At 36.5% G+C, this 271,649-nt stretch overlaps 2 protein-coding genes across 7 annotated transcripts in view; one reads left to right on the top strand and one right to left on the bottom strand.

Moving 5' to 3' along the window:
* RAI2 (retinoic acid induced 2) overlaps positions 1 to 4,407 on the top strand; it is a 138,155-nt gene extending 133,748 nt beyond the window's left edge. For both annotated transcript variants that reach the window (XM_007500831.3, XM_007500832.3), the window contains exon 2: positions 2,210 to 4,407. In XM_007500831.3, the coding sequence (XP_007500893.2) occupies positions 2,315 to 4,033 (1,719 nt within the window). In that variant the 5' untranslated portion in view covers positions 2,210 to 2,314 and the 3' untranslated portion in view covers positions 4,034 to 4,407. The remainder of the gene's footprint in view (positions 1 to 2,209) is intronic.
* A 74,933-nt stretch (positions 4,408 to 79,340) lies between these two features.
* Positions 79,341 to 237,152, bottom strand: SCML2 (Scm polycomb group protein like 2). Of its 5 annotated transcripts, none has more exons than XM_016424760.2 (16): positions 236,990 to 237,152; positions 235,608 to 235,639; positions 217,011 to 217,107; positions 208,832 to 208,897; positions 184,225 to 184,295; positions 183,375 to 183,609; positions 179,262 to 179,350; positions 161,663 to 161,906; positions 121,791 to 122,041; positions 107,945 to 108,080; positions 105,383 to 105,586; positions 100,504 to 100,686; positions 98,367 to 98,480; positions 97,098 to 97,376; positions 84,420 to 84,583; positions 79,341 to 82,626 (listed from the first exon to the last, which is right to left on the bottom strand). In XM_016424760.2, exons 3-16 carry the CDS (start codon positions 217,030 to 217,032, stop codon positions 82,501 to 82,503), a joined length of 2,184 nt encoding a protein of 727 aa, XP_016280246.1. In that variant the 5' UTR covers positions 217,033 to 217,107; positions 235,608 to 235,639; positions 236,990 to 237,152; the 3' UTR covers positions 79,341 to 82,500. The 5 variants fall into 5 exon arrangements, with proteins under 5 accessions (XP_016280246.1, XP_016280245.1, XP_007500888.1 ...); XM_016424759.2 differs by lacking the exon at positions 236,990 to 237,152 and adding an exon at positions 236,467 to 236,595; XM_007500826.3 differs by lacking the exon at positions 235,608 to 235,639.
* Between the last annotated feature and the right edge of the window lie 34,497 nt (positions 237,153 to 271,649).

A 271,649-nucleotide genomic window follows, 5' to 3' on the forward strand; every position in this document is an offset into this window, starting at 1 on the left:
GCCTTTTTCATTTCCTCCTCATCACTGGACTTGGCTTGTTTATTTTGAAGTCCAATGTGCATTTGGCTATCCCTCTCGTTTTGTTGGAAACTGATACTGCCAATTCAGGGATGGGGTGGGGTAGGAATGGTGGCAAGAGAATCTCCTCACACATGAGAGTCAATACAGATAAGGAGAGAATTTGAAGTAGAGAAGCCCTGCCCAACCTAAATGAAGATGTAGACCCAGCGTTATCATGTTTAAATTTTTATTGAGCACCAACAAGGGCTCTAGGCACTGTACAGATCCCAGAGTTAGACATGGTCCCTGCCTTCTCCATGGTAACAATGCTAAATATGGATAAGTTTCCATGGCGATTAGTATCCCAGGCAGCAGTCCTTACTTTTTGGAATTACACATGCTTGCTTCCTTGTGTATGGAGTAGAATCCAAAGATGCATTAGCACAGGGTCATCCTGACCCTGAGAACTCTTAATTACTTGGGTCAAATGCTTTCCAAAAGTACCACGGTTCTGCTGCCCCCAAAACCACTTCCTCTGGCACAGCTCCTCCTTCTCAGGTCAGGTTAAAATTTGAGGAAGTCAGGTGAGATTAGCTGGCTAGAGAAAATGTAAACCAGCTTGGATTTGTAGTCTCTGCCTCTTAGCAAGAGATCTGCTTCTCATCATTGACCTGATCAGGCTCTGGGGGAAAAGAGTTCCTATTACTGGGGAGAAAGAATGATGGAGCACGTCTGTGTGCACACACACAGACAATGACAGAAATCACTTGCGCGAGGCATTGCCACCCCGTCTGTTCCCATGTTGCACATGATCACTCTTGTGTATTGTCTGTTCTATTTTTAGGAGAATTGTGGCTATAAAGAGATTTTTTAAAAAATACTTTGCAGGGCCCAAACCCCCTTTCCTCTCCTGAGAGAGATGTCCAATCTCTATGGAGTTTTTTAAAACTGATTTTCCAGGAAAGCTAGCCATTGTTATCTTTCTGAGCGGAAACAAGATTGATTTTAACCTCTCTTAACTGGAACACATAACTACATAGCATAAAGCTTTGGGGTTTTATGTTTTAGGATTTGTTGGTTTTTTAAGTCTCAGTTAAAACCCCACCTTCTGCCTTCCTCAATCCCCTTTAATGCTAGGGCCTCCCTCTGAAATTCTCTTCAATTTATCTTGTGACTGACTGGTTTATCTGAGGGCAGCTAGATGGGATAGTAAATAGAGCCTCTTAGGTCCGGAGACAGAAGGTCTAAGTTCAGATGTGACCCCCTAGACACTTAACTAGCTGTGTGACCCTGAGAAAGTCACTTAACCCTGTTTGCCTCAGTTTCCTCATCTGCAAAATGGGCTGGGGAAGGAAATGTCAAAGTATTCCATGTCATGAAAACCCCAAATGGAATCATGAAGAGTCAGACCCAATGAAAACAGGCGCACATCTTATTTGCACATAGTTGTTTGTACATGGTCCCCATCATAAAACTCTGAGTTCCTTGAGGACATGGACTTTCCCCCCTTCTTTGTATTCCCAATGTTTAACACAATGCCAGCATAGTAGACACTATATAAATGTTCATTTAAAAAAATGTATCTTTATTTTATTCCAATAGCAAGTTTACACATAAAGTTATCCAAAGTTACAGATCCATGTCATCTCCCTCCCCTCTCCCAGAGGTGCCTAGCAATTCCACTGGGTTATGCATGTATTATCACTCAAAAAAGAGAAATGTTCCTTATTGTTGTTGTTGTTTTCCCCTTCTTTGTATCCATAGCCCTTCACCCAGTGCCTGGGACAGAGTAGTGCTCCTTGCCTTTACTCGCCTTTAAAAGGTTAAACAAGGAAGCGGAGTCCCAGCGTGGGGCAGCTAAAGCCTCCATGCTCCAGTTTTTTCATTTGCCTTCCCTTGAGTCGTTTAGTCATTAAATCATCTGTGTTTATAGCTCAATAATCTGTTAAATTCACTAGTGTCCTCCCACCGCAGATGCCTGTGTGTGTTTGTATACATTAAAGGAGATATCAGTAGTGTTTACATCCAGAGATCTTCTCCCCGCTGCAGTTAGCCAGGACATGGAAGCATTTAAAAAGATGGCTGGGTGCTTGGCTTTGGGGGAGGGGCGGGGGGTTGTTGGGGTTGGTGATGGTCGTTTTTAGAGCAGGCATCAGGGTTCTCTTACTGGAGATTTCCACCGTGCTTAAAATAGATTTCTGTGTTCCAGGCCAAGTTATGGTGGTGCAAAGGCTTCTGGTCAACGAGGACCTCCAGGGATTGTGCTAACAGCGATGTAAACTCTCATTCTGTGAAACTTCTCGAATCCCACGCGATGGAGGACTTATACAAGGACGCCCAAAACCTGCCCATGGATGTCACCAGCTCTCCTCCCTCCTTGGCCAATAACAAACTGGAAAATGGGGTGGCCCAGCTGATCACCGCCGAGGCGTGGAATATCAACTCGACGGACTTGATGAAAAAAGCACTTTCCCCCCTGGTGACTGTTCCAGCCCCCTCCATCCTGACCCCTCCGGCGGAGTCGCAGAGCGGGGTAGCCCTGAAAGTGGCCGCAACCGTACTGCAGCCAATTTGCTTGGGGGACAGCCCAGTGGTGCTGCCGATCCATCTGCAGGTAGCAGGCAGCACCACCCCGCAGATCAGCCCCAACACTAACACCCCCTACGTCATGACGACCCAAGGGCCAGTGCCTCTGCCCGTCCTCCTAGAGCAGCATGTGTTCCAGCATTTGAATTCTCCGCTGGTCCTGCCTCAAAGCGCTCCCTGCCCCCCCAACCCCATCCACAACAACCTTTTCCAGGGGGCTTCCGCACCTGTGGGACAACCCCAGCTGCTAGATCAGAAGCCCCCCAGCCAGCCTCAAGAAGCCGTATTGCCCCCAGTGTTTCAGACGCCAGGCTTTGCCGCAGTTCTTCAGGACCTGTTTCCGACCCCGGGGACTCTAGGCTCGGCTTCTTGTCAGCCGCCCCCAGACTACGCGTCCGTCCCGCCTCAACCCTTTAGCTCTCCGCTGTCTCCTCTGGTCCCCCCGGCCACTCTGCTGGTGCCGTATCCCGTGATCGTCCCTCTGCCGGTGCCGGTGCCCATCCCCATCCCCATCCCCATCGCCGTGCCCCACAGTTCCGAGTCCAAACTCAGCCCGGACTTCCCCAAGCCCCCGTCCTTCGGGATGTACTCCTGTAAGGGAACTCAGACGCCGCTCGAGAAGGACGAGATCAAGCCCTTCAGCTTCCTGCAGCCGCGGGAGTTCTCGCAACTCAGCCGCCACACGGTGATCAAAATGGGCAACGAGAACGAGGCCCTGGACCTTTCCATGAAGTCCGCGCCCTTGCTCAAAGCGAGCGCCCTCAGCCCTCCGCCATACCCTGAAGATAGTGCACTAGACCTATCCCTCTCCTCCTCGCGAAAGGCTGGAAGTTCTGGGCCTCTCCCGGAGGCAATTGGCTGTACCGGCTCGGCCCTGGACAGCCCGGCCCTTCCGCTGATGGAGAAACTGGCCGGTGCTGCCATCCCTTTCAGCCAGCCTAAGCCACATGAGACCTCCATCAAAGACGGCCGCATCGGCGGCGGCGGCGGCGGCGGCGGCGGCGGCGGGGGCGGCGGCGGCGGCGGCGGGGGCAATTCGGGCAACTCCTCGGAGCTGCTGAGGCAACAGCAAAAGTGGCTGGTGGACCCGAGCGGCCGACCGGGCTGTGAGCCCAAAACTGGAAATAACATTGAGATCGTGAGCACGTCGCAGACGGCCAAAGTGATCGTGTCGGTCAAGGATGCCGTGCCCACGATTTTTTGTGGCAAGATCAAAGGCCTCTCGGGGGTGTCCACCAAAAACTTTTCCTTCAAGAGAGACCTTCCCCAGGATTCTGTGCTGCAGTGCTATGACGTCAAAGGCCAGGCAGAGTCCAGGGAAAATGCAGAGTCCCTTAGGAAACCCATCAAAAACCGGAGTGTAAAGTTAAAGAAAATGAACTCCCAGGAAATACACATTCTTCCAATCAAAAAGCAACGGCTGGCTGCCTTTTTTCCAAGAAAGTAAATTATGGCTTTTTAAAAAAATTAAGATTATAATATTATGGGGAAAGATGCACTTGGTTTAAAAAATGCATTTACAACTTAAACTATCTTTGTAAGTTATTTTTGGGGGGTAGTGGGGAGGTGGGGGGAGAGGATCAGCTCTAGATTCCCTGTAAGCTGATTTGGCTTTTTTTTTTTTAATTTTCAACTTTTCCTGAAAGAGTAAATAAAAGCAACCTATTTTTCCAGTGGATTGCACATTTTTGCAGCTTTAATGGAATAACGGATGAGTCAGAGGGGGTAAAAGCTATTTTCACTGCCATAAAGTGCTTTGATGATGTAATTCCTAATAATGGGTAGGATGAATATTTCAAAATAAATGTTTGTATGTGCTAATTGGTTGCAGCATTCTGTCATTTGTAAGTTTGCTTTGATTAACTGGGTAGGTTTGGCCCCAAGTCTGTAAACTGTGAAGCATTTATCTGGGTTATAACTCTAAACTGTTAGGTTCCAACAGACTAAGAGAAATTCTATTACCCAATAGCACCATCAGGGAACAGCCTGATTATTTGACACAAGATCAGAAGCAAATCACTTCACCCTTTTTGGGCCTCTCTCTCCTTATCTGTAAACTGAGAAACAGTTTGACTCCATAGATGATTTCTAAACCTTAAAATTCTACGGATTCAATTTGAATTTTTCTTAGAAACAAACAGGAAAGAATGCCTCAAAGGCCAGAAGTAATGTTAGGAAGGTCAGTTCTGGCTCTATAGTAGAACCTGGGTTCACATTCTGCCCTTGGTACTATGTGTTACCTTGGCCAACATTTATTCTCCCTGGGATTCAGGTTCCTCTTCTTTAAAATGAGGGGGTTGGATAAGATGGTCTTGGATGTCCAAAGCTATGATGCTAGGATCTCTATTGCAGAATCTACTTTGAAAGCACCCATGCTTCAATAGATTGGTCTGATAGAAAACTCTTCATGTGAAAAGGAGGGGGATGGGTATCTAGGTGGCACAGTGGATATGGAGTCAAGAAAGAAAGAAGGGGAGAGAAAGAAAGAAAGAGAGAAAGAAAGAGAGAGAGAGAGAGAGAGAGAGAGAGAGAGAGAGAGAGAGAGAAGAAAGAAAGAAAGAAAGAAAGAAAGAAAGAAAGAAAGAAAGAAAGAAAGAAAGAAAGAAAGAAAGAAAGAAAGAAAGAAAGAAAGAAAGAAAGAAAGAAAGAAAGAAAGAAAGAGAGAGAGAAAGAGAGAGAAAGAAAGAAAGAAAGAAAGAAAGAAAGAAAGAAAGAGAGAGAGAGAGAGAGAAAGAGAAAGAAAGAAAGAAAGAAAGAGAGAAAGAAAGAAAGAAAGAAAGAAAGAAAGAGAGAGAGAGAAAGAGAAAGAAAGAAAGAAAGAAAGAAAGAAAGAAAGAAAGAAAGAAAGAAAGAAAGAAAGAAAGAAAGAAAGAAAGAAAGAAAGAAAGAAAGAAAGAAAGAAAGAAAGAAAGAAAGAAAGAAAGAAAGAAAGAAAGAAAGAAAGAAAGAAAGAAAGAAAGAAAGAAAGAAAGAAAGAAAGAAAGAAAGAAAGAAAGAAAGAAAGAAAGAAAGAAAGAAAGAAAGAGAGAGAGAGAGAAAGAGAAAGAAAGAAAGAAAGAAAGAAAGAAAGAAAGAAAGAAAGAAAGAAAGAAAGAAAGAAAGAAAGAAAGAAAGAAGAGAGAGAAAGAGAAAGAAAGAAAGAAAGAAAGAAAGAAAGAAAGAAAGAAAGAAAGAAAGAAAGAAAGAAAGAAAGAAAGAAAGAAAGAAAGAAAGAAAGAAAGAAAGAAAGAAAGAAGAGAGAGAGACAAAGAGACAAAGAAAGTTAAAAGAGAGGGGAGGGAAGGGAGGAAGGAATGAAAGAAGGAAGGAAGGAAGGAAGGAAGGAAGGAAGGAAGGAAGGAAGGAAGGAAGGAAGGAAGGAAGGAAGGAAGGAAGGAAGGAAGGAAGGAAGGAAGGAAGGAAGGAAGGAAGGAAGGAAGGAAGGAAGGAAGGAAGGAAAGAAGGAAGGAAGGAAGGAAGGAAGGAAGGAAAATCCCTAGGAAGGTCATGCAAGATAGAAAGTTAGAATTCTCCTCATTCTTCCCAACCTTAATCAAGATATATGGGACAAAGTTAAGTATATGTGGCTTAGCAGTTTCCCACTCTGAATCAAGATATATAGACAGAAAGCTTTGTTCTTCGTTACTTTAACTATTTCTTGATGGATGCCCACAGGAGGAAAAGAAATACTGTAAAATTGTCACCTGCCAATGTAAAAGCCACCCACGCTAAGCTAACAAATGGGAAGGTGAACTTAAAATAAACCTGATGGGTGGCACCTGACACGTTGTGTCTGAAACTGTGCCAAAGGTAGGTTACTTGTTGCATGTCTGCTTTTAAAGTTAAAACTTGTTCACGTGTGCAATTCATGGGTTTCCTTGCTGTCAGAATGAAAATGAAGAAATGAAGACAAAACAAATGTAGGTGGGCACATGGGCTCTGGATTTGATTTCCAGGCCTTCCATGAGGAGGGTTACATTTTTAATTGTTCCTAGACCACGTGCATCATTATAGTCTTATGAATGTCTTGCCTTTTTTTTTTAACATCCCAATTTTGAAAAGTTTGACATGATGGCAAACAATCAAATAGCTGCTTTCTGTCAGGTTAACTGTTGCCTTTTGCTGCCCTGAAGCCAAAATACATCATTTTTGTTTTTGTTTTTTTTCCTTTTTAATGGTGCAAACTTTTCCCATTTCTGGCTTCAGTTTAGGTTTCTTGAAGTTATTTTGCTTTTGTTTTTCTTTATCCTGAGCACCCAGTCTTCGTTCTGAATCCAAATAAGAGGGAAATGTGAGCTGGGGGACAGGCTTGAGTCCCCTAAAAAACACGTTCCTGGGGAGAAGGGTAGGCTTGTTGCTTCTGCTCTGCAATATGAGAGAAGACTCAGAATCCCTGACTTCTGGATCAGGGAAAATCCCATCCTCCAGGCATCTTCTGAAGATACATCTTCTGGGTGAAGGTAAGTACAAAACTGTTAGCAGAGTAATTAGCCACAAGATTTCCTTTGGTCAAAGCTGGGAATGCTCAGGCACTTTTCTCTTCAGACTGGAGCCAGTGTTATGTTACCCTAAAAAAATGGACAGAGCTAGCCTCACCCCAACAACCATAACTAGCCCATCAACTTTTTTTTAACACTTACTTTCCTCTCAGAATCTACCATGCATTAGTTCCAAGGCAGAAGAGTAAGTAAAGGCTAGGCAATATGGGGGTTAAGTGACTTGTCCAGGGTCATATAGCTAGACAGTGTCTGAGGTCACATTTGAACCCAGGGCCTCCCATCTCCAGGCCTGGTTCTTCACCCACTGAGCCACCTTGATCCCCCTTGCCAGAAATATTTGGGGCAGAGAGGCCTCTCAGGCTGCTACAACCTACTATAGTCACCATCTTCCCTCTCCTTACGCCCCTGAGTTTTCTCTATTTATTTACAGGGTTTCTCAAAGACAGGCATTTGAGCCAGCTCTTTGAGGGCAGGCGCCATATTCTTGTCTTCCTTTATCATCCCAGCATTTAGCTTGTAGTTGATGATGACAATGATGATGACAGTCAGTGGAAGGTGGCCTCTTTGTAGGAAGGATTGGCTCTCACCAAAGCGACAATGGGGTCTTATAACTTCCATTCCTCTTTACCCACACTCCTCTAGTCATTTCACAATTGACCAGTTTTATTTCAGCTGGTAGACATGACATACCAGCATAGAATATACCCAGGACCTTCATCAAAAATCATCAATCTGTGGCTCGTGTGTATGTTTCAATATTCCAGCTAAAAAAGAAGTTAAGGGGGGAGGAAGAAATGTCTTAGCAAATTTTAAGCAACATTTTCCCCCCTTGATCTTATTCTAAAATGTCTCTCTAGTGCTGACTCCCACGGCCAAGTTCTTTCAGTAAGGAAAAGGCACAAATGAGCGGTCAGTTTGAATTTCCTGATGTGCTTATGTGTGTTCACTTTGGCATTCTGTCCAGTATTGCCCGGTTGATGAGCCCCTTCATCTTGCTTGGGTCCAAAGATAACTCAAAAGAAATTATTTCAACCACTTTAGAGCTCCTTAATTTTGTTCTTTTTTTGTGAAAGTTTGGACAATGTTTGGAAGAGGGTTAAAATACTATCAAAGAATAAATAAAATTTAAATAAATAAATAAAGTATTACCATCTGGACTGAGGTTCATTAATCAGAAACTCCTGAGCTGTGAATCTCCAATTCTTTGTAGGTGACTTACCTTCAAAGTCTTTGGGTCTCGTCTTAATAATTCCATCTGACTTTCTCAGCAGCCCATCCACCTGCAGAATCTGGCCCCGTAGAGTTGGGGTTTTTGTTTGTGTAGCTTTTGTGATCAGAGCCTTGCACTCCCTTTCCCATCTATTCTCCCTCCTCCCCCAAAAGGTTAAAAAACAGCACAATCTTTCCAAGATTTTGGAAATTTAAACTTTAGAAGAGAATTCAGAGTTCAGTTGGGCCAAACTCTACATGGAGTAGAAATTATTTCCCTCTATGAATGTGAAGTGACAGTTCAGCTTGATAACTTTCAGTGATAAGGAACCTTTTGAAGTAACGCTTATTCCACTTTTGGACAGTTCTAATTAATTTTCTTCTCCTGAGACAAAACCTGTTTATTGATAATTGGCACTCATTGCTACTATTTCTATCTGCTGGGGCCATGTCTAATACCTCCCTCCATGTGATTTGTTGAGTCATTTCAGTCATGTCCATCTCTTGGTGACACTATTTTGGGTTTTCCTGGCAAAGATAATGGAGTGGTTTGGCATTTCTTTCTCCAGCTCATTGTCCAGATGAGGAAACTGAGGCAAACAGGATTAAGTGACTTGTTCAGGTTCCCACAACTAGCAAGTATTTGAAGCTAGATTTGAACTCACAAAGAAGAGTCTTCCTGACTCCAGCTCACCACTTGATCCACTGTGCCATCTATCTGTCCACATGACAAGCCTTCTAATAACTGAGGATCACAGCTCAAGTCCCAAGTCTTCTCTTCTTTAGATTATTCATCTCCAGTTATCTTCTACCTAATCTCCTATGACATGACTTTCAATCACCTCATCAGCCTTTTGAGAGATGGAATTAGTCTCTGGAAAAGTCAAACATTCCCCCCAAAACAGTGCACACAGTGGATGATACTTTTATTCTGAAACTATGAAGAAGGGAAGTGATTGATTACCCATTTACTCAAATGGGTCTTTGATAGGTTAGATTTGAGTCATGTCTTATTATAATAAGAACTAATTGGATTATAGAAAAAAAAGGAAAGGAAATATTTGGAGAGACCCTAATCACATTCTGACTGTATAATGATAATAAGCAGTCATTAAATGATCCTAAAGACATCTAATGTCAAGAAAAATCTGAATTCAAATCTTGCCTCACATATTTACTAACCATGTGACTGAACAAGTCACTTAATCTCTGCCTTGATTTCCTCATATATAAAAATGGGATAATAAAAGCCCCTACTTCAACTAAGTTGCTATGAGCATAAAAGAATGGAGAAGATGCTTTGCAAAATTTAAATCACTATATAAATGCTAGCATGTATTATTAAATCAGAAAGAGATAACTCTTCCCTCCCTTTTTGCCCTTCGCTTCAAGGCAAAACTACCACCACTTACAGAATTAAAAAGTTATATCTTTAGCAGATGAAAAGTAGAAAAAACTCCCTTGTCATTTGCAATCTATAGCAGAAAAATGATAGTCCAAATAGTTGAGGATAAGAGAGTCTATTGGCGTCCTGGGGTGGCAATTTCCTCCCTAATTAGCTCAGGATATCATAGATTTCTAAAGCCATAAGGGACCTTACTTATCATCTAGTCCAATACCCATCGTTTTACAAAGAAGGAAACTGAGGCCCAAAGCTTTCTAGGGAATCATGACAATAGTGGGATACGCTTTGTCCAACTGTTAAAAACCAAGTTTGCAAACTAAAGGGCTTTGTTTGTTATTACAGTTATACTTTATTTGTTGGGTAGGGAAAAGTCAGCTTTGGGGAATAATGGGAAATAATTTAATTTTTATCACTTAGCAGTATATCCCAGCTAGATGTTACCCTTAAAAGTGACTGATTCAATGGTAAATGAGTATAGCTGGAAGGTCTGAATCCTAGCTCTGCTATCTATATGACCTTGGGACAAGTATTTTTGCCTTTCTGGGCCTCAAATTCTGCATATATAAAATGCAAGGATTGGACTAAGATCCCTTATCAATCCAGAAGTCAAAGAAAAAAGCCTCAGAGAACATTTTGCAGGGTTTTAACATTTAACTGCCCTCAATAAATTGGGAAAATTCAGTTAACCAGAATCATCACTAAGAAGATTTCAGCTTGAAAAAGGTCTTAGAAATCACTTTAGTCAGAGGCTCTTCATCTTCTTTTTTTCTTATCATGGACCCTTTGGGCAGGTTAGTGAAACCTATGGCCTCTTTCCCTGAATAATGTTTTTAAATGCATCAACTAAAATACATAGGATTATAAAGGAAACCTATTATATTTTCCCTTGTTATTAAATTTTATTGTATTTTTTCATACTGTTCATTTTTGTGAGTAATCTTATAAACCCCCCCCAATAAACCCAAATAAACAGATGAAAAATTGTCTGCCTTCATCTGCATTCTGACCCCAACAGTTCTTTCTCCAGAGGTGGCCAGCATTCTTTGTCATAAGTCCCTCAGCATTCTCCTGGAACATTGTATTGCTGTTAGTTGCTAAGTCTATCCCAGTTGATCATTCCACAGTATTGCTGTTACTGTATACAGTGTTTTCCTGGTTCTGCTCACTTCACTCTGCATCAGTTCACGTAGGTCTCTCCAGCTCTTTCTGAAGTCATCCTGTTCATCACTCCTTACAGCACAGTAGTATTCCATCACCATCAAACATCACAATTTGGGAAACCTATTATATTGAAACAAAGTTTTAACTTTTTTCCTATCCAAATTCATGGACTCTCTGATATCTACCCATAGACTACTTCTATAGAAGATGGGTTACAGACAACTAAACTAACCCCTTTATCACAGAGGAGAAAATGGAGTCATAGAGAAGTGAATTGTTGCCTAACATCACACAGGTAATATGGCTGAACTATTGTTTAAACTTGTCTTTAAAAAAAAAAAAAACTTTTACCTCTATCTTAGAATCAATATTCATTATTAGTCCCAAGGCAGAAGAGCAGTTAGGGCAGGCAACTGGGGTTAAGTTTATTTGCCCAGAGTCACACAGCTGAGGGCAGATTTGAACCTAGAAGCTCCCAACCCACCTAGTAAACTCAAGTATTTCAGTCCAAATCTAGCCTTCTTTAGTAGTACACCGCCTCCACGATCACACTGGAAAACTGAAGTATCATTCAAACAAGCCGTCCATCATCATCATAATATTATTATAATATAAATATTATTATAAAATTATTATAATATAATAAAAATCTATTATAAAATATGAAAATTGTTTTCTAAAAATATGTTATAAAATATGAAAACTATTTTGTAAAAATAATATAAAATAAAAATATATTATATTATAAAATATGAAAGTTATTTTCTAAAAATAATATTATAAAATATGAAAATTATTTTATAAAAAATAATATTATAATAAAGGGCCAGCATGACAGGGTATGAAGCAATAGGGTTTTCCGGGTTTGAGTCTCCCTTCTAGCACAACCCAGCTGGCCTTGGCTAAGTTCCTTCACATCTCTGGGTCTCAGTTTCATGACTGAGTGAGCTCTAAGATTCATTCTGGCTCTCCCCAACGTTCCGGTGGTCTCTGATCTTGCCGCTCCCGTGGCACAGACGGTGACCTCCCCACGCCTGCCCATTAGGTCCCACTTTGGTTTATGCCGTCCCCCGAGTTCGCTATAGGAACCCTCCTCACTTTCTCTTGAAATATAGTCCTTGTCAGCCCCGCGACCAGCCCAGCTTTGCCCCCTTCGATGCTGCTTCTCTGTCTTACTTCTTGGCATACAACGTGCCTCCCTTTCTCCATTGCCCTCTGGGTGAAACTCGTTTTTAATTCTTTGAGCTTCAAAGATCTACAAATAAATAAAAAAAAAGTATTGCAGCCGGCAAGCCGATTGTTTATATGTAAGTGATTTATTAAGGCCCCTCAAGTTTGTTCTGAAGCATTTGAAGCATTCTCTTTTCAGGCCGTTTACACTGTGAAGAAAGAGTTTGCTCAGCAAAGGAGTCTGGAGCCAAGTCCCTGTTCAGATCGTCCCCGATTACAAATTAATGAAGTCAAATTATTGAGGTTTCACTACGTCAGCCAAAACCTGAGGCTATTGCAACACAGCTATGTACAATGCGCCCAGATACGATCTCAGGCTCGCTCTTGTGTCAAAGGCAGATGAGGATCTGCTTTAGAAGTAACTCTTTCCTCCCTTCCAAAAAAGAAAAGTTCTCAAAAACCAAGAAAAGCAATAGCAACGATCTGTTTGTGTCGTCTCAGGCTTCTTAAAAAGGGGGGTGGTCTGTCTGGATCACTCCGAAAGCATTTGTTTTCTTACCAGAAAGAAAATCTACAATGGTCCTAAAGGGACGAGGGGTCGCAGATGCTGGGCACCAAGGAACAGGGACTATTAGAGAAGTCTCTGGTCTTTGAAGATATTTGGGATGCATTCTGCAAAATTAGCAGGCCTGGCTCCAAACACCGCTCCAGGCCTCAGGGAGGCCAGTTATGGTGGGGAAATGGGGCTGTGCTGGACTCCAAACAAAACAGCCGTCCTCGTTATCATTTCTCAAGAGGGCCGCCGCCTAGTGGATGGTGCCAGTTTTCAGGCTCTGCGAGGGCCATTTCATTGTCTCTGAAGAGAGCAACTCCCTTTCCTTCCCTGCAGAAAACAAATTCCACTCTTCTCAATTTCCCTCCAGGTTTAGGCTGAAATGGAGGCCTGGTGTCTGTGGAAGAAGGGCCGCCTGTAGAGAACAGAGCACGGCCACATTTTGTTTCAGAAACTCAAAGAGGAGCGAGAGTGAAGAGTGGCTGGCCTCGCTCCCACAGTCACCAATTTGTTTTTTCTTGCAATAAAAGAAATCATTTTTAATAGCTCTAAGTCAGAAAACACATGAAGCCTTTCAGTTCAAGTAACAACTTTTGGCAGATAAGAGAAGAGCTCGATCTATCTGTGAATGAGCTACTTTTATAGGCATCAAATGAGCAAGGTGAAATTGTCTTGGGATTCCCATACTTAGATAGTAGAATTCATTTTATAATAAAGAAAAGATCAACGGTTCCTTGAAGCTGGGCAGGATGGGAAGAATGCCATGGGCTGGGGAGGGAGACTTTTTTGCCTCATGGAAAGATGGAGGTCCTACTGCCATGTTTCGTCATCAGGGAAAGATGAGTGAATTCTTGACATGATTCCAGTAGGAGGTGGGAGGTATTCCACAGGGCCTCTAGCAGCCTGACTAAATCGGGTGAGGTTTATGAAGAGGAGCATGGCTACTAGGAGATTTTTCTTCTGTTGTAGCAATGGAAATAAATAGTTTAATAGACATTGACATAAATGAATTGATGAATAGATGAGCCAATGAATGAACCAATAAATTAATAGACAGAGAGATGATAGATAGATATGATATAGATAAATATAGACAGACAGAGAGATAGATATAGAAGCATAGACAGAGAGAGATGACAGATAGAGAGATACATAGTCAGAGAGATACCTATAGATAGAGAAATAAAGAAAGATAGACAGACAGATAAATGATAGCTATATTAGATATGGACATAGATATAGAGAGACAGACAATGTAAAGTTTAAATTATGGTTGAGACTGAATGTAATAATATTTTATTTATAAAATCCTAAATGAAACACCCAAGTCAGCTGGAAATTTTATGGTGATTTAATTGATAGTGGAGGAGACTAAGGAGAAGGAAGAAGGAAAGGAGTAGGTTTTTTTCCCCCTTCCTCCCCCCCACCCCCCCCCACCAGCTAGCACTGGGAGGGAAGATTAGGAAATAAGGTTTTGAAGTGTGAAGGAGGGAAAAGTCAGCCTGAACACCAAAAAGAAAGGGCTAAGCCAAGATGCCGGAACCTGAATCAGCTCCAGGCAAACTCACCTCCAAAACCAGACAAAATAAAGGCCACCAATCCAAGATGTCGGAACACCTAGCACACTGCCAGCCAGAGTCGCCTCTCCAAGAAAAGAGAAAGAGAGAAGAAGTGACATGCCTTATATAGATGGTTTTACGTCACTTTCTTGCATCTCATTTGTACCAATAATAGCTTAGCTTGACTTAGGGCAGCCCAGGGGTCTGTCTGCTTTTTCTGCACATGTCTATTGAAGGTCATTTCCTCAGATAAATAAATCTTGAGTTTGGTGCAGACCTTCCTAATCTTGTTAAACTAAGGAGGGTGGAGAAATTCAGGGTTCCCAAAACCTGATTCTGTTAGTTCAAGTATCTCTATTGTTATTGATCAGGAAATACCTAAATCAGATCTTCTAAAGTACGGTTTGTTTAGGGTGGAATGCTTTTAAAATTCACAACAGATAGATAAATATTCACAGATAGACAGACAGATAAATGATAGCTATATTAGACATGGACATAGATATAGATAGACAGACAGGTAGATAGGTGTAGTGGTAGTCTCTCGGTGACCAAGAATGACTATTGTCTTTGTGCAGTTTCATCTATGGTGTACCCTCATGTGGCTTTGAAGTCCAAAGGCTGAGGCGCAGAGTTTGTGGCACATGGGGCATGGGACACCAGTTGTTATGAGAGGTGCAGTTATGGCCTGGTGTCGGCGTTCACGCGCAGCGGCAAGACATCGATGTCACTCATCTTCAAAGGTGGTAGTGTCATGGTGAATGGGGGTTCGCCAGCTGCTTCTGTCAGAGGCAGCGAGTTATAGTTGCTTTGACGTAATGCCAGCCCACTTCAAGTTGGACTTTAGCTGATCCTTGAATCTTCTCTTTGGCCGGCCTTGTTTCCTGAGTCCCACTGACAGTTCCCCATAGAATACCTGTCTTGGTATTCGCGGTGGGTCCATGTGGATGACGTGTCCAGACCATCGTAGCTGGGTTTTGAAGACCAGGACTTCGATGCTGGTGGAGTTGGCTCTGTCAAGGACTTCCTGGTGGGTGATTCGGTCCTGCCATCAGATCCTCATGATTGACCGGAGGGAGTGTTGGTGGAATTACTCCAACTGCTTCATGTGCTTCCAGTACAGTGTCCATGTCTCACAATCATACAGGAGTGAGCTGAGGACCATTGCGTTATACACTTTGAGCTTCGTCGCAGTGCTTACACCTCTGTGTTGGAGGACTTTGGAGCGCAGCCTCCCGAGTGCCTGGCTGGCCTTTTGAATTCTGGCATTGATCTCGTGGTCTAGGGACCCGTCATTGGCGATGGTGCTGCCCAGGCACTTGAAAGTGTTGACGTTAGAAAGCTGCGTGCCATCGATTGTAATGCACGGCTGGCTTGTTGGCCTCCCTGGTGCAGGTTGGAACAGCACCTCTGTTTTGCTGAGGCTGATAGTCAGGCCAAACAGTTTTGTTGTGGTGGAGAACCTGTCCACAATGGTTTGGGGATGATTTTCTTGGTGGGCCATGAGAGCACAGTCATCTGTGAAGAGAGCTTCCAGGATGAGTCTCTCTGTTGTCTTTGTTTTTGCAGTCAGGCGGCAAAGGTCGAATAGTGAGGCATCCAGTCAGTATTTGATGTAGACGCCCAGGTCTAGATCCACCACAGCATGTCATAATACTTGGGTGAAAAATAGGTTGAATAGTACCAGAGCGAGGATACAGCCTTGTTTCACACCATTGAAGATGTTGAAGCGATCGGAAGTCTCTCCACCAGATAGGACTTCCCCTGTCATGTCGACATGAAAGAGCTGGATCAGTTTGACAAATTTTGCTGGGCAACCGAGCTTGCTGAGGATCACCCACAATGCATCCCTGTTCACTGTGTCGAATGCCTTTGTCAGATCTATGAAGACAATGTAGAGACTTAGGTTCTGCTCAAGGCATTTTTCCTGCATTTGCCTCACCATGAAGACCATGTCGATGGTGCTGCGATCTGGTCGGAAGCCACATTGTGATTCAGGCAGGTTCTGCTCTGAAACAGATGACAGGAATCTGTTGAGTATAACACGGGCGAGGATCTTTCCAGCAGTGGAGAGTAGTGAAATGTCTCTGTAGTTGTCACAGGCTGCTTGTGCGCCTTTGTTCTTGTATAGGGCTACGATGGAGGCATCTCTGAGTTCTGGGGTCATGTCTTCCTCTTCCCATATGCTGGTCAGCACTATGTGGAATGCCTGGAGCACCTTTCCATTTAAGGCCTTGTACACCTCGGTTGGGATCCTGTCTTTACCGGGTGCCTTGCCTGCACTCATTTGTTTGATGGCTTTTTAGACTTCCTCTATTGAAGGAGGGACATCAAGTTGTTCAATGGAGTGGTTTTGGGGGATCTGGTCAAGGGCACTTTGGTCGACTGAAGAGGGTCGGTTGAGAAGCTGACTGAAGTATTCTTTCCACCTGTTGCTGATGCCTTTTTTATCTTTTATGAGAGTGTCACCATCAGAGGATAGCAAGGGAGTGGTGGTGGGTTTTAATGGCCCATAGACAGTCTTGAGGGCACTGAAAAATTGTTTGTAGTTTTTCGTATCAGCAAAGCGCTGGATTTCTTCTGCCTTTCTTTCCCACCATTGGTCTTGCATCTTCCTGATCTCACGCTGCGCCGTGGCTTGGAGAGACTTGAATCTGTCCTTTTTAGGAGCAGAGTTTGGGTTATTTTGCCACTTCATAAAGGCTTTGTTCTTCTTGCTCAATAGGTCTTTAATAGCAGTGTTGTTCTTGTCAATCAAACCAGTCCTGGTGGTTGCATTGTTTGGGGCCTAGGACTGCCTTTGATGTTTCCTTCACTGCGTCTCTAAACTGGTTCCATTTCTCGGTTGAGCTTCCAGTGAGTGGTCCCTTGGCAGACAGCTTGTCGTCCAGGCAGGACTGGAATGTTTGCAAATAAGATGGATCTCTAAGACGACTCACTTGCAAGATGTGCAAACTGTCTGGGCGTGTTTTGGATGGTGAGGCGCAATGCACATTTGAAGAGTCGCTCTAACAAATCAGTGATCTGTCCAGCATTCAGCTCCTCTCGTGGCTCTGATGATCTTTATATCCTGGATGTCTTGCCGGTGTACAATGATGTAGTCAATGAGATGCCACTGTTTTGATCGTGGGTGCATCCACATTGTTTTATATTTGTTCGCCATTCTGAACACAGTGTTTGTGATGGTGAGGTCAAACTCTGAGCATTTGCTGAGTAGCAGTAGGCCATTGTTGTTCATTTTGCCCACGCCGTGTTTGCTGAGCACTCCTTTCCATCTTTCATGGTCCTGGCCAACACGGGCGTTGAAGTCTCCCAGTAGTATCAGCTTGTCATTTGTGGGCACTGAGTGCAGGACAGCACTCAGGTCAGAGTAGAACTGCTTGAAGGTCTCCTCTGTGCTGGTCAGTGTTGGTGCATATGCACTGATGATTGTGGCATACTGGTCTTTGCTGAGAGGCAAACGGATCTTCATGAGCCTCTCGCTGATGCCCACAGGCAAGTCTGGCAGCTGTTTGAGCAAACTGGTCTTGATGGCCAGGCCAACACTGTGGATTCTGTCTTCATTTGAGGCTCTACCTTTCCAGAAGAAGGTGTATCCAGTGGTGGGTTCGCTGAGTGATCCCTCTTCTGGTAAGCGTGTTTCACTTAAGGCTTCGATGTCGATGTTATATCGCCCCAGTTCTTTACCGATTAGAGCTGTTCTTCTCTCAGATCTTGGGGTATTCTCTCTGTCAAGTAATGTCCTGATGTTCCATGTTCCTAGTAGGAGTTTCTTTGTGTTTTGTTTTCTTTGGTTTCGACCACTTAAGGGCATGACCCACCAGCCGTGGTGTGCTGACCGGGTGTTTGTAGGGCAGGCAATGTTTGGGACACCTTTTCTAGTCCCCTCCCTTGATTAGGGTGAGCAGTGCTGTCCTAGAGAGGGCTGCTCAGTCACCCAGGATGCTGTCGAACGTCCCTGCTGCCCACAGGGCCGAGTGACCACTGGTCAGTGGGCTGTCTATGTGCAGGATTGTGACTACAACTGCCAGTGGTCACCTCCACCTGTTGCGTCATCACTCCCCCATTGCTGCAGGTCTTGAAGAGGGTGGACGGGATTAGGATAGATGAGTGTGCACAAAGATACTTGTGCATGAAGGAGATTTAAGTGGAAAAGCCGATGCACAGAGACAGTCCCACTCTCTTGGCGTTGGAAGCCTGGGTCCAGTGGCATGAAAAATTGTTATGTCTGGAGACTTCCTCAGCTGCATTGGATGGCCGTGTTGTCTTTTGTGCTCCAACACGCCCTGAGCACTCCACAGTGCTTTGCTGCGTCGCCCTCTGAGCCGTTGAACTTTCTTGTTGGTTTCTTCCGCTTGTTCCGCCGAAGCAGTCTTCACATGCTGGGTGAGCAAAGCCCTGGTTCACCAGGGGTCCACGACGACCCAATGGCTACCCTCACAAGGTTTAGCCGGCCTGTCGAAGCCGGGGTGTGGCTGCTGCCGCATGCTAGCAGCTACTGGGAGCCACAAGTGAGAGCTGGGTGTCAGGTGGGGGTCAGAGGCTGGAGAGCTGCCCTAGGAGGGCACGACACGCCCTCCATACCAGAGATACTACTCCTCCCTGAGCACCCCATACACCCTGGTAGATAGGTACAGATAGGTAAATATACACAGATAGACAGACAGGCTCTAGATAACATGCACTACAAGGTGCAGCGCTCCATCACCAAATCCCAGCCTTTTCATTGGCTGTCCTGTTTGCCTGGGAAACTCTCCCTTCTCAGCCCTGCCTCCAAGCTTTCCTGGCTTCCTTCAGGACTTGGCTCAGAGCTTACTTTCTGCAGGAGGCCTTTGTCAGGCCTTTCCTCGCAGATGACCTCCCCCTCCACCTGTGTTTCTCTTGAATGTACCATGATGTCTGCATGTCACCTCCCCTATCAGAATGGGAGCTCCTTGAGGGAAGGGACTACATTATTGCCTTTCTTTGTATCTCCAGTGCTCAGCACAGTGTCTAGCGATTGTAAGCATTAATAAATGCTTGTTGACTGGCACTGACAAAATCTTGGATTATTATTATTTTTGCCCTACTGAAAAAGTCAACCAATCCTGGGAAATATTTCCAACTAGGAAGCAGGGCCCAGTACTTCAAAACTCTACCCTTGCTCCCAAGTCTCCCATTTTCTTATCACCAGTCCTGATCAGACAAAGAAGCTAATCTACTATTTTTTTTAAACCCTTACCTTCCTTTTTGGAGTCAATACTGTGTATTGGCTCCAAGGCAGAAGAGTGGTAAGGGCTAGGCAATAGGGGTCAAGTGACTTGCCCAGGGTCACACAGCTAGGAAGTGGCTGAGGCCAGATTTGAACCTAGGACCTCCCGTCTCTAGGCCTGGTTCTCAATCCACTGAGCTACCCAGCTGCCCCCTAATCTACTATTTTTAAAAAGCCTTACCTATTGTCTTCAAATCAATACTAAATATCAATTCCAAGGCAGAAGACCAGTAAGGATTAGGTCATTGAGGTTAAGTGATTTACCCAGGGTCACACAGCTAAGAAGCATAGGAAGACTAGGAAGCCTCCAAACTGCTCTGAATTACCTTCCAAACCCATCTTTAAACAGCACCTCCAAAGGGCATTAGTCAAAACAAGATGAGTGAGGCGACTCTCCCACTGAATACAACGGGAAAGATATGCAGAGAGAGTGCATTTCCACTATCAAAGGGGGATCTGAAAGCAAAACTGTACAAGGGAAAATGCAGGCTTCTCAGCCCCCCACCCATCACGCCAGACTCAGAACTGGGGTACAGGCAAGGCCAGGATCCCAGGCCTGGGACTACAGCAACAAAAGAACAGCTCAGACTCACCCTTAAAGCACAAGCCCCTGGAGTGAGGTCCAGAGGTCCTTGGCAGGCTGTGTGCTCTCCAGCTTCTGTGGCAGCAGTGAAGGCAGCCCCAGGGCACAACCCCAAGAACCAGGGTTAGGACTACACCAACCAAAGAACCCTCAGAGGAAACTTTGGAAGATTTACCCCAGGGCAGAATAACCCAGCCTGCTAGTCCAGGACTCCAGCACAGAAGAGAGACCCGGAGCTTTCCGTCCACATGAACTCGAGTCCATGGCCCTTCTCGACTTGACTGTGAGCTCACTGGACACACGCCGTCCATCACAGAAATATAGTTGTGATTCTAAATCTCTGATGTGCGGGAAAGGGTGAAGTACTTCCACTGGACTTCTCTTCTCCCCAAGGAGCCGATTAAATTTTGGGGAATAAATGGGACTGCATGGATTATTGGGAGACAGGATCAGAAGACAGGATTCTAAAGAGGATTTTCCCCTTCTGTACTCCTCCTCCTCCAGAACTAGTGGGGTAATCATAGTCAGAGTGAAGGAAATTTGTGGCATTATCTCTCTATGGTCAACCACAGTCTCTGAGATAGGAACTGTCACCTCTACTTAGATGCCTCCAATAGGCAATGAGGGGCCAATAGGCCATTATGGAGAGTTTGGGTGAAGAAACCTTTTCCCTCTCGACACACAATAAACTTAGCAAAATAGAGCCCACGGTCAGTAATTCAGACTAATGGGAAGTCTGAAGGGCTGCCTAAAGGATAAGAAGTCTAGACTACTGTGCATTTTTCAAGGAATACCATTTTCATTAGCATTTGGGCGCCCACAATACTTGGAACCAGGCCAACAATCTGTTACCTAGTAGTGGTCTTTAAGGGAATTACTTTGGAAGAGAGCTGGATTATTTATAAATAGCATATCAAGCCTTTCTGAGTAAAGAGAGGATTCTAAGGGAATCCAGCATGTTTCAACACTAGATGTTCTCTTCTCTGTTTGGAGAATGTGGCATGCTGCTATTCAGCCTTTTATTCAGTAATTTGTAGGAAGGCTTATTATTTGAGGAAAATGAGGTTAATGGATAATTCCTAGACCTGTGATTTCATTGGTACAGGGAACTCCCTGATGAGGGAATTCCTTTGGGTGTCCAAAAAGTACCGAATTTTGCTCCCTCAGAAAGACGCCAGGTTAGTATCTTCTCTGTAACTTACATTCTAAGAGAGTTATCTAGAGTACTAAGAAGATGTGACTTGTCCAGAACATGTAACTAATACATTAAATGAGGGGCAGCTAGATAGCACAGTGAATAGAATACCAGACCAGGAATCAGGAGGACATAGGTTCAAATCTGACCTCAGACACTTTCTAGTTACATGATCCTGGGCAAGTTACTTATCTCCGACCACCTAGCCCTTACCACTCTTCTGTATCAAGTCTAGGGCAAAAGTTAACAATTTATATATATCCTTTACATGTTTTCAAACAAATTGCAAACATTGTAGAACTTGTGATTTTTGCACATAACTTTTTCTATGCATTTGCTGAGTTAAATGTGTAATAATTAAAATGGGTTTGACAAATATAAGAATTTTTAAAGTCGTGGTCGCCATTTATAAAAATTAACTCTTAAGTCATGAGACTGTTATTAGCTTTATTATAGCAAAATATTGATAGTAAGAGAGGGAAATGTAGGAAGGAGGTAGAAAATATTGCCTAGCTAAACATACCCTAAGCCCGGGTCTGAGAGCCTCCAAACTGTGAATGAGAATCTGATTGCGAATTTCACCAGCCCATGAGAGTGTGTCTAGCTAGGCATTTCCACAAGTAAAGACCAATGCAGAAGGGGCTGAGCTGCAAAGGGAAGTCTCTCATGCCAAGGAGGCAAAATCTCACCAGAGTAAAAGTCCCTCTTTAGCCCGAGTCTCCACACAGAAAGCCAAAACTTCACCAGAATCCAGTCTGAATCAGGAAGCAGAAATAGGAAGCTGCAAAAGGACCTCACCAGAGCTCACACCCATGAGGCAAAAGACCTCCCAAGCACCCCAGGATTCCAGAGGCTTCCTTTTATGCACAATTTTCTCCAACCATCAGCTCTCCTTGTCATATCGCAGTAATCAGTCATAGTCTCTCAATTTTCCTAGCACTTCCTGGGGTAGGTGGGGGGCAGTGCTTGTGGTCCTTTAGGGTATGAACTTGGGGGACTCCAAGAGTTTGATTAAGTTAAAATAAACAAAAGGAGTTTAAATTCTCTTTCACAAATGTTTTTTGGTGGTGGTAGTGGTTACTATGTTTATATAGTTTAAAGAAAATTTTTAAAAATGCACTAGATTGAATCTTGATCAGGAAATACAAGAAAAAAAATCATAGTAAATCATCTGTCCAGCCCAAGTTAACATAGGAAGGCAGATAAAGAGGTCTGTGGATCCTTGGAATGGGGGTCTGATCAAAAGTCCACGGGGAGTATTCAATCACCCAGGGACCTTATCTAACATCAAGATAAAGTCCTAGCCTTGGGTGCAACCTCATGCAGGCTACAGCAACTAGTGTTACGTGGCAGCTTTTTCACTCACTACTCTGGTTTTCAGTCACAGATCTGGGATAGACTGAGGAAAGGACCTCTGCCCAGTAAAGAGTTTAAGTTTAAGGCTGTAAAATTTATTGGGAAAGATGGGGAGGATATGAAGAACAGGGGATAATGGAAGGTTTGTAGCAGGGTATGGAGGAGTTGAGGGGAGAGAGGGAATATTGCTGCTGGTGAGGCAAAGGAGAGAGATGCCTCCTACCGAGAGGAAGAAGCAGGGGTCCGATGAGGACTGTTTGTCATTGAATGAGTGAATTGATGTTCAGCTCCCTCTATGCCCCAGAAAAAATAATCCACTTATCTGACTGCGAATTCAAATAAGATAAAGTTTAATAACCAGTTTGGATTGGAGCAGTATCAGGAAAGAGGGGCGAGGGATGTCCCTAAATAAGGTTGGAGTGGGGGCAGCTAGGTAGTTCAGTGGATTGAGAGCCAGGCCTAGAGACGGGAGGTCCTAGGTTCAAATTTGGCCTCAGACACTTCCCAGCTGTGTGACCCTGGGCAAGTCACTTGACCCCCATTGCCTAGCCCTTACCACTCTTCTGCCTTGGAGCCAATACACAGTATTGACTCCAAGATGGAAGGTAAAGTTTAAAAAATAATAAATAAATAAATGAATGAATAAATAAATAAATAAACAAGCAAATAAATGAATGAATAAATGAATAAGGTTGGAGTTTTTGTTCAGCTTCAAAGCTGAGGCCAGGCCTCACAGGCTGGTGGAGGATTTCTCCCACTCCAGTCCTCTGTGCTAGTTTTGTAAATTTCAGAATCTTAGCAGTAGATAGAAAGCAACAAGAACAGTTCTAATCTTCAGAGCTGACTGGGTCTATGTCTTCAGACTGAACCTAGTAGAGACACAACATTCCAGACGGGGCTGAACAAGCTCCTCCCACCTCCAACACCAGGAAGGAAGTCAAGCTGGCAGGAAGAAAATGCTAGTCACATGACCCAACTGCCTCTCCCAGTTTCCCCTTCCCCCATCAACTGTCTGTCTTGTTTCCTTTCCACAATTGTCCCCTTTTTTTGTTGTGACCTTCCCAAGGTCACTTATTTATATTATAGTTACCAATTTACTAAATCTACTCTAAGGACTTCTTAGCAGGAAAGTTTGGGTAAGGGTAGTTTTAGGGTTTTACAATAAATTCAGTACAATAAATGTTTGAATAAAACTATTACAAGAAATTTGAATCCTAGTGCTAATACTACTTTTGCTAAATTAACTAAAAGAAATAGTTTTCCTATTTTATAAATATATTATTATTTGCAGACTATCTTATTTATATATATTTCCATTAAACACAATTTCAGCATCAGCTTTACAATAAACAATTAAAAGTCTACTAACTATCTGCAAATGCATCTTAAGTCTATTTCTATATATAACTAATTTTCTATGCTATGCTTAACTTAACTTACTCCTAATCTATTCCCTACTTATAATAACTATTATCTAAGTCTCTAGTCTAATTTATAACCTAATCTTATGTACAACATATATACATGCTATGCTAAAAATATATTTACAGACTCTATCACTATGTTACTAACCTAATTATAGTATATACATTATTTATAGAGATTATTTACATATAATACAATAATATACATTGTTCCACATCCTGACATCAGTCAAATAGAAATATCTATTGATCTTTCTATTTGCCTAAGACCTTATGGAACTAACTATATACATATTTACATTTTTCAATAAATACAATTGCAGTCACTTGTTTATTTAAAAAAGGTCTCTCAATATGTCAGTTTGTGATTTTGTGTTTTGTGTCTAATAGTGTTGTGTTGAATTAATACTTATCAAGTTTCTTCAGATTTCCACTTCTCATGTTGACTGATGGATCTCTTCTTTCTCCCATGCTGTGTAGTGATGCATGCTATTTTCCTAATATGTGAAATTACTTTTTTCTTCTTATTTCAACATAGTCAGTCTTACATATAAGTCTCATTTTCCATCTGTCCTCTTCTTATATAAACAAATTTACAAAGTTTCAAGTCTTAGCTGTCCATTTCAGCTTTTCCTCTTTGTCTCCTCTCTAGCAGCTTTTCTTGATGCTTTTCCTCTGGGATGCTTTTCCTCTGGGTTGATTTTCCTCTGGGATGCTTTTCCTCTGGACTGGAAAGTTTTCTTGAACATTATGTGTCACTATTATTTTTTGTGGTGTACTTTTTTGATGTTAATCAGTTTTTCTTTTCATTTCTCAGCACTATATTTTTTGTCTAATTATCTTCTATGTCTGTTACAGTGATGTTGAATTGTTTCTGGTTTTACATGGGAACAGTGGAACCATGAGTCTTTCACTGCAATTTTTTATAGCTATTGGGGTAGTAAGCAATACTTTATGTGATCCAGTCCATTTTTTGTCTGTAGCCAATTTTCTATTGAAAATTTTAAAGTATTCTATGTCTCCTGTTTTGATGTTGTGAAAATTGTAATCCAGGTGAACTGTTTGTTGTATCAAGCCCATTTCATGCAACTCTGCTATTCTTGTCTGTAAAGCTTTTATATATTTTGTTCTTTGACAGTCTAGTGTGTGAGAAGTTCTACATCAGAGAAAGGAAGATGTGATAGGATCATTACGTTGTTTGCTTCTTCTTCTGTTTGTTTTCTACCAGGTATATGATTTTGTTGTACTGCTAATTTAGTGTCTTTTTCCTCTTCCTCATACTTTTCATAAAGTTCTTGGTAATTCTTGACTCCCAGTGCTGCCAGCATTTCTTCAAATGAGATTGTGTATTTTATGTCCTGAACTAACTCTTCTGACAGGATCATTTATTCTTGATTTGAGTTGTTAATGTAATCATCTGTCTCTCCCTCTTGTAAAGCTTTGTGATCTTGATTGTAAAGTTTGATATATTCATAAGGTTCTCAGTCTTCTTCATTTTCTGAATCAAACATCACTGAATATAGTGATTCTGTGTGATTTGTGTCTTGCACTGACTGTTGCTTGGTGATTTCTATATTCCCCAACTCTTTTGCAAGCTCTTGCCTATTAGTCTGCTGTAACTCTGTGTTATGTGTTGATAAATTTGGTTCCTGTGTGTTTGTTCCTTCCTGTGGATCTGCTATCATATCCCAGTTTTGTTCTTCAGCTACAGATTTCTCTTGTTGCTTCGAACATTCATTTTGCAATCCATCATCAGCTTGCAAGGGAATTGCATTATTATGGAGACTTAAGGATGGCATAATAATGTTTGCATTTGCTTTTTCTTGTGCAATTACTATTGGTTGGAATTCTTCTGCATAAGGATTTAAGGTTGACTTTTCTATCATGTCATTGGTATTTTCTTTTATAATATCATCCTTGCTTTCAGTGTCATTGTCTCCAGGAGGTCTGATAATTTGAATGTTTTCTGTTATTGTATTTTCCTCCCCATTGAAACTTTCTATTGTTTGCTCATGTGCTTCAATTAATTCATTTGCAGTTTGTATATTACAGACTGTTGCCAGTTCTGTTTCTTCCTCTTTCTTTGTAGCTTGTCCCACTGTTCCAAAAATTTTCTCTTTAATCTCTGTTACATCATTATCTAACTGAATTTCTTCTTCTATCTGTTCTTTAGTTTTATTTTGTGCTGTTGGAACCCCACATTCTATCTGCATGCAGTCTCCTTCCTTTTCATTTTCCCCATTTCCTTTCCCATTTTTCCTTTTTGATGTTACCCATGTACCTGGCTTCATAACTGACTTTGTTTGGCAGCACCTGAGACTACTTGCGAATAACGTGGTTTCGCTCCTTGTTGGATGTATCTCTCCATGGTTCCTAATTTGGTGCTTGCAATGAATTCTTGCAATTAAAATCACAACATTTTGTATTTGTTTGTGTATTATTATTGCTATACTTTATGTTGCTTTTCCAGGACCTCTGTTACTAGATTGGACTAATTGTGCTTTTAAATGACAGTCTCAAACCATGTTACCCATTTTTCCACAAAGGAAAATTTGGGTACATTTCTCTTTTGATTGCTTTGTGTGTAATTTCATGTGGGTTTGTATGATTGCAGAGTGGCTAGATATTTTATTTCTTCAATTTCTTCATGTTTACTTGAGCTATTTGTCCCTTTGAACTTGGCTTTAAGCTCTTTGATTATTTCATCCTTTTCCTCTAGGATTTTGTTATGACCTGAAAATATGTAAGTTGCAGTTTTTCTTAAAGCTTCCAGACTTAGTATTTCCCAGTCTGGGCATTGAAGTTTAAAATATGATCTTATAGGAATGTTACTGCCTTTCACAAATTGTCTCCTTATGTGTTAGAGATTTTGTTCAGTTAAATTTTCAAATCCAAGCACATCCTCTGCTACTTCAATCACTCTATCGAGGAACTTTGATGGATGTTCCTGACTTTCTATTTCAATTTGTCAAATTGTCCCCAAGTATCTGGTCTTTTTGAAAAACTTTTCATTGCTTCTAATAGATCTTCTCTGGCCTTTCTTAGATAACATAGATTTTCATTATTAGATAACTCTAAGTCGGTTCCTTCCTCCGGCCATGATGTTAAATTTGGATTGTTTCAAGTTTCATCAATGAATTGTTGTTTTTCCCTTTTTGAAAATAATTCTGAGAGAAAAATTTCAGTGTCCTGGAAATCTGGATCATAAAGTCTAATTGCTCTTTTAAATTCTTTTAAACATCTCATCGGTTCTGAAAACCAGGAAGGCATCTGTTTTTTCAGACTTTCAAGGTTGGCTGTTATAAATGGTTTATGTGTTTTAATATGAATTATGCTGCTATCTGGTTGTAGGCTTGTTTGATCTCTTAGTGGCAATATTGGTATTCTACTTTCAGCCCCATCTGTATTTTCTTGCCTAAATACATTGTTATTTTTAGGGAAGTCATGTTGTGTGTTAATACATTTGCCATATTGTTTCTCCTCAGTCAGTTGCTTAATAATTTGCTAAATTTAGTTGCATCATCTCCTCCTTCATGGCTAAAATCATCACAGCCAAAAGTCTTTTGCTTTTTTCCCATAAATTAGATGCACACCTTTTTGGGGGGCATTGTATAATTGGATTAAGAAGAATAATGCTCCAGCATATGTGGGAATGAATGAAATCAAGCGACATATACTTATATTCAGCCATTGCAAACTTTCATAGATCTTAAGCAGAAAATAAATATAATCTGGAATCTTGACAAAAAATAAGTTGTAAAACACATAAAAGAAATGTCCAATCCAGATAATCTAAATAATCCATGGCAAGTAATAGTTTCTTTGCCGTCTTGTATCTTGAAAAGCCTTTTGCAACAGAAAAAAATGTTTTTAAGTTTGGCCCTTTAAGAGTTGCCTCCTCCCTTCAGAAGGTGTGGTTTCTGTTGGCTGTGGTATTGCTAGGCAGATTAGTTGAACTCAACATTGCTCTCAAAATGGCTGCTTTCCACAATCACACAGGCTTTTGAAATGTATGTAGGACCAATTTATCTGAAACTTCTCTGACACCTCCAACTGACTTCTTTTTCCCAAATTCTTGATAAAATAGGTTGGAAAACCTCACTGGCTCTGCCAGAAACTATAATATTTATTTGGAAAGATGGGGAGGATATGAAGAACAGGGGATAATGGAAGGTGAGTAGCAGAGTATGAAGGAATTGTGGGGAGAGAGGGAATATTGCTGCTGGTGAGGCAAAGGAGAGAGATACACCCTGCCGAGAGGAAGCAGCAGGGGTCCGATAAGGACTATTTGTCATTGAATGGCTGAAGTGATGTTCAGCTCTGTCTATGCCCCAGAAAAAATAGATTGGAGTGGTATCAGGAAAGAGGGGCAAGGGATGTCCCTAAATAAGTTTGGAGTTTTTGTTCAGTTTCAGAGCTGAGGCCAGGCCTCACAGGCTAGTGGAGGGTTTCTCCCACTCCCATCCTCTGTGCTAGTTTTGTCAATTTCAGAATCTTAGCAGTAGACAGAAAGCAACAAGAACAGTTCTAACCTTAAGAGCTGATTGGGCCTGTGTCTTCAGACTGAACCAAGTAGAAGCACACCACTCCAGACTGAGCTGAACAAGCTCCTCCAACCTCCAACACCAGGAAGGAAGTCAAGCTGGCAGGAAGGAATTGCTAGTCACATGACCCAACTGCCACTCCCAGTTGCCCCTTCCCCCACCATAAATCTTGTTTCCTTTCCACAAAGCTCTAATTAGGAGTCATCTCAGAATCATTGAGGTTCAGACTTTATGTGCAGAGCAGGGTCTCAGTACTCACTTCTAATTCACTATGAAACATGGAGAGAAATAAAGAGCACAGGAATCTCATATACACAGGAGAAGCTGTAGTTCTGTCCCTCTGCACCAGCAGACCTTCTCAGCTGGCTGATGATGAATCAATATGCAGTCTACTGTTGTACAGACCCTAAACCACACCTGGAACTTGCAGGACTCAGATGAGGGGGAACACAATCAAACGTTGCTCTGGAATAGACTACTTTGGGTACACTGATAGGTTGTAGCTACTTAGCCTTAGCTGTCCCTGAGATCCTGAAATAACATAAGACTCAATAGTCATCTAAAACATCATTAAGACCAGCCCAGACCTTCTTTCCAGAAGTGCAAAGAGCCTAACTAACATAAATCCAAAATCAAAAAATGGGATGGAAAAATGAGTGAAGAGAAAAAAAGATCCCATCACAAAAAACTATGATGATGATAGGGATGCTCAATCACAATACAATGGCTCTAAAACAACATATATAAGTAAACCCTCAAAGAATTACACAATGTGGGCACCAATTTCTGGGAGAGATAAAACAAGAAGTTTTTTTTAAAGATTTATAAAAGTTTTTCTAAATTAAGAGTTCTAGAGGAAAAAATCACAAAAGAAAAGAGAGCCATAGAATTAAAAAATTAGAGAATTAATAGATACAGCAGGTTAATTAATAGACACAAGGTACAAAACTATTCAAACAAAAGGTTGTATGAAAATTTTTTGTTGTTGCTGTTTAGTCATTTTTCAATCATGTCCAACTCTTCATGACCCCATTTGGGATTTTCTGGCAGAGATACTGGAGTAGTTTGCCACTTCCTTTTCCAGCTCATTTTACAAATGAGGAAATTGAGGCAAATAGAGTTAAGTGACTTTCCAGAATCACACAACTAATAAGTGTCTGAGTTCAGGTCTGAATTTATGAAGGTGAAATCCTCCTGCCTCAAGGCACTATCCACTGTGCCACTTCTGAAAATTAGAATAGACTGAATAGAAGCCAATGACTCCAAAGAGAGAACAAGAAATGTTAAAACAAAGTCAAAAGATTTTTTAAATGGAAGAAAAGATAGTTCTTAGTAAAAAGCAGTGACCTTGAAAATAAATTGAAGAGAAGATAGTGGAAAGAGAGTCAGCATTTTTTTCAGCTTACCCAACACATCTCCTCCACAATAACCTACAAAAATGAACCAGACCAAATTCCAATCAATAATGTCAAAAAAGAAACACGGTTAGTCATTTTTCCAGCCCAGATCAGCTTAGGAAGATAAATAGAAAGATCTACTGGCACCAGAATGGGAACTAGTCATGAGCATAGTACAGTGCAAGCATAGTGGTGGTGAGCATTCTAGTGTCCAGGGATGATAAGGAAGCTGAGACCAAGCACTAGGGAATGAAGCAGTGGAACAGCAAGAGACATCAGAGGATTCTCAAATCAGTGGAGGGATTTGCAATGGGTGCCAGATGGCATCTCTGTCATCCATTACTATGTCTTTGTGACAATTCTAGGGTAGAAAAGAGTGATATGATCAAGAGAGGCCATGGCTGTGTTCAGAGCAAAGAACACATTCCAAAATTTAGTTGTGTGTCTCTGATCCCAAGTAGAAGGACTAAATTTTAACCTTTAGCTCTTCACATGAGATTGCAGTGGATTAATCAGGACAAGACACCAAGACCAAAAGGGGGTCAAGCAGTTCAGGTGCTCTGAACCTGCAGAATTTCCCAAAAGACTAATAGTAACTGAGTCCAGCATCAATCTAATGAAACTCTACCATACAAAAGCCAATCCAAACCTGTATCTGGAGCTTGCAGAACTCAGACCAGGAGAGCAGTGAACAAACAACACCTTGGAAGCATCGAAACTTGCAGCCTCCAGACTGAGATGTGGAAACAGCAGAAGGACGTTATGAAAAAAAATTTTAACAAAATTAACAAATTTAACAAAATTAACAACAAAAAAGAGGTACAAAACAGTACCAAAGAAAACTTCTTTAAAAATAGAATTGGCCAAATGGTAAAAGAGGTATAAAACATTAATGACGAAATAACTTCTTAAAATTAGAATTGGACAAATAGAAGGAATAATAAAACAAAGTCTAAAGACTAAAACAAAAATGTAAGAAAATGTAAAATATCTCATAGGGAAAACAACTGACCTGGAAAGTACATGAAGGAGAAATAGTAGAAGAATTACTGGACTACCTGAAAGCCATGAACAAAGAGTTTAAACATAACATTTCAAGAAATTATAGAGGAAAACTTAGAATCAGAAGACAAAATAGAAATAAAAAAGATTCACTGGTCACCTAAAAAAAAGAAAACATACAGAAATATTTTAGCCAAAATTCAAAATTCTTAGTTTCAGAATACACAGCAAGTAGCCAGAAAGAAAGAATCCAAGTACTGTGGCACTATATTCAGGATCACATAATTTAGCAGTCACCATGATAAAGGAATGAACATCTTAGAATATATTGTTCTGGAATCCAAAAGATCTAGAATTATACCCAAGAATAATTTATACAGCAAAACTAAGTTGGGGGATAGTGAAGGGGAAGAGAAATGGGCATTTAATAAAATTTAAAAAAAACTTTCAAACATTGCTGATGGGAAGACCATGATTAAACAGAAAATTTAACATTCAAACATAGGACTCAAAGAAAGTATAAAAAGATAAACATGAGGGAGAAATCATAAGAAATTAAACAAGGTTAAAATATTTACATAATTATGTAGGGAAAGGATATATGCAATGTATGTTGCCTATATGTGCCTATGTGCCAGGCACTCTGCTAAGCACTTTACAATTATCTCATTTAACATTCACAACAACCTTGCAAAGCTAGAGCTATTATTACTTCCATTTTACAGATGAGAAAACTGAGGCAAGCAGAACATAAGTGACTTGCACAATGTTGCATAGGTAGTAACTACATAAGGTCATATTTGAACTCAGATCTTTTTTTGTAAAACATTCAGTTCTTCCTGACTATAGTTCTATCAACTTTACCACCTAGAATATGGGAAAAGCTAAAGGAAGAATGGGAAAAAGTGTCTTGCACAAATGGGACATGCAAAAAATTTATAAAATGAAATGGTCAGCAGGAGAGATTGAACACCTCACTCCCATCTAATCTAATTCAAAAAGGAAGAATGAATATTCATAGCAATGGTCAGAAGTTAATCTCAGTCAACCTGGAAGTAGTAGGGAAAAGGAAAATGAATGAGAGAGGGTAGAATAAGGAAGGCAATGATTAGAAGCAAAATAGATTCTTGAGGAGAAGGCATGGTAAAAAAGTAAAATATAAGTATAAAAGAATAGGATGGAGGGCAGTTAGCAATCATAACATAAATGTGAAAGGAATAAACTTACCCATAAAACAGAAGATAGCAGTAATGGTTTAGAAACCAGAAACAAATAATATGTTGTTTACAAGATACATAACTTGATACAGAAAGTTAAACTGAGCTTATCTTTTTAAAGTTTATAAGAAGAGTTTTAAACAGAAAATTAAAATAAAGGGCTGAAGCAGAATCTATTAATATTTAGTGGAAATAAAAACAATAGGAGTGGCAAATATGATCTTAAACAAAGCAAAAGCAAAAATAGACCTAATTTAAAGAGCTAAGGAAACTAACATTTTGATAAAAAGTATACCATAAACACTGAAGTAATATCAATACTAAACACATATGCGCTAAATAAGAAAACAAATTAATTTCAAAAGGAAATTGATGCTAAAACTATATTAGTGGGGTGCCTCACAACAAAATTGTCCCTTTTTAGACATAGGCAAATCTAATCATAAAAATAAATAAGAAAGTTAAGGAGATGAACAGAATTTTAGAAAATTAGATATGACAGGATGATGAACAGGAATAAAAGGAGTATATCTATTTCTAAGCTATGTATGGTATGTTCACAAAAAAATAAAAAATGTGAATTCACAATCAATTAAAAGGAAACAAGAGCAATTTTAGAAGCTATTTTGCCTGACTTTATGCCAATAAAATAATAGATGAATATTTATAAAAATAGAGTATGACTGAAATTAACAGAAGAAATAAACTGCTTAAATAAGACTGTCTTGGGAAAAGAAATTGAACAAGTCCCAAATGAGTTCCCTAAAATAAAAAAAATAAAAAACAGGATTAGATGCATTTACAAATTTTACCAAAATTAAAAAAACAAAAACAAAAACAACTTCTAATACTATATAAATTGTTTGAAAAAATAAGTAAAGGAGTCCTACCCCAAATTCCACCTATGGCACAAATATGTCTTGATACCTATGGTAAATCAGGAAGAGTCAAAAAGAGAAAACAAAAGACTAATTTCCCTAATGAATAGTGAAGCAAAAATTTTAAATTTAGGAAGGGAGTTAAAGCAACATATCACAAATGTCACACACTATTATCAGACTGGATTTATACCAGGAATGCGGTGTTGGTTCAAATTAGGAAAATTATAATCATAATTGACCATATCAATAATGAAACAACAAAAAATAATTATTTTAATAAACGCAAACACTTTTGACCAAATATAAGACCTAAGATTTTTTTTTTAAAAAGGCAATAGAAAGTACAGGAAAAAACAGAGTTTTCCTTAAAATAATAAGTAATATCTGTCTAAAACTAAGAGTAAGCACTATCTGAAATGGGGATAAGTCAGGAATCTTTCCAATAAGATCAGGGATAAAGCAAGGATGTCATTATCACCATTACCATTCAATATTGTACTAGAAATGCTAGCAATAGTTATAAGACAAGAAAAAGATATTGAAGGATAGGCATTGAGGATAAAAACTATCACTTTTGGCAAATGCAATTAAGGTTTACCTAGACAATTCAAGAAAGTTAACTAAAAAACTAAAAATCAAGAACAATAATAAGATCTAATGAATATAAGGTATAAAGTAATAGGGCATATATTATGTGCCAAGAACTCTGCTAAGTGATTTATGCTTATTATCTCATTTGTTTCTCACAACAATCCTCAGAGGTAGGTATCATTATATACATATTTCAGATGAAGAAACTGAGGCAAAAGAGTTAAATGACTTGTCCAGGATCACTGTTAGTGTCTGAGACCAGATTTGAACTCAGGTCTTTCTGACTCCAGGCCTGCCACTCTATTCAATGAGCCACTTATTAACAACTTCAACTGAATTGCAGGATATAAAATAAACCCACAAATCATCATCATTTCTATATATTACCAACAAAATTCAGCAGGAAGAGAGAAAGAAACATTTTGTTTAAAGTAACTATAGACTATCAAATACTTGGCAATCTACTTGCTAAGTCACACATGAAAACCCTATTACCATAATTACAAAACATTCATCACACAAATAAAGACATCTAAAAAATTGGAAAAATACTAATTGCTCATGGGTAGCAATATATTTAATTTTAAATGATCAATTAAATTAATATATAATAATTAATGATAAATATTATTGCTCATCAAACCAATATAATTACAATATTTAAATGCATTTATTCAATGTCATACCAATCAAAATATCAAATAATTATTTTATAAAGGTAGAAAGTGTGATAATATCCAACTTGAAAAACACAAAGTCAAGAATATCAAGGGGATCAAAAAAAGGGGGGGAAGGAGGTCTAGTAGTATCAGATATCAAACTATACTATAAGGCTATAATAATGGAAACAATATGATACTGAATAACAAATGGAGATTGATTAATGGAACAGATTGGATACCCAAAGATCCCAGCCTTTGAAGCCAGAACTCACCATCTGACAAAAGTCGTTGGGAAAACTGCAAAGTACTGTAGCAGAAAATAGGCATAGACTAACATCCTAAACCATAAAATCTCATGATAAACTCAAAATGGGTTCATGATTTTGACATGATTAAGCAAATTAGTGGAATAGGGAAGAAATCACTTTCAGATAGGAAGAAAAGAGTAAATAATCAAACAAGGAATAGAAAGGTTCAGAGGAACTAAAATGGATAATTTTGATTATATAAAATTAAAGTTTTTGCACAAACAAAACCAAAGCAGCCAAAATTACTAGAAAACTAAGAAACATCTTTGCAACAAGTTCTTCTGGTAAAGTTCTTGTTTCTAAAATACACAGGAACTAGATCAAATTTACAAAAAACAAGAGTCATTCTCCAACTGATAAATGATCAAAGGATATATCAGGTGCCATATTAAAAATGCTCTAAATCACTAGTAAGTAGAGAAATGCACATTAAAATACTTTTAAATGCATATTTAAACAACAACTTCAGGGGCAGCTGGGTAGCTCAGTGGATTGAGAGCCAGGCCTAGAGTTGGGAGGTCCTAGGTTCAAATCTGACCTCAGACACTTCCCAGTTGTGTGACCCTGGGCAAGTCACTTGACCCCCATTGCCTAGCCCTTACCACTCTTCTGTCTTGGAGCAAATACTCAGTATTGACTCCAAGACGAAAGGTAAGAGTTTAAAGCAAAACAAAAAAAAAACTTCCCCCCCTGAGATTGACTAAAATTATCAAAAAAGCAAAATGACAAATCCTGGAGGGAATATGAGAAAACAGGTACACTAATGAACTATTCATGAAGTTATAAACTAGTCCAACCATGGTGGAGAGCAATTTTCGAATTATGCCCCCAAAGCTGTGCACATACCTTTTGACCAAGTAATACTACTACCAGATCCATACTCCAAAGAGATGAAAGGGTACATATGTGTACCCCCAAAGTGCATAGATATACATGTACAGCCCAGATTGAATTGTTTGTCAACTCCAGGAGTGGAGAGGGAAGAAGGGAAGGAGACTACATGAATCATACAATTTTGTAAACCTTATGTGTAAATTTGTTATTAAGATAAAATAAATATTAAACTAAAAAGTACATTCCAAAAAATTTTCAGCAGATCATTTTGTGATGGCAAAAACTTGAGGAGATGACCATCAGTTGGGTAGAAGATGAATATATTACACAATGGCGATGGAATACTGTTGTATTATGAGAAGTGATGAAGGGGATGGTTTCAGAAAAGCCTGGGAAGACCTGTATCAGCTGATAGAAAGTGAAGTGAGCAGAACCAGGAAAACAACCTACACAATGACAATAATATCAAAAAGATAATCAGCTGTGAAAGATTTGTTAACTGACCAACTCAATTAGCATCACAATTACAAAGAAGTCATAATGAAAGGTATCCAATAGAGAATTGATAGTCTAAATGCAGACTGAAATATATTTTCTTTCTTTCATTTCGAACATTACTAAGGGGCAAATTTGTTTTGCATAAATATACATTTTTATGAATTTTGCTTTTCTTGATTTCTCAATGAGTGAGGGAGGTGTAGAAAAAGGAGATAATTGGGGGGGAAAGAAAAAGGAGATAATTGGGAGGAAAGAGATAAAAATGTGTTTTTAAAAGAAGAGAAAATAGATCAAGAAAAAATATTTGAGAATCATTGAAGTGAAATCATCAAAACCTGAAATCCTTTTTTCCTTAAGTAAGGGCCAGAATGTAAGGGGTTAATATAAAAGGTTGGACTGGATTATTTAAGAGTGGGGTCCCCAGGAATTTTAATCAATTCCAAAATTATTTTTTAAGCAATTTATTTATGAAATATAGAAAGAGCAAAAGTAAGAAAATCAGAGAGAGGATGGGGTAAGATATCTAACCTACACACTAAATATTTTGCTCCAATCCCTGGCTCAACCCAGACAAGGCTAATTAGTCCTTAGCCAGAGGGGCCTCAGCCCTGAGCCTCTCTCTATAGGGTAGGCCTCTCCTCAGGCTAGTACCTTCAGAAAATCCAGGAAAGGAGTCAGTCTTTTTCACTCACCCCATATGGTAGTTTTAAGGGAAAAGTCCAAGAGCAGGTCTCAAGCTGGAGCTCCTTCAAGATCAAGTTGAAGGCGAAAGACTACCTCACAGGAAGTTCTTGGTGTTTTTAAAGACCTTCCTTTTTGTCACTTCCTGTGACTTCGTCCATTTTGCGAGTACCAATTATAGTTAAAGCTTTGCTTAGGCAATTCTGATTTGTCAGCCACTCTCACCCACGTGGGTCACAGACCTCCCCCACTCAAGTGTAAGTGGGATGTATAGGCTTCTGGTGGTTAAATCTAAAAATGGGCAGGGGAGAGTTAATCCCATCTTCATACTTCCTTTCTTCCTACTGTGAGACTTGGTTGATTTGTTGATTAGTTTTGCTCAACAGTCTTTTAAAAAAATTCTTTGTTATAAAAGATGGGCAGGAAGTGACATAAAAACACAAGATATCCATACAATATTAATACATCTTTAGGGCAAGGACTGTTTTTGCACTTAGTACCTGGCACATGATAGGTATTTAATAAATGATGGTTGATTTGACATCCCTCTTCCTCAACAGGCATTATCTCTTTGTTCATTTTTCATTTTGTAAAACATCCTTGCCTTCTCTCTTAGAATCAATATTGTACTTTGGTTCCAATGCAGAAGAGCAGTAAAGGTGAGGCAATTGGGGCTAAGTGACCTGCCTAGAATCCCACAGCTAGGAATTGTCTGAGACCTTGCTGCCCTCTCTTTATTCATTGTTCATTGTCCAGGATGAGGAATGAATTCATAAGAGTGGCCTCATTGGTACATGTAGACAAGTCGGTCAAATGATGAGAAGATAATTTATACAAGTTATTATAAAAATCTAGAACTAACAGGCAGAACAGTCAAAAGGATATTCTTTTGCAAAAAATTCAATGACATTCCTTTAAATAGAAAGCACAGATTCTATTTTAAAAGACTTGATTTTTCAAAAAACTAACCTACAAATTTTCCAGAATTGCATACAACAGGTGAACTTCACAAATAAAAAATAAATAAAACTGCATAAATACAGATTTACCACATGAAGCAAGATCATCTACATGTGACCACAATTCCCAAATTCTGTCCATCACAGGAGTGTGCTTTTAAATCCATGTGGGAAAGTAGGTATTCCCACTGCTTTGGCATCAATTGGAAAACATCCAAACTCAGCTGGGTTTTTGTTCTTCCTTCAAAACTGACAGGTAAAGTCTTCCACACCTGGAGTAGTCTGCCTTCCCCAACTATCTCCACCTACACATATCCTCCTCCTCCTTTTCCAAAGTGCAGCTCAGGATCCATTTCCTACATAAAACATTTCCTGGTTTCCTTAGCTGGGAACAGTTATTTCCTCCTTGGATTTCTTATGTCTCTCTGTTTGACTTTCCTGTAAACTTAATCCTATTCTAATTTGTATTGTACTTACTTGTAGCTCTGTAGCACCAGGCCTCAAACACACTAGATGTTTAATAAAACTGTAGAGCTGAAATAAGGCAATTTTTGGTTTTTGACAATTGGTTCCCTTAATCAGTTTGTGCTAATGCCATCACTTACTCGGGTATCTATTTCAGGCTCCTCCAGTTAGAGTACATCTAATTATTCTTCCTTCCTTCCTTCCCTCCCTCCCTTTCTTTCTTTTCCTTTCTTCTCCTTCTCTTTCTTCTTTAAATAAAACTCTTACCGTCCATCTTAGAATCAATATTGTGCTATTTGTTCCAAGGCAGAAGAGTGGAAAAGGCTATGTTATGCAATGGGGGTTAAGTGACTTGCCCAGGAAGTGTCTGAGGCCAGATATGAACCCAGGGTCTCCCCTCTCTAGGTCTAGCACTCTATCCACTGAATAGCCTGCCCCCTAGTGCAGTTAACTTTTGATTGTGTTTAGTTATGATGGACAAGGCCAGCAAAGATAATAAAAATCCACTTGAAACAACCCAGTTAATTCCCATGGGTTGCTAACCAGTAAAAACAATGTATTTCGTGTTTCAGAAAAACAAAGTGTTTTCCTATATATTATCTCTTCAAGCCTTGTAAACTGTTTGAGGTAGGGAGCTGTAAAGGTGAAAATTAATGGTTGGACAATAATTTTATGAAATTATATGTTTGTCAATATTTATTATATCTTGTCAGAAATTTATTTACAAAATGGAGAGGAAACAGTAAAGTAGAGAAAGTTGAAGGGGATAGAGAAGTTATCTATCCTATCTTATCCCAGGCAGAGATTAACTAGCTCTCAACCAGGAAGGCGGTAGTGAGTAACCACGAGGGCGTCAGCCTTTCATGCACCCCACAAAATAGTCCAGGAGTCAGAGTCCAAGTTGAAGCCGAGCACCAAGCCCACAATCCAAGCCACAGTTTCCAGCAAAGCTCCCTGGAAGACTCTCCCCAGCCAGAAGACTATCTCCAGAAGACAGTCTCCTTAGATTATCTTCTCAATCTGCTCTGAGGGAGTTCAGGTTTGCTTCTGTCCCTTCCCCTCTTCACAGGGGCCAATCACGGTTTCCAAAATGTCTAGCACTGCCCATAGGGCAGTGTCTGTGGGATGGACTTCTCACCTTCTGAAGGTTAAGTTCTCACCTTCTGGAGAGGTGAATACTTATCCTGGCTGATTGAGTTTCTGAGGGTGTGAATTCACTAAGTGGCTTCTGAGCTCCTCCACCTAGTTCAAGCTTGTGATGATTCAATTAAAAGGTAGCAAAGGAGAGTTAATCCTGTCTTCACAATCTAGTGAGGTACTTAAGTTAGCGTTAACTCAACATAGTCAATAAAGAATTATCTTTCACACAGCACAAATATAATTCAAATTTTTAAAGAGGAAGTTGTTGCTATTCCTCCAATAAAGCATTGCATATCCCTACTCCTGAGCATTATAACTGGCTATCCTGCACACTAGGAATGCTTTCCCTCCTTATCCACACCTCTTAGTTTCCTGTAAGTTCCAACTAAAATCCAATCTGTGGGCAACTACTTGTGCATATTAGGAAGAGAGTTCAAATCTAGCCTCAGACACTTAGTAGCTGCATTCTCATTGGCAATTTGCTTGACACCATTTTCCTCAGTTTCCTAATCTATAAAATGAGTTGGAGAAAGATGGCACTTCCCATGCTAGTATTTATCTTTGCCAAGAAAACTCCAAATGAAGTCACAAAAAGATGGACAGAACTGAAAAGACTGAACAACAACATTAAAATACATCATTTTATGGTATGTTTTTATTGTAGATTTTAAGTTCCTTGAAGGCAGGGAGTATCTTTTGTCTTTCTTGGCACAAATTAGGTACTTTAACAAATGCTTCTTGACTTACTACAGACTTTGAGGTCAAACAGCACCTCAGAGGTTACCTAACTCTGATCAAGAATTTCTTTTATAACATAACCCACGAATGTTTAACCAGCTTTTACAAGAAGAAAGATAAAGCACTATGTCCTGAGGCAATCTGTTCCATTTTTAGATGGCTCTAAATTGCTAGGAAAGGTTTCCTTACATTTCCATGAAGCCTATCTCACTGTAACTTCCATCCATTATTTCTAGTTTTGCCTTCTGGGTCCAAGAAGACCAAATTAATCTTTCTTCCACAAAATGGCCCTTAAATACTTGAAAATAGCTATCTAGTACTCCTTTCTTCTTTAGGCTAAAGAGCCCTAGTCCTTCCAATGATCTTTGCATGCACTAGTGATCTCCAGCCCCCTAAAATGATCATAAACATGAATTTTTATTATTACTGTTATTTCCAGCCACAAAGCTCTCTTTTTTCTCACAAGAAGTACTTGCCCAGACATGCCTCCCCATCATATAATTGAGGTTTTTTTCTTAACTCAAATGTAAGACTTAACATTTATCTCTATTAAATTTCATTTTATAGACATCCAATCATTCTAAGCTTATTGAGATTTTTTTGATTCAAGCTCTGCCGTTCAATGTTGGCTATTTATTATTTGCAAACTTGATAAGCATGGCATTTATGCTGAACAAGACAAGAGCTGATCCTAGAGACATTCAATTAGAGATCTACTTCCAAGTTATGGGTGTACAGGGTATTGAGGGAATACTAGTACCTCTGGTATGAGGGTTTGCCAAGTCTTTTATGGAGCTGCTTCCTTCCTTTCATGTCCTACCTGCCACCAAAACTCTCACCTGTGGCTCTAAAAAGCCATAGCATGTTCAAGGGCCATACCTAATAAAACCTGGTTTCTATAGATGAGTTAAACCAGATTGAGAGGAAACCTGTTGGTTGAGTTGGGATCCGGTTTGGGAGAGACAGTGCCTATCCCAGAATGCAGACTTCCCCTAACAGAATAGGTAGATGAAGAATAACAAGCCACAAAGGCTGTTGAAGCAAGTTCTATTGAGCCCTTAGAGCTTGGTCTTAAATTAAAGAAGCCAACATCACCCACTGCATCCCGAGTCATTACTAACCATCTTGTCTTGTGCCTTGCCACTGGACTTTGATGACTGGAAGAAGAGTAAAACTGATGACTTTGTGCAACTCTAGCTCTTCCTGTGGTAGAAAAAAAATGGAAACTGATGGGATATCCATCAACTAGAGAATGGCGGAACAAGCTGTCATATATGGTTGTATCGGAATACTATTGTGCAATTAAAAAAATGACAAACTAGATTATTCCAGAAAAACTTAGAAAGACCTGCATGAACTGATGCAAAGTAAAGTGAGCAGAACCAGAAGAATATTGTATACGGTAACAGAAGTACTGCAAGATGATCAATTGTGAAGAACTAAACTATTAGCAAAGCAAAATCCAAGACAACCCCAGGTGATTCATGGTGGAAAATTCTATCCATAGCCATAGAAAGAACTGTCAGAGTATGAATGCAGATCAAACCATACCATTTCTCACATTATTTCCTTCATGAGTTTTTTCTTGCATGTACGATACATGTTTTCTTTCATAAAATAAGGAAATTTGTATCACATAACACTGGAATTACCTATATCAGATTGTTTAATCTTGGGAAGGGATGAAGGGAAGAAAGAGAATTCGGATTATAAAAGGTCAGAAAACAATTGTTTAAAAAATTGCTTTTAGCTGTAATTGAAAAAGGAAGGCATGGGAAAAAAGAAAGAAAAAAATGTTTTAGAAATTTCTTGCAAAGACCTGAAGTCAAGGTCACTAGTCTATAGTTTACAACCTCAGCCTAGAGCTTTTCTAGGGTTATGTAAGGTAAAAGCCTGAAGTCAAGAAGATGAGTTTAAATGGAAGATCCTTACTAGCTGTGTGACCCTGGGCAAATCACTTCACTTCTCCTTTTCTTGATTTATTAAACTGTAAAATAGGAGTGATAACACCTACCTCTGAAGGTTGTTGGGAGAATCAGATGAGATAATATTTTTAAGTGCTTTGCACAGCGTCTGGCACCTAGCAAGCATTTAATAAATGTTTGTTTCTTTCTTCTTTATCTTCTTTGAAAATCAGACAATGCTTATCTTCTGTCTCTCCTCTTCTTCCCAGACAGTTTAAGATTTACTTAAACAGAACAAGGTCCTTCAAGATTAGTGCTCTTGTAACCTGACTTGAATAATATTCTATTTTTCTTCCCCACAATGAGAATGGTTAAAAAAGAATCAGACTGCATCCGAAGATGGGCAGCAAAAGGGGAAGCAAAGAATTAAAGGAATAATGATTTGTATGATAAAAAGACTTTTTGAAGGCAGCTGGGTGGCTACGAAATGGGAGGTGCTGGGTTCAAATTTGATCTCAGGCACTTCTTGGATTTGTGACCCTGGGCAAGTCACTTAATGTCCATTGCCTAGCCCCCTATGGAACCTATACACAGTATTGATTCTAAGTTGGCAGGTAAGAGTTTAAAAAAATAAAGTAAAAAAAAATTCCTTACAAAGGAAGTCATCATAGGGTTTCCTTTTAGATAGGGATTTCCTTTGGCACATTTGAAATATGATTCAGGTTTATATTTTTATCTATAGTCGAATAATTATAACCACAACCGGCACTTTACAGAGTTCATCAATATTGTTCTAATGGCATCTCCTAGAAGCTTAAGTGATGCGTCCTCCACCGCCCTTTAAAGGTTGGCACAGTGGCTAACACATAGTAGGAACTTAAATGTTTCTTGAATCCAGAGCTGCTGACCCCAGGTCGGGGACTCTGTCCACATGGCTGCCTCTCAAAAACTAAGAAGGTCCTTTGTAAGGACGGCCGAGAATATGATTCGGAATTTTCTTCTCACTCAGGCTGGGAAGCCGAGGTCAGGGCAGCTTCCTCTCTAGCTAGTAAAAGTATTCCCACCACCTTGTGGAGTTTCTTTAGTACCAAGAGTAAGACAGAAAGCCATGAACGAAGTCCCAAGGGTCGAAGCCCCGGGCAGCTCACCTGCGCCCAGGGATCACGGAGCCAGAGAGCAGCTACCTGTGCGGCGTAGGAAGAGCACCCTCTGCTGACTCACCCTCCTAACTAGAGCTGGAGAAGGGGGAGATTTGTCTTGTGATGGCTTGAACTTGGGATCCCCAAAGGAGAGCTCGAAGGCTACCGAATGTCCCAGGTAACACGGGGGACCTTGGACGCGCTGTCTAACAACAGATTCAATCCGAATCTTCTTACTCGTTTTTTTAATAATGGGTGAGAGGCAGTGGCGGAAAAGATGATTCTGCCGACTATTGATGCTAAAATTTTTAAGTCAAAGACTTTTCATTTTTTATTAACTGAAATATGAACTGAGGGAAATAGAAAAAGTGAGGCAGACAGAGAGGAGAGAAGAGGGGGGAGAAGGGAAGGGAGAGAAGGAAGGAGGGAGAGGAGGAAAGGGAGGCAGAAAGGAGAGACAGACAGAAACAAGGAGGGGGAAGAAGGAATACAGAGGGAGTAACTGGGGATAAGGGGAGGGGCTGAGGGAAGAGAGAGAAAATGAGAGAGCCAGAGCCAGAGAGAAGGAAGAAGAAACAGAGAGAGGGGGGAAAAGAGAGGGAGGGAGGGAGGGAGGGAGGGAGGGAGGGAGAGAGAGAGAGAGAGAGAGAGAGAGAGAGAGAGAGAGAGAGAGAGAGAGAGAGAGAGAGAGAGAGAGAGAGAGAGAGAGAGAGAGAGAAGGAAGGAGGGAGGAAGGGAGGGAGGGAAAGAAGAGAAAGGAAGGGGTTAGGGGTAGAGAGGGGGACATAAAGGAGAGAGAGGTGGGGATGGGACATAGAGGAGAGAGAGGTGGGGATAAAGAGAGGGAAGGAGGGGGAGAGAAAGAAGGAGGGAGGGAGACAGAGAAAGAGAGAGAGGGGGAGGGTTACCAGAAATTTGGGGGGCATTTTTATTTTTATTAAAATTCACCTTCCCCTAAAAAAAGAAAGTGGGGGGGACTGAGTTAGAGATTTGGAGTAGCAAGGCTTAACCTTCAAACCAGCTGCAATTTTGAAAGCTGAATTATCATCATCTTGGATGAATTAAGAAGAGATATATATCCAGGCATGGGGAATCTGGTCGGTTACTAATTAGAGCAAAGAAATTTCTTGGCAGTAAGGGACTCACACGTTTCAGGGATTGTGCTACAGGGATGTCAGAAAGAAAACAGGTGGAGTAGGAAGGTGGGGGGAAGAAATGGTATTTTTTAAAAATAAAAAAAATGTATTTCCCAAAGAATGGAATAGTCCAAGAGAGCTCTGGAATTAAAGGCATCATCATTATATTCCTCATGTCCGAAAGCTGGACTCCATCAAAACAGTGGTATGTGAAAGAACAATGAAGGAGGGAAGACAGGAAAAATAGTAGGACCGATCATATCTAATAATAATAATAGCAAACATTTATATATAGCCCTTCTATGTGCCAGACACTACACCAATAAGTATTTTATATATGCTGTTTTCATTTGAGCCTCACAACCCTGGGAGAGAGGTGCAATTATAATATCCATTTTACAAAGGAGGAAACTGAGGCAGGGGTTAAATGACTTGCCCTGGATCACAAAGCTAATAAGTGTCTGAGACTAGGTTTGAACTCAGGGCTTCCTGACTCCAGGTCTGACATTCTATCCATTGCACTAGTTAGCTTTCTACAAAAATGTTGACTTTGGAGAATTACAGTTTTATTCCTCTATCTCTGGCTTAACTCTATGGCATTTGGATGCCCTGATGGAAGGGGTAATGAAAAGAAAGGGAGGCAGTGGAAAGCAGGCCACTCTCCACGGAAACATTTGGTAGTATTAGCTCTAGGAGAAGAATGAGACAATTTCATTTCTCATTGTATTTGATCAGTCTTTCAACTCTCTAAGAAGCCAGCACAACACCCACTTTCCATTGACATATAGACAGACCATCCTTTATCTGGGGAGATCTGCAATTCATGACTGACCTGAAAGCTTCTATGTCCTAAGGCCAGCTCACTGGGGAGTTCAGAGTTGTTTTTGCTGCGGGACCTGGGCTGAACTCTCAGCTTTTCTGGTTGGTTCTAAAAGCACTGCCCTATTTTTTTTTTTTAACGTGACATTTTAATTCTGAGAAAGCAATGGGAAGTCAGTCATTAAAAGCATGGGGCTTAAAAGTTCAATTAGATATACTGCACAAGCTAAGTGTCCTGCACCCTTAGGCAAGCTATAAAGTGATTTTTTTATTTCCTTTTAAATAGAAAGTGAGTGGTGTTTGACTGATTACTTACTGTAATTAACCCAGTAATTCAGGTTACTATTACAGTGCCATCTACCAAGCTATACTGGAGAAGGTGGGATAGGCTCTTTGGAATAGACTCTAAGGAAATGACTGACAAATACATTCACAGTTTCCCAATCAATTAGCAGAAAGTTTATCAATGAAAACTGCTTCCCTGTTATATGCACTTCATATATTTCCATTAGGTAATGTAATGACATCAAACATGGTAACAAATTGCGGAAGAAAAAACAAAACAGGTTAAAAAACTAAATAAAAACAAAGGCTATCAGCCAATATCTAAAAAAGATAAAGAAAAAAATGTTAAGAGACTACTTGCCCATTCTACATTTCTCAGGAAAGATGGGATTATAGAAGAGGGGCAGAAGTCCTAGCAACCATGATAAAATTCTCGCAACTGAAAGAGACAGAAAACCCAGGAGATGAGTTTCCTCACATTTGCTTTCACTCTGGCTTTCAGATCATTGGATTGAAATCTTTTGGTCATTGAAATGTCTTGTTTTAGTTATTGATTCAGGTTCTTTTCCACTGAAATAAAACTTTGACTTCCATCCTGGTAAGGCAGCTTGGAAGAACCAAAGTTGGTGCTGCCAAAGTTAAAAGGCTGGTGCTACCAAGCCAGGAAAGAGTCCAATCATGCCACTTATTGAAGACCAACACAAGTTCAGAGAGATTCATCACCAACTTGAACCCCAGATGATTTTTTTTTTCTGGGCCTAGCAATGATCTAAAATGTCTACCAAATTATCAACATTGGTGGGCTATTGTGAGTCCTTTACACATTTTCTTTATTGTTATGGAACTCTCCAAAATCTTTTCATCTAATGTTTTTACTCTAGAATGAAATAGTCTGTTCTGTGTCAAATGCATGCATTTGTTATCTTAAATGCTTGTGTAGAATTTGAAAGGATTCTTTTCTCCACATCTTGTGAAGTCAAGAACTATAGTAAGAGATTTCCTAGAGTAAACTCAGGCAAGAGTCAATTATGAGCCAAAGAATGAGTGATCTTGGCCACTGTGAAGTTTGGACCCAATCTATGTAAGTGAAAAGCTTAGGCTATAGGATACGTTTCTATCTCTTGGGATCGTCAAGGATAGAAGCTTGTAAAAGTTCTTTTGAAGTTTAGGACACCACCACTAATTCTAAGCATCCCAAACTTCCAACATTCTGTAAAACAGAATCATGATTCTGCCTCTCTTATGTATGGGGGAAAGGACAAATTGAGCATTGGAGGGGGACTCAGGGCTAATTACATACCCTTCCCACCAAGATCACTGCTTCTTAACTGAGAAGCTTTTGATGTTAGATAGCAATTGATTGTATCATTGTAGTCCTTTCTGGTCTCAAGATGTCATTTCTACAGTGTTTGAGGCTTTTACTGGAAGGACTACAACTGATTATTTTTGTGAAGACCTCATTCTACCTTTTAAAATTATATTTATACTGAAATCAATAAAGCACTATGAAATTTTCAAAAAGATAAATATTCACTCATTCAGCAGATATTACTTAAGGCTTGACACTCAGGTGAGCATTGTTTCTTATTTCCTTAGTTACAATTATGGATCGAGGCAGAATAGATCTATGACTCCATTCCATCCCATCTCCTCCAATAGATTACTCCTTCTGTCATCTCTAGACTTTCGTATATTTTCAATCTCTCCCCATATACTAGGCAATTTACAGTGCTTACAAGTCTCCCCTATGTTGTGAAAAAAAAAAACACCATCATAAGATCTTTCCATCCCTGCTATCATCCTGTCTCTTCTACCTATTGTAGCTAAACCCCTTGAAAAGATCATCTACAGTAGGTGCCTCCACTTTTTCTTCTCTCATTATTAACCTCTAACAATCTGGTGTCCTACCTTATTATTATAGGACTGTTCTCCAAATCTACTAATAATCTCTTAGTTGCCAAGTCTAATATATCCTTTTTATCAATCCTCATTCTCCTTGTTCTCTTTGCAGCCTTTGACACTGTTAATCATTCTCTTCTCCTTGATACTTTCTAGGTTTTCCAGACACTATTTTCTCCTAATTTTCCAACAACCCACCTAACCATTTCTGTGTCTCCTTTGCTGGATCCTTCTCCAGATCATACCTTCTAACTGTAGATGTCCCTTCAGGGTTGTCCAGGGCCTTCTGCTCATCTCCCTCTAAACTACCTCATTTGGTGATCTCATCAGCTCCCAGATTTAATAACCACCTCTCTGCTAATAATTCTCAAATCTATCTTTTTTCCCCAGTTTCTCTGTAGACCTCCAATCTTATATCTGCAACTGCTTTTCAGATTTTTTAAATTGGATGTTGAGTAGACTTAAAATGTCTGCTGAGTTTAAGATATTTAATATGTACCCTCTTCCTATCTTCTGTTTTTGTGGAAGGCAATACAATCTTCTCAATCTCTCATACTCTCAACCTAGGAATCATCCTGGATCTCTCATTATCTCTTACTCCCCATATTCAATCTGTTGCCAAGGTCTGTTGATTTCATCTTTCCAATATCTCTTGAATATGCCCCCTTCTTTCCTCTAACAAAGACAGCCCTTCTAGTGCAGGTCCCCATTACCTCATACTTAGACCACTGCAATAGTCTCATGGTGGATTTGCCTGCCTCAACAATTTCCCACCCCTTTTCCATTCTCCATTCAGTCATTAAAGTAACTTTCCTAAAATACAGGTCTAATCATATCCTCCTCTTCCCCCATCCTCCACTCTCACTCAATAAACTCCTTTTGCTCCCTGTTGCCTTCAAGAGGAAAGACAAAATACTCTGTTTGATATTCAATATCCTTCATAACCTACTTTCCTTTTTTTTTCAGAATTCTTATACCTTATTCCACACCAACTAGTTTTTTTTCTTTTAATTTTTTTATTTGGTCAATTTCAAACATTATTCCTTGGTTACAAAAATCATATTCTATTCCTTCCTCCCCTCCCCCTGTCCTTCCTGTTGCTGACACGCAATTCCACTGGGTATTACATGTGTCCTTGATCAGAACCTATTTCCATGCTGTTGATGTTTGCACTAGGATATTCATTTAGGGTCTCTATCCCCAATCATATCCTCCTCGACCCATGTGAACAAGAAGTTGTTTTTCTATTGTGTTTCAACTACCAGTTTTTCCTCTGAATGTGGATAGTGATTTTTCTCATAGATCTCTCCAAGTTGTACAGGTCCACTGCATTGCCACTAATGGAGAAGTCCATTACATTTGAATGTACCACAGTGTATCACTCTCTGTGTACAATGTTCTCCTGGTTCTGCTCCTCTCACTCTGCATCAATTCCTGGAGGTTATTCCAGTTCACATGGAATCCCTCCACTTTATTATTCCTTTGAGTACAATAGTATTCCACCACCAACAGATACCACAATTTGTTCAGCCATTGATGGGCATCCCCTCATTTTCAAGTTTTTTACCACCTCAAAGAGCACAACTAGGAATTTTCTTGTACAAGTCTTTTTCCTTATTATCTCTTTGGGGTACAAAACAAGCAGTGCTATGGCTGGGTCAAAGGGCAGACAGTATTTTAGCACCCTTTGGGCAGAATTCCAAATTGCCCTCCAGAATGGTTGTATCAATTCACAACTACACCAGCAATGCACTAATGTCCCCACTTTGCCACATCCCCTCTAGCATCCATTACTTTCCATTGCTGTCATGTTAGCCAATCTGCTAGGTGCGAGGTAATACCTCAGAGTTGTTTTGATTTGTATCTCTCTGATTATAAGACATTTAGAACACTTTTTCATGTGCTTATTAATGGTTTTGATTTAACTGAAAATTGCCTATTCATGTCCCTTGCCCATTTATCAATTGGAAAATGGCTTAATTTTTTGAACAATTCATTTAGCTTTTTGTAAATTTCAGTAATTAGACCTTTGTCAGAGATTTTTGTTATGAAGATTTTTTCCCAATTTGTTACTTCCTTTCTAATTTTGGTTACATTGGTTTTGTTTGTACAAAAACTTTTTAATTTGATATAATCAAAATTATTTTACATTTTGTGACTTTCCTAAGTCTTGCTTGGTTTTAAAATCTTTCCTTTCCCAAAAGTCTGACATGTATACTATTCTGTGTTCACATAATTTACTTATATTTTCCTTCTTTATGTTGAAGTAATTCACCCATTCAGAGTTTATCTTGGTGTAGGGTATGAGGTGTTGATCTATATCTAATCTCTCCCACACTGTGTTCCAATTTTCCCAACAGTTTTTATCAAATAGTGTGTTTTTGTCCCAAAAGCTGGTATTTTTGGATTTGTCATGGACTGTCTTGCTGAGGTCACTTACCCCAAGTCTATTCTACTGATCCTCCTTTCTGTCTCTTTGCCAGTACCATATTGTTTTCATGATCAGTACTTTATAGTATAGTTTGAGATCTGGTACTGCAAGGCCAACTTCCTTTGCATTTTTTTTCATTATTTCCCTGGATCCTTGATCTTTTGTTCTTCCAAATGAACTTTGTTATAGGTTTTTCTAATTCAGTAAAAAAGTTTTTTGGAAGTTCATTGGGTATGTCACTAAATAAGTAAATAAGTTTGAGTAGGATGGTCATTTTTAATATGTTAGCTCATCCTACCCATGAGCAGTTAATGTTTTTCCAATTGTTTAGATCTAGTTTTAATTGTGTAGAAAGTGTTTTGTAGTAGTGTTCATATAGTTCCTGTGTTTGTCTCAGCAGGAAGATTCCTAAGAATCTTATATTGTCTAGGATGATTTTAAATCTTAGAATGTATAGAATTTATCTTTCTAATTCTTACTGCTGAGATGCGTTGGAGATATATAGAAATGCTGATGACTTGTGCGGGTTTATTTTGTATCCTGCAACTTTGCTAAAGTTTTTGATTATTTCAACTAGCTTTTCAGTTGATTTTCTGGGGTTCTATTAGTAGACCATCATATCATCCAAAAAGAGTGATAGCTTGATCTCCTCGTTGCCTATTTTAATACCTTCAATTTCTTTTTCTTCTCTAATTGGCACTGCTAGTATTTCTAGTACAGTTAAATAATAGTGGTGATAATGTGCATCCTTGTTTCAATCCTGATCTTATTGGGAAGGCTTCTAGTTTATCTCCATTGCAGATGATGTTTGCTGATTGTTTCAGATATATACTGTTTATTATTTTTAGGAAAGGACCTTGTATTCCTATACTTACTTTCTAGTGTTTTTAATTGGAATGGGTGTTGTATTTTATCAAGAGGCTTTTTCTGCATCTATTGAGATAATCATGTGATTTTTGTTAGTTTGCTTAATATGGTCAATTATGTGGATAGTTTTCCTAATATTGAACCATTCTTGCATTCCTGGTATGAATCCTACCTGGTCATAGTGAATAACCCTTGTGATGACTTGGAGTCTTTTGCTAGTATCCTATTTAAGATTTTTGCATCTATATTCATTAGGGAGATTGGTCTATATTTTTCTTTCTCTGTTTTTGACCTGCCTGGCTTTGGGATCAGTACCATGTTTGTGTCATAAAATGAATTTGGTAGAACTCATTCTTGGCTTACTCTGTCAAATAGTTTGTATAATATTGGGATTAGTTGTTCTTTGAATGTTTGATAGAATTCATTTGTGAATCCATCTGTACCTGGGGATTTTTTCTTAGGGAGTTCTTTGGTGGCTTGTTCAATTTCTTTTTTCTGATATGGGGTTGTTTAGGTAATTTACTTATTTACCCTCTTGTTCTAGGATTTTGGGGCAGTTTTCCTAAATAATTTCCTGTAGTATTATGTCCAGGCTTTTTCTTTTGTCATGGTCTTCTGGTAGACCAATGATTCTTAAATTGTCTCTTCTCGAACGACTTTCTAAATCGTCTGTTTTGTGAATGAGATGCTTCATATTTTCCTCAATTTTTTCATTCTTTTTGTTTTGTTTTACAGTGTCCTGCTGCCTTGTGAGGTCACTTAATTCCAGATGTTGTATTCTGATTCTTAAAGACTGGATTTCATCCCTGGCTTTTTGGTCATCCTTTACATTCTGGTCTGATTTTCTTTGAAGGTCATCTTTCATCCTCATTACCTCATCTTTCATCTCCTTTGTCTCATCTTTCATCTTCTTTGCCTCATCTTTCATCTCCTTTGCCTCATTTTCCAGCTGGTTGATTTTGGCTTTCAAGACACTATTTTCTTGCTTTAGTTCAAGTGCCTCTGTTTCCAGATGACTTAATTTTTAAGTTCTTTTCCCAATTGTCTTCAGCCTCTCTCAATTGTGTTTTGAGTTCTTCCACAGCCTGTATCCAATTGGTTGGAATTTCTGATTAATCGTTTGCTGATCTCTCCTCCTCTGTTGCATTTGCTGAATAGAAGCTGTCTATTGTAATTTCTTTCTTCTTTTTCTGTTGTTTGCTCATATCCACCCCTTCTTTACTACCCGTATTTGTCTGTGCTCTTGCTCCTCTCATCTTTTTGGTTTTGGGGGCTTCTGTCATTCTCCTCTCTTGGAGCTTTAACAGAAGATCTCTCAGTGTAGTCCCTGGGGGAGGGTTGTTGGGGGTTTGAGCTTCCCTGTCCTCTGGAGGCTTTTGATTGGAATAAGTCCAGCAGTCAATGAGGATGGGTGTGGAGCCTGGGCTTCCCTGAGTTCTGGAGACTTTTGATGGGATTAAATTCAGCTTAGTTGGGCTGGGTGTGCTCTGAGTCCAAAACCTCCTGGAAGGCTGGAACAAATATAAAGGATCTCCACAGCTCTTGCCAGGCTGCTAGGTCAATGCTCCTTCTCTAGCTCCTTCGCCACCATTTGTGTTGGATGCTCTGAACTTGGCACAGCCCTGCCCACAAGGTACACCCTCCAGATCAGCACCTTTGTCAACCCAGAAGTTCCCACTGCTGCTGGAGTCTCAGCACTCTAGTTGGGACGGGGGATGAGTCCTGGGACCTTCCTTCTGTCTTCCCCTTAAACCCGAGTGTTCTTGGATTCTGGCTTTTGGAGGAGGCATACCTTTTGAATTAAGTCCAGCAGGAGGGTTCCTTGACTGTGTCTTGTTAGGTTTGATTTTCAGTCCCCTAGGAGCTTTCAGTTTGTGATCGGTAAGGAAGGGTATTCAGAGGTCTGAACTTCTGCTCCTTCTAAGCTGCCATCTTGACTTCACCTTCTTGAAACGAGTTCTTGTCCTTTAAACTGTTATTTTCTCTTTGAACTATTTCCCATTTTTCTTGCCAGAAGGCTTCCATCTTTTTGATAAGCTCCAATTTAAATTCTTCAAGAGCTTGTAGACAATTTCCATTATTTTGGAAGGTTTTGGTGCATTTATTTGAATTTCCTCCTCTATTTCCTCTGTAACCTGAGTTTTTCCTCCATAAAAAATTTCCAGGGTCAACCCCTTCTTGTTTTTCTTGGAGGGAGGCTGTTGATCCTGGGCACAATTTGCCATCACTGTGGAGGTTTTTCCTTCCCTTTTCAGTCAGAAATCTGAGATCAGCAGGTTCTCTGTGTATGGAGCTCAGGAGCAAGGATTTTGCCTAAGATAAGCTCTTGAATCCCTGCAGCTTCTGCCGTTTGCTGCCCTTCTCTGTGCTATCTTCCAGTGAGTGCCTGAAGTCTGTATGCTTCAGCCTGCTGGGCTTTCAGGTGTAGCTCTTTGGTGGTCTTAGCTCCCAAGGATCTAGAGGTGCCCCTTACTCACTCACTTGCTGATTCTGGCACATGCTGGCTCTGACTCTGGCTCTGTAAGTTGAGTGGGGGAGTCTAGATCAGCTTGCATTTTGGTGGGAGCTTTTTCATCCCCTTATAGTGTAGAAATTCCCAAATCACATGTACCTTTAATGCTGCACCCTACTGTAGAGTCCTTTCATTCTCATGAATTTGGTTGTTTTGGTCTTTTGAGGTAGTCTATATCGGTGGGTGCTGAGGAAAGGTCGAGTTTTGCATCTAGACTGCCATCTCATTTACCCGAAAGTCCCATACCACCCAGTTTTTAATCCTGGCTGTTCCACCAACAAAATACTCCATCTCTTGACTCCAGACATTTTTTTGTTTGTTTTCTATACCTGGTATGTTCTCACTCCTCCATTCCCTCTGACTGCTCTGGCTTTCTTTGATTCTCAACTATGATTCCTCTTACTAAAAGTCTTCTCTAATACCTTTTAATACTAATACCTTCCCCCTGCTAATTATTTTCTATTTAGCTTGTATATATGTATACACACATACATACAAACATATGTATGTTTGCAAGTTATCTCTATTAGATTGTAGTATCTTTGAAGGCAAGAACTGTCTTTTGACTTTTTTTTGTAATCTCAGTCTTTAGTACAATGCTTGACATTTTTTGTTCAGTCATTTTCTGTTAACACAGTACCTGGTATATAGTAGGCTCTTAATAAATAAATGCTTGTGGATTAAGACTAATGAGAATAAGACCTATTATGCTTTTCTAAAAGCAGGCTTCCCAAGCAACCACATGGATTGCCACTAAGTAGAGCAGACTGAGGGCCCCTATTATATATATATATATATATATATATATATATATATATATATATATATATATATATATATACATATATATATGGACAAATAATAAAAAAAAAATAGAACCTGCACTGGATCAGTTAATTTTATTTGACTGTTTTCTTTGTTACAAGTAAGTTGGGAAGTAGGGTGAGGCACACAGAGATGACTAAGGTGGCAAATACAAAAAGTAGTACAAAACTATTTTTTTTAAAAACCCTTAAATGTAGAACCATTCACCCCCAAATGAAATGCACTGATTCTCTTTATTCCTCTTTAGAAGTGACCTCATTCAGTCACACATGAACACTGAAAGGCAAGTACAAACAGGTCTGAAAGCAGTCAATCACTAGACAGATTTAAAAATAACTTCCAGAGTAGGTCATACAATCTAGTTTTTTCATACACTAAAAGAAACTTCATACATTTTCATTTTCAAGGGAATAGCATCAAAGGCTTCAATAGGGCTTTGGGGAATAATATCATGAACCTTCATCAATTTAAATTTAGGGAACAGGCAACTATTAAAATCAGCCAGCTAATCAATAAGCATTTACTGAGCATCCACAGCCAGCTTGGGATATGACAGGACAGGCTTGTAAAAGGTTATGTGCAGGGATTACCCATCACTAAGAGTCACTGGGTCTTTGACCTATGATGGAATTTCCCCCCAGGGGGAAGGTGGTGGCTATAGCTTAAAAGAAATATTATTTACTCTGACCAGATGAAATGATTTACACTACCTACTCTCCATATTCTCAGGATTTTGTGAGGAAGGTATTTTGTAAACCTTAAAGGAAGAAAGGAGAGTTATTATGTCACACAGCTTCTTTAGCAAAAGGACTAAAAACTACTCCCTACTCCTCACCTTAATGCACCATCCAGTGAACCATAACTGCTTCTCACAAAAACAAGGCAAAGACCATGGAGGATCCCTGACATTAAAGGGGAAAAAAAATTCACCCAATCAAAGTCAACAGAAGGAGGTACAGATATAGTAACTCAAATGACTATTCAATGGGAAATACAGAATAGTAATTCAAACATTATTTATATACAAATGCTACCACTAATTCACTTTATTTTTTGTTTGTTGGTAACATTACAATTCCCAAGTACGTACACACACACATACACACACACACGCACGCACGCGTGCACCTTTTTGGAACCATAAGTATCACCTAAGGAAAAAAATTATAACATGTCTTTCATGTTTCTATTTAACAATTCTTTCTCTGAAGGTGGATATTCACAAGGTATTACTCAAATATTAATTCTGTAGATATATATTCTCTTGGTTCTATCTATTTCACTCTTTAAAATATCATGTAGGTCTTTCTAAATAAAAAAGAAAACCCTATTCATCATTTCTTATGATATAGTTGTATTCCATCCAAGGAATGAATGAAAAAAATATATTTAAAGGAAGGGTAACTAGCAGTAGTAGATTTTAAATTATATTATAAAGCAATAATTATTAAAACTATCTGGTACTAGCTAAGAAACAGAAAGGTGGGGCAGTGGAGCAGAACAGACACTAACAAAAAGCAGTAAAAGATTATAAACCTTTTTATATGACAAAGTTGGGGGGGGTAAGGATTCACAATTTGGTAAGAATTGCTGGGACACTTGGAAAGCAGTTTTGCAGAAACTAATAGAATAATATCTTAAACCTTTAACTAAGGTCAAAATGGATATAGATCTATATATATAGACATACAGATACTGATATACCTATTTATAGATACCATAAGCAAGCTAGAAGAATAAGGAACTGTAGGGATAAGTGCTAAGGGGTAGAGAAAAATTCATACATTGTCTTTAAGAGGAAAGGAGGAGAATTTAGATACAAGCCCTGGGGAGGAAGATTCTGGAAGGAGAGGAGGATCTTGGGAGTTAACTATTTTTTAACTTTTGTTTTAACTCTTTCTACTGAGTTGGTAAGGAGAATCTTTACTCTGGCATCCCCTGGGAAAACCTAATCTTGCAGAAAGATTTAGGGATTCCTGGGTTGGAGAATTGCCACTGGAGGACACTGTTTTGTCACCTGGTACTCTGGGTTACCTATGAAGTCAACCCCAGCCTTGAGAGGAGATTCAGGCTACTAGAGAATCCTGTCTCCTTAGCCTTCTTAAAAACAATCTGGGTAGTTAGATTAGCAGAGAGTCAGATAGCACTTGGGTTTTTTGGTAAGAGCAAGGAGTGGATAGGCAAGGCCTACAGAAGCAACGAAGGAGTACCTCTAGCAAGGTGCGTAGAAGTTGGGTTGAGTCTAGATCTGTAGTTTTAGGACCCTACCTACTCCCTTTTCTTTACTCCAACTGTCCAAATAAACTTGGTTTCCAAAGCCTAAGGGTTTGTACTTTACTGGTCCTGGGGAGGTCCCTAGGTGGGTGTTTCTCATCTCCAATCCATCTAGGCCTTTCCCAAACAATCTACCTCCATTTGGAGGTAGGCATATCCTTCAGAACATATTACCTATTAGATTTATGAATAGAAGAGAAATTTATGAATAAACAAAAGATAAGAGCACTGTGAGATATAAAATTAATAATTCTGAACAAATTGAGAAGGTTTTATACAAATAAAACAAAGTAGCCAATATAGAAGGAAAGGGGAAAATTAGGGGAAATTTTTATAGATAGTTTCTTGGATAGAGGGCTCATATCTTTAAAAAAAAGAGAACGAAGTCAATTTTATAAGAATATGAGCTATTCTTCAGTTGATAAATGGTCAAAAGAAATATACAGTTTTTGGATGAAAAAATCAAAAATACGTGCTCTAAATCATTACGAATTAGAAAAAATGTAAATAAAAAAATCTGAGACACCATCTCACACCTTTCAGATTGGCTAAAATGAAAGAAAGGGCAAAATGACAAATGTTGGAGAGTATGTGGGAAAACGGGGACACTAATGTACTGTTTGTGGAACTGTGAATTGATCCAACCATTTTGGAAAGTAATTTGGAATTATACCCAGAGTTGCAAAACTTTGTGTATCCTTAGACCCAGAAATACCACTGTTGGGTCTGTTTCCTAAAAGGATCAGGGAAAAAGGGGAATCTTAAAAACATTTGTAGCAACTCTTTGTGGAGGCAAAGAACTGGAAATTGAGGGGATGTCCATTAATCGGGGAATGGTTGAATAAGTTGTGGCATATGCTAGTTTACTGTAAAAGTTTATTCTCTTCTACAAATTAAAGTTTTCTATACAGTCCTTCTTACATTCTTATCAATACATTACAAAAATAATTACAAAATTATCAATAAGCTCCAGTTACAGTATGAATTGAGTTTTCCTGTAATCAGAAGGCATCTAAAAGATATATGTGTGTGTGTGTGTGTGTGTGTGTGTGTGTATCCTGTATAACAATTGTTGTATCCTCTGTCAATAAATCTGTTGCCCTGGCAGTAGTTTCTGTTCCCCTCTGGATATGCCCAAAATTTTCACAGTAATACCATTGTGGACCCCTGTTATTGAAATTGTGTTGCTGGGTGAAGACCTGTCTGGACTGCCTAACCTCTTTCATTGGCACCATTCTTGTCTGATTTGTTCCTTTCCACCTTTAAATCCCTTACTTATTTCTTTAGATCTTCTATTGTATCAAGGGTCTCATTCTCATTCTTATCTCAGTCTGTCTGAAAAATGTAATTTGGAACTCTCCTAATGTCTTCAAGTGACATTTCCAGCCACTCAGAACACTGTTGCTGAAAATACTGCCAGACTTTTACATGAGTTCTTTACAAATTGCCTACACCAATTGCTTTGTGTCCTTGTCTACTCCGATGTCAAGTCAAATGTTTTTCACCCAAATCAATGAGCCTATCCATAAATTTATCTGGTTTCCCCCACTTCCTGTCCTATGCACTCAAATTTAGTCCATGTCCTGGTCTGTTGGAATATTATTTCAGTTTCAATTAATGCCTCCCTAGCTCTAACCACTTCTTCATAATCCTCAGCATTGTTCTCATCCCAGCCTGGGCTTAATTCTGGCCATTGTGGTGTTTCAGAGACAATTTTGGATTTCTCTCATTTTGTCAGCACCTCATCCATCAAAATGTCCATATCAATATATGTGGGATTATATTGCTTTATAATTTTTTCAATTTCCTGATTATGGCAACAGGTTCTTCGTCAAAGGACGGAGTGTTCTTTTTTATACTGTTCAGGTCTGCCTGTGCAAAACTTTTCCATTGCTTTACTGTGACTAACTTTTTGTTGTTAGTCATCACAGGCATTTCACGTAGTGGGAAAAGTCTCGCCACAGCTCCTTTCAGGTCAGCCATTTCCTACTCTAATTTTGTTAATGTTACCTTGATGTCTTTATCATTGCCCTTACTTATTTGTATCTTTAACAGTGCTAATTTGTGTCCTATTCCATGCACTATTGCCACAAGATATTTCAGTTGGGCTTCCCTATCAATTTCTCTAATTTGTTTCTTTTTCCACACCAGCAGTATATGTTCTAGATGCAACAAAACTCCATCCTAATTGGGAGCATTACCGGAACAAAGATCAATATTAGTGGAGTCTAGTAAACAATATCTAAAAACAGTACTATAAATAACTGATACAAAAATAGCAGCTGATATACAAAATTAGGCATAGTTATTTCTGTAGAATAGTGAGGTAAAATCGATTAATACTGTGAGATTCCCCATATTCAGAAATAAGAAATTCCACATATCCAAAAATATTCAGTCACTGCAGACTCTACTGTGTGCTTTGTGCCTGACAGAGAAAGACAAGAGATGATACAGTTGACAGCCCTGTGGAACTCTCCTTGGTGCTGAAGTAGTTTAGTTCCTGAGAATTCCATTAACTAGAACTGCTTGTCTGCCCTGGGATTTGAAATACAACTAGTATTTTTTTTTCTTTTTCTTAGTTGTGTAGGTTCTTTTCCAAAACTGGGTCACCAAGTGTTGTAAGGAGTTACTACCTCATAGTAGATAATTTGCATAGTGTGGTATCACTATAGTTTGTCCTGATAGGCTGTGCGTTGTGACTGTTGAAACAAGATGGCTTCTTGTAGCAGTCTTAAGAATTCTGGCTTAGGCAAGAATATATAAAAGTATATTTATTATGATAAAAAAACCTAAGGAAAGGGGATAGGAAAATGAAATAAGTGGAAAAGAATATTTTAATCCCTAAGCTAATAATCTTATCTAATAGCCCCAAACTTTCTGATCCGCAAGGATCTCTTCAGTCTCCAACAAAATTAGAGCTACTCTATCTACCTCTATTTAAATTCCCCTCAAAACTATTCTTATCCTAAACCAAATTTTAACTTATTTAAAAAAGTTAGTCTTTCTTCTTAGTTGCCTAGTTTGAAACAACAGCTCAAATTCTCCACAGCCTTCTCCTACCAGCAGTCTCCTCCGATGTTATGGTTCAATAGATTAATTTTGTCATAGAAAAGAAACTGAGAATTTCCCAGGTTTTGTCAAGCTGCCTTTGAGACCTCCTTATCACCACAAGATCAGTCCCAAAATACAAAGATAGGTGGGTAACTGTCTCCCAAGGCACTCTGGGAAAAGTCTCACCCACAATTCCTCTCCAAAATTCCATTTAAAGAGACCTAACATGTTATTTATCTCTATGTCCTAATGAACTCTTAATTAAGTCCTAATTACAAAATATCCTACTATACAAGTCAGAAGAAAGATGGTAGCTCTAAGAGAGGGAACAGGGTGTGTGCATGCATATATAGCAAGAAGTGAAGAATCCAGGGTGTGAGCTTGAGGAAGTGGGAAGTTGGGTGTTGCTCTCTACAGTAATAGAGGCTGAAGGAAGAGATTTAAGGGAAAAGATGATGAGTTCTGTTTTGGACAACATGTTGAGTTTTAGATGTCTACTCAACAGCCAATTCAGAATGTCTGAAAAGCAGCTGGAGATGAGAGATTAGAGGTCAGTTGAGTTTGGGGCAGAATAGGGATAGGGTTTGAGAATCATCAATGTACAGATGGTAATTAAATTCATGGCAGCTGGTGAGATCACCAAGTGACATTGTAGAAAGGGCTCAGAGCAGAACCCTAGGGACATCTACAACTAGAGTACATGATCTGCAGAATGACGCAGCAAAGGAGATGGAGGAGTAGTCAGAGAAGTAGGAGAAACCGAAGATGATGGTGTCCTAAAAAGAGAGAAGAGAGAATAAGAAAGAGTGATCAGGCTATTGAGACATCAAGGAATATGAGGACTGAGAAAAAGTCATTGCACTTGGGAGACTTAGCAATTTTGGATAGAGCTGGTTCACAGAATAAGGTCAGAAGCCAGATTGTAAGGAGTTCGGAAGAGAATGAGAGCTAAGTGGAGGCACCTATTATAGTTGACCTTTTAGAGGAGTTTAGCTACAAAGGGCACAACAGATACAAGGAGATAGTTAGCAAGGATGGGAAGGATCCCATGAGGGTTTTTTCCAAGATGGGGAGACCTGGGTATGTTTGTAGGCAGTGGAAATTAGCTGGTGGAGAGAGAGATTGAAAATAAGTGGTAAATGGGGATAACAAGGAAGCAATTTGTTGGAGGACAGAATGAGATCACTTGAACAAGAAAAGGGGTTTCTTGGTAAACAGTGAAGTTACTTCATCATGTGAAAAAGGGGTACAAAAGAAAAAAGTATATGAAGACATCAAAGTGACAGGAAGTGAAGAGGGGAGAAGATGGAGCTCACATCAAATGGCCTCAACTTTTTCTGTACAGTATCAAACAAGGCTCAAAGAGTAGGGGTCAGAGAGCCACGGGAAATTTATGGGGGGATGAAACAGCTTGGAAGAGTCATAGTGAAGGGTAGGAGAGTTAAGTAGATATAATTTTCCAGCAGCAGAGAGGACCCAGTCAGAAGAGTTGCACCATTTTCTCCAACTTCATTGAGCAGAATGGGGATAGGCAGCAAATAGTTGGAACAATCAAAGACTGAGGCTTCTCTGGGCATAACTGGTGATGTGATAAAGGAACTAGAGATTTAAGAGAAGAGGAAAATGTAGAGTGGAATTAGTTCACCATGGAGTCAAAATAAGGAGAAAAGGAAAGAATAGCTAGTGTCAGACAGATGGCCTGTGATAGAACTGAAGTATTAATGGCGATGTTAATGACAAAATAGGGTTTGTGAGGAAAAGCAGAGAGAAGTGAAAGACAATAGATTGAAGTCAGAATAGGTGATTTCAGAATTCTTGAACTTAAAGGTTGATGCAAGGGAGAGGAATAGCTCATGGGAAGAGAATAGTTTGAAGAACCCACTTACTTCCTATTTTACCAGGTTGGAGTATTTGAGAATCAGTATGTATGGTGGAAGTCCCCTGATATGACAGTAAGAGTGGGGGAGGAAAGAAAAATTGTGACAGACTCCAAACTCTTTGAGGAAGGAAGAGTGTGACCTAGGGCACATAGAGAACAGTCGGCAGGATTTTGGATGAGTGGTTTCTATAAATAGCATGAACTTCAGAGGAAGAGTTAGAGTGATAGATGAAGAGGATGCATGGGAAACAAGTATTCTAAGCCCACTGCCTTTATTAGTGAGAGAGAAAACCATCAATGAATGAGGGTGCAACCAGACTAGAAAGTATGGCCAGAGAGGCTTCCATCAGGCGGTAGTTTCAGGAGGAGCTAGGAGATGGAAGGCACAGGAAAGGATCTGAGATGAATGGAACAGACACAGCAGAGGGTCCCATGGAAGGGTGTAGTTAGGTTGAAAGTCTGGGATGGGAGGGTAGAGGAGGAAGGGAATGAGGAACAGGATAGTGATGGTAGGGACTGGTGTAAGGATAATAATTTGCACTTCAGAGGCACGAGGATCAGCACAGCACAAGGTCTAAAGTCAAAGGGAAATTAGTTCCTCTTTGCTCTGCAGGGTCTCCACTTCCAGGAGGGACACGGGGCTGGCAGCAGAAGAGGTAAGTTGCATTGTGTTGGCATAGAAGAAGCCTAAGCCTAATCCTGATGACCTCTCCTCAACCCAGAAGCTGGAAAGCACAAGGTGCCTTCGAGGACTTCGAGGACTAACAAGCTATGGCCCTAATAATCAGCTGAAAAAGCAGGCAGTGAGTAATAAGCAGATAGATGGAAGATCCCACATATGGGCAGATGGAAGAGGCCTAGGATGGCCCTTCCCTCAGGCACACACTGACCAGCAGGAAACAAACTACTTTAGGGTACCGCCAATTCTCATCTTCATACTTCCTCTCCATAGAGAGCTATCCTAGAACTTTTGGTCCTGCAGTGTGACTGTCCCCATTACCAGGCTACACCCTTATAGATTATTTGGTATTAGAGTTATATTAGAATATTTGTCTCTATCCCACTTCTCAGTGCCCCCCTACCCTGTTAGAGCTTCCCTGCCCAGCCCCAGGTGGCCCTATCTTCCAGGATTTGGAGGCTATGGCACTCCTCTTGGGAATCTCCTCAGGCTCTTTCCGGGGGGGGGGGGAAGAGAGAGGTGTCAAGGATCATTAGCTTTACTAAACATTTTGACTTGGTGAGCACTTTTTTTTTTTAATAAAGCTGCTTTTTTTAGAGATTATACTTGGCAATTTCCCACCAGCTGGAGACATCCTCACAAATTGATAATCATTAATTTTTTAAAGTAGGCTCTGAATAAATCCCTGGACCTTCTCATCTCATTTATTTCAGATAAAGAAATCTGTCCTTTCTTGGGTTCAAGTTTTTTTTTTAAATAGAAAATGATAATGGAGATAGTAGCAGGTGCTGGTTATTAAGTAAAGTCACCTCCTCTACAGTACCTTAGCAGCTTTATTAACCTTGTCTTCATTTTCTCTCTTGTATGCAAAAACCAAAGCGAGCTTGCCATCTTGTAGCACAGCTGGGTAAACAGCCAGTCCAGCAGGGAGGCTAAAGGGTGGCTCTTGAAGGGTGTAGCTCTTTAAAGCACTATTTTCTGATCCCATCCCTTGAGCAGTGAAGTTGAGGTGAGGTTCTTTTCAGAAACACAGACCTGCGGGGCCTGCAGCACCAAGAGGCGGAGGATCCTGGTTCGGGTTGGCCCCTGCTTCACCACCACCACCACCTATGACTGGCAGTGCACTTTTCAAACAAGAATGCATGCAGGCTGAATTCTGACACTTTGGCCTGTAAATGAATATCCTTAGGTACATCTCTTCTATTTCACTTCTAATATCCATAAAGGCAACCTTGTATACATATCCTTTAGTTGCTAGCACAATGTTTTGTGGAGAACAGATGCTTAATAAATGCTTGCTCAACCAAGTAACTTGCTTAACTAGTGACAGAATTGAGAATAAAGCACAGGATTCCTCACAGAACAGGGAAAGATTTATAAAAATTGGACATCTCATAAATTTTTATATGACCCAATGGACATAGTGACAGTCATGATTGAAAAATAATTTTTGCACCTCGGTGCATAATATTTTGAAGTATTGACATCAGACAAAATAAGATATCTATCTACTATCTGAAAAGAAGAACTGTTAAGGAGAAAGGCAGAACAGAATGAAGGTCATCTATGTTATGGAAAAGGAAGGTGGTGGTCCTGGTAACTGACATGGAGAGCAGCTAAGTAACATGGATATATGTGTGTAAACAAAGCTGGTGCTTCCCATGCTAATATTTTGCAATGAGAAAGGCTTGACAGCAAAACATCTCACGTGGTACATCCCCCCTACAATGGGGAGAGGAGGATGGTCAAGAGAAAGGTAGAAACAGACAAAACAGTTCGGAATATACCTACTTATACGAATATAACAGTGACAACCAATGCTGCCAAAAGGGTCATGAAACTCCTTCACTTGACCACCACCTGAGAGCCAAGCCCAGATACTAATAGGCAGAGCCAAGACATTGTAGATTTAATTTACCTTCACTTGCCGTCATTAAGACCACCAACTCTGAGGAAAGCTCTGTGCCTGACCTCATCTAAGACCAACAAGCTCACATCATTGGCTTCCCTTTCAATCCTTGATCCTGAATAGCGAGCTTCGGAAGAGTAAGTCATGCCCTTTCCCAACCCTCATTTCCTGATGCCTCACTTCCATTCAGCTCATCCCATGGAATGTTAACCAGTTCTGCCTGCCCCCTTTCATTGTGTCCTTCAGAATTTGGGTTCCATAAACTCTTTTATTTTAGATCTCATCCTTTCACCTTCATTCTATCTTCCGGAACTTGCAGAGCCTTGGCTTCCTTCAGATGGCACTGTATTCCATCACTCGGTAATCTCTCCACCTTAGAAGTTCACTCTACCCAATGTAATGCTTAAAAAGTTATTAATGGCAATTATCTATATTATCCTAGTTTGGTATGGGGAAAATTAGATTTAGGTCAACATCTCACATCCTCTATCAAGATAAATTCAAAATGGGCATATGACAAATATAACAAGGGAAATTATAAGTAAATTAGAGGAACATAGAATACCACACCCGTCATATCTATGATAAAGGGAAGAATTTAGGATCAAGCAAGAGACAGAGAACATTACAAGGCATAAAATGAATAATTTTGATTACATTAAATTTAAAAGGTTTTGTACAAACAAAACCAATACAACCAAAATTAGAAGAAAAGCAACTGGGAAAAAATTTCTAACACAATTCTCTTACAAAGGTCTAATTTCTCAAATAAATAAGGAAATAAGTCAAATGTATAAGAAATCATGCCATTCCACAACTGATAAGTGGTCAAGGGATGAATAGGCAGTTTTCAGATGAAGAAATCAAAATTGTAAATAATCACATGAAAAAGTGTTCTAAATCTCTCTTGATTAGTGAAATGCAAATCAAAGCAACTCTGAGGTACTAGCAGAGTAGCCAATATGACAGTAAAGGAAAATGATAAAGGCTGGAGGGAATGTGGCAAAATTCGGACAATAAAGCATTGCTGGTGGAGTTGTGAATTGATCCAACTATTTTGGAAGGCAATTTGGAATTAGGCCCAAAGGGCTTTAAAAAATGTATATGCTGTGATCCAGCAATATACCATTCCTAGATTTGTACCCCAGAGATAAAAAGTCTGTACAAAAATATTCACATCCACACTCTTTGTGGTGGCTAAAAATTGGAAAATATGGGGATGTTTCTTGATTGGGTAATGGTTGAACAAATTGTGGTATATGAAGGTGATGGAATACTATTGTTCTATATAAGGAATGATGAACTGCTTGTTATCAATAAAAACTTAGAAGACCTCCATGAAATGAGCACAAAAAAGAGAACATTATACACAGTAACTGAAACATTGTGGGACTATCAAATTTAATAGATTTTTCCATTAATAGCAATACAATGATATAGGACAATCCTGAGGGATTTATGAGAAGGAATGGTATCCATCTCCAGAGAAAGAACTATGGTAGTAGAAATGAATAAAAACATATGATTTATCACTTGTTTATATGGCTATATGATTTGGGGTTTTGGTTTTAAAAGATTACTATTACGAAAATGAATAATATGGAAACAAGAACTGAGTGATAATAGATGTATAACCCAGTGGAACTGCTTATCAGTTCTTGGGGCGGGGAAAGAAGGGAAGGAGAGAACATGAATTATGTAACCAAGGAAAAATATTTTTAAATAAATAATTTTTAAAAGAAAAAAAAACACAGTATCCTAGTTTATTCTGTATAACTGAAAATGTTACTCTAAAAAAAAAGACCATTTCCTGGGAGGCCACTGACTTCCTGTCATTACATACTTCCTGTAGACAGGGGCTAAATATTGAGTGGGCAGTCCTGATCAGCCTCTTCGGCTTGCAGCTAGCATGGTGGCAGTGGTAAGAGTGGGAATTTTGAAATGGCTAAATAGCCATGGACAAATGGTCTCTTTATTTTGTATCCTCTTTATTCCTTTATTTCTAATGATCATTAATAAATCTCCTGAAATATAATATTTTTATTGCTGAGATTTAATTTTAATTTTTACATTGATGGCAACCACAAAGGAATTTCAGAGGGGAATGTATAATTGAAAATCTATTACCCTAAAAAAGAACATTTCCCAGGAACCCACTCACTTCCTGTCCTTACGTACTTCCTGTAGATCATGTACCCATGGCTGATTAGCCCATTTAAAATCCCCATGCTTAGCTTACTACCACCACCAAGCTCATTGAAAGCAAAAGAGCATGGGAGCCTCCATGTCCCTGCCTAATATCCCCGTCTACAGGAAGTATGTAAGGACAGGAAGTCAGTGAGCTACCGGGAAATGTTAGTTCTTTTTTAGAATAACAGATTTTCAATTATACAATTCTTTTTTCAAGGTACTCCATACATAGTTCACAGTTTTCCTCTCTATTCCAACTTGTGCCTTTTAATGAAAGTTGATCCAAATTCCTTAACTCGTCAATCCCTCAATTTCCTCAGCTCTGACCTCCACTCCAAGCACAGAAAGATCACAGCTCAACAAGTAACCTACGTCTACAATCAAAACCTCTAAAATTTCTGTATTAAGTCATAACTTTTTCCCATTCCATTGCTTCTAAAAGCCTTGCCCCTCCCTTAAACTTTACTGAAAAAATAAGAACCATTCTCCATGGGTATAACAAAGGGGACAAGTGCCTGGAAAAGACAGGATGCTTGTCTTAGCAAGAAGAAAGGGATCCTCTTCACGTGAGATATGGGTAAAGGATGAGATAGTGAGGGAAGACTTCTGAGTGATGGGAGATGAGGGAGCTTTTGGTGAATGACTTCAATTTTTTTCAGTGAAATATGAGAAGAGATTCTCAGCTGAGAGGATGGGATGAGTGAAAATGAAAGGTCTGAAGAAGGATAAAAAAGGTTTGGAGAACCATTTACCATCTTAAGCACCCTCCTAATACCTTTGCTAATCATAACTCATAATCAGCATGTAATAAATTTCCACATAAGTTTTCCAAAGTTATACGATATAAATTGTCCCCATTCTTCATTTCCTCCCCATTCCTGGAGTTGGCAAGCAATTCAGTCTGGGTTATACACGTATCATCATTGTATTCATTTTTCTAAGTAAATAATTTTATAAAAGCCAAAACCCCAAAACATACAACCAAATTAACAAATGAAAAATCGTATGCTTTCATCTGCATTGACTCCAACAGTTCTTTCTCTGAAGGTAGACAGCATTCTTCGTTCCAAGTCCCTCAGAATTTTCCTGGATCATTGTATTGCTGAGAGTAGCTAAGTCTTTCACAGTTAACCATTTCACAACATTTCAATTACTGTATACAATGTTCTCTTGGTTCTGCTTAATTCACTCTGAATCAGCTCTTTTTGTATCCCCTTCTCTTGTTCAACAAGCCTCTATCTTAGTTTAGGATCTCCATCAACTGTTGACTGGACTATTACATTCTAATTATCCCTTAACTCAAGACTCCTCTCTACTCCAGTCTATCTTCTAAACAGCTACCAAACTAATTTTCCCAATAGTACAGGTCTGATCATACCATTTCCCCTACTCAATAAACTATGGAATGTCTATTATTTTTAGGATAAATGTAAATCCCTCTGGCTTTTAAATCTCTTCCCAATCCTATCTTTCTAGTCTTATACATTACTTTTCTTCCAGATTCTGCAGTTCTAGCTATAGCTAGATTTGTCTTTCCCATTGTACCTCACATACAACATTCCACCTTTCATCGCTGCCTTTGCACTAGAAATCCCTAGTACCAAGAATTCATTCCTTTTTATCCCTCCCTACATAAAGGGTACCTTCATTGTAAAACTTTTGTTCCTCCTCACTTCTAGTAGCACCTTTTCCAAAATTACCTCATATTTTTAATAGTAGGGTTTGATTGAACAGTCACACATACCCCCACACAAAGTAACTAATGAGACGCTCTAGTTTCAACACTCTTATTAGGTGGACATTTCTATTGAATTGGTCAATCAAAGACATTACATTATGTGTAGAACATAATCAATACACAGGAAGTGTACCTGGGCTGGCTGAATCAGTCATGTCTTGTGGGTCCAGTTTGGAAGCTGAACATTCAAAGGGAATCACCTGTGGGGAAAGGAAGAACCTCTGTCTCCTCCCCATGCCTTGATCAGCAGATGACCTTGTGAACTTCAAAAAATTCTAGACTCTCTCCCTCAGCAGTGCCTTTTGGACAGCAGTGGCTAATAACAGTATCCACATTTGGGAGAAGACAATCAAGACACATTAAAAAAAGGCAAACAAGGGATCCTAAAAGGAAAAGCCATATTATGATTAATGGGAATTTTCTGGGTTTCTGACAATAGGGACTTGTGTGTGGTGAAGTACATATGTGGCAAAGGCAACTCAAGCTTCCCAGTGTTACAGTGATCCTGATATCCTATACTCTCTGTAAAACTGCTTCCTGTTATCTATCTCTGCTGAGCTGCTCTTATAGAAAAACTTCCTAACAATTAGATCTGACTGAAAATGGAAAGGTTTATAATAGGAAGTAATGAGTTTCCCATTAGTGAAGGACCATAAAAAAAATTCCAAAGGAACAACTTATTTGGAATATTGTGTAAGTCATTCCTAACACTGTACAGGAGTTGGACTAGACCTCTAAGGTTTCTTCTAATCCTTTATCTTGGATCCAAAGTCACATGACCAATAAGGAGGAGAACAAAACATTTTCTTCTGATCTTTAGGACCTTTCAAATGTCTCCAAAATAGGAATTATGCACAAGTGATGACGCAATTTCATCTGTTTAACACCAAGACCCCTAAACAAGGCAATAGCCCAATGACCCAAGAGTAGGAAAAGTTTAATTGCTAACACAATAATTACCAACCCCTTTCTGCATGAGCAATCACACTATTGAGAGAAGAGAGGAGAGGAGAGATAGAACAACTCCCTGAAATCACAAGAGCGAGAGACCAAGACTAGTGATATGTGAATTGTCCTGCATGGGTAGAAGCTGAGACAGCTTTAAGGGTCAGGTCTTTTAGAAACTACTAGTAAAGAGAACTTTCCTAGTAAGCTAACTAGTAAAGTCAGAAGATGAGTCATAAGGGAATATAAGGGAAAAAGACAAATAAAAAAAATAAGGAGACTTCCGGTCAAGATGGCGGCTTGGAGAAAGCTAAAGTTCAGATCTCCGGAAACCCTTCCTTACCAATCTCAAACTATATGCTCCTAGGGCACCAAAATTCAAAACGAACAACAGCATAGACCCCGGGAACCCTCCTCCTGGACCTGGATCAAAAGGTACGGCCCCCCAAAAGCCAGAACCTGAGATCACTCGGATCTAAGGGGTAGGCAGAAGGAAGGTCCCAGGACCCATCCCCCCCAACCCAGAGCTGAGTCCGAGGCAGCAGCAGGAACCTAAGAACCAGCAAAAGGACTCCAGGGCCGGCTATTCTGAAGGCCACATCCAGAAAACAACCTGACAGTCTCTGGGGCACCCCACACAGACAAGAGAGAAACAGAGAGAGACTGGGGGGGGGGGAGAACCTGTAGCTCCATGGGTGGATCCTTTCATCTGAGTCTCACAGAAGGTCCCTGTGTCAGGGCATACTCAGTCCAACCCAGCTGAAGTTAATCCTATCAGGAGCCCTTGGAGCTCCGGGAAGCCACGGCCCCTCCCCCCTCAGAGTGCAGGGTCTTCTGGCCAGTGCCAAACCAGGCTCAGAGCATGGAAGTAAGGCAATGGAGAAGCATCGGGAGGGAACTGAGGAGGGCAGCAACACCAAAATACCAGCAATTCCTGGCTTCCCCGGGAAGACAGTACAACAACTGCCTAGAATGGACAATTTGCCTGGGGCTAATGCCTCTGAACACCAGACAGAGATGAGAAAAGCTAGTCCATCGACTCAGATAGAGATGGCAAACAGCACAGAAAAGCCTCAAAACGCCAATAAAAACAAGAAGAAAGGGGTGACTTTGGACACATTTTATGGAGCAAAAATACAAAATACAGAGGAGATAGAAGAGGAAACACAAGCAAATGCTCCGAAACCTTCCAAAGGAAATGGAAACTCTCCACAAACCCATGAAGAATTTGAATCGGAAATGATCAAAAAGATGGAAACCTTCTGGGAGGAAAAGTGGGAAATAATGCAAAAGAAATTCACACATCTACAAAACCGGTTTGACCAAATCGAAAAGGAAAACCAGGCTTTAAAGGTCAGAATTAGGCAACTCGAAGACAACGAGCATGTAAAAGAGCAAGAATTAATAAAGCAAAGCCAAAAGACCAAGAAATTAGAAAAGAACATAAAATATCTCACTAACAAGGTTACAGACTTGGAAAATAGAGGAAGAAGAGATAATTTAAGAATAATTAAGACTACCACAAAAGCCAGAAATAAACAGCAAACTCGACATCGTAATACAAGATATAATCAAAGAAAATTGCCCAGAGATCCTAGAACAAGGGGGCAATATAAGCACTGAAAGAGTTCACAGAACACGTCTACACTAAACACCCAAAAGACAAAAAGGGGGACATCACCTCCAATGAGGAGGAAATTAAGGCAATCATTAAAAATTACTTTGCCCAATTATATGGCAATAAATAAACCAATCTAGGTGACATGGATGAATATATACAAAAATACAAACTGCCTAGACTAACAGAAGAAATAGAATTCTTACATAATCCCATATCAGAAAATGAAATCCAACAGGCCATTAAAGAACTCCCTAAGAAAAAAATCCCCAGGGCCCGATGGATTCACAAGTGAATTCTATCAAACATTCAGAGAACAGTTAATCCCAATACTATACAAACCATTTGACATAATAAGCAAAGACAGAGTCCTACCAAACTCCTTTTATGACACAAACATGGTACTGATTCCAAAACCAGGCAGGTCAAAAACAGAGAAAGAAAATTATAGACCAATCTCCCTAATGAACATAGATGCAAAAATCTTAAATGGGATACTAGCAAAAAGACTTCAGCAAGTGATCAGAAGGGTCATCCACCATGATCAAGTAGGATTTATACCAGGGATGCAGGACTGGTTCAATATTAGGAAAACCATCCATATAATCGACCATATCAACAAGCAAACCAACAAAAATCACATGATTATTTCAATAGACACAGAAAAAGCCTTTGATAAAATACAACATCCATTCCTATTAAAAACACTAGAAAGCATAGGAATAGGAGGGTTGTTCCTAAAAATAATAAACAGTATATATCTAAAACCATCAGCCAATATCATCTGCAATGGGGATAAACTAGAGGCATTCCCAATAAGATCAGGAGTGAAACAAGGATGACCATTATCACCACTATTATTTAACACTGTACTAGAAACACTAGCAGTAGCAATTAGAGAAGAAAAAGAAATTGAAGGTATTAAAATTGGCAATGAGGAGACCAAGTTATCGCTCTTTGCAGATGACATGATGGTCTACTTAAAGAATCCTAGAGATTCAACCAAAGAGCTAATTGAAATAATCAACAACTTTAGCAAAGTTGCAGGATACAAAATAAACCCGCATAAGTCATCAGCATTTCTATATATTTCCAACACAGCTCAGCAGCAAAAACTAGAAAGAGAAATCCCATTCAAAATCACATTAGACAAAATAAAATACCTAGTAATCTATCTCCCGAGACAAACACAGGAACTATATGAACACAACTATAAAACACTCTCTACACAACTAAAACTAGACTTGAACAATCAGAAAAACATTAACTGCTCATGGGTAGGATGAGCCAATATAGTAAAAATGACCATCCTACCCAAACTTATCTATCTATTTAGTGCCCTACCCATGGAACTTCCAAAAAATTTCTTTACTGATTTAGAAAAAACCATAACAAAGTTCATTTGGAATAACAAAGGTTCAAGGATATCCAGGGAAATAATGAAAAAAAAATACAAAGGAAGGGGCCCTTGCAGTCCCAGATCTCAAACTATATTACAAAGCAGCAGTCACCAAAACAATGTGGTACTGGCTAAAAGACAGAAAGGAGGATCAGTGGAATAGACTTGGGGCAAGTGACCTCAATAAGACAATATATGATAAACCCAAAGATCCCAACTTTTGGGTCAAAAATCCACTATTCAATAAAAACTGCTGGGAAAATTGGAAGACAGTGTGGGTGAGATTAGGTTTGGATCAACACCTCACACCCTACACCAAGATAAATTCAAAATGGGTGAATGACTTGAACATAAAGAAGGAAGCTATAAGTACATTAGGTAAACACAGAATAGTATACATGTCAGACCTTTGGGAGGGGAAAGACTTTAAAACCAAGCAAGACATAGAAAGAGTCACAAAATGTAAAATAAATAATTTTGACTATATCAAATTAAAAAGCTTTTGTACAAACAAAACCAATATAACTAAAATCAGAAGGAAAGCAACAAATTGGGAAGCAATCTTCATAAAAACCTCTGACAAAGGTTTAATTACTCAAATTTACAAAGAGCTAAATCAATTGTACAAAAAATCAAGCCATTCTCCAATTGATAAATGGGCAAGGGACACGGATAGGCAGTTTTCAGATAAAGAAATCAAAACTATTAATAAGCACATGAAAAAGTGTTCTACATCTCTTATAATCAGAGAGATGCAAATCAAAACAACTCTGAGGTATCCCCTCACACCTAGCAGAATGGCTAACATGACAGCTATGGAAAGTAATGAATGCTGGAGGGGATATGGCAAAGTGGGGACACTAATTCATTGCTGGTGGAGTTGTGAATTGATCCAACCATTCTGGAGGGCAATTTGGAACTATGCCCAAAGGGCAACAAAATAATGTCTACCCTTTGATCCAGCCAAAGCACTGCTGGGTCTGTTCCCCAAAGAGATAATGGACACAAAGACTTGTACGAGAATATTCATAGCTGCGCTCTTTGTGGTGGCCAAAAATTGGAAAATGAGGGGATTCCCTTCAATTGGGGAATGGCTGATCAAATTGTGGTATATGTTGGTGATGGAATACTATTGTGCTCAAAGGAATAATAAAGTGGAGGAGTTCCATGGAGACTGGAACAACCTCCAGGAAGTGATGCAGAGCGAAAGGAGCAGAACCAGGAAAACATTGTACACAGAGACTAATACACTGTGGTACAATCGAAGGTAATGGACTTCTTCATTAGGGTCAATGCAATGTCCCAGAACAACTTGCAGGGATCTAAAAAACACTATCCACAAGCAGAGGATAAACTGTGGGAGTAAAAACACCGACGAAAAGCAACTGCTTGACTACAGGGGCTGAGGGGAAATGACTGAGGAGAGACTCTAAATGAACACTCTAGTGCAAATACCAACAACATGGAAATGGGTTTGAATCCAGAACATATGTGAAACCCAGTGGAATGACGTGTCAGCTATGGGGGTGGGGGTGGGGGAAAGAAAATGATCTTTGTCTCTAATGAATAATGCTTGGAAATGATCAAATAAAAAATTATTTTAAAAAATCAGGAAAAAAACTACGTGAAAACATGCAATCATGAAAGGATATATCCAAGTGGTTTAAGAAGAAACAGTTATTATGAAAGCATAATTTGTGGCTGGAATAGAAGAAATGATCAGCAAAGGAGAAAAACTTGAATCTATATTGGTAAACTTCACCAAAGAAAGAAAAACAATTGATTGGAAATATGAATATATAGTACTAAAGGACAAGGTGGAAATACAACAAAAAAAGGGTTAAATGACTTTCCCAAGGTCACACCACTAGTAAGTGTCTGAGGCCAGATTTGAACCTAAGTTAGGTCCTCCCAACTCCAGGCCTAGCTCTCTCTCCATTCTGCTATCTAGCTACCCCAGCACAATGATCTTTTGAAGATAATGCATAGAAACAACTTAAATATTACATAATCAGGTTTTCTAGAAGAATATGACAAGTCAAAATCCCCAAACAACAAATACAATAATTAACACAACAAAAATACCCAGAACTTTTGGGCACAAACAACAAATGAATGGAAAAAACTCAAGGATAGCCAATGAAAAGATTCATAGATTACCTTCAGGAAAAACAAACAAACAAACATACAAACACAACGCAAAACCTAAGACACAAACTTCAAGATACATAGTGGTTAAATTTAACAATTCTATTGATGCACAACAAAGTTTGTAAGCATCTAGGAGACAGTCAAATATAAAGGTAAGGAAATTTGAACCCAAAACTATTCTGCCCCTACCAGAAACCGTAGCAGCTAATGGAATATGTTCTGAGCAAAAGAGCATAAAATGCAACCGAACATGATATATTTAATCCTAATCCTAATAATTAAAGAAAAAAGTTCATTCAATAAGAGGCATTTGAAACATTTTTACGAAGAAAACCAGATCTGAGCCAAATCATTTCCTTTCTGTCTCTGATTTAAGATCGAATGTCCATCCCCCAAATATGAAAGGATTAACATTGAATTTAAATTATAATCACCAGATAAAGGAAGTGGCCACAATGACAATATGAGAAATTAGGAAATAAAGTTATTTGTGGGGAGTGAGACAAAGTTAATGAAAATATTTTTAGTTTTTCTAGACCATTATTAATTCTTGTTTGAATCATAGTTTTGAAAAACCACATACTGACCCACTTCTTTAAGCAGCTATTTTGTACATTTGCCAATTTTTGTATATACATACTGTATGTATTAGGGTTTTTTTTTTTCAATGAAAGGCTTAAAATATCTTTCCATAACAGGACCAAAATTTCCTGGACTGGCTACAACCTTTTCCAGAATGAGGGCCATCTGGCTTACCAGTCTTCGTATATTATTCAAATATTTCTGAGTTTCTTAAAAGAAAAACCCACAAAAGATGAAAATGAGATACACACATGACTTTCAATGATATCATTTTAAACTGAAAGGGGGAAAATTGTCACATTTGAAAATGATTTTCAAGTATGTACACGAGAAGCATATTCAAGGAAATAAAGTTGATGAACTAGCCCATAAGCTCTCTTCTTCTAGAATAGTTAAGTATGGATATTGAGAGATCATTAAAATATTTTATATGATTTAAGGATACTATTGCAATACTAAAGTAAGAAACTGAAAAGTATATAAGGGAAAAAGAATAAGGGCACTGAATCACTGTTGGCTTCAAATCTTTGGCTTTAGTAGAAATGAGAAACATATTCAACTTATTTTAAGGAACAGAATACACAAAGAAATTTCCCCTACCTATTTCTCTGGTGGTTGGTAGTTAAGGAGTAAAAACATACACTCTGACAAGATTCTGGATTTTATGTTAATTCATTTTATTTTTAAGAGAATGTGACACGGGCACAGTCTGTCTGCATACTTGGTAGGTGTTCCAGGTAACACTTGAGGTGCTTTAGTTGCAATTGAAATCCATACCAGACTAATACTCTATTTTCAGTATGCCTACAGAAAATGAAGCGGTCTCCTTATTCATATGCTAAAGAGGGTAATATAAAATTTGGCCACCAACTGGTGCTATATTTGGATCACTAGACAAATGATTTTGTCATAAGTTCTCTGGTGTTGCTGTGGTAGCTTTCTCAAAGGCTTTATTTAGCACTCCTTTGACTCACCAAAGTACTTGCCTACTTTCTTTTCTACCTTCCTGAACTTATATGGCTCATGGAGCAGTGTGGATTGTTTAAAACTGACCAGGGGGCATGTGGGAAAAAAGGAAAAGGAAATATTACTGTGTGAGGATCTATGCCTATTCTTGCTTATTTGGAAAATTACTCCTATTGACCAAACTCATTCACAGGAGTCAGTGACATGCCTTTTCAGTGGCCATATGATTTACAGCTCAGGCAATTGCAGTGGCAATAGCAAAAATTTCTAAAGCTATAAAGGAACTGGAAAGTCCGATCAATTACTCCAGGCTTCCTCCCAGCCAGTAGATTGCAGGAAATAAGGGTAGGGATTGTAGTATTGTGAACCAAGATCAATTATATGAATAAATGAATAAAAAATTAAGTGTTTGATGGGGGAACTGACATTAATCAGCTTAGCCTGATGGCACTAGTTGTTTAGGTTTCATGGAATATAGCAACCTACCTTTATCTCCACTTTCAGTCTCTCTTTGCTACCCTAACACCCTGACCTTATGTCCAATATAGGGTTTCAGATGATCTCACCCCCTATGGGTTACCAGGATTTGCTTTCAATGGCAGTGCTAACAACCCCAAGCAGCAGGTAGTTGCCAGAAATTACCTGCTCCATAGAGCACTGTTATAGAATGAATGGTGAACCAGTAGTAGCAAAACCTCTGAAAACAAAAAGTAAAGATGTTAACACATAAAATTTTGCCATCTCCCAATCCCACAGAATTTCATCTTTTTCCTCACCTCTCACTTGGGCAGATTCTTTAATTAAAAAGTTAAGTTATTTATGTGGAGACTCCAATGGGTGGAAACTTTTAAAATCTCAAATATTTCTTACAAAGCCATATTCCTCTTCCAAGATTCACCATTTTTTCCCTTTAATTCAAATACTTGATAACATTTGTGTGAAGCACAAAGAGTCTGCTGATTAGAATGACAATGTCATTAATCGCTAATACTTTATAATATATAGCTAGTAGTGAAGAGTGAAAAAATCTGGATTGTGAGTTAAGGAAATTTTTTTAGTTAATCATGATCCTTAAGAGGATATTTAGAAATATGAACTCTAAATATGAATAGCAATTCTCTTTAAGCACGAGAATTGACAAGCTCAAACCAACCATCTCTGGGCTTTATAGATCAATCTAGACAGTTATTCACTCACCTGGATGCTCTCCTGTTCAATCAATGTTCGGCATACAGAGCAACAAAGTTCAGATTGACACTCTAAGCCAGCTTCCCAAATCCCATACACAGCAGCTGCAAGACACCCTATTACTTTTCTTTCTCAAGTTAGAGGTGGCAGCACAGAGCAATAAATCCTATTTATTATATAAATAAAAAATACAGGGAAGGCTACATCTCTCTCCAACTCTAGATGGTGCTGAAAAACAATACCTGGCAGTAAAACTGTTGGATCACAAAGTCAATCCTGTTTGACTATTCAAGTATCATTCAGCAGAAGCTTATCAATATCCTGTTTCTAAATGTTACAGCTCTGAAAAAAATCTTTAGTTCTCTCATATGTCTTCAATTCTCTCAGGTTCTTCTACTAGTTCTTATTGCTTAGATGAGATCTGCTAATTCCCAGTAACTTGCCTTTTACTTTATTTATTTCCCCTTAAATTCTTACCACCATCTGTCATAACATCAATTCTAAGATATGAATGGCAAAGGCTAGGAAAACAGGGTTTAATGACTTGCCATGGATCACACAGCTAGGACATGTCCAAGGCCAGATTTAAACCCAGTTCCTCTCAACTCTAGGCCTGGCCCTGTACTCATAGTTCTACCCAGTTGCCCCATGCCTTTTGTTTTAGAAGTTACAACTCTCCAAGTTTCTCCTATCAAATTTGTACTTAAACAAAATCATATCATCTCAAACACTTATATTTCTCGTTTTAAAGTTTTTACTCTTCTTAGTTTTAAAACATGTACAAATTAGCTGAAAATCATGAAGCTTAGCAGCTCTGGAGTAGTAGTCTATTTCTCTGATACCTTGAAAACTAATTTACTCACATTTCCCTAATTCTCAACAAATAAAATATCACTGCTTCTTTATAAAATGAAACTTTCAACTACAAGCAAGGCATCACTCCATCTTCTTTAGAGTATAACAAAAATATTTTTTATGAAAACTCTTTCTTATCCCTTGTTCCATGTACTTTAAATCCTCAGTAACTTTCTAGACATAAGAAAACAAGATTCTGGTCCCTTAGAAAATATTCTAGTTCAGTTCTGGATTTTAAGAGGACCTAGAATAAAACTGATCAGATGCTCTGGATATCAAGTACTCAAATACTTGCTTAGGACCTGTTAGGCAAAAGTTTATAGAAAATTTACATATAATCAAGACTTTAAAATCCAATCCTTCAGTTATCTGGTGGACACTTACTTAACAGCCTTAATTATCTAGAAGTGAAAATGAGTCTGAAAAGTCCATTTACTAAAACTTATTCAGGGTAATTCATAGCAATTTAGAAGAAAGAAGAGTAGAAAAGAAGAATTGACGGTGGAATAAAAGGTAAGCATATGAAGTAGCAACAATGGAAAGCAAGGGAGAAGGCAACAACAAAAACCATAAAAGATAGATATAAAAACTCAAAACGACCCCCGACTTCATTTCTGATCTCTCTATACCCTTTTGTACTGGCCACCCTCCATTCTTGGAATGTTTCCTCTCCACAACTCCTGCTCTTAGAATCCCTGGTTTCCTTCAAAACTCAGCTTAAATGTCAACTTCTACATGAAACCGTTACTGGTTTTCCCAGCTGCTAGTAGCTTTCCTCCCAGAATTGCTTTGTGTTCATTTTGTTATAAACATACACCTCCTTCCCAGTAACAGGCAGGGTCTTTTTCACTTTGGTCATTGTACCCCTAATGCTTGTCATAAAAGATGGCTAATACATAGTTAGTAATTGGATCCAATCTACTCATTTTAGATAGTGGAATTAAGACCCAAAGAGAGTGAATATCACTGGTCCCACAGGTAATAAACATTAGAGGCCAGAATTTTTATTCAGGTCCTCTGCCTCCAAAACATTGGGTAAGATAATTTTTTTAATCCAAAATGCTTACATTGTTTTTTAAAGGAATGTTTAAGTTATCTAGAAATTTCAGTACAAACAACAGTACATTCCTTAATGACACTGTACTGTTTACATTTGCTAATGTCATAAGGTGTCTTATAAATGTGAAGTTGTTTCACGTATAGGTGTTAAGCCCAATTAAGTATCTTGAGGATAGTCTGTATCAGTGTTTTTTCTTCTTTTTCAGGAATTGTTACACAGTGCTTTGAAAACCCTTTGCATACTGAAAGCATAAACTAAGTGCTTTTTTACTAGTATCCCTCATAATATTTAAATAGCAATGCCAATAGCAGAAATGAGGCATGCTCCAAAATTCAAGAGTAGAAGGGGGCAGAATTTTGAGAGCGAGGATAAAAAACTGGAAGTAATACCTCTTCTATCCAAGAATTGTCACAAGTTTTTCATGGCTTTTTTATTATCTTAAGTGTGTAGTCTAAAGACTTAGAGTCAGTTTGTACAATGTCCTAAAAGGGATATTGTAAAATGTCACTTGCACTTACTTTCTTCAAGTTATTATTTTCTTTATCAGTTTGGGGCCCATTCAGTGGTGAATACTGCCCTCTGGTGAAATAAGAAACTTGGCTAAATGAGTACAAATGTTGGAATCTTTTCAGTTTTTATGTTCTTAATCCTTATTTCTGAATTTGGCTTAGTTTAAAGAAAGGAAATACAAAAAGTTATGCAACCAAATACGTGCTTTCAGAAAAAAGAATTGCAGGGGCATGACACATTATTTTAAAATGTATGAGTTAGCCTGCAATATTTAATTCATTATTTTTGGAAATGTGGCAAGTAAAAATAAATTCTTACAGGAGAAATCTTTAATTTACTCATCAAAATAAAATGTTTGGGAGCTCAAAAAATTTCTATAAATCAACTTTGCTTCACCTACACTAAATAATTTATAATAAAATTATTGCTTCATTTAGACTAGATTCAGTTTTTTCCCTTCAAATGTACAAGACATGTATCTAAGGTTTCCTGAAATAAAAACTGTTAGCAATTTCTGTCTAAAAACTGAATAGCTTAATGAATAAGTATCAAAATCATTATGATAGGAAACATTTTATTCTTTCTATAGAACATCCCTGTTGAAAATACATTTAAAATATATTCTTTTTTATTTAGGTGCCAAGCTATGATACAGAGTGAAATAATGGTATGAGCAGAATAAGCAAGCAAAAATGGTTTATTTTCATACCTACATTCATAAACAAAAGATTTTGCACATAGTCTGAAGAAACAAGGAAATAACTGCAAAATTTCTAGTAAGGTATTATTTGTACAATGATATAGTGACCTTGGTCCTCTCTTGGAAGAAGTAAACTGCTTACTATGTAGATATGTCTTCTAATCACTATGGAATGATATTCAGCATATTTCTGACTCATTCCACAACACTTATCACCTGGTACAGGATACAGTTTTAGTCAAAACACTTTAAAGCAACAATAATCGATGAACAGAACAAGAAATGTGGAAGTTGATATTAAATTATAAATTTCCCTAGAAAATCTTCTCATTTGTAATGTTTTCAATTATACAATAGCATGTAATAATAATTTTGCAAATTTCTTTTTAAAATTTAAAAATAAATAATATTTTGTTTTTCTTAGTATTATAAGTAACCAAATGAGATAATGGATAATATAGAATCAGAGCTTTATGATCAACCTACCAATGACTAAAAAGCAATTTTAAAAATGCTAAAGAAATTCATTGATAAGATCAAATGGCTATCTGGTTCTGATTTCTAAAGAACATAATGAAAAATGGGCTTAAATAAATTTAATCAAGAAATCTGGAAAATTTAGCCATTGGTCTGAAAAGTTTTAAATGAATATTTGATTGCTAATGTGAAATGAACTTTGAAATAGAATGATTTGAGCAGATATGAGTGACAATCATGAGTAAGGCCGTCAAAAAAGAAAAAAAAACCTTGAGGAAAATATGAAGTAAAACCTCAAGCAACTTAGAAAAAAAGCAAAGAATGCTAGGGAAAAGGTTTAATTAAACTAAATGTAGCAAACTAATAACAAAGAAACTAACTTTGAGCAGACCCATATGAGCGAAAATGTAGTCGTGTATAGTAACTCTGAAAATTGAGTTTGCTCAGACATAAACCAGAATCCTCTGTGTTAGGTTATCTTATATACAGGTGAATGAATGTAACCAAGTGATGAAACTTTAGCTCCCTAATGGAGAAGTTATAGCTGCAAAGCAATATAAGGTCACTATACGCACTCAGTGAAATATTACTGTTGATATCTTGGACTTTTCAATTCCACTTGCAGAGATGGACAGCAACATTGCTATTTTTGAGGCTGAAGACAAACCATGTAATTTCCTAAGTGGTACCCTTGTGCCTGGATTTATATACCTCCAAAAAGGAAAAAAAAAATTTTTTTACCAAGGAATTACCTCTTTACCTTATGTATATTCCTAATTTTTTTTTAAATCAATTATGTGGAAAATGCAAAGAAAACTCTTTGAAGTGGAGGTACTTATTATTAACATCTAAATAAATTCATACATTAAAGCAATGTGATATACACAAATCAACAATGTCGAGCTTTGATAACAAAATTGACAAATTTTCTAATCAGAAAAATAAACTATACTTTAAAAAATATTTTATGACTCTGATCAAATATATACTGTACAATTTACAGGTTGGTTGATGCAATTGAAATGAAGCAACTATAGTAAAAATAATTCTTCAAAAGTTACTGACTAAATTAAAAACACATGGCAGCATTTAAAATGTGAATATTTGAACATATAACACTGTTAATTGTAAGATATTGCAAAAATCTTTAAATAACCTGAAGTTCTTTTAACTAAAGCAAGGTATTCACAAAAGAGCAATTTGCAAAAATACCAATTTTGACAAGAAATCTTTTATAAAAATGTAATAAACATTATAAAATTATTCTCTAAGATTACATTTTTCCCGGCAGATCCACTACTACATAGTACATTTGGTTTTCTCTACAAAGAAAATGTACCTTCTTGTCCCTGATGTAATTGGCAGTGACAAAAAAACAGCTTATTCTATTCAGGAAACAAATCATAGCTTATATAAAATGCACCAAACTTTATATAAAGCAATAAAGATAAGTATATGTATATATGTATATTATATCTAGCACCAATTCTTAATGAAAAACAATCTTTAAATTAAAACCAAAAAGGGGAGCATAGTATAATAAATGTGTCAGAACTGGATGATACACAAATCGATTATTGCATAGGATAGGGAATTTCCTTTTATCAAAATGAATCTGCCTATTCCTTATAACCTTGGAATTGAAGTAGAGAGTGGCTAATGACGGGAAATGATACAAAAATCTCCCCCTACCCCCCAAATAAGAAAATAAAAGTATATTGTTTATTATTACCACTGTGGGGGAACAGTGCTATTTTTAAAGCATAAGAAACAAATTATTTACTTGTATGTACCTACAGATATATGGATAGAATAAAAATATGGTACAATACATGAAAAATATTTATATTTTTAAAATCAGAAAAGACAAACATACATCTGTGTACATGGGTGTATAAAAGATGAATATATATTTCCATTCTCAAGCTTACTAAAAAGATGGAATGTTTTAAAACAGGAATTATATCATTTAAAAAGAATCTTGGACTTTTTATCTCTGAATAGTTGACTATTAAGGTGGTCAAAGAAAACCTTTACAAGTAATATAAATGTTGCCTGAATAAAATAACAATTGCATTTCTCTCAAAAATAACAATACTTCAAAAAAGTTTATGCCTGTTAAAAAAAAAGACTACAATTCACATGTTTATTCTTCTTATACAAATCTGTAAAAGCATAACCGAATCAAACATTTGGAGCTTTAGAAAATGATAATCAAGTAAGAGATGAGATTCACACCTGCATCTTTAAATTTTATGGCGAAACTTTTGTAGCCACAATTAAAAACATTAATAAAACCCCTGAAATATTTTGTTTTGTTAAATCCTTTGGGATTCAGCTATTTTGGTTCTCAATGTGGAAGTTAATGAAAGCTTGTACATTTCCTTTATCAATTATATTTATCAAAATATATGAAAAAATAAACCCCAATTTACCATACTAGCAATAGTCAGTTAAATTCTCACCCCTTGAATGAATCTTGAAATGCTACAACAGAATAATTTCCTGTAAATAGTAGAAATATCACATTTTAAAAGAGAAATTTTCTGGAAACTGAGAACTAGATACAATAGTAAAATATTTTTAAATAAAAATGGTGAATATGTAAACCTGAGAAGTTATTCCAACCAGAAAATACAATAATCTCTGTCTCTTTCATTTTCTAATACTTTCCTTGTTTGAGCCTTTCAATGTGGTAGCAGAGTTTTAATGCTGGTCCCAACTTTAGTCCCATATATCTCATTATCATATCACTCCTCAATAAAAGCAGTGCTTTCCCATCAATTTCCTATAGAGGAAAGAAAAAATAGAATAATAATATCATTTTATCATTTGTGCCAATACTAATAAATTATTTTCATTTATTTTAAAAATATTAAATGACAAACGAGAGTATATTTATATTTCTAAAAATATTCTAAAAATCTATTTAGTAAATTATAAATAAAACACAGGGAAGTTATGCTAATAAAATTATCTACATACCCAAAAGACACTGTTATTTCATTAGACACTATGTATGACTTACCAATAAACCTGAGGCACATAAATGTCAAATGACACATCTGAATCAATATTCCTACCTCTAAATGTTGCCACTATAATCTGAAAATACACTGAAAATTTTTCAAAGGAAATTTGATAGAATATATTTTACAAGGAAGAATAAACAGAGATAAAGTATAATTTTCCAATTTTGTTATTTCAAACCTGGATACCTATTGGGCACTGGATTACTACTGAGAACAACTAGGTTCAAACCCTATTCTACCAATGTCTACCATTTAATAACTGCATGACCCAGAGCAAGTTGCAACTATTCTAAGTAACTTACTGCAAAGATTAACTAAAGTTACTGTATGTTAGATCTTGTAAACATTAGAATTATGAAACATAGTAACTATGTAGGTAAATAGCAGAATATATAAATTCAATCTCAATTGTTTATTCACTTGCTCCAAAAATGAAGGAGCATGATTATGCAGTGCCCAATATTAATGCCATTGATGTAAAAGTTCCATTAAATTAATTTCTTTAAGGTGGATATTAATCACAGAATCCTTAAAGAGGAATAAAATACTAAAAGTTAACCTTGAATTTTCTAAGGTGGAAAGCAAACAACAGAGTAAACATTAGGCCACTCTTTTTAATGGTTTAGAAGAAAAAACTACTGGTTAAATCTGTTGGTTTCTTTGTACCTCAAAAATCTCACCAGTCCTACTTCAAGTTCCAGAGAAGTTGCTGATAGGAATTAGTGAAGAGATTTTACATAGGGCATTACTTGCCTGTCCAGATGTAATTATTGTCCAGACCAATCTCTGGCTTCATTCTCTTCCCAAAAGAAAACATGTGGGGGAAACTAGGTGCCACAGCTGCTAGAATGCCAGGACTGGAGTGGGAAAGACCTAGATTCCAATGTGGCCTCAGAAACTTCCTAGCTATGTGTTCATGAGCAAGTCACTTAACTGTGTTGGGTTTTTTTGCCCTTCTGTCTGAGGGAAGGAGGGAGAACAAGGCACTGACCATGCTAGATGCTGGGGGGAAGGGGGAAGGTGGTACAACAATAACCAAAAAACCTTGGTCTTGAGAAACGTGCATTTTACTAAAAGAAAACATAAGTGAATATAAGATAATTTGAGGAAGAGGGAGCTAACAAATTACGCAGTTCTAGGAAAACTTCATGAAAGAATGTTATTTTGTAAGTTACCGTACTCCGATGTGGTACTTTCTAGGGAATATCAGAATAGCATTTGCACCCCCAAATTTAAGTAATTAGGTGCTTCAACAGATTAGTCAACAGGCACCTAACCATCGCTAAGTGAGTAAAGCAACATGAAAAGAAAGAAATTATTAACTTGTCTATACTACCATTTTTCCTATTGTTAAGAGTAGAAAATATTCTCGAATAATTTTCAAGCTTTTATTTTTTACATACATAGTTACAGGAATCTAGTCATTTGAAAGAATCCTATGCTATCAATATGAATCAACCCTTAATTGCAGCAACCTGTGGACTGATAATTTCAGGTAGTTTCACAAAGTTATTACATGGAGAAAATCAAACAAAAATGGTACCCCTACATGTCTCCTGAAGAGCTCTGCATGTGGTGCTAATGCCTGAGGATCAGCTTCTTTCACAAATCGCATTACTTCATCTATAGACCAACTTGAGGGATCTTTATTGAGTCCTCTTGAAGGTTCCCGTTTTAGAGCACTGAGATCTGGTCCAGTTGTCGAACTTGCAGCTTCAGTGAAAAAAAAATGAGGAAAAACACAGAACATCCACTTATTGGAAACATACTCACTTTAATTTGGATGAAAGAAAAATTAAAATTAATTAAATGTCTTGGTTTTAGCACTCATCTTAAAATAGTTAACTTGAAAGAAGAGTGATATTCTGGCTCTTGGGAACCCTTGAGTAATCAGAACCATGGTTCTGGTGGCCCAAAAAGTTTTATGGAAAAAAAAGAGAAAAGGCTGAACAAAGAATGTGTGAATGTGTTTACTAAAAAGGCTTCCATTCAGAAGAAAAAAATCTTTATTGCACTTTGAAAGAAGTCATGCCATCAAAGGTAAGCAGAAATAGGAAATTATGGGAAAATGAGGGGATGCCCTACAATTGGGGAATAGCTGAACAAATTGTGGTATTGGCTGGTGATGGAATACTATTGTGCTCAAAGGAATAATGAACTGGAACGACCTCCAGGAAGTGATGCAGAGTGAAAGGAGCAGAACCAGGAAAACATTGTACACAGTACACTGTGCACTGTGGTATAACTGAATGTAATGGACTTCTCCATTAGTGGCAATGCAGTGATCCGAACAACTTGGAGGGATCTATGAGAAAGAATATTATCCACATTCAGAGGAAACACTGTGGGAGTAGAAACACAGAAGAAAGACAACTGCTTGAATACATGGGTCAAACGGATATGGTTGGGGATGTAGACTCTAAATGATCATCCTAGTGTAAACAACAACATGGAAATAGGTTCTGATCAAAGACACATGTAATACCCAATGAAATTGTGTATCGGCTGTAAGAAGGGTGGGTGTAAGGGAGGGAGGGAACTAATGTGATTATTGTAACCAAGGAATAAAGTTCTAAATTGAATAAATAAATTAATTAAAAAAAGAAATAGGAAATTATGGCTAGGCCCAATCACATTAGTTTAATACAATATTTATATTGGGGTGGAGGTCAGGTTAGGTAGAATTTATACTTGGTTATGGTTATGGTATAAATGGTTACTTAAACCATTTACCTTTCATTTCTTTAAAAAATTATTTTTATTCATAGAATTTATTTGTAAGTATCTTAGCTCCTCCCCACATCATAGAAGGCATCACTCAGGAGACAGCTATGTATATGTAAATTATGTCTTCCAAGGTTTCCATTTTTCAGCTTATTCCCTTGAGGTGACATTCACAGGTTATTCTTCAAATATTAAATCTATAGCTATATATATACATATATATATAATGTTCTTTTAGTTCTATTCATTTCATTCTTCATTATCCAACATAGTTCCTTCAAATTAAAAAAAATAACTTGTTCTTTGTTTTTTACGGCACAGTAGTAGTCCATCACAATCATATACCACAATTTGTTCAGCCGTTCCCCATTTGAAGTGCATCCAGTTCTTTGCTATCACAAAGACAGCCACTATAAATATTTTGCAGCATATGGGTTCTTTTCCTGATCTCCTTGAGAAACACAACCGGCAATGATATTTCTAGGTCTAAGCTATACACAGTTTTATACCTTTCTGAGTGTAATAGCAAATTGCTCACCAAAATAGTCGGGTTAGTTCACTGTCAACAACAATGTATTAGGCTCTCCATTCTGCCATAATCCCTGTAACATTTATTATTTTTATTTTTTCATGCAAAAATTGTTTATATCTTTTGCTCATTTATCAGTTGAGGGATGGCTCTTATTCTTAGAAATTTAACAAACGAAATATATTTTAGAAATGAGACTTCTACCCAAGAAGCTGTCTATAAATACCCCCGTTCCATCTTTTGCTTTCCTTCTAATCTTAACATTTATTTGTTCAAAACCTTTTCAACTTAATGTTCTCAAAATTAACCATTTTACAACTCACAATGCTGTCCATATCTTGACTTTTAAGTTCCTCTCCTATCCATAACACTAAAAGGTAATATAGTTCCTGATAGCTCATCTTATGTCTAGATCACACATACATTTTTATATTATTGTAGTGAATGGTGTAAGATATTGGTCTATACTTGGTTTCTGCTAAATTATTTTCTATCGCAACACTTTTTACCAAATAGTGATTTCTTGTCCTCCCAAACCTAGATCTATCTTTTGTCAAATGCCTGTCTAGTTCCACTGATCTACCTTTCTATTTCTCAGCCAGTATTAGATAGTTTTGACAATTATTGCAATATAATATGATTTAAAATTTGGTACTGTTAGACCTCTATTTTTAAGTTTTTTTTTCATTTATTCTTTTGATATTCCTGATCTTTCAATGTTCTTTCAAATGAATTTCATTATTTTTTTCTAGCTCAAAAAATAGTTTTTTGGCAAATTAATTGGGGTGGTATTGAATAAGTAGATTAGTTTAGGTAGGATTGTCAATTTGATTATATTGCCTTTGCCCATTCATAAACAATTAATATTTCTCTAATTATTTAGATCTGACTTTATTTGTGTAAAAAGTTTTATAATTTATAATGTTCCATGTAGTTTGTTTGTTCTGGTAGGTGCCTTCCCAGGTATTTTATTCTACCTGTGGTTAATTTAAATGAAATATTTCTCTCTCTTCTTGTAGGACTCTGTTATAGTAATATACAAAAATTCTGATGATTTATGGAATTTAATTTGCATCTTGCTACACATCATTTCTTAAGAATTGAAAATCTGTATTTCTCTGGGTAGCCTACCAGAATTGCCGCTGAAGTATAGGGGAAAAAACCTATTATCTAGCACTACACATTATATCTACTTAACATTTCTAATAAAATTTCATGTTGAAGTACTAGCAAGTGATTCATTGTGGATTTCTAAAGCTCTTTCTAAAAGTGTAAATTTTCCAAAAGAAAAAAAAAAGATACTTTTGGTACCTCTAGTTGTCAAAGATAACTAATTTTTTGTCTTTTAAAATTTCTCTTCCAAAGTATGTTGAAAACGAATTGATGATCTGTTTTTACTATTTCTTTGACTTAAATATTTAAAAAAGGTCAAAGTCGCTATCTTCAGTCTCTTGACTTCTCACTCTTCCTTTCCTCTATAATCAATCAGTTGCCAAATCTTTTTAATTCACAACAGCTTTCACTTCTACCTCCAGCCCCTGCTCACAAGCTCATCATCCTAGCTCACCTACTTAACATCCCTCACCTGAACTATTTCAATAGATTTCTAATTAGTATCCCTGACCCAAATCTCTCCCTTACCCAATCCAAAGCCTACCCACCTGCCACACCATGTTCTTCTTTTGCTTCATAGGCAAGTCAAAATGAATATGCCTTGATTTGCTTGAGCCCTCCCCTCCACCCTAATAAGGAAGGGGAGCTGTGTGAGACTGACAGGACCAATCAGGATGCAGAATTGCTCAATGAATCAACAATCTCCAGTGCAGAGCCATCAGCTAGCCTTGGACTTTTTGGAAACTCCTACTTCACCATTATCAGTTGGCCTCAGACTCTTCACATTATCCTGCTTATCTTGTTGTCTTTACTCAAGCACTGGACTCTCTGACCTCATCCCCCCTTATCTTGGTAACTGTCCTTGAAGTACCAAAAAAGCTCTTCACCCCCTATTCCTGGAACTCTCTGCCCATAACACTTCCCATTCCTTCCCTGGATCAGACCATTGACCCCCACCCTTTGTTAGAAAAATATGTAAATTGCTGCCTGCTGTCTCTAAGCTGAGCTATCCAGGCACCAAGCTGACTGTTCCACTTTTACCTGCTTAATTAAGTATCACTTTTGACTTTCATAGGCCTAGTATTCCTCAAGTATGCATCCCCTTGGAGAAAGAAGAACTTTGGTCCCATAGGGCCCCTGTTTTGCAGTGTCACGGGGTAAATTCTTCCTCTTGGGATCAGAGAGACTGGATACCATACAGTTCCTGCCTCAGTTATCTCTAACATTCAAATACAAACTCCTCTACTGACCTTCAAAGTCTTTCACAATATGGCTCCAATTTAGCTTTTCAGTATCATGAACTATCCCTCCCATTTATTTACTTTTTAGTCCAGCCCAAGAGGCCTTCGGAGAGTTAGTTCTCACAAACCACATTCCATCCTCCTGTTTCCTTTCATGCCTTTACACACAATGATCCCCTTTCTTGGAATGCCCTCTTCCTCTTTATCTTTCCTGAGATTCTTGAATTACCTTTCAAAGCTCAGCTCAAATACCCTGAACTGCTAGCATCTCTTTCACAAATTACTTTATGTTTACATATACATTTTTATTTGTACACACACTCCCAGGATCAGAGATAAAGAATTAGAAGGGACTTCAAGGGCTATAATTCAAGTTCCTCATTTTACAGATAAGGCAAATGAGACTGAGGTAGGTTATGGGACTTGACCAAACTTGAATTCAGATCCTCAGGTCTCTAAAACCAGAGTTCTTTCTAGTGTACAATGCTGATTTCCTAATGTTGTCACCCCTGACTGAATGTAGGCAATGTTTCCACAGAAACAAAGACAGATGTGAATAAGTGGAGAAATACTCATTGTTCTTTCCTGGGCTATGCTAATAAAATGATGACAATATAATCTAAATCAATTCATAGATTCAGCACTGGTAATACCAATCAAATTACCCAAAAAATTACTTAATAAGACCTAGGTAGGGGAAAATTCATCTGGAGGAACAAAAAGATCCAATATACAGTATTGATTCTAAGACAGAAGGTAAGGGTTTTTTTTTTAAATAAGAAATTTTTTTTAGAAGTGGAAAGTAAGGAGGTTGAGAAGTCTCAGATCTCAAAGTATACCAGAAAGAATAATCAAAAACATTTTGGTGTATATTAAAAAATGGAAAAGTTGATCAGTGTAATAAATTAGATATATCATATAGAGAAGCATAGTTTTTGAGAAATCCAAAGATCCCCAAATACTTAGCTAAGACTTAACAATTCAATAAAAATTGCTGGAAAAAGACTGATTAGATTTAGATCAATATTTCCTACATATTATAAGGTAAGTTCCAAATGAATACAAGATGTATGTATAAGAGATCAAATGACAGAAAAATAAGAGGAGCAAGAAAGTAAGAAGTACTTTCTACAACTTTGGATAGAGAAAAAATTCAGGACCAAATAAGTAAAAAAGAAGTGTCAAAGTCTAATGCATTGCTGATGAAGTTGTGAATTGATCTAACCATTCTGAAAGGAAATTTGGAATTATGCCCAAAGAGCTTTAAAAGATTGCATGCCTTTTGATCCAGCTATATTACTACTAGTTTTGTAGCTCAAAGAGATAATGAAGTAGGTTTGTACAAAAATATTTATAGCCACGCTTTCTGTGGAGGAAAAATTTGGAAAATGAATGGGTGTACCTTGATTGGGGAATGGTGGAACAAGTTGTGATATCTGATGGTGATGGAATACTATTGTCCTATAATAGTGAACCACTTGATTTCTGTAAAAACTGGGAATCCATGAACTGATATGGAGTGAAATGAGCAGAACCAGGGGAACATTGTACACAGTAACTGAAACTTTGTGGTACAATCAAATGTAATAGACTTTGCTACTAGTAGCAATGCAATAATCCAGGACAATCCCGAAAGATTTATGAGAAAGAATACTATCCACATCCAGAGAAAGAACTGTGCGAGCAGAAACGCAGAAGAAAAACATGATTTATCATGTGTTTCTATAGGGATATGATTGGGGGTTTTAGTTTTAAAACATCACTCTATTAAAAATGTGAATAATATGGAAATAGGTACAATAATACATGTATACCTCAGTAGAATAACTTGTCAGGTCCGAGAGGGGAAAACCAAGAAGGGAGGGAGAGAAAACAAATCATGTAACCGTGGAAAAAAATTTCTAAAATCAGTGCATTCATATTCAAAGAGAAATAAAAGGGGGGCAGTAAGTAAGGTAGGCCAGAGGATTGAGAGCCAGGACTAGAGAAGGGAGGTCCTAAATTCAAATCTGGCCTCGGTCACTTCTAGATGTGTGACCCTGGGCAAATCACTTGACCCCCATTGCCTAGTCCTTATTGCTCTTCTGCCTTGGAACCAATACACAATATTGATTCTAAGACAGAAAGTAAGGGTTAAAAAAAATTTTTTTTTTTAAGAAATAGCTAACTTGGAAAAAAGTCTATGATAAAAAATGCTGGGAAAACTGGAAAGTAGTAAGGCAGAAAACAAGCATAGACCAACATCTCAAATTATATATGAAAAGAAGCTTAATATGGATACATGATTTAGACATTAAATATCCTAAGCAATTTAAGGTGAGCATAAAAATTTTACCTGTTAGATCTATGAATAGAAAAAGAGTTTATGACCAAAGAAATGAAGATGATCATAGGTGGTAAAATTGGTCATTTATTTACACAAAATTAAAAAAAGTTTTACACAAACAAAACCAATGCTATTAAATTAGAAGAAAAGCAGGAAACAGGAATGTGGTAGGATTCTTAGAGGAAATTTCTCTGACAAAGGCTTCATTCTCAAATACATAGAGAACTGAGTCCAATTTGCAAAAATAAGTGTTCTTCCAATTGATAAATGGTCAAAGAATGTAAACTGGGAGTTTTCAGAGGAAAAAAATCAAGTCTATCAAATGCAATAAGAAAAAATGCTCTAAATTCCTAATAATTAGGGAAATGTTAATTAAAACAATTCTTAGGTACTACCTCCTACCTATCAGATTGGCTAAGAAATAGAAAAAGAAAAATGACATGTTGGATGGGATGTGAGAAAATACGTACACTAATGAACTGTTGTCAATGAAGCTGAAAATTAGTCCATCCATTTGGACTATCCAAATCGATATAAAATTGCATGCCCTTTTGGCCCAACAAACCACTGCTATTTCTATATCCCAAGGAGATTAAAGGGAGAAAAAAGAGGGGCACAATTTAAAGCAATGATTTTTGTGGTGGCAAAGAATTGGAAACTATGGGGATGCTTATCAATTAGGGAATGGCTAGGTTATGGCATATAAATGGGATGGAATATTATTATATTTTTAAGGAATGATGGTTTCAGAAAAGCCTGGAAGACTTATATGAACTCATGCCAAGTTGAAGTGAGTAGAACCAGGAGAACAATTTACACAGAAACAGTATTGTAAATATAATCATAATCGACATATAAAATGCTATCCACCTCCAGACAGAGAGCCAGCCAATGGACTCTGAGTGCAGACTGAAGTGTTTTTCTTGCCTTTTTATGGAATGTAGCTAATTCAGAATTATATTTTGTATGACTTCATACGTGTAAAGGATATTTTTTTTTGCATTTTCAATGGCTGGAGGTGGGGGTAAAGGGAGGGAAAGAATTTTGAATTGAAAATTAAATTAAATTTTTTAAAGAGTAGACAAATATGTTTTATTATTAACTGTTTTAAGTATATTCCACATCTGACTCCACAATTTTAAGCCATGGTTAAATTATTTTGTCAGAGGCTATCTTCTTAATTGTGAAATTTAGATTACTCCACCCTACTTAGATCTTACTTTATGGAGAAGATGAAATTGTAATCTCCTAATTGAACAATGTTCTTACTTAGTTCTTACTTTATAGTGAAGCTAGAACTTTAAGCTAAGTCTATTTTAAGATCTCAATAGAAAAAGGTGTTGAGTAAGGTTAAATTAATCACAAAAAGCTTAAGTAACTGACAAAAGGTGAACTTAACAAAGAAGTGTTAAGTAACTCAAAAGATATAATCTAATCCAAGAAGATGAGAACTAAAGAATGGGCAGTCCTAGAGGAAAGTCTATATGATATGATTGGTAGATGTGAAAATTTAGAGGAGGAGACACAAGAGTAAAAGGTCTGTATATTTGGCTCACTTCCTCTCTCCAGTACCTTTGGAGGCAGAGAGTCAGCTGGTAGCAGCATGCTGGGCCTTTCTGCATCTTGGCGTGGCTACAAGCTATTGTCCAGTTCGGTGGTGAGTTTCTGGCTGAGTTTTCCCTCCTTTTTACTTTCCAAACTTTATCCTCTTAGAAGCCTCTACTCTCCTTCAGAGACCCAGCAGCCAAGATCTTGAACTCCCCCTGGCACAGGCCAGGCGGGAGAAATCCTATATCCTCTTCCGTCTCTCTCCTTAAATCCTTCCCTCTATATTAATTAAAATTACCGTAGATTTCCAGACTGACTTGGGTATTTTATTTGGGATTTTTCCCTAGCAACCAATTAATTTAGATTTTAAATCACAACCCTAAAATTATTTTTACAGTCTGGCTAATCCACAAAGGTTGTGACCACGATCCTCAAATTTCTGTGAAATCTCTTCCTTTTCTTTCTTTATTTACTCAAGTCAGCTTTTTAAACAGTTTGAAACACAGCTTCAAGATACACTGCCTAGATTACTCTTAATTAGGAGTGAGGGAAACCTGAAGAGAGTTTTGGCCTTGTCCTGATCCCCACATGTTTTGTGAAGCCTACTAGGAAAATAATTAAAAAAATATATACATATATATATAAATGAATACTACATTCTTCGACATTTATATGGTGGTTGAAGAATTACATGTACCAGTAGCATCGGGAACACCACTATGTCTTAGAGGAGTAGCTGCTATAGCCTTACTAGTGACAAAAACTGTTGATCTAGTATTGGGATGCCCATTAACAATTATGTGCCCACATGAGGTAGAAGCATTGCTGCTAAGGCATGGAACACAGGCATTCTCAGATCAATGAATTACAAGGTATGAAATAATCTTATTAAATAGCGAAAACATTACCTTGAAACGCTGTACAACCCTTAACCCTGCCACCTTTCTTCCAGATTTACCTACTTCAGGAGAACCATTACACAGTTGTGAAACACTAGTGACCATGGCAGAAATACCTCAAGATAATCTCTTGGACACTCCCTTAGACAATCCAGATCTGGTCTTATTCACTGATGGTTCTTTTTATATGAGGGATGGCATACGCTACACTGGAGCTGCTGTAGTCACAGAATTTGCCACTGAGTGGTCAGCTTCACTGCCCTCTAACATTAGTGCTCAAGGGGCAGAACTCATAGCTCTGAAACACACCTGTATAATTGCCAAGGATAAAAAAGGCAACAATTTATACAGATTCTTAAGATATGCTTTTGGCATTTGTCAGTCAGGATGCTATGGTTCCAGAAAGGATTTTTAACCTCAACTGGAAAATCCATAGCTAATGCAGAAATTATTAATGAAGTTCTTTCTGCTCTCCAGCTGCCTGAAGCGCCAGCTGCAGTTCATTGCTCTGCTCATACAGGTGGCACTGACCTTGTCTCTAGGGGAAATGATTGAGCAGATGCCACTGCAAAGCTAGCAGCCATAGAAGGGCTTGAATTAATTTTAACATTAACAACCACTGATGATTTAAATTTATCACTTTCCTATAATGAAAAGGAAGTGGAAAAATGGAAACAAAAATTCAAAGCAAAAGAGATTAATGGAATATGGGTGTCATCTGAAGTAAAATCTCTGATCCCTTGAAGTTTCTATCACCAAATTTGCCAATCTATTCAAAAAAAATGGTCACTTTGGCACCCAGGGCATTGGGGACTCTGTTAAGAGAGTATGGATAGCCCCTGGTATAAGCACTATAGCCTCTAAAGTGTGTACAGCCTGCTCTACCAGCCAGGCATATAACCAACATGCCTTTTGTGGCAAAGCCTTTGGTGGGTGTCCTCTGGCTTACACACCTTTTGAGCACCTGCAGATAGATTTTGTAACAATGCCAAAGGCTGAACAATATAAATTTTGTCTAGTCATAGTAGACCAACTGACCATATGGTCAGAAGCATTTCCTATAGCCCGAGCCACAGCGGCTTTTCTTGCTAAGGTGCTTTTAAAAGAAGTTATTCCTCACTTTGGCCTGCCAGCACATATTGATTCTGATAGGGGAAGTCATTTTACTGATTCTGTTCTAAATCAGATATATTCTTGCTTGGGGATAACTTCCAAATTCCATGTTCCATATCATCCCCAGAGCTCAGGCCAAGTCGAAAGGATAAATAAAGAACTTAAAACTATGATTGGCAAATTCTGCACTGAGACCCATTTAAAATGGCCTGAAATTCTCCCTCTGGCCCTATTTTATCTTAGAAGCAGGTCTAGAGGAGACCTACACATCTCACCATTTGAGATGCTTTTTGGACATCCATCTATACAGGCTAAACGTTTCTCCCCTGCATATATATCACTATTAGGGGGAGATACTACTATTGCTTCCTATATACAGGAATTACAGCAAAAACTGTGTGAACTTCATGAATCCAGAGCTGCAGTACAAGCCGGACCACTAGACTTTTCACTTCATGACCTGAACCCAGGAGACAAGGTGTATATTAAGAATTTCCAGCGTACTGGAGCAACTCAGCTTTCCTGGGAAGGGCCATTTCAAATATTGTTGACTACTCCAACATCTATAAAGATTGGAGAGAAGGATTCTTGGATTCATTGCTCACATTTAAAGAGAGCATCTTCTGTTGAGAGTGATCGACTGTACCCTAGTCACATGCATTGGAGATAATAATCCATTGTCAAGTGGATGCTGTTTTTTGAGAACACATTGAATTCATTATTTTTTTCTTTCCCTAATATTTTTCCCCTTTTTTCTCATTTCTTGTACTAAAGGTACATACTTAATTATTTTTTGCAGTAATATAAGATATATATATATATATATATATATATATATATATATATACACACACACACATATATATATATACATACTTGCTATAATTATAATATCAATGCATACCCAAAAAGCTTTAAGCTGTGGGACCTGTCATTTATTGATAAAATGTTATGGCACTATGATTAATATGTTTGTGTCTGATTCTAGGAAATGGGATAAAAACAAGTAGAACAGGTTGATACATTTCTAAGTCAATACAAAAAAGACTTAAACTAGTGTGAAACTCGAGGTTGTGATGCTTGGCATGTTAGTTAAGTCATAGGACTTCCTTGTATCTACACTCTTTGTGAAGTACTCAGACAAGTACCAAAGTCTGACTATCATCCTGGCTCCCCATATCCCCGAGAATGACAAAAAAATCAGACCAGGGAATGACACTTCCCTATCGAAATAAAATTCTCATTCTTTTTCTTCTTAGAGTATGGCAACTTCCTGTAGTCTTGGCTGCAAATGGGTAAGTGAAATATTACTGCATTCTGTCTTACAGACTTGTGGGATTGAAATTACTTTAAATTGGAGCTGTACAAGGGCCTATTATGAATTTATTCTTGTTTACTCAACATTTTATATACATAGATTTTGGTATTTTTATTCTGATTTTGAATTTTTTCTTTCTCCCAAAAGTTTAACTTTCGTCCATTTTTTTCCTTATGTTTTTGGTTTTGTTTTTCTCTTCTTTTGATAATTGACTCATAAACACCCATAACTCAACATTGCATTCTGAGCTGAATTGGATGTTTTTTAACTATTCACTTTTGAAATCTATCTTTCCTTTTTGAATCATCTATCTACCATTAGAAACAGTAATGGGAAAAAAACAAAACAGAACCTTAGGGGTGTGGATTTTTTCTGTTTACATCAAAATCCTTAGCAATTTTTTTCTCAGTTCCTTCTGGTGGCATCATTTATTCAATGATGCCACCAGAAGGGGGTGGTGGTTATCTAGTTTAACTAGTCTAAACTTGTACTTCGTTGAACAAGATCTCTCAGGTTGTGCCACATTAGCAATAATAACCTTTGCAGGAATCCTTTAACCACCATTAATCCTCTTTTCCTCCTTGTTTCTCTATTGCTTGATAACTAGACAAGATCATCAGATGGTGCTTGTGGATCTACCTCACCATTCTTTGGATCAAAATATTCTTCCTGCAATCTCTTTTCACAGAAGAAGTCTCCTATCTCTTTTTTGCTCCAAAAATTCAGTGATTCTTATTCCCTACCTCAAAGACATATCTTCCTTCAAAAACATATCTCAAGCACGATCTTTCCCCTACCCTCCAAAACCCTTACCTTTTCTCTTAGAGTCAATATTAAATATTGGTTCCAAGTCAGAAGAACTTAGGCAACTAGGGTCAAGTGATTTACCTAGGAAGTGTCCAAGATCAGTTTGAACCCAGGACCTCCCATCTCTAGGCCTGGCTCTTGCTTGATACACTGAGCCAACTAAAACTGACCCCAAGTATCATCTTTTATATGAAAGTTTTCCTGATTCCCCAACTACTGGGCCCTCCATCCTTATTTACCTTACATTTAATTATATTGTATTTAGTGGTATTTTTCTTTATATATTTATTTTGTATATACCTATTTATATAAGCAGTGGTTGCCCTAATAGAACACAAGCTCTTTGGGAGTGGGATCTATTGTATTCTTTGGTGGGAAAAATCATGAAAGTCATTAAGTAGCAAGATAAAATTTGTAGAACAAATCATCTAAACTATACCTTCAGCAATTTTTTTTTTTACATAACTAAAACAGGAATTTGTTTTGCATCACTATACATATTTGTTATGAGTTTTGTCTTTCTAGGATACTTAATATGTGGAGATGGAGAATGAAACTGAAATGGAAATAAAACTGAATTTCAAGAGAATTAAATAAAGAGAACAATACCTTCAATTCTCCTTTGCATTCGGCTCCTGTTACCTTCATAATAATTGTTTCCAGCAGAATTCAATGACAGTTTGTGTAAGACTGGCCCTGAGTTTGAGGTAGTAGTTACTGATTGAAGAGAATTTCTATAATATGTAGTATTTGTTGAGGTACGACAGTTTGTGGGATTTCTACGGGCAGGGCTTGCAGGATTTCCTAAATTCAATGATGAATCCATAGATTCTTCAGAAAATCTGTGGTCTTTGGGCATGCCATTTTCTTCAACTGACAATATTTCTGCTATAGTTGAAAATAACCACAAAGGTTGCTTGTTAAATATTTACTCAATGGACTTATATATGTTTATATATAAACTTTATTTTAAAAAAAGCTATTGCAATATAATTTCTTTACAACAAAAGATTTCCCAATCCCAAGCAATAAGCTTATTTATTTTAGCAATAAGCAGCAATGTAGTATGGTGGATGAAGAGTCAGCCTCAAAATCAGGAAGAACTGGGTCAAAGTCTCACTTCTGGGATTTACTGGTGCTATGACCTATGCAAGTCACTCACCCTCTCAGTCCTCTAAGCAACACTAACACTATTAAGTACAGAGCAAATGTCAATCTGCGCTGGTAGATAGGGTTTTCTCACTAAGAGTTCTCTATACCAATGAAATCTAGATTCAGTCCCACACCAAATTTAAGCATTGTTTAGCGCATCAAATCTCTATTATAACAAATATGAACTGTCTTTTGGAATTTTGTATGAGATGTAACCTAGAATAAAATTTTATCAAAACAAATCTCTAACATCCCATGTTGTACAGAAACAGAGCAATTTGTATCTCACTGCAGAAAGTAACAGTAAGAATGTTGATGTTTAATTTAAAAAAAAAACTATAGTAATAGAATATCCTACAAATATTTATTACTACAAAAATATAATAAATTTTTGCCAAAATGAGTTTACTTGGCATAAAAAAAAATCAATAACCCAGGAGTTAAAACTTTCAGTACACTAGAAAAGGAAGACCTTTCTTCTTTTCTCTTCTGTCTTTCAGCATGACAAAAGCCAACAGGCAGGCATCCTTGCCAGAAAGTATATTTCTGTGCATATATCACATTAGGAAAGCACAGCTGTGCAAAGGAGACAATGAAGCACAAACCTGACCTTTAAGACGATTCTAATTGTCAATTTGGCTTTGGTACTAATTTAGAGTCATAACTATTGAGACCTTGGTATTCAGAATACTTTCCCGTTCTTCAGAATGAATAAATGATAGTTACCTTCAGATGCATGCACTTCAGTTCTAGGAAGTTTAGGGGAGAGAGGGGCAGTATAGGGTGGAGAATCCTGAGAATATCTTTTAGTACTTCTATTTTCTGATATTTCTTCTTTTGCTGTTAAAAAAAAGTTTTGTTATACATATTACACATCTGAGTTGTTTTTCACATCATCAAAAACTCATTTATGTGTTCATATTATTTAAGTACTAAAGATTTACTCATAACATAAATATCTGGTTTGCTCACTCAGACTATTTCTATAGCACCTTCTATGTTAACATTTCTATAACATTCTACAACTTTCTAGAAGTTAATTATCCAGAGGTACCATGCCAAGTTAGAATAATCACTCTACAGTGAGTACACAGCTGTGAGTCTTAGAAGCTACTTTAATAGATTATGCTCCAGTCAAATGCTACAAGACTTGTCTTTTGTCATGATGTGCTTTACCTCCCACATCCTTTAAAGAACTTGCTTTACAAACTCAAACCTACCCTTACAAATTAGCAAGTAGCACCTTAGCCAAAGCATTATTACCCTGCTTTCCTCACTATATGGCTTTAAAATATAAAAACCCCTAAAAAACCTTTTATGTTAGGGTTTAAATTAGAAACTAATATCTTAATTCAGAATTAACAATTCATTTAAGTTTACTGGCCAAGAATTCTGGCTTGTTAGAATCATGGTCCTGTCTCTTTTTTAATCTCAATTTTTGGAGATTAATTCTCTTCAGGTCTAAGGGACCTCAAAAATGAAATGCAAGGGCCCTTGGAGGCTAAGGTTCTTTCTGGCTCCAAATCCTATGATTTTGGCAAAGATTAACTGACATCCAGATCGAGAAAGAATGTTCAGAAGGGACCAAATATATATTACCTACTTTAAAATTTTGCCTAACATGGCTATCTCTGTCTATGCTGTTGAACATCACCTTATGACATTTTTAAAATTCCTGGTGTACATCATCAATGCCTAGTTGTATGAAATGGAAATTCATTTTGTAAGAATATAGGGAGGCATCAATCACCAAACAATGATTTCTACTCAGACTTTATTGTATCACCAACCTACTTCAGTCTAGAACTTTATTGATTAAAAAACACCTAACAGTTGGGAAAAAATATAAGTGCAGCCTCCCCATATACTTACTGATAAATTATATATATGGAAACCATACTGACAATTATGAAACCCACATGAAAACAAAAATTTTTACAGATGGGATAGTGTGGAGATAATGCTGTATGTGAGAGTCAATCAGGAGCTACCAGAGTTTACTAAGAGTAGAGATGTGGTCAGATCTGAACTTTAATGAAAATCATTAGGCAGTTATGTGGAGGATAGATTGAAGAAGCCAAAGAGTAGAAGCAGAGATGCCAATTACAAGAAAGTGAACTAGGGTACAATGGCTATGAATAAAGAGAAGGCAACAGGTACAAGAACTATTACTATGGTTAAAGAAACAACTAGATTGCGTTAATTTTGAGGAACTATGTATAGCAAATCACCCAAAAGTTTTCTATATTTGTTCATGAATCCTCTGCCCTTTCTGTGGAAATGCAATCCTGAATTTGCTATGTATTTGTTGCTTGCGTGTTTACATGGAAGATAAAAGCATTACTGGCTACATTTATGAAGTCATGAGCTGCAGGTGGAGATTTTCCAGTCCAAAGAATGGAGATATAATGAATACAAAATACATTTTTATATACTGGATCAGGTTTGAATAAAACAGAATCTGGGAGATCTTGAGCCATGTTTTATCCTTGTGATCATGAAAGTTAGGAATTTATTTTATACTACCACAGAAAATTACTCAAATATTCTTACATTGTGTCCACCTTACATTATTCTAAGTAATAACCAAATTAACAGAATATAGAAAGGTTAATAATTAAGAGAGAATTTCAACAAAACCCACAAGCCTTGATTCTTAAGTTCCAGTGCCCATAAAAGGAGACATTTCATTTATGTTTGTAAACCAAGGAAAATGTAGAATATAACCACTTATAATTTCAATACACAGTTCAATCCTGAATAAATACTAGTTTCTATAGAAAGATAGGTCTCTTAAAGTTAGGCATTTTATTGACAATGAGAAAAGTAACATCATAAAAATGCAGGATATATTTGCTGTCACCTGGTTTATTTCTATCATACTCTGTAGGGCTATGGGCAGTTCCCATATAAGGGCTGAAAGGCTGGCTACTAAAAAGGTTATCGCACTGCAGACTGTGGCAGAGTTTCTCCAGAAAACGAAGAACAAATGATGCACTGTTCACAGAAGGAAGGTTGGTGGCATGTTTTTCCCCATCAAAGGATGCTGTAGGGAAAAAAAAAAGGGGGGGAATCAAAACTATCCATATACAGATATAAAATTAATTACTTTCCAAAAGGTTACAAATTTGATTTACTACCCCTTTATGTTTTAAAAACCATGTCACTTTCATGGCTCCAGAAAAATCCTTAATTTTTTTTGCCCTACAAATATCTTAAAGTATTAGAATTATATAAGCTTCCACACATGCAGTACACATCCCTTCCAAATATGAGACCATATCATAAATTTCTGATTAATTAATAGATTATCCAAACTGCAGATTAGCTATGTACCCTACCAGCTGCACCCCCTATACCCAACTGGGTTGGTGCTATTGCCCTCTTCCACCTCATAGAGGTTTCTATGAGAATAAATATTATACTGTCAGTCTAATTTAGCTGAGGAACAAGATTGTGTTATGGCCCTGTTATGAATCCCTTTTCTCTATGGTAAGGTTCTTTCTTGTCTTTCAAATACTATGCTGGTAAAGTTAGTAAAAAAATAAAAAGTAAGCATCACTCAGAGCAGATTCCTATTTTTCCAGCTGAGTTGGGGCTTCATCATCACCACTGGAGTTAAATTTATGCACCTTCAGGAAAAGAGCTGTGGCTCACATCCAGCTGGGCAGATTATCAAATTACTTCAATTATGTGTGCCTAAAGCTCCCTTCATTCAGGGTAAAAAGGAAAAGTTCAGTAAAAACACAGTTCCCTTTCATTGTAATTTAACCACTTAGTAGATAAATTAGTTTTTAAAAATAACACATTTTTTAAAAATGAAAGTTTTTTTCCGTCTCAAAATGCCATGTTCTGACTGCCTTTTGAGTATTACTTATAGGTTCACAGCTCTAAAAAGGGAGTCTTTTCTACCTCTGCAACATAAAGTTAAGTCATTTTCAGTTGTGTTCAATTCTTTGTGACCCCATATGGGATTTTCTTGGCAAAGATACTGGAGTGATTTGACAGTCTTCTCCAGATCATTGTACAGATAAGAACTGAGGCAAACATGGTTAAGTGACTTGCCCAGGGTCACACAATTAGTAAAGTCTGCGACTGAATTTGGGCTCAAGTGTTCCTAACTCTAGGCTTGGCATTCTACTATATCACCCAGTTGTGTCACCCTGCCCCACCCCATGCCCCCCACCCACGCCTTACTATAGTTGTCTTTTCTAAACTAGTTCTATCACCAACAGAAAGAGAAAACATTGAAGAGAAAGAAAAAAATAAGAATGAAAAATAATATTCATTTATATCAAGCTTCTGACTACCAGGTAAGGTTAAATGACAATATAGAAGAGGAGAAAATATTCACAAATATCATACTAATAAGAAAACACTAATATATGTTTTTATAGTTAAATAAGTATTATATCAACAAAAATAATGCTAATTGCAAAAAGAATATGCCTATTATTGCAAAATGGTCATTTAAAATATAGCATGTTTAATTTTTAAAAGTTGACAAGTTAGAAATAAAAAATATGTCTGAAATGATGGAGCAAAAAATTATATTTTGGTTCTTTTGTTGTTGTTCTTTTGCACAGGCACAATGAAATGAACTAGAAAAGGGAGAAGGGCTACCTTTTCCTGCTTTCTCTTGAACCTTGTAGCCCTGAGGAACAGGCCTGGAGTATTAGTTTTAGTATTTTGTTTGTCCTTTTCTGTCCTACACTCAGGGGGAGGAAGAATCCCCACTGACCATGGAATTCAGCCATTGTAACCTTGGAGCCATGATTCCAGGTTGGACACTACAGTAAGCCAATCCAGCAGAGAAGCTCTGAGATGCTAAGGGCACCCAAGAGTCAAGTCCAAAGGTAGTTTTGGACTTTGAACTATTCTATAAAAGAATGAAAGTATGACCCAAATCCCCTTTCCCTCCCTAGAGAGTACAAGTGCAGGAGGGGCTTATTGTCCATGTGTTGGGTAATAAGTGCGGTGATTTCTTATTATCCCTCTGAAGTACATATTCCTTTGCAAAAACAATTCATCTGTTAAGTGGTTAAATAAAATTAGGATGTAAGGGAAACCCCTACAAATTGAGGAAGCACTATTGGTGGGAGTTGGAGCCAATGACAAAAAGGCTGAGCATCCAATTCCCTTAAGTGTTCCATAGAACCCTAGAGGAAAGGTAAAATGTAGCACACCTGGCCTTCAGACAGTGGGGCTAAGAAGATTACTACATTTGGCGGGGACAAGGGACATGCAGGAATATGGCTTGACTAGGATAAATTGGATTCCTCCCGTTTGCAGGACTCTCCAAAGAAATTCTGTGCCCAGGATTTTTAATTTTAAGTACCTAAGATTTTGAAATGCAAATGAAAAATTTGCAGATTGCTTGGCTATTTAAAGAGGGATAGCACCTACTATGTGTCAGGCATTCTGTAAAGAAATTTACAAATATTATATCATTTAAAATCTTTGCAACAACTTGGGACATAGGTGCTGTTATTACCTCTATTTTATATTTGAGGAAATTGAGGAAGACAGTGAGCAGGATCTCACAGCTGGCCAAATTTGAACTCAGGTAATCCAGAATTCAGGCCCCCGTCTTGTATTAATGAATACAGATATTAGAAATACTAAATTTAACATGAGAAATCTGGAACTTAAATCACTAGAATGCTATTGGCTGTCTAGGGTGTGCGTTTACATGTAGAACTGTACAGGAGTGTGCAACACTGGTTATTTTGAAGACTTCATTCTATGGTACAGGGGAAAGCAAGTGAAAGGACATTACTTATGCTTTCTCAGAAGATTAATCTATATTAGGGGGAAGGACTGTGTCCAAAATGTGCCCTTTTCCATTTGATGTTTCTTGCTATTAGCATAGTTGGAAATATATTTCAAACAGTGGGGAAGTGTTCACAGGTGCTCGAGCATGATCATCTAAAGATGAGGGCCCAGCTCCTGAAAGAAGATATTCTCCATGGTGTGGGTAGGAATAGCCCGATTGGCTGCATATCTGGAACAGATGACATCTTTTAAAACTGTCAGTCTGGAACTCTTATTCTCTTTCCAATATGTACATTTTCTGCTCTGAATCCAGAAAGAATAAAGATCCACCCACAGAACAGGCACCATGACCTGAACCAAAGAGGAGGAAAGGGCTCTTTCTGAAATACTGCTATCCTGAGAAATGGACTTTGAGGTTTGTCCTGGGCTGTTTGTTGGGTGTTTGTCTTTCTGAGAGGTAGGTGGGGAGAAGGGTCAATTCTTTTGTGAACTTGGAGTCAAGATTCCAGGCTGGATATTTTAGTCAGCTAGCAGGGAAGCTGAGAAGCTGGGAGGCTAGGGTGCCTAAGACTCAAACCTAAGGCAGAGTTCGAACTTGGAGTGGTCCTTTTGAGGGAAGCTGTGAACTTAATTCTCCCTCCCTCTACAGAGTATGGGGTGGTCCAAAATTGAGATTACATCCCCCACACACTGAAATGTAGGAATATATTTGTGTGTGTATCCTTTTTTAAAAAACCACTACTTTCTGTTTTAGAATCACTACTAAAAATTGGTTTCAAGGCAGAAGAGAGGTAAAAGGATAAACAGATTTTGCTTAAGTGACTTGCTCAGGGTCACACAGGTAGAGAAGTATCTGAGGCCAGATTTTGTTATTAAAATAGTCAAAAGAATAATTTTAGATAAGGATATCAATATCAATCTATTGATTAGGATAGCATATAACTAACAGATTGATAGTTCAGTGGCCTCCTCTTCAACCAAAGACCCCAAAAGTCCTTTAGGCAGATCTATAAATCCAGTCTGGAAGCTCATCATTCAGCTCCTCCCAAGGACATCCCAAGACATCTTTGACTAACGAACAGTTGGATGAGGTGGTTTTTTATTAAGGCTCTCAACTCTTCCCCACTCAAAGGTAATGGGATCACATAGGCAGGAGGAACCTTAAGAGCATGAAAACTTGGCATTACCAGTATAGATTAACCATGTGTTGTTTTGGGTTTTTTTGGTGGGGAGGGTGCACAAATTCTTAGGAGTTCCTCAGAACAAAGAAAATGCAAAGGTCAAGAGACTGGATGGAGTCCTTCTCATACAGGATCCTAATATAAGAAATGATTGGGGCCTCTTGAATCTAGAGTCCTGACATATACAGTATATAAAAAAATAAATTCTTACAATTTGCACCTGGCTCTCTATCTATCCATTGGCCCACCTAGCTGCCTCTGTATGGGCATTCTTGCTATACTTTAGAAGTAAATTTATTTTTGGTAAAAAAGTTAAAAAAAAAACACATTATACTTTGAGCTTACCCTAGGAAAATGACAAAGATTTCTAAGATCTTATAGCAAAACCTAAGTTGCTTAACTAAAGGTGAAAAAATGCCAGGTTTTAAAGAAGAAACCAAATAAATTAACTAGAGTATGAATAAACTAAACTGAAAACATTTTACTTAATATCAAGCATTCTGTGTACAAAGGGCAAAGTGCTAGGATTTTATAATCCAGTAAGATTATCTGACTCTTGTAAATCTCATTTCTATAAAAATGACTGTGTACTATGGCCCCCTAAATTTTGTTTATGTAAGAGGTCCAATACTAAAAAGCTTGCATAGATGTCTTTATGTTAAAGTATAATTCAGACACTGACAGTATTTATCAATATTAAGTTAGAAAGCTATACCACAAAACCTTATTATCTTCCCTAGCAAAAACTAACTATCTTTAAGAGCATAAAAACTTGGCATATATTACCAGTTATCATTTCTCCTCCATGATGTCCTGATTTAAGGAATCCAAAAACCATTTTAACTTGGTGGGCACAATCTACGCAAGCCTGAACAGCCTGACGGAGTATCACGTTAACAGGCCCTGGTCCAAAGTGATCAGGAAGGAGCTGTACTTTTTTCTTATCCAGGTGAGGTCCAGAATTTCCATGTTTGTTTACATAGACACAAACTGGAGGGGGAAATACATATATACACACACATACTTAAAGAAACATTTGATAATGATTTTTAATATCATAAATTCAATTATCATTGACTTTAGGGCCTTATCAAATATTCCTATCACCATCTTGATGCTATTAAAATATACATTCATTATTCAAGTCTAAGAACAATCACAGAAGAATTTTTAATGTGTAAAAGATAAATCACAATTAATGTAACATAATAATATAATAATCATTTGATTTGGCAAATAGTATTGGATAATTCAGACAATTTTTTTCCCTTAGATTTTGCAAAAATGTGACGTGTATGGGCATAGATATACCCATATAACACTGACTCAACCTCTTTAATGTCCCATTCCAGTTCTGTCTGCCTCTTCACTGTGCCCTCTTGAATACTTACTCCATAATTAACAAACTTCTGTTCATCTTAAATCTCTTCCTTTCTTACCCTTTCCATCTTCTGGCACTACCTAAGACTGCCGCCCTCCTATGACACTACTTCCATCATTACCCAGAGAGAGAGAGAGAGAGAGAGAGAGAGAGAGAGAGAGAGAGAGAGAGAGAGAGAGAGAGAGAGAGAGAGAGAGAGAGAGACAGAGAGAGAGAGAGAGATAGAGAGAGAGAGAGAGACAGAGGCAGAGACAGAGAGACAGAGAGAGACAGAGAGAGAGAGAGACAGAGACAGAGACAGAGAGAGAGACAGGGAGAGAGAGAGAATATAATAGATTGGGAATGCAAATTCACAGAAGTGAATCTAGAAAAAAAGAAAATTAATATTAAAGAAAATTAAAAGAAAATATATTCTCTATACAAGCAAAACATGTAGAATCTCAAAGACAGATGTAAAGATCATAGGTCTCCCAGAAGAACATGATGAGACAAAACATAACACTATAATAAAAGAAGAGAATTGCCCAGATTTTCAAACACAGAAAATGAAATTTCAATTGAAAGGATTCTCAGATCACCTCCAAAAACCAAACCAAGAAAACCAAGGCTACAAACTTTTCCAGCACACACATAGTAGCTCCATTTAATAATTCAATCAGAAACAACAAATTCTGCCAATCATCATGAGAAAGAATTTTAAATATAAGGAAAGGCTATCCTTATAATGCAAGATAATTTTAAATCAACTAGGAAAATGGAATAATCTGTTCTGAAGACCTCTGGAGCTTAGGATGCAGGCCAAGGTAACCTATCCTGCAAATCTGAGGCTAACTATACAGGACAAATGATAGACTTTCAATAATAAAAAAGTTTGAAACATTTTTTGAGAGGAAAAAAGGCCAGAAATGAAGAAATTATTTGTATCTTGAACACTTCGAACAATAGAAAAGCAGGAAGAGTAAATAAATGCAGACAGAAACAATAACAACAGAAAGAAAAGTAAGAAACTTCTTTCTAAAAGTATATGAGGAGACAGAGCTAAAGATGGGAATCTAAGAGGCAAAACAATTCTGCCAGTGGCATAGGGAGCACAATTTTGGACAGAAATTGGCAACATCTGGCCTACAAGTATTTCTTGTGGGGATTGACTACATTACAGCATGGAAGGGCTTATGAAAGAAGGGAAGGGAAACAAAATACAGAGGAGTGGTGTATTGGGGTCAAATCAAGGGCTAGCCATGAGGGGTCTCAGAAAGAGACCAGGTGAGGAGGAAAGGGGAAAGATAGAAAAGGGGATGAAAGGAAGGAGGTGGGAGGGAGTTCCTGTGACTGAAGGAAGATGAGAATTTTATGCTGGATAAGATAAGGGGGAGTGGGTGGGTGCTGGTGCTTGAAAAGTCTTCTGGTCCAAAGAGGGGGAGAATGGAACTTCTGGAGGCAGCTGGGCACCTGGAGGAGTGGGAGAACATTGACTCAGGAAAGAGATTTGCAGGTAAACAGAGACAAAAAAAAGGTAAATAAGAGAAATTATAGATGATGGGGAGGGTGCCCTACAACCATAGGACAGTGTCCTCTCTGGCACCTGTAAGGACTGGCATTGTTCAGGAAATTTAAAATGAGGAGAGATTACTAGATGGCATCTAAGGACACTTCAAGTTCCAAATCTCTCGACCATCATAATCCTAAAATACTTTTGGGAAGGCTCCTTTCAGACCTCAAACTGCTGATGCAATAGGATATATTGTCTCTGTTTTATTCCTCAATATTAACAAGAACATTTTTATGTTTAGAAAAATGTCTAATCAATTAGGGTTTCAAATTAAGGGAATGTAAAAAATGTTAAGAAAGATTAGTTTAAATCTGTTTTGAAACTACATCATTTCCCTTCACTTCAGAGACATTAACTGAAAATTAACATTTAAAATAAAATAAAGTACAAGATAAACAATTCTAGACTTTTTTTTTACCTGTGGATATAACTGCAGCAGTTGTCCCAGAAATGCCAATTCCATCTTTAAGAATAACTGGCTTGCTATTATTTAAGCTGGGCAAATTGATATGAGCTGTGGATGCAGGAGAACATGGTACTGCATGAATTTTTTTCTGTTAAAAAAACAAAAAACAAAAAAACAAAAACCACATGAACACATTGTTTTGGAAGGGAAATAAGAATTTCCCTAAATGGCACCCCCAAAATATTCCTTTCCATCTTCAGTATATAAATTTTATTTTCATCCAAACTTTTTTTTTTTAAACCCTGACTTTCTAACTTAAAATCAACACCAAGTACAGGTGCCTAGGCAAAAGAGCAATAAGAGCAGGACAATTAGGATTAAATGACTTGCCCAAGGTCATATGGCTAGGAAGTATCTGAGGCCACACTTGAACCCATGACCCCTCATTTCTGAGTATGGTTCTCTACCCACTGAATCACCTAGCTGCCTCTCTATCTTTAATATCACTTAATGCTGTATACTTCCCTGAAAATCTTTCAATGTTCAGTAGCAGAATAGCTACTTAGAGGCTTCCCCCTGGGGATTACTCTGAAATGATTAACAGAAAGATCCCCTTAAAGGCAGTAGCAGGAAGCATAGGTTCAATTAAAATTTCCTCAACACTATTTAAATTTGTTATTGGTTTTCTTTTTGTCTTGAAATAATATTTAATATTTAGAAAGGGATATTCAGGACTTAATTTTTTTTTAATCTTTGTTACAATGCTTAAATTCTTGAACTCTGAATTCTGGCCAGAGCCAATTCTATATAAAGACTTGGAAATTAAAATTCTGCTTTCAAGTCATGATAACTTAGGAGTAAAATACTTTCTTCAGAACATCTTTTCAGGTCAGTATTTCTAATATTGTATTAGCCCTCTGCTCTGTTCCAAGGTATGATTTTTGATAGTAATAAACCATACATTACTCAATGTGAATAGAAAACCATAAATATACACATGTCTAGTGGTTACTAAAAAATACACATATATACATACACACAGAGATTATACAAATTTTAAGCTGGACATGGCACCATTATAGAATTTAATCATGTACACAGGCATAAAAACCCTAGAAATGCAGAAGAAGAAAAATATTTTTCATCAATCACTATTCTAGTAAAAATCATCTTGAATAAAAGACCCTTTGAAAAAAGAATTAAAATTAATTGAATTGATTGGCTATTAAATTAACACTAAAGAAACAGTGAGCTAGAAAACAAATCATAGATCAATAGAAAATTTCACTGAAGACAGCAACTGGATAACATACAAAATTGTGGGGATTTAACATAAGCAGTTCTCAGGAAATTTTATGTTTTGGCACTTTCTTCAATTAAAGGATAGAAAATTGTCCTCATTAAAAAATTAAAGTAATAAACAAAAAAACTGCAACCAAATTAGAAATTCTAAAAATCAGAGACTCACAAAATGAAAGTATTTTTAAAATATTAAATTGACAATATTAAGCTTTTAAAAAATAAAACAGAGCATCTCATTTTAAAAGAAAAAAGGTAAAACCAAACTATCAGCATTTAAAAATGAGAATTCACTAATAAATGTGAAAAAAATTCTCAGAAACTCATCTTAATAATTATATCTTAACAAAATTGATAATTTAGGTGAAATGGATAATTGATAAAAAATAAAATGTCCAAGTTAAAAGAATTACTTAACTCAAACTCTAAATAAAGAAATTGACCTAGCCATAAATGAACTCTCAAAATAAAAAATCCTACTCGGCACGATATGGAAGTTAATATCATCAAACATTCAAAAACCAGTTTTATTATTACATTAAAAAGTAGGGGGGGAGAATCCTGCTAAACTCTTTTTTAGAATAAATCAAAGAAGAAAATGGTACATCAATACCCCTAATAAATATCAACATGAAAATATTAACAACGAAGAAATATGAACATGCAAAAAAGAGTATATACACTATGATGAAGTTGGATTTGTACCAGGAAGACAGAGTTAGTTATGAGAAAAGCTATGAACATAATGGAACATATTTAAAATAAAAATAATGAAAATCATAGAATCATCTCAAAAGATGATGAAAAGGCTTTTCGCAAAATTCAATGTTTTTGTTAAAAACACCAAAAACTATAAAGAATCAATAGACCTTTTCCTAATATGGCTAAATGACAGCTATCTCAAATGGGTTAGTATTATCTAAAACGGAGAAGTACTTAATGACCAGTTAGACCCACTATCAATATTATCAATTAGATGGCTTAGTGATTAAAGCACACCAGAAAGTAGTCAGGAAGACTTGAATTCAAATCTAACCTCAAGATGCTTACTAGATATGGGACTCTAGGTAAATCATTAATCCTCTGTTTGCCTCAGTTATCTATTCTATGAAATGGGATAATAATAGCACCTACATCCTAGGGTTGCTATGAGGATCAAGAGAGAGATGATGATTGTGAAGTGTTCTGTACAATGCCTAGAACTATAAGCACTATATAACTGTACTATTATTATTATAACCATCATTACTATCAGCTGATATAGTTATAAACTTACTGGTTATACCACTATACAAAAAAAATAAATTGTTGAACATAAACATAGGCAAAGAAGAAACAAAATCATTTTTGCAGATGATATAGTTTTCTAAGGAACCTTAGAATCAACTTAAAATTAAATTAAACAAATCAGAAAAGGTACAGGATTTAAAATGAAAATTTAATAAGAATTAAAAATGAAATAAAATTAACAATTAAGTATAGTTTAAAAAAGGAAGAACTGGAAAAAGAAATTCCAAATATTTATCTACAACAACACAAAATTACAATGAATATAATCACAGAACACATTTCAAAGAAATAAAGACTGGCCTATTAGAGTCTTGTGAATTGGTTACAGCTAAGTTATGCCAAAATAATAAAAATGGCAATACCATGCAAATTCATTTACTTACTATTCAGTGCCATATCAAATAATGAAAGGGTTTTACATATGTCAGTCCTGGGAAAATAATAATTTATCTGAAGGAATAAAAGCTCAAGAAATTAGAAAAAATGAGAACAAGGGATTGGAAATGTCAAACTTCAAGCTATGCTACAAAAGAGTTAACATCAAGTTTTCAGATGCAGAAATCAAAACTATCAAAAAATCACATGAAGAAGTGTTCTAAATAAATCCTTCCTGATTAGAGAAATGCAAATCAAAACAACCACCTTAGTAGACTGGCCAATATAAACAGTAAAGGAAAACAATAAATGTTGGAGGGGATATGGCAAAATTGGGACACTAATGCATGGCTGGTGGAGTTATGAATTGATCCAACCATTCTAGAAAGCAATTCGGAATTATGCACAAAGGGCTTTAAAAGACTACCTGCCCTTTGATCCAGCAATACCACTGGTAGGTTTGTACCCCCAAAGAGATAATAATGAAAAATGTTTGTATAAAAATATTCATAGCTGTGCTGTGTGGTGGCAAAAAACTGGAAAATTGGGGGGGGGGTCTCTCAATTGGGGAATGGTTGAACAAACTGTGGTAATGATGGCGATAGTATCCTATTGTGCTTCATTTCTATACTCACTGGAAAGACCTTCATGAACTAACGTGGAGTAAAATGAGCAGAACCAGGAGAACATCATACACAGAAAGTGAAAACACTGTGGGACAATCACGTTATCGACCTTCCTACTAATAGCAATGCAATAATCCAGGACAATTCAGAGGGGCCTATGAGAAAGAATGCTATCCACATTGAGAAAAAGAACTGTGGGAGTAGAGATGCAGAAGAAAAACATTTGATTTTTCACTTGTTTATATGGATATTGAATATGGGGTTTTGGTTTTTAAAAGATTAGTCTATTACAAAAATGAATAACATGGAATTAGGTTCAAATGATAATACATGTATAACCCAGTAGAATTGCTTGTTGGCTCCTGGACTGGGGAAGGAAAAGGGAAGTGAAAGAACATGAATCATGAAACCATGGAAAAATACTTAAATAAAAATAAAAAAATTAAAAAGTTATCATCAAAATGGTTCTAGTTTAAAAAACAGGCAAGTCAATTAGTTAAATAGAGTGATATGACATAAGAAAGCTATGTATAAAACATAGTAGTTTCATGTTTGCCAAACCTCAAAATTCCAACTATAAGGGTAAGACCCCACTATTCAAAAAAATGTCAGGGAAAATTAGAAAAGCAGGATAGAAGAAATTAGGTTTAGATCATTATTGCAAGATTATGTGCCTAGCAGAAAACAGATACATAATTTGTATATGACAGTTCATATCACAAATCAGGGAGCAAAGAATAATACTCTGACTTCTCAGCTATGGCTAGGGGAAGATTTCATGACCAAATGAAAATTTTTCATTATATAAAATTTTTAAATTTTGCATGTACAAGTAAAACAAGCAATTAAAAGTGGAAGGGTAAATGGAAGAAAAATATTCGTATAAAATGTCTTTGATTAAAGTCTGATAAGACACATAAGTAACTAAAATATAAGCGCCATTTCTCAAAGGTTAAAAGATATAATCACAGCTGTTAAAAATAAGAAATCCAAGGTCTCAACAACCAAATGAATAGAGAAATGCAAATATAAAACTGTGGTTGCTACTCATGCTGGTTTCTATGTGATTTTCAGGTCTCCCTCTTGCAATCTTATTTCCTGCTCCTGTCCCTTTTTTTAGCTACTTAAAAACTTACCATACTAACTAGAAAGAAAGGAGTGAGGAGGCATCCCTCAGGGAGACAAGAAAAAAAATACAATTTCAACACATCAAAGAACATTGTACATAGTAGCACAGCAATATTATAATGACAATCAAGTGAGAAAGACTTGGTTACTCTGACCAATACAGTGATCCAAAACAATTCCAAAGGACTCAAGCTGAAAAACACTATCTACCCCCAAAGAGAGAACTGACAAACTGAATGCAGGTTAAAGTATATTTTCTTTCATTCTACTTTTCTTGCTTCATTCCCCAACAACATGGATAATGTCCAAAGTGTTTGGCAAGACTTTATATGTAAAATGGGTATCATTTCTTACCTGCTCAATGGGAGAAGAGAAGGAGGAAAAAATTTGGAACTGAAAATAAATTGTCTTTTAAAAAATCTTTAAAAATAAAAATATACAGGGGCAGCTAGGTATCACAATAGATAAGAGCCCTAAGCCTGGAGTCCGGAGGACTTGAGTTTAAATCTGGCCTCAGATACTTCCTAGCTGTGTGACCCTGGGCAAGTCACTTAATTCTATTTGCCTAGCCCTTGCCCTTCTATTTTAGAGTTAGTTAATAAGGCAGAAAGTAAGGGTTTAAAAATTAAATTAAAATATGCACAGAAGAAAAGCCAAAGAAAATATAGACTAGTGGGTAATATTTAAAACTGACATGCTAAAATTATTCAAAATTCAAAAGGAAAAGTTATACATAAGACCAATTACATTTTGGCACTATCTCCTTGTCTTCCTCCATTAGAATATAAGTTCCTTAAAGGTTTTCTTGCATTTGTATCATCACAGTTGAGCAAAATCTCTAGTAGTTCACAGTGGGTGCTTGAAAAATGTGTTATTCTAATTTTGTTTTTGCACTCTTCCATTTCCCTTATCTAATTCATTTTAATGCCTCCACAAGCTCTATTCATCTCACAAAGTGAGCCAACATCCTAGTTCAATCGCTAATTATTTTCACTTATATTGTCTTAACATGGATCACACATTTCCTTCAGCCTCTGTATTCTTCATTAAATTCAAGATGCATTTACTAAAAACCTACTATGTTATATGGCAGTATGACAAAGTAGATAATATGGCCTGGCCTCTGAGCCAGGAAGGTTTGGGTCCCTACTGGATCTCTAAGTGTCCCAGATGATAAGCATCTAAAACTTTAAGTTGCAGACCAGATGCCCATCTGCAATGACACAGGGAGCTGCCTCTCTGGGAATTTCTTCTGCCAAAGAAATCAGTGGTTCAAAGTCTACCATACCTCCCCTTTCCTTAGAACCAGAGGACAAAGTAGAAATGGAAAGAATCAGTCATCTCCTGAAAGAAACCCAAAATGAAAATTCCTAGGAATATCATACAGAAAATCTTGAGCTTACACATCAAATACAAATACTGCAAGAAACCAAAATGAAAGAACTTAAGCACTGAGAAGCCACATAAGGATCACACATGATTTAATGGTCAACACCAGAATAATTCAGAGCTTGGAATATGATACTGCAGAAGGCAAAAAGATCTAGGCATTTACCCAAGAATAACTTATTCAGCAAAACTAGGTATTATCAAACCTGAAAGAAAAATGGATCTTTAATGAAATAAAGGACAACTTCTAAGCATCTGAATGACAAGACCAAAGTTGCACAAAACTTTTAATAATTTAATAATAATCAATAATAAATAAGTTCAAACAGAAGAGTTAAAAGAAACATATAGTTCTTTTATGTCTTGAGCATAAGAGAAGAATAAAAAGGGAGGAAAAGGGGAATACACCAGCAAGAATAGGGAGTAGAGTGGAAAGGAATTGAGGAAGTTTTAGAGAAATTATCTCTTATAATAAGAATATGCAAGCAGACATCTATACAAACAAGAAGAGGAGAGGAGGAAGTTATATGGAAGGCTAAGCCTTGAACCTCATTCTCATCTAAACTTCCCAGAGGAGGGAAGAACACACACATATATATGCAAAGTTCTGTACAGGAATACATGTCACCCAAAAAGGAAAAAAAGAGATAGGGGGAAAGGGAGGGTTAGAGAGAATAGTTAGATTAAGGAGGTATTAGTACTAAGCAAAACAATTTCTAAAGACATACAAAAATAGTAAGTTTTGGGGGGCAAAGATTAGGAATCAATCTTAGGGGGAGCATATCAAGTAGTGAATAACTTAAAATTATTACATAAATGTGGTAGATTACTACTGTAATATAAAAATAATAAAAGGATGGTTTTAGAAAAACCTGAGGAAACTTGTATGAACTGATACAAAATGAAGTGAATAGAACAAGAACAATTTACAAAATGATAACAAATATGGTGAAGACAACTTTGAAAGAGTTAAAGACTTTGATCAGAAGAATGGCCAACTATATTTTAGAGAATTAATGAAGAAAACTTTTGGCTGAAGAGAGCCCCTGGAAACATGGTATAAACAGGTAACTAGGATTTTACAGAACCTGGTCAGACAGGGTAGTCTCTTCAAGGCCAGAGAGCAAAAATGGCTGCGCTTTCTGGTCTCAGGCCAGCAAGTAATCAATCTGACTGCTTCTCTGAGATAACAAGGTTTAATAATGCTGATAACTGGGATGAGGGAAGTGGGTTGAGAATTATTCCCTATCTCTAATAAAAACTAACTTGTTTCCCAACCATCTGACTTTGATAGCAAGTCTCTTCTGTTCTTAACCAGAGTGGAGGCTGAAATACACTCTCTAACTGATAAATCCCTTCTATTCTGATCTAAACCTAGACTAAACCCACTTAGGAACAAGTCTCTAGATTGTAGATTGAATAAAAATTAAAGCAGGCTTCAGGAGTGATCAAGTCTCCCCCAGGGGATGACCCCCAAAGACAAACTGAGGAGTCCAATCAGCTCCCTCTCAGATCTTGTTCTTCACAGAATCACAGGAGGGTTTTTAGTTTCAGGCTCTTGTTAAATTCTCTTCAGGGATGGTTTCCACTTTTACAAATAAACAAATAGTTAGCTTTTTCTTTCTAATCTATGTTGCTATATACTTTTTTTTTATACAGAGTTCATACCATTCACATTCACAATCATTAACTGTGATTCCTCCAACCTATCCCCACCCCCCCACAGCACCCCCATTCCTTGCTTCCTCCCCAACTTTATCAAGAAAAGAGGTGTGCCTAGCACTAATTTGCTAAGCTTGATGCAATCTGCTTTTTCCCCCCTGCTTCTCTTTTCTTTTTCCCCTCATCAAGACCCATGGTCTGAGTTCCTTGCAAGCTGTGGGGTATGAGGCCCTGCTCCTCTCCTAAAGTCAAAGCCACATAGCTACTGTTGCTCCAGCTCCTTGCCCAGGCCAGAACCACAGATTACAACCACCCTCTACATGCAAGTTCATTCTTTAGTCAACAACGGATCTGCAAACAAGCTCTAGTGTATGAGAAACAAATTCCAGTTGTATTCTTTTTCAAAGGGCTCAGGCCTCTCTGATTCATATGGCATTTCATCTTGTCCTAGTGCACATCTCTGGGTCCCACTTTGGACCCCATGAAGAAGGTTCCTCATGTCATCCTCTTGGCTACCCTCCATTTGCAAGTTCAGAAAACTTTCCCTTCATTCTCTTAGCTTGGAAAAATAACTCACTATGATTTTTCCTTGGATTTCTCAATAAGGACTCAATAGGATAAATTTGGTAAGTTTTCCAGATCTTTATGGACAGTGTGTATGTAGGAATCTGCTGTACTGCTTTCACTAAAAGCATTAATTATTCTGATCATCAAATCTGATAACATATCTCCTTTAATACTAGGAATTAGAAAATTAAGTTGGATATCTTCCCTTTGAAGGTGAGATTTTTGTATGACAAAGCAAAAGATTTACTGTACACATGACAAAAAGGATTATAAATTAGAAATAAAATATTAGTAATAATAAAAACAAGGAAAACAATAAAAACTGGCATGCATACAATGCTTCCATGTTGACAAAGGACTTTATAAATATCTCATTTTACTCCGATACTCTGATAGGATGTATGTACTACTATTATCCCCATTTTATAAATGAGGAAATTGAGGGAGAGGTTAAATGGCTTGCATAGGGTCACATAGTTCATAAGCATCATAAGATGGATTTAAACTCAGGTCTTCCTGACTCCAGGTTCATTATTCTATGCTGAACTGGATGTTTTTTAACACCCACTTCAGGGGTTATTGTATTTTAATAAAAATCCAAGATTTTGAAATTTTGTTCGAGAAAAGATCTTCAAGGAGGAAGCTTGCTAACTCCTAAATCCAGAGAATGAATTGTTGCAGAATGACGACAGAAAACCTACACTACATCAAGAGGATCCAGAACGAACTTTGGGTGTGGTTGATTGAACTGAAGTTTGATTGAACATTTATTTGAATGTATACTCTTATGCCAAAAGGGGACTGCCCCCTAACTGCTTTTTGTCAATGCGCTCAGCAAACACTGGTTTTGCTGTCTATCTTTCTTCTATTTCCCTCTTATATCTAACTATTGTTATTTCCTCTTAGAAATTGAATATTGTATACATCTGTAGTTAGAAGGGCTTTAGGACTACAAAATGATTATGTTAAGACTAGTCTCCCAATGATCATCGGGGGAATTGTGAAGATTGGATTTGGCTATTTCCTGATTTTAACAATGAAGATACTTACTCTAACATAATCAGGGGGGATTGTGAATGTTAAATTACTCCACCCTACTTAGACCATACTTTAGGGGAAAATGAAGCTACTTAACTCTTACCTTATAGTGAAGCTAGAACTTTAAGTTAAGTGTATTAAGATCTAAATACTTAATACAAAAAGGTGTTAAGTAACTACAAAGGTTAAATTAATCACAAAAAGGTTAATTAAATCACAAACGGTGAATTTAACAAAGAAGTGTTAAGTAACTCTAAAGGTATAATCTAATCATAGAAGATGAGAACTCTTTTAGTGGAGCATTTAGTGGAAGAAACACAAGAGTGAAAGGTCTATATATTTGGCTCACTTCCTCCTCTCTTGGAGGCCTTTTGCGGCAGAGAGTTGACTGATTGCCGCATGCTGGGCCTTTCGGCATCTCAGCGTGGCTACAAGCTATTGTCCGGTTCGGTGGTGAGTTTCTGGCTGAGTTTCCCTCCTTTACTTTTCCAACTTTATCCTCTTAGAAGCCTCTAATCTTCAGAGACCTAGAGGCGGGAATTTTAAACTCCCCCTAGTGTGCCAGGCAGGAGAAATCCTATATCCTCTTCCCTCCTTCTCCTTAAATTCCTTCCCTCTATATTAATTAAATTACCATAAATTTCCAGACTGACTTGGGTATTTTATTTGGGATTTCCCCTGGCAGCCAATTAAATCTAGATTTTAAGTCACAACCCTAAAATTATCTTCACTATGTTCAATGGTATTACCTAACTGGAATGAACGAGCAAGTGTGCATGCACGCGCACACACACATACAGGAGGGTAGCACTAGCAGTTAACTAGAGGGATTAAGAAAGATCTCATGTTGGAAGAAGTGTCTGAGAAGAGTTTTGAAGGAAAAAAGTCACAGGTCAAGAATAAAATCACAATATATAAGAACTAGAAGGGTATTCAGAGCTAAGTCAGCCTTCATTCTGTTACCTCATCTTTCCATCTTTTTCTCTTTATTACTCTTCCTTCAGAGTGTCTATTTTAGTCAATCTGGCCTGCTAGGTATTCCCAAAACACAATAATCCAAACCACACCTCCCTGTTTCACATGTTCTTCTTCAAGGAAAAGCTCAGATGCCACTTTGTAAATATTTTAGGTTTAATTATTTATATAAATGTGCCCCTTGCATAGAGTACAAAACTCTCTAAAAGCAAAACCTATTTTATGTTTGCCATCGTATCTTCAGCATATCTTGCAAACAGAAGGGCACTTTTGTTCAATTGCATGGAAGATACCTAGTCTGAAGAAGTATCATTATATTGCAACTCATTCACTAAAAATGGTGCAAAAATGGGACTTATGATCACTGTGCGGTAGGAGTGCTAAATTTGGAGCAAATTAGTTTCAATTGCTAGTTCCCATTTTTATTGGCTTTCTAAGCAAGTGACTTCAACAAGCTGAGGTTTAAAGGTTATCTACAAAATGGGGATGAGGATAACACTACTTGAACTACATACCTCAAGGAGCTTTTATAAGGAAAGTGCTTCGTAAACATTCAAGCACTATAGAAATATGTCCATTACTATTAAAAGCAGTAAGGCATTGCCAGAGTGCACAGAGTTGGGAAGACCTGAATTCCAAACTGACCTCAGGCACTGACTAGCTTGTGTGGTTCTGGGACAAGTCACTTCACATTTGTCTTCCTTTTTCCTCAACTGTAAAATGGGGATAATGGCACTCAGAGTTGATGTGAAGTTAAAATTAGATATTTATAAAGCACTTTGAAAATCATAAAGCACTACATAAGTGTTAGCTACTATTATTCCTATTATTTAATATTATTATTATTATTAATGAACTAGAAAAGCAATGCAGGACAACTTGTGATTCTATGAAAAGCTCCAAATGTAATATCTGGGGTTTGTCCATTGTTCAGGCATAATAATTCACAGGAAGTGAATTATAACTTATTTAATTAAAATAATTATGGTAAGTAAAGGAATGTGAAATTCTTTTTGTATGAAGTGATGAAGGAAAATAAGTGATCACCAAGGATTAACTAAATGGAACAAAAGAAAATAAAAAAAGCTCTAGGCTTATAGCCTTTATGTGAAAAATCTGATCTACTTTTAGAATGACACATCACTTTAAAAATGAAAAGAAATATTAAAAAGTTAAGGGAAGGCATGTGAGAGTTAAACTTCCTTGAAAAACTAATTTACATAAGTTTAAAAAGCTATCAACATAAGGTAATTAGTAATAAGACAATTGTTCTTTCCAAAAAGTTTTTAAAATTCTGAGAAACTCAAACTGTTCATGAAGTTTATTTTCTGTCATCAAGACCACATCTGTTCAAAAAAGTTGAATTAGAAGTCAGATTATTTTGCCTCCAAAAAAATTTTTTCCCCAAAGTAATTTTTTTCCATTATTGTGCAGCATCTTTGGGAAGGTTTCTCTCCCTTTTTACTTCTTTGCCTCAGACTACCCTCCTATTTAGTAAAGACTTTTAAAAAGTGGTCCATTATTTTCTTTATTGATTTCAATTAAAATGCTAAAAAGAGGGGCAGCAGGGTAGCACAGTGGATTGAGAACAGGGCCTAAGAGATGGGAGTTTCCTAGGTTCAAATTTGACCTCAAGACACTTCCTAGCTATGTGACCATGGGTAAGTCACTTAACCCCCATTGCCTAGCCCTTACTATTCTTCTGCCTCAGAATCATATTGATTCTAAGGCAGATGGATTTTTTTAAGGCTATAATGAAAACCAGAATAGATTAATTAATGACATATAGTCAATATAGAATATTCTGCTGGGCATTTTTATATTGAAATTTATTTCAAAGTGCTTTGGCAAAGCTCAACTGTAGAAACTTTGAAAAACTTTGCTTACATTTGCTTTCTTTATACTTTTTAAGACCATATCTTTTGTATCTCCATGACTATATTTTTCACCATTTAAAATCTAAATTTTTAAAGAAAATTCTACTCCCCCTCTTAAACAAATAAATGCCTAGCCAAGGAATAATAGATTTGAGGAAGTTTCAAATATATTTATTGTGTAACACAATATCACGTAAGTATATGTGTATATATACACATATATATCCCTTACTTTCCGTCTTAGAATCAATACTGGGTAAGGACTAGGCAATGGAGGTTAAGTGACTTGCCCAGGTCACACAGCTAGGAAGTGTCTGAGGTCACATTTGAACCTAGGATCTCTCGTCTCTGGATCTGACTCTCAATCCACTGAGCCACTCAGCTGCCCCCTTAAGTTTATATTTTAAGAGTAAGCTCAAAATTAATTTTTTAATTGTAATGTTAAGAGATCAGATTAAATTAAATTATGGCTATACTCAAATACTCCTGTTACAAAACAGATAATGTCCACCTCCTCAATTAATAGCTTTTCTCATGCACACACAATTTTACTTTAATTCTTCAATTTGTGGTAAATAGGCTACTTTGTATCTATATACCTATACATAAATTCCTTATAATGTCTAAAACCTTAAAAATTACTGCATGATATAGTGGTTCCTGAATAAGGATCTCCAATAAACTAAGCAAGGTCCATGACTATGAGAACCAAGCACTGTCACACTGATCCTTATTCAGCTCCAACAAAATATGTACCAAGATTCAGATTAAAAAAAAAAAAGCAAGTATACCTTGGGTCAACTGTGTAAATCATGTTTCATATTTAACATTACTATTTTTACTGTATTTTGGGTGCTGTTCAGATTTTTTTAAAAACATAAAAGCATTACTGAATACAGTGGCTTTTTTATCTTTTTCTTTTTTTGTTCAAAAAATACTAATGATACAACTATGAGCAGTAGTCTGAAACAAAGAGTTAAGAAGGGGTCTTCATATTTGAAAAAGTTAGGAACCATTGCAATATAGATCAGTTCTCTAATTAAAAAAAAAAAAGACCCCTAAAAAATCCTACATTAAATCTTTTGAGACCTAAGTATAAAGTTGGAAGCCTTCATTCTAGCTTCAAATCTGACAAAATGAAAAAAACTCTACATATTTATTATGTGTGTTTTTATCTATTAATTTAATGCCCACAAAGGCCACTTTTTTTGATTAACATTAGCTTGACACAAATATTCTTGGATGTTTCTCAACAAAACAAGAAACTTGCAAAATAAAATAAACTACCATTTAAATTTAAAATTGTGTAAATTCTACATTTTTAAAGTGTCATTCTTCTAACAAATTTTTTGAAGGAAATATAGTTATAAAAGGTGCTGGTTTAAAAGAAAATACATCCACACACAACTTTCAGTGTGGTTTTTAAACAATCAAATAAACATTGTTCGAAGTCTTAACTTTGCTGCAAAAAAAGACTACCAATATGGACGGCACTGTATATGAGAAAATAGGAAATCATCTAAATTATTAAAGAGATTTTTACTGTAGATAAATTTCTAAACGGTATGTTACAAACAATAAGCCACTCTGAAAAACTGCAATATAAATTAAAGAGCAGTAGGAAAAACTAACCTTTCTTCCTGGTTTTAGGCCTTTTTTTCTTGTTTTGAGATTTTCAGTGAGAGAGATGTTTTTTGTCAGGGAAACATTTTTAGGAGACCTGCCCTTCTTGGGGACTGAAGTCTGTCCAGGTGGTTTAGCCCGACCTGGTTTCTTGCCCCGCTGTGCTGGTATTGGAACAGTTTTCTGTGGAGACTGCATTGAACGCCGGGTCACTTTGGAAGGGGAAGATTGTGTTTTTGCACTACTCTTTGTAATGGAAACTGAGAAAAAAATACAAACAAAAATAAAACAATATGAATGCCAGTATTTTAAGGCATTTTATCTAATTTTGACTAGATAAATTTTTGCGCAACTTTAGTTGCTTTTGAAACAGATTTTAAATTCATTGGCTACAAAGCCACTTACATTTTAAGTTAAAAATAAGAACATTTAAAATAAAATCATTTTTCAAAAATTTCCATAAAATACAAGAGTCCAATTCTTCATAATATAAATATAATATTTACATGGTGAAAAATGAAGCTTTCAAGGTATAGTGAAACTTTCCATCAACTCACCTTTAGAATGCCTTCCATACTCTCCCTTGCTAATGATGAAAAACATCTTTCCTTCATGTAATATACTTACAATGCAAATATTATTTTGCTCATCTCTAGAATCAAACATAGTAAGATGCCATGTGGAAAAGGCCCAAACTAATAATGTTCTATTCTTGAATCAAATGCTTTGTAAGATTTTGAAAACATAAATATTCCAGACCTTATATCTGTCTAATCACAAATGTAGCTTAGTATTTCAGGCTGAATAATGGTACTGTTCCTTGAATCATGATTATCATTTCTATATAAAGCATTTACTTCCCACCAAATACTTATTACTCATCCAATCTGGTTAGGTTTGAACATTTCCTAAGATTAGTGTGCAAAGACATTTTAAAAAATTTAAATATTCATGATTTGGTCACTCTACTTTTCATTATAAAAAACAAACAAAAAAAATCTATCATAATAAATGATGCCAAGTTAGAAATTACTATGTGAATGTCTATGTACAATTTTTACATACACATACATAAAATCTATACAATGTATAATCAATTTAATTATTAAAGGATGTGCATTTAGCAACTTAATACTCTTTACACTAGTTTTCCATTCTACAGTATCAATAGATTAGATCATATTAATGCTTAGACAAGTTGGTGTTAGGATTTGACTGTTTACTGATGATACTGTATCATACTTTCTTTCCTTTCCATTTTATTCTCAGTAACATTTTCAGGCTATTCTTTGCCCAACTACTTAATTTCCTCTAACATGCTGCTGACTATATTCTTCTCTAGGACACAAATGTCTCTCTGGAATTTTGAGACCCTGCTTTCTTACTTTTCTTCTAATTTTCATGGGCTACTTCTCCATTTCCTTTGTTAGATCAATATCCATATCATACCTGTTCCAAACAAGACTCAGTCCAGGGCCCTCTTCTCTTTCCTCCTTCTCTTAATAATTTCAACAAGTCCCATGGGGACAATTACTACCTCTATGCAGCCAACTCCCAAATATTAACTTGATGACCCAAAAGATATCTTGAACTTCATGTTTTCTAAACAGAATTCATTATCTTCATCCCCCATCACTGTCCCCCCACCCTGCCTCTTTTCTGAACTATCCTTCTTTAGTTGAGAGTGCTACTATCCTTAGTCACCCATACACACAAGCTCCATCCCCTTCAACTCCTCCCTCTCCCTCACTCCCCATTTTCCATAGATTATCAATGTCAAATGACATCTCCATGACCTCTGTCAAACTCTGTGCACTAAGGTTGCTGCCTCCTATATCAGTTACTGGTGTTAGGAGACAAAAGACTCCCAATTGGTTTCCCTGCTTTTGAAGCTTTCCCTTCTCCGACCATTTTCTCTATAGCTGCCAAAGTGTTCTTCTTAAAATGCAGGTTTGGCCAAGTCACAAACCTAACTCAATGAACTGAAGTGGTTTTCTACTGCATCTAGGACCAAATACAAACTACTTGTTTGGTCTTTAAAGACCTTTAGAACATGGCTCCAATCTATCTTTACAGGTTTATGTTACTCTATATACCCTACAACATTCCAAATTTGGCCATTTTGCTTTTCTTCACACATAACTCCAGTCTTCCATTTCTATGCCTTTACAAGGTTGTCCCCATGCCTGGAATATGCTCCGCCTCCTCATGTGACTCCTAGAATCCTTAGATTCCTTTAAAGCACAGCTAAAGTGACAAATGAAGTCTTTTGTGGTCTCAGCTGCTACTGGCTCCCCATTTCCCTATATTTACATCAGTTTACATTGTAGGTGTGGGCATGTGTGCACAAGTGTGTTGTGTCTGTGTGCATATGTGGTTTTTTCTACTTCCTGGCTTCAAATTTCAAAGACCTATTAGTTCAAGGGCCAGAGTAACAAATACTATCCCCATTCTATTTCTCTATGTTATTTCTCTGAGAAAATGCAAGCTCCTTGAAAATAGGGACTATCACTTTTGTCATGTATCCTAAGATTCTCCTAGAGGGAGGGTCTGGCGCATCTCAACTCTTTTGCTCAATAATATTTTAATTCATCTAGAGAAAATTTGCAAGATTATCCTCCCCCCCCCCACCCCCTTATAATCTTCCCTGCTTAGTACATCTCCCTCTGGTCAATATTGACAAACAACCCATTTTCTAACTTACTGAAGAATCAAAGCCATTTACCATGAGTGGCTTCCATGAGGCACAACAATCTTCTTTTTCTACCTTCTGGTCTCAAAGAAAAGTACTCATTCTCCTTTCAATGGCTAACCTCTTCCAATTTTATTCTTTTATCACAAATTGTATTTTCTGGGAAACTGATCCCTCAACCATGACCTCCTCCATTTAAGTATTCTATTTATCTCTCTATTCTGATTCTTCTTATTCTTTCTGAAACACGTTCAAGATTGCCTTTAATTGGAAAATGTTTTCCCCATATTCTTCTACTGTCCTAGTTCTATGCATTTCATTAACAAATTCATATAAAAACTGTAATGCACTTTGTTGCCACCATTTTCTTACCAACCATTTCTTCTTTACCTGTGACAATCTAACTTCTCAACCAATATCATTGAATTGGAATTTCTAATATCAATTATCAGTGATTAAAAAAGCACCAAAATAAGGGCTTCTTAGATTTTTCATTCTCCTTGGTCTCTGCTTTATCTCACTACTAATGAGCTACTTTCTTACATCTCAAAACTCTCTTTTCACTTGACTATCTATTATTCTGGTTCTATTCCTTCTTCACTGTTTAATGCTTATAATTTCCCTTTATTACAGTCCAGCTTTTCTTTCCAACCTATAAATAAAGGAATACCATTACATTGTTCAATCTTCAGTCATATGAGAAGAATGTGTCTTTAGAACAAGAACTGTTTGAATTAGATTTTGCATCTTTTGCATCTAGTGGCTTGTAGGGGCAAAGTAAGTGTTTATTGAGATGAACTGGATGCTCTTCATTTCTATGTAGGTATAAGAGACAAGTGTGTATTTTACTCTCTTCTTGAGAAATATAATCTACTATTACGGTTTTAGTTATTAAAATTTTCATTGTCACCTCTACAGTGATAAGCCCTTAGATCTGTCCTGAGATTCACCCAAATTCCTAACTAGATGCTAGTTATTTCCACCCAAATATCTTACAACTCTAATTCAACATATCTAAATCCAAACTCATTTTATTCACCAAAATAGTTCCCTATCCTGTACTTTATTAAGCAGCATAACAATTATTCTTAATTATTATTCCATATATTTACTATGTTGCTGATTCTTTCCTCAAAATATCTCATCCAGGTTTAAAATGACAGCATGATAGATTGAACTTAGGAGTCTAGTTTTCTCACATGCATTCCAGTAAATATCTAAAAATCCCACCAGATCATATAATGACCAAGAACTCCAAAGAGAAATATAACAAATACTTTCAACCCACCTAGACGAAAGAAAGAAAGAAAGAAAGAAAGAAAGAAAGAAAGAAAGAAAGAAAGAAAGAAAGAAAGAAAGAAAGAAAGAAAGAAAGAAAGAAAGAAAGAAAGAAAGAAAGAAAGAAAAGCAAGAAAAGCAAGAAAAGCAGGAAGAAAGAAAAGTAGAAAGAAAGAAAAGTAGAAAGAAAGAAAGAAAAATAGAAAGAAAGAAAAGTCAGAAGCCTGGAGACAGTGAGAAAGGGGTCTCACCAGAAAAGAAGTGCATGCACAGATCAACAAGCTGGAAGCCTTCCAATACTCTAATCAGAAATACTCCAAGAAATTCCTGAAGCCTGCAGGAAGACAGGGAGGGACTGAAAAGGAGGAGGAAAAGGCATAAGGAAACTCAGAGAACTTAGGTGGATGGACGGAGTGGAAGATAGGTGAAAAACTCCCAGCTTTGTGACAACACACTTGAGTCAGGAGCTGGAAGCAATCAGACCAAGATAGAGGCCAGAGGATCAGCACTGAAATCCAAAGCACTTTAAGGTGATCCAGAAGAAAAAAAGACATAGAAGTTCTGAAAAAAGACTATTTTATTGGATGTATAAGAAACCAGTTCAAATGTATTTGAAGAATATTCCTAAATATTCCTAAAGGACATAAATGGACAGTTTTCATTTTTAAAAAATTCAAGCCAGCAATAACCATGTGCAAAAATGCAAAATGCTAATGATTCTGAGGTTCCACCTCATACTGAACAAATTGACAAAGTTGACAAAAAAAGGAAAATGACAATGTTGTAGGAGCTGTAGGGAAAAAAAGTATATTCATGCCCTATTGGTGGAACTGTGAAGTGGTCCAGTCAACTGGGAAGCAATATGGAATTATGCCCCCCAAACTAGTAAATTGTACATACCCTTTGACCCACTGAAATTGTTATTAAGCCTAAATTCCAATTGAAATTAAAAAGGAAAAAGACCTTATAAACAAAAATATTATAACATGTCTTATTATGGTGGCAAATAACTGAAAACTGAGGTGATGTGCATCATTTGGGGAATGGGTGAACAAATTTTACAGTATATGTACATGAATATGACAGAATAATATTGTACTCTAAGAAATTATGAAGTTTCAGAGAAAAATGGAAAGAGCTGCATGAAGTGATGTAGAGTGAAATAAGCAGAACCAGGAAAACAATTTATATATAATAATAACATTGTAAAGACAAGTAACTTTGAAACACCAAGAAAGTTGATCAAGTGATGACCAAGATATTATTAAATATTTTTCCTCCTTCTTTGATTTCATTTAGAGTTTTGGCCACAGTTTCATACTGCTTCCCAGAATGACTGGACTAGTTCAGAGAACCAAAGATGAAGTATTTTAACCACCTCCTGATGTAAATGTGATGGGTGTACAAGGTGTTCAGGGAGAAATAGCACCTATAGAGTATTGGCTTTCTGAGCCCTTTTCAGGCTGCTCACTTGCCTTTGGTGCCCACCTTTCACCCAATTCTCACTTATAGCTTTAAGAAGCTGTGGCAATTACACCTTTGGAAAGATGTCTTAGCAGATGGGCTAAACCAAGTTGAGAGTAACCAATAGGCCTCAAAACTATCTGTGAGTTTTGGAGAAATCTACCCCAAGCATTTGAAGATTTCTCCTGACTGAATGGGCAGATGAGAACAATTCATTACAAAGGCCATGAAGGCAGCTAAAGCAAATGCTATGGGGCAACCAGACCTTGGTCAGACATGGAAGATAGCAGTCATCCATTGCATCCCAGGCCATGGCCAATTTGTCCTGACTTTTGTTTTACCACTGGACTGTGATGACTGGAAGACAGAGTGAAAGTGAAAACTGTGCAACTCTGCCTCACCTAAATCCAGTTCATGCATAAGACATTATCCTGGGATGTCACTGGTCCTGTTCAGACTGAAACATATTTTTTCAAGACCTGAACAATTCAAGAATTTTTTTTGTTTAAGTATACATATATGCAAAAGGACATTTTGCTTTTCTTGCTTCCTCAAGTGGGGTGGAGATCAAAAGAAAATGGCATTCATTTAACAAAAAAAGGGGAGGGGGAAATAATACTTGATCAATTTGTGAAAAATGAGAAGGGAGAGTGCAAAACTCAATGAGGCAACAAAAAATATTACAACTAAAATAGTATAATGAAAAGAGACAAGTCAGTCTAAAGTAACTACTCTTTTTTAAATGACCTGGAAAAAAGAGCAAGAAGAAATATAAAAGAATCACCAGACTCTCTGAAAGGCAAGGCATAACTCCTCCCCCACCTCAAACCAATAATAAACAACAAAAAAAATTGATAAATACACAAATGTATTAGAACTAGAGAGCAGATGAAAATGAAAACATTCTTCTTATCTCCTTAGGGAAAAAAAAAGAAAAACAACTTACAGGAATGTCACCTCTAAAATTCAGGGCTTTATCAAACATAAAGTAGTATAAGAAGCAGGAAATAGAGTTCAAGAAAAAAGGAACCATTCAAGATCATTTATATATGAGATAGAAATTTTACCATAGAGAAAATGCTACAAAGTTTAAAAGGGGGGAAGGGGAATTTTTAATGAAATAGAGGACTTTCAAGCATTCTCCTTGATAAGGTAAGACCTTAGAATAGGGGTCCTCAAACACAGGGGGCCAGTTCACTGTCCCTCAGACCATTGGAAGGCCAGACTATTAAAAAAACAAACTATGAACATACCACTGTCTGGGATAGCAGAGGCTGCACTGTGATGGGCCTGTCACACCTTGCACAGGCCCATCACCACCACCACTATACCCAGCAGCAGTAGAGACAGTGCAGAATCCCCTCCCCCAGATCACCGCTCACCATGCTAACGTCTTCCATTGTGCAGCCACATAATCCTTTGCCCGGCACCTTGTTCTCCTTCAGTTACTCTAAGAACAAAGCGCCATTGCAAAGGATTATATCAACAGAAGTAGTACTGTACATGAGCGACACTGCACTTTGCGGCACTGCCACATACAGTACTCCAGGAACACAGGATGCATCTGCATCCTGTGCTCCTCTCACTGACCACCAATGAAAGAGGTGCCCCTTCCGGAAGTGCATTAGGGGCCGGATAAATGGCCTCCAGGGGCCGTATGTAGTTTGAGGACCCCTGTCCTTGAAAAAATTTTGAAATGCAAGCATAGACGTCAAGAGAAACCTAAAAATATGTGAGCAGTTAGAAGGGCTAAACAATAATGAAGTATTTATATTCTAAAATTTTATATTCTAAAAAAAGGGGGAAGGAAGCAACCAAGGTGCTTTCTAAACCCCAAAGTCGTTCAAGGAGGGCATATAATATTAAATAATATAGTTATAAAGTCTTGGAGTAGCTTTATTCTAATTTCATGGTATGAAGAAAGAAAAAAATGTTTTAAAAGGGCTCTCTATCACTTCCACAATCAAATATAAAATTCTCTGATTGACTTTTAAAGTTCTTCCTAACCTGAACCTTTCCTATTTTTCAGGCTTCTTATGCTTTAGTATCCTCAATACACTCCAAAATCCAGCAACACTGACATTCTTATCTCCCAATTTTACACCTTTTCATTGGCTGTCCACTATGCCAAGACTACTTTCCTCCTTCATCTCTGCCTTCTGATTTGGTTTCTCTGGCTTTGTTCAAATCTTAGCACAAATCCTACCTCTGTAAGAGGTCTTCCTCTGGGACCCCTCAATGGCAGTGCCTCCCCTCTAAAATTTCCTCTGATTTACCCTGTTTACACTAGGTATTTATACCCTGCCACATCTGCCACATCATCTTCTTGAAGGCAGGGGACTTTCCCCCCTTTCTTTACCAGTGCTTAGCACTTGGCTTGGCACCTAGTAAGTGCTTGATACATACTTGCAGACTTTCTGGGAGGAAGACAGGGAAAGTTACTATTTCTCATAATTTGATTGTAGGAAATAAAGAGCATATAAATATGAGGACAATGGCACCACATTCTAATCTTAAATTAGACAAAAAAAAATTGAGCCCAGTTTGACATAGAAATACATTGAACTGAACAAGGGAATAGCTGGGGACAAGGAGAAAGGAGAGAAAGCTTAAGAGGAAGTAATAAAATTATAACCAACATAAACTTCAACCTCAAAGATAAATTATAAAAAAAGGTAAATAGAGAAACAGACAGAGGAAGGAGATGGGATGGAAGATCTAACAGGATCTGGACAAAGGAAGAGAAAAGAAGTGGAAATGAAGATCACTAGTGTTTTTCACATTCCTTGTTTTTCATCACATTCCTTTTTGTGAAGAGGGGGGCTGGAAACAGGAAAGAAAAGAAAAAGTTTAACAGGATGGAGGGAAACATAATTAACCATCATAACTATGAATATTAGATGAATACACTCACAATAAGAGATAAGATAAGAGATTAGAAAGCAGACTCCAACAATATGCTATTTACAATTAAATAACATTGCAACACAAAGATTCCCACAGTCAAAATGATGGTCTAAAGAAAATTATCATACCTTCAAGTAAACTCTAAAATTTGGTGGTAGTTGGCAAAAGTGAAAATAGTCATGGTTAAATGAAATAGGAAAACTACATTATATTTAAAGGCATCATATATGTAATATTTTTATTATTTAATGATGCAGACAGACATGCTACTTAATGCTTAAAGGAAAAAAGCTAAGAGAATTAAAGAGAAAAATAGCAAAAAAACCTATATCTATCTATATCTATATCTATAGATAGATAGATACATAGATAGATAGATAGATAGATAGATAGATAGATAGATAGATAGATAGATAGATAGATAGATAGATAGATAGATATAGTGAGGAACCTCAATATGTCCTTTTCAGAATTAAAGAAATCTAGCCAAAGGAACAACAACAAAAAGAATTTAAGAACCTCAGTAGATATTTTTAAAAAGTAGAATATTACATTTTCCTGATGATTATTGAATGAATATAAAAGTAAGATTATAAATATCTCTCAGCTTTGTACTTGACTTCACTAACCAACTTTTCCTCCTGGATAGATTCTCCTTTCTGGGTTTTCATGATACCAGTCTCTTCTAGTTTTCCTCTTAACTGCTCCTCACTTGCTGGTTTATCTATATAAGGTCTAATAGTGTTCACCAAAATTCTGTCCTGAGCCCTTTTCTCTTCTCTATCTTATTAGCTACAATAGGTTCAGTTATTTCTAGGCAAATGACTCAAAAAATCTCTACATTTAGTACCTTGATATATCCTCAATAATACTCCTGAGCTTCCATTACCCATCAATAATTGACTACTGAGTATTTCAAAATGGATATCCTGGAGATATCTCAAACTCAACATAACCAAAATGGAATTAATTTTCTTTTTTTTTGTCCCAAATATGTTTTAATAACAAGTATAACAAAGTCCAAAGGAGTTTCCATCGTGGCTACTGTGTCTGTATTTTCAGCTCCACTCCTTCAGAAACACTAGGTGAATAATTTGATCAAGCATACTGGGGAAAAAGGCCATGGAATTCTGTCTCCAGTACATTCTGCCATAATAATTCATCTGACAAGAAGCTTGGACCTCTCTATAAGCTGAGAGAGCAGACAGATTAGACAGGATAGATACAGACATACAGACATAAACACCTACAGATAGACAGACAGGCAGATGAGATACACAGAAAGAGGGCAGAAAGATATAGATATCAGTTGTGAGAAGACAGTGCAAAGATGACTCCAAAGCTAAGTTTTTGAAACTCTGGAGTCTTGATAACCCATACAATATCATAGCTAGAAAAATCTCTATTACAGCCCTATATCGGAACAATATATATTGATATCCAAATGGAATCCTCAAATACAATGTTTTTAAGGATTTGTAATTTATTTCCCTTCCAGTTGGCTAAATCTTAATTTCACACTTTTTAATAGAAGAATATAATTATATTAAAAAGACTTGACCGTATACTTTTGCAAAACCACTGTGATTATATACTCGGTGTATCCAGTGAATGTACTCAGGTAATTCTGGTTGAAAAGGTCCATACTTTCACAATAAATCCTTAAACTACTCAGAAGACACCTAACTTAGTCCACATTAAACACCGTCCTACTGTGCCCTCAGAAGGACTAGTTTTAGGATCCTGAATTTCATTCCTAACAGACTTTTTATCAAAAGATCTTATTGCATGTTTCTGATCATCAAACTTCACAGTAACACATCTGGATGGCATATATACATTGTCTTCACAACCCATAATTTTTCAGATTAGACCCCACAGAAGTCTATCCTTAAAGTACATGAACTAGTGATGGCAAACCTTTTAGAGACTGAATGCCCAAACTTCATCCTCATGCCACATGCGAGTCCCCCCACCCCTTTACTCCAAGAGAGGGGAAGGAAGAAGCACTCCCATTGGGCTGCTGAAGAGAGGGGTGAGTCATATGAGAAATTTCTTCATGGTTTAGCAACCCGCTCCAGCATGTGTTCCATAGGTTCACCAACACAGACATAGACTCTAGCACTACTTCCAATGAAAGCTATGGTCTCAATATTTTTATGGTCTTTTGCTTCATTCTCAAAATGACCTTCAAATAAATCTCCCAATGCAAAGTATTTTGAATTGAATCATCTATCTGTAAGCCTAAGCTTACGCATGCAGTATGTCATAGCTCTAGTTAGGCTCTTATAACCATATTCCAAGGATTAAAGATGAGACAACATGTGATTAAGCCATTTTAATAAATACAATTTTAATTCTATGGAAAGAAATCTAAGGAAGTCTCGTTTGAGGAAAATGTCCAATTTCTATATGAGCTAAATAATATATACTTTCATTTTTCTCTAAGTCCATCAGAGAAAAAAAAATGTAAGAAATGTGAGTAGCCTGTATCTTGAAATCCTTCCTTCACTATAAAATCATTGCATAAAAAATCAATTGAAGGTACTCTCTAAAACAAATGACTAGAGTTCTAAAGCCTAGGAAGAGTCTCATTATCTTTGCCCTAAATTTATCCCTCTTCCAAACATCCTTATTTCTGTTGAAGGCGCCATCCTCCCAGTCTCCCTAATTCACAAACTCTGAATTATTCTCAATTCATCACTTTCCTTCATCCCACACATCCAATTAGTTGCTAACTCTTGCCATTCTACAGCATATTCAGATGCCTTTTCCTTCAATACTACAGCTACCACTTTATTTTTGACTTTTATCATCTCTTGCCTAGATTATAGAAAGATCCTCTTGATTGTTCTCCCTACCTATATATATCCTTTTCTTAGACACTAAAGTGATTATGTTTAAGTGAAAATCTGGCAATATAAATCCCCAACATAATAAATTCCAATGGCTTCCTATTGCATATAGAACCAAATATAAATTTCTCTTTACCTTTTAAAATCCTTTACAACCTAGGCCTAATCTATCATTCCAATCTCATTAAAAATTACCCTTTTCCCCCATCTCCTTCCACAATCCTTGATAAGAATGAAACTGGTCTGGTCATCTATTGGTTCTTCATACATGAAAATTCATCTCCCATCCCCATGACTTTGCATTGACTATCTCACATGTATAATGACAATCTTCACACCATCACTTCAAAGAATCCCTGTTGTTGTTCAATGCCTTTCTCAGAATCAAGTCATAGTTCAAGCACCATCTTCTATGTGAAGCCTTTCTCCCATTGCTCTTCCTTCTAAACTGCCTTCATATTTGTCTTTTTATTTAGCTTTCGTATATTTGGATACAACACTTCTTGTCTCCTTTGTTAGAAAATCAGCTCCTTGAGTAAGGATTGTTTCATTCTTTAGACTTGTATGCCCAATGACTAGCACAATGCTTGGCATAAAGAAGATGCTTAATAAGTGTTTTTGGTTTAGTTGAATACATGGAACATTTATAAATATTGACCACATGTTACAGGATAAAAACCTCATAAGCAAATGCATAAAAGCAAATACTAAACATACATTTTACTAACTACAATAAAAACATAAATCAATTTTTAAAAAAAATTCCTGCTCTCTTATCTGAGATGTTGTGACTATATGGTCTCTTGATTTTCCTATTTGTCATGTTACTCTTGTAGTTATGCTGGATCTTCATCTATGCTATACCCAGCATATATGGGTGTCTTCTCTCTCTATTTACCTCCCTTGTCAGTCTAATGAGCTCTCATAGGTTCATCTCTTAATGATTTCCAGATCTATTTATCCACATCTAGACTTCCTCCTGCATTCGAACCTTGAATCACCAACTAGACATCTGAAACTGGACATTTCTTAGACATCTCAATTTCAACAAACCCAGGAGGCAGCATGCCACAATAGTGACTTGGAATAAGCATTTTTTTTCTCTTTGACTACCCAATCCCCATCCCTTTTTTTCCTTCTAGGGATTCTCAAACTGGAGGAAAGGGAAGGAGGGAAGGAAGAAATAAAACGAGGGGAGGAAGAGAGAACTGAGACAGAGACTGAGTGAAGTACTGGCCATATGAGAGAGTGTCAGTGTTATTCTAAATTCTGAAGCCAACACCTATTAAGAAGGGACTGCACATTTTATCATGGGTTCCCCAAAATGACAGTTGTTCATTATAACAATCAGATTTCCCTGCCAAATTATTTCTCTTCCAACCTCACTTACTCTTATTGTTAAAGTTACTATTAATTGTATAGTCACCATGGCTCACAACCTTTGTACCATCCCCATTTATCCAATGTTGCTCACCCCATTTATCTAACAGTTACCAAATTTTGTAATTCCTTTCTCTGATTTAGTGATAAGATCATAATTATGATATTGTAATCTGTAAGGGTCATGGGGGGGGGGTGAAAAGAAACTGTGAAACATAAAAATTAGAACGACTCTACAATTTCTTATAACTACCATGAAATTTTTTTTTCACTTGTTTCATATAGACCTCCACATAGAGAAGGGTATCATGAATTCAAATAGATCCTCCTGTAAAGAACACATGTAGTTAGTTCATCTCGGGAATGGAAAAGGAACTGGTAAATCTAAAGTTAACGGGGAATACAGAAGGAAGTTAAACACTCACATCTACCAAGAATAGCAAAAGTGACAGCAAAGCATTTAGAAATAAATACTTAATGTTGTGGCAGAGTTACTAGTAACCCATAAAGTTTTCTTTATCTCCATGAATTTTACAATATGGTAGTATCAAAGAATAACTTTAGCCATCCTGATTCTGCTAAGTATAACACATCACTTGAAATATGAAGGTCTAGGTGTTAACAATTGACAGGCACATATCTTTTGAATCTTATCCATAACACTACACAAAACTTTCACTAGAATGTTACATATCTGGTATGTTGCTTCTTGCTTATCTCATTTAAACAAATACATATCAGTAGGCTTCCAATAAAGTCCTTCTGATATCTTATCATGGCATAAAGATGAGATGCTAGGTTTTTCTAAGGGTTCATTTATCAACTACAGAACACTGTGCTAAGCCCTGGAGTCAACAAAAAATTTAGATAAAATGCAATTCTTGTCTCCAAGCAATTTATAATACAGTACAGCGATAAGACATAGACATGTGTCTATTATACATGGCATTACAAAATGAGTACATTAAAGAATAAGTATCAGAATGATATAATACAAATTCAGAGAGCTCAGAAATTGAATGCTTAACTAGATTCACAGGGTTAGCCACCATATAATGATAATTTTCCACTAAATATTTGCTAAGGAATAGAAGAGGCTTTAATCTTTATCAGTTATTAAATGAGATATTAAACTACTTCAAAAACATTAAAGTGTTATCTAAATGAGATCTTCTTGTTATCACATTTACTATCAGTAAAGTACTATCAACAATTAAATAAAAAATCTTTGAAATACACATATAATTTTTATATGTGAATGGAAAAAAGAAACCTTAAGAAGTGGACAAGTAGGCAGAATAGAAAGTAAATGTCCCAAATTTGTCTTTTTTCTAGGTATGTAGTCTTATAAAGATTTAGTATTTTTCTGTCTTTGATGCTGCAGTAAAAGATTGAGAAGACAGGAGAGAAACTCACCATTCTCCCTCGTGTTCATGTTCTCTCTGAACTATCTCATCCAGAACTGAACACAACAGTCCAGATGAGGAGAGCAGAGCATACATGGATTATCGTCTCCTTATTCCTAGATGCTAATGCCCCTTTTAATTGCATCAACTTTTTGTTCTGCCACATCACCCTACTGACAACCTCACTTCCAATCTTTAAAAAAAAAAAATGTATAGTGAACAGATGCTATTTATGTCTTTATCTGAATCATCAATGAAAATGTTACCTAGTATAGGGCCAAGTATAAGTCCTCGGGCACTGCATCCAAAAGGGTGGGAAGATGCTTCCTGCCATTCTGTCACTGAACTGCTAAACCACTAACAACTATTTTTTAAACCAGGCCATCGAACCACGTTTGAATTCATTAATCTGTATTATCAACTGTAATGGAGGCTCTTTTACTATGGTATTTAATGGTAAGAGTAGTACTGGAACGGTTACACTAGGAAATAAGGTTAGACTGAGAACTGGGATTTTTACTCCTCCCCCCTCACCCACTTTCTGGGTCCTTCAGTTGATTTCAACAGCTCTTCAGAGAAGATAAGTTACCAGCAACTTCTAATAAATTAATTTTCACAGTATCAAAAGGGGTTTTATTTAAAGGAAAGAAGTTAGGGAGATGGGATAGGGCAGAGGGAATATAAGGTTTCCCTAATCTATTATAAAGTTCAATATAAGGAAATATGGTTGATTTGTCCTTAAGGGGAAATTGTTAATAACTTGAAAAGGATCTTCAGCACTATGCCTCAAACTTTTCCAAGCTTAAATTATTGCTCAAGAATTCATAGCAGTCATCTTCTGGCTCCTTTCTCCAAGTTCAAGAGAGCAGAAGTTTCAGGTGGTGGCTTTCTTAAACTATCTCTGTGACCAAATTCTTCTCTGGAATCTTCCCTTCTCTCCTTGAAGGACAGTCCTCCAAGCTTCCATTCCTTGCATCTGCTTGCAAGTCTCTCTGTTGTAGTAATCAGTTTCTCACACAATTAATTCATTATCTTTCAATCTTCTCCATTAGAATAGTATGAGATACTTTATCAAAAGCTCTGCTAAAATACAAGTAAACAAAATCTAAGGTATCTAGGTATCCCTGCCCCAAATCTTTCCCCTTCCCAATCTATTCTCCAAACAAGTGCCAAAATGGTATTCTCACAGCAGAAATATCACCATGTCACTCCACTACTCAGGTTCCAAGAGCTCCATAGTGCCTTTAGGAGAAAATACAAATTTCTCCTTTTGATATTTTTAAATCCTCATCATCTGGATCTAAAATACCTTTCCAGTGATCCAACCATTCTGGATGGCAATTTGGAACCATGCCCAAAGGGTGCTAAAAGACTGTCTGCCCTTTGATCCAGCCATAGCACTGCTAGGTTTGTACCCTAAAGAGATAATAAGGAAAAAGACTTGTACAAGAATATTCATAGCTGCGTTCGTTATGGTGGCAAAAAACTGGAAAACGAGGGGATGCCCATCAATTGGGGAATGGCTGAACACATTGTGGTATATGTTGGTGATGGAATACTGTTGTGCTCAAAGGAATAATAAAGTGGAGAAATTCCATGTGAACTGGAACAACCTCCAGGAAGTGATGCAGAGCGAAAGGAGCAGAACCAGGAAAACATTGTACACAGAGACTGATACACTGTGGTACAATCGAATGTAATGGACTTCTCTACTAGCAGCAACGCAATGATCCAGGACAATTCTGAGGGAGTTAAGAGAAAGAATACTATCCACATCCAGAAAAAGAACTGTGGGAGTAGAAACAAAGAAGAAAAACAACTGCTAGATCACATGGGTCAATGGGGATATGATTAGGGATATAGATTCTAAGCGATCACCCTAGTGCAAATATCAATAATACGGAAATAGGTCTTGATCAATGACACATATAAAACCCAGTGGAATTGCGCTTCTGGAGGCGTTTAAGGGGAGGGGAGGGAAAGAACATGAATCTTGTAACCATAGAAAAATATTCTAAATTAATTAATTAAATAAAAAATTTTAGAAGTTAAAAAAAAATACCTTTCCAGACTTAAAAATTATTCCTATCTCACTCTAAAGTCCAGTTGAACTGGCATTTTCGTTTTCTCTTTAACAAATATACCATTTCTTGTATCCATGTCTTTTCAATCTATACTCCCCATGCCTAGAATACACTCTCTTCTCACTTTTACTTAGAATTCCTAGCCTCCTAGCTCAGGTGTGCTATGCCTTGTTTAACCCTTTCTGAATCCCTCAGTATCTCCTCCCTTTTTAAAATTACCTAGTATGTTTTTTTGTTATTCAATTGTTTTCAGACATGTCCAACTCTTTGTGACCCCATTTGGGGTTTTCTTAGAAAAGATATTGGAGTAGTTTGCCCTTTCTTCCAATCATTTTACAGATGAGGAACTGAGGCAAACAGAGTTGGGGGACTTGCTCAGGGGTCATATAGCTATTAAGTGTCTGAGGCCAGATTTTAAATAGAGAAGATGACTCTGACTCCAAAACTAGTACTTTTATCTACTTTGCCACCTAGAAGCCCTACTTTGTATTTACTTAGTATGTATTTTTATCTGCTTTTATGTACATTTTATCTGTATCTTTATGTGTATTTTATCTGTAAATACTTTGTATTTACTCAGTATGTATTTTTATCTGCTTTTATGTACTCTACCACTCCATGGACTCCTGAAACAGAAATTCCCTGAGAGTGAGTAATATTTTTGTCTTTAGAACATACTGAAAGTATTGTTTATTTGAAGATTAATGTTTTTACTGCTATATATGTGAACATTTTGTCACTGAAATGTTTCTGTCATATTTCAAGCTACCAGATAGCAGGAATCAGTTTCATATTTGGTGTATTGCATGATTAGGGTCTTTGATGATGATTACTGATGACAAGATCCTGGATTATAAATCTGGCTATGGTTCTGAAAAAGAAAGAACTGTATAATATAGTGACAAGCAGTACAGTGAAACAAAAGCTAGATTGGAAATCAAAAGACCTGGGTTTGAATCTGAGCTTTCCTTTGGACAACACCCTTAACTTAACTTCTCTTGGCCTCAGACTCTGAGTTTGTAAAATAGAGTTAAATCCTTTCTAGGTTTAAAGCTGGGATTATATTAGATGATGGAAAACAGAGGTGAGAGAATTTCAGAGTGAGAAGAAGGGGCTCAATCATCACCATCTTGAACTACAAAAAGAAAGACTTAAGATACTGAACAGAATGAGGTATACATTGGATTGATGGGAATGAACAAAAAAACTGGTTTCATTTGTCAATAATAACTGACCTAAGGTATCGTTTTATCTTTTTTTTTTTTAAACCCCTACCTTCCATCTTAGAATCAATACTGTGTATTGGTTCTAAGGCAGAAGAGTGGTATGGGCTAGGCAATAGGTTATAATAGGTTATATCTGAGGTTATATTTAAAACCAGGACCTCCCATCTCTGGACCTGGCTCTCAATCCACTGAGCTACACAGCTGCCCCCAGGTAGCTTTTTAAAGACTTAAGTATTTTCAATCTCTTCCATTCTTGAGGATAAGCATAAATGAACTTAAAAAAAAAATAAACCCCATATCTTCTGTCTTGTAATTGACACTAAGTATTGATTCCAAGACAGAAAAGGCCAAAAGGTAAAGGCCAGGCAATTGGAGGAAAATGACTTGCCCAGGGTCACATAGCCAGGAAGTCTATGAGGCCACATTTGACCTCCTAGCTCCAGACCTGGGTCTCTATCCCCTAAGCCACCTAGCTACCTCCATAAATAAATGTTTAATGTAACTAACATTTACTCAAATGACCTCTAACCCAAATATCTGTAGAACTAAAGAATAAATGTATACTGGAATTTTAAAATACAAGCACACATGTTTTATTATGAAAGTTCCTTTAACCCTTGTAACTCCTGTGAACCTTAGATGTGGGTGTTTATAAAAATGCTTACGTTATTATAATAAAATATTTTACAACTAGACTTAATAAAAAGACCAGTAGCTACCCTATTGCAATTATATCTAGATGGAAGAGGGAAATAATTTAAATTAACTTTGTACTATTATGCATTTATATGTACATAGTGCTTGATGGTTGTAAAGAATATTAGATACATTCTTATTTTTCACAATTTTTAAGTGTGGTCATTCAACAAGCATGTATTGAAGATCTACTATATTTCAGGCATTGTTCTAAGAAATGGGGATACAAAGAAAAGTAAAAAGATAGTCACTGCTCTCAAAGAGAATATAGAAGGATTATTTCTATTTTACATATGGCTCACAGGGATTAAACAATTTGCTTAATAAAATCATAGAGTTGGTAAAAGGTAAGAGCTAGGACTTGAACACAAGTCTTCTGATTCAAGTCCAAGGCTGACTCTAATATGTTAGTAGAATTAAAATAGTTGAGATACAATGTGATTTTTAATGATTAGTGTGAAATTATCATGTGGCCTATATTAAATCTGTTTAAAACTTCAGAATCCTTCTTAATTTAAATTGGGTAAGGTGATGGGGGAAAATGCTTTTTAAAAAAGCAAACAAGGTGGCAGCTGTGTGGCTCAGTCGATTTGAGAACCAGGCTTAGAGATGGTAGGTCCTAGGTTCAAATATGGCCTCAGACACTTCCTAGCTGTGTGACTCTGGGCAAGTCACTTAACCCCCATTGCCTAGTCCTTACACTCTTCTGCCTTAGAGCCAATATATAGTATTGATTCTAAGGTGGAAGGAAAGGGTTAAAAAAAAAGCAAACAAGCCTACTATTGCACGATTCTAAAAACTAAGTTTAACTTAATATATAAAGTTTTACTCTATTTGTTGAAGTAGTGCATATTATGTCTAGATGGCAAGCAGCATATACCAAAGCATCCACATAAAATTTGCATGTAGACTCACTGTGTGCACATACCAATCTCTGATATAAAACATCTTTGAGGAAATCAACGAACTAGAATTTCTTTTTGTGTCTTTAATAAAGCTAACAATGCCATTTTAGGAGTATTGGCAAATGTAAAACTTAGAAAAACATTCTGCAAGTAGCCAAGAATCACAAAGGTAGATGTCACATTAATAGTCTCTTATTTTAAGGGCAGAGGCAGTGTTCCTATGAAAGTAGGTTGACAAATCTTTTCCAGTGCCTTCTAAAAATAATTCCTGGTCAACTAAACTTAAGCCTAACCATCTTTGATTCCTAGGCTGCCACCTTCCCATCTCCCTTTTCCCATCAGAATCTCTGAAACCAAGATAAAGCCTCATTGAGAGGCAGGAGGATATAGGAGCCGGTCTTCAATCAAATAGAAAATTGTTATACCTCAATTCTTATTTATTATTAATTATCTCAAGTTACTAAAACAGTTACAAACTTACTGGGAAATTTCACAAAATTAAGATTTTAAAGACAGATTTTAAATCTGAAATTTAAAAAAAACCAAGAGTTTAAATTATGCTAGTATCAATCCAGTAATTTTGTCTCTTTCCTGGCTTCAATGTCAAATTAAAATAACATCTGTCTGTCTGGATATTAAGTTAGCTTTGGTGTTTTCTCTTATATAATTACATGGTCTTAAGATTTAAATCCAGAAAGGGAGTTAGAAAACAGAAGAATTCAAGAGGAAAACACAATTGCAATGAAATCTTAATGGCTTAAGTCAGTTTTCAAACATGCTTGTTTTTCTTGTCTAACCATATATGCTTTGTAAACTCTTCTATTTAGCCCTATGGGTGGTACTTATATTTCAGAAATGCTACTCATATCTTCTCACTCCAAAGGAAACAAAACATTTTGACCACAACAACAATACTAAAGAAAATGACAATCACTGTGACTTTTAACACTGATAGGAAAAGTTCACATTTAAAGCTATGAAGACTAGCTAATTCATTTTTGTCATGTTTTAATTAATGGTATTTGAATTTTACAAAGGCGTCCAAGTAAAATTTTAAAGCTTTTTGTTTTCCCTTTTGTACAAAAATAATTTCCATGATACCACATACTGTTTGAAAAAAATATATCGGGTTTAGGTATTGTTCCAGATTTTACATAAAAATGATTGAGGGGGGGAAAAGTGAACTTAATGAGAAATATATCACACTGCATTATTTTGTATCATAAAATTTTTTAAATTCTTTTGTAGCAGAAAAATACAAATTTCATAATCCTAAAAAATATAGAATTATTTTAGCTACTTTTTCCACTTAATTGCTAATTAAAATGACTAATTCCAGCCTAAAATAGTCACTTATACAGCAAAATCTATTCCACATCCATTATTTTCTCACATCATAAAAATATGAAACAGAAATTAACCCAAATATGCTAATTCAAGTAAATGCCCACAATTTTAAAAGTAAAATCTAATTTTAAGGACAGTTGTTTTTTTCTTTCCTGATTAAAAAAAAAATTACTGTTTTTGTTTTAATTTACAAAAGCGAGCACAGCAAACAATAGCTTTAGTTTGTCACACTGGAAAAATAGATTTAATAATAATTTTAGAATAATTCCTACCTTGAGATATATTTCAGAGAAACAAATTGTCTCCGTATTTACCATTAATATGGACTGTTTCACTTGATAGCATTTCTTCTTACTTGGAATGAAACTGCCGTTTTGGAGAAAGTGAATCTACAACAAAGCCCAGGCTATGCGAGCTGAAACACTAGCAAATGGGGAAGCAGCTATTTGCATTTGTTGGTTTAAGAGAGGGTGGGAGGGAGGAGGGAACTATAGAGACTGCTAAAGTAATTCGCATATTGTCTGCAGGCTGTATTGACAGTGATCATCAGTCACCTGCTCATACTTCCTTCACCCCTGCCTTCAGAGAGAGACCAAAGGTTACACTGGGTCACAGAATCTGGAAAGAAATGAGAAAACATGCAAAATCTTGCTGCCAACCCACTGCATCTGTAGACAAAGTTATCCCCGCTGGACCACATGTTCTAAAAACTAAGGCATTTTAATAGTCTCAAGAGAACTTGTTAAAATATATCATTGAAAAGAAAAAAAGAAAAAATTCCCTATTCTGCTTGCAATTACAGCAATATTTAACCGTAATATTTTAAACAGAAAAAGGACATTTGTTTTTCCATGATACTTCTTTGCATCACAATAGGCTCCTAATTTGCACAAGCAAACCATTTGTTTCAAGCAGGCTCATGAAAAAAGAAAATATCAACTGTTTTAAATTTCAAGAGTTTGAAGGGAATCATAAGGTTAAAATAATGTTTCTAATCAATTATTTAAATTTAGCATGAGTAGAAATAATCCCTCAAAGATTTTCAGTATTATTGAATATGACTGAAAATAGTGTATAGACTAGGATTAATTTCAATAAATGCAAAGCCCTATTTGAAAATGTGAGGAACAACTCTGTCAGTTAAGAAAATTAAACAAATAAGATTCGTTTCTTTCAAAGCATTTGGTAACTAAACCTTTCTTACTCCTTATTTCTCTTGCCATACCAAAAGCGAAAACATCGCCTTATATTAGGCACACAACTTAGCTTATACACATTTTTAACAATGTAATATAAACCAGAATTATTGGTGAAGGGGAAAGGAGTTAGAGACTATTCTTTAAAAAAAGACAACAAACCCTTCTGATCAATAAACCTAAAATTTTGCAGTGAGGTAAAATGAAAATGACAATTTCTTTCTACCTCTTAATTTTTTAATTAAGAACAGTGTTAGTCATGAAATTCTAGTTTTATTTTTAGAAAAAATATGTGGAAGAAAAATAAAATACTTTCATGTTTACTTAAGGAAAGCCTTGAAATATTTCTCAGGAGACAAAGCTTTATGAATATTTTAAGTAGGAAAACATTCCACAGGGGTTTATTAGATATATATGTCTGTATATACAGTAATGAATACTTCATTTAAAAACTAACCTTACACACTTAATTACACATATAAAATAAACAGACAGAATGTTTTATTTTAATTCTAAATCTAGAAAAAATAAATGTCAAATAATAGTTGTCCAAAAAAAGAAAGACTTTGGTCATGAAATAATAAAGAATGATAATAAGACTTTAAAAGGAATAAAACATTTTAATTGTTCAAATAAAATAAATACACATTTATCTCACAAGATGATTCATCAAATTTGTCACTTGAAATGTTGCTGGTAGAACTGATTCAAAAACCAAAATGTTAGTTTTGCAAATGTTGAATGAATTAACAGCATATGTCAATTATATTAGGTATTTCTGCTTAACAAATTCTCCACAAAATTGTTTGTAAGGAAATCCTGTTTTTCTACTATAAATTTTAGACTATATTTCTATAAAAAGTCTGATTTTGCAATAAACTATTGTAAATAAAAAGGCCAAAATGGTCACCCATAGTCTAATGGCATATAGTAGAATAAGATGATAGCAGCATTTTTCTGACTACAGGATTTTCCCTTCTCTATTTGTCCCAGTCCAACAACATCCGTTTGGATCAGAGGAATTTATCATATGCCCTTGGGGTTCTCAACTACACAATCATAGAATCTGGAACTTTGCTCCCCTGCTTGAAACCTTTAAAATGTATTCAGGCTCTGGAAAAGGCTACAAAAATCATGCTTTGTTATTATGTTCCACAATGTACATCACCACAAAAAAGCAAATAAATTTGAACTATTATGTTAACATTAAACAAATCTCATTTCATTTTATCAACTGTCAGTCCAAATATATAAAACATGCTACATTTTAAAATTTATATGATATTATGAAAGAAAAGTACAACGATGAACATATAAATTAGTATACAGAGAGAACATTTTGCTATAAATGTGGGAAAAATCTATATTAGTAACATAGAGGGAAAATTTTATATTGGGAATATTTATTCCAGATATAACTTACTTTTCCAAGATGATTTTTAAAAGTGTTTCATCTTGAACATAAATATAACTACTAGTGAAGCAAAAAGTAATTTAATTTCTTGTCCTGTACACAAAATCCAGAGGAAAAAAAAACCTCTAGGTTTATATTACTTGCTTCCAGGGTTTTTTTGCTCCAGAAATATGAAAAAGCACAAAGGGTTTCTTTTTAGAACACAAGAATTTTAAAATATGTATAATCCCATCTCTGTTCTTAAATTACATAACTTCTCTGGATCTAAACTTCCCGATTTATCAGGAAACTGAAGGAAATGGATGAGATAATATGAAAGTAATGAGAAAGAAATAATTGTTTTAGAATTAAAGTACTAAAGTTTACTACTATCATACATCACACATTTTTGTTTTCCATCTCTTTAAACAGTTCTACTACAAACTAAAGGAAAAAAATTAGAAAATAAGACTTTAATTCAGTGTCAAAGAAAAATATATTTAATTGCAAATAAAGGCTATGAAAAACTTCATTCTAATTGTGAATTAGCATTGGTATTTAAAGAGCAAGTTCTAACAGTATTTAACAACATCTTAAGAGTGTGGAAAAATGAACTGCTTTTCCCCCAACAAATGCCTTAGCTCTGGGTAATATGAGTAAATCTGCTGAGAACTGCCATAGAACTAAGTGAAAGCAAAGGGAATGAAAAAGTTGAAGAGAGATAACCAAAAGTGAAAGAGAAAAAAAAAAGACAAGAAGAAAAAAAAGCTGAGAAAAAAATCTACATTAATGCATTGGGGGAAAGGGGGGTTAACATTTTCCACTCAGATTTATTTTCCTACTAGATTTTTTCTACCAATGGCCTAGATAACACACAGCTCTGTCCTTTGTGTACCTTTGAAATTATTTGACCAGTGGTAATCAAAAACAGCTGTTGGAGAAAGTTTCTAAATGAATTATATATTCTTTTGTTATTGTACTTATTGTTAAAGCTTTTCTGAATTAAAATTATGTTTTGCTTAATGTGAAGTCACATTAAAAAAGAGCATGTCACTTGAGCAATACCATATTTCTTTTTAAAAGGATTACCCAACTAAATATTCACTCTTCATTAATTGTCTGGAAACATTTAAAAATACTATTTTAAATATAAAGGTCTAGAATGAAAATAATTTCATATAGCTTGGCAAGTAAATATTAATGTAGTCCCATAATTTTTAAGAAAACTTTTAAAGCAAAATTAACATTAAACAATCTTTAATATAAATTTAGTTTCTTTTTATCAATCTATTACATGGGAAACTAACATTACCAAACATTTATTCTAAAGTTTTCCTTATCTATAATAAAACTTCATGACTGAGTCTATGTTGGACCTTCAAATTCTTTTATCTAAAAAAAAAAGGAGTTTTTTTAAAGCGGGAGTAGAATTGAAGGGAACTTAGAAGTTTGATAAAGAACCACCAGCCTAAGCTGACAAACTGCCATACCAAAAGGGGAAGCATCTGAAGACATCAATCTAACACACCAGGGAGCCTGCACTTTGCAAGTCAAAATAGTCTGGTGTTTCAATACCCTCTCCACAGGTCAAATAAAGAGCAGGTTGATAAACTGAGACATCACCCAACATATCCCAATCTCTCCAGCAGAGGGACTAGAGAAGTCTTCAAAAGAAAATGTCCTGCCTTTTTTATGCCATGGAATTCTGGCACTCAAATCTGTTGAAACCTACAGATCTTTTCTTAGAATAATGTTTTAATATGCAGATGATTTACAAAGGAACCCAATTACAATGACATAAAGTTATCAATATTATAATTTTTTTAAACACACATACAAAAAAGTTCCCAGAATATAAGTAAGAACTCCTACTAAAGCACAGTCAACTATTAATACAATTCATATGCCTATAACCACCAAACTTTAGAGCTGACAGGAAGTTTGGAAATCAACTAGTCCATCTTATAACTCAACAGGAATCCTACAGGGATCCCTACAAATGGTCATTTAGATTCTCCTTGAGGAAGGAAGCTGACATTGTCGTCTAAGGCTGCCCATTTAACTTTAGGCAAAAGGGAAGCTGACATCCCCAAAGAAATTCAATCCACTTCCAGAGAGTTCTTAATTATTAGAAATTTTTTCATTACGAGGAGCCAAAATCTGTCTATGACTTTTTTCTAATTGCTACTAATTCCACACTTTGGGTCAAAACTGAATAAATGTTATCACCTTTCCATATCATAGCTCTTCAAATAGCTGAATGAGAGTTACTGGAAGACAGATTTCATGGGCCTTTCCACTACATCTCTACATCTTTATTTCATTCAACCAATTCCTGTCTTCAGTCCCTCACCTTCCTGATCACTTTCCTCTGCATATAACCCACTCTGTCTATTAATTAACTTAAAAAGCATTTAGTAAGCTAATGCCTATATACTAGGAATTGCTAGGTACTAAAGACAAATACAAACAAAGCAATCTACTCTCAAGAAACTTGAACTACTCTAAATAGGGAGAGAAGTAAACATTTAAGTATATACAAATTAAACACAAAAAGCATTCTCAAGTCTCCTCTACCTTGACAATATTTGATAGCTATTCTTTTGAGTAAAGAGCTCCATGTTCTTACCACAACAATGGCCACCCTATATATTGTGTTCAACTACTAAATTTTCCTTTCATATTATATTAGATACAGTTCAAATAGAAATGGTCTTAATGCAGCACTGTAGATTGCCTGGCTAGTCTGATAGTTTATTATTATTATCCTCTTTCTTTTCATATTAAACGGAGTTCATGCAGAAATGGTAATGGAACAAGACATTATTTTACTATTGTCTTTTTTATATTTATTGAACTGCTACACATAAAATGATTGCTATCTATATCTGAATAAAAGATTAGAATGTAAACTCATCTTCTGTAAACACACCCAAGCATCTTAGAGACAAGAAAACATGACAATAAAAATGACATGTATTTCATTTCTGTTGCCACATGATTCTACTTTCTTCTAATTGGGTCTTTATATTTTGAATGCTTTAATCCCATGTAATTTGAAGACTATGAATATTCTCAAATTTTTAACAATTCTTCCAATAATCATTCAATAAATATTTATCAACAGTATATGCCAAGCACTTTATTAAAGGCCACTTATTTAAATAGTAGCAGAACTAATGATTTATAGATATATATTGATATGTAGATATAGATATATATAATCAAGCTATTGAGGAATACCTAAACAAGTTGTGGTACATAAATTAACAGGCTGTTATGGGACCATAATAAACAAGCAATATTTAGAATACAGAGAAAAACAGGAAGACTTAAATTGTGAAATGAAGAAAGAAGGATCAGGAAAACAATATATACAATGACCATAACAATAACAATGTAAAAAGAAAGAACAAAAGCAAAACAGTCAAAACAATGCTGTCAGATTTTTTAAAAAGCTTAGCCTTAGAAGAGAGTTCTGAGGAGTCTCCTCTCACACCCATTTCTTTACAAAGGTAGGAGACTATAGATATGGAGAACAAGGTATACAGTAGAGTTGGACTTTTTCAGTATGTATGTTAGTTTTGCTGAATTCCCACCACCACCCCTTTGTACTGAAAGTATATGTGTATGTGTGTGAGAAGAGAGAGGGATAGTTTATGTCAAATACTAAGAGAGGAAGATGTTTTTGTTTATGATACAATAACCAGTGTTGTATGTATGTTTTTAATTAATAAGTGTTTTGACATAATCAATCTAAAAGTTGGAGTCATGCTGTCACATTCAAAAAGGGTTTGTTAGAGTTCCAGTTCAAATAAGCCCAATTTCTTTTCAAAATCATTTAAATTATTAGTGCTCTTTTTGTTATCTATTTAATTAGGTATCATTTTTAGTATTTGGATGAGGTCAAGATATTCAATGACCCCCCCAGGGTGGGTCTCCAACTTTTCCCTTTAGAGATCTTAGTACTCCCTTGACTTTCTCTTATTTCATCTAAACTAGGCTTAGGATAAAGTTTGGAGTTTTTTGGTTTTTAAACATTTTTTAATGATAGCCTAACCCAGGGGGCAGCTGGGTAGCTCAGTGGATTGAGAGCCAGTCCTAGAGACGGGAAGTTCTAGGTTCAAATCTGGCCTCAGACACTTCCCAGCTGTGTGACCCTGGGCCAGTCACTTGACCCCCATTGCCTACCCTTACCACTCTTCTGCCTTGGAGCCAATACACAGTATTGACTCCAAAACGGAAGGTGAGGGTTTAAAAAAAAAATGACAGCCTAACCCAGATCAAGAGACATTTTCAGAGAACAGAGTACTATCATCAGGGCTTATCGTTAACTTGCAGGAATGGATGACCTAACTTGGGCTCTTCTCATGTAATGTGCTTGAAGGCTCCCTACTCTAATTGCCTTGGAGTCTACAGTTACTTTGCCCTGACTCACAACAACATTACTGACTCCATCATCACCAAGCTGGGAGTGGGAAGAACTGTCAATGCTAGATGAGATCTGGGCCATGACCACACTACTTTAGACAACAGACTTTCTAATGCAAAAATAACTCTCTGGGCATAATAACAGATTCTTAAAGAAAATCTATCAAAGTCCGCCACCTTATTATCATCATGAGGACAAAGAACTGCCACTGAATAAAGAGCTTCAGTTAGCCCCCTGAGAAGCCAGGCTTGAAGTATTTGAGATGAAGAAGCATAACCAAGTCTCCCTTCTTTACACATTTCTGAGAGAACTAAATGATCTTATGCCTGGAAGGTAGAAATCCTCAACCAAATTATTTTATATTTAGAATTCTTTGGTTCTTGATAATGTTGACATCAGAAGCCAGAAGCAAAGGCCAGAAGTATACATGGGAACTGAGCAGATTTTTACCTCAAGTTCAGAAGTCTCATGTAACTGACCTAATTATTTAGGACACTGGAAAGAATGAGGAGGATTAACTTTCTTGTCTACATAGAGAAGCAGACATTGATCTGGGCACCTTGTCCCTTAGGGACTCTATCTCTGCTCCCCAAGGGTCTAGCTATTGTCTTAATATATGACAATGGGAGCCATTGATCGCCTAGAGCTGATAGAATAAGTAATATATTGGGGGGTTTGGGGGGGGAGGAAGACACTGAGTTACACTAGGATAGGTCAGTGAATCTCTTACACTGGACACTTGACACCATTTCCCCTCCTCCTATCCTGGCTGTTCTGGTAAACATTCAAGCTATTCATTTCTGGTTTCCTGCTTTCTTCCAAGGCAAGGGATGGAAGGAATAAGGTGTGAAGAAAAGCCTAATCTTTTTCCTATTGCTCTAGGCAGTCCATTCCGAACAAACTGCTCCTACACTGACTAACAAGATTAATGACTGTAATTGGGGGGTCACACTGGAAATGGGGAAGTTCTGTCCTTAAAGAAACAGTAGAACTCTTTTCAGCTCAGTGGAACATAGGCAAGAAAAGAGATCCAGAGCAACCAGGAGAAAGAAAACATCATCATCATCACCATTATCATCTAACAAGCAAAACCATTTGGCTAAATACATAACTGAGAGCATTATTATTATACATTAGCAACCCCTTTTCATGTGAACATTTTAACAAGTGCTGATCCCTTACTTTAAATTCCCCTTATGAATAGGAGCTACTACTTCCTCTACATCTGAAATCTCATTGAAACATGTGGTAAACTTTTTTCATTTAACTGACACATCATATTCCTACTAGGAATTTGGGAAGCTCTGTATTTACTCAAAGATTCTTGTTCAATGATAGTCCTACTTGTTCTTTCCTAATCCCTAATTTCTCCTAATATTTTATTTCCAGGGCAAAAATCTAACTTCCCCATTATTTAACATTCCCCACTCTTTCATCCCCACCTACTTCTGCCTGGTAAATGATAAGCACCAATCACTATATCAAATATTCATTAAATATTTATGATGTACCAGATACTGTGGTAAGTGCTGAGTATATGAGGAAAGGCACAAATCACAAAGTTTATATTCTAATAGGGGAGCCAACATGTAAATAACTAGGAAAATACAAGAGATATACAGGATTAATGGCAAGTCATCTCAAAATGAAAGTTACCAGCAGCTGGGAAAAACATTACAAAAATAAAAAAAATTTAGCTGAGTCTTTGAAAGAACTGAGGGAAGCTTAGAAACAGAGGTAAGAGAGAGGATCAGTCCACTTATGGGGGACAGCCAAAGGAAAGGTATCAAGATGGGTTTTTGTTTCAAGATTTTTTTTTCCTTTTAAATTAAAAGGAAGAAGTATGCCTATAGGAAAAGAAATGCTTACTAACTGAAAAACAAACAAAAAATTTGATCATCTTAGTAGCTAAGAGAATCAGTAGGTCCTAGAGACTTAAAGCAAAGAGACCAACCAAAAGGTTATTTATCACAACAGTCCAGGAAAGAAGAGGCAGTGCCTATTTAAATGTAAGAGAGATAAGAGAGATGCTGTGATAGTGGAAATGACTAGGTAAAAAAGACAATGAAAAGGGGTGCCATCAAGGTTGCAAGCCTGGCAGAAGGACAGTAATGCTAGACTATGCAGATTTACTAAAAGAAATGCTTTCTCACTCCATAGCACCTAGCTCACATTTCTCTTCTCCATCTGGTGTCTGAGAATGTCAATACTTTTTTATGATGACTCCTCAATACCTTGGCTCCTCAGTTCACCAAGCTCTTCTACTCCCAGCTCTTCAACTCAGCCAAACAATGGAAATCTATCCCAAACCCCCTCAGGGTACATGGTCATAAATGCAGCATCTAGGTCACAAGGCATAACTTAGTACAACTTTTCTCACACTTTAAAATGTTTTCCAGTTTGGTTGGAAAAATTCATAGTTCAAACAGTATTCTAATGTGTCTTTCTTCAGATAGCACCTCTCCAACACTGAATGCTGCTGACTTAATTTCTGTCAGTTTTGCTAGGTTTAAAATCTCAGTTATTTAAATTTATACTAGTCTCATTAATAATCTTGTATATGATTACTTTTTTGTTTGCAATTCATTCTGACCACTTATCTACTGGTTCTTGGTATGGCATGTTTAATTTCATTAACTCAGATGTTAGTTAGACTTTGTAAAAAAATATCTGATACCCTCCCCCGCATTGGTATCTTCACTTCTACAGAACTACTACAGAACACCTTAATAACAAGGTGGGAAGCCCAGCTCCTTTTCAGATTCTGCTGACAACTGCAGAAAATCTGACATCAGGATTCAACCAGACCAATCAGCAGAGCAGAGAAGAAACCCCTTCAGGACAGAAAAGCCCAAACCCTTGATCTAGCAAATAATGAGAAGCACAAGACTACAGGCAACTACAGGGAGGAAAGAAGGGGCAAATATGAGCAAACAAAAGAAAAAGAAAGAAAAAATTACAATCGACAGTTTCTATCCACTAAGTGAACAAAGAACAAATGAAACAGAGGAGGATCAAGGAACACCAGGCAAAAATATAGAAATTCCAGCAATTTGGATACAGGCTTTGGAAGAACTCAAAATACAATTCAAAGTACAATTAAGAGAGGCTGAAGACAACTGGCAAAAGAACTTAAAAAGTAAGATAAGTCATCTGGAAACAGAGGCACTTGAACTAAAGTAAGAAAACAGTGTCTTGAAAGACAAAATTAAGAGGTTTGAAAATAAGGCAAAGGAGATGAAAGAAAACCTCCAAAGAACATCAAACCAGAAGGAGAAGGGTGACGAAAAAGCCAGAAATGAAATTCAGTCTTTAGAAATTGGAAGCAAACAACTTCACAAGGCAGCAGGAAACTATAAAACAAAATGAAAAGGATGAAAAAAATTGAGGAAAATATCAACTATCTCATCCACGAAACAGAACATTTAGAAAACAGGTCCAGGAGAGAAAACTTAAGAATCATTGATCTACTGGAAGATCATAACAAAAGAAAAAGCCGGGACACTGTTCCATAGGAAATTATCCAATAAAACTACCAGAGCAAGAAAGAAAAGTGGAGATTGAAAACAATCGATAGGTCACCTCCTGTACTTAATCCCCAACTAGCATCCAAGAATATTATAGCCAAATTCAAGAACTACCAGACCAAGGAAAAAATATTACAAACTGCTAAGAAGTCATTCAGATACAATGGAACTATAGTTAGGATGACACAGGATCTGGCTACATCTACACTGAAGGACCAAAAGGCATGGAATATGATATTAGAGAAGTAAATAATAGAGAAGTAAAAGGATAACAATAAAAAAAAACAAAAAAAATAGAGTAGTAAAAGGATAACAAATGTACTAGGGAAGGGAAGCAATACAAAGGGGGAGGGGGGTAAAAAGACTGTAAAGAAAATAAGAGCGGAATAAGAAGGGAGGGGGCTAAAAAAGGGAAGTAAAATAAGGGTAGGAATTAGAGGGACTGATTAAAAACAAAACACTGTTGTAGAAGGAAACAGTGAAACAAGAAAGGGGAGGACTAGGAGTGGAAATCAAAATAATGGGAAATACACAGCTGATAATCATAACTCTGAACGTGAATGGAATGAACTCACCCATAAAATGCCAAGTAAATAGCAGAATGGATTAGAGACCAAGATCCTACCATTTGTTGTGCACAAGAAACACACATAAGGAAGGTAGAACATATAGGATAAAAGTAAGCAGATTGAGTCAAATTTATTGGGCATCAACTAAGAAAAAGAAGACAGCTGTCTCAATCATGATATCTGACAAAGCCAAAGTAAAAATGAATCTAGTTAAGAGATAGGGAAGGTAATTATATCCTGATAAAAGCAGTATAGACAGTGAGCAATATCCGTACTCAAAATGTATGAACCAAATGGCATAGCATCCCAATTTCTAAAGGAGAAATTAGTGGAGCTCAAGGATGAAATAAATAGTAAAACTATACTAGTGGAAGACCTGAACATTCCTCTATCGGGACTAAATAAATCAAACACAAACAAGAATGAGAAAGAGTTAAGAGAAGTGAATGAAATCTTAGAAAAATTACAGTTAGTTATGTGGAGAAAAAATACAGACAAAAAGGAACACACCCTCTTTTCAGCAGCACATGGTACATTCACAAAGATTGACCATGCACTAGGGCATAAAAACACTGCAAACAACTGTAAAAGAGCAGAAATAATAAATGCAAAATTTTCAGATCACAATGCAATGAAAATAATAATTATTAAGGGCACAAGCAAAGACGAATTAAAAATTAAATAATATGATTCTCCAAAATTGGTCAGTCAGAGAACAAATCATAGAAAAAATTAATAATTTCACTGAAGAAAATGACAATGATGAGACATCCTTTCAAAATCTATGGGATGCAGACAAAGAAGTACTTAGGAGTAAATTTTAACAAATTAGAGAGAGCAGAGGTCAATGAATCAGGCATGCAAATTAAAAAATTAGAAAGTGAAAAAATTAAAATCCTCAAATGAAAACTAAATTAGAGAGCACAAAAAACAAAGAGAAATTAATAAAATTGAAAGACAAAGAAATATTGATTTAATAAATAAGACTAGAAGCTGGTATTTTGAAAAAACAAACAAAATAGACAAAGTACTAGTAAATCTAATAAAAAAGGAAAGAAGAAAAGCAAATTAACAGTACCATAGATGAAAAGGAAGAGCTCACCTACAATGAAGAGGAAATTCAAGCAATCATTAAAAACTCAATTATATGGCAATAAATATGGCAATCTAGGTGATATGGATGAATATTTACAAAATTAAAAATTGCCTAGATTAACAGAAGAAGAAACAGAATACCTAAACAACCCCATATCAGAAAAAGAAATTGAACAAGCCATAAAAGAACTCCCTAAGGAAAAAATCCCCAGGACAAGATGGATTCACAAATGATTTTTATCAAACATTCAAAGAACAACTAATCCCAATACAATACAAACTATTTCACAGAATAATCAAAGAAGGAGTTCTTCCAAGTTCCTTTTATGACACAAATATGGTACAGATTCCAAAGCCAGGCAGGTCAAAAAACAGAGAAAGAAAACTACAGACCAATCTCCTTAATGAACATAGATGCAAAAATCATAGAATACTAACAAAAAGACGCCAGCAAGTGATCATGTGCTTTATTCACTACGACCAGGATTTATAACAGAAATGCAAGGATGGTTCAATATTATGAAAACCATCCACATAATTGACAATATTAGAAAGCAAACCAACAAAAATCACACAATTATATCAATAAATGAAGAAAAAATCTTCAACAAAATACAATACCCATTACTATTGAAAACACTAGAAACTATCTGAATAGAAGGACCTTTCCTAAAAAATAATGAACAGTATGTATCTAAAACCATCAGCAAACATCTGCAATGGGGATAAAATAGAAGCCTTCCCAATAAGATCAGGAGTGAAACAAGGACACCCATTATCACCTCTATTATTTAACACTAGCAACTAGAAACACTAGCAGGAGCAATTAGAGAAGAAAAAGAAATTGAAGGTATTAAAATGGACAATGTGGAGACCAAGCTATCAATCTTTGCAGATAATATGATGATCTACTTAAAGAATCCTATAGAATCAACTAAAAGCTAGTCAAAATAATCAACAACTTTAGCAAATTTGCAGGATACAAAATATACATACATAAGTCATCAGCATTTCTCTATATTTCCAACACATCTCAGCAGCAATAATTAGAAAGAAATTCCATTTAAAAATCACCCAAGACAATATAAAATACTTAGAAATCTATCTGCTGAGACAAACACAGGAACTATGTGAATACAACTGCAAAACACTGTCCACACAATTAAAACTAGATCTAAACAATTGGAAAAACATTGATTGCTCATAATAACATAATAAAAATGACAATCCTACCCAAACTTCTTTAATTATTTAGTGCCATACCTATCAAACTACCAAAAAACTTGTTTACTGAAATAGAAAAAACCATAACAAATTTCATTTGAAAGAACAAAAGATCAAGGATATCCACAAAAATAATGAAAAAAATGCAAAGGAATGTGACTTTGCACTACCAGTTCACAAACTATACTCTAAAGCAATGGTGTAACATTTAAAATAGTTGGGTGTCATAAACTGTAAGAGTTAAAATGGTTGATGTTGTAAACTGTAGTGATTAAAATAGTGGAAGACTTAAATTGTAGTAGATATAAGAGTGGGTGAGTAAATTGTGACCGCAGAGAATATGTTTTCACTACAGTGTCTTAGTTTTAAATCAAATATCAGGTGGTCGCCAGGGAAATATTCCCAATTATTAAAATATACCCGTCAACTAGGTTTTATAGAGAATTTTAATTAATAATACAATGAGGAATTAAAGAAAGAGAGAAAGAGTAAGAAAGGAATAAGTATGAAGGGCCTTGAGCCAACATGGCCTAGACCTGAGTCTTAAGAGAGAGAGATCAGTCAGTCATTTATCACTCACCACAAGTTCTGTCTAAGCAAGGATTCTAGTGACACCAGGCCAGCTCCATCTCAGCTGACTCCACCAACTCAATGCCTGAATCTGAATGTGTCCAATGTCCCCGAGAGAGTCCCAAGAGAGAGACCCTTCAAGGCAGCTTTGGCCAGCTGCCTCCTTCAATTCAGCCTTCCCCAGCCTTCTCCTCCCTACCTAATACTACTTTAGGACAGAAACCTTTTGCTAAATAATGGAAAGGGCTTTGACCTATGCTTAAGCATAGAACAGGAAGTTCTTTGAGTCATGATTGATTTTAGAATTGATACAATAGAGATACTTGGAATGACAGAACCAGGTCTTGAAACTGCAATCTCCACCCTACTCAGAGTAAAATGATTTAGGAAGGGCTGCAAGGATCAAGATTTAATTATTTGAGAATATGACCTTCAACAGACATGTGCAAAGGGGCAGACCTCTGGGCGGTCCTGGGTTAAGCTAGAGCCACCATTGGCACAGGGAAGACATGGACAGTGATTGGTAGATGTGAGAACTGAGGGGAGGGAACTTAGATGGTTTCCTAAAAGATAGCGGGGTCTAAGGACTGGGGAGGTCGAGAGGTTTTGCTCTGAGAGGTTGTGCTCTGAGAAGCTTTGCTCTGAAGGAGGCTGGAGGTGGAGGCCCCTGAGACTGTTTCTCCATTTTGGTCACGTGAGTGATAGGAACTGATCTCTTTTCTTTGCCTCAGCTATCTAAGGGCTTGGGCCTTTTGGCCCAGCTTAAACAGAGGGGGTATTTAAGCCCTATTCCCTTCTCTTCCCTCTCTCTCTCTCTCTCTCTCTCTCTCTCTCTAATACCTTTCTTCCTCCTGTTTGTAATTAAAAACTCCATAAAAGGTTGACTGCTGACTTGAGTTTTCATTTAGGAATTACATAGCTGAATTCCTTGGCAACCTTAAATTAATATATATCAGTCTTTTAAAGTGATTTCCTTGTCACATTGTGGCTGACCACACGGGAGTCTAAAGAAATCTCTCAATAAACTTCCTTTTCACACCAGGGAGGCCAACGAACCAACCGTGCATTACAATCGACAGCACGCAACTTTCTAATGTCAACACTTTCAAGTACCTGGGCAGCACCATCGCCAACGATGGGTCCCTAGACCACGAGATTAATGCCAGGATCCAAAAGGCCAGCCAGGCACTTGGGCGGCTGCGCTGCAAAATCCTCCAACACAGAGGTGTAAGCACTGCGACGAAGCTCAAAGTGTATAACGCAGTGGTCCTCAGCTCGCTCCTGTACGGTTGTGAAACATGGACACTGTACCGGAAGCACATGAAACAGCTGGAGCAATTCCACCAATGCTCCCTCTGGTCAATCATGAGGATCCGATGGCAGGACTGAATCACTAACCAGGAAGTCCTCGACAGAGCCAACTCCACCAGCATCTAAGTCATGGTCCTCAAAACCCAGCTATGATGGTCTGGACAAGTCCTCCGCATGGACTCACAGTGAATACCAAGACAGGTATTCTAGGGTGAACTGTCAGGTGGACTCAGGAAACAAGGCCGACCAAAGAAAAGATTCAAGGATCAGCTAAAGTCCAACTTGAAGTGGGCTGGCATGACACCAAAGCAACTAGAACTTGCTACCTTTGACAGAAGCAGCTGGGGAACCCACATTAACCATGCCGCCACCACCTTTGAAGATGAGTGATGTCGATGTCTTGCCGCTGCGCGTGAACGCCGACACCAGGCCACAACTGCACCTCCCATAACATCTGGAGTCCCATGCCCCATGTGCCACAAACTGTGCGCCTCAGCCTTTGGACTCCAAAGCCACATGAGGGTACACCATAGATGAAACTGCACGAAGACAATAGTCATTCTCGATCACCGAGAGGCTACTACTACTACTATATAGGGCATTTTCTCCTTTGTTACCTCCCCTAAATTCTTACATCCACCAATCACTGTAGACGTTTTCCAAAGGACAGCCCATTCTGAATTCACAGCTGAGTAGATTAATCCTTTTAGTAATCCAGCCCTGAGTAGGTTAGAATCTCTGAGTAAGTTTCTCACCTTTTTGTCCTGGCAAGTTTACAACTTGCCTGACCTTTAATAGGTACTTAGCACCCCTTTCTAAAAATAGGCATGGCTTAAGTATGGGTTTAAGTACTTTTCATTGTTCTGCAAGGAGTTTTTCCCCCTAAAGCAGTCCTAAGTATGGGTGGAGTAGAGGTCCTCCCATTTCTGATCCAAGTAGAGTTCTCACATTTTAAATGGGGAATGTCCCAGTAGGGAATTGTTCCAATGGAGAATTCCCCAATGGGGAATTTTTTAACATTCACAAGTCTGAGAAATTTCAAGATTCAAAATGGTCATCAAAAAAAAATGGTACTGGCTAAGAGATAGAAGGGAGAATCACTGGAACAGACTTGAGATAAGTGACCTTAGCAAGACAGTCTATGATAAGTCCAAATATCCCAGCTTTCAGAACCAAGATCCAATATTTGATTAAAAAAAAAAAACAACTGACTTCCAGGTAAGCATAGAAGCCACCTAAATGTGGCTTACTAAACTCTCCCCGACATACACTGATAAGGATCACCCCAAAAGACCTTAAGAATCTTTATCAGAGGAGCAGAGAAGCTGTAGACTGGGGCACAGCAAAGGTGGGTGGGGTTGAGGCTTTACCAGCCTATAAGAGGGGGAAAGGGCTTCCACACAAACGAGTGGATAGACCCTCCCCCACACCCACTTATAGATATATGGAGAAAAATAAATAGGAATAAAAAGGAATATTCCTTCTTTTCAGCAGCACATGGCACATTCACCAAGATTGACCATACACTAGGTCTTAAAAACATGGCATACAAATGCAGAAAAGCAGAATTAATTAATGCAACCTTTTCAGATCATAAGGCAATAAAAACAATGACCAGTAAGGGTACATGGAGAGCAAAATCAAAAATCAACTGGAAATTAAATAGAAGGAAAGCAACAAATTCAGAAAAAAAATTATAACAAAAACCTGCGACAAAGGTCTAATCTCTCAAATTTATAAGGAGCTAAGTACCAAAAAAATCAAGCCATTCCCCAGTTGACAAATGGTCAAGAGACATGAATAGGCAGTTTATAGATAAAGAAATCAAAACTATCTTCATAAGCACATGAAAAAGTGTTCTAAATCCCTCCTGTTTAGAGAAATGCAAATCAAAACAACACTGAGGTACCACCTCACACCTAACAGATTAGCCAATATGACAGTAAAGGAAAATAAAAAATGTTGGAGGGGATGTGGCAAAATGGGGACACTAATGCATTGCTGGTGTAGTTGTGCGTTAATCCAGCCATTATGGAAGACAATTTGGAGTTATGCGTAATGGACTTCAAAAGAATGCAAACTCTTTGATTCAGCAATACCACTGCTGATTTGTACCCCAGAGCTAATAAGAAAAAGTATCTGTTTAAAAATATTCATAGCCATGCTCTTTTTTTGTGGCAAAAAATCAGAAAATGAGAGGTGTCCCTCGATTGGAGAAATAGCTAAAAAACTGTGGTATCTGATGTTTATGGAATACTATTATGCTCTAAGGATTGATGATCTGGAGGAGTGGATTTCTATATGAACTGGGAGAACCTCAATGAACTGATGCAGAGTGAAATGAACAGAACCAGAAGAACACTGTACACAGAAAGTAAAACACTATGGAACAATCCAATGTAATGGACTTTGCTACTAGTGGCAATGCAACAAGGTGGGACACTCCAGAAAGACTTATGGGAAAGAATGCTAACCACCTTAAGAGAAAGAGCTATGGGAGTTGAAATGCAAAAGAAGAACATATGACATCACTTATCACATGTATATAAGGAATGTGATTTAGGGTTCAGCCTTTAAAAAGATTGCTCTTTAGCAAAAATGAGTAATATAGAAATAGGTATCAAATGATTAACACTTGTACAACCCAATGGAACTGCTTGTTGGCTCTGGGTGAAGGCAGAGAAGAGGAAGGGAAAGAAAATGAATTATGTAAGCATGGGGAAAAGGTTTAAAAATAAAAATAAAAGGAGAAAATAGGAAAAAAAAGAAAAAAGAAAAGGTAACAAGCTGGAGGAAAAACTAATACAACTAATATAACAAAGTATTGGGTTAAATATAATGAGATATTAGATAGATAGATAGATAGATAGATAGATAGATAGATAGATAGATAGACAGACTAATAGTCCTAAAATAAAAATCAAGTAACTCCCCTGCTTTAAAATCTCTAATGGCCCCCTATCGTTTATAGGATAAAATACGAACTCCATAGTCTGGCATTTAAAGCTTATCAAAATGTGACTCCCATCAATCAATCTATCCAGACTTATTAGACATTATTTTCCTTAATACTACTTACCAGACAATATAGCCAACTAAGTATTCAATAAAGTTTATAATCCATTTCTTGTCACCTATGCCTTTATACAAATTGTTGTTCTGTTACTCCCTCTTTTCCCATATTTACTTCTCCTACCCCCAGGTCTAGAAGATACTCCTTCATTACAACTGACTCAGAATCCCAATTCCTTCATGGCTCACTTCTATTGCCACCTCCTGCAGGAAGACCTCCCCCAATTTCTCCAGTTCTTAATGCATTCTTCTAAGTCAAATTACTTTGTATTTACTTATCTATGTATATGTTATATCTTTGCAATAGAATATAAGCTCTCATAGGATGTTAACTGTCTCATTGTCGTATCCTCAATGCTTCTAACAGTGCCTTACATATAACAAGCATTTAATAATGTTTAATTTAATAGACTATTCTTTTCAGGTATACATTTCTTTCCCAAATCCAAAACAAAATATTCACATTTCTACATATAATTGTATATTTAAATATATGTATATAATGGACATATACACATGCAAGTACACATAAATCTAAACAATTAACTTAATTGCATCACATATGCAATACCCAAGATTCTATTCAACCACTATTTATTAGGAGAGCATTGTGCTAAGTTCAGTGGAAGATAACCAATATTAAGAAACCATCTCATCTAAACCACACATATTATAAACAAAGGCACTGAGGCCAAGAGAAGAGATCTGCCTCAGGTTACATAGTTGGCTAGTTTTCATTTCATGTGGCCTTGCCCAACTATCCTAGATCCTGAGATACCATTCAAAATCTTCCAGGCCTAAGAGTGTTTCTCCTTTGACCTGAATCGCTGCCCATTTGGGCCCTATTCCTTTCTACCTCCTCCCTATCTCAAATCTTTTGATATCAACTTCTGACTCTTAAATTATGATCCTATCTGCCTCTGCACCTTGTTTGACTTGGACATGTGAAGAACTACACTGATCAGCATCAACCAACCATGACCTTGCCAGCATTCTCTAATTTGGTTTGATTCTTTGAATTCTTTCCCGAGATTTGTCCTCAGGTCTCTCATAACTAGTATTATACTCTTATGTGTTGTTTTAGCCCTTTTGATCTAAGTTAGTTGATGTCCAGGCTTCACACATGGGCTGGTCATTTGTTTACTTGCTACAACAACCTAACATCAGCTGTCTCAGATAATAATAGCAGTAAGCCTTAGAGAACTCACTAATTTGAAAATATAAAAGTTCATGCCATTACTAACTGGCTTACCATTATTTCCTGGAGGTTGCAGTGCATCTCCTGTTAAGCCACACCACCCAACTGGGAAGATATCTCGAGAATCATACTTGCACCAATAATCAAATGCTCCTCTCCAGCCATCAAATGTAATAAAAACTTCATCTCCTTTAACATCCCCAACAGTTGCTGGGCAGATCAAATAAGGATTCTTTTTGTCTATTGCTTCAAGTTTCATTCCAATTTTTAAAAGATTTGGGGCTGGTTTTGGAGGTTCCTACAAAAAAAAAAGATAAAATGTAAATTGCTAAGAAGCATTTTTAATCATTTTTGTTTTAGAATCTTTAGCAACCAAAAAGTAATATACACATTAGATTACATGCAATAAAATCAGATGTTCTGAATTGGAATTGAGCTGGAAAAAAAATAACAAAATGAAAATATTCTCTAACAGCAACTAAAAATGTCATAAAGGCCATACACTAAAGCACATGACATTTGACTAGAAACTCATTGCACCTTCATTCAGGACCTACCTATTTCTCCCTTTACAGGAGCTTAAGTATAATAAACTTTGTTTCCTGAACTTATAGGAAGGTCCAAAAGCACATGAAAGGTCACAAACTTAAAATGAGAGGATATATAAATTCATTAATAGTAGGGAGAATTAATAGCAAAAGAAGTGACAGAAAAAATTTTTTAATAAAATCATTTAATTGCTGGTGGGGATGTGAATTGATCCAACCATTCTGGAGGGCAGTTTGGAACTATGCCCAAAGGGTGATAAAAGACTGCCTGCCCTTTGATCCAGCCATAGCACTGCTGGGTTTATACCCTAAAGAGATAATAAGGAAAAAGACTTGTACAATGTTCATAGCTGTGTTCGTTGTGGTGGCCCAAAATTGGAAAATATGGGGATGCCCATCAATTGGGGAATGGCTGAACAAATTGTGGTATATGTTGGTGATGGAATACTATTGTGCTCAAAGGATTAATAATATAACTAATATATAATTATTAAACTGTAGGAATTCCATGTGAACTGGAATGACCTCCAAGAATTGATCCAGAATGAAAGGAGAAGGACCAGGAAAATATTGTATACAGAGATTGATACACTGTGGTACAACCAAATGTAATGGGCTTCTCCATTAGTGGCAATGCAGTGATCCTGAAGAACTCGCAGGGAGTTATGAGAAAGAACACTATCTGCATTCAGAGGAAACACTGTGGGAGTAGAAACAGAAGAAAAACAACTGCTTGATTACATGGGTCAAGGGGACATGATTGGGGATGTAGACACTAAATGCACATCCTAGTGCAAACATCAACAGCATGGAAATGGGTTCTGATCAAGGACACACGTAAAACCCAGTGGAATTGTACATCTGCTACAGGAATGGGGGGAGGAGGGTAAAGAATATGATTCTTGTAACCAAGGAATAATGTTCTAAATTGACTAAATAAAATTTTCAATTTAAATAAATAAAAGCATTTAATGTATGACAGCTTAGAGTCATTTGATTTAGGAATAAAAAAATCTACATACATCATTAAATCCTATACACTTGGCTATATTTCTTTTTTAAGCAATTAATGTTGAGTTTTATACTGGGATTGTTTCTGTTAATAGTTAAAATGCAGTGGATATATGGTATGAAGGACAGGATATGTTTGATTGTGAGTCAGGAAAACCTGGGCTAAAATCTCCCCCTACTAGCTGTGTGATCCTGGGAAAGTCTCTGTAGCCTCTATCAACTCCCTAGGCTGAAATATGTTAAATAGAGTAACTATTTCATTTTACAAATGAAGATATTGAGATCCAGGGAAGGTAAATAATTTGTTATAGGTCACAAGTAGTTTAGAGACGAGATCTGAGCTAGGCCCTGAATTCGGTAATTTCTCTTTCTTGTACCATGCTTTTGCTGCTTGGCTTATACAAACAGGATGGGGAAGAAATGATAGCTAGCTATACATGTCCAAAAGATTAAATTTATTCTGCTCTACCCTCAAAAGGACAGAACTAGGAATAATTCAAAGAAGTGGATTCAGATTCATGTAAAGAAAAATTCCCTAAAAACTGAAGTTGTTCTAAAATACAATAAGCGGCATTTCTGCTTTGTATCGAGTTCTCTAAAGCTAGGGCTCTCCAAAGAGAGTCTGGATGTCCATTTATTAAGAGATTTTAAAGTTGTTTATGTCCAGGTACATGTTGAGCCAAATATTCTCAGGTCCTTAGTATTTCTAAGATTCTATTCTAATTCAATCTTTTCAAACCCAATGCAAAGTTTACCTTCTGCAAGAAGCCTTCTCCAAGTTTTCTAATCAATTGACTCCCCTTCTGCCATTCCCTACCCACCACAAGGCTGTCTATACATCTCCATAGGACTACTATCTTCAGACACTGAGTAGCTATGTGCCCTAGGACAAAGTGACAGCTCTCAGCCCCAGTTTATTCATATATAAACTAGGGAAGAGTAATGGCACCTCTTCACAAGGTTCTTTTGATGATCAAAGAGATACCTGTAAAGGACTTTGCAAACCTTAAAACACTGTATAAAATGTAGCCATTTTAGGATGAATAGGGCATATTTTTATATTCATATCTTTTACTAGACAGTAAGCTCCCTATGGCAGGTGTCTCCCCCCACCCCTTAAACCTTCCATCTTAGAATACATATTATGTATTGGTTCTAAGACAGAAAAGGAGAAAGGGCTAGCAATGGGAGTTAAGTGACTTGCCCAGAGTCAACACAGGGAGGAAGTATCTGGATCCAGATTTGAACTCAGGACTTCCCATCTCTGACCAAGCTCTCTATCCACTAAGCCCACCTATCTTTCCCTGCAGAGATTGTGGCAAATGGCCAAAAGAGACTGCAGAGACAAATGGCAAAATACTATCACAGAAAGAACAGTGGCCTTTGAATAGGAAGATCAGAGTCTGAGTCTTTCCACTTGCTAGTCATAGGATATTGGGACAATATTTTTTCTTTTATGTGCTCTAGTTTGCTCTACTAGAAAAGGGAGGCAATAGCTTAATTCCCTTCCCCATAAGTTTTGAGCACTGAATGAGATAATGGATCCTATACCTTGTATTTCTATAATTACAAAGTTGACAAACTACATTGGTAGAGGGAGTTTCTTCAGTGCAACTTAAAAGTCCCCCAAAATATTCTGTAAAGTTTAAAATGCTAGGTAAATATCAGCTGTATATTGTTTTATGAGTTACCTAAAATTTATAGCTTGCCCAGAGACTAGTACATTGTAACTGTAAATGATTTGGAGACACTTGTTGAATCTGTGTATAATTTCCACTAACCCTCTCTGTTGCTCCCATTCCAAGCTGCTAGCAGAAAATGCAAAACCACACTGAATTTCATGCATTAAAATTGATGTCCTATTCTTTCTTTCTTGTCCCTATACTTCTTGGTAGTCCTTCTATACATCATTCATCAATGCCTGGTTGCATTAGCTACAAAACTTTCACAAATCTCTCATCTTTTACTGAGATCAAAGACATCCATTGATGGATATCTCAAATCCTCTCCTACAAACTTCTGACATTTCTTTGTATTTTCATTCATTCTTTCCTCTTTCTTACCTATCTTTTGGAAGTGGTATCTCCTACTCACTGAAGCTAACCCTTCCAGCTGCACTCTTGATCCTATCTTTGCCTTTGCTGCTAACTATATAAATCCCCTCTCTTCTTTGCATCCTTATTTTTTCCCTTTTCAGTGGTCTCATCATTCAGCCATTGATGCTCAAATAGTCATCTGGGAGCAGCCAGATTGTTCAGTGGAGAGTCAGGCTTGGAAATGGGAGTAAAATTTAAACTCAGACACTTCCTATCTGTGTGACTCCAGGCAAGTCACTTAACCCCCACTGCCTAGCCCTCACCACTCTTCTGCCTTAGAACAAATACACAGTAGTGACTCTGTGTAAATGGAATTATCCTCCTTTATCTTCACTTAATCAATCAAGAACTTGGAGGGCTCCTCCTTTCAGAGTTAGTCAAACATTTGAAGAACCTTTTACTAGAAAAGAATTTCACACCCTCAGACTAGAAATGGATTCCACAAGCACTGCCCTTCTTGGGTAGTGCCAGGCAAATTAAGAAACTATGATTTGTTCCTGAGATGTGATAGACCAACCCACGGTGAAAGGAAGTAGAAACCAGAGAGACAGGAAATTACCTGGAAAAAGGATTATAATAGGTGAGACCAGAGAGCTGAACAGTCACTACTTCCACATTGGGGGGACTCCTGCATTGTACTATATTTGTGTATATAATTTTACCCCTGCTAGGATTATAAAATGTGATAATTGTGTGTGTGTGTGTGTGTGTGTGTGTGTGTGTGTGTGTGTGTGTGTGTGTGTGTGTGTAGAGTATCTAACTTGGAATTGTTTGAGATTCAAATAAGATGATTATATATAAAAGAACTAAATAACAGCCTAGTTCTAATAGTAATAGTAATGACATTACTATTGTGAATTCCTTACAGAGAAACACTTTTACTATTTATCTCTATATCTCCTACCAACTAGGATGTACTCTTTCTATTAAGTGCTTAAATATTCCCTGAATGAACTAGGATTCTAATACTTTCAAAAGTTTCATAATTCTCGGGCAATACCCGAGAGTGCTTTATCTGCTGGCTAGAGGCCTTATGTGATATTAAATTCATAACATATATAATAACTGGTACAGACAAGAAAATATCACATTTATTTCTTCTAGAAAAGAAAAAAGTATTTTGAATGAGAAAAGCAAAAATAGATGAAATATCACAACATTCTTATTCCTTAAATAAGGTATTTTATTTCCAAATATTGTCACAAAGTAGTCTTTTTCTCCCCCCAAAAATACTTATCTTGTTCAACTTCTCAATTTGCAGACAAAAGGCTAAATAAAACACTAGGAAAAAAAGAGTTAAGTGATTTGTCCAGGATCACTAAGCTAGGAAATTATTTGAGGCCAGAAGGTCATGTCTCCTGACTCCAGACCTGGAGCTCTGTCCATTCTGCTACTTACCTGCCCCTACAGAGTAGTCTTTCAGAACTCTACATCTTCAAATATCTACCTAAAACAAGTTCAAAGCCAAAAGGTGATTTATATTCAGTAACTATACTTACTTCAAAAAAGAGAACTTCTATAGCACTTCTAAAGTTCTATAGCAGTACTTTTTATAATAGGAAAAGTAGGCAATAAAAGATCATTTTTGATTGGTTTTTCTTTTCTTTTTCTTTCTTTAAAGAGTATTATTTGTAATATGGAAATGTCTTGTCTGGAGGGAAATTGAGAGAAATTTTAATGAGATAAAGGAACAAAAGGATTTTTTAATCCCCCTCCAATTACATGAAAACGTTTATCTTTTTTTTTAAGTTTGAGCCTTAGTCTTCCCCCTTATCCTTCTTCTCAGATGGTAAGCAAAGGGATATAGATTCTGCATATGCAATAATGTATTTTGTGAAAGAAAATTCAAACAACCAAAAAATGAAGAAAGTAAGTAAATAAAATATAGTATGTCTTAGTCTGCATTCAGACTCCCATCAGTTCTTTCTTGGGAGGCAGATTGCATTTTCAATTATGAGTCCTTCAGGATTGTCTTGGATCTTGTACTGCTAAGAATAGCACAACTGTCAATCATATAAAATTGCTTTTATTATATACAATGTACTCCTGATTCTACTCCATTTACATAGCATCAGTTCAGGTAGGTTTCTCTGAAATCATCCTCATCATTTCTTGTTCAATTCCTCAAGTGACGGACATACTCTCAATTTCCAAGTCTGTACCACCACAAAAAAAGCAGATGTAAATATTTTTGTACAAACAAATCCTCAAAAGGTTATTTACAAAAAAATATTTTTAAGGCAAATGAATGACATATTTCTTTACAAACAGAAGGAATTTTTTTAATTTGTGCTGGTAACTAAGAACTACATTTCCAGTTCCTGTCTCTCTCCTGAAATTTAATCTCCTCTCATCATTGCCTATATGACATTTCAAATTGGTGTCCCAGAGACAACTCAAATATAACATATTTGTTTGTTTGTTTTACCAATTACTCATAACAAATTTTCACACACATTTTTCTAAGTTATATGATTAAACTTATCTCCCTCCCTTCTTTCCCTTCCCCATCTTGTGCTGGCAGGTGATTTGATCTGGGTTATTTATGTATTATCATGCAAAAAACATATTTCCATGTTCTTCATTTTTGTGAGTAATCTCATAAAACAGAAACCCCAAAACATAAACCCAAATAATCAATTGAAAAATTGTATGCTTTCATCTGCCATTTAAATCATCACAGATTTGGTATGCACTTAATCATTTTCAACACACAATGTGCAAAGATAAAAACAAAATAGTCCCTCTCCTCAAAAACTGTTTAATTCCCTGAGGGAAACAACGTGTAAATGGAAATTACAAAATGTAAGGAAAAAAGAGATAAACTATTTTGGTCTTCTGATATACCAGTCATATAAATTACCATCAGCCAATAAAAATTGTTATAGATAAGAAATTCTGAAAATAGAAAGAAATATAAAGCAAAAGGAAGACTGTTAAGATTCCTATGTTAAAACATAAATGAATGACGAGGAGTGGTGTGCATTTTACAAATAAAGATTTCTAAGTCTAGACCTCTTAGCAAGAAGCAGTATGACAAAGCAAATAGTAAGATGACTTAAATCAGACCCTGCTAAAAGCATATGATGGCTTTGTAACCACTGACAAATTACATCACCTCTCAGTATTGTAGGTAACTCGCTAATACTGGAGAACGGAGGATGTTTCCTCATCTGGAAGTTCCCTAAACCAACGTAATCACAAATTTGGTTCTTATCCCTCTTCTTAAAATAATCATAGAACTTTGTTTTAAAAGTACTTAATTTTCACAATATCTTATGTAATTGATACACAGTTACTGAATAAAAGCATACTGCTATAAAGAATGATAAAGAGTGTAGTCAGTTTTTCAAAAAATTTATTATACTTTTCAAAAACCTGGACAAAGAAAAGCACTGAAACCCAGAATTTCTGGTCAGAGTTCAGAATCTTTAGGCAGAATGACAAAGGATGTTTCAATTTTTTAAAAATATTTTTTAAACAATATGGAGTGGCTAAGAGACAGAAGGATCAATGTAATAGACTTAAGGTAAATGACCTTAGCAAGATAGTTTGATAAACCCCAAAATACTAGCTTTGGGGACAAAAGCCCACTATTAGACAAAAATGGCTGGGAAAATTATAAAACAGTATGGGAAAGATTAGGCTTAGATCAACATCTCACACTCTAAAGCAAGATAAATTCAGAATGGGTAAATGACTTAAATATAAAGAAGGTAAATAAATTATGTGAACATAAAATATTATACCTGTCAGATCTGTGGGAAAGGAGGGAATGTAACAACCAAGCAGGAGTCAGAGAACACTAACAAAATGTAAAATGAATAATTTTGATATTAAATTTAAAAGTTTCTGTATAAACAAAGCCAACGCAACCAAAATTAGAAGGGAAGCAACAAATTCTGAAAAAACATTTTATAACAAAAACCTCTGACAAAGGTCTAATTTCTCAAATTTATAAGAAGCTAAATCAATTCTACAAAAAACCAAGCCATTCCCCAATTGATAAATGGGTAAATGACATGAATAGGCAATTTTCAGATAAAGAAATCAAAATTATCAATAAGAACATGGAAAAGTGTTCTAAATCTCTTATAACTAGAGAAATGCAAATCAAAACAACTCTGAGATACCACCTCCCACCTAGCAGTTTGGCTAATATGACAACAAAGAAAAGTAATAAATGTTGGAAGGGATGTGGCAAAATTGGGACACTAATACACTGCTAGTGGAGTTGTAAATTGGTCCAACCATTCTGGAGGGCAATTTGGAATTATGCCCAAAGGGCTTTAAAAGACTTCCTGTCCTTTGATCCAGCCATTCCATGGCTGTGTTTGTACCCCAAGAGATAAGGAAAAAGATTTATACAAAAATATTTACACCTATACTTTTTGTGGTTACAAAAAATTGGAAAATGAGGGGATGCCCTTTAATTGGGGAATGGCTGAACAAATTGTGGTATATGTTGGTGATGGAATACTATTGTGCTCAAAGGAATAATTAACTGGAAGAATTCCATGGGAACTGGAACAATCTCCAGGAATTGATGCATAGCAGAACCAGGAGAACACAGAAACAGATTGCAATGACCCAAGACAATTCTGAGAGACTTATGAGAAAAAAACACTATCCACATCCAGAGAAAAAACTGTGGGAGTAGAAATGCAGAAGAAAAACATTTGCTTGATCACATAGTTCAATGGGGACATAACTGGGGATGTAAACTCTAAACAATCACTCTTTTACAAATAATAATATGGAAATAGGTACATGTAAAACTCAGTGGAACTGCTCGTTGGCTATGGGAGGGTGAAGGGAGGAGATGAGGGAAAGAACATGAATCATGTAACCATGGAAAAATAGTCTAAATTAAACAAATTTAAATATATATGTGTGTATATATATTTTTAATGGGATGAAATCATATAACTTGCGGAAATTTATTATTACATGTAAGTGGTAAAAAATTTAGAAATAATAAAATGGGGTGCAAGGATGTCAGTTGTCTCTAAAAATACATAAAACCCTCATTTTAAAAAAAACTGTGAACTTTCTTTGTCTGGGTGGAAGCTAGAAGATTAATGCCATTTATTAGGTTTTCTTTAAGGCCAACTTGAGATTGTTAGGTAAATGTCTCCCTCTGCTGCTTAAAACAGAACCATTCTTCCAAAATTAATGGTATGATAGGAGCTAAAACATTGAATGAATCAGAAAAGTCATCTTTATTCGCTTTATATTTATTAATAAAAACTCACCCTCTAATGGAAAGTACTTCTCATATGTGGTGTAATAAGTATATAAAAGAGACCATCAAATAGAACAGATATTCTTATTTAAGGTCCAGGAAAACATTCTAAGAAGGACCTATTAAATAACTAAACTATATTACAAAGACAGCACTATCAATAATCAATGAAAGTCATCTTTGATTCTAATTCCATTTCCCCACAAAAGTGTATATTTCAGGTTTTTTCCCTTTTTAAGTTTTTTTTGGGGGGGGTCTCAAATTACATGTGTGACAGAGGCTGGCACTCTCTCTGAGCCAACCCTAAACATCAACTTATCCTCTCCTAGATCCTGTTCCCTTTACCATCCCCAAACCTTTTCTCCATTACACATGCAAAATAATTTTTGATTATTTTTTATCATTTTTGAATTCTAAATTCCCTTCCTCCTCTCCCCTCCTTGAAAAGGCAAGCACTTTGATATATATTATACATGTCTACTCATGCAAAATGTATTTCAATATGCATTCCAAGTGCTTCTAAAAATTTTTTAAATGCATAAACCCTCTTCTTCCACAATGATCCTTTCTTTAAAAATAATTAAGCAAAAACCATCAATAAAATGAACAACATCTAAAAATATATACAATATTCTGTTGTCCCTTAGTTCTGCTATGAAGGAGAAGGTATATATTTCACAGGTTTTTCTCTGGGAACTTCACACTGGTTTTTTAATATTTAAAAAGTTCAATTTCCAAAATATCACTACAAAGTCTATACCCTAAAAGAGATTTTTTTTAAAAAAGGATCTATTTGTACAAAAATATTTATAGTTGTTCTTTTTGTAGTGGCAAAGAATGGAAAATTGAGGGGATGTCTGTTAATTGAGGAACAAATTGAGGAACAAATTGTGGTATATGATTGTAACAGAATCATGTTGTAAGAAATAATGAGAAGGATGATTTCAGAAAAACCTGGAAAGACCTACATGAACCAATGAAAAATGAATTGAGAAGAGCAAGGAGAATATTGTACACAGTACCAATAATACTGTGTGATAATCAACTATGAATGGCTTAGCTATTCTCAGCAACACAATGATCTAAGACAATTCCAAAGGATTCATGAAGGAAAATGTTATCCTACTTCCAGAGAAAGAACTGATATGAGCCTCAAGGAAGATAGAAGCTTACCATTTTTCATTTTATTTTCTTGGCGGTAATTTTGTTTCGTTTCATATGAATGTTCTTAACATAACATGACTAATATGAAAATGTTTTGCATGATGACACATGTATAGTCCAGAACAAACTGCATACAGTTGGAGGTGGGGGGTGGGGGTATGTAGAACTCAAAAATTTTATAAAACAATGGTTAAAAATTGTTATTACATGTAATTGGAAAAAATTATATTAAAAATCCAACTTCCTTTTGGTGAACTTTTCGTTTAAATTGTTTTCTTCTTTTGGTTCTTTTGTTTGTTTCTTCAATTCATGTAAGTCTTTGGGGTTTCTCTGAATTCCTCCTATTTCTCACTTCTTATTAGTTATATTCCTATTCTTATATGGTTTTTTCACCATTTAAATACCAACTTTTTCATAGCTCTTTTCTACCTCAAAAAGTATTGCTATGAATATTTTTGTATTAGGTCATCGGAACTTTGCTAACTGTGACTTCTTAGTATACAGTCTAGAGGCATGCTTTGCTGACAACAAGGAGATTCAAATCTGGGCTCAGAATTTATTACCTCTAGGACCCTAGGCAAGTCACTTAACCAGTTCCTTCATCTGTAAAATGGAGATAATAATAGCTCCTTCATCCAAGTGTTGCAAGGATCAAATAGATAATTAAAAAAAGCACACTTAGCATGTCTGACACACAGTAGGCTCTTAATGAATGCTTGTTTCCTTCCTTCCCATATGCCCATGTTTGGAATATTGAGGCAAGTATGTGCAGTTCAGATACTTCCTGTGTAATTCTAAGTTAATATACAAAAAAGTTGTAGCGATTCAGATTTCACCAAAAACTTTATTTATATGCTTATTTTCCTATTACTACTCCAACACCAACTGTTGCCAAGTTGTTTGTTTTTAAATGTATTTGCCAGGTAGCAAGTGAGACTTGACCTATAGTAAGCTAACCTCTGGATTAACTCATCAGATTATATACAAATTTAGTGTACTGTGTGCACTTCCAACTTTGGTTTGTTTTTGTTGTTATTTTAAATATAGTTCAAGTTTCCTTCTGCCTTTGCAGTTTTGTAATTTAATTCTATTGACCTCTTTTTCAAAAAATTTTGGATATTTCATTTTTTTCTCAACTCTCTAACCTTGTTAAATTTTATTTCATTCCTAAAACACCTAATTTTCATCTTTATTTCTTTGAATAGTTCCATTCTATTCTTTGCATTTCTGAAACAATCAATAAACATTTCAGAAATGCCTACTAAAGTATCAGGTGCTAAATGCTAAATCTAAAAAACGGGCAAAAAAACATTCTGTCCAAGAGGAACACACAATTAAATAAGGAATATAAAACATAAACAACTATGTACAAATAAGATGGAATGGAAATAATTATCAAAAAGAAAGCACTAAAATTAAGAGGGATTAGAAAAGGCTTTCAATAGAAGGTATGATTTTAGCCAGGATTTGGGAGACATTGCAGGCATGGGAGACAACCAGATAGTCACTACCAGTTGGGAAATGAAGCGTCTTGGGTGAAGTACAGCAGAGTCCATGAGACATGGGGATATAAAATGTAAAAACAAAAGAAAGGTAAGCAGGGGCCAGTTTGTGAGAGGCTTTGAATGGCAAGAGATGATTTTATATTTGTTCCTAAAGCGGTTAAGAGAGCCACCGAGTAGAAGGGCAACATCTTCGGATCTATACTTTGCAGATAAGTGTGGGTGGGATTGAAGTGATGAAGGGATCAAACAGACCACTGAAATAATCCAGGTATGAGGTGATGAGAGCCTGCACCAGAATAATGAAACCTCCATAACATATTAGAAACAAGGCATGAAAAAGACAGAATAGAGAATGATCTTTAGTTTATGTAAAAGGGAATTCTTTGTTCTGAGTTTACACTTGTTAAAGGGAATCCTTTATTCCCTGTGTCTATCCTGAATTAACACTAACTTAAGTACCCCTACTTAGTTGAATCAACAGAAGCTTGAACTAGGTGGAGGAGCTCACAAACCACTTAGTGAATTCACACCCCATGAGTAGTCAACTCCCCCAAAGGTGAGATTTATGAAATTTACACCCTTAGATGAGAACTTAAACTGCAGAAGGTGAGAAGTCAATCCCACAGACACTGCCCCCTGAGCACTGCTAGAAAATCTGGAAATTGAGGCAGGGACAAGAAGTCCACATAAAAGCAAGACCAAAACTCCTCCTTTGGAGGAGATGGTCTTGGAGAAGATAGCTGAAGAGATTGTCTTCTGGAGATAGTCTTCTGACTGGGGAGTCTTCAAGGGAGCGTCGCTGGAGACTGCGGTTTGGATCGTGGGCTTGGAGCTTGGCTTCAACGTAGACTCTGACTCCTGGACTAACTTTATTGGGTGAGCAAAAGGCTGACTCCTTTCCTAGTTTTCTAAGAGACTAGCTTCCATCTTGAAGGAGGTCACGTGGTTACTCGCCACCAGCCTTCCTGGTGGAGAGCTAATTAATCTCTGCCTGGATTAAGCAGACCTGAAGTAAAAATTGTAATTAGAAAATAAGTATTGTTTTATTAGTTTAGTGATAAGAAGTAAAGTGGCTGCTTGAGAAAAGAACTGGAGTTTGAAGCAGAGCTGAGAGAGCATGTTAATTTCAATTGTTGACAGTTATAACGTTTTTCTATGTCAGTTACACTCTGGCAGTTGGCAGAGACACACGTTCAGAGACTCTCAGGGTTGGAGGAGGTAACATATTTGCCTCTCTCTCTGTCTGAGGGAAAGATCTGAAGGAGATCTGAAGGAGCTCAGTGTTTTCTTTTCCCAAATAGTGTGAATTTTAGATTTTCTCCACCCTGATTAAATCTTTAAAATCCTAAAAAACAGGAATGTCTACATCCCTACTTAAGGATTAAGTGTTGAGGAGGATGGCCTATGACAGACATGTGCTAGAAAGTGACAAATCAGAAAACAACTGACAGACTCCCTGAGCTGTCCTAAGTCAAGCTTTAAGCTACCATTGGTACATGTGAGACACAGGAAGTGATGTAAAAAAACGTTCTATATATTTGGCATCACTTCCTCTCTCTAGGCTCTCTCACAGAGACATGGCTGTGGCTCTCACTCTATCTCTGGCTCTGGCAAGGAGACGTGGCTCTCACTCTGGCTGGTGGCTCGTGGCTTTGTGCTGGGCAGCATTTTGGCATCTTAGCTTGCCTGCAGTCTTGTCCAGGTTTGGCAGTGAGCGTCCTTTGTGTGGGGACAGGGAGAAGCTCAATAGCGTGGGTCAGGTGAGGCATCTTCCCTGATCTCTCTCGGAATTTAGGCTGATTCCTTTTTTCCCTTTACCTTTCCTAAAATGCTATCCTCCTAGGAGGCCCCTCATCTCAGAGGAGGCCTCGTGGCTGGAAGCCAAGCTAGATTAAATCTTTTTTTTTTTTTACTGCCTATCCATGTCCCTTGCCCATTTATCAATTGGGGAATGGCTTGATTTTTTGTACAATTGATTTAGCTCTTTATAAATTTGAGTAAAATTAAACCTTTGTCAGAGGTTTTTATGAAGATTTTTTACCAATTTGTTGTTTGCCTTCTGATTTTAGTTACATTGGTTTTTTTGTACAAAAGCCTTTTAATTTGATGTAGTTGAAATTATTTATTTTACATTTTGTGATTCTTTCTATGTCTTGCTTGGTTTTAAAGTCTTTCCCTTCCCAAAGGTCTGACATGTATACTATTCTGTGTTTACCCAATTTACTTATGGTTTCCTTCTTTATGTTTAAGTCTTTCACCCATTTTGAATTTATCTTGGTGTAGGGTGTCAGGTGTTGATCAATTCCTAATCTCTCCCACACTGTCTTCCAATTTTCCCAGCAGTTCTTATCGAATAGTGGATTTTTGTCCCAAGACCTGGGATCTTTGGGTTTATCGTATACTATCTGGCTGAGGTTGAGGTCTCTGAACTCCCCTTGGCTCAGATTAGGCTGGAGAAATCTTATACCCTTTTCCCTCTCTCTTCTTAATTCCTTCCCTTTATTTTAATTAAACCACTATAAAATTCCCAAACTGACTTGAGTATTTTTATTGGGATTTGAATTAATCCCTATTAGTACAATATATTAGTCAAAACCCCCTAAATTTACCCCTTACATGGGAAACAGTATTGAATATCTATTGTGGTTCTTATAAATTGGTTTATATCTGAGAAGACCAAAGAAAAACCTGGTCTTTGGTCTAACTTGATTCTTGTTGACACTCAACCAGCTAGCCTTTGTTATTTTATAATTTGAAGGCAAAGTTAAGATTTATAAGGATAATAGTGGTAGGTTTTATTTAGATAGTATAAATTTGGGTTAGTCAGATCAAGGAAGATTGGTGTAGCCTGTGAAACACAGGAGAAGCAGTTCCTTATGGAATCTGGGAGTTTATTTGGGTAGATTTATAATCCCTTAGAATTAGAAATCCTTTATTTATCCTTATATATTTCAATAAATATGTCATATTTATAATAAGTCTCTTCAGCGTCCTTGCACCTGGCCCTGAAGGGAAGTTCATATTTGAGCTTCACTTCATCACTGAGGACACTTTTGATTACATCTAACAAAAGTATCTGAACAGTTTGAACCTGATTGGTGAGCTGAACAGTTTTTAACCTATATTGGAACAGTTTTTCCATCTAAATATTTTATTTTATAGCTCATCATAATTTATTTTTACAACATTTAAGTTGATAGGATAGATAACCTCTTCATATTTCTCTACTTTGTTTCCTTTCCATTTTGTATATATTTGTAAATAAATTTCTGACTCAAGAAGTAATAAATACTGGCAGCCACATAATTTCATATAATCATTGTCCAACCATTAATTTTAACCTTTATAGTTATGAGTCTGGGTGGTGGTGTATGCCCTTAACAATAACAGGGAGGTTGGAAGAGGGGAATAGTTTGTGGGGAGAGGTAGTGAGTTCAGTTTTGGACATCCAGTTCAAGATGCCTAACAGGTAGTGGGAAATAAAAACTAGAAACCTGCTGGCGATTCTTAAAATTACTCCATTGTCTTTTCAGGGGATCTTGAAAATATTATTATTTGCCTTTACCATCTTCAGGGATTTCACTTCATTTTTCTTTGTTGCTGAGGTCATTTGTGTATTGAGACAACCATTTTCTTTAAGTTTGTCTTCCTTTGTCAGTTTTTTTCTGTCTTTATGTGTAACTCAGCTAATTTGTTTATGGTGTCCTTGCAGTAAAAATGTTTCTTGGCATCAATCCTTTCCCTTTTAGAGGTTTAAGAAATTTTGTCCTACCTCCCAAACGCATTTCCTGTTCTTTGTTCTCTGAACACACTGTGGTTAAACAAGATCTCTGATGTTAGATGTGTGAAGGTGACCTCACGACATAATCACAATGTGACTATAATAAGGCAACCCCAAAAGGTAATCGAAGTTGGGCCTTCACCATCCTCCAAAGACTTGAGCTTCTAACCCTAAATTCTTCAGTTACTGGTTGACTTTAGGGTAAAGTAGATCATAAAAGGGGCTAGGAAAAGGATATTCTAATACAATACCAAGGGGAAAGTCTGAGAATCCTTTGTGACTATGTCTTCTCCTTCATCCAACTCACAAATTGTGTTTCCTTTAGTATAGTATTAAAAAATAGGCATACACTAGTGAGTCCTACCCTTATTTTATAACCTCCCACAGATTCCATACTCCTCTACTTTGGGTACCTTCTCTTCCTCTTGAACCTCTGGAGTAGTTCTGATTCAGTTACCTTTAATTCATGAATAATGTCTTACAACATACTATGACATTTAGGCTCTGTCCTCTTCCATTATTCTCACCCTTACTAAATGACCAGGCTACTCCTTTTTCTAGTTGTGTAATCAAATAGAAATGATAATGATGCCTTTCTGATGTCTAAGAATCTTGGAGTTGGAAAAGAAAAAGAAAAAAGAGAAAGACCAACTAGTATAGATAATTTAAATAAAAATCTATACTCTAGCATTCCCAGCTTTATTTGAAATCTTCCAGAGAGAGAAACCTACTCTTGGGTGATTAATTGTTGTGGGGGGTTTCCCCCTCATGTCCAAATCTGTATCTCTACAAATTTCATACACTACTTCTAGGCATCCTCACTAGGACCAAGTAGAAGTCATTTATTCATTCTTATCTATAAAAATTGTTGGTAATGTGTTGAAGTCAACTAATACAAACTACATATCTTTTTGTTGCACTTTAATTAATATGAAATTTTGGTTCTTTGGAGAATTAAATGATGCATGTCAGTGGAATTCAATAATCCACTGGATAGCCCAGTGGATTGAGAGCCAGGTCTAGAGATAGGAGGGATCTTCAGTTCAAATCTGAACTAAGACACTTTCTTACTGTGGTGACCCTGGGAAAGTCACTTAACCTCAATGCCTAGTCCTTACTGTTCTTCTTTTTTGGAACCAATACACAGTATTGATTCCAAGATGGAAGGTAAAGTTCAAAAATAATAATTACTATTCAAACAGTATCACTCAGAGAATATTGGGGTTAAAAACACATTCACCTGTATTAAGGGTCATCAAAAAGCATGATAACCTTTCCCAAATGCAATCAATCCATTTCTCTTTCTTTTCAATTCTTACCCTAACTTATGATGCATCTGCAGTATCATTCCAAGACACACGCACCACTGTTAATATTCAAGAGGATGTCCATCCCACTATATATCCATGATGTGAAGACTCTTCATCTATTTGTGCTTATTCTTTTTTTTTCCCTAGATGGATTGCTAAAATGATATCTTTTGTATGGCCCTTTAATGGCCCAACATTTGAAGCAATCAGCATAATGACGCCATAAATAAGAGCATTTGGTAACCTTTGCCCCCTATAGAGAATTTCCCTTCCATTTAGACTGTGCACAGGATAATCTCTATGTCACTGGACAACAACATCTGGGGAAAACATTGCTCCAGAAGATACAAAAATGACTTGAAGTTCACAATTTCACCAGTAATGAAAAAGATAACTATTTCTTCACAACCCTGAAAGCATTGTGTTTCATTACTTTTAATTATTTCTGCCAATTTGGTAGTTATAAAGTATCTTGAGGGTCAAGTAGTTTTTCCAGTGCTTACTGAGAATTCACATTTCATCATACTACATTTCATTTTCTTCTCTTTTTTCAATTTAAAAACTCTTCCACAAAACAACTAAATGGAAAAATGTTTTATAAAATTATAATGTAAGATCTATATCAGATTGCTTGTTGTCTTGGGGAGAGCAAGGAAGGAGGATAAGAAGGGAAAGAAGTTAGAACTGAAAATTTTAAAAAGAAGAATGTTAACTGTTTTTAAATGTAATGGGAAAATATAAAATATTATTTTAAAAAATAAAGACAATTCACATTTCTCCTTTGTAAATTATCTATTCCTACCTACAGTTTAGCTGTCAAATCCAAAGAGAGTAAGTTGTCAATTATATTCTGGCCAATTTTATAACGTACCATTCCAGTTAAAAGTAATTTAAAATAATATTTTTACTATTTCATATTAGAGAAAACAACTCAGCATTTCATTAAATAGTAAAATAATGGAAGCTTGTTTCCTGGGAAGTATTTCTTCTTACCTTCTTAAAGAATGTTGCAGGTGCCATTTCAGCTCCATTTAATGTTCTTAAGAGGAACATTGGCCAAGATGATGCATTCATTTGAAATCCTATTTAATATAAATAATGAAGTTTTAATTTTAAAAAATTACAGTGTGAGAATTTTCAACAAGTGTACAAAAGTGACAAAAGTGTCAATAATAAAAGTGCTTCATTATCCTTCTTAGAAGTATAAACATCCTACCCAGAGAATGAATGTATTTTGCTGGCACTCATAATTATATTGGTACAATGATCTGTGACTACAGTGAAAACAAATAACAAAAGCCATTCTTTAGAGTCAAGTTGAACCACAAGACTTATAAGGTAATAAATGCAGGCTTTGTGCCCCATTCCTCCTGAAGAACAACTTCCCTCACACCCCCTCCCATCCCCCAAATCTCTTAACAGCTGCAATGGAGCAGTAATAGTAAAAGTAACAGCTGTGTAAAATTTTTTTAAACTTCTTTCAGCACTATCATCAGGATCTCTCTCTCATATTCCCACTAACTTAACCTAATTGCTTGTAGCTCTCTCTCCTCTGAGGAAAAATCTGTTCCAATTCTTGTAAGGTCTTCTTCAACAGCCCCTAAAGGTGATTAGCTACTTTTAGAAATCAAAGCCAGATGCTAGCCATAAAAGATTTAAGAGGTGCTCCTCGTTTTAATTATGGTTTATTTTAAAAGCCTGGGCCTCCCTCTATCACCTAAAATGTAAGTGTAAAAGTTACTCATGGTACCCATTTCACTACTGATGAGGCACAGCAGCTTTGACCTGCATTCCATGGCTGACCTGGGCCAGTTTGCTCCCACCTTAGGCCACCTAGTGACTTCATTGCTCCTAGGGGGTGGGAAGTGCAATATTAATGCTCAGCTTAGTGCAGAAATTCACCCAACAGGCATAGGTCCCTGTAGGTAAGAAGTGAACTCAAGTGACAAAAGCTTTAGCTTCCTAGTAGCTGGAAATATAGGTGTGCCACATTGTGCTTGACTAAGGATCTTTCTTAGCAAACTTTCAACCTAATAATGGCATCTTCAGAAACTGGCACAGCCTTAAAGCTTCTGTTGTTTTTTTAGGAGATGATCAGTTTCCCCTTCGCAGCTGTCTATCTTGATGCACATACAAAACATCTCAGTATCTTCACTAAGAGAGACAGGCAGATGAAATGCTTATAAGTAAATCTGAAGGGGGGAAGGGGCGTGGGGGGCGGCTAAAAATTTAATCAAAAAAACTATGTACGAAATAATACTTTACCAAAACTTGGTTGGGGAGAAAAAGTATACCCATGAAGAAATGTGAAAGGAACATGTGATTTCTAATCAAGAAGTGTTTATCTAGGGGGCAGATGGATGGTTTAGTGGATTGAGAGCCAGGCCTACAGATGGGAGGGTCTTCAGTTCAAATCTGAACTCAAGACACTTCCTAGCTATGTGACCCTGGGGGCAACTCACTTAACCCCCCCACTGCCTAGCCCTTGCTGCTCTCTTCTGTCTTAGAACCAATTATTAGATTCGTAGAACACGGTATTGATTCTAAGAAAGAAGGTAAAAGTTAAAAAAAAATTTATCTAACATAGAATATATAAATAATGTGTATAAGTGTGTACACATACACATATAAAATACTAAGTTGTTCTAATTAGGTCTCATACTTATCATTTGATCAACAAAATTGAATTTCCCGATTTTGTGGCTCACTTTTCCTTCCTTCTACTCTATCCTTTTATTATTTTAATGTAACTTCAAAAATAATTAAGTTGTCCTTTACTAATAAAGTTCAATGGAACTGTAAATTAACTATGTGCAGAAACCAAAAAGACAAAGTGATAAAACTTAAAAATGAAAAAAATAAAGAGAAAAAGTGAAGTTTTCTGCAAAATTTAATCCTGAAAAATTCAAGGCAGATACATATGAGGATCACATAATTAAAAATTAACAGAAATTTCACTAAAACTATCTGAAGATATCTGAATTTTCACTATTAAAAAAACCATAGATGATCACAAGAGACATTAATCTATAATTCCAAAGCAAAAACCTAAGGGTCTGGCATATAGAATTTCCACAATAAATACTTGCTGACAGACTGGTTCATAATCTAAAGTGGGTAATTAAATGTGATTAAGACCTCATTCCAAGGCACCTAGGTGGCAGTGGATAGATAGCCTGGCTTCAGACACTTCCTAGCTGTGTGACCCTGAGCAAGTCATTTATTCTCATTCTCCTAGCCCTTACCCTTCTATCCTAGAGTTGTTACAAAGACAATAAAGGTTAAAAAATAATACCACATTCAACTGCAATTCTGTATATTTCTTACAAAGATTTTTACAAATGAATGTACCTCATATAAATATATATTACCCACAGGAGGGGGGAAATCCAACATATGAATATTTTTAATTTAAAATATTTTTTAGAAAAACAAATAAAAAAATAAAAAATTTTAAAATGTATTTACTTCTGAAAATAAACTTTCAGACTAGAAAAGTGACAAAATGAGATGCATACTCTACCCTTCAGAGGAAAACAGAAACAAAACTAAAACTCTCCTCTAAATATATTCTGCAGTAAAATGAGTAGGGATAACAATGTAGAGCAAGAGAAGTAGAAAGATAAGAGACAAGATTCTAAAGGTATCAAACTTAAAATTTTAGAAAATTCAGCAATGAGAGAGAATTAACTGCCTATTTATACCTGACTTCCAAATATCAAGTAAAAACTGAGAACATGTCATTTCTCCCAGGCTACATAAAGCTAATTAAATTAATTAATTCACCAATATTTTCAAGAGTACAGTCTACCTTTCAAGCTTTTTTTAACAATAATGGCTGCTCACATTTATGTACTATTTTATAGTTTAGAAAACACTTCTCACAACAGTCCATGAAGTAGATAGTGCATAAGAGAAAAAAATTTGTTTAAGTCATACAATTCATACATCTTAAAGAAGACCTAAACTTAATGCTATTCAACTCCAAATGCTATTTCTAATACCAACAGTGTTTCTCCACATGAAAAGAAACTTCCTCCCCAAATTGGAGCAGATTCATAAGACTAAGAACACATTTTATATTTTAAAATGATTTGTAAAAAAAGTACATTAACATCTGCTCCTCCTTCAATGACTTCTCATAAATTTTTTATGACTGGGCCTTCTAACTCCAAGTAACAATGCTCCTCAAAATGGTTTAGTTCTGAAGTTTAAAGTGAAGTTTGGCATCAGACATCATCAAACACCATCAGGCATCAGACTTTCTCCTGTGCCCACAAACATAACCAACCTCTCCATACCACCTGGTTCTGACTTGAGAGTAAATTTTAATGGACAGCAGGGAGTTCGCCCTTTTCCCCTAGGTAGTGATGTGGTCCCAGTACGTGTCTGTATATTTGGTTAAAAAAAAAATGTAGATTCTAATCGAATTACTTACTATCTCTAAGAGGGGGTAGGGAAGGGAAGAAGGGAGACAATTTGGATCTCATAATTTCAGAAAACATATATGGAAAATTGTATGTAATTGGGAAAATAAAACATCTTTGACAAAAATGTGTAGAATGGGTGCTGTCCTTGAGTGGGTAAACTATGCATATATGCCTATAGGATTAACTTTCCATCAATGTGGATATTCTAATAGATTGTAAATCCTTCTACACCTCAAGATTAAGTATCCCAGAGATACTATATCCCAAAAACATCTTCCCAAAAAGTCATTAACAATTGGGCAACCTGATGATGAGCCATTCTAAACCTAACTGAAATATTTGTAACATGACAGATACAAAAGTTTACTAGGCTCAGAAACCTTTCCAAATTAGTTAACAGTTGCCTAAAACCCCAGAGCCAATACATTCCGCAAAAAACTACTGTAGTAACAGCAAACATTGCCTGAATTTTAGAGCTCCAATATTGAATTTAACTGCATGGTATAATAATAGTATTGTATATTATTATTCTGCTAACCTATCATCATTTATCTTTTCCTCATACAAATTTGTGAAGCTTCCTAGGGATATTGTAGATATAAAAAATAAAATCAATCCCAAATTATTTTATTAAGTATCAAACTAAAAGGAATAAAGTGAAACATTTTCTCCTTACCCAGAGGAGGCTGAAGCATGCCCCCTTTCTTTTCACAAGTTCCAATAGGCTGTATGTCTGAGGAATCTACAAGTCTCCAAAAGTCATTTTTATTGTCACTACCATCCAGTCGCAATCGTAATCTGGCACCAGTAATTCCAATGACTGTGGCAATACACACAGAGGTGACATTTCGTGGGTCACGTGCTTCCAATTTCATGCCAATTTTAAACTCATTAGTAGGTGGAATCTTGGACTACATACATTAAACAAAAAAAGACGTTTATTAAAATGTACATTGTATACAGAGAAAATATATATTTGTTACCACATTGCTTAGGCATATTTTTTTCAAAATAGAGCTTTAACTATATTCCACATATTAAGAATATAGAAAATAAAACAACAGGTCTGCTATTAAACTGAAAATGGTCACCCCCAAGCCACTTCAACAAATATGCTAATAATATGGATATACATCAATTTGTTGTTTCATGTGTTCAAAGACATAAATGTTGCCCACTAATGGATATCATCTTAAATCCCTTTAAGTTTAAACCTCCTAGACTGATGGAACAACACGGTCCCTGAGGCATTCTAAAATGCCAAGTAAGTGATGCTAACTATGGCACAAAATTCTCCAAGCCTTCTTACATTGTAAATATGCCAATTACTAGTGAAAACACTGTCAATTATTTGGTGAATTATTTTTTATCTTACTACCAAGAAAAGTCACAGTTATCAGAAATTGTTACTAAAAGTGGCTCCTCCCCTAAAATAAAAAAGCCCTTCTGTGCAGTTAATAACATAGTAATTCTATGACATTTTATAGTTCTACATTACATAAAAGAGTTTTATGACAATATACTACCTGTCTGAAACACTGTGATGGAGCAGCTAAAGATTCAGTCTCTCTCAAGTAACTGTCCCAGTTAAAATGTTCTAGAAAAAAAGTAAAAATTCTTTAGAACAGACAATACTTGAAAAACATTCTGGAATAAAACACATACAAAATGTTTCACTAAAATACATAAAACAAACATTTTTTCTTAATGACTTCTCAATTCCTACTCTGAAGCTTCCTTGTGGAATGGAGGTGGAGGAACCCAAAGGCTTTGCCAACAGAAATTAAAACACTACAGATTCCATCAATGAAATTAGAGTTAGAATATACCCAATGCTGGTTTAAAAAAACAACAACAACAACAACCTATCAAGATTTATCATGAGCTCATGCAAAATGAAGTAATCAGAACCAAGAAAACAATGTATACAGTAACAGAAATGCCCTAATGATAATCTGTATAAGATTTAGCTATTCCAATTAATAAAAGATTCAGGATAATTCCCAAGGATTCATGATGAAAATATTATCAAACTACAAAAAAGTGATGGACTCTAAAATTGCAGTATATATTTTTTCTTATCTTCTTCTTGCTTTTTGTGGAAATTATTTTCATGAATTCACATACATAACAGATGTCACATTTATTGCCTTCTTAATGGGTGGGAAAGAAAGGGAGAGCAAAATCTGAACCTGAAAATTAAAATCAAAAATAAAATAAAAGAATATCCTGAATGCTAAAATGATATGAATAAGTAGTTTCCAAGGGAAGAAATCCAAACTATTACCAATCATATGAAAAAATGCATAAAATAATTAACAATTAAAGAAACTCATGCCTACCAGTAAAAGTTTACAAAAAAGAATTAGAACAAATACTGAAGAGGCTGCAGGAAAAGAGATAAATTAATTCACAATTTCTGGAACTGTAAACTGCTACAGGTATTCAGAAAATTTGTTAATATGCCCTAAAAGTTATTAAACTGTACATACTTTCTGACACAGTGACACCACTACTTAGGCATAAACCCCAAAGAAATCAAAGAAAGGAGAAAAAGATCCAAATATAAAAATATTTCTTTACCCTTTCTTTTTTCTTTTTTTTACCTAGTGGCAAAGAATTGGAAACCAAGAGGGTATTTGTTAACTGGGGAATAGCTAAACAGAGTATAAATGTATTACACAATAAGAAATGATACTTTTCAAGAAAGATGAGATTTTGGTGAAGGAGAAAGATACAGGATAACAATTTTTACTATAAAAATAATACTTGAATAACTTGAAAATTAATAACTTGGGACTTTTATCAATGCAATGGCAAACTATCATTAGACTCCATAAGAGATGATGAATACAATTCACCTCCTAAACAGAAAAATTATAAGACTAATACAGAGAATAAAATACATTTTAGGACATAGCTAGTATAAGCATCTGTTTTGCCTGATTCTATATTTCTTGTAAGAGTTGTGATTTCCTTTTTATTCTGACAACAGTCAAATCTCAGAATTAAAAAATAATAATATTCCTTCAAACTGTGGGCCAGTAAACTTGGCTTCTGTTCAAATTACAGAAAATATTTTTGAAACATTTTAAAGGAGACAGACTTAATGAAAAAATTCCCAGCCTTGTAATTAGGAAGTCTTAGGTTCAATCCTGGCTTTGACACTTGAAGTTTATGTCACCATGAACAACATTTATCTTCTCATTGCTCCAGGTTACTCTCTAAAACTATTAGACAGTAGCTGCCTATCTATATTATTAAAGTGAGTTTCCTCCAACAGTCAAGTCGTAGGTCCTTTCTAAAAATCTCCCAAATCCAAAAAATTTAAAGGAATCACTTGAAAATATTTCAAAAAGAAGCAGTTATCATTAAAAGCAAGACGTCATGAAGAACAAGCCAAACCAGACCAATTTGATTTTCCTTCTGACAAGACTACAAAGTTGACTAATGAGGGGAATATCATAGATAATATAACAAAATTTTAGGAAAGCTTTTGATAAAATCTCTTTTATATATCATAGATAATATAACAAAATTTTAGGAAAGCTTTTGATAAAATCTCTTTTATATGTGTAAATTACAGAAAAGATGGTGAGATAGGTTAGATTGTGTTAAGTGGATTCACGACTGACTGAAGAAATGATTCTCTTTAATGAGTCATTGTCAGTTTTGAAGGAGCACTTTAATGAGGGCTGCAGGCGTTGGTCTATGGAGTTGTACTAACTCATTTTTATCGATGTTTGAATGAAAGCATAGCTCAATCAACTTATATTAAATTCCTACTATGTGGGGACAGCTGGGTAGCTCAGTGGATTGAGAGCCAGGCCTAGAGACAGGAGGTCCTAGGTTCAAATCTGGCCTCAGACACTTCCTAGCTGTGTGACCCTGGCACCTAGCCCTTACCACTCTTCTGCCTTGGAGCCAATACACAGTATTGACTTCAAGACGGATGGTAAGGGTTTAACAAAAAAAATTCCTACTATGTGTCCAGCACTGTTCTAGGTAATGGAGATAAAAATACAGGAAGTGATGAAGATCCCTGCTACTAAGAAGCTTAAATGCAATTGAATATATGTACATATAACATATAAAAAGTAAACACAAATACAAAATCATAAAATAAAAGATTGTTTGGGAGGTATGGCATTAGCAAATGAGATGAGGAAAAACTCCACATAGAAGATGATTCTCAAGTTCTAGCTCAGAGGGAGACATCTTATGAGATTAAGGTGAAAAGAAAATACATTACACTCATAGGGAAAAGCTAGTTCAAAAGCAAAAATTTTAGCAAATAAGAGGGCCATCCATAAAGAATGGAGAAGGCTACTTTCGGGGGGGGGGGTGGAGCCAAGATGGTGGAGTAATCCAGAGCAGCTCTGTGCCACCATAAGAATCCTCTCTGACCAAGATTAAAATATTGCTGCTCTAAGGGTTAAAATTGGGGTTTTGACAAAATAAGAGACAAGCTTTTAATAAATTAAGTTTCAATGAGAATAGAGTTGTAAATTAATATTATCCCTTTAATCCAGAGAAAAGAAAACTTGTAGCAGCTTTTAACAATTAACAACTTAGTTTCATTAAAATAGATAGTAAAAGAATATAGTAAAGAAGAAAAAGACAGAAAAGAGGAAAGAGTAATTACTAATATTATATCCTATGAATATACCTAAAATTCCTAATACTCTAACTGTCTTCTGAGGACAGTTTCTTCGACCTGGCACAAACCAGGCATAATATAACCCTCTCTATCTCTAAATTATTCACTAACTACTTATCTCCCTAAAATAATGGGACAGCCACCACTCACTCATTCCTTCAAACAGTTTTCTATCGCAGCCCAACTGTCAGAAGTCAAATGGCAGCAGATCCTTGTCTATGGGAAAGACCTCTACTCTCTAGAGATCCCAGAGGAAAAAAGCCCTTTAAAGGCTTTTTAATCCCTACACATCTCTATGCTAAGAGGACCTCAATATCCCTCATTAACTTAAAAAAAACAAGAATTTAAAATATTGCTTCAAAATGAATACAGGGGTGAAATAACCAACCAGGAGAGAGTGAAACAACTTTCAAGAAAAGAAAAACCCAAAAGTAGGCAAAGGGCATCTGGGGCACTGGAATTAGAGGAGAGACTACCCAGCAAGAAAACTGTAGCAAGGAAGAGCAAGCCAAGAGTAAGCCACACCCCAGAACCCCACATCTTCTGTCCAATATTCAGGAACTTAAGTTCAAGCCAACATCCAGATGCTAACATCCTGCCTGGGAAAATAGTGGTACAAGCCAACCCATACCCCTTGAAATTTCAAACCTGTGAAGAAGTTCAGAGTCCCAGCCCAGGCAATTCTATGCTGAGTTTAGGATAAGAACTTAGTCCACACTTTTAAGTGGCTGATTGTATGAACTATTAAGCTCTGATCTTTTTTCCTAAGGTTCAGGGAAGCGCTCTATGACAGGACAAGGATAATCCAGGGTGTGCCTGATTGGACCAAATACACAGATCAAAAACTTGAGCCTAAGCCTAGGGCTGGAATTTGATCAGCCCCTGACCCAATCAAGATCAGAGTGAGATCAAAAGTTTACACCTAAGCCTAAAGCAAATCTTTAAGCTATCAGCATCTCTAAGGTCAAGTGAATCAGCAGGGGAAGGGGCTCTCAGAGCTCTCAACCCTCAGACCATCACATCATCCCACTAATATTACCTATAATTAGATAGGAAAAATGAATCAACAACCAAAAAATAAGCACCTAACTCTAAAGAATTTTCATGGAGACAAAGTGCAAGGAACAGACACAGAAGGAGACAGTGAAAGCAAATGAAACAACCCAAAGTCCAAAAGAAAAATATGGATTTAGACACCAATTATGGAAGAAATCAAAAAAGAATTCAAAACCAATTAAGAGAAGCAGGGGGGAAAGTATTCAAGAGAAATGAAAGTGATGCAAGAAAAAAGAGGCCAACTGAAAAAATAGAACCAAAATATGGCAGAGAAAGTCAGGCCTTAAAAATCAGAATTGACAATCCAGAAACTAATAATTTCAGAAGAAATCAAGGAACAATAAAGTAAAATCAAACCAATGAAAAAACAGAAAAACATAAAAATATATTATTAAAAAAACTGACCTATAAAATAGATCTAAGAGACAATTTAAGAATTATTGAACTACCTGAAAGCCATGAAAAAGAAAGAACTGGGGACAGCATATTACAAATACTTATCAAAGATAACTGCCCAAAGATCCTTGAACAAGAAAATAAAATTGAAATTGAAAGAATTTGCACATCATCTCCAGAAAGAAATGCACAAATGACAACTTCCAGGAATATAACATCTAAATCCAAGAGCCAAGGAAAAGATACTTCAAGCAACCAAAAAGAAACCATTCAAATACCAGAGAGCTTCAAACAGGATGACACAGGACCTAGCAGATTCTACATTAAAGGATTGAATGGCATGGAATATCATATTCAGGTTTACAACTGTAATATTTATTTGGGAAAAGAGATGGGGGAATTGGAAAAAACAGGGGATAATGGGAGGTTTGTAGCAGGGTATGGAGGAGTTGAGGGGAGAGAGGGAATATTGCTGCTGGTGAGGCAAAGGAGAGAGATGCCCCCTGCCAAGAGGAAGCAGCAGGGGTCCAATAAGGGCTGTTTGCCGTTGAATGACTGAACTGATGTTCAGCTCCCTCTATACATAGAAAAGATAGTCCACTTATCTGACTGCAAGTTCAAATAATATAAAGTTTAATAACCAGTTGGAATTGGAGAGATATCGGGAAGGAGGGACAAGGGAGGCCCCTAAATAAGGTTGGAGTTTTCCTCAGCTTTATGAGCTGAGGGCACAAGCCGGTGGTGGGTTTCTCCTACTCCCGTATACTCATATCTGTCCTCATTTGTCTAATTCAGAATCTTAGTAGTAGGCAGAAAGCAAACAAGAACAGTTCTAACCTTCAGAAGCCTGTGTCTTTGGGCTGAACAGAGTAGAAGTACTTCAATCCAGACTGGGCTGAATGAGCTCCTCCGTCCTCCAACACTAGGAAGGAAGTAAAGCCCAGCAGGAAGGAAATGCTAGTCACAAGACCCAACTACCACTCCGAGTTGCCCCTTCCCCCACAAACTGTCAGTCTTGTTTCCTTTCCACACAACCCAGAGTCACCTAACAAAACTGAGTAAATTCTTTCAGGAAAAATTGGACATTCAATAAGATGGAAGATTTCCAAGCATTCCTGAGGAATAAGCCAGACCTAAACAAACAAAAAAAAAATGTGAAGTCTAAACACAAGACACAAGAGAACCCTAAAAAAGTAAATAAGAAAGAGAAAATTTAAGGGACTCAGTGAGGCCAAAATGTTTATATGTGTACATGGAAGAAGGATTTCTGTAATTCTCAAAAAATACTCTTGGTAGTAGAGAAGATAGAAGGAATTTATTCAGAAAGAGAGTGGAGAAGTAAGCAGATTATGATATAATGTATATGATAAAATAATATATATTGTAAATGTGATGATATGGAACAATAAGTATGTACATGATATGTATGCATATGAAACATGTAAAAAAAGAGCTGAAAGAGAGGGTTGCTCTGAGATAAAAGGGAAGGCAGAGCTAGAATAGGGTAAATTATTTAACAGAGGCATGAAAAATCATTATGGAGAGGTGAGGATAAGGGTAGTCACAGGCAGTCCTTAAACTTTACTCTCAATGGAATTGGCTCAGAAAGGGTAAAACAAGAATACTCAGTGGGCTATAGAATTCTATTTTACCCTATTCAGTAGTGTAAAGAATTCTATCATCCCACAGAGAAGTAGAACAAGACAACGACAAGAGAAGAGTGAGGTTAACTGGAATAGGCAGTGGGGGGGGGGGGGTAAACAAAAAGCAAAATACTGATGAGGTGGAACAGAGAGAAAGGGAACAGAGCATGATTGAAAGGAGATAATAAGATGGAGAAAAAATAGAATGTAATCATAATGCTTAATGTGAATGGGATGAAGTGACCCATAAAACAGAAGCAGATAGAGTACATTAAAAACCAGAATCTTATATGTTATATAAAAAAAACACATTTGAGGCAGGGTGACACACATAGATTCAAGGTAAAAGTCTAGAGCAAAATTTATTATGCATCATCTAAAGTAAAAAAAAGCAAGAGTAGCAATCACACCAAACAAACACAAAATAGAAATTGATCTGATTAAAAGAGATAAGAAAGGAAATTACATATTGTTAAAGGGTACTATAACCAATGAAGTAATATCATTACTAAACATTTCTGAACCAAATTGTATGGCATCTAGATTTCTAAAGGAAAAATTGGAGGAAGTCAAAGAGGAAATAGATAGTAAGACCATACTAGTGGGGGATCTCAACCTTCTCCTTTCAGAACTAGATAAATCGAACCAAAAATTAAATGAGAAGTAAGGGAAGTGAAAGAAATACTAGAAAAATCAGAGTTAATAAATATCTGGCAAAAATTGAACTGGGATAAAAAGGAATATACCTTCTCAGTAGTACATGGTACATATAAAAACATCGACCCTGTACTTGAGCATAGAAATATTACCAACAAATGAAGACAAGCAGAAATAACAAATGCAATTTTTTTCAGATCACAATGCAATAAAAATTAACATTAACAAGGGTCTATGAAAAGGCAAATTTGAAATTAATTAAGAACTAAATAATCTAATTTCTTCAAAACTGGTAAGTCAAAAAAGAAATGATGGAAACAATTACAGACTTCATTAAAGAGAATGACAATGAGGAGACCACCTATAAAAACCCATGGGATGCAGCCAAAGCAGTTATCAAGTGAAAATTTATAACTGAAAAAGTGCCTATATCAACAAAATGGAGAGGGAGGAGATCAATGAATTGGGCTTGCAAACTTAAAAAATTAGAAAAAGAATAAATTGTAAATCCCCAAATGAAAACTAATATTGAAAGCCTAAAAACTAAAGGAGAAATTAATAAAATTGAAAGTAAAAGAACTATTGTACTAATAAATAAGACAAGGTGCTGATACTTTAAAGAAATAAATAAAATAGATAACATACTGGTTAATCTAATTTTTAAAAATGAAGAAAAGAAGCAAATTAACAATATCAAACATGAAAAGTGTGCTCTCCCCTCTAATGAAGACCAGATTCTGGTAATTATTAAGAATCATCTACTTAATTATATGGCAATAAAGATGACAATCTTTGGTGAAATGGGTAAATATTTACAAATATATAAATTGCCTAATTTAAAAAGAGGAAATAGAATGCTTAAATAATCACTACTCAGAAAAAGAAATTGAACAAGCCATCAAGTAACTTCCTAAGAAAAAATATCCAGGGCCAGATGGATTCCCAAGCGAATTCTATTAAAAATTTAATGAACAACTAATCTCAATACTATACAAGAATTATCTGACAAAATAAACAAAGGAGTCTTACCAAATTGTCTTTATGACACAAATATGGCAGATCAAAAATAGAGAAAAAAATCTCTCTTAATGAATATAGATGCAAAAATCTTGAATAAAATACTAGCACAAAGACCAAAGCAAGTCGTCACAAGGATTATCCACCACTATGATAAGGTGGGATTTTTACCAGGAATGCAAGGATGGTTTAATAATAGGAAAACCATCAAAATAGATGACCATATATATAATCAAAGCCAACAGAAATCACATAATTATCAATAGTTGTAGAAAAGGCCTTTGACAAAATACAAAACCCATTTTTATTGAAAACACTAGAAAGAATAGGAATAGAAGGGCCATTCCTCAAAATACTAAACAGTATATATTTAAAACCATCACCAAATATCATCTGCAATGGGGCCAAGTTAGAAACCTTTCCAATAAGATCAGGAGGGAAGCAAGGATGAACATTATCACCTGTATCATATAATATTGTTCTAGAAACACTGGTAGTATCAGTTAGATAAGAAAAAAAAATTTAAGGGATTAAAGTAGGCAACGAGGAATCTAAACTATTACTCTTTGCAGATGTTATGATGGCATATTAAAGAATCCTGGGAAATCACATAAAAAGCTAGTGGAAAAAAATCAACAATTTTAGCAAAGTTTCAGGGTACAGAATAAACCAACATGAATGATCAGCATTCCTACGTATTTCCAACACATCTTAGCAATAAGAGTTAGAAAGAGATATTCCATTTAAAATCACTTTAGAAATATAAAATATTTAGGAATCTATTTAAGACAAACACAGGAACTATGTGAACACAACTACAAAATACTTTCCACCCAATTACAACTAGATCTAAATAGTTGGAAAAACATTAATTGCTCATGGGTAGGATGAGTTAATATAATAAAAATAACAATTCTACCAAAATTGATCTACTTATTAAGTGCCATATCTATCAAACTACCAAAAATCATTTTTTTTAATTTTATAGTATTTTATTTGATCATTTCCATGCATTATTCATTAAAGACAAAGATCATTTTCTTTTCCTCCCTCCCACCCCCCCGTAGCCGACACATGATTCCACTGGGTATCACATGTGTTCTTGATTCGAACCCATTTGCCATGTTGTTAGTATTTGCATTAGAGTGTTCGTTTAGTCTCTCCTCTGTCATGTCCCCTCAGCCATTGTAGTCAGGCAGTTGCTTTTCCTCAGTGTTTCTACTCCCTGAGTTTGTCCTCTGCTTATGGATAGTGTTTTTTCTCCTAGATCCCTGCAGATTGTTCAGGGACATTACACTGCAACTAATGAAGAACTCCATTGCATTTGATTGTACCACAGTGTTTTAGTCTCTGTGTACAATGTTTTCCTGGTTCTGCTCTTTTCGCTCTGCATCACTTCCTGGAGGTAGTTCCAGTTCCCATGGAATTCCTCCACTTTATTATTCCTTTGAGCACAATAGTATTCCATCACCAACAGATACCACAATTTGTTCAGCCATTCCCCAATTGATGGGCATCCCCTCGTTTTCCAATTTTTGGCCACCACAAAGAGAGCAGCTATGAATATTCTTGTACAAGTCTTTTTGTCCATTATCTCTTTGAGGTACAGACCCAGCAGTGCTATGGCTGGATCAAAGGGTAGACATTATTTTGTTGCCCTTTGTGCATAGTTCCAAATTGCCCTCCAGAATGGCTGGATCAGTTCATAACTCCACCAGCAATGAATTAATGTCCCTACTTTGCCACATCCCCTCCAGCATTCATTACTTTCCATAACTGTCATGTTAGCCAATCTGCTAGGTGTGAGGTGATACCTCAGAGTTGTTTTGATTTGCATCTCTCTGATTATAAGAGATGTAGAACACTTCTTCATGTGCTTATTAATAGTTTTGATTTCTTTATCTGAAAACTGCCTATCCATGTCCCTTGCCCATTTATCAATTGGGGAATGGCTTGATTTTTTGTACAATTGATTTAGCTCTTTATAAATTTGAGTAATTAAACCTTTGTCAGAGGTTTTTATGAAGATTTTTTCCCAATTTGTTGTTTTCCTTCTGATTTTAGTTACATTGGTTTTGTTTGTACAAAAGCCTTTTAATTTGATGTAGTCGAAATTATTTATTTTACATTTTGTGATTCTTTCTATGTCTTGCTTGGTTTTAAAGTCTTTCCCCTCCCAAAGGTCTGACATGTATACTATTCTGTGTTTACCCAATTTACTTATGGTTTCCTTCTTTATGTTTAAGTCTTTCACCCATTTTGAATTTATCTTGGTGTAGGGTGTCAGGTGTTGATCAATTCCTAATCTCTCCTACACTGTCTTCCAATTTTCCCAGCAGTTCTTATCGAATAGTGGATTTTTGTCCCAAGACCTGGGATCTTTGGGTTTATCGTATACTGTCTGGCTGAGGTCACTTGCCCCCAGTCTATTCCACTGATCCTCCTTTCTGTCTCTTAGCCAGTACCAAATTGTTTTGATGACTGCTGCTTTGTAATATAGTTTGAGGTCTGGGACTGCTAGGCCCCCCCTCATTTGTGTTTTTTTTTCATTATTTCCCTGGATATCCTTGATCTTTTGTTATTCCAAATGAACTTTGTTATGTTTTTTTCCAAATCAGTAAAGAAATTTTTTGGGAGTTCCATGGGTATGGCACTAAATAGATAAATAAGTTTGGGTAGGATGGTCATTTTTGTTATATTGGCTCGTCCTACCCATGAGCAGTTAATGTTTTGCCAATTGCTCAAGTCTAGTTTTAGTTGTGTGGCGAGTGTTTTATAGTTATGTTCATATAGTTCCTGTGTTTGTCTCGGGAGATAGATTCCTAGGTATTTTATTTTGTCTAAGGTGATTTTGAATGGGATTTCTCTTTCTAGTTTTTGCTGCTGAGCTGTGTTGGAGATGTAGAGAAAAGCTGATGACTTATGTGGGTTTATTTTGTATCCTGCAACTTTGCTAAAGTTGTTGATTATTTCAATTAGCTTTTTGGTTGAATCTCTAGGATTCTTTAAGGAGACCATCATGTCATCTGCAAAGAGTGATAACTTGGTGTCCTCCTTGCCTATTTTGATGCCTTCAATTTCTTTTTCTTCTCTAATTGCTACTGCTAGTGTTTCTAGTACAATGTCAAATAATAGAGGTGATAATGGGTATCCTTGTTTCACTCCTGATGTTATTGGGAATGCATCTAGTTTATCCCCATTGCAAATGATATTAGCTGATGGTTTTAGATATATACTGTTTATTATTTTTAGGAATGACCCTTCTATTCCTATGCTTTCTAGTGTTTTTAATAGGAATGGGTGTTGTATTTTATCAAAGGCTTTTTCTGCGTCTATTGAGATAATCATGTGGTTCTTGTTGGTTTGCTTGTTGATATGGTCAATTATGTGGATGGTTTTCCTAATATTGAACCAGCCCTGCATCCCTGGTATAAATCCTACTTGATCATGGTGGATGCCAAAAATCATTTTTATAGAAATAGAAAAAATTATAACAAAGTTCATCTAAAAGAAAAAAAGATCAAAGGAAATGAGAAAATAAAATGTAACAGATGAGGGCAATACCAGATCTTAAACTCTATTATAAACCAGTGGTCATCAAAACAATATGGTACTGGCTAAGATACAGAAGGGTGGATCATTGGAATAGACTAGGGATAAATGACCTCAGCAAACTGGTGTTAGATGAACCCAAAGACCAGTATAGAAAAAAATTGGGTTTGTATCATTATCTTACACTGTGAATTTTAGATTTACTCCACCCTGTTTAGTCTTTAGAATTCCAGTAACCAGGAATGTATATGCCCCAACTTAAGGATTACGTGTTGAGGAGGATGGCCTATGACCGACATGTGCTAGAAAGTGATGAATCAGAAAACAACTGACAGACTCCCTGGGCTGTCCTATGTCAAGCTTAAGCTACCAATGGTACATGTGAGACACAGGAAGTGATGTAAAGAACAGTCTATATATTTCAGGTCATTTCCTCTCTCCAGGCTCGCTTGCTCGGAGACGTTGGGCTCCCTCAGCGATGTTGATCTCTCTCGGCAGCATGGGGAGCTCTGGATGGCATTTTGGCATACTTGCAGAGCTTGGCGGGTTTTGGTGTTTGTGGCTCTGCAGTGAGGTTACTGGGAGAAGCTTTGTAGTGTGGTTTAGGTGAGGAGTCTTCTCTGAGTGAGTCTACTGAGTGGTTAGGCTGATTTCCTCCTTTCCTTGACCTCCAACTCCTGTCTGGCTCAGACCAGGCCAGAGCAGTCCATTTCCCCTTTCCTCCTCTCCTTCTTCTTGATTTCTTCGTACTATTATAATTAAAGCACCATAAAAATCCCAAAACTGACTTGAGTATGTTATTGGGATTGAATTTTAATCCCTGGCAACCACTAAAATAACATATTCAGTCAACAACCCTAATTTTATCCTTTAAAATACCGTATACACCAAGATAAATTCAAAATGGGCAAATAACTTGAAAATAAAGAGTAATATCAAAAGTAAAATAGGTGAACATAAAATAGTATACCTGTCAGATCTGAGGAAAAGGAATGAATTTAAGACCAGCAAGAGATATGAAAACATTAAAAAATGTAAAATGAGTAACTTTGATTATATCAAATTTAAAAGGTTTTCTACAAATAGAACAAATGCAAACAAAATTAGAAGGAAAGCAACAAACTGGTAAAGTATTTTTCTAACAAAACTGAGAAAAGTTTAATTTCCCAAATACATAAGGAGAATATAAATCAAATTTATAAAAAAAAAAACCTAGCCATTTTCCAATTGAAAAATGGTCAAGGCAACTTCTGGGTAAAACATCAGCAGTCTAGATGCAGGACTCTTCCTCTCTTCACCACCTACCTATACAGACTACCTCAAAAAAAAATTAAAAAAACAAAAACAAATTCATATGAACGAAGAGACTCTACAGTAGGGCTCAGCATTGAAAGTAGGTGGGATTTGGGCATTTCCACACCATTAGGGGGTGAAAAAGCTTCCACAAAAACACGAGCTGATCCACCCTCCCCCACCCCACCCATGGAGCCATAGTCACAGCCAGTGCATGCTAGAATCAGTGAGTGAATGAGGGGCACCTCTGGAGCAAGTGAGGGGGACGTCTGGGTCCTTGGCAGCTGACTGAGACCACGAAGGACCTACCCATAAGAGCAGCTAGACCTGAGGACCCAGCAGGCTGAGGAGCTCAGACCGTAGACTCCAGCAGGGACATAGCAGAGAGCAGGGAAGCAAACAGAGAAAGTTTCAGAAACTCAACAGCTGGCATCAGCCAAAATCCTTGCCCCTTAGCTCCCTACACAGAGAGCCTGCCCATCTCACTCAGATTTCTGACTGAAATGGGAAGGAAAAACCTTCACAGTGATGGCAAATTGTGCCCAGGATCAACAACCTCCCTCCAAGAAAAACAAGAAGAAGGGGTTGACTCTGGAAAATTTTTACGTAGGAAAAACCCAGGCTACAGAGGAAATAAGAGGAGGAAATTCAAATAAATGCACCAAATCCTTCCAAAAAATGGAAATTGACCACAAGTTCTTGAAGAATTTAAATTGGAGCTTATCAAAAAGATGGAAGCCTTCTTGCAAGAAAAGTGGCAAATAGTTCAAAGAGAAAATAACAGTTTAAAGGACAAGAACTCCCAATTGGAGAAAAGCTGGAAGCCACGAAAAGCAGGGTAGATAAAACCGAAAAGTAAAAACCAGTCCTTGAAGACCAGAATTAGGCAATTTTAAGACAATGATCTTGTAAAATAGCAAGAATTAATAAAGCAAAGTCAAAAGACTGACAAAATAAAAGAAAACAAAATATCTCACTGGAAAGATTAGGAAAACAGAGGAAGGAGAGACAATCTGAGAATCATTGGTCTACCTGAAAAGCCAGAAATAAACAGAAATCTTAACATCACACTACAAGAAACCAATCAAGAAAACTGTCCTGATGTTCTTGAACAAGAGGGGAAAATACACATTGAAAGAATTCATAGAACACCCTCTATACTAAATCCTCAAAAGACAACTTCCAGGAATGTAATTGCCAAATTCAAGAGCTTCCAAGCTAAGGAGAAAATTTTACAAGAAGCCAAATAGAGACAATTCAGGATTACATAAGATCTGGCAGATTCCACACTAAAGGATTGCAAAGCTTGGAATATGATATTCAGAAAGGCAAGAGAATTGGGTCTTTAACCAAGGATCACCTATCCATCTAAACTGACTATATTCCAGGGGAAAGTATGGGCATTAAACAAAATAGAAGATTTCTAAGTATTTGTAAAGAAAAGACTAGAACTAAGTGGAAATGTTGATATCCAAACACAAAGATCAAGAGAAACATGAAACAGTAAATAAGAGAGAGGGAAAGGGAGAGAAAATGTTTTTTATTCAAACTTTCTTCTTTAAGGGCTTCAATAAAGTCAAATTATTTATATTAGTATATGGAGAAAATGTTATTTGTAACTCTCAAAAATTATATTCACTATCATAATAATTAGAGGAATCGTTCACAAGAAGAGGTTGGAGTAATAAGTGCCATGAGATGATGTGAAAAAAATAGAAAAAGGGAGGGGGGAATTGAAGATGGCACCAAGAGATACTTGAAGAAATAAAATAAATAGGATAATCTTTATCACACAAGGATACACATGGTAAGGGGAGGGGAAGAACACTCTTATATAATGAAGAAGAGAGTGCTAAGAGGTAATTCTTAAATCTTTCAGTGAAATCAATTCTGAGAGGGAAGAACATCTAAATCAATTGGGGTATCAAATTCTATCTTACCCTACATGAAAAGTAAGAAGGGAAAATTAAGGGGAGTAGGGGGACAGAGAGAACAAAATGGAGGGAAAGAGAGGGGAGAGGGAACTTAACATGCCCTGAAAAAATAAGAAGGGAACAAAAAAGGGAAGATTATTAAGGGTAGGGATTAGGGGGACTGCTTAAAAGTAAACCACTGGTTTAAAAGGATATAGCAAAAGAAGAAAGGACAAAACTAGGAGAGGATATCAAAAAGCTGGGAAATACACAAGTGGCAATCATAACTTTTAATGTGAATGGGATCAACTCTCCCCTAAAACAAAAACAAATACAGAATGGATTAGAAATTAAAATCCAACCATATGTTTTCTGCAACAAACACACTTGAGGCAGGTAGACACTCGCAAGGTTAGAATTAAAGGTTGGAGCAAAACCTATTGGGCCTCAACAAAGTAGGCAAGAGTTACAACCACGATATCTGACAAAGCCAAAGTAAAACTAGATCTGATTAAAAGGGATTGGGAAGGTAAATACATCCTGATAGCAGTATAGACAATGAGGAAATATCAGTAACCAACATATATGCACCAAATGACATAGCATCCAAATTTCTAAATATGAAACTAGAGGACTTAAAGGAGGAAATAGATAGTAAAACTAAACTAGTGGGAGACCTGAACTTACCATTATCAAATTTAGATAAATCAAATCATAAAATAAATAAGAGGCAATAGATGTTAATGAAATTTTAGAAAAATTAGTTAATAGATATATGGAGAAAATTAATAGGGACAAAAAGGAATACACCTTCTTTTCAGCAGCACATGGTACATTCACAAAGATTGACCATGAACTATAGTATAAAAACATGGCAAACAAATGTAAAAAAGCAGAAATAATAAATGCAACATTTTCTGTTCATAATGCAATAAAAATAATAATCAGTAAGGGTACATGGAGAGGCAAATCAAAAATTAATTGGAAATTAAATAATATGATTCTCCAAAATCAGTTAAATAGAGAACAAATCATAGAAACAATAATTTTATTGAAGAAAATGACAATGATGAGACATCCTTTCAAACTCTATAGGATGCAGCCAAAGCAGTACTCAAGGGAAAATTTGTATCCTTGAGTTCATATATTAACAAATTAGGAAGGGCAGAGGTCAATGAATTGGACATGCAAATCAAAAAATTTGAAAGGGAACAAATAAAAATCCCCAGATGAAAACTAAATTAGGGATCCTAAAAATTAAGGCAGAAATTAATAAAATTGAAAGTGAAAGAACTATTCAACTAATAAATAAGACTAGAAGCTGGTACTTTGAAAAAAACAAACAAAATAGACAAAGTACTGGTCAGTCTAATAAAAAAAGGAAAAAGAAAACAAAATTAACAGTATCAGAGATGAAAAGGGAGACCTCACCTCCAAAGAAAAGGAAATGAAGGCAATCATTAAAAACTATTTTGCCCAATTATATGGCAACAAATATGGCAATCTAGCTGATATGGATGAATATTTACAAAAATATAAATTGCCTATATTAACAGAAGAAATGGAATTCTTAAATAATCCCATATCAAAAAAAGAAATTTTACAAGCCATCAAAGAACTCCCTAAGAAAAAATCCCCAGGGCCTGATGGATTCACAAGTGAATTCTATCAAACATTCAAAGAACAACTAATTCCAATATTATACAAACTATTTGACAGAATAAGCAAAGAGGGAGTTCTACCAAATTCCTTTTATGGCACAAATATGGTACTGATCCCAAAGCCAGGCAGGTCAAAAACAGAGAAAGAAAATTAGACCAATCTCTTTAAAGAACATAGATGCAAAAATCTTAAATAGGATACTAGCAAAAAGACTCCAGCAAGTCATCAAAAGAGTTAATTCATTATGATCAGGTGGGATTTATATCAGCAATACAAGGATGGTTCAATATTAGGAAAACCATCCACATAATTGACCATATCAACAAGCAACCCAACAAAAATCATATGATTATCTCAACAGACTCAGAAAAAGCCTTTGACAGAATACAACACCCATTCCCAGTGAAAACACTAGAAAGTATAGGAATAGAAAGGCCTTTCCTAAAAATAATAAACAGTATTTATCTAAAACCATCAGTTAACATCCATTCAATCTATATATTTTTCTTCTTTTGCTCTTTGCTCCTAAACGATGTGTCCTTTCATAGACATGGGCTGACAGGAAAATTTCTATAACACCTTTCCTACTGATATACAAATTCTCACCTAACAGTTTGGGGAAGGGTTGAGGGTCTGGTGGATCACGTCATTGATCTTATGAGGGGTAAGAGAGTCATTTAACTAAAATTAGGATGTCTTGACGAGTCAATTAATTAATATTTTAAAATTAAGAACAATCAGTTTGGGATAATTTTAATTGCTACACATTTATTCCAATGTTCTCTAATGTCTTCAATAGGAATAGGTGCTGTATTTAGATAAAAGCTTTCTCTCCATGTATTGAAATAATCATGTTTTCTGTTGGTTTTATTAGATATAGTCAATTATGCTGATAGTTTTCCAAATATTGAACCATGCCTGAATTCCTGGTATAATACCCATCTGGTCATGGAAAAGATCCCTGTGATATATTGCTATAATCATTCTACTAGTAATTTAAGATTTTCGTATTAATATTCATTAGAGTTATTGGTCTAATTTTCTTTCTGTTTTTGTTCCTCCTGGTTTAGGTACCAGCACCATATGTATGGCAGATATGAGTCATTTTTCCTTCCTGAGTCATTTTTCCAAATACTCTATATAGTATTGGAATTGTTCTTTAAGTATTTCATAGAATTCACATGTGACTCCATCAGGCTCTGGGATTTTTTATGGCTTGTTCATTTTTTTTCTGAGATATGACTGTTTACGTATTCTATTTCCTCTTCCATTGATCAGGGCAATTTATATTTCTTTAAATACTCATCTGTTTCACTTAAATTACTAGATTTATTGGCATATGAGAGGCATAATAACTCCTAATACTTGCTTTAATTTCCTGTTCATTGGTTGTAATGACATTCTTTTCATTTTTGATACTGTTAATTAGATTTTCTTTTCTTTTTTGATCAAATCAATGATATTTTATTTTTCATAAAATTAACTTTGTCTCAATCAATGGGTTATTTTATTTTTCATAAAACTAACTCCTTATCTCTCAGTTCAATGATTTTTTTAAACTTCCTTCATTTTTATTCATCCTTTCTTTGATTTTCAAGATTTCCAATTTGGTGTTTAACTGAAGATTTTTACCTGCTCTTTTTCTAGTCTTTTTATGTATATTCAGATCATTGATCTGTTCGTTCTCTGTTTTACTGATTTACATACTTAGAGATATAAATTTCTTCACAAGTATTGTTTTGATTGGATCCCCCAAATTTTGATATTCGGTCTCCTTGTTGTTGGTCTCGTTAATGAAATTGTTGATTGTTTCTACAGTTTGTTCTTTGACTCACTATATGAGATAAGGTTATTTAGTTTCCAATTAATTTAGTCTTTTTCTCCAGCCCTCTGTTCAGTATAATTTTTAATATTATGATCTGAAAAGGATACATTTAATATTTCTGCTTTTCAGCATTATGTTGTAGAGGATTTTTTTGTCTTATATATTATCAATTTTTGTGAAAGTGGCATGTACTGATCAGAGAAAGATTTATACCTTTTAATTTCCATTTTGTTTTCTCTATTAGACAAAGTTGTCTAACTTTTCTAAAATTGTATTCACCTCTAATTATTTTTTTTTATTTGCTTTAACTAATTTTGAGAAGGGAAGATCAATGTCCCTATTAATATAGTTTTGTCTATTTTCTCTTGCAACTCACGTGATTTCTTTGGGATTCTATGCTCCCCTTTAAGAAGTTCCCTGTTCACAAATGTTTTTATTTGTTTACCTGCTCTTTCAAGTTTCCCTTCCCTTTGGTCTGCCCTCTCTTTCTGTTCCTTTGGCTCTTCTTACTTCTCTGTTTGTTAAGTTTCTATACCCCAAGTGTAGATGCTATCCCACTTTGTGTCATAGTTAAGAATCAAGCATTGCCCACCAGCCTACCATCAATCCTTCCACTGTGTTGACTCTTATATGCCTTCATGTCCCCAACTTTCTCTCCTTTCTCTTTTTCTAGGCTATTCCTCTTTCTTATCCCTTGATTCTTTTTATATCATCCCATCATATTCAACTGCTCTCTATTTATGCTCCTATTCATTGTCCTAATACTTAGTAGTAGTAGTAGTAGTCTCTCAGTAACTGAGGATGACGATTTTCTTCATGAGTTTTCATCTATGATAAGATGAGTGTGTCCTAATACTGATTCTTTAGTATCTTCAGTACCTTAAATATCCTAAATATTTATGTATCTTAGTTACTTTTAAGCATCATAGATATCTTAAGCTTCTTATATGAGATAATCTAATTAAGCTACTTCAATTTGTATTCAGTTTTATGCCTCTGTATAGCTGTATATTCTCTGCATGTAATTCTACTAGATAACCATTATTTTAGTTATAAATTATAAAGAATAATCCCAACTAATTGAATGAATAAATATGTATGAAAATCAATAATCAATATTGAGTAAAATAAGTTTAAATCCCTCAAAATACACTGAAAAAAATACTGTACAACATTTAGCATTTTGGAATATATCTAGATTTCGTAGGATCATGGTATCTATATGAGCTTGATAATCATGACCACTTCACCATATCTGGACTGCATGATTCTCTCTCCAAAGAAGATAAGGAAAAAAACTTGACCTTGTAGAAGAAAGAAACCTTCTAAAAGGGGAAACTTTGATTTTTCCCCCTCTGAAGAAACATTCAGCTGACCACCTCTCCTTTTGGAGGTGGGAGGGGTATAATTTCACTCTTTTGACTAGACTATAAAAGGCCTAGGCAGTTCAAATCTTGGGTCTTTGGCTGATGGGGTACATCTACATCCTGACATTTTATGATTTATAGTTCCAACAACAAAATATCGGTTTGAGTTCAGACATTTGCTTCTATGACAGAGATTGGCACTAAAGAAAAAGTGCCAGACTGAAGAGTATGTGCAATTGATCACTTCGACAGGGGACGGGCCCCAGGAGTGGAATAAAAATGAGAAGACTCTGGCGAGGAGAGCAGTGAGGGTCTCTCGGTCTTGAGACATAGAACAGAGAAGGTGGGAAAAAGACTTTCTCCTGAGGGTTGCCCATTTTTCCTGCTGGTGACTGGGAATCTTTCCCCCCAACACTTCCAAATTGAAGGGAATTCTGAAGAGAAACCTGAGCAGACTTTACTCAGCTCCTGTTGCCATAGGGTGCATCAACCTGACTTTTCTCTAAGGGGGCTCAGGCTGCCAAGGCCTGAGTTCCCCCAAACTCGAGGAGGGTTTAGATATAGACAGGGACCCCCTTTTCCTACTTTCTTTTTCCTATTCTTCCCTGCCTGTTACGCCTTTTGTATTACCTGATTGAATTAACATTAAAAATTATCTGTTCCCCAAGCTGAGTGTGAGTGAATGGATCAAGGAGAGACCTTTTGGTCTCAAGTAGGGGAGAGGGGACAAGAGGAACAAAAGCGAATTGGAGAGAGCAGCTTTAGCTAAGGAGGGAAGGTAGAAGGGAGAAATCCCCTCTCCTCTACCTGAGCCAACCCTAAACATCAACTGTCTCCCCTGAACCCTGCTTTGTAGAAAGGAGTTCACCTCCCTTTCCACCTCTCCATACCAAAAGTCCAAGCTTCCCTTCAGGGTACAAAAACTTCCATTGTCTTTTATCTTTTTTTTAAGACAGATCAACTTTTTATTTAGTGCCAGCCTCTGTCACACTTACCAGCAGTATTTTTTACATTCTTAGCTATCACCTTCTTAGTAGTAATGTAATCAGTTTAACCCAATTGTTTCCCTTGACAACTGTGAATCTTAAAACTACTCAGACTCTACTTTAGAAGATTTGATTAAGCTATCCCCCTAATATACCTGATCAGGAATGTATTGGGAACCTTTAAAATTACTCCACCCTACTCAGACAGTGCCTTAGAGGAAGATAAAGTTGAAAACTCCTGATTGAACAATGAAAAGTTCCCAACTCATACCTTATGGTAAAGCTAGAACCTTAAGCTAGGTCTATTTTTAGATCTAATACAAAAAGGTGTTAAGTCCCGGTAAAGGTTAAATTAGTAGCTAAAAGGTCAAGTAATTTACAAAAGGCAACACAACTACAAAACACTCTCCACACAATTAAAACTACATCTAAACAACTAGAAAAAACATTGATCTCTCATGGGTAGGACAAGCTAACATAATAAAAATGACAATTCTACCCAAATTAATTTACCTATTTAGTGCCATACCCATTGAACTACTAAAAACACTTCTTTACTAAATTAGAAAAAAAATAACAAAGTTCATTTGAAAGAAAAAAAGATCAAGGATATCCAGGGAAATCATGAAAAAAAATGCAAAGGAAGGAGGACTTGCAGTCCTAGATCTCAAACTATACCATAAAGCATTGGTCATCAAAACAATTTGGTACTGGCTAAGAGACAGAAAGGAGGATCAGTGAAATAGACTTGGGGTAAATGACCTCAGCAAGACAGTCTTTGATAAGCCCAAAGGTCCCAACTTTTGGGACCAAAATCCACTATTTGATAAAAACTGCTGGGAAAATTGGAAGACAGTATGAGAGAGATTAGGTTTGGATCAATATCTCACACCCTATACCAAGATAAACTCAGAATGGGTGAATGATCTGAATATAAAGAAGGAAACTATAAGAAATTAGGCAAATACAGAATACTATACTTGTCAGAACTTTGGGAAAGGAAAGACTTTAAAAGCAAGCAAGAGCTAGAAAAAAAATCACAATATGTAAAATAAAAAATTTTGATTACATCAAATTATAAAAAGCTTTTGTACAAACAAAACCAATGCAACCAAAATTAGAAGGGAAGCAACAAATTGGGAAACAATCTTCATAACAAAAACCTCTGACAAAGGGTCTAATTACTCAATTTATAAAGAGCTAAAGCAACTGTACAAAAAAATCAAGCCATTTTCCATCTGATAAATGGGCAAGGGACATGAATAGACAATTTTCAGTTAAGGAAATCAAAACTATTATTAAGCACATGAAAAAATGCTCTAAATCTCTTATAATCAGAGAAATGCAAATCAAAACAACTCTGAGATATCACCTCACACCTAGCAGATTAGCTAACATGACAGCAAAGGAAAGTAATAAATGCTGGAGGGGATGTGGCAATGTTGGGACATTAAAACATTGCTGATGGAGTTGTGAATTGTTCCAACCATTCTGGAGGGAAATTTGGAACTATGCCTAAAGGGCACTAAAAGACTGTCTGCCCTTTGATCCAGCCATAGCACTGCTGGGTTTGTACCCCAAAGAGATAATAAGGAAAAAGACATGTACAAAAATATTCATAGCTGCACTCTTTGTGGTGGCCAAAAATTGGAAAATGAGGGGATGCCCTTCAATTGGGGAAAGGCTGAACAAATTGTGGTATCTGTTGGTGATGGAATACTACTGTGCTCAAAGGAATAATAAAGTGGAGGAATTCCATGTGAAATAGAATGACCTCCAGAAATTGATGCAGAGCGAAAGGGGCAGAACCAAGAAAACATTGTGCACAGACTGATACACTGTGGTACAATCGAATGTAATGGACTTCTCCACTAAAGACAATACAATGATCCTGAACAACTTGGGAGGGATCTATGAGAAGGAACACTATCCACATCCAGAGGAAAAACTGTGGGAGTAGAAACACAGAAGAAAAACAACTACTTGAATAAATGGGTCGAGGGGATATGGCTGGGGATGTAGACTCTAGACAAACATCCTAATGCAAACACCAACAACAGGGAAATAAGTTCTGTTCAAGGACACATGTAATACCCAATGAAATTGTGCATTGGCTATGAGAAGGGGTGAGGATAGAGGAGGGAGGGAAATAATGTGATTCTTGTAACCAAGGAATAATGTTCTTAATTGACTAAATAAATTAATTCAAAAAACAAAAAAACCAATGATATGAACTTTTCAACTACTTGAAATCTATGTAAGTCGTCTCCTCTGTTGGTTCTTAATTTTTTATCTTTTAACTGTGGATGTCCCCCAAATCAGTGTCCTAGGCTCTTTTCTCTTTTCCCTCTTGCTTCAGTTTCTATGGGTTCATTCAATATTATCTTTACGTAGTTTTACACATCCAATGTTTATTCTCTTCTCCTGAGTATCCGTCCAAAATCACCAGGTATCTGTAACTCAACATGTCCAAAAAAGTATTATCTTCTTTCCCAAAATTCCCTCTTTCCAACTTGCTTATTACTGTCAAAGATATCACTACTCTCCAGTTCACTCAGGCGTACAACCATTACATTACGTCTATTCCTCATGTGTCCTCACCCCACATATCCAATATGCTGTCAAATCTTGCAGCTTTTATTTTCACAATATCTTTCATACATGTCCCCTTCTCCACACTCAGATGTCCATAATTTAACCCTACTTTAGGTCATTACCTCTCATCCAGACTTTTGCAATGGTCTTCTCCTGCCTCAATTTTCTCTCCTTCCTGCCTTTCCAGTCTTCTTATACCTTATTCCTCCTCAAAGCATTCTCTGTTCTGGCAACTCTAGCCTACTTGCAGTTCCTCTAATATTACTCCATCTTCCATTCTAGCAGTCCCTTAACCTAGAGTACCCTGTCACCTTACCACTACAGCTCAATTTCCTTGGCTCTCTTTAAGTCTCAGATCAAACCCAACTACTCCAAGTTATTCCAAGTAGCTAATCACTACTAATGCCTTCTCACAGTGTCTCTCATCTATTCTGTATATTATGCACATCTTAGCTGGCTATTATCTCGTCCATTAAAATGTGAACCCCTTGAAAGCAAGGACTATGTTTGTCTTTCTTTGTATTCTCAGTGACTAGCAAAGAATAAGCCTCTTTAAAAAAAATCCTAATTTTCTTAGTATCAGCTCTAACAAAGAAATACAAAGGGTAGGCAAATGAAAGTTAAATAACTTTCCAAGGGTAACAAGGCTTTTAAAATTTGAGCCCAAGTCCTCTAAACTCTCCAACCACTATCACATAACTGCCCTTCCCTTCCCCATTTTTAGTAAGCTTTTCATAAATGCTCCTTAGTTCTCTATAGAGAACTAAGTCAAACTTATAAAACTATATTCTCCAATTGGCAAATGGTCAAAGGATATGAACAGGCAGTTTTCAAATTAGGAAATCAAAGCCACCTATACTCATATGAAAAAAAATTCCAAATCAGTTGATTCCAGAAATGCAAAGTTAATATTCTGAGGTACAACCTCACCTATCAGATGATCCAATATTACAAAATGCAAAATGAAACAAGAATTGAAAGAACATTATATACGTAAAAGCAATATTTTTTGATGAGCTGTGAATAACCCAATTATTCTCAGCAATGCATTAATCCAAGTCAATTCCAGAGACTTATAAAGAAAAATGATATTTGCATCAGAGAAAGAAATGATTGCGTCTAAATGTAGACCAAAACATACTATATTTCCCTTTCTTCCTTCTTTTTCCCCCAGCTCTCTTCCACAAAATGATTAATATAGAAAAATGTTATGCAAGATGGCATATGCAAAATCTGTATCAGATTGATTACCATTTCAGGAGGAGAAAAGGGATAAGAGGAAATAAAGGAGAGAAGCTGGGAATGAGAGAAAGAATTTTGAACTCAAAAGATTTTCTAATGAATGTTTAAAAAATTCTTTTTACACATAATTAAAAAAATAAAATATTAGCAATAAATAAATGTTCCTTGTCTTGACTTGAGATCATACTGTTTCTTGTCAAATGTAATTAGAAAAAAGCTAAACTTAAAGGAAGTCAATTGAATAATTTTCAAATTATTTTAAAACATACCTGTCTGCAAGGGAAAAGTGTGTGAGTGATTTTTTCCTTGCTTTTCCTTTTTAATGTTCTTTGAATCTAAAAAGAAATACAACCAAATTAGTAAGATTTGGAAACAATTATTTTTAAAAACCTCAATTTTTCTATAATTGTTTACTGAAACTTTTTTACAGAAAATTTGCTTTTAATCATCTATTTTATACTACTACATAAAATAATATCCCCTAGAAATTAATTAAGTATTGGAGGAAATGTAATCAGCAAAATATGGGTGTGGTACCTTAATAGTACTAAACCAGAAATCTGAAAAGACCTATTGCCAAAATTATATTACTTAATGTAAAGATATTACTGATAATGAAACCAGAAGAAAATTCCAATTTGAATTTTACTTACTGCTTTGGTAAACTAGAAGTTTTAAGAACTTACAGAGCCTATAGCTAAAAAACATTAACCATATAATTGGGAGCTAGAAAAGCCCTCACAGAGATCATCCAACCCAACCCCCCAATAGAGATAAGGGAAGTGAGGTCCAAAGAAGTTATGCCTTGCCTAAATTCTTTGGCATACAAAGTATTATAGTGTGATGTTAATGTTGGTCTCTTCTCCTTCCTGGGTTCACTTATCTCTCTTTACTCTTCCCCTTGAATTAAAGATTAATATCTCCCCAAAAGTCTAACCCATTTATTTTGTATATTATTATAGACTATAAGACAAACATAAAAGACAAACAAAACTGATGCTCACTGAACACTCCCAAATAACTACTACATATACTATCAATTAAAACCACTGAATTTTAAACAAAACTAAAATTTTCCACTGTCATTCTATATTTGAATTAAACTGATGAATCAAATAGCAATTCTATACACATTCTAATCCAACATTTAAGAAACTGAAGAAGCGGAGTCAAGATGGCGGCCTAGAAGGAGCAGAAGTTCAGACCTCTGAATACCCTTCCTTACCGATCACAAACTGAATGCTCCTAGGGGACTGAAAAGCAAATCTAACAACAAGACGGAGCTAAGGAACCCTCCTGCTGGACTCAATTCAAAAGGTACGCCCCCCAAAAAACCGAAATCCGAAAACATTCAGATTTAAGGGAAAGGCAGAAAAAAGGTCCTAGGACCCCTCCCACCGTACACCTAGAGCACTAAGACTCCAGCAGCTGCAGGAACTTCTGGGCAAGCAAAGGTGCTGGTTTGGAGGGTGTACCTAGCGGGCAGGGTTGAGCCAAGTTCAGAGGGTCGAACACAGACAGCGGGGAAGGACCTAGAGAGGGAGCATTGACTTTGAAGCATGGCCAGAGCTGTGGAGATCCTCCATATTTGCTCCAGCCTTCCAGGAGGATTTGGACTCTGAGCACACATAATCTGAACTAAATCTCATCAAAAGTCTTCAGAACTCAGGGAAGGACAGGCTCCATACCCCTCCTCATTGACTGTTGGACTTTAATGCAATCAAAAGTCTCCAGAGGACAGGGAAGTTCAAACCCCCAACAACACTGCACCAAGAGATCTATCAAAGCTTCAAGAGGGGAGACTGAGAGAAGCCCCCAAATCCAAAAAAAAAAAATGAGAGGAGCAAGAGCACAGACAAATATGGGGAACAAAGAAAAGGTGAATATGAGCAAACAACAGAAAAAAGAAGGAAGAAATTACAATAGATAGCTTTTACATAGTGAACAGAACACAGGGGGAGGGATCAGCAAACGATAAATCAAAAATCCCAGCGAATTGGATACAGGCTGTGGAAGAACTCCAAATGCAATTCAAAACACAATTAAGAGAGGCTGAAGACAACTTAAACAGCAAGATAAGTCATGTGGAAACAGAAAACTGTGTTGAAAATCAAAATCAATCAGCTGGAAAAAGAGGCAAAAGAGATGAAAGATAACCTTCAAAGATAATCAGACCAGAAGGAAAAGGATGACCAAAAAGCCACGGATGAAATCCAGTCTTTAAGAACCAGAATACAATAACTGGAATTAAGAATTTATTTTTTTAATAGTATTTTATTTGATCATTTCCATGCATTATTCATTAAAGACAAAGATCATTTTCTTTTCCTCCCTCCCACCCCCCCGTAGCCGACGCGTGATTCCACTGGGTATCAAGTGTTCTTGATTTGAACCCATTGCCATGTTGTTAGTATTTGCATTAGAGTGTTCGTTTAGAGTCTCTCCTCTGTCATGTCCCCTCAGCCATTGTAGTCAGGCAGTTGCTTTTCCTCGGTGTTTCTACTCCCTCAGTTTGTCCTCTGCTTATGGATAGCTTTCTTTCTCCTAGATCCCTGCAGATTGTTCAGGGACATTACACTGCCACTAATGGAGAAGTCCATTACGTTTGGTTTTACTGTCTATTTCTTCCTTCAATTCTCCTAGTTTCTCCATTAGAAATTTGGGTGCTATATTATTTGGTGCATATATGTTTATTAGTGATATTTCCTCATTATCTAAAGTTCCTTTTAACAAAATATAATTACCTTCCCTATCCCTTTTGATCAGGTCTATTTTTGCTTTGGCTTTATCAGATATCATGATTGCCACTCCTGCCTTCTTTCTGTCAGTTGAGGCCCAGAAGGTCTTACTCCATCCTTTAATTCTGACCTTGTGGGTGTCTTTTCTTTTTTTTTAATTTATTTTTTTAATAGTATTACAAGGCAGCAAGACACTATAATACAAAACCAAAAGAATGAAAAAATTGAATAAAATATGAAGCATCATCATTCACAAAACAGAGAAAATCGTTTGAGGAGAGAGAATTTAAGAATCATTGGTCTACCAGAAGACCATGACAAAAGAAAAAGACTGGACATAATATTACAGGAAATTATTCAAGAAAACAGCTCCGATATCCTAGAACAAGAGGGAAAAGTGGAGATTGAAAGAATCCACAGATCACCTCCTGTACTTAATCCCCAACTGAAAACACCCAGGAATGTTATAGCCAAATTCAAGAACTATCAGACCAAGAAAAAAATATTACAAGCTGCCAAGAAATCATTCAGATACCACAGAACCACAGAGAGGATAACGCAGGATCTGGCTGGATCCACACTGAAGGACCGAAAGGCATGGAATATGATATTCCAGAAAGGAAGGGAACTAGGTCTACAAATGAAGAATCAACTACCCAGCAAAACTAACTATATTCTTACAAAAGAAAGTATGGTCATTCAACAAAATAAAAGAATTCCAAGAATTTTTAAAGAAAAGACCAGACCTAAACAAAAAATTTGATGTCCAAGCACAGAATTCAAGAGAATCATCAAAAGGTAATTAAAAAAGAAAAACAAAACAAAAAAAATTTTTAGAGACTCAATGAGTTAAAATGATATGTACCCTATAAGAAAAGAGGTTATTGGTAACTCTTAAAAACTGTTGCTATCACCTGGGCAGCTAGAAAAATTACACTTAGAGGGAACTGTGACAAACTATAGGATGAAAGGACAAGACATAAATAGGTATACAGATATATGCATGCATAAATACATATACGTGTGTGTGTATATATCTATATATATATACACATATATATACAACTAGAGCTAAAAAAAGGTTAATACTAAAAGAAATGGGAAAAGAAACAAATAGGGGTAAATTTATACGTCACAAAATGGGGGGAGGGGGGACAACATAAATACACTGGAAGGGTAAAGAGGTTGGAGATAGGAAATACTCACAATTCAATCCATTGGGGCAGAGAATAGATTTGACTCTTATAGGGGAATAGAAGGGTAACAAATGGACTGGTGGGGAGGGAAGCAGTAGGGAGGGAGGGGGGGCAATTTTAGAAAGACTACAGGAAAAATAAGGGGGGGAATAAGAAGGAAGGGGGGTAGAAAGGGAAGTTAATAAGGGTGGGAACTAGGGGGACTGATTAAAAACAAACATTGGTGTAGAAGGAAATAGTGAAAGGAGAAAAAGTAGGAACAGGAATAGAAATCAAAATGCTGGGAAATACACAGCTAATAATCATAACTTTGAATGTGAATGGAATGAACTCACCCATAAAACACAAGCTAATAGCAGAGTGGATTAGAATCCAAAACCCTGCCATATACTGTTTACAATAAACACAAATTAGGGAGGTAGATAACCAAAAGGTGAAAGTAAGAGGATGGAGCCAAATCCATTGGGCATCAACTGATAAAAAGAAGGCAGGAGTCACAATCATGATATCTGACAAAGTCAAAATAAAAATTATCTAGTTAAAAGAGATAGGGAAGATAATTAGATCCTGATAAAAGCCAGTATAGACAATGAGGAAATATTTGTACTCAACATGTACGCACCAAATGGCATAGCATCCAAATTTCTAAAGGAAAAACTAATGGAGCTCAAGGATGAAATTCATAGAAAAACTATACTAGTGGGAGGCCTGACCCTTCCTCTAGCCGAACTAGATAAATCAAACCAAAAAATAAATAAGAAAGAGGTAAGAGAAGTGAATGAAATATTAGAAAAATTAGAGTTAGTAGACATGTGGAGAAAAATAAATAAGGACAAAAAGGAATATACCTTCTTCTAAGCAGCACATGGTACATTCACAAAAAATGACCATGTATTAGGGCATAAAAACATTGCAAACAAGTGCAAAAGAGCAGAAATAATAAATGCAACCATCTCAGATCACAATGCAATGAAAATAATAATTAGTAAGGGGACATGGAGAGGTAAATCAAAAATTAACTTGAAATTAAACAATATGATTCTCCAAAACCGGTTAAATAACAAATCGTAGAAACAATTCATAACTTCATTGAAGAAAATTACAATGATGAGACATCCTTTCAAAACCTATGGGATGTAGTCAAAGCAGTACTCGGGGGAAAATTTATATCCTTGAGTTCATATATTAACAAATTAAGAAGGGCAGAGGTCAATAAATTGGACATGCAAATTAAAAAACTAGAAAGCAAACAAATTAAAAATCCTCAGATGAAGACTAAATTAGAGATCCTAAAAATCAAAGGAGAAATTCATAAAATTAAAAGTCAAAGAACTATTGATTTTATAAATAAGATTAGAAGCTGTTATTTTGAAAAAACAAATAAAATAGACAAAGTACTAGTCAGTCTAATTAAAAAAAGGAAAGGAAAAAACCAAATTGACAGTATCCAAGCACCTCTAATGAAAAGGAAATTAAGGCAATCATTAAAAACTACTATGCCCAAAAATATGGCAACAAATATGGCAATCTAGGTGAAATGCATGAATACTTACCAAAATATAAAATGCCTAGACTAACAGAGGAAGAAATAAATTACCTAAACAACCCCATATCAGAAAAAGAAATTGAACAAGCTATCAAAGAACTCCCAAGAAAAAATCCCCAGGTCCAGATGGATTCACAAATGAATTCTAACAAACATTCAAAGAACAACTAATCCCAATATCATACAAACTCTTTGACAGAATAAGCCAAGGAGTGCTACCAAATTCATTTTATGACACAAACATGGTACTAATCCCAAAGCCAGGCAGGTCAAAAACAGAGAAAGAAAACTATAGACCAATCTCCTTAATGAATATAGATGCAAAAATCTTAATAGGCTACTAGCAAAAAAGACTCCAGCAAGTCATCACAAGGGTTATTCACTATGACCAGGTAGGATTCATACCAGGAAGGAATGCAAGGATGGTTCAATAATAGGAAAACCATCCACATAATTGGTCATATTAACAAGCAAACTAACAAAAATCACATGATTATCTCAATAGATGCAGAAAAAGCCTATGACAAAATACAATACCCATTCCTATTGAAAACACTAGAAAGTATAGGAATAGAAGGGCCTTTCCTTAAAAAAAAAAAAAAAAAATATATATATATATATATATATATATATATATATATATATATATATATGAAACAATCAGCAAACATCATCTGCAATGGGGATAAACTAGAAGCCTTCCCAATAAGATCAGGAGTGAAACAAGGATGACCATTATCACCACTATTATTTAACACTGTACTAGAAACACTGGTAGTAGCAATTAGAGAAGAAAAAGAAATTGAAGGTATTAAAATTGGCAATGAGGAGACCAACCTATCACTCTTTGCAGATGATAAGATGGTTTACTTAAAGAATCCTAGAGAATCAAGGAAAAAGCCAGGCGAAATAATCAATATCTTTAGCAAAGTTTCAGGATACAAAATAAACCCGCATAAGTCATCAGCATTTCTATATATCTCCAACCCAGGTCAGCAGCAAGAATTAGAAAGAGAAATTCCATTTAAAATCACCCCAGACGAAATAAAATACTTAGGAATCTATCTGCCGAGACAAACACAGGAACTATATGAACACAACTACAAAACACTCTCTACACAATTAAAACTACATCTAAACAACTGGAAAAAACATTGATCTCTCATGGGTGGGATGAGCTAACATAATAAAAATGACAATCCTACCCAAATTAATTTACTTATTCAGTGCCATACCCAATGAACTACCAAAAAAACTTCTTTACTAAATTAGAAAAAAACATAAGAAAGTTCATTTGGAAGAAAAAAGATCAAGGATATCCAGGGAAATCATGAAAAAAAATGCAAAGGAAGGAGGACTTGCAGTCCTAGTTCTCAAATTATACTATAAAGCAGTAGTTATCAAAACAATTTGGTACTGGCTAAGAGACAGAAAGGAGGATCAGTGGAATAGACTTGGGGTAAGTGACTTCAGCAGGACAATCTATGATAAACCTAAAGATTCCAGCTTTTGGGACCAAAACTCACTTTTTGATAAAAACTGCTGGGAAAATTGGAAGACAGTATGGGAAAGATTAGGTTTGGATCAACATCTCACTCCCTACACCAAGATAAACTCAGAATGGGTGAATGACCTGAATATAAAGAAGGAAACTATTATAAGCAAATTAGGCAAACACAGAACATTATACTTGTCAGATCTTTGGAAAAGGAAAGACTTTAAAACCAAGCAAGAGCTAGAAAAAATCATAAAATGTAAAATCAATAACTTTGATTCCATCAAATTAAAAAGGTTTTGTACAAACAAAACTAATGCATCCAAAAATAGAAGGGAAGCAACAAATTGGGAAACAATCTTCATAACAAAAACCTCTGACAAAGGGTCTAATTACTCAATTTATAAAGAGCTAAAGCAACTGTACAAAAAAATCAAGCCATTTTCCATCTGATAAATGGGCAAGGGACATGAATAGACAATTTTCAGTTAAGGAAATCAAAACTATTATTAAGCACATGAAAAAATGCTCTAAATCTCTTATAATCAGAGAAATGCAAATCAAAACAACTCTGAGGTATTACCTCACACCTAGCAGATTGGCTAACATGACAGCAAAGGAAAGTAATAAATGCTGGAGAGGGTGTGGCAATGTTGGGACATTAAAACATTGCTGATGAATTGATCCAACCATTCTGGAGGGAAATTTGGAACTATGCCCAAAGGGCACTAAAAGACTGCCCTTTGATCCAGCCATAGCACTGCTGGGTTTGTACCCCAAAGAGATAATAAGGAAAAAGACATATACAAAAATATTTATAGCTGCACTCTTTGTGGTGGCCAAAAATTGGAAAATGAGGGGATGCCCTTCAATTGGGGAAAGGCTGAACAAATTGTGGTATCTGTTGGTGATGGAATACTACTGTGTTCAAAGAACAATAAAGTGGAGGGATTCCATAGGAACTGGAATGACCTCCAAGAATTGATGCAGAGCGAAAGGAGCAAAATCAGAAAACATTATACACAGAGACTGATACACTGTGGTACAATCAAATGTAATGGACTTCTCCATTAGCGGCAAAGCAGTGATCCTGCACAACTTGGAAGAACCTACAAGAAAAACCACTACGCACATCCAGAGGAAACACTGCTGGTGGAAAAACACCGAAGAAAAACATCTGCTTGAATACACGTGTGGAAGGGATATGGTTGGGGATGTAGACTCTAAATGAACATTCTAGTGCATACATCAACATGGAAATGGGTACTGATCAAGGACACAAGTAATACCCAATGAAATTGCATGTTGGCTGCGGGAAGAGTGGGTGGAGGAGAGGGAGGGAAATAATGTGATTATTGTAACCAAGGAATACTGTTCTAAATTGACTAAATAAACTTATTCAAATGGAAAAAACGAAAAGAAACTGAAATATTTTCTTCCCATCATTTTATTTTGATATGTAAATAACCTTACCTTTATTTACTGTCTTCCCCATAGTCTTACTCTTCTTCAGTGTTCTTCCTTGGGGTCAGGAAGACCAGAAACAGCCTCTTTATCACATAAGGAATTTCTGAAAAGCAATAATACTACAAATCGATGACAGATTCAACATATATTATCAGTTTCTAGTTAAAACTTAAAAATAAAAAGGAAGGCTGCACATAACTCTGAATTAATAGAATGAACTACATTATGAAAATTCAAGGAACTATTCATAGGAGAAATAAGGAGTCTAGGCAGGCATTAATAAAAATAAGCCTTAATTGAAATTTCTGAATTCACGGAATATTCGATTTTCTACTTTAAAGATTTTCAAAAAATATTCTGATGAATTCTATTACAAAAAGGGACCATGAAATGATTTTGTTTTGGCTGATCTATTTCCTGATGAATTTACATTTTAAAAATGCCATCTCCTGCAGCTAGGTGGCTCAGTTGATTGAGAGCTAAGCCTAGAGATGAGAGGTCCTAGGTTCAATCTGGCCTCAGACACTTCCCAGAGGTGTGACCCTGGGCAAGTCACTTGATCCCCATTGCCAAGTCCTTACCACTCTTTGTCCTTGGAACCAATACACAGTATTGACTCCAATACACAGTTTTGACTCCAATACACAATTTTGACTCCAAGATGGAAGGTAAGGGTTTAAAAAAAAATGCCATCTGCCCTCTTAAAAGGAACTGATGGCATCTGAATGAAGACTGAAAAATACAAAAAAAGTGAAATCACTTTCTTCTCTTTTTTTATTTACATTTTAGATCTCTTCCTCAAATTACTAAACTAATAAAGAAAAATTTTTTACACAATTCCACATGTAAAAATCTATCCTGATTGTTTAATCTTTTCAGGAAAGGGTAGAAAGGATGAAGGGAATTTAAAACTAAAAAAAATTTTTTTGATAAATGTTAAAAACTGTTCTTACATATAATTGGGGAACAATATTTTTAAAATATATGAATTTACGTCCATTACTAAACATAATCAACTGAAATTAAAGTTAGAAAAAAACAATACAAGGTTTACTTTAAAATTCTGATGAAAATCAAGATAAAGATTTAATCAAATAAAAGATTTCTTGAAAATCATTCATTAATCACAAAGATTCACTCAATTTTTAGATGTCCACATCTTGTTAAAAGTAACCACAGAAAATGAAGTAATATCAATTCTAAACATAAAGGCAGAAGATTGCATAGCATCCAAATTCTTAAAGGAAAAATAAAATTACAGCAGGAAATAGAATAAAATTATAGTAGTGGAGAATTTCAAGTTTTCCATCTCAGAGCTAAATAAATCTAAACATAAAATAAATAACAAAGTCAAGGGGATGAATAGAATCTTTTAAAATACAAACCTGTAGAAAACACTGTACAGGAATAGAAAGGAATGTATCATTTTCTCGGCTGTACATTGCACCTTCAAAAAAATTGTCCAGGCATTAAGGCATAAAATCCTCACCATCAAATGTAGAAAAGCAGAAAAAGTAAATGAACCCTTTTCTGACCATAATACAATAAAAATTATATTTAATAAGGAATAATAGAAGCATAGATTTAAAGTTAATTGGAAACTAAATAATCTAATTCTAAAAGAATAAGTAAGACAGCTATGGGGCTCAGTGGACAGAGCTGCTAGGCCTGGTGTCAGGAAAACATGAATTAATAAAAATCCAGTCTCAGACAATTACTATTGCTCAGACAAGTCACTTCACTGCCTCAGTTTCCTCATCTATAAAAATGAGCTAGAGAAGGAAATGACCAACTATTCCAGTACCTTTTCAAAGAAAACTACAAATACAGTAATGAAGAAAAGTACAAAATTTGTGGGATAACAGACAAATCAGTATTTAGGAGAAAATTAGTATGTTTAAAAATGCATATATCAATAAAAGAAAGAAAAGATCTATAAGATTCAGGCACACAACTAAAAAAAATCTAGAAAAATAGAAATCCTGAAAATCAAAGGTCAAATTAATAAAACTGAGAATAAAAAAATGATTAAACTAAAAAAAAGAGCTAGATTTATAAAAAAAATACAACAAATGACTGACTAATCTGATTAAAAGAAAACCAATTTACCAGTATCAGAAATTAAAAGGGTGAATTCATAACCAATGAAGATTAAATTAAAACAATTATTAGGAGCCATTTTGCCCAAAGATATGCCAAAAATCTGATAATCTAAGTGAAATGGATATTTGATCGATATTGTTCATTTTTCAGTTCAGCTTAATCTTTATGATCCCATTTGGGGTTTTCTTGACAACGATACTGAAATGGTTTGCCATTTCCTTCTCGAGCTTATTTTACAGATGAAGAAACTGAGACATAGCTAGAATGTGGACAGAAGTCAGATTTTTAACTCAGGGAGATGAATATTCCTGACTCCAGACTCTGCACACTACTGTGCCACCTTAGCTTCCGCTGGAAGAATATTTATAGACATGTAAACTACCTAGATTAAGGGCAGAGGAAATACAAGGTTTAAATAGCTCCATATTAGAAAAAGAAATTGAATAAAGAAATTGAGTTAAGAAAAAATTCACAAAACCAGATGGATTTACAAATGAATTCTACCAAATATTTAAAGAACAATTAATTCCAATACAATAAAAACTATTTGGAAAAATAGGCAAAGGAAGGTCACCTACCAAATTCCTTTAACAACACAAATATGGTGCCAATATCTAAACCAAGGAGAGCAACAGAGGAAAGAAACTATAGACACACTTCTCTAATGTATATTGATCCAAAAATTTTAAGATCACCAAAATCATACAATATGACCAATTAAGATTTATAACAGAAATGCAGGGATGGTTCAATATTAGGAAAATTATCCACATAATTGACTATGTCAGTAACAATGACAACAAAATAGAGCATTATTTACTGACTTTTTTCTTACACTGTACTTCATGTTGCAATAAAGATAACTAGCAATAAGTCATTGAATCTAATTCACCTGTTTGAAACAAAAGTTTTAGCAAGTCACAATTTTGTGTAATTTTATAAATATTTCCATTAGTCCAATAAAGGGTTATTACCATAAAGTCCTCTAGTAAATCAAAGTAGTACATATCTAAAAACTAAAATCACACAATATATATACATTATAATATTCACTCACTTATTCAGTTTTAGAAAACATTCTAAGTAAAAACATATATTTAATCTGATCATTTGAAGTTTAAAAAATAAAAGTAAATAGCAATCGCCAAAAATTGTATTGTATTTCAAGGTTTACACAACAGAATTGTCAAAACAACTAATTGGCTAAAATAGAAAATTCAAAGAAAAAATATAATTTGCTTAATGATCAATTTTTCTTATATTAAAATTTTCATTTTTAAGTAATTGTTTCAGAAGCATTTGCTTGTGGTTACTAGTTAGAAGTTACTCCAGAACTGGTTTCTGTTACCAAGGATATTCATGGGGCAATTAAGGTTTTTAGTTTTTATTTCTTTTTTTCTTTTACATAGACAACATAACATATACAGACACTAATCAAATAAATCCTTTATTTTGGGCGTAAGTCTCTTACAGTTCTCATCACTCTGCTTTTACTTTTATAATAAACTTTTTCTAGAAACAAAGACTGACAAAATCTGGGAAAATGGAGATCTAAAAACACAACTTTTAACTTCTACCTTGAAAGCAAAAAATAAAATAAATAAATAAATGAATGAATGAATGAATGAATGAATGAATGAATGAATGAAGAATTTGTAAAAACAGAAAAACTTGGATAGAAGTTGGCTATAAAATTATAATTAAGAGTTTAAAGTCAACAGGCAATCACAAAATCTCAGATCCAGTACTTTGGGGAACATAAGCATGAGAAATGCTCAATCAGCTGTCATTCAAGGCAGGAGGAGGAGGATCTAATACATAAAAGAGTGAAGTCTGAACTATAAGAGGGAACCAAAAGTGAATGGGTAGCAAATGATGGGCCAGATGTCTGAAGAGAAAGATAAAAGAGAGGGAAAGGAGATAAGAGAAGATAAAAAATGCACACTCACTAAAATATATATGTAAATGTTCAAGAAAATAAAATGGCATCTCTATCAGTTAATAATAGACTTTCAGCAACACAACAAAATAGAGAACTGCAAAGATTTATTGACATTAAGTGGATTGGGGAAACAAGTTCATAAGCTGTTCAGGAAACTACACTTTCTAAATAATTTAGTTTCTATTATAATTTTTTTAAACAATTTGGTCACCTGAAGGTGCCAGTAACTCTTACTTATAATGGCTTTGATTCTTTCAGTTAACTACATTCAACCACCACGCATCTTAATTAAAGCCTTTTTACGCATGTGTTTGAATTAATTCTTATCCCACTAATAAAACTTCTCCCACTTGATTTAGGTTTTGCCTCTTCTATCAGGCACTGTGAAGCTCAAAAGGATAAACATACCAGAACCCACAACAGCAAACAAGAGCAAAAGGAGTTAAGATCTGAACCCAGAGACAGTTTATTATCTGTGGCAGGACTATTCTCCATTGGTATGATCTGATGATCATTTAAGCCTATCACATGCAAGACATTATCCTGCTGAGGACTATGACTGCAAGAGACACAGAGCTCAACTAAGCAACATGTTTGACAGGACCAGAAATGGAGGGTAACATTTCTCAAGTTCCAGACAGTGGCAGGATTGTGCAGTACCAGGTAACCAAATCACTTTCGTTATTACTGAGAAGGGAAAGAGAATAAGCATCTGCAATTTTTCTACACTTGAACCCACAGAGGCTTACTTTTCTGGAGTCACTGACAAAAACTTCAGTGAGCACTTAGCAATTGTTTTGACTTCAAGAAGGGTGGTGCGGGATCTTGGAGGGGGTGGGGGGATATCTTGGTACTTTCTGTCTTTAGGACATCAAGTCCTACAAGTTTTCAGTCTCCTGATTCCGCTATAGACAGAACTTAGAGTAAACCAAGGCCACAGCAATTTAACCTTAAGATTCAGATAAAAGATGGGCTGCAAGATGGATGGCTAGATGACACTGTCCCTAGGATAGAAAGTGAGTGGGTGGTCTTACTGTCCTTCCCCCCTTTCCTATGGAGGTTGTCAGGCCAAGTCAATCCATAAGTAGTTCCCCATTGACACGAATTCCATGATTAAGGAGTAAGTCAGGCTCATAGCTAATTAACACAAGGTACACTGTCATGCAACCAGCTTCTAATAAGTAAGTTAGTAAAGAGAAGGGTCTGCCCCAAGGCTGGCCATGACCAAACAGTTCATTCCATTTAGGCTATTTTACCTTGAATGGACATGGCTAAGTCTTCTAAAAACTCATTTATCAGAGTATGAGTGTTCCATATCAACTTCTCACAAAGGGTCCAAAAGGAGCTGACATGAGTGCCTTTCCCATGATGGAGCTGGGAAATTTACTAGTTACACTTGCTTGGAAGAGATCGAGATGTCTGAGTTTCTGAGACACTTCATATCATTATCTAGGGAGCTCTTAGTAACAATGAAATAGGGGATGGCCTAGGAGAGGAGGTGCTAGACCTTCCTCTAATGTTTTCAACTGTCCCCTGTGGGAAGGCTACTGCCTTATAGAACAACTTCCATCTGTAACAACTCAACTTCTACATCATGCTATACCCAACTGACTTCCAGCCTAATGTGAGAAGAAAAACAAAACATTCTGCCCTTCCTGTGTCCCCTCAAGAAAGACTGCTAGGGGCTAGAGGCATGCAAGGCAACACCCGGATCCTGATGTCAGCCTGATCTCCCACTGGTGATGTGGAGAACCTGCAGCATGAAGTCTAGTCTCTTGGGCTCAGATCTTCAATCTCCTGCTGTGCTTGTGCTTTAAGGGGAAGAGCCAAGTCAATGAAGAAAGGAACTTTCACTTCCTACTATGCATGTTCATTGATGCCTTCAACTCAATGGTGAACATTCCCACATGGGGTCTTCCCCTACATATCCTAGTGATTCTGAAACCCTATCCCCACCTTCCAATTTTTTATTCCCCTCCCCCTCAGCCCTCCCAAAGTTCCAATCAACCACATACCCCCTCCACTGCACCTTATGGAATGCCTTTTCTATCGGCAACAAACTTCCCTTATTCTTATTCGAAATCTTTCCTTTCCCATTCTCTCTTCTAGCAATCACTGAAATCTAGCTCCTTATCTCACATCAATCCTCTCCACAAGACACAGCCCCCTCTGGTCATCCTTTCTAGTACTGGCTGTATCTTCATTCATTTCTCGCAGTTCACTGATCTAAAAGGGGGAGTCAGAATACTCTTTGCTCCCCATTGCCTTTTCTACATACCCCTCCTTCTTCCAACACTCAGTAATCTCTTCCTTTGGTATTGATACCATTTACCTCCCAATCAAAATCCTGGCAGCTTCCAAGTCATATTCTTCTACAACAAGATTTCAGTACCTCACTCATAATCTTTCTCTCTTCCCCAACTCTACTCTTCCTAATAGGTCATATGAACAAACACCCTAACCACTCAGTTCCTCAACCTCTTCGCTTCACAAGACCTTGCTCTGCCACACACAAGATGTTGTTCATACTCTTGATCTTGCCATCACACTGGTGTGATAAGTATTTCATTCAGTTTAGCCTGTCTCATTAGGAGCAGGGGTTTAGATCAGAGAAAGGGTTTGTGACTTATGCTGTCCCCTTTAAGAGCGGAGAAGAGGGAGAGCTGGTTTCCAGCCCTTTAAGGGAAGAACATAAAGCCTAATGAAGATAGAATTCTGGGCTCCATATTTCTCTGGCAATCTCAAGGAACAAAGGCAGCTGCTTTGAGCTCTCACACTTTGACAATTGGTGGCGGTTAGAGTTAAAAGAAGAGGCTTAAGAAAGTTAGGAAGAAAAGATTTATTACAGTTAGTTAAGAAGGTTTCCTCCTCAGTACTGAGGCCTATTCTCTACAGCACTCTGAGGAGAGCTTTTCCCCTCAGAGCCAGAGGGGGAGCTAAAGAACTGTTTGTTTGAACTGGGACAAACAGATGGATTGGAGCAAAGGGAGACTGTCAGAGGCCTGGTTCTTCTCTGACTTCTGGAGAGAGAAACTGCTTCAACTTCTCTCTGAAGATTATATATGTTACTTTAGGAGTTAATTATATAAAGTTCATCATATTAGCATAAGTTAGTAAGTTAAAATTTAATATTTTAGTCAATGAGTATAGTTAAGTGTAATGTCTACCTTGGCAGACAAAGAAAAAGCTGCAAAGATAACAGCCAGTTTGGTGAGTTTATTTAGACACTTTGAGTATTAGGGATTAATAGATTTCCTACCTTATTCCTGTGAATTTTAAAACTATTCCACCCTAATCAGACCATACTCTAGAAGATCTGATTTAGCTATTTCCTAATCAATAATAGAGATACTTGGACTAAGAATCAGGTCTTTGGAACCCTGAATTTCTCCACCCTCCTTAGTTTAAGAAGATTAGGAAGGTCTGCACCAAACTCAAGTTTTAATTATCTGAGGAAATGGCCTTCAACAGGCATGTACAGAAAAAACGGACAGACCCCTGGGCTGTCCTAAGTCAAGCTAAGCTATCACTGGTACAGATGAGATGCAGTAAAGTGACGTAAAACTGTCTATATAAGGCACGTCACTTCCTCTCTCTTCCTCTTTCCCTGGAGATGTGACTCTGGCTGGCAGTGTGCTAGGCGTTCAGACAACCTTGGAGTGGTGGCAGTTATTTGTCTGGGTTTGGTGGTGAGTTTTGCCTTTGAGCTGATTCAGATTCAGGCATCCAAATAGGAGGGAGGGAAGGAAGGATCTTTCATTGCAGCAAGCCCCTTTAAGAGACAAATCGAGGGCTTGATCACAGATAGGAGGGAGGAAATAGATGGAGTTTTAGATGGGTTAGTTTTAATGTATGGAGTAGAAACACAAAAATTACAAATTAAGAATTAGTAAGGTTCCTAGCAACAATCTTGGCCAACATATACATAAAGAACTCACAACAATAACACACCTGATAATCGGGTCAGTGCCCACAACATCCAAAGAAGGGAAATCCACAAATTCTCAAATTAAGCTAAATTTAATTCCTCCTCCACTTAAAGCCCTTGAAATACCTAAACAAAGCCAACAAATCTTCCTTGAATCTTCTTTTCTCCAGGCTAAATACTCCCTGTTCCTTCAACTAATCTTCATATATCATAAAATCAAGACCCTTTACCATTCTGATGCTGTGAATATTCAGAATTAGTAGGGTGGCTGGACTGGTCTGGTTTCTATCTTCTGTCCATTTTTTTATACAAGTTAAATAATATGCATCCACATTATTGTTTTTAGACAAATCCCATTTTTGCTCCTCAATAAAATATTTTCATTGGAGTCTTCAGAATATTATCCTTGAACGCTGAATTGATTCCCTCCTGAAGCATTTTAGTTCAAGACATCTCAACTATCCTTTAAAAACTAAAGGCAATTAGCTTAACTAAACTTAATTATTGAAGGGATGGCTTGCGACAACTCAGAATTGGAACTGGCTAAATGACTGTACCTAACAAATAATCAACCACGATTTAATAGGTATTTACTATGTGCTAAGATTATAGCAAGCTTCTTCAGTCATGTTCAAGTTCAACATTTTTATCAATGACTTTGAATAAAGAGCAGATGACATGCTTGTCAAATTTACAAGTAATATAAAAAGTAAGATATACTAATCTGGTGATGAAAGAATAAAGGTGTAGAGTTCACAACAAGCTAGATACACAGAATTTCTTGATAATCAACATGATTCACTTTTTCTTTTTAATAGCCCTTACCAGAAGAGTGGCAAGGGCTAGGCAATGTTAAGTGACTTGCCCAGGGTCACACAGGTAGGATATGTCTGAGGTTAAATTTTAATCCAGGACCTCTGGACTCTAAACCTAGTGTTCTATCTACTGTGCTACCTAGCCACCCTCATGATTCACTTTTGAAAACAAGAGCCAAACTATGTGATTCTTCTACTGCTTTATCCATTTCTGGATTTTCTGTATTAGTTTCCTTCTCTAACTTTCTCATCTAAATAGGTTAGGGAATTAGTGTATTTTAATATAAGCTAAGTTAATCATATATTTTTCAGGGTACCTTCTGATTACTTGTAAGTTAGGCAGGCATTCTGGTATTCCTATGCATCAAAAGTACCTGTTCAATGCTGTTCTACATTACTAGCTCTATCTCCATGATAATCTGCTACTTCCCCAAAGGAACCATCCTCTTCCACATAATTTTGAGTTATATTCTGAGTTGCCATCAGATTTCTGGTTATATCCATAGTCATTTCAGTATCCTGCCAATCTGAATATTAGGAAAGCTATCATTTTTTCCCCTCCTTTACCTAAAACTTTCAGATGTACTAGTCATCCCTATACTCATAATTTTTTGAAGATATAAGAAAAAGTCACTTGCCAAATTAAACTTTGGGCTCCAATGTGGCCATGGTTCAAACTGGAGGACTGAAAGAAAGGAACCAATCCAAGTTTATAACTACCTACAGGAAATAGCAACCCATTTTACTCCCCAAACTTGCCCCACAAATCAATCTCTTTCTATCCCTCTGTTTCCCCACCACCCCCTCTACACACACTTTCACTGTTATCTAAACTCAAAACTTAAGCATCATCTTTGACACTTCTTTTTTTCCATCACTCTCCTTCTCTATTCATACCAATGAAGTGACACTGCCCTAGTTCAAGGACCCACCGAACTTATTTTAACAGCCTCCTACCTGGTCTCTTGACTCTTCCCCTCTTTAATCCATCCTTTCACACAAATACCAAATTAATCTTTCCATTGCACAGGTCTAAGAATGAAGCTTTTCAAAGAGCGTTAGTGGGATTCCATTGCCTATAATAGGATAAAAACACTAATTCCTGGGGTTCAAGGACAGTCACATCCTATATCAAGCCTACTGCTGGAGATGTATTTCGTATTACTTCCCTTCCCTTTCTTGAAAAGCTATAAGACTAGCTCTCCCCCTTATCTTCAGGAGCTAAAAGTCTTCCAATTGTCATTGTCATCTTCCTCCAAAATGCCTTCCCTAATCTTCCCAGTTAACAATAGTCGCTCTCACCTTAAATGCCATAAAATATTTTATCTGAAGTTCTCTTTTTCCTCTATCAAATGTGTTATACTTAACATGCGCAGTTAGTTCCCTCAAACTTTAGCTCAGGGGACCCCCTCATTAGGAAGCTTTCCCCGATTCCTACGGTTGCTCTGCTTTTTTCTTCTCTAAATTACTTTGCATAATATCTATGTGCATATATGTTTTTAGAATGAAGTCTCTTAGAAGCAAGGACTCTCTTGCTTTTGTTTCCATATCCCAAACACCTAAAATACTGCATTGCAACCCTATAGTACTTCATAAATGTTTGCTGACTTGAATGATCATCCCACATTTCCCAGGAACTCTACTACTTCTCATTTGTATCCCTGGTACCTAGCATTAAGATAAATTAGAACTATTTAAGTGCTAAAATTATTTTCAAACATATTTATGAAATAGAATGTAATATTTAGAATAGTTTAAACTTTTTTTTCTGCTTATACAGTGTAACATTTCAAAGTCAAAATATTTGTATCATGTTTTCTTAATGAAATATAGCTTCTTCTATAAGACATCAGATTACTATCAGAATCACTTTTTTTGCCTTGACAATCTATGGGTAAAAAGTAGCAGATGGGCAAGACTTCCATAGGCTTAAGTAGATAACACATATTCCTTAACTTTAAAAGCCTAAAATTCTGAATCTCAATAAAGGTTTTTAAAAAAGACAGTAAAACAGACCAAATTACAAAGGAAATGAAGTGAAAGAGCTATGAAGTACAGATTCCAAAGTTTTAGTAAGCTCTTCCCTCTCAATATGATTGCTTTTTTTTAGTTCAACAGCAGCCACGTCACTAAGAACTAATAAGTTACCAGAGACAGGCCAGATCAGTAGTTAGATAGCCAAGGAAAACTCAAACTGCTTCAGGAAATGAGCTGGTGATTCAATAGTCCTACTCTTTCAGTCAGCATGGTGTTAAGATGCAGTGAGTGAGCTGTTTGAAGGTACCATAAAAACTAAGCTTATGCCTACTGAGCTAATTAAGAATTCTTTTGGAAGTTTTGATTAAAATTTCAATAGTTTGTTTCTGAAAGCTGTTTTTTCACACTCAAATAGAAACATCCATTAAGGCTCTAATCTACTAAACAATAATAGATACTGGTTAGTAATTCCAATGCTTTATTAAGTGAGCCCAATATATTTCAAAATTAAATGAAATTTTTTTCAGTGAAAGAATCTAATGCTAAAAGATAAAAGGCATATTTCAAAGGTCAAATGATGCCCGTTTATTGCAATTAATGGTGCCCAACTAGATGGAAAATTCTAACTAATGAAAAATCTTGGTTGCAATATTAAAATGTTTCTTCAATATACAAGCCTGAAAGCAGGCCTAAAAAAAATCAATTTTCAGAAAACATTTATCAAATCTGTCAAATTAAACCAAAAATGCATAACATAGTTGCAAACTGGTAGTAAAATGCATCAAGTTGAATAGTCTTTTTAGCGTGAATCTACAAATTATCCAACTAATTCACTTCTGCATAAATCTATATCCAAAATTATCCATAAATACTTTTAGACACCACCTACAATAAAGATCTAAGCCAGATTAGGAACAAATTTACTTGGTCTAAAGTATCACAGAGTTAAATCAATCATTTTCTGTTTTGGGGGTTTTTTCCCCCAAACTGTTACTAGAATACAACCCTAAAATACTGAATTTTAATAGTTCACTGGCAATCCTGTCTCATATACATCATCCCTCTCTAGTTCAATGAAAGTTCCCCTAAGGCCTATTTGCTTCCTTATATAACTCTAGAGTTCATGCCTGGCTTCATTTATCTGAAACTTTCTACTACTGCCTGCAAAACTATTTCTGTCCTATCATTCCCAATGCATCACCATAAAGTATGACTATGAAAAAAGCCTACACAACCTTGAATTCATAAGTGGCTAAGAATTCCAAAAATAAATTATTCTAATCATTAACAATTATGGACTAAATAATGATCTTTGTTACATTAGATGACACAGCTTTAATGTGAATTGTACTTTTTTCCACCAAGCTACTTCAAACTCTATTAATGATGCCTTAACTTCTCTCCACCTTAATTTCAACACTACTCATCAACTCATCAACACTATAAAATCATGAAGTCAGTTTTTTTTTAGCTATCTGCTTTTGAAATATAAGGCACAAATGTTTGAGGAATTTGAAAGAGTGTAAGACAATTTTCTACCGTTTTAAAGAATAACTTAAGAAAGGGCAAACAGGTACTTAGCATCTATTCTGTAAACCCCAAAAAGCAACCAAAAATCAGTTGTTTGGGGAATTGGGGTGGGGTCTATTTTTTAAAAGAAACTAACACTGGATCTTTTTTAAAACCACAATTACTCTTCATTTGGTAATAGAGAATGCACTGATTCACATCAATTAATTTTTTCAGATAAAGATTATCCCTCTTTACCCAAAATTATTCTTATTTTAATCATTTTATTGAAAATTATTATCATAAATGCTGATTGTACTGCTTTGTAATGTTTCCTGAAAACTGTCTGTTCCTCCATAAATGGTCCAAAATTCCTGTGCTTATGTTGTCTTTCTTAATTTTACATATAATTCAACATTGACAGTCCTGAAGATGGACCAACCCATATGAGGATACTCTTCTGCTTCTTTTGAGTTCAAAAACATGTCTCGGAGATTGCTAGCAGTTTAGCTTCTGAATAAATGAGTCTATTTTATGAAGTTTTAATTTAAGAAATTCTGAACTTTCGATGACATCTATTAGATGCCTCATCCCCTGAGGCACAATGGAAATACAAAAGAAGTTAAGACATGGTCAGTGCTTACAACTGAATACAGAATATGTTTGTTGATATCTTTTTTAAGTCTGGATAGCACTCAATAAGAAGAATCAGTTACAAGGCAGAAGAGAAGTAAGGTGCTAGGCAAGAGGGCTTAAGTGACTTGCCCAAGTTCATACAGCTAGGGAGTGTCTAAGGCTACATTTCAACCCAGGAACTACCCCACCCCTAATCTCCTACTTTCTCTATCCAATGAGCCACCTAACTCTCCTGAATTCATTCTAAATTAAGAAACAGTTTTTGAACTAAGAGTTTCTAGGACCTGAAAAGTAAGAAAATGTGTCTAATCAATAAGTAAACAATTGGAAGCAAAGTGTAGATTATATAGCCAGTAGTCTGAATTTCACAAAGTGACTGAATGAAATTGTTTACTTCATCTTTCAAAAGGAAGCTCATAAATAAATGCTAAATATTTATTTTGCTCAAAGAATTAATGTTTACTATTGAAGAAAACATATAACTGTAATTTGAATATAGGAATTTTCCCCATCAATCCAGCTCACAATTATTTATATCTTGAGGAGCTAGAATTTGAATCTAGGTTCTTCCCTACTTCAAGTATAGCAATCACTCTCCACTGCACCATGCTACTGTTCCCATAGAATAATATGTAAATAAAACAATTTCTATTTCCCTTGTTTTTGTAGGTGTGTTAACAAAAAGATGAAAATATTATCCAAAACCTATCACTAACTTGTAGAATTGCAAATGAATCCAAGCTTAAATTACTTCACAAATATTTACAATAAATATCATCATCAAATTATCATTCAGTAATATAACTTGATCTAAAAAAATCAATTTTGCTTTGATATACCTTCTAAAAAATGAAACCTGTATGTAGATAACTTGTACATCTTAACAAACAAGAATATCCTTTATTAGTAAAGAAAATATTATTTTAGTAAATCACTTATAATTTATAATATTATCTAATATAATTTATTATACATTCTTTACTAAGAAAAGTCTTCCTGAGTAATAATTTAAATTCCTTCAGATTAGAGATGTAAATTAGTTAAAACATATTTTTAAGAACCTTATTTCCAACGATAGAAAACATAGTCAAAAATTACCTAAATCCTAATATACAGTGGTAAATTCCAATTCTTTTAAAATACAGCCATGGACTCAGTAAAGGACTTCTGCAAACTAATACTTAAATAATACTAAAATAAATGGTGGGTACATCAATTTACAACAGATAACCTCATTGTATAACATTTTGACAAAGGAAACGGTCAGGTTACAACTTGTCCCCCACCATTATAGCTCTAGATGTACAATTTCTAACACCAGATCTAGAAGAAATAATGGAAATGACAATAACAATTCCCACTAGACAACGCCACAAAAACACATGCAATAAACTGCAATCTATAATGCACCAAAAATTAAACATTCCTGTCAAGTTTTTCAAATATAATATAGATGTCAGCTAATTGCCCAACTAAAGTATGTCTACAATTATTCAGAATGCATCAGCACTGAAAATGCTCACTAAAAGTATTTCAAAGGATTCTAAAAAGAAGTAATTAAGTAAGAGAAATAGAGATGAATCATATCTCCTCCCTACTCTCCCAAAAATGATGATGGAATTAACTACCCATATCATCATAAAAGAAAAAAATAAGACCTTTTTAGAGGAGAAATATACTTCTTTATAAGATACTGATATCTTTCAGATATATTACTTTTATCAATATTGAGGGATTCAACAAGTTCATTATCTTTCCTTATTATCTTTCCTTTGTACCATATCCAGTTTACTCAGATAAGCAAAATATAAAAGTCTAGCAATATTAACATAACTTCTTTTTGAGGCTAACTGCATTCAGATTCAGAAATCATTTCTCCATTTAAAAACAAAAGGTGTCATTAATTCAATTATAAGGTAATATTAGCCAAAGATTTTAATCCCACAGAAAAAATTAATTCAAATAGGGAAACTTATGAGTTTAGTGGAACATACAAACCTCCATTCTTATAATTTCTAAGTTTTTCTGGTTTTATGAGATTAAAATTTTTAAAAAGACTATGTCAAGGGAAAAAAATCAAGAGGCAAGAACTTCACTCAAGCAATCCAAACAATAGTAATTACTCATTATAATTATTCAAATTTTCATTAGTGACTTTTCTCAGATTAACCAACTTTAGGAGCCACACCAACTCTACCTACATTAGAAATGCAATCACCAGCTGTGTGACCCTGGGCAAATCACTTAACCCCTATTCCCTAGCCCTTACCACTCTTCTGCCTTGGAACCAATACACAGTATTAATTCCAAGATGGAAGGTAAGGGTTAAAAAAAAAAAGAAAAAAATGCAATCAAATGATCACTGGAATATTAACTTTCTCAGATGTTCAGATACAACCATTCTAAATTTTGTGAAACTTAAGTCAATTAAATTTATTTTACCTACAAATATAAAAGTCACTAATGCTACATTAACATAAAATGTCATGGATTTTTTTCTGTGCCCCAAAGACAAAAGAACAATAAATTTTGGAACCATGTCCAAGGTATCCTTGAAGCCTTTCTTTCAAAATAACCCAACCTTTCACTTCCAATCTAAAATTCGAAACTCCTAAATTGCATATTACTCAACTTTCTTCTCCAAAGTAGCTTAGAAAAAGAAAATTTTCAGGAATTAGGAATTGTAACACACACACATCCTAAATGACAATACTTTACCTCTTAATTGAGCTGTCAATATAAATTTCTAATATGTGTCTAACCAATTTAACTCATCAGTTTCATAACTGTCAGGAGCCAAGAATTCTGGCTCTTTAGAACCTGACTTTTTAAGTTGGCCAAATGAAAATTCAGAGGTATGAATATGCAGAGAGAGAAAAGGAAATTGCCTCAGATTACCATGAATTACTAGAATAAAAACAAAGATGGTGTAAAAGCAAGGTAAGTATTATGAAACTAGTACCAGAGATATATATAGCAGCATCTAGAGCCTCAAGAATTCTCCTCTAGCATCCTTGGAAAGAAATTCCTATTCCAGAGTCTAGAAGAAGTAGATATACTCTAAATCTAATTCAATAAATATTTATTAAACAATCACTACGAGCAAGAGACACTGTGCTAAATGCTGTGGAACAAAGACAAATGATCGTAGACTATTTAAATTGTCTTCAAAGAAATTAATGTAATTCCAATTGTCTTTAAATGTATCAAAGAGACACTTGGATGTCCTGCAGAATAACTTGATATTTATGAAGCCTTTTCAAAGCACTTTACTATAATGAATTATTTCTCAGTGAGGCTGAACAGGATTATGATTACCATTTCACTGATGAAGAAACAAACACCAATAGAAAAGAAGGGCAGTGAAGTATCTGAGAGTAGGAGGAAAGCAGTTAAAATTCAACAAACAAACAAACAAAAAAAGTAAGTCTCTTTTAAAATAATAGACCATAATACAAATTTAAGGCTAGAAGATTTTTAAACAGCTAAATAAGATGCGTGTTCTAAATAAGAATTAGTTAAAATTCAACTAAGGAAATTAAACCTTAAAATCTTGACCATTAAGAAAAATACTTGTTTAAGAGTGCAATTTATACTTGAGAAGAAAACCTCACCCAAAGAACAAGAAAGCCCCCAAGTCTCATTATATGTTCACCCTTAACCACACCAAAAACTCTTACTTCACTACTTTTCCTAGTCAATACTGGACCATGAAAACAGTTTCTTATATAAATATATTTTAAAATAAAACTGAATTGAGAAACATCATTATCAATATGCGAGTAAAAAGATACATCAAAATTTTGTGCAAGTAAAAAGATACATCAAAATTAATTTGCAGAAAGTATTTCTTTATGGGATATTTTTTCCTAAGCTGGTCCCTTATACTTGCCCTACAATTTATCTTTCATATCTACTCTTATTTACATATGAAAATTTTTCTAGTAAACTGTCAATTAGTGATTTTGGAATTTTTATGAATAAACTGATAAGGGATTCTTAAATCTACTCTACATTCGTTGTACATCTGTATCCTCATTCATAATGCCTTGTATTGTAACATACCCTACAAATATGTTTTCAATTAATATTAAATGAATAATAAAAAAGCATGACAATTGTAGGAGCAGCAACAACTATAAACCCTTCCTCTTAAAAAACAATTAAAATACTTCCAAGCATGGCATAGTGGAGAAAGTGCAAAGACTTGGAGTCAGAAAGGTCCTGGCCTGGGTATAATCCCAGTCAAGTCATTTCACTTCTCTAGGCCTCAGTTTCCTCATCCAAAAAACGGGATTTACTTGTATCACCCTATCTCACACAACTGTTATGAGGCTCCAATGTAAAGTACTTGGCAAATCTTAAATCATCACATAAAAATGTCAGTTATTATTAATACTGTCTTTGTCCTCATGTGTATGAAAGTAAACAGCTTGGGAGTTTGCTTTCTCATATGGTGGCTCTACTATTTCTTTTCCAAAATAACATTTTCTAAAATCCAGTCTTTTAAAACATTTGGCAATTATCTTTCTAAATGGTTCCATAATCTTATTTCTCCTTTCTCCCTTTCAAAAAAGTGTTAAATCTCAAGTCTATTTTGAAGACTATAATGTTAAATACATCCAAACAAATATAGGATGTAAGGGAAGTCATAAAACCTACCTACTCTTCCCCTCTATTATCATTATACTAACAAAAGTACACCTGTCAAAAAAAAGTCACTAAAATAAGAAAAAAGAGAAGTTTGTTCTCAAGAACTTCACCTTTGGGGACAACATATAGCCACCATTTATAAAAGCTTTTATTCCACATCTTTATATTTCATTTATGAAGACACATTAAAAGACCATTCTCTTTTAATAATACGATTTGTACCAAATACAGCATGAATAATGATAAAAATAAGTCTGTGTTCTTCAGAATCTAGTAATTAAAATCTATAAGGAACCAATTTCTTCAAAAATAATGCTTCATATAAAGAAAAAATTATGTTCCAGGTAAAATCGCACTTACAGGAAGTCTTCTCAAACCCTCTTAATTCTAATGCTCTCCCTCTGTTAATTATTTCCTACTGATTCTGTATATAGTTTTTCTTCTTGTTTTTATCTATATTTGTCTGTCTCCCCATTAAGTCTAAGTTCTTGAAGGCAGGGACTATTGTGTCTCTTTTTTGGATCCTTAGTGCTTATTAGCCCATTTGCCTGGCATATAGCAGGCGGTTAATAAATGCTGATTGGATTGATTGATCTATAAAACTTTCGAGTTGAAGTCAGTTGATATTCTCTTAAATCTGGAATGATTCATTTTATTCTCATTAAAATGGCACATCATGCAAGTTTCTGAAATGAATAATATAGCAGATGGCATGAAGTTGGTCAAATTATTCTTTTTTTTCTGTCTCAATTTCCACCACCTCCCTTATTTTAAAAACACCTGTCACCACCTACCAATACTTTAAAAATTTAAAATAGAACATTTTGTACAAAGAAAAACGTAATAGACTTTTTAATGAAGATGAAAAATTGTATATCTTGAACGTATTTGTTTACTAAAAATAAAAAAGCCAATATGAAATTATTTAGATAAACCCGAGCTTAAGATGAAACCTTGTAAAAACATGTATTTTTCAAAAAAAATTTAACCTACACCAACCACAAAATAGGTGAACTTGTAAGGGAAGCCATAAAACCTACCGTCTCTTCCCCTCTACTCTCACCGTAACTACCTGTTAAAAAAAAAAAGTCACCAAAATAAGAAAAGGCAATATTTACAAGTTGTTTCTCCTCCGTGTCCCCCGTCACTCACTGCCTTCTAAATTCAGTCTGATTTCCCCACAGAAGTCCCTCCGTGACGATTGCAGCACCAACCCGAATGCACCTCCTGCCTAAGCATTCTGGACGTAGTCAATTTACGGCCAAGCTGGCTCTCGTCAGAGGGACGCTTCGCAAACCCCAGCCCTGCTCCCCAAACACCGAGAGGCGTGGCCGTACCCCCCACGAGGAATAACCCGGCAAAGCCAAGATTCCAAACAGTCCCCAGCAGTCCGCGAAGGACGTGCGTCTTCTGGATCCTGGTTACCAATTACAGAACATCACGCAGGACGTTTCTTCTCCGAAGGGACCCGCTCTAACGCGCACATCCCACACCCGAGGGTAGGTAACAGCCCCGAGAGCCTCCCCTGGACAAGTGTGGTCCAAGGACAAGTGCCCGGCTCCCCGCAGCGCGGAGCGCACGCCACTAGCTCCAGCCACTCGCGGAATAAGTTTCCACACCCATCCTCCTTCCTGACCGTTTGTCTAGGGAAAATGGGAGGTGGGGGAATGAACTACGATGGTATCCCGTCGGAGGAAAGTTTAGGGTGGGGGTGTCCAGTCCCCAGGTTTCAAATGCAAGAAAAAAATGTGAGTAGAGGAGAGGGGAAGGAGAGAAGGAAGGAGGGATATGCCAAAAGCCCACCCGGGAGATGCCCCAGCCCGGGATGGTACAGAGGGCTGCATGGAGAGGAACACCCCACCCCCACCCCGGGGTCCGGAAAAGAAAAGAAACGTTCACCTCTTCGGTGTTTGGGTCACCTGAGTGCGTTTCTTCTAGCTTCTCCCTAAGCGGACACTTTGGGGAGTTGGGGGGAGCGAAGGCGCGAGCTGGACGCCCCGGAGATGCAGAATGCCCCGGGAGCCAGGAGCCGAGGAGAGCAAGCGAGCGCGAGCCGGGTACAGGAGGGGCGGGGTTGGGGGGGTAGAACAACTCGGGCGCCGCAAGCCCACCCCGACCTCCCGCCCACCCACCTTAGAGGGGGGGTGCCTCAGAGGAGCGCGGGAGAGGGGAGAAGGGAGGGGGGCGGAGCCCGAACTCCCCTCCCAACCCCAGCCGGCCTGGGGCGCGCGCCGCCCGGCGGTTGTGAAGGGGGCGTTCCCAGGGCAAGACAGCCGAACCGAGATGGGGGTTCACCCACCCCACCCCCAACACGCACACACTTACACACACAAACCGATGGCGACCAGCCTCCCCAGCGGGAGCCAAGCGGAGAAGATTCCAGAGAAATAAGCCTCTGGCTGAGGCAAAAGTCACGACTCACCTCCTCAGGAGGTCCCGGAGCGGCCCGTGGAAGCTAAAGTGGTTCTGTCACCTGGGTCGGTCCGGCGCCCGGATTCACGCTGGCGCCGCTGCCGCCATGTTTGTGTAACGCCGCGCGGAGCCGCGCATGCCCCGCAGCAGTCGCAGCCCCGGGGGTGGGTGGGGGGCGGGAAAGAGGAGAGCTGGCGCGCGCTAGCTTCCCACACACTTCTCTCTTCACAAACTCCCCCTCCCCTTCATCCCAGCCAGCCGCCTTCTCTTCCCACCTCCCCCGCCTCTCCATCTCCGCCTCGCCTTACGGGAAGCCTAGCCAGAGGGTCCCTATCCGGGACACCGCCCACCCAGCCACACGCCACGTGCCTTCCACTACCCCACCCCATCCCACACTCCCTCTCCAAAGTGCCTAAGTAGCTCGAGCTGGGCTGCATGTGTGCATGTGCGTATGCATGCATGCAGACGGGGACCCGCCGTGAGGGTTAAACACTCCCGCAAACGTCCTTCTCGTCCACTGACCCGGGCACGGATATGCGCACGTCCCAGCCTAAAGGGAGCATCTTCAGGCGGTGCACGGGATTGCACCGCGCGTCCCCCTTCCCCCCAACCTGCAGGTCACCTTTGTCATCTGACCGCAACTCGCTTGTTGGCAGCAATCTCCCCTCCCACTTTCCCCTTCATCTTTCCGCATTGCTCCCTAAAGCAGAGATTTAGCTCTCCGGGGACCGTGAGTTTAGGAAGCAGGCGATAGATGTCCTGGACTGACCAATTTCAGGCAGGTTGACTACTGTGCCAGGAAAATATTACTCGCTAGGTCCCGAAGCTCGCCAGAGCCGAGCTGTTCTTGAAAGTGCGTTTCAACATTTTCCATAAAACTTTTTTTTTTAAGTTACAACTTTGCTTCCCGCCACCCTGCCTAGGTCCCCGGTCCTGCAAAAAAGGTTTCCCCTAGTTACATCGAATTGCTGCGTTGGATTGGAGTTTGGTTCAAACGGGTACTTTGCCAAATCAAGCCTGAAAGCTATTTTTTTCCGCTTTGCTTTGCGGTCTTTTGATACGACCTCGAAATGCAAAGTTTTGAATCACCTCTCCAAGTATCCCTCGAAAATGGAATGCGTTCCCTTCCCCTCCTTCAAAGCTAAGCCTGCCCCTCATCGCTAGCTTTGAGAAATTACCATAGTTCTGGTTATTTTTTTTCCATTGGAAGTAAAATTTTTTAAGGTCGATTTTGCAACTTGTCTCCAAGCTTTGTTATAAATAGAACCAGCAGGAAGTTGCACACTATTTAAAAATAACCTAAAATAGAATCAGAAAGCTCAATGCAAAAACGTTACACTTTATTCGGGATATTTCTGACACCTGCTAAGAGGGCTGGAGACTCCTGGAGGTGGAAGATGTCGCAGAACACCTAAAATAAACATATTGCTGTGTGAAAGATGATTCACAGTTTTCTGCATAAAAGTGATAACTGTCTTTTTTAGTTGAATATCTATTAATATCCAACAATATTCTTTAAAACGAAGAGCTCTTTAGAATATCTGTCACATTCATTGTATGAGGTCAAATAGAAGCAAATGATGTGTGTTTATAATAAACAGAATCATGAACATTGAAATCTTATTTTAGATTTTAAAATGTTCTGAATAACTATTAAGATTTTTTAAAACTAAATCCATTTTATCTTGCTACTTCCCATATGCATCTTTTGGACCCATCACTTTAGTCTATTGGCACTTTTTAAATTTTTCAAAATCACAGTTCCAAGATAAAGCTTAAGACAATGAAACATGCTTAAGAAGTATATAAATACCCAATAACCAGAAATCATTTTGATGCAATGTACTTCATTGTAGCATAAGAGAAACCGAAATTGAGGAGTTTTTTCCCTTTCATTTAAATAATAAAGAGATCAGGAAAGCAAATTGCTATTTTTTTGTTGGGTTGGGGGTTTGGGAGAAGAGGTGAAAGAGCAGATAAGAGAATTCAAGGCAAGAATTGATTAAATGTAGAGAACAAAGCACAATTTATCAGCTGTCAGTCATTCTTTTTTTTTTTTTGATAGTGTGCAAGTATTAGAAAAAAACTAGTTGACCTCTTCAGGTAAATAGCAAGATGCTGGGAATAAATGCCCCAAATGATCAAATTTTAAGGGAGAACTAGCAAGATCATATGAATAAATAAATCAATAAAAATAAATGACAGTTGAAGATTCAATCTTACCAATCCATTATTATCCACAGGCAATAGATAATCATAATATACTTAATCAGAGACTTAGTTGTGATCTTCCTTATTATTTAAAGCTATTTTGCCACATTAATATGAAAGATTGAAATAGCAACTCTTCTCCATTATGAAGGTGCCCTTTTTATTTAAGTAACATTCAGATTACTAAACAATCTTCACTTTCCAAATTTTTCATTTTCCATCTCAAAATACTGATACCTTATTCTAGACATTTACTTTATTTATACAATCTATACAGGTCATTAAGAAGTACAAGCTCAAAGAGTCAGATTATACTTAATGCTTATATAATACACTTGAGAATTTTTTCTTCATTCATGGTCCTTAAAAATTAACCAAATACATAAACATCATTTATTCCCTGTGACTTGAAATTAGTTTGGAAGCAGTCTTTAATGTTTATCATAAGCATGAATAATATGATATAATAATTATATTCCATTCTCTGAGTAGCTCAAAATAAGTCAGTTTTTCCATTTAGATCATACCTATAATTGTTCTATTCAGTCACTTTGGCATCTAAGTCAAAGCAAAAACAATGAGCTATATCTGAGTAAGGCTGTTTAAAACAATATTCTCACCATAAAAAAAATAATACCAAGTGTCTATCCCTAAACCATCTGAACTTTCATTTCTCCTGTTTTTAAAAGCAATATTAGATTATTAAAAGGGGTATAAAACTTCCCTAATAGGACTTTTCTTATGTTTATTTTTTAGAATTTAACATTAAGCAGCAAATAAAAACACTGCCATTCTAGATAAGCTAATTGAAACTTGATTTTCATGACCATTACATTCTTATGTTAAAACTATAATTTGCAGCTACAAAATATTATGATGCTTAAAAAGGAAGCCGTCCATGTGGACGAAGAAAAGGAATGTGTCTGTTGAGGTTCTGAGGTGTGTGGCAATTTCACCTTTCTTCCCAATTCCAACAACTCTGCAGCATCCAAAGAAATCCAGTCCTGGTTCCTGGACTCATTGCACAATGGCTCTTACTTGCAAATCTTATCGTTGTCATTTCTCTTTCATAATCAGGCACCCCAAGAGTTTTCTTGATAGAACTCAACTTATCCAAACAATACATCTCAGAGACCTCCAGAAAGTCTTTGAATAGACTCAAAAAACTGCAGTAATGCTCTGCCCAATAAATGCTCGATGGTTTAACAAATTAAAATAATGGCTAATATATACGTTCTTTTAATACATTTTATCCTGTGAATCACCTCTGAGAAAATATTTTCCTCCCATTTTACAGATGAGGAATTCATCCACTTACATATGTTCAGACACCTGGTAAACGTTGGAGACAGTATTTGAACCTACATTTGATGGCACGGGGGCAGCGCCATGAACACAGTGCTGGCGATGGAATCTGGACGACTTGAGTTCCAATCCTTCCTCGGATAATAAGTTCGCTTTGTGGTCCGGGAAAAGTCGCTTAACCTCTGCATCTCCGTTTCTTTATCTATAAAAGGAGTCCAAGAGTAGCCTCTCTATCCCCAGGTGGTTGTGAAGATCCAGCGCTATCTAACATGTCAAGTCCTCTGCAAACCGATAGACACATGATGGCTCTTAAGGGGATGCTGAGGATCCCTCCTGGCTGCCCATCTAGAGTAATTGTCAGAGACGGAAGGACCTTTAGAGGCACTGAGGCCAGACCCAGAGAAGTAACTTGCCCAAGCCAAGCATGAACACACGACTCATTGCTCTGATTTCTGTGGTCAATGACATTCTTAGAACACTGATCATTTCTGTTTCAAAATCAGAGTTTTCCTAATAGAAACGCCAAGAAATGAAGAGAAATCGATTGCTTTAGAGAAATAAAAGCTAAAAATCTAATGTGGAGATCCCAAGGATGAGCAGAAAAAAGTCTTGGGCTGGTATTATGGCGGTTTGGATTCTCATCTTGAATCTGGCCTTTGCCACCAGCAACTGGAAGACAAATCACTCAAACTCCTTTTGCCTTGATTCCTTCATCAAACAAGACATAAAAAAAAGAGAATACTCGCTTTGGACCTTAATCAGGACACTGGACAGCTAGTGGCCTATTGGATAGAATACCAGGCCTGAAATGTGGAAGACCTGAGTTCAAATCCAACCTTACTTAAACTCTCATTTCTCTTACCTCATGTGATTCCCACCAATAAACCAGCAAAGGGAAAAGCCTAAAATGGAATCCAAGAGGACTTTGAGCACTTAGAATTGCATTTACATCAGATGAAAACCAGCAGAATCTCAGTGAATCCCGTGTGCTACGGAGGACCTGTTACTGGCTTCCAAAAGTGTGGCCACTCCTCAAAAATGTTTCAGACAACTTCATTGTCCCGACCTTTTCCTTAAAATTGGTTCTCTGTGATTAAAGCTACTATAACTTTCTCCTTCTCTTGCTTTAGATGCCCCCCCCCTTTGATTAAGGCTGTCATTTGGATCCCAATTACATTAAAGCTTAATCATGTTGCTAATGAAAACTCTGCTTTAAGGATACTCATAATCAGGAACAGGGTAGGGACAGGCTAGTGAGGCTTCTTTTTTGGACTCTTTTCTCTCCAAATGCAGAATTTGGAAACCAATTCTAGTTGTGGATTAAAGTTGTTGGAGGTTTGCTGGTCTTCCACCTTTCATTTATTCCATGCCTCCTCCCTTTTAAGCTCTGCCTTTACAAAAGAACAGCCCCATCCGTAAAGAAAAGGGTCTGACACATAGTAGGATCTAAATTATTGTTTATTGAGTGATTGATTTAGAAAGGTAACCCCCCCAAAAAAAAAAATTCTTCTTTAAAAAGGTGCGGCATTATGGGTGTGGAAAACTATAATGTCAATATGTTGGTTTTACTTTTTAAACTAGTTTTTTAATTAATTATTTTTATTTATCCATTAATTATTTAATTCTTTAAAATTTTTTATTTTTATATTTTATACTTATATTAATTAAATTAAAATGCCAATTAATTTAGTTGATTATTTGAAAATTTTAACTATTTTTTTAACGTTTTGATATTTTGACTGAGGAGGTGAAGGGATAAGAGCAGAAATATAGGTAATGTAAAAATTTTAGAAGTTATTGATAACCATGTTTGTGTTGTGTTGTTTTGTTTTGTCATGAAAAGAGCCATCAGGTGAAAGGTGCTTGTTCGGTGATCTATAATTGAGGGAAAAAAGCCAAATTAGATCATAATAGAAATGCTTTTAAGTTAAGGGAATAAAGAGCTCAGAGTACCTGAAAAAAAAACAGTAATATAATAGTGGGAAGTGAGAGGTGGAAAGGAAGTTTGCAAAGAACAGCAAGACAAAAGGCAAAAGGGAGTGAGAGCTTCCCCCCACATCCCAGAAAGGGGATGGCTGAAGGCACTGAGGGAGGGAGGCGTGGAGTGGAGCTTGGGCTGCTGTGAGCCAATAAGGAACTTCCTCCAGGGAAATGACTTAAGGCCAGGCCCCGCATAGAGAGTGGTCGTTAAAAAGCCATGGGAGGGAGGGAGATTGCCAAGGGAGAAAGAATCCACCAGGAAGAAAGCCCAGGGAATACAATCCTTGGCAAATATCCACGTTAAACAGCAGGGGAGAGGATAAGAAGGCAGGGGAAAGCTGGGGGCAAGGAGTGAGGATGATAATAATAATAATAAAAGCTAATACATTCACACATCTATGTATATATTAATTTAAGGTTTGCAAAGGGCTTTATATATATTAATATATAATATAAAAATAATATATATTATAAAATGGATAATCTCAGTAGAAGGAGATTTATGAAGCTAACAGAAGAGTATTCATGCATCGGCTGGATCAGAGGGAGGGAAAGGGAACTTAGAACATCTCCTGCTAGCTAGGCTCTCCAGACGGTCCCCCGCCCACCCAGGTCTCATCCTGAGGGTCCAGAAAGAGCAGGCAATGCAAGAAACCCATCCACTTCCATATTTCTTCCAACCCTCCCACCCATGTTCCCTTCCTCTTTGCCAAACTTGGCCATTTCTACATACCCCTTCTTCCTGTTGAGTCCCATAGCTATCCCTCTATTTTAGACTCTCATCTCTCAATTCTCTCCCTACTTTGGTCCATACAAAGTATTTTCCTTAGAAGCAAAATCAAACATATCAGTACTGAAACCCAACACATTCAAGTGGCTTCTTACTGCATTTAGAATAAAATATAAACTTTTTATATTTTAATTTTGTTTATTCATATTATATTTTATATAATATAAAATAAATAAAATGTTTGTTTTATTTTTATTTAACTTTTTTCTGTTTAGTTTTTTAAAAGCCCACACAGCTCCAATTGACAAATGGTCAAAGGATATAAACAAGCAATTTTCAGTAAAGCCATCAATAATCATATGAAAAAAATATTCTATATCAATCTTGATTAGAGAATTGCAAATTAAACAATGCCAAGGTACCACCTCACACCTATCAGATTGGCCAATATGGCAGTATTTTTGAAGGGACGTGGCAAAATTGGGACACTAGTATATTGCTGGTGGAATTGTGAACTGATATAACCATTCTGGAGGGTAATTTGGAACCATCCCTAAAGGACTATAAAACTGTACATACCCTTTGATCCTATAATACCACTACTGTGTCTGTATCCCAAAGAGATTAAAAAATGGGAAAGGACCTACTTGTACAAAAATATTTATAGCTGTGATTTTTGTGATGACAAAGAATTGGGAATTGAGAAGATGTCCATCAATTAAGGAATGGCTGAACAACAAGTTGTGTGTTTTATTGTGCTATAAGAAATCATAAACAAGATGATTTCCAAAAAAAGCTGGAAAGATCTGCAGGAACTGCTGAAATAAGCAGACCTGGGAAAACATGGTACACAATGACAGCAATATGGGATGATGATTATCTGTGAAAACTTGGCTGCTCTCAGAAAACGATAAAACCCTACACAACAAGGTACTACCGTATCTTAACAATCTCATTGGACATTACCCTTTCTCCCACAATCTACAATCCAGCCAAACAGGCAGCTTCTCTTTGTCCCTCACTCACAAAATTCCATCTCCAATCATCGAGCCTTTGCATTGGCCCATCTCCTATAATGCACTCCTCCTCACCTCCATCTCATGGTCTATCTCTTCTTCGATGGAGCTCAGACATCATCTTCTTGAACCCTTTCTTCATCCTCCAACTGCCAGTGCCTTCCATGTTAGAGTACCTTGTATTTCATCACTTAGTATTTGGATGGATGTATTTTGGATCAGCACTCCCTCCCTTAGAACAATTCTTTAAACTCTCCTAATAATCCAGCCCACCCAACAAAACAATATCATTGTCTCCCTTCCAATGTGCATATCACCTTACAAATTTCAAGTCTATCATTTCTGTGGCAAGAAGTAGGTGGCCTGATTCTTTTTTAAGTCCTCTGGACTCATCGTTTACCATTGTATTTATCAGAATTCTAAAGTCTTTCGAAATTATTTTTCTCTATAATTTTCCTTATGTAAATTATTCTAGTTCACTCTGTATTGGTTCATATAGACTCTTCCAGTTTCCTCAAAAATTGTCCATTTCATCATTTATACATTTATATAGTACAACTATTTTAGCTATTCCCAAGTGGGTGGGCATTCCCTTAGTTTCTAGTTTTTATTGCCATGAAAAGAATTTCTATATGTGTTTATTAACTAATAATTATACTGTATATATGTGTATATATGTACATATATAAAAGGCAAACAGATTGCATTGGATAGAGCACTGGACCTGGGGTCAAGATTTAAGTTCAAATCTGGCCTTGGACACTTAGTAGCTATGTGACCTTGAGCAAGTCATTTAATCTTGTTTGCCTCAGTTTCCTCCTCTGTAAAATGAGCTGGAGAAGGAAATGGCAAACCACTCTAGTATCTTTGCCAAGAAAACCCCAAAGGAAGTGGTGAAGAGTTGGAGTTGGATATAAGTGAACAACAAATTTTTTTTTACATTTACTTATTTCTCATATTAGAATGTAGATTTATTGGCAAAAAGGGATGTTTCATTCTTTGTACTTGTATCCTACTGCTTAACAGAGCCTGGTACATAGAAGCTGCTTTACTTTACAAATACTTGCTGATTGATTGACTGATTGATTGATTAATCACTCTTACAGGAGGAGAACCCACTTTCTCAAAGTAGCCAGACTAGCCTGAAAGGAGGGCAGAGATGTAGGTGGTAGTTAGTTAATGAATGTAATGAGTAAATATATATGAAAAATAGAATTAGGTCATAACGAATTCAGCCCTGGGACTGACAGTATCTCATACTTTTATAGTAGCCCAGAATTTAGAAGATTTTTTTCCCTGGATGAAACCTTACACGTCATCTAGTCAGTCGGAGAACTGAGGACATAATTGTAACTCGAGCTTTTGTCGGACACATTGCAGTGGAGATCCCTTTTGGATATTCGAACTAGGTGGCTGTGGAATATGGAAGTGTCTTCAAGCCTTATAATCCCTTATTCATTTTACTCGTATAATCCAGTGGAATTTCTTGTCAGCTCCAGGAGGGGCAAGGGAAGAGCAGAGGGAATGAACATAAATCAGGCAACCATGGAAAAATATTTTAAAAATAAAATTATATTTTAAAAATTCCTATTCATCTTGCAGATGACAGTAAATTACCTAATATGGGAAGCTTCAGAAAAGAATTCAAATTGTATTTTACAAAAAAATGTAAAAACCAAGTTGGCAAAACAAAATAACATTTACCTGGAGTTGAAAGGTTTTGTATTTCATGACCTCCCCTTCCTACTCCAGCCCGATTAAGAATAGTCCACTACACATATGTTCACTGGGGGAGTAGACATGTTTGGGAGTGACTAGTCATAATGGCACAAACAAAACTAATGTAACCAGTGCACTAACGCTGCTATGGAAAACGCTAATATCATTCTGTGCCCAAGTGAATTTGCTTCAAATGACCAGGACTGATTTTAGATTCTACAATTATGCATCAAACATAATCTATAAATAGTGACTACTGGAGTTCCCTGGATAACGAAGGGTGTCTATTTGTCTCTAAACACAGCACATCCAGATATCGACAAGTATATCATATCTCCTAAAACATAAAAAAGGAAAAGATTTAGAAGAAGAAGGAAATTTATCAGAGGTGAAAGAAGGAAAGAGAAGCAACATAAACAGGAAGAAGCTAGAAAGGAATAAAAACTAAAGCTTAGAAAGATTAAGTCAGATTATACTTCATGAGAATGACTGTGATAAGGGAAGCAAATGTTGAATTCTGCCTTTTTCCTGATGGTAGATTTTATGAAATCAGAGGGGAGATTGTCACAGTAAGAAAGGGCAATTCTGAGGGAATATTTACATTATATATCCGGGGCTTGGGGAAGGCAGAGTTGTGTTTTTACAACTCTGTATATTTTTGTAAATAGTAGCATACATTGCCAATGTAAATAGTGCCAATATTTTGATAATGCATTTTTGAATCTCCTCTTAAGGCTAACATAGATATGACTTAAATAGTTTAAATGTAAACTTAATATAACTCAAGAGGATGACTAGTAGAAACTAGGAAGTATAAAAGACATTAAATTAGGGAAAACTCCTGAGGTAGACTTCACCTAAAGGGACCCAACCTCCACCCAGCCTAAGGAAGTGAAAATTTGGGGAACCTTTCAGGGCAGATTAAGGGAATTTCTGCATTTAGCTACCTGCTCAATTGAAGTGCTTCCTGCTTCTTCACATTGGATATATAAATACATTGGCTCCACCAAAATGAATGAGGAAAAAAACCCTCCTGTTTGTTTATGTAAATGATGGGGAAACTAGTCCTTCAATGCAGGTCCTATAAACTTTTACAGTATTAACCAGAGCAATCAGACACATTTATATGACCTTTCCTGTTCACCTCCTACCTTTGTTTTATTGTTCCCCTCGAGGGTCCTGGCAGTGGCCAACAAACCCTCTTATGGGTCCCCTTTATGGTTGTCTACTCTGATTAAGGTGGAAACTCGGTTGGAGAAATCAGCCAGTTACATAGGAACGGAGGAAAAACGTCCAGTAGAACATTAACTATAGCCTAGTTGGACTAATTTACCGCACCAGAAGTCAGGATTTCAATGGGGCATCAGACCTACAGTTATAACACTGACAATAATATTTATAGATGTCATAGGGAATAATGGAATAGTGTTGCTTTATGTTTATGTGTGTGTAAAAACAATTCACCATAAATGTAGATTGTAAAGGTCCATAGAAGATAATTCATTCAATACTCTCATTTTACAGATAAGTAGACTGAGGCCCACCAAGGTTAAAAGATCACACAAAATAAGTGGTAAAACTCTCTAACTTCAAATCCATTGCATTATACTATAATCAGGTGGGTTTTGGTGGGGGAAGGGGGGAAGAGAAATGCAGCAAATTTAAATTAAAATCTAAAGCAAAATGTTTAAGATTCCTAGCCAGCCAGCTACTCCATTCTCCTATTAGCTAGCATACCTTTAGGCTATAACTATCTCCACCAACAAATAACTGTTTTTTAAATAATAGATAAGTTCTAAGATTTTATTTAAAGTACTTGTTAGAATTAGAGGTGAAAACCTTCTCCTGGTCTATCTGAGGAAATGGCTCTAAATGTTTCTGGTGGGAACAACCTTAAGTATTTTACAACTTGTGCAAATAGAGCTATTAACCGTCTAGGATGATAGGACTGGAGATTTCTAGAGTGTTTATTTTGTCATTTCTATGGATCACTTTTCTCTTTTTCTCTTCTTTGGAAAGGACAGTGGCCAATCCTCCTAAGTAGCTATAGATGAAAAAATTCCCTAGAAAGCAAGTAACTTAGGCCATAACGCTAGAGAAGCTTCTAGAAGTAGGATATCATCGTTTTGGTTTTTTTTCCATATGGAAGCATTCTTTTTGTGCTATGAGAGATTCCTAAATTAAAATATATTTGTGTTTTCCCCCATATATGTTGAACATATCTTTTTAAGGGGATTTGGCATTAGATTGGATAATTCCTCTTTTGGTGTTCATAAAAACCCTAATCCTCAAATTTGGATGTTTGCTTCACTAGTGAATAGAAAGGGGATGCTGCTTTGTATATCAAAATACAGCACCTATTAAAATGGTAGGCAGATTCATGTTTTTGAAAATGAATTCTAGTATATGAACAGAGCACCCCTTCAGAAACTCTGCCCACCTACCTTTTCTCCCCAGCTGGGGGAGGAGCCTACTTACTCCACCCTGGGGATAGGGAGAGAACCACATATATTAGAGGGTGGATGAGTCCAGCCCAACCTCATCCATCTCTACCCCAGCTAGAGCAGACTGCTTTATTCCTTTCTAAAGTCCTTTCATAAACTAGGACCTAGCTGAGTTCATTGGTCTACTGCCCAAGGGTTCCAGTCACAATCTTGTGTGGTCCCCATCCTTGAATTTTGTTATACTCCCATAGTAAGTTTAATAATGACAATCAGAGCTGATGTTTCTATAAATAGCTTTAAGGTTTACAGAATGCTTTACAGAGGTGATCTCATTTGGTCCTAATTTGGAGACAGGTGTCATAATGAGGAAACAGGCTGAGAACTGTTTAAGGCAATATTTGAAACTTGGATCTTCCAAACTCCCAGACCAGCACTCTATCATTTGTCATTTAATCATTTCAGTTGTGTCTGAGTCTTCTTGCCCCATTTGGGATTTTCTTGGACAAAGATACTAGGATGGTTTGCCTTTCCTTCTCCAGTTCATTTTACAGATGAGGAAACTGAGGCCAAGAGGATGAAGTGATTTTTCCCAGGGTCACACAGCTGGCAAGTGTCTGAGTCCAAATTTGAACTCAGAAAGATGTCTTCCAGCATTAGGTTCTGCCCTCTATCCACACAGAACCAACTGGCTGCCCTTAGTTTTCTTAGTGTCCTCAAATGCAGTGGAGGAGTGGGTTGGTCTAAAGAGTCTTGTTATAGATTTATGTTCCTATGAAGAACATTTTTCACATTGTCTTTGTATCCCCAAAGCCTTGGGTAGAGCAGGCACTTAATGAAGGCTTGTTGGATTAGATCAGACCTCAAATATGTTCCTGGAGAGTCGTTTGCCTGTGGCAGATTTGCAGGTAGCCTTGGACCAGCCTCTTCCTGGAGAAGACCTGGAATGGGCTGGGGTTTGCATGGCTGCATGCAGGGAGTATCCACATCAGAGAGCCCACAGAGCCTTCAAAGTATCGAGTCAGAAGTCAAGATAACCAGGTGCTGAAGGCTTTTTGGGTAAAGTAAATAATCCTTAGGAGAGGGCTGAGTCATTATATCCTCATTGAACCCTTTGATTCACCGGTGTCTTAATCTTATTTTCTATTGTAAAGATGGTGATGCCCATATGTGTAGCAGTCCACACCTAGCTATGGACAAGGGAAACAGTTAGAATGTACAGAATGGCTTAGAAGAGAGCATGCTCAGTCTTGCACATGGCTAGTGAAGCCTGTTGACCCTTGGTCCCAGCTTCCCCCAGGTTAGGCGTGAAATCAGGTTTCTTTGTGTTCACCTGGCTAGGATAAAACACACCTATACCTTGTCGTAATTTACAATTACCCAATGGCAATACACTATGTAATTCATCATTGGGTACTTTTACATGTCAAAGACATTAAAAGGAGCCACAGCAGTCACCTCCCTCTCTTGGACCTCACCTCTCACCTATGTCTGTCTTTGCTGGAGCTTGGCCTGGCCTCTGGCCAAGCTCCATCTTTAATTTCTTCCCTTCTCTATCTCTCTCACCTGGGACCTGGCCTTCAGCCAGGCACTTTCTTTTCCAACGCTAATACCTAGCTCTTTCTAATTCATCCTATTACCTGCACCTTATTCTCTCAGCCGTAAGGTTCAGGCTTGGCAAATATTCTGAGGGACCTAGGCGGATCTCATATCATTTCTCATGACCTGTGTGGTATTAATTTTGGATCACTGGATGGATCTGGCCTTTGAGTTGTCCAGAGATCAGAGTTTTGCTGTGGCTCCATTGTAATTAATACATTCTGATTTCTGACTCATTTCTGCCATCTCCTACCTGGCTCCATCACGCCCCCCGCGGAATCCAATCTACTATCCTTTCTTTCTCTCTCTCTCCTTGAGGCATTTGTAGCCGAGTGTCTCAATATGTTTTCAGCATGTGAATTCAAGAGAAATAGAAGGAACGCAAATATAGGATGAGAGTTATCTGTACCTGTCTGGTATAGCCTGGCTCTGATCAAGTCCAGTGGTTCGGGTTTGGGATTGGAATTAGAAGTAAAGGAGACGAGCTGTGGGACATCTGATGAAAGTTATCTGAAGGAAATTTGTCAGGCTGTAGTAGGCCAAGATTCCTTCTGGAGAGTAGAGCACTGACTCAGTTGACCCAAGCTTCTTCAATGCTATTATTGACCCTTTTGTTGTTCATTTGTTCCAGTAAGGCTGCTCTCTTGTGACCCATTTAGAATTTTCTCTGCAAAGATAATGGAGTGGTTCGTCATTTTTTCCTCCAACTCATTTTACAGATGAGCAAATTGAAGCAAACAGGGTTCAGAGACTTTCCATGATCACACAGTAATAACTGTGTAAAAACAGATTTGAGCTCAGAAAGAAGATTCTTCCTGATTCCTGGACCAGCATTGTACCGCTGTGCCACCCAGCTGCCCTTGCCAATACTGATTGCCAACACTCTAAGTCAGAAGCAGGTGTCCAACCTGAGAAGGTCCTTCTCCATTGAGTCCTACTCCAAAATGCCAGGATCCCCACCAAGCCCACTAGGCACAGCTCCCAACAACGTACCAAAGACTGCATGAAAAACCCCAAACTGTTCATTCTGCCCAATTCTTGGGCAACACCCAAAGGACAGTGCATAGGTATGGCTCAGGACTACCTTGGCTGGGGCCCCCGGAGATTACTCTCACCTCCAGATGCAGAGGACGACAAAGGACGATCCTTTCCATCATCTTTAGAGTGCCGACTTAAAGATTCACAGGACATTCATCTCTGTCTCTAAGAGTAGCCAACATTTCAATACAGCTGTAAGGCTTGCAAAGCATCTTACATGTAGAATGTCAGCTGATCTTCATAAGGCAGGCGTATTTTTATTCCCAATTTACAGACGGGAGAACTAGGCAAAGATTAAAATAAAAAATTAGATTTAAATTTTTTTTTAATTAGATTAAAAAAATGTCCCAAGGTCACACAGCTAGTAAGTATCAAAGACAGGGGACAGTTTCAATGCCTTTTAAGAAAAAGTAACCTGCCCTGTGTGGAATAGATAGAGAATACCCTGAGAGTCTATGATTTCACCACTGTGAATTTCCTATGCTCATGAATGAATGAATGACACAGATCACAATCTACTTGCCTTGTAGATGGTTTCATAGATTTTTCTAGCCAAAATAATTTATCACTCTGCCCCTAACCTGGTCCTGAGCATCTCCAAATTTGGCAACATTCACCTTCAGCTAACAAATCTACATTCTATTACTGAGGCATGCTGAAAGGCTTCCTAGCTGGTGATCCACTTACAGTCTTCAGAGACCAAGAGCTACCTCCACTCATGACAGTAGAGGGGTTTTAGGACACGGATATAACAAGTAAATATTATGAAGCCATGTGTGCCCAGTTTAAAATAATTTTGAGTATATAAAATTAGTATTTCTAATGATAAGTACAAAAACAAACTGAAAAATATGTAAAAATGTACTAAAAATAAAAGTACCAAGTTTTTCAGATTGAGAAGATTCTTCACTTCTAAAAGCAATCTTTTTGTATTATGAACTTAATTAAGCATGCATATAATAAATTAGACTTTACAACTATTTATATTTAAGTAAATTAATTTTAGTGCATAAATTAGCATATCTTCTTCACTCCTTTTCTCTGTCTCCATTTGAATTCTATGTCCATTCATTCCCATTTATTTTTCCTTTCATATGGTCATTATATGTCTCTGTACTTATTTTCCTGCTTTTTTTCTTTGCATTATTTCATAAAGCTCCTATGAGACTCAATTTTTAAATATTTCTTTTACTTTAACATCTAATGTGCCATATTTTGTCTTCCCCTACAATGATTTTTGTTTCCAATGAATAATGTTTGGAAATGACCAAATAAAATAATGTTTATTTTTTAAAAAACTATATTGGAGCAGCTAATATTAATAGTATCAATTCCAAGACAGAAGATAAAAGTTAAAAAGCAACCCAAACTATAGTGACTTCTACCCCATACTTGCATAAAAAAAAGTCAACTAGAAGACCACAAGCAATAAGAGAGCCTTGAAAGCACATTGAATGACATCGTGACCAGAAACAGGACCTTGTAGGTGCTAGGCTCTGAAGCTGGAAATTACAAGAGGAGAGAACTTTTCTGGGAAAGGCCCAGAATGATCAGAAGACCCCAGGACTAAGATCCTGGAAATAAAATCAAAAACTACGTCCAAAAGGAGACGGCTTTAATGGGAAGAACCTAGATGGATTGGAAATGAAAAAAAAAACTCAACTTGGAACCTCCCAGGGCCAGGGAAGCACAACCCTTGCAATTATAAAAAACAAATTTATTGAAGGCTAGGGAAATAGTAGATAAGGTCCTAACACTACAAGATCTAGACTCAGCCCAACTTCCATGCACCCCCAGAGAGGTTACTCTTTCTTTCTTCTACAGGTCTTGCCTATCAGCTACCTGGTCTTATCTAAACCCCCAAACCTATCTAACTATCCTATTTAACCTAAATAGTGTCTCTAATCTCTAAAAGGCTAAGGAGGAAGGACTCACAGATGTACTGAGTCCTTACCTAAAGCCTGGGGTTGGCTTCCTAGATAAACTCAAAGTCCCAGGTGACAAAATCCTTGGGTTTACCTTAACCAAGTTGATCTCAGACAGGTTGATCTCTGTACTTCGGGGAAAGGCAGGTCTCCTCCAATGTCAATTCTCCAACCCAGGAATGTCCTAATCTTTCCACAAGATTAGTCTTTCCCCAGGGGATGCTGGAGCAAAGATCTTCCTTACCAATTCAGAAAGCGAGATCAGGAGTGATCCTTAAAAACAGTAAAACTCCCAGGATCCTCCTCTCCTTCCAGAATCTTCTCCCAGGGTTTGTGTCTAACTTCTCCTTTCCTCTTAAAGACACTATATGAATTTTTCCCTATCCCTTATCCCTTATTTTTACAGAAACTCCTGAAAGTAGCAGAGAGCAGTAACTAGCCTTTGCTAGACAGTATGGTGGCATAGTGTTTAAACCAGGGCAGCCCAGACCTAGGGGCTGTGAAGTCACTAAGCCAATGTCCTGAAATACCATACCTTGAAGACCCAACACAGCCTCAACAATCTGAGGAAGAGATGGAATGCAGAGGACCCAGAGTGCCTACGAGCTTCTTCTTTACCCTACATAAGTGTAGTAGGACATAGAGCAAGACCTTGGCACAAAGTTCAGGAACTAAAACTAGAGAAAACACCAACCTGTATCAAAAAATTATAGGAAATTTCGTTCTGTAACAACTGCAAGTAGGAACTAATAAGGGGGAAATGGATTTTCTACTATATGAGTACCAAGAATTAATGAAACAAGAGATTTTTAAATGTAGTAAATATTCTTAAGTAAAGAATTGGAAAAAGTAATTGAGAAGAAAAAATAGTCAATTTTACCAAAGAAATGGAATCCCTGAAAATTATAATAGGCAAAACAGAAATCAATGATTCTATAAGACAGTGAAAAATATTAGATCAGAATCAATAATTTGAAGAAAATAGAAGCTCTCTGATATAAAAAAAAAATAATTGAGCTAGAAAACAAGCCAAGGAGTTGTCATTTAAGAATTATTGAACCACCTAAAAAACATGATTAAAAAAACCCAGATAGATGCTCTAGTTCAAGAAATCATAACTGAAAACAGTCTTGATTTATTAGAACTACAAAGCAAAGTGAAGACAAACAGAACCTGCCAATATCTATTGGTAGATTTCTAAACAGAATGGACCCTAAAAGGAGCCTGTGAAAGAATAGTCCCAGTGATATTATAGCCAAAATTTTGTTCTCTTACGCCAGAAAAACAAACGAACAACAAAAAACCCACTGTAATCATCAAGAAAATAGTAGTTAAAAATGCCGAGGAGAGGGGCAGCTTGGTGGCTCAGTGGATTGAGAGCCAGGCCTAGATGGATCCTAGGTTCAAATTTGGCCTCAGACACTCCCTAGTTGTGTGACCCTGGGCAAGTCACTTAACCCCTATTGACTAGCCCTTGCTACTCTTCTGCCTTCGAGCCAATACTGACTCGGGTTTAAAAAAAGAAATACATCAAACTAAACCATGAGACAAATCCAATTTTTGGATTTAGGAAGGAGAATAAATGTGGTTAGACAATAGTCACAAACAACAAATTTCCTGATCCTGAAAGGAGAATTAAAAGGAAAGATAAGAAAAGAACTTACATACAAAGGGTGCCTTTGCCTCTTAGACAGCTGGAGAATATTGAAATAATTATTATATATGAATGGAACAGAATATTATTGTACTGTAAGGAATGGAAAAAGAGACAATTTCAGAGAATCCTGAATAGTATAAACTAATCCAGAGTAAAAGGAGTAGAACTGGGAGAGTAATTTATAATTTATAGCCACATTTTAGAAGATAGTAAAGAAAAGCGATTTTGACAGACTTCAATGTAATGACCAACCACGTCTCTAAAAGGAACTGTAATGAAGCCTGTACTCACTTCATTACAAAGAGGTAATGAGCAAAAAATACACATTGGTACATAAATCTCTATTTTTAGACAGCCACTGTATTGAATTTTGTTTGTTTGTTTGACTATGCTTATTTATTAGAGGTTCTTTCTTCCTTTTTTCTATCTTTCAAATGGAGGAATGCAGTAGATGGGGATTGGAGAAAGGCAGATTACTATTAAGTGCAAAAAAAAACCAAAACTACATTAAAATATTTTTAATGGGGGACAACTGGGTAGCTCAGTGAATTGAGAGCCAGGTCCAGAGATGGGAGGTCCTGGGTTCAAATTTGACCTCAGACACTTCCTAGCTGTGTGACCCTGGGCAAGTCATTTAACCTCCATTGTCTAGCCCTTACTACTCTTCTGCCTTGGAGCCAATACATGGTATTGATTCCAAGATGGAAGGTAAGGGTTTTAAATAATTTTTTCTAATGCATGGAGGAGAATAAAAGAAAGCCCATAGAGGAAGGAAAGTTTTTAAAACAGCATAAAATTTATTGTGTGCATTTTTTAAAGTATGATGTGTGAAAGAGATTCACAATTTCCAAAATAGAGTTCTCTTTTTGTGTTCTGGTGTATGTGGACATTTTTTTTGTATTAAAGTTCAAAGTAATATAAAACAAAAAAGAAGAAATTCTATTCCGTATCTGATCCTCAATAACAGGGAGAAATTATGAGAACCCTGAGAAGATAGGACCGCTCCATCCTAACATTCTTGATGAAGGAGAGGCAATTCAGGTATAGTCCAATATGCAGCTTGGAACTGGGGAAAGCAAATTTCAAAATATTTACAACAATTAGTAGCATTCCATGGATTAAGATGCTACAGAATGAGAGCTGTTCAAGAATGAAATTCTGAAGCTATAAAAGGAAACAATTCCTATGAGGGGGAGACATCGATTTCATCTGAGGAACCAAATTGTATACACAGTAAATTCACTTGTTGACCTAGATTTTTTTTTTAATTTACAGAATATAGTTAGGAAGGTCAGGTAGTAGAGAATATTCATAAAAGCATGGTGTCGTGCTATTAAAAAAACTGTCAGGAATACTGAATGTGAGAATGAGTTGAGACTGGGGGGCAAAGCTAAGGAGGGGTAGGTTGTTTTTTTAAGCCATATCAGGGAAAAAAGCAAGATCAGAAAGGAAATGGCACTTTTGCTTGGTGGGGTTGCTACAAAAATAACTGACAAAAGAGAAGGCAAAACCATTCAGTTCTTATTTTGCTTCTGTTTTCTCTGCCAAAGAATAGGACTCCTGGAAATGAAAAACAAACCGAGATCACAGAGACAAATAAGGAGATAGAAGAAGAGAGCAATTAGGATTCTTTGGATGAATTCAAGTCACCCGGCAGAGATGCACTAACTTTTGGGGTGCTAAAGTATTGGCATATATTTTTACTGAGACATACATACCCCGTGATAGTTGAAAGATTGAGGAACACGGAAAAGGTACCACAATGTGGGAGTAGAGCAAATGTCCTTATTTCTGAAAAAGAAGAGAACAGAGCAAGTTCTAGGATAGACTTTGCAAATTTCAGTTCCTGGGAAATAGTTGGAATAAATTATTCAAGAAAGATGGTGAACATTTCAAAAGGAAAGCAGTGATTGCAAAGTCGGTGTGACTTCATTAAGAATCGGTAATGCCAGACTAACCTTTGTTCCTTTTCTGACAGAATTATCAAACTGGTGGATGGGAGGAAGGCTGTGGATGTCATTTGACTAGTTTTACCAAGTTTTTCATAAAGGACAGGAGAATATTCTTGTGGAAGAGATGCCCAGAGTTTGATGAGTCAAAAATACAATTCTTCGTGTCCAGAACTAGAGGGATGGCTGACACTCAAGAGTACTGTCAGTATGGAGGAAGGTCTTCGGTGGAACACTCTTGTGCTTGACACAATGCTATTTATGGGTATCAGTAGCTTGGAAAGAAGAAAAGACTTTCAGATGATACCAAGCGTGAGGGATCCCAAATCTGCTGTCTGACAGAGTCACGGTCCAAAAGGATCTTGACAGGGTAGAGCATTGGGCTTTCTCTAAAGCTACACCCTGCCATAGTGTGGGGAGACTCGGAGACAGACCAATGAACGCAACAATTCCACAAAATGGGGAGGACCCTACAAAGACAACACACTGGAACTACTGCTGGTTGATTTGCTCGAAGGGCCAGTAGATAGCCAGCTAAGCCAACTCTGAGGAGAAGAGCCCCAGGAAGACTGAGATAAACGATGATTCTAATGAGGCTGACCCAATGTATAGAGTACTGGATTTGGAATCAGGAAGATTTGAGTTCAAATCCTTACCCAGGCATTTACTAGCTCTGTAACTATGGCCAGGTTGCTTAGTCCTTTTCAGATTCAGTTTCCCCATCTGTAAAATGGAGACAATTACAGCATCTTCCTCACAGAGTTGCTATGGATCAAATGGAATAACATGTAACTAGGTGCAACTAGGTGACCCAGTGGATTAAGATCTAGGCATAGAGACAGAGAGATCCTGGGTTCAAATCTCAGATTTTTCATATATTTCATAGCTCAGATATTTCATACCTGTGTGACCCTGGGTAAGTCACATGACCCCCATTGCCTATCCCTTATCACTCTTCTGCCTTGGAACCAGTACATAGTATTGACTCTGAGATGGAAGGTAAGGGCTAAAAAACAAGCAAACATGTACAGGGGCAACAAGATGGCTCAGTGAATAAAGTACCAGTCCTGAAATTGATAGGACTTGGGTTCAACTTTGACCTCAGATACTTCCTTCCTCTGTGACCCTGGGCAAATCATTTAATCCCAATGGCCTAGAAAGGAAAAAAAAAGAAAATTTAAAAATGTCAATCACTTTACAAAGCATTAAATGATGCTATCTATTATTATTATGAGGATGAAATTAAGTATGGGCATCCACCTGTGAACTCAATGGTCTAAGCCAGCCACAGACGACTTCTCTTTGGATGATGAGAAAGAACCCATCCCAGAGGCAATCCTGAATTAAAAGAATTCCTCAATTGTTGAGGCTCCTGGGGAGCAAAGCATATCCCCAGGAGATTATAGCAGCCCCTTCCCTTCCTCCATCCCTCCTGCCACCTCCAGCCATTAGTAAGCCCAGAAATGAGACTTAGGAGCAAATGCTAGTGTCTGCCCCACTCACACTTGTCCCTCTTTCTTTCAAGTTATTTCATCAGTGGGGGAGGATGTCAAGGGATCCCAGTGAGAATTCAGCAAACATTCTGCAGAGGTCCGCAGAGACAAAAGCACAGAAACAGAAAAGAAAAGGGGAAAGATTTCAAGTACAAAATAGACTCACTCCATTCTAGGAAGGATGCGTGTGATAATTCTTCAATTGCCTATGGAGAAGCCAGTATAATTTGTCTTAAGGCAAAGGTTTTTTTATACCTTTGTCCCTAACCACTTAGCTTCATAAGATTCCCACCTGAGTTTGGGAGGTAAATGAGACTAAACTGAACTCAATCATCCTATGGCAACACAGAGTAGCTTAAGGAGGCAAGTGAGTAAAATATTATGAAAAGGAGATTTAAGACGTTGCTAGGCGGGCAGTCCTGAGTTCAAATATGGCCTCATTTAGAGCTGTCCTACAAATGATAAATGAGCAAAAGATACGAAGACAATGTTCTGATAAAGAAATCAAAGTCATAGATAGGTGTGTGGGAAAATGCTCTAAAACACAGATCAGAGAAATGCAAACCAAAGCAATTCTGAGGGACCATCTCATTTCCATCAGATCGGCTAAAATGACCAAAAGGCAAAATAATAAATATTGGAGGGCATGTGGAAAAATGGGGACACTAATACACTCTTGGTGGATCTGGGAACTGATCCAACTATTTTGGAGAGTAATTTGGAATTATGTTCTGAAAGTTACAAAACTGTGTATTGCTGAATCTTGATTCCCAAGGAGATCAGGGGGAAAGGAAAAGAATCTATGTGTTCCAAAATATTTATAGCAATTCTCTTTGAGGTGGCAAAGAACTGGAAATTGAAGGGATACCCATCAATTGGGGAATGGCTGAACAAGTTGTGGTATATTATTATGGTGGAATACTACTGAGCCATGAGAAATGATGAACAGGTTAATTTTTAAAAAACTTGGAAAGAACTACATAGGAAAATGAATAGCAAAATGAGTAGAACCAGAGAACAGAGAACATGCATTCTCTATCCACTGAACCAGCCAGCCCTTTCTCCACTTAAGTTAGAGAAAGGGATTAAGAATTCTCTTTTACACTCCACAGAGTGAATTGAAAAGTGGAAACCTGAAAAGACATAATTTGGATGAATATGCCCATCTTCCAGATGATGCCTTCTGTGATGGGGGGAAGAGGGGGAGAGTCTGGGAACATGTGGATAAATCCTATTAATTTAAAAAAAAACCTGGTCTCAGACACTTCCTGGCTGTGTGACCCTGGACAAGTCACCTGATCTCAATGGCCTATCCTTTTACCCTTCTTCTGACTTAGAATCAATAAGAGAAGGTAAGAGAGAGAGAGAGAGAGAGAGAGAGAGAGAGAGAGAGAGAGAGAGAGAGAGAGAGAGAGAGAGAGAGAGAGAGAGGAAGGAAGGAAGGGAGGAAGAAAGAAAGAAAGAAAGAAAGAAAGAAAGAAAGAAAGAAAGAAAGAAAGAAAGAAAGAAAGAAAGAAAGAAAGAAAGAAAGAAAGAAAGAAAGAAAGAAAGAAAGAAAGAAAGAAAGAAAGAAAGAAAGAAAGAAAGAAGGAAGGAAGGAAGGAAGGAAGGAAGGAAGGAAGGAAGGAAGGAAGGAAGGAAGGAAGGAAGGAAGGAAGGAAGGAAAGAAAGAAAGAAAGAAAGAAAGAAAGAAAGAAAGAAAGAAAGAAAGAAAGAAAGAAAGATTCCATTTATAATAACAAAGAATTAGAAACAAAATAAATGTTGACTGATTAGGAAATTACTCCATACAAATCTTGTTAATGAGTGTAATGGAATGTTACTGAGTTAATTACAAATTACATAATTAATAAGAAGAATGGAATGTGTGCAAAGTGAAAAAAAAACAAGAAAATGTTTAGTACACAGTGACTACACTGCTGAAAATGGACAGAACAACCACTACAAAACAATATGCTCTGCACAATTACAAATATCAAACATGATCCCATAGAAGAAATATAAGAAGACATTTCCCTCCCAATCATTCATAGATTTGGTGGCATCCAAAGGTGTGTAATGCATATAATGTCAGATTTCTTCTATGGAATGATTAATTTTGCTCAATTGTTAAGTCTTCTTTCTCTCTCTCTTTTTTAAAATTATTCTTTTTAATGGGGCAGCTCACTGGAAGGTGGAGGGAAAGGTACAGAGGGAAATGTAGGCAATGTAAAACCAAAATATATCACTAAAATTTTATTTTTTTAATTGAGATTTGGGTGGGGAAAATAGGGGGTATGATGGAGAAGTCCTTAGAGAGAGGGTAGAAAATGAAGAGATAGCTGGTCTAGGCACTCCTTAAATGTGGCTTTTAGGAGAGGCTCATCCCTTCATCCTTAGGGAGTTGATAAGGTAACGATGGGCCTATAACCAATAGCTACCAAAGTAGACTGCAGTTCTCAGTGAAATCTCAGATTGCATTAACTTCTTGACCTGCCATACCACACTGCTAACTCATACACTGTCCATTAAAATTCCCAGATCTTTTTTAGCTTACTTTGTGTTTTATAAGCTCTTTGAGGTCAGGGGCAGTCTTTCTTTTTCATATTTATATCCACAACACTTAGAACAATATATGGCACATAGTAGGCATTTAATAAATGAATAAATGTTTATTGACTCTTGGAAATCGGATTGCAAAGGGTTGAGAATTGAATAAAATAGAGGAAGTGGAGGCAATCAAAGTAGGAAGCTTTTTGGGGGGAGTTTAGCTGTGAAAAAGAGAAGAAAAGATGATAACTTGAGGGCATGGAAGGGTCAGATAAGTTGTTGTTTTTAAGGATGGTAGAAACTTGTGCATGTTTGTATGAATCGTGAAAAGAACCAGTTAATAGGAAGAAATTGAAAATTAGAGTAGAGGGATGATTGTGTGATCAATTGGCCAGAGGAAATAGAAAAAAGTATGATATGAGGATTATATTATTAGTCTTGGTGAGGTCACCTCTTCATCAGAGAAGAAAGTGAAAGAGAAAATAACATTAAAGTTCAAGGTTTTTAAGATACAGAACAGGGGAAAGAGGGAGCTCATGTCAATTGGCCTCTATTTCCTCAGTAAAGCATGAAGTGAAGTCCTTTACTGAAAGGGTGGTGTGTGAAATTTCAGGAAAAAAAAGAAAAAGATTTTCTCTAGCTTCTTTGGTGGCAGAAGGGGGTGGGGTGGGGAGTGATAGAGAATAAGTCTGGGAGGAATAAAAAGATTGCCTTATTGCCAGGGAGGATAGAGGTGAGATCACACTTCCTCTAGAGATTGATCATTCTATTTTTGGAAAGTTCTAATTGTTCGGAAGTATTCCTGATGTCAAGCCTAAATTTGCCTCCTTAGGAACTTCCACCTGCCACTCCTGGTTTTGCCCTCTGGGGCTAAGCACAAAAAGTCTAATCTATAATCCATACTCCTTGTGACAGTCAGCTATCCTGTCCCTTCCAAGTTAAACATCCCTTGTTTCTTCAATTGATCTTTAGGTGACAATGTTCTAAGATTCTTCACCCATTGTCTTTTTCTGGCCACCCTCCAGCTTATCAATGTCTTTCTTTTTTGTTTTTGAACATTATTTTATTTGGTCATTTTCATACATTATTCACTGGAAACAAAGATCATTTTCTTTTCCTCCCCTCACCCCCCCCCCCCCCCCCCCCGCCTTTCCCTCTCCCATAGCCGACGCATGATTCCACTGGTTATCACATGTGTTCTTGACTCGAACCCATTTCCCTGTTGTTGGAATTTGCATTATAGTGTTCATTTAGAGTCTCTCCTCAGTCTTATCTCCTCCAACCCTGTAGTCAAGCAGTTGCTTTTCATCGGTGTTTTTACTCCCACAGTTTATCCTCTGCTTGTGGGTAGTGTTTTTTTTAGATCCCTGCAGATTGTTCAGGGATTGCATTGATACTAATGGAGAAGTCCATCACCTTCGATTGTACCACAATGTATCAGTCTCTGTGTACAATGTTTTCCTGGTTCTGCTCCTTTCACTCTGCATCACTTCCTGGAGGTTGTTCCAGACTCCATGGAATTCCTCCACTTTATTATTCCTTTGAGCACAATAGTATTCCATCACCAACATATACCACAATTTGTTCAGCCATTCTCCTATTGAAGGGCATCCCCTCATTTTCCAATTTTTGGCCACCACAAAGAGCGCAGCTATGAATATTCTTGTACATGTCTTTTTCCTTATAATCTCTTTGGGGTACAAACCCAGCAGTGCTATGGCTGGACCAAAGGGCAGACAGTCTTTTATCGCCCTTTGGGCATAGTTCCAAATTGCCCTCCAGAGTGGTTGGATCAATTCACAACTCCACCAGCAATGAGTGTCCCCACTTTGCCACATCCCCTCCAGCATTCATTACTTTCCATAGCTGTCATGTTAGCCAATCTGCTAGGTGTGAGATGATACCTCAGAGTTGTTTTGATTTGCATCTCTCTGATTATAAGAGATGTAGAGCACTTTTTCATGTGCTTATTAATAGTTTTGATTTCTTTGGCTGAGAACTGCCTGTTCATGTCCCTTGCCCATTTGTCAATTGGAGAATGGCTTGATTTTTTGTACAATTGATTTAGTTCTTTATAAATTTGAGTAATTAAACCTTTGTCAGAGGTTTTTATGAAGATTGTTTCCCAATTATCAATGTCTTTCTTAAACTGTAGCACTGAAAATTGATCATAGAACTCCAGAAGATGATCTAACTAGGACAAAATAAAGAGGAACTATCAACTCTTTATTCCTAGAAGATGCTCCTTTCAATGTAGCACAAGGTTACATCAGCTTTTTTACTGCCACATCATGCCACTGATTCATATTGAGCACGCAGTCCAGATAATTTTTAGACAATCTGTTAGCTAATCATGACCTCACTTCAACCCAGTTCTTACAGAATTGCTATCTTTTTTTTATCTAAAATTTTTATTTAATTAATTTAGAATATTTGTCCATGGTTAATTGATTCATGTTCTTTCCCTCCCCACCTCACCCCCATAGCCAATGAACAATTCCACTGGGTTTTACTTGTGTCACTGATCAAGACCTATTTCCCTATTACTGATAATTGCACTACAGTGATCAACCCATGTGATCAAGCAGTTGTTTTTCTTCTGTGTTTCTGCTCCCACAGTTCTTCCTCTGAATGTGGATAGTGTTGTTTCTCATAAGTCCCTCAGAATTGTCCTGGGTCATTGCATTGCTACTAGTAGAAAAGTCAGTTACATTCGATTGTGCCACAGTGTATCAGTCTCTGTGTACAGTGTTCTCCTGGTTCTGCTCCTCTCACTCTGCATCACTTCCTGGAGGTCGTTCCAGTTCACATGGAATTCCTTCACTTCATTACAGAATTGCTATCTTGAAATCAAGTGAAAGGCTTTTTGCTTATTCTTATTGAATTTCATCTTTTTATAAAGATTTTGCCTAAAGCTGGAACATGTTAGGATCTTTGGATCTTAATTGATTACCCTCTGGGCTTATCTCCATCCATATCCTTGCCTCTATTACATAGGATTAGTTATCCATTCTTACTTTGGGTTTATGGTTTTATGTATACCTGTTTTTCCTACAACACCCAATGACTTTGAATTATATTGCTTTTAATTATTTCTACCTTTTTGACAAATGTAAAGAAATGGCTCAAAGTTATTTTACTTTGTATCTCTTTTTAGTGCATTTGTGATTACTGATAATTTAATAATAATAACTTATAATTTATTCTTTAGAAAATTATTGTTCACATACTACCCATGCGGACTGTTAGAATTTTGGGATTGTTGTCTTTAAAAACTTCTCAGCAACTATAGCTGTCCAAATTAGAAATGGACCATCTTAAGAGGTGGTAGATTCATTCTACTTTGTGGAGGTCAAGTCTTTAATCAGTCCTCAGTATCCTTTTTATAGATTTATCATTCTAAAAATACAAAAGAAATCAATACTACATAAGGAGGAGGAAAAAATTTTAGATTAGTGCGGTTATTGTAAATATAATTTATCTTCCATTAGGAAAAAATGCTCAAATCCAATTTGATTAACAGAAATTTTAAGTTATCTGAGAGGAGAGAGTAGCAGCAGTCTAGCAATATTTAAAAGTGAAAGTTTCTACAAATATAGTAGAAATTAATTTTTGTGATAAAGAGTAAATTTGGATGATAAAAACATGACAATTTGTACTTTCAATGTGAAGTGTAGGTATGTGAGAATACCTCAGGGAAATTAAAACTGTCAGAAATCTACCTGAAGGAAATAACTTTTTCAAAATATGGTTCTGGAAAAATTATCACAAGAGCATCTAGGGAGAATCCAACAAAAATCTACATCTATATAGATATTTATATATTTACAATTAGAAATAATTTTAGAATATATATGTATATTATATGTACATATTTTCAATTTAATATGCATGCATATATGTATTATATGTGCACGTGCTTCTGTGTATGTATATATACAGACGTGTATATATACACATGTATTTTTTTCAGAGAAAATGAAAAATACTAGTGGCAGTAGGATGAAGTAAAATGAGCATGGAACTAAAAAGTGGGAAATTTAGATTCTACTCCTGACTTTTACTAACTAGTTATGACATCCCATTTCTTTTGTTCTCAGTTTCCACATTTGTAAAATAGGAACCATGTGCCACCTGTAGCACTAGTTGTATGAATTGAAAGATTTTTAAAGTATAAATCAAATCTGACAAGCATTTATTATTAATCTATTGTGTGGTTGTGTGGATGTTGAGAGTACAAAAATAATATGATAAAGAAAAAAGCCCCACTCCTCCAGGAGCATGTTCTGTTGTATTGTACACACAAGAATATGGTGTGTCCCAATGTTTTTAGTGAAGTTTTATAACCTGACGTTTCACCAAGATTCTGGGGACATTTTGTATAGACAAGATAATCTGAGGAAGAGAGAATCCTAATAACTTAGGAAATCAGGAGAGGTTTCTAAGATCAGATCGCACAAGGACAGTCTTTGAAAGAAGTTAGAGGGGTACAGCTGGGTAGAGAGCCAAGCCTAGAGACGGAGGTCCTGGGTTCAAGTTTGGTCTCAGACACTTCCTAGCTGTGTGACCCTGGTCAAGTCACTTGACCCCCATTGCCTACCCTTTACTGTTTTTCTGCCTTATAACCAATACTCAGTATTGATTCTAAGACAGAAGATAAGTTAAAAAAAAAAGGTAGGGATTCTAAGATGTACTATATTCAAAGTGCTATTTAATAGTATTCTAAACAATAATTATAATATTAATATTAATAAGGCAAAGAAAGAGGGTTGGTGGGCAGCGCTAAAGGAAGAAGAAAGAGCTAGAATGCTAAAATTTCAAGGAAGAAAAATTGAAAAATAAAGCACAAATGGTATCACCAACATGGAAATTAACATTTAGTAGATTTTGATCATGAGCTCATTTTAGAGTGGGACAGAAGTCTATTCTGCTTCAATTTATATATATATGGACCAAAAAACATGAATAAGGTTCATATGATTTGATAAATAAAGGTATCAATGCCTATCTTATGAACAATTTTGTCTATATTTTACTAAACATAAAATGCACTTTAAAAAATCCTCTTCTTTTGATGATATAACTGTGCTAATGCTGGTCAGTAATTTTACACTATTTTTCTTAGATAAGACTCAGGGTAAGAAAGGTGATGGAGAACAACCTAAAACTCCTTCCCTCAACACTACTTTCTAATTTCAACTGTTGTTTTTTTTTTTATAAATTTTTGTTTATCATAATTCTTACATCGGAAGTATGAAAGAACAGAAAGAGGAAACAGAAAGAAGAAAGGAGGAAGCAAGAAACACAATGAGCCCAGTATGGAAATGACTGACATGAATAATTGGTTCAGTACAGATGCCTTCCTGGAGTTCAGAGGAATTGAAGTACATTTTTTAAACATTCTATTACTTGTCTGAAAGTCATTATTACTGAAACATTCTATGGCCCCAATGTGGCAGACCAAGAGCTCCCGGATTTCTTAATTTCCTCTAATAACTGAATACCTAGAATGAATTGATTGAAGACTGAAGTGTTCGAGACCTCCAGTTCTAGGAACAAGGTAAGCAAATACTATCCTTCCTGTTAAGAGAAACAAACAAGATTCTTCACTTCATGAGTTGAATAAACTGCACACAGGAAAATTTTCCAGACCTAACACAAGTTTTTATAAGATCTTTATGATTTGAAGAATTTAGTGCTTTGTTTTCCTCTACATCAACAGATATCAGTCAATACACAACATAATCAATGAAAATAATCTTTGAACTTGTTATAAAAACACATTGAAAACAAAGAGGATGATTAAAAAATGCTAATTGTAGGTGAGTAGTCTTCAATCCTAATCCCTAAATGAGAGATAGAGAATCAATGTGTATTTAGCATTACCCAGAGGAGAGAATAATTCTAGAGATGGGCATGTATCAGGCAAATATACTGAAGAATACAAAAGCTTGTCCCTTATTTAAAGGATCCCTAATCTGGGGACTTTGAACTTAAAAAGTCTGTCCATACCAGTATTGGTTTCCATTATAATATAAGTATTTTATGCACTTAAAATACTGTTCTGAAAACCTAGGAAGACCCCAATGAATTGAGAAAGAGCAAAGTAGGCAGAATCAAGAGATTGTATTGTATATTGTAGAACAGCAATATTGTAATGATGAAAAACTGAAAGATTAGCTGCTCTCATCAATACAACAATCCAACACAATTCCAAAGGACTCATGAAGGAAAATGCTATCCACATCCAGAGAAAGAACTGATGAACTCTGAGTACAGACTGACATGTAATTTTTTTCACTTTTTAAAATTGTATTTGTTTTTTACACTTTTTTGCAGCATGGCTAATATGGAAATATGTTTTACATGTTACTCATGTTTCACATATATAACAGATACCATAATTCTTGTCTTCTCAATGCTGTGGGAGGGAGGAAAAGAATTTGAAACTCAATTTTTTTTAAAGAAAATTTTATTTAGTCAATTTAGAACATTATTCCTTGGTTACAGTAATCACATTATTTCCCTCCCTCCCCTCTACCCACTTTTCCCACAGCCAATGCACAATTTCATTGGGTATTACATGTGTCTTTGATCGAAACCTATTTCCATGTTGTTGGTGTTTGCACTAGGATGTTCATTTAGAGTCTCCATCCTCAGCCATATCCCCTCAACCCATGGGATCAAGCAGTTGTTTTTCTTCAGTGTTTTTACTCCCACAGTGTTTCCTCTGGATGTGGATAATATTCTTTCTCATAGATCACTCCAAGTTGTTCAGGATCATTGTATTGTCTTTAGTGGAGAAGTCCATTACGTTTGATTATACCACAGAGTATTAGTCTCTGTGTACAATGTTCTCCTGGTTCTGCTCCTCTCACTCTGCATCACTTCCTGGAGGTTGTTCCAGTTCACATGGAATTCCTCCACTTTATTATTCCTTTGAGCACAATAGTATTCCATCACCAACAGATACCACAATTTGCTCAGCCATTCCCCAATTGATGGGCATCCCCTCATTTTCCAATTTTTGGCCACCACAAAGAGCACAGCTATGAATATTCTTGCACATGTCTTTTTCCTTATTATCTCTTTGGGGTGCAAACCCAGCAGTGATATGGCTGGATTAAAGGGCAGACCGTCTTTTAGTGCCCTTTGGGCATAGTTCCAAATTGCCCTCCAGAATGGCTGGATCAGTTCACAACTCCACCAGCAATGAATTAATGTCCCTACTTTGCCACATCCCCTCCAGCATTCATTACTTTCCTTTGCTGTCATGTTAGCCAAACTGCTAGGTGTGAGGTGATACCTCAGAGTTGTTTTGATTTGCATCTCTCTGATTATAAGAGATCTAGAGCATTTTTTTCATGTGCTTAATAATAGTTTTGATTTCCTTAACTGAAAATTGCCTATTCATGTCCCTTGCATGTTTATCAACTGGAGAATGGCTTGATTTTTTGTACAACTGGCTTAGCTCTTTATAAATTTGAGTAATTAGACCTTTGTCAGAGGTTTTTGTAATGAAGATTGGTTCCCAATTTGTTGATTCTGAAACTGAATTTAAAAAAAAGCATGTTAAACAATGATACATGTATAACCCAGTGGAACTGCTTGTCAACTTTGGGAGGAGGGAGGAAAGAGCAGGAGATCATGAATCATGTAACCATGGAAAAATAATCTAAATAAAAAAATTTTAAGGGATGTTAAATAAAGAATATTTTTTTAAATTAAAAAAAATGTTCTAAGGAGTTTTTAGACTTCACCCCACTGCCAAAGTGATCCATGACACAAAAAAGTTAAAAACCCTGACTTTAAGACCTTCAAACTCCCTTTGTTCTCATTCTTTATTTGACAAGCAGTTCTCTAAGCTATAATTTGGTTTCACAAGTGGATCTACCGAAGAGAATGGGAGTGCCTTTTGTAGATGAATGGCCCTCATTCTTTGACTCATACATATAACCCAGGCTTATAGGATGATGCAAATTAATATATCAGTGTTGTGGTTTTAATACCAGTCCTTTTGTTGGTCTTATTCATGTAAATCAATTCCTCAAGATCTGATCACTCGTATGTGAACCAATAAATTTTGTTTCAGAACTCAAAATTAAGGATTGGACTCCGAATTATGGTAACCCACCTCTGTGAGTCCCAAACTAAATTAATTTTACTCATTTTTACTTCAAGACCTTTCTGAAGATGGACAGAAAAATAAATGTATGAAACCTACAAAATGGGTTGAATATAGTAAAAATCTAATCATAAACAATAAATATTTTAGCCATGTGAATATGATTTCTTTGTAGGTAGAAATAACTAGTCAGGAAAGGAAGAAATAACAGAAAAAGGTTCGCTTTGGTTAATTCAACCTCTGCTCCCTTAGAGAACTAGGGGACTCAGTGGAGTCAGGAAAGCCTGAATTACGACTCTCTGATGCTGAGCAAGTCACTTAACCTGTCTCAGTTTCTTGAACTGTAAAGATGGGGATAATAATACCTTGCAGGGTTGTTGTGAGGATCAAATGAGAGAATCTGACTGGTACATTGGGTGCTATATAAACGCTTATTGCCTTCCATTGTGCTATGTTTCCTGTTTGATTCACAATATCCTCTTCAATCTCCTGTTTTCTCCAGCTGTTGTCAGTTTTTAAATTGCCATGGCAAGGAGGAGAACATGATGAGACAAGGTTAGCACCCCAGGTGTTACTGCTGCTGTTGCTATCTTGCACACATTTTTTTTTCAGGTGCAAAAATCTTTCTTTCCTCATGCCATTTAAGACTTGAAACACACACCTCAGGGAAATTTTTATGTTAATAGGGTAAATAAATATACTCCACTTTTAGTTTTATTTATAAACTCTATTCCATTTTAGTCACCTAAGTGATAACTTCAGCAAATCTTAGAGCCAACAAAGCAATTTATGTTAGGTCTCTTATGTCTGCTTTGCTTTTAAATGATCTATATCAATAATACTTAATCAGTGCACTGTAGTGTCCAAGATATATATATATATATATATATATATATATATATATATATATATATATATATAATCACTAACCATGTCATGATCTTTCCATTATTTGCTGCATTATCTGTTTAAAGGAAGGGGCCCTCCAGGCCACCTATTTAACTCAAACTCTCTTTTTATAGAAGAGGAAACTGAAACCCAGAAACATAAAATGATTTGCCCAAGTCTGTTCAGTTAGTAAGTGGTAGAAGTAGAATTTGAATCTCAGCCTCTTCGATTCCAAATTCAGCTCTTTTACAACTGTGCCTCCTTGCCATCCCTCTGTATGATAAAAAAAAAATGGAACAAAGAAAATCACCATTCTTGTGACAGGAGAGGCAAATCAGTGTTATTGTCCTGCTAACTAGGGCTAAGGATGGAACTTGTCATTTCACTGATACAGGTTTTAGCCCATGTCAGTTCTGAAGACCTTTAACCGAAATCCCACTCTGACAGATCAATTGGTTTTGCAGAGTTATAGTGGCTACACCATCTTCTTAGAGTTCTGGGGGTTTCTCTTCTAGAGTTGTAAAGATTCATTTGGTTAGGTCATAATGCAATATAAAATTATATTTAATAAGGGACCATGGAAACACAGATGAGAATTAATAGGATGGTAAATAATTTCATCTTAAAGAATGAGTGGGCTAAAAAGTCATAGGAACAATAATTTTATTAAAGAAAAGAATCTCATCATTTATTTCATTATTTTTATTAAGCATTAAATAGATATAATTAAAAATTAAATGAAATAAAATAAAACCTGGAGATACAGCAAAAACAATAATTAGAGGAAAATTTATGTATAACTGCTTATGTCAATAAAATAAGGAACAGATTAATGAATTGAATATACAATGTTAAAAAAAACAAGAAAAAGAACAAATTTAAAAATCTCCAATAAAACATCATATTGGAAATTCTAAAAATTAAAGTTGAAATTAATAAAATTAAATGCTAGAAAAATCATTAAATTAATAAATAAAACTAGGAATTGGTTAAATGAAAAAATTAACAAAGTATATACACCATTGGTTAATATGATTAAAAAAGTGAGAGAAGAAAACTTAATCACTAGCATCAAAAATGAAAAAAAGATGAATATGGACTAATGAAGATGAAACCAAAGCAATTATTAGGAGTTATTTTGCCCAATTATATGCCAACAACAATTTAAATGAAATGAGAGATGACTTATAAAAATATAAACTGTCTAGATTATCAGAGGAGGAAATTGAATACCTAAATAAATCTATTTTAGAAAAAGAAATTGAACAGGCCATAGATTAATTTCCTAAGAAAAAAAGCATTAGGATCAGATGGATTATAAGTGAATTCTGCTAAATATTTAAAGATCAACTTGTTCCAATATTAAACAAATTATTTGGAATAATAAAGAATGGGTTCAATAAAATACCCTTTATGAAACATATGGTGCTAATATTTAAGCCAGGAAGAGCAAAAACAGAGAAGGAAAATTATAGAACAATTTCATTAATGAATATGGATGCAAAAATCTTAAATAAAATGCTAGTTAGATGACTAATATGATTTATCACAAAGATTATACATTGTGATCAAATGAGATTTATATCAGGACTACAGGAATGTACTAATATAAGGAAAACTATTAACATAATTGATTATATCAATAACAAAAGTAACAAAAATTATATGGTCATATCAATAGATGCAGGAAAAGCTTTTGACAAAACATAACACTCATTCCTATTAAAAACTCTGGAAAACATAGGTCTAACTGAATCATGAGCATCTACCAAAATCCATCAGCAATTATTTATTGTAATGGGGATAAACTAGAAATCTCCCCTGTAAGATCAGGAATGAAACAAAGATGTCCATAATCACCAGTGCTCTGTGCAATATTGTATTAGAACTGTTAATAATAACAATAAGAAAAGAAAAAGAAATTGAAGGAATTAGAAAGTGCAAAGATGTTATAAAACTATCCCTTTTTTCATACAAAAGATAGCATATATGGAAAATCATAGAGATTCAACTAAAAAATTAGCTGAAACAATTAATAAATTTAGCAAAGTAGCAGGATATAAGA

Source organism: Monodelphis domestica, chromosome 8 (genome assembly GCF_027887165.1).
Source record: "Monodelphis domestica isolate mMonDom1 chromosome 8, mMonDom1.pri, whole genome shotgun sequence".
Taxonomy (NCBI): domain Eukaryota; kingdom Metazoa; phylum Chordata; class Mammalia; order Didelphimorphia; family Didelphidae; genus Monodelphis; species Monodelphis domestica.

Coding starts and splice junctions, on each gene's coding strand:
- SCML2 (XM_007500826.3), bottom strand. CDS start 217,032: ATGGGGAAGACAGTAAATAAAG. Junction 179,351..183,374: donor CATGCTTCAGCCTCCTCTGG/GTAAGGAGAAAA, acceptor TATATTAAATAG/GATTTCAAATGAATGCATCA. Junction 105,587..107,944: donor TGCTGCAGTTATATCCACAG/GTAAAAAAAAAG, acceptor TTCCCCCTCCAG/TTTGTGTCTATGTAAACAAA.